Source organism: Dunckerocampus dactyliophorus, chromosome 1 (genome assembly GCF_027744805.1).
Source record: "Dunckerocampus dactyliophorus isolate RoL2022-P2 chromosome 1, RoL_Ddac_1.1, whole genome shotgun sequence".
Lineage (NCBI taxonomy): Eukaryota > Metazoa > Chordata > Actinopteri > Syngnathiformes > Syngnathidae > Dunckerocampus > Dunckerocampus dactyliophorus.
The window spans coordinates 29,691,330-29,929,464 of NC_072819.1; the positions used below are offsets into that span (position 1 = coordinate 29,691,330).

The 238,135-nt window shown below is 40.5% G+C and overlaps 10 protein-coding genes across 23 annotated transcripts; 6 read left to right on the forward strand and 4 right to left on the reverse strand.

Moving 5' to 3' along the window:
- Window positions 1–12,338: 12,338 nt before the first annotated feature.
- Window positions 12,339–27,474, forward strand: amigo1 (adhesion molecule with Ig-like domain 1). Its single transcript, XM_054780156.1, has 2 exons — window positions 12,339–12,706; window positions 16,741–27,474. Exon 2 carries the CDS (start codon window positions 16,827–16,829, stop codon window positions 18,363–18,365), a length of 1,539 nt encoding a protein of 512 aa, XP_054636131.1. The 5' UTR covers window positions 12,339–12,706; window positions 16,741–16,826; the 3' UTR covers window positions 18,366–27,474.
- atxn7l2b (ataxin 7-like 2b) lies at window positions 23,682–29,992 on the reverse strand. Of its 4 annotated transcripts, XR_008570755.1 has the most exons (10): window positions 29,347–29,992; window positions 28,557–28,628; window positions 28,067–28,376; window positions 27,731–27,954; window positions 26,228–26,307; window positions 25,923–26,092; window positions 25,510–25,690; window positions 25,230–25,351; window positions 24,229–24,841; window positions 23,682–24,001 (listed from the first exon to the last, which is right to left on the reverse strand). XR_008570755.1 is itself a non-coding variant. In XM_054780130.1 (9 exons), the coding sequence occupies exons 2-9, from the start codon at window positions 28,573–28,575 to the stop codon at window positions 24,574–24,576; spliced, it is 1,374 nt and encodes a 457-aa protein (XP_054636105.1). In that variant the 5' UTR covers window positions 28,576–28,628; window positions 29,478–29,992; the 3' UTR covers window positions 23,682–24,573. The 4 variants fall into 4 exon arrangements, 3 of the variants coding, with proteins under 3 accessions (XP_054636105.1, XP_054636116.1, XP_054636091.1); XM_054780130.1 differs by having other exon boundaries at window positions 23,682–24,841; window positions 29,478–29,992; XM_054780141.1 differs by lacking the exon at window positions 24,229–24,841.
- Window positions 29,993–30,158: 166 nt separating this feature from the next.
- sypl2b (synaptophysin-like 2b) lies at window positions 30,159–36,002 on the reverse strand. The gene is made up of 6 exons (XM_054780169.1): window positions 35,866–36,002; window positions 35,684–35,761; window positions 33,576–33,694; window positions 33,273–33,477; window positions 31,224–31,415; window positions 30,159–31,151 (listed from the first exon to the last, which is right to left on the reverse strand). Exons 1-6 carry the CDS (start codon window positions 35,881–35,883, stop codon window positions 31,023–31,025), a joined length of 741 nt encoding a protein of 246 aa, XP_054636144.1. The 5' UTR covers window positions 35,884–36,002; the 3' UTR covers window positions 30,159–31,022.
- A 2,564-nt stretch (window positions 36,003–38,566) lies between these two features.
- Window positions 38,567–54,178, forward strand: sort1b (sortilin 1b). Its single transcript, XM_054779024.1, has 20 exons — window positions 38,567–39,168; window positions 40,121–40,180; window positions 40,300–40,373; window positions 40,436–40,538; window positions 40,629–40,790; window positions 41,908–41,981; window positions 42,732–42,781; window positions 42,971–43,098; window positions 43,282–43,426; window positions 43,605–43,760; window positions 44,156–44,262; window positions 44,365–44,467; window positions 44,553–44,724; window positions 45,538–45,728; window positions 45,833–46,022; window positions 47,382–47,498; window positions 47,873–47,981; window positions 48,059–48,165; window positions 50,237–50,366; window positions 52,306–54,178. The coding sequence occupies exons 1-20, from the start codon at window positions 38,905–38,907 to the stop codon at window positions 52,318–52,320; spliced, it is 2,457 nt and encodes an 818-aa protein (XP_054634999.1). The 5' UTR covers window positions 38,567–38,904; the 3' UTR covers window positions 52,321–54,178.
- A 554-nt stretch (window positions 54,179–54,732) lies between these two features.
- ngrn (neugrin, neurite outgrowth associated) lies at window positions 54,733–56,372 on the reverse strand. Its single transcript, XM_054779107.1, has 3 exons — window positions 55,760–56,372; window positions 55,587–55,697; window positions 54,733–55,511 (listed from the first exon to the last, which is right to left on the reverse strand). Exons 1-3 carry the CDS (start codon window positions 55,987–55,989, stop codon window positions 54,896–54,898), a joined length of 957 nt encoding a protein of 318 aa, XP_054635082.1. The 5' UTR covers window positions 55,990–56,372; the 3' UTR covers window positions 54,733–54,895.
- On the forward strand, window positions 56,329–70,867 carry nfyal (nuclear transcription factor Y, alpha, like). Of its 8 annotated transcripts, none has more exons than XM_054779037.1 (10): window positions 56,329–56,489; window positions 58,708–58,817; window positions 59,008–59,094; window positions 62,369–62,515; window positions 62,677–62,808; window positions 62,898–63,000; window positions 63,089–63,255; window positions 69,744–69,917; window positions 70,028–70,138; window positions 70,236–70,867. In XM_054779037.1, the coding sequence occupies exons 2-10, from the start codon at window positions 58,737–58,739 to the stop codon at window positions 70,299–70,301; spliced, it is 1,068 nt and encodes a 355-aa protein (XP_054635012.1). In that variant the 5' UTR covers window positions 56,329–56,489; window positions 58,708–58,736; the 3' UTR covers window positions 70,302–70,867. The 8 variants fall into 8 exon arrangements, with proteins under 8 accessions (XP_054635012.1, XP_054635037.1, XP_054635029.1 ...); XM_054779062.1 differs by having other exon boundaries at window positions 63,089–63,237; XM_054779054.1 differs by having other exon boundaries at window positions 59,008–59,091.
- A 2,778-nt stretch (window positions 70,868–73,645) lies between these two features.
- ahcyl1 (adenosylhomocysteinase-like 1) lies at window positions 73,646–103,228 on the forward strand. 3 transcript variants are annotated; one of them, XM_054778727.1, is made up of 17 exons: window positions 73,647–74,075; window positions 91,882–91,996; window positions 92,287–92,430; window positions 93,868–93,968; window positions 94,068–94,170; window positions 95,706–95,800; window positions 95,901–96,007; window positions 98,634–98,750; window positions 98,855–98,918; window positions 99,013–99,101; window positions 99,242–99,312; window positions 100,938–101,032; window positions 101,115–101,213; window positions 101,410–101,478; window positions 101,618–101,696; window positions 102,005–102,125; window positions 102,216–103,228. In XM_054778727.1, exons 1-17 carry the CDS (start codon window positions 73,884–73,886, stop codon window positions 102,220–102,222), a joined length of 1,668 nt encoding a protein of 555 aa, XP_054634702.1. In that variant the 5' UTR covers window positions 73,647–73,883; the 3' UTR covers window positions 102,223–103,228. The 3 variants fall into 3 exon arrangements, with proteins under 3 accessions (XP_054635546.1, XP_054634702.1, XP_054636403.1); XM_054780428.1 differs by lacking the exon at window positions 73,647–74,075 and adding an exon at window positions 86,176–86,344; XM_054779571.1 differs by lacking the exon at window positions 102,216–103,228 and having other exon boundaries at window positions 73,646–74,075; window positions 102,005–102,129.
- Window positions 103,229–103,366: 138 nt separating this feature from the next.
- Window positions 103,367–106,974, forward strand: hspa1b (heat shock protein family A (Hsp70) member 1B). The gene is made up of 2 exons (XM_054775370.1): window positions 103,367–103,610; window positions 103,866–106,974. The coding sequence occupies exon 2, from the start codon at window positions 103,877–103,879 to the stop codon at window positions 105,791–105,793; it is 1,917 nt and encodes a 638-aa protein (XP_054631345.1). The 5' UTR covers window positions 103,367–103,610; window positions 103,866–103,876; the 3' UTR covers window positions 105,794–106,974.
- Window positions 106,975–107,197: 223 nt separating this feature from the next.
- Window positions 107,198–164,460, forward strand: kcnc4 (potassium voltage-gated channel, Shaw-related subfamily, member 4). Of its 2 annotated transcripts, none has more exons than XM_054777532.1 (4): window positions 107,198–108,277; window positions 127,821–128,757; window positions 129,316–129,492; window positions 163,789–164,460. In XM_054777532.1, exons 1-4 carry the CDS (start codon window positions 107,657–107,659, stop codon window positions 163,824–163,826), a joined length of 1,773 nt encoding a protein of 590 aa, XP_054633507.1. In that variant the 5' UTR covers window positions 107,198–107,656; the 3' UTR covers window positions 163,827–164,460. The 2 variants fall into 2 exon arrangements, with proteins under 2 accessions (XP_054633507.1, XP_054632654.1); XM_054776679.1 differs by lacking the exon at window positions 163,789–164,460 and adding an exon at window positions 140,412–143,561 and having other exon boundaries at window positions 107,200–108,277.
- An 8,794-nt stretch (window positions 164,461–173,254) lies between these two features.
- On the reverse strand, window positions 173,255–213,419 carry slc6a17 (solute carrier family 6 member 17). The gene is made up of 12 exons (XM_054780632.1): window positions 213,034–213,419; window positions 205,043–205,469; window positions 200,165–200,322; window positions 193,504–193,630; window positions 191,179–191,360; window positions 190,177–190,287; window positions 188,062–188,303; window positions 187,778–187,970; window positions 183,834–184,026; window positions 183,598–183,757; window positions 182,577–182,739; window positions 173,255–179,213 (listed from the first exon to the last, which is right to left on the reverse strand). Exons 2-12 carry the CDS (start codon window positions 205,341–205,343, stop codon window positions 178,851–178,853), a joined length of 2,193 nt encoding a protein of 730 aa, XP_054636607.1. The 5' UTR covers window positions 205,344–205,469; window positions 213,034–213,419; the 3' UTR covers window positions 173,255–178,850.
- Window positions 213,420–238,135: the final 24,716 nt, after the last annotated feature.

A 238,135-nucleotide genomic window follows, 5' to 3' on the forward strand; every position in this document is an offset into this window, starting at 1 on the left:
CACAGTTGAATAGAAGTGTTTTCAGCCTGTATTTGAACATTGCCTAAGTTGAGGATTGTTACACATCTTCTGGAAGACTGTTCCAGATTTTGGCAGCATATAACTGAAACGCAGGCCTCACCTGTGTTTAGTCCTGACTCTGGGCTCAGGCAGGAGACCACTCCCTGAGATTCTAAGAGCCCGAGATGGTTCATGTAGCTCAAACATGTCAGAGATGTACTTTGGTGCAAGACCATGAAAAGACTTGTACACACACAGAGCTGTTTTAAAGTCTATTCTCTTAGCGACAGGAAGCCAGTGCAGAGACCTGAGTACTGGACTAATATGGTCATATTTCCTGGTTCTAGTCAGAACTTGAGCAGCAGCATTCTGGATGTACTGCAGCTGTTTTACAGCTCGTTTAGAGAGCCCTGTGAAAAGGCCGTTACAGTAGTCTCGCCTGCTGGAGACAAAGACATGGATTAGTCTCTCTAAATCTGGTTTAGACACTAGTTCCTTGATTTTGGCAATTTTTTTTAGGTGGTAAAATATCGATGATGTTATTGATTTAATGTGGCTGTTCAGATCCAGAGTCCATTATTACCCTTAGATTTCTAACCTGATGATTAGGTTTTAGAGAAAGAGTCTCAAGGTGGCTAATAACTAGGGCTGACCCGGACACTCGTTTTATATGAGTATTTGTTGTGTATAATGCATTTTGCCGAGTACGAGCATGAAACAAGCATAGCTCGTCATTATCCGTACTCTTGCTGAAGGAAAATCCTCATTGGCTAACTACTTGTCTATTCACTCTTCACGCTCGACCGCCCCCCCCCCAGATAGACTTGCTGCAGGCTGCAGCCCAGCCAGTGAGGAGCGGTACCTCACTCTTTCACGCACAGACAGTGGCTTGACTACAGCTCACGTTGCTCGAATTAGTACTCAGTTTTAACCAGACCATCTCTATTTTGGTTTGTATGATTTAGGTAAGACAGTCATTCTACATTTTTTGAAAGATCCTGAGCATTATGGAACAAAAAAGGGGGGGAACAAAAAACGTTACTGGCATGACAAGGAGATCCCACCTGAGATGTTTTCTACCCGGCACAGTAGAGGGGGCCATCATGATCTGGGGTGCTTTTTCATTCAGTGGAACACTGAATATGGCAAACAGCTTCAGGTGTGTAGGGTCGTCAAACGGCGATGCTTACGTGCAGATGTTGCAGCGGGCATCCCTCATGACTGAGGGCCCTCGTCTGTGTGGTAACAGCTGGGACAACACTGCAGTTCACAATGCTCGCTTGACCAAGGACTTCTTCAGGGAGAATAACATCACTCTTTTGGACCATCCTGCATGTTCCCCTCATTTAAATCCCATAGAGAACATTTGGGGATGGATGGCAAGGGAAGTTTATAAAAATGGCCATCAGTTCCAGACAGTTGATGCCCTTCGTGAAGCCATCTTCACCACTTGGAGGAATGTTCCCACTAGCCTCCTGGAAACACTCGCATCAAGCATGCCCAAAGCAATTTTTGAGGTGATTAACAAGAACGGTAGCGCTACTCATTACTGAGTCCTACCGAGAACATTTTTTTGTTCTGGTTGGAGAATGTTTTGTTATTTTTTGAGCGATAGTCTTAAACTTTTGATCAGTTGATAAACAGCCTATTTCAGTTTAATTGTTTTTTTTCAAAATGCTTTTTGTCTCATTCTCCCTTCTTGCTTTTGCATATTGTAGCTCTTCTTAAAACCTCATTAAGATCCAAATGTGCAAAATGCAAATTCTAGCAATTTTTCAACAGGTCTTAAGATTTTGATCAGGAGTGTATATATATTTATACATATGCATATACACTCAACAAAAATATAAACACAACGCTTTTGTTTTTGCTCCCATTTTTTATGAGATTGACTTTTTCCACATAAACAATATCACCATATATTATATTGGTGATATTGTGTACGTGGAAAAAGCGTTGTGTTTATATTTTTGTTGAGTGTATATATATCCCGCTTGTTTGTAAGGGGGGTAGATCTTGTGCAGGTTCACGGCCGAGACCAGGGATCTTGGTCTCAAAAAGGTTGGCGACCACTGCTTGAGATAATAAATATTCAGATGCTAGGTTGTAAAACAGCATTCGATGTGTACAGTATGTACCAGAATGGAGTCTATGCAGCCATGAATGTTGTTTAAAGCAGTCGGCTAGGGACAAATGTTTACTTTGTCACCAGAGCAGCCAGCTGGAGTACAGGAAGCACTGTGCGCCCAATACAACCTGACTCTAAGCTGACAGACATGGCGATAGGAGAGTTTATAGTACTGTCTCAGATTCTGTCTCAATTCCATATGACATAATCTGTGAAACATGATCAGGTACTATTGGGTAAACAACTCTTTAAGTGTTAATGAGCTCAGGTCACATAAGGCTGCTACTGGTATCGATGTCTGCTTAGATTTGATGCCATTGTGGAGAGTCAGAAAGACACTGCCACATTTTCCAGTGTAATTCCTTGTGATTTGACTCTCTGCAGAAGTACAGTCGTGTCTAAAAATCTCATTTGAGCAGGTGTGCCAGCAGCAAGGAGAGAAGGCAAGGCCACCTCAGATTTACCGAAGAGCCAAAACAGCCGATGAAAGGCCACAGGCAGTTGCCTGGCAACACTATCGCCACCACAGCAGGAAGTAGAGTCAAACAGAGCATTAATCACTCTCAGCTCCATCTCACACAAGGCACACAGCTACAATGCTTTGCTGTGCCAAAGGTCTCATGCTGCGTTTAGACACACCTAAATTTCCTTCTATCATTCGGAAGAATTACATTTTTAATTGACCTATGTTCTATTTTTGGACTTCTTATTTATTTCCATGCACAGTCACACAAGTGAGTAACCTATTGCCAAAACAAAAAAACTTGGTGAATGTTTTCCCTCTTAATAAGCAAATCATCTATCCTTGTGGTTGAGTGCTACTTTGCCTGGCAATTCATGTCTTTTTAAGTCTAGCAAACGTCTGTGAAAACACAAAATCTGGTCCTCAAATTAATTTGAGCTATTGAGCAAAAGATGTATTCATCATGGATACAATCTATAGCCTAATTGATGGAATGATTTTGTAGTAATTCCTCATTTATTGATTCCGGACTCAACCGTAATAAGTGAATTTCCGCAAAGTAGGATTCATTCTTTATAAATTTAATATTTTCATAGAGCATAGAAAACCTTTTTACAACTTTATAAATACGAGTTTTAACATTATTAGAGCTCTCTGGACATGACATAACACCCATATAGTCACTTTTACACTCATATTACCCAATATAGTAGATATAAAGAGAGAGAGAAAATAAAGAGAAAATAAGCAATTTAAGACATAAATAAAACTTGTGCTTGTGTGTGTTGCAATAAATGTGCTCCAGACGTGTGAACAGGAAGGAAAGTTAATGGTTCAGATTTGAGTTTTAGCTGGATTACGTCACAACAGTAGCCTGTGTTATTATTATAATTACCATAAATTCCAGTGTATAAGACACACCCACTAAATTTAGAGAAAAAAAACAATTTGTTCTTATATAAGCCACACAGGTGTGTAAAGCACACATGTCCATATCGTAAAGTGACATGAGGACCAGTCAGCTCTTTATTTGACAGAAGCCAATCATGAGGTATGAATAAACCCATTGGAAATTGTAGGAGGTCATTACTCAATATAACAGTCTGACTCACGGTTTCATCTTACAAACAACATTAAACTCATCACACAGCAACTAACACTCAAACGTTATACCTCAGAAATATACAAACATGTATCAATACAAGTTGTATATGAAAAAAACCCAACATTTTAAAGTGTTCCCATGCATTTCGTTTGAGAAAACCATTTCATTGGAGGAAAGCATAGAAAGCATAGAAAATGGCACTGCAATGCTGCCTCTGTTCACCAGATGGAGCCAGAGGACCTGGAGCCCAAAGCAAAAAGAGGGAAGTTGACGTCATTGCAGAGTCTCAATTTTGCTCAGTTGCAGTGCCTTATGGGAAAACTTTAAAATGTTTTTTTTTTTTTATTATTTTAAAAAACCATCTGCTTTCTTATGGCAACACAAAATTCCTACCTATTTCAAACCAGTAAATACCCTGAGACAAAAATTAGTGCATCCTAAAGACAAGGCTCCAAACCAGAAACAGAGCAATGTGGTCTATTCCATCCACTGTAAAGATGAGGAATGCAAAGAGCACTACATTGGGGAAACCAAGCAAATGCTCCAAAAAAGGCTTTATCAACATCGCAGGGACAATTCTAGTGGTCCTCAATCAGCAGTACATCTACACCTTAAAGTGACCAATCACTCTTTTGAGGACAGCGAGGTAAAGATTTTGGCCAAAGAAAACAGATGGTTTGAAAGAGGAGTAAAGGAAGCTATTTTTGTCAAACAACAGAACCCATCATTGAATCGGAATGGTGGTTTGAGGTTTAATTTGGACCCTGTGTTCAGCAGGTTACTGAGACCAAAACCCACAGCTCTTAGTCTTGCAAATGAGGTGAAGCCAGGGCCGAGCCAGAACAATAGATGCTAACAAGCCAGTATCAGAGTCGTTCATACCCAATTCAGGGAGCGACACTTCCCTTTTATCGGAGGTGTTAATAGCAGGATAGAATTATACCACTACTCCGCCCAGGCTTAGTGTAAGGAACCAATAGTAGGAGGGTGTTGGCACACCAATTCCGCCCACTCTTACTGTATTTAAGGTCTAAGCTACCAGCACTTATTAGTTCGCTGACGAAGCTCTTTGGATGAGGAGCGAAACGTCCGACACCTTCTTCACAGAAGTACAGATGACGTCTCAAGAAGCCTTTTCCTCGATGGACAACTCCTGTACGACTGAGAGCCTACACAGATGTATAGGCATGACATTTTTTCTATTATAACTGTCCCTTTCATACCGCCATCACATGACTCTAAATCAGTGGTGTACGGAGGTTAATTTTATTTCTACAAAGTTCCCCTGGGCGTCACTTTGAATAAGGCAAATCACATTTCGTCCGTATTAAATATTCCTATTTAGGACACAGTAATAATAGCTGTGTTGCTTCTTCTACATAATTAAAAGCATAATTAAATCACAGTATATTTGTAATGTAACAGTATGGTGTAGGATTTATGTGCAATTGTTGACAATGGGGTCAAGCACAGCACAGGCCAAAAGTTTGGACACACACAATACAGCCCGATGGTCCCATCCCATTAATAAGGCAAGAAATTCCACAAAGTAACCCTGACAAGGCACACCTGTGAAGTGAAAACCATTTCAGGTGACTAACTCATGAAGCTCATTGAGAGAACACCAAGGGTTTGCAGTGCTAGCAAAAAAAACATAACAATTATAAGACATAAAATAGGGCCGCATGGTGGGTGGTCTAGTGGTTAGCATGTTGGCCACACAGCCACAGTCAGGAGATCGGGAAGATCTCCCAGGAGACCTGGGTTCAAATCTCCGTTAGGCATTTCTGTGTGGAGTTTGCATGTTCTCCCTGTGCGTCGGTGTGTCGGTACTCCGGTTTCCTCCCACATTCCAAAAACATGCATGTTAGGTTAATTGGCAACTCTAAATTGTCTATAGGTATGAATGTGAGTGTGAATGGTTGTTTGTCTATATGTGCCCTGCGATTGGCTGGCGACCAGTCCAGGGTGTACCCCGCCTGTCACCCAAAGTCAGCTGGGATTGGCTCCAGCATACCCCCGCGACCCTAATGAGGAGAAGCAGCATAGAAAATGGATGGATGGAAGACATAAAATAAATGTCTAAAATACAAGACATGTTTAGAGTTATTTCTTACTTTTTGTTAAGTACATAATTCGCCGTGTTCATTCATAGTTTTGAGAATCCACAATGTAAATCAGGGGTCTCAAACTCAGTTTCACTGGGGACCAGTGGAGGTAGAGTCTGGGTGAGGCTGGGCCGCATCAAGTATCGGGAGTAGGGCTGGGAATCTCAGGGTACCTCATGATACGATACAATTCACAATACATCCATGTGATAACACCACTGTTAGTTCAGTGTTGGTGTTTACTTGCCCCTGGTAAGTATGGAAGTAACACTGAGCTTGCCGGGATGTTGCGGGCTGCAGTTACACTACTCTTGTCGCGGGCCGCGAGATACGATTTGGTGGGCCGCAAATGGCCTGCTGGCCGCGAGTTTGAGACCCCTGCTGTAAATAGACATGAAAATAAAGAAAATGCATTGAATGAAAAGGTGTGTCCACACTTTTGGCCTGTACTGTAAGTGGATTTGCATACTTAGCAGTGTTTTAACATTTGGTCTTGAAATGAACATAACAATTGTCCAAGCACTGCACACAACTTTGAACAATAGCATAAGCACAGATTCTTTGCTGACACGTGTAATGTCCAGGCTGATCCACCAATTAACTAATCAGAGTCCACTAAATCAGATATTATTAGTCGCCTTGTTACGAGCATGTATATAAACTACAGTACATGGTTTATAGCCTCCAGTTTAGGGTCAAATTACAATATATTGTGGCTTTAAATAATTTAATATGCGTTCCCTGAATAGGTGGTTGCACGCATGCATCAGGTTCATGGCAAACAATGCCTGCTCTGTCAACTGCTGCATATCCGTAAGTTAAAAATCCAAAAGAAGCAGGTGGGTGGATTCACTTGAGTAAAAATGAGGGTTCTTCCCAATTAAGGTGGCACTTACAGTCACACTACAAAATCCTTTTACAAAAACAAGAGGAAATCATTGGGAAGCTTGACAAGTCAATGATAAAGAGATATAATATATAGATCAATCAATAGATCAGTAGAGTTGTTCAGTAAATGTAATAAATGTATTGATGACGTTCCAATATGAAAGATCAGGAGTTTTAAAAGTGTGACACAGTGAGACTGGCCTCAGAGAACATAACACAGTTGAGGCCTCCTCTAGTCCCTGAAAAACTGATTTTCTGGAGCATATTTTATGGACTTTCCTGCTCACCCCAGATTCTGTTTACTCTCCCATCGTAGGCAGTAAAAGTCAATTCATACAACTTATCTCATTAAATGCTGTTTTTAGACTAAGGCTGAATCCCAATTCTACCCCGTACCCCATTTTACAGCTTACTACTAGGTTTTGAGCGTTCACGAGAATCAAGTGGTGTCCCAATTCTCCATTCAATCAAAGGGTAAAGCAGGGGTCACCAACGTTTTTCCTTGTGAGAGCTACTTTTACAAAATGAAAATGGCCAAGAGCTACTCATTTTTGTAACATTTATTTTCAGAGCTTATTTTAAACCCAAACAAAGCGAATATGCTTGTTTTACCAGAACATTAACAAAATGCTGGTGTCCACAACTCACATTTTGTATTTCAGAATGCATTTCTTTCTACTGTTCTTTCATTATTAACTGAAAAGCTGAATGAAAAGCAGGCTTGCGGGCACCTCATGTGGTCGTGGGGGGCTACCTGGTGCCCGCGGGCACCATGTTGGTGTCTTTGAAGTGCTAAGGGTTGTACAGCCCTTGAAACCTAGTGTGGCTGGAGACCAGACTTGAAATGAAGGGGTAAGCGGAGTTACAACACCCACTGACAAGACAGCATATCGGAGACCGAAACAAGCATATAAATGTAAGTAATTACTACGGATGTCCGATATTGGCTTTTTTGCAGAAAACCGATATGCCGATATCTCGCAATTTCCGATACCGATATCAGCCGATACCGATACCAATATGTGTAACATGACATATCTCCCGTGGTGGAATGAACACATATCGGTTGTGAAGCTAATGGATAGAGCATCAGCAATTAGCTTGTCAACGTGGCTGTAAACAACATTGTAAAACATTGTAAAACATCTGAGAAACACTTGCCATTAGGCTTAAGCTGTGACATTTGTTTTAAAAGTCAACAGAGTAGAAATTTAAATTTTTTTGATCATCAAAAAGTCCAGGGAAGAAAATCAAGTGTCCTAATTTTCATGTAGGCCTAGCACTCTTAGTGCAGCAGCAGTGGCCGAGCCAGAAATATTTCATTGGGGTGGCCAAGTTGAGACCATTACTCACATAACAGGGGTGGCAATAAGTTGATACCTGATAAGTTGATAGCACTCCTGGCCACCATGTAGCTCCACCACTGTGCAGAAGCACGTTGTATTGGTTTCTACGCCACACTACAAATTGTATATATGTATACAGTAATTCCTCGCCAAAATTAACATATTTCACACCAACAGATTTGAATGAAATTTCATCTGCAGATATTAAATTTTCCATTCATTCCCATTCCATTTTCCTCCGCTTATCCGGGTTCGGGTCGCGGGGGCAGCAATCTTAGTAGGGAAGCCCAGACTTCCCGGTCCCCGACTACCTCCTCCAGCTCCACCGGGAGGACACAAAGGCGTTCCCAGGCCAACTGTGAGACATAATCCCTCCAGCGTGTCCTTGGTCTTCTCCGGGGCCTTCTACCGGCTGGGCATGCCCGAAACACCTCACCGGGGAGGCGTCCATGAGGCATCCAGACTACATGCCCGAGCCACCTCAGCTGGCTCCTCTTGATGTGAAGGAGCAGCGGCTCTACTCTGAGCTCCTCCCGGAGCTTAGGGTGAGTCCCGCAACCCTACAAAGAAAACTCATTTCAGCCGCTTGTATCCACGATCTCGTTCTTTCTGTCACGACCCAAAGCTCGTGACCATAAGTGAGGGTGGGAACATAGATCAAACGGTAAATTGAGAGCTTTGCCTTCCGGCTCAGCTCTCTCTTCACCACGACAGTCCGGTAAAGCAACCGCATTACTGCAGACGCTGCGCCGATCCGCCTATCGACCTCACGCGCCAACCTTCCCTCACTCGTGAACAAGACCCCGAGATACTTGAACTCCTCCACCTGCGGCTGAAGCTTCACACTCAGATGCAAACCATCCTAGTAAACGCTGCAGGTCACAGCCCGATGAGGCCATCAGAGGCCATCGTCCACAAATAGCAGAGATGAGATCCTAAGGCCCCCGAACTGGACTCCCTCGACACCTTGGCTGCGCCTAGAAATTCTGTCCATGAAAATTATTAACAGAATTGGTGACAAAGGGCAACCTTGGCAGAGGCCAATGTTCATCGGAAACAGGCTTGACTTACTGCTAGCAATGCGAACCAGGCTCCTCCTCCGGTTGTACAAGGACTGAATGACACGTAGGAGCGCGCCACCAATCCCGTACTCCCGGAGCACCCCCCACAGGACACCGCGAGGGACACGGTCGAATGTCTTTTCCAGGTCCACAAAGCACATGTAGACCGGTTGGGCAAACTCCCAACTACCCTCCAGTACCCTTGCAAGGGTGTAGAGCTGGTCCAGTGTTCCGCGACCAGGACGAAAACCACATTGCACCTCCTGTAGCCGAGGTTCGATTAACAGTCGTACCCTTCTCTCCAGCACCCTGGAATAGACTTTTCCAGGGAGGCTGAGGAGTGTGCTCCCCCTGTAGTTGGAACACACCCTCCGGTCACCCTTCTTGAAAAGGGGGACCACCACCCCAGTCTGCCAATCCAGAGGTACTGTTCCCGACTTCCGCGCAATGTTGAAGAGACGTGTCAGCCAAGACAGTCCCTCAACATCCAGAGCCTTGAGGAATTCAGGGCGAAACTCGTCCACCCCCGGAGCTTTGCCACTGGGGAGCATTTTGACTACCCCAGATACCTCAGCCACGGTGATGGAACTGTCCGCGTTCGTGTCCTCAGCCTCTGCTTCCTCTATGGAAGGTATGTCAGTGGGATTTGAGATATTACATTTTTTAAAGATATTAAAGTGAATTTATATCCTACATAACACCCATTATCTCGTCCTGAAGCTCCCATCCATGAGTTTGAAAGGCTTAAAGTTGTACTTAATATTCAAAGCAATCGTATGAGTCGATGTGGTGAAACACTCAATATAAATAACAATAAATTTGTATAATCAGTATAAATAAATATAAATTGAAAAGGAAAAGTAATCTACCTAACAAACATGTATATGATTGAAAATACACCCAATATCATATGAAAAAGCAACATTTTCACAGACGTCTCCATGGACTCTCCTAATTGAGCGCACACACTCAGCGTCAGATTATACCGTCTATCTTCCGGGTATTGGCCAAGACATTCCTACAGAGGATAAGCGGCATATCTAGAAAGTGGATAGATGGAAGGAGTAAGCTAGTTTGCTACTAGCCACATATGTTTGTTTACACGCTTGAAAGGCGGTCTGATGAGGTCATCTTTTGCGTGCCAGCAAATACGGGAGCCCATTTTTGCAGAGCTGGTGGAAATGTGAATTTCTCTTGGAGTGTTCTAAAGTATATCAATAACTATGTATGTGTAATGGATGCCAGCCTGTGAGGCTGTGCAAGTGTATGTTGGTAAACCTCACTCCTTCTGCCTTAAGAGCTGCGCTCTTCTGGCCGTGTGGTCAGCGTTGTCGATCTCATTACGAAGGTCCTGCGTTCGAGCCCCGGTGCGGGCAGTGCGAAACAGGGCGAGTTACATATGTATGTATGTATGTATGTCGTGGAATTAATACCGCCGCCACCAGTGGCTACCTTTCAAGCAACTCTGTTTGTTTATTCAAGCATATTTTTATGTTCCATGAGAGCGACGTTCGGTAACTAATTCATTAGTAATTCCCTGTCTACCCATTGATATCGAGGCGACCACACTGGAGCTAAGAGGAAAGTCAGGTGGCTAGCAAGGAAGTGGAGATTCAAGCCTTCGGTACCTTATATTATCATGCGTAACCAGTGGAAGTTCTGGTTTGATTGACACCCTGGGCGGAACAATGCTAGGTAAGTTGTATTTTAAAATTGCTGGCTAGTAAGGGAAATCTACATTACTGAACTCGCCGAGAGAGTGCCATGTTTGTGTCCGACTAAAGCCTAAAGCCGGCGTGGGGTGACTCTCCCCGCGCCGTGGTAGCGCAGGGGCTGCTTGAAGCATGTGTCCGCCTACTATGCACCTTGCCCGGCCACGGCAGGTGGCTATCCCCACTCCGGAGTGTACAAAGACATTCGCGTTTGATATTAGCTATTTAATCATTCATGAAATGCTGCACATCGTAGTGAAGTCTGTTTGCTGTAAATTATAATCACCCTAGTCACCAATGATTGTAATGGTGAGATATGTTTATTGTATTCAGCATACAATATAGATGGTCAGGAAGTGACCTCAATAAAAGATGTAAACACATGGCCAAATGTGGACAGCACATCACCTGGTCAAACTTTATTCAACTTCTGGAATGAACCCTTGTCCCATCACTTTTTTTTACCATCATTCTATATTTGTTTTCAGCAGACTATTACTATTATTATTATTATGAGTTAATAGTTGTAGCCCATCAATCATGCATGTGTCATTCCTGCAGGAGATGCTGAGCCAAGTGAAGTCTGCTGCTACACAGTACAACACTCCAGGACCTTTCAAAAGCTGCAATCCCAGTATGGAAAAGTCAAATGCAACAAAATGTCATTATAGACTTTCTTTAAAAAAATAATCCCAGGGAGAACGACAGGAGGAGAGCGAGGCCAAAACAGGGAGGTTTTTAAACCTTGAAATTATGCTTGATAAGGTTTATACATTAGCTGATGAAGTTTGTTATATTGTTATTTATATTTCATATGTATATTTCATACATTTTCTATTTTTTTAAATGTAGTTACAATGCTGGTTGTAAGCTGTTATTAGATTTGTTTACTGTTTTTCAATAAATGTCACAGTTTGTAAAAACGTGTGCCTTGTATTTTTAAAAAAAAAAAGTATTCTGAGGTAGGCTATATAACATGAAATGATGTACACATGTATATACCTTAGTTTATGGTAGTAAACCTTTATTATGAATCATTTCATTATCTTATCTGGCTATGTCACAGCCAGCAAGCGGGGAAAGGTGATGATGTAATGAGAATCAAGTGGTGTCCCTTTTCTTAGTGGCTTCTTCACCTTGGTCCTAGGTTTTAAGAGGTGGGGGAAGGGGTAGAATTGGGATTCAGCCTAAATTCCTTAATTTGTGATGTCGCCCATGTTAGCAATTCCAACAGCCGGTGGGCGTGGCTAGCACGGGACATTTTTTCATTGGACCACGTCATTAGTTACGGTTGAACCTTGTGAACTCTGCCTAGCAACAAGTGGCTGTGACGTGACAAGGACAAAAACAGCAACAACTAATGTTTACTAAAGTTGTAAAACTGTTCAATGACTCACCAATTATTTTTATGGTCTCTGCTATTTATAACGAAATTTTAATTTATACCTGTGTCAGTTTTGAATGAAATACGTCCCTGTCTGGCTTACACTACGTCGTCTCGAGTGCGCATTCTCTGTGCCGCCACTGGCGGTACCAACAGTGCCTTGTGGCTCTGAGCGCATTTCCTTTGGCGCAAGCACTGCAGCGGCCGGGGGAAGGCTCGTCAGCGGCGCACATTTGCGTCCGCTGCTGCTCAAGAAACTACAGGAGGCTGGAAAATGTTATCATTCATGCAAAGTCCGTTTAAAACGGCTGATTACAATACATCGTCGCCTTATGGAGACTTTCTTGTGTAATTTTGCATCGGAGCTATTGTGGCGCCGATATTTCCCATTTGCATCCTGTATCCTCCTCGTCATCCCCATCATCATCAGACAGAGAGAGAGAGAGGAAACAACTGCATGCTGCAGCATTGTGAACAGTGGAAGGCTGCATATGCTGCATCTCGGCTGAAGGTAAGTGTCATCTTTTAGCTCATGTTTTCCCACGAATGTGCTCGTTTGTTTTCTTCCACAACGCCGCACGGTCGGACACATCTGGTATTAGGAAATGTGTATATTACGTGTTTATTTTCAATATCAATGTATTGTGATTCTCAGATATGGAGAGTATAAATACGGCTAGAGAAAGATAATTAATTCATGTCTTCTAAGGATGCACATGATTTTGTGCAGGCTATAGGACAGAGACAGATAGGCTGTAATGCTGCATGTTGTCAATGGGTTATGATGGACGTCATGGATGGGAGCAAATGTTGACGCTTTCATTTTGCGTCAAAGTCAAATGAGAACTGTTTCATCACTTCACATTCAAACTTTTGCTTGCAAAACAAATGAGGAAACACCAGACAATAAACACACTGCTCTTTTACTTATTATTTAACAGGACTCTATTTTCTTTTCATAGTTACAATAACTGGTTAACATTTTATCCTCGCTTACCTCAGATGATTTAACCTCTCGTTTTCTTGCATTGATGCACAGGTGTCGTCTGACACCCTCCAAGCCAATGTGTGTTTGGTACATCAGCTGTAAGAGAACACATTCACGTTGTGGAAAGTGTTGAGACACCCCCTATTTTCATTCAGTCGGTTCTTTTCTAGCGTTTATCCTGTTGAGGGTCACTGGTAAGCTAGAGCATATCCCAGTTAAATTTTGGGTCAGAGGTGTGGTACACCCTGCGCTGGTCACCAGTCAATCACAGGACAGTCAAACAACCATTCGCATTCACATTAAATGTTATGGACAATTTAGAGTCTCCAATTAACCTAACATTCATGTTTTTGGACTATGGAAGTTAGATGGAGTAAATGGACAAAATCCACACAAGCAAGGAGGAAACATGCTAACTCTTAGAGGTTCAAGGTGGATTTGAACCCAGACCACCTGGCTGTGAGGCAGACATGGTAACCACATCTTAACCGTACTTCTGGTTCTGGTGGTCACGATCCAAAGCATACCACATCACGTTTTAAATATGATAGAGGCAGTGACATGGCATTTAAAAATCTTGTCTAAAAACTTCAGATTTCTGACCTAACTGTACACTTTGTAGCTAAACGTCATAGGAATTATGTCTTTATGGCTGTCAAAAATAGCGCGTTAACGGCAGTAACTAATTTATTTCATTAATTCCGTTAAATTATTTTGTGTGATTAATGCATACATATCAAGCCACGGCAAGCCACGGCTCTCTGTTATGACGACAGACGACGGCACAGTGTAGCTCCCCACAGAGTCACACAGTCTGGCGCTCTTTTATAACTTTATTCTGACCTGAACACACCAACAGCAGTGCAATTCCAACACCATGTATAGTATGTATCTCCAACTCCAAACAAACCCGTCTCTACCCGGGAATGACACTTCCTCATTGTCACTCGATTACCGCGAGATGCATTCATGGACACTCCGAACATCACAATGTCTTTATTATGCGTATATATGTGGTCTAAATAAACAGAAAGAAAGAAAAACAATAAGTGGATATTCTTATCACTCACTTTGCAAAAGCACAATTTGTTGCACTAAAGTATGCTCGCAAATCCCAAAATACACACACAAAAAAACACATTGCTCATAATAACACGGTTGAAGTGTAATTCAAATGTTCTGCTATTATTAAAGAAACTAGTGTTTGGTAAATAGATTTTCAGACATGTGTGCTATCTTTTAGCTTTATTTTAATTTTCAGTTACTGTAATTTGGAGCGATTAATACATATAAATATATTATAATCATGTCCTGTCTTTTATCTTCTTCTTCTTTTCCTTTCGGCTTTTCCCTTCAGGGGTCGCCACAGCGAATCAATTGCCTCCATCTAACCCTGTCTTCTGCATCCTCTTCTCTCACACCAACTACCTTCATGTCCTCTTTCACTACATCCATAAACCTCCTCTTTGGTCTTCCTCTAGGCCTCCTGCCTGGCAGTTCAAAACTCAGCATCCTTCTACCTATATATTCCCTATCTCTCCTCTGGACATGTCCAAATCATCTGGCCTCTCTGACTTTAAATGTCCTGTCTTTTATCTTTCTTTCAATAAAAGTAAAAACGGATATACTTCAGGCATAGTTGCAAATGGCGATTACAGTGATTAATTAATTTGAAAACTGTGATTAATCTGATTAAAATGTTTAATCATTTGACAGCCCTAGTCTTAATTAATTAAATAATTAATTAGGGATGTCCTGATCTGATCTTCGGGATGGGAAATCGGCTGCCGATCCGCTATATTTGTGAAGATCGGATAATATCGGCTTCCGCCCCGAGATCGGGCCGATCCGGTTGCCGTATCACATTCGTAACTCTGAGCCAAACTCAAACATGGTAGGTGCTGTAATGCGGCTCAAAGCTGATTGCCACTCAACTTGCGCCACCTGCAAGAAGAAAAAAACACAACACCACCATGCAGACATGTCCGCGGTGTACCGTGATGAAATTAATTTCACATTGGACGTTGGGTATTCGGTTCTATAGCTATAGCGGTAGTTCTCTCTCACTGTGCCCGGACTGCTGCGTCATGGTGTAGGGAGCTCGCACGGTAAGTGCCGCTCTGACCACTGGTTGCTTATTAGGGACCGCACAAACACTACTAAAAATGTCGAAACGGCGGCGAAAAACCTTGGAAACTCTTCTGTTATGGTGCATGAATGGAAGCTAGCGGGGTTCCTTTAGTTTAGCTAGTGCAGTTGTATGTGCGTGACTTCGCCGTGTTGGGTTTTACTGCTTTAATGTAAGGAGCATTTTACAATGCCCACTGACGACGTGCAGGTTCTGAGTGAAAAAAGACGAGAGGCACGTTTATTCTTGTACCCAGCGCATATAAACCGTCAATTGCCATTCTCAACACACACAACACATTATGGCCTTCAAAATAAGAGCGCTCTTTGTCACGTTTGTCTAATTGTGTAAAAAAAAAAAAAAATAAGGGTGTCCTTGAAATATCTTAGGGTAATTGAATGACATCTGTGACTACATCTTCCTTAATCACAAGCACGGGCATTACAGTTAGTTGAAGATTTTGTAGCAATATGTGCTGAAGCTGACATCCCATTAGAAAAGTTAGCTAAGCTACATCCATTTCTCAATTACTAGACAAAATGGGCCAATGATCTATTGCATCAATAAATGTAAGGATTTTTTCATTTTATTCACGAATAGTACACACTCTATGCTGGTAAAAAACTGAATTCAGAAACGGATTTCAGAGGGCCCTAAGACAGTTTATTAAAACAAAAGTCATATTCTAAATCATACCACAAATTTATCTATAACCATGTCAAATGATTAGCCCTACTCTAAAAGTATTTTGCATGCCCATTTTTTCAATTTTTATCTTTAATTGGATGGACTTTTATTGGATTCAATCTTCTTCAATACTTTGAAGAGCTATTTTCATTACCATATTCAATCCCACAAATTCATGTTTGTAACAAAAGCTTATTATTATTGAAAAAACAACGATCAGTATCGGATTGGCAAGATTATAAAAAAAATATCAAATCGTATCGGAAGCCAAAAAATGTGGATCAGGACATCCCTATAATTAATTAATGTTTGGTCCGGACCCCCTAGTTCCCCCTGAATCTTACTTCTTCGCCTTACTTACGAATACATTTTGGACAACGGTATATTCCAACTTTATGGCAACAATTTGAGGAAGGGCCTTTTCTGTTCCAAGCTCCATAAAGTCATGCTTAGATGAGGTAGCTGTGGAAAAACTTAAGAGCCCCAACCTCAACTTTTGTCCATATTTATGTCAGTAGATGGTGCGCTCCCACCGTACTATATACATCGTGAGTTCAAATGTTGAAGTGTGTGTGCGAACGTTCTCCATGTACAGTAAATTTATATGCAATGCCAGTTACACTACCAGTCACAAGCTTGTACACACTTCCTCATGCTATTGAATGAGAAAGTATGTCAAACTTTTGACTGGTAGTGTATATCCACAGAGCTTTATTAATAACCATGCTCTCTACACTTTCAGTCCCCACTAAGCAATGCCCTGGACTTCTTCACCTTCTTGGATTGAGATCACAGTACAGCTCTCTGGGATATAGATCGACCGCCAGCATGTTGCAGCCGTCCAGCAGAGCAGGTGGCAGGCTGTTGAAAACATCACCTCCCTGGAGTGAGTGTTGGGAATGGGCCCTCTCCCTCACCGTGTGCTTAGGTCTCCTCTGGCCTCCAGGGGCAGCGGGGTCGGCGCTAAACTGTCACAAGACTTGTATCTGCGCCTCCAACATAATGAGCTGCTCCAAGATGAATCTGACCAACATTCCGACAGGGCTGCCACTCTACACAGCCGTTCTGGATCTTAGCTACAATGAGATCACAAGCTTGAGGTCAGAGTGGACTCCTGTGAAGCTCCCAAAACTCCGCAACCTGCTTCTGAGTCACAACAGCCTTCACTTCCTGTCTTCAGAGGCCTTCAACTATGTGAAGTACCTGCGCTACCTGGACCTGTCCTCCAACAGCTTGCAACTACTGGATGAGTTTGTCTTTGAGCCTCTGGTCAACCTGGAGGTTCTCTTGTTGTACAATAACAAAATTTACCAGATTGACCGCTCAGCTTTTATCACCATGGTCAATCTCCAGAAGCTCTACTTGAGCCAGAACCAAATCTCCCGATTCCCTTTGGAGCTTGTCAAGGAAAAGTCCCATCTGGAGAAACTTAGCTTGCTGGATGTGTCATCCAACAAGATTAAAACATTACCTATTGATGAGCTTCAAGTCCTGCCTGCCTGGATTAAAAATGGCCTGTATTTCCACAACAACCCCCTGCTGTGTCACTGTGACCTCTACACACTTCTCACGCACTGGAACATCCGAAAGCTCAACTCAGCCGTGGACTTCAAAGATGACTTCACATGTGTTCTGCCAGGCCCGCAAAAAACTCAAGTGGATGTTTTCGATCTGAGCAGTGACACCATGAACTGCAGCACTTTCAAGGAGGCAGAACAAGAGGCTTTTCTGGAGCAATCGCTGCTCCTCGGCTGCGACACGAAACACAGGAACATGTTAAAAACTTGGACACTTCCTGGTAATGTGGCAGTGATACCAGGAGGCAACCAGAGTGCTAAAGTCTTGCCAGATGGCAGTCTTCAAGTTAATCCAGTGAGATCTGATGACTCTGGAACCTACACCTGCTTTGCCACCAGCGAGACCTTCAATGAGACCATCTATGTGGTACTGAAGGTCCACAACTTCACCATGCATGGCAGTGGAGATACCCTGAACACGGCATACACCACCTTAGTGGGCTGCCTGGCCAGTGTGGTTCTGGTACTTGTTTATCTCTACCTTACACCGTGTCGCTGCTTCTGCTGCCCCAATAAGGGTAAAAATAGGGCGGAGGACAGCATCCACTCATCCATGTTGAGCGTGACACCGACCCATGGGGAGCCGGCGTTCAAGGCAGAGCTCAACAGGCATGTGGCATTCATAGACTCCAAGGAGGCACAGCGCCAGAATGGCAAGCTGAACCCTAACGCGAATGAGGACGATGATGACATAGACGTAGAGGCCAGTTCACTTATGAAGGGAAAGAGAAAGAAGTCTGTAGCAGAGTCCATCAGCTCGGTCTTCTCAGACACTCCTATGATGGTCTGAGGTGAGAGGTGACTTATACTAGCAGCCTTGCTTAAAGGAACATGGGAGAAGACAATTTTAGATAAGAGACTTTATGGACGTGAACGGTCTTGTTGTCAACCATTAGCAGGACTTTTCCAGCATTCTAATGTGTAGCACTTAATTTAATTCATTTACTGTGAAGGAAGGGCAGTGTGCAAGAAGAATGGAAACTATTGACGTCTTAAGCACTCACCATATGATAGCTCATTTCGCACTAAGGTGGGACAGGAATTCTATTTGAGAAAAAAATAGCACATAGAATCATTACAAAGACTAGAATAGATTGTTTCTAGCCTATAGTAGCATAGGGGACAGATGGGCATCAGCGCAATATGAATACATCTGTCATCAACCTTGAGTCATCTGTAGGGGAAGCAGGATGCTGCATTAAATAAAGATAGCTCCACCAGACATTTTATAGAGTAAAACGTAGCATAGACTGATAGCAGGCGCTCAGATGCACCTCATCAAACTGTTCCTTTTATAGTCGTATGCGCTGAGGTATATTTTCCATTGCTGTGTTGAGGAACATTTAGTCATCCTACTGCTTTTACTTCCATTCATTTACTGCAAGGCTTGTCCACATTAGGGTCAGGGGTGAGCTAGAGCCTCTCACAGCTGACTTCGGGCGAGAGGCAGGGTACCCCCAGGACCAGCCAATGGCATGGACCATAGACTCCTGATCCAAATTTTAGGACCAATTGAAAAATTGCAAGAATTTACATTTTGCACTGTTGGATCTTTAGGAGGTTCTAAGTAGAGCTTCAAAATGAAGAAAAATGGGAGTGAGACAAAAAAAACATGTTGAGTAAGCAGTTTATTGCAAACAACCATCAAACTGAAATAGGGTGTTCACGAGCTTTTCAAAAGCTTCAGCTCAAGAAAATCTGAAAACCCAACTCCCCCCCAAAATAGAAATGAAATTTTCAAAAAAGGTCTCAGTCATGAGTAGCTGCACCATTCTTGTTAATCACCTCAAAAATTTATTTCAGCTTTGGCTTGTTGCCAGTGTTTCCTGGCTCGTGGGAATTTTGCTCCAGGTGGTGAAGATGGCTTCACGGAGGGCATTCACTGTAACTGAACTGATGTCCATTTTTGTAAACTCCCTGCAGACGTCCCCAAAAAATCTCAGTTGGATTTACTGTAGATAAGGGAAACACACAGGATGATTCAAAAGAGTGACGTTATTCCTCTGGAAGAAGTCCTTTTTCAGTCAGGCATTGTAAACTCCAGCATTGCCCTGTTGAAAAACCCTGTCATTACCACACAGACAAGGGCCTTCAGTCATGACGGATGCAATAGCTCCACATAGCCAGCTGCCCTTTGAGGCCTCTGCACAACCTGAAACTCCACTGAAGGAAAAAGCACCCCAGATCATGATGGCACCCCCTCCACTGTGCAAGGCCTTTGAAGACATTTTTTGGTATTAAAAGCCTTCTTTCGCAGATGCTGCCTGATGGTTATCGGACTGCATTCGGCACCAGTAACAACATTAATTTGGACCATGTCTTGACAGCCAGTCAGATTGGAATTTTTTGGGGGTCTACCAATTGACTATAACCCTCAGGATCTTTTAAGAAGTTGGATGACTGTCTTATTGCATCCAAATTCAGCAGCAATGCCGTGCTGTGAGAGGGCCTTACTGATGCAGCTCAACAATCCAACCGCGTTCAAAGAGAGAGTATTTTTGCCTTTGCCATCCAGAGATCATGACATTGTGAAAACTTGACAGAAAATGATATTGAATGCACATTTTTGCCAAGATTTTGGCTTTTGAAGGCTGTAGTCAAACTTATGATCAGCTGGTGAACAGCCTATTTCAGTTTAATTTGTTATTTGTAATAAAGTGCAAAATGTAAATCCTTGCAAATTTTCAAGTGGTGTTAAAATTTTGATCAGGGGTATAAACAAACAATCATTCACAGTCTCCAATTAACCTTACATGCAGATTTTTGGAATGCACGCACAAAACATGCAAACTCCACACAGAGATACCCAGATGGAGATTGGAACCCTTGATCTCCCAGCCATGAGGTAAACATGCTAACAACTAGGTCACCGTGCAGCCCCTACTGCATTTACCTGTAGTAAAAAAAACCCCAAACAAATAGAAACAAGTCATTTCACATGCATGCGTCAGAATAATTCCCTCATATACTCTATATAAACTTCTGAAAACTTATGTGACAAAAACATAAATAACCTACTGCAAATAAATATTCTTTGCCGGGAAGAATCTTGATATTACATATCGTAAACTACAAGTAAACAAGTTTACAAGTCAACTACAAAAAGTTCAGTTGTCTTTAATTCAACATGACCTGGATGACTGGGAATCTACACTTCCATGTTGATACAAGGATGTATACAGAAAAGTGCAGCCTTCTAACTGTTGGTGTGGTCACTGGTGTGAGTTTGTCTCCCCATTCCAGGAAATAAAACCCTAATCAGTCACAAAATAACATCTGATCCAAACATAACATAAATTCAGACATTGGATCAATTTTAGCCTGTGATCGGCAGGAAATTCAACATTGGAACATTGTACATTGAACATTGTCAATACATGGCCTTAAGCCTGCAGCATTCGCTGGAAATGTGCACTAGCGACATATGTAACATCATTTGATGGTATTAGTTGCTGTCTGAAAAATCTTTCAGACAATTTAACGGCTATAACGGAATATTTTGTAATTTCATTCAGTGTTCAAGTCTGTGACTTTTGTCTATGGGATGGTATGGTTTACTTGTTTTGGACATGCTTAAATTACATTAATTAATTCACACTCACTATGTCTTTACATAATGACAATTACATACATCTATTATGCTGCTTATCCTCACCAGGGTCTGCTGGTCTGCTGGAGACTATCCCAGCGGACTTTGGGCGAGAGGCGGGGTACACCCTGGACTGGTCGCCAGCCAATCGCAGGGCACATATAGACAAATAAGCATTCACACTCACATTCATACCTATGGACAATTTAGAGTCTCCTAACATGCATGTTTTTGGAATGTGGGAGGAAACCGGAGAAAACCCATGCACGGGGAGAACATGTAAACAGATTCAAACCCAGATCCTTCCGATCTCCAAACTGTGTGGCTACATGCTTACCATTATGCTACCGTGCGGCCCCGCACGACTAAATAAAATAAATATAATTAATGGTAAATACAAAATAAAATAAGTTAGAATAAGTAAAGACATTGAGAATTATTAATTAATAGATACTGGAGTAAAAAAATGCAGTAACAGGCAATTCATAAATGTTGGATATTGATTAGCAGTGATGAAGGAGGGGGGTATAGGTACATCACCTTTGCTGGAAAACAAGACAATCTCGGCATGAATAGGAATAAGATGTAATTCAAATGTGCCATATGAGAGTGATAAAACAACAAGAGTCAGCTGAATGGGTATTAGATGGGTTGCATCTTCCCTCTGTGTTGTATGCCATTGTGTCTTTTATCGTGAGTCACAACACAAAAGCCATTGTCTGAGGCTCAATTCAGCTCTTGATGTGTGCATGTGTCTAGCCCTCAAAAAGCAATTGGTCATCCAGGAAATGAATATGATGCCCTTTTCGGAGTATGTGAAATGGCCACAGCGTTTATTAAATGCTTGCTCATTAAATGAATCCATCGTTTAGAAAATAATTCACTGGGAATAATAGGAGGATGCAAAAATGAATGATGAAGTGAAGTCAGTGTAGTCCTTTATAAGGTGCTTTGGGTGAAATGGGTGGAATGTTCTGAGCATCTTCTATGTGGGTGCGAAAAGGAAGTCACACTTGTCAAAAGAAGTGGTGTGTGAATCACTCCACTCTCACATAGGAATATACGACATTGGGTCTGAAATAACACAAGCTTCATTAAGATGAAGACACATTTAGCACTAATGCAGCAGTTGGCATCAACTCTGAGCCACTTTGAAGGGTGCAAACCTCTTTCAGACTTGCCCTTCAGGATGGATGTGTTCTCGCTCTGAAACTTTGGGGTGAACATGGGAAATTGCAAGAGGTTCAAAATAGATCTGCCTTCCTACATATCGACATATAAACGCGTATGTGTATTAAGATTCTCTTATCTGTGTTCAGTATTATAGTTGTACAGCTATGTTCTATCAGTGTACTGTACATGTACTGTTGTATAATCTGACCTTGTCTGACCTGGTCTGCTTTTGTGCTATTGTTGTTTAAACATACATAAGTCTTCACATATAACTATATTTTTAAATAGATTGTGTTTCAGGGTTTTTTTTATAGAAAGATGATGCATTTTCCATCTATCTATCCATTTTCTGTACCGCATGTCCTCACCAGGGTCACGGGGATATGCTGTAGCCTATCCCAACTGACTTCAGGCGAGGTAGATGATGAATTTTTCATTTGTTAAATCAGAAAAAATATATTGTGACATTTATGAAAAAGCCAGAACATCCTAACAGGCAGTGATTATGTAGCTGAAAGTTATTTTTAGCCAGCATTTGACTTAAAGCCATAAGAAGGTCAAAGACAAAGTACTGTGATCTGGTTGGGTCAGGCAATGTCTGATGACTCATGAAGAATATAATTTGGCCCTTAAGGATCACATCTTCATTAGATAGTACTGTTATAAATCCAACGCTTGGTGAATTCTTGCTTCACAATGATAGGCAGAGCCGACGTCAAAGGATCAACAAGACGAACGCTTGGCCACGACAAGCCAGTTCTAACGAAAACAGCACACACATTACTACAAGTATTTGGGATGGATCTAAAAAGGGAAAAAAAGCAAAACCAAAATGACTATATCCGTGAACCAGAATACTGTATTTGGTTGCTAAGATATTACAATGTAGTTGCAATAATGACACATAATTTCTCACACAGATAAATTGTGTGGTCTCTGTCAAACAATATATGTAATTGACCACCATTGCAAAGATGAGTTTGCTGGTCAAATGTAGAATGGCTTTGCATGGTATGCTTTGGAGCTTCTCTGACTGCAAATTAGGTGTGGCCCTTTGGCATAGCGGTATCACAAACATATATCACTTGATTAAATAAACGACTGATATTGACACACTGTGCTGCCTCCATCTTTTAACGCTTGCCCTTGTGGGAATATGGGAATCTCCAGTGCAAGACCTTAAAAAAAAAAAAAAAAAAAAGTAAATTGGAGGTGTGGGCGCCACCTTGTGGTACAATGATGTAGCGTTTCTTTCACAATAACATTACTGTACATTGCATAGCAATGATTTGTTTTTGCTCAGTAAAAAACACGCACAAAATCTATAATTTAGGAAACCTGGAAAGGACAAATCCCATTCTTGTGTCATTAGGTACAACAAAACTCAGCCAATGAGGCCTCCAGAGTTAGGAACTGTTTTGCCATAAAATGTTTAATAAAATGTTCAATGTATAATTTCAATTGCTTTTAAATATTTATGTTTTTTATGTTAATCTACATGAAGGCAAATAGACATTTTAGAACAATTGGCTGTCAGAAAAACTCATTCCATGCGTCATAGTATATACTGTATATATACACCTAGATACAATCAGGCCATCACAGAAAATGTAGGCAGCAGCTGCAGGAATCAGTAAGCCTCTTCTTCAAGTTGTCTTTTTCTCCTGAATAAAGAAGAAATGGTCACTGCAGAGGTATTTATAAATTGTTTACATTTCGTTGCATACTGTAACACACACCTCAGTATGACAACAGCATATCTATTACAATGTGGTGCTGATCTGAATTGTTAAATATGTGCTTGTGTATATAACGACGGGTCAAGTGAGTGCACATTAATTTGTGGCATTCAAGAAATCTATCACATGGAAGCTTGCAGCTGTATACTCACTCTTCGGGACGCCGACATTTCCCCACGACTTCTTGACAGCACTTTCCCAATGCTCTCTCCCTTCCAGGAGACGGGGCACGTAAGGGAGGACAAACGTTGACACTTAAGAGGCTGGGAGTCACTGCCACTTTTTCGCTTTTGCCCAAGAGGCCTTTGGTTAGAGCCTGACAGTTTGTGTTTTACATGTTGTGACCTTGCTTTACCAGTAGAAAATAATTCAGATTGCTTCTCTAATGCTGACACGTGTCCCATTACCGGCTGTAAAGGAAGAAGATGGCATAGCCTTCTTCCACGTGTGAGGTGACCATTACATGGTCCTTGGGGTTGACGCTTGTCTGTGCTGCATCATGAGAATGTATCCTCACTTTTGCATGACAGCTGATTTTGCAAAAAATCATAGCCGGGTGGCCCGATAGGCTTACACCGTTGGGTGGGTCGTTTTGCAGAGGTGTTGGAGGGTAGATTTGTACTCTGAGATTTGGTTTCAAGTCGTCCCATTGCGGTAGAGGCAAGACTAAGCGTGTTAACAGTGTGGGAACGCCCAGACACATTCTTGACAGAAGACCCTGTGATGCGATGTGACCTGAGTCCTGATGATGCTTGAGGTATATTCCTGTAATTTACAGGATCAACATAAAGCTGGTTAGGCTGCTATTCACCGCGATTCATGAAAATTAACGCAAACTCCAACCTCAAACTCATCCCAACAATAGCATTTAACTGAAGAACTGGATTCACTAACACATACTGTACATGCAGTTAAAGCTGAAGAACTCTGGTGTGAAATTTCTGGCAACACTGAGAAAATAGACATAGTGTATGGTGGATGTGTCTGACGTCATTAACTACACACCTTCAGTGGAAACACTAACCAAATCAAGTGTTTAATTTACTTTGATTTATTAATTGGATAATGCACCTGGTGACTGAATGAGGCACATCAGAGTGGAGCCCACTATTTTACGATGCTCATTAGATAATGTTGTTGCAGTGATACTCACTTCCACAGGTGGGTCCTAACATGACGCTCCAACATGGCAGTGAGGGCAAACCGCAGGTGGTGCAGGCGTCTGTCGAAGGTGAAGATGTTGCATCCAAGGGTGCGGCATCCAAAATTGCAAAGCTATGGAAACAATGCAATAGATGGATGTTCCTGACTATAAGAACTTTGAACTGAAATATGACTCAATGCAAGCCTTGATGCTTCTTACTAATTGAAAAAAAAAAAAAAGAAAGCCACATTTGGCCCTTTACTAAATGGAGTGTTTTTTAGCCACTCACACCCAGAGGTTTGGGGTGCCAAGACGTGGCAGGCAGGTCAGTGGCCTCCTCTTGCTCATCATCTTCACTTTCCTCGTTGGACAGCAGGTGTTGATTGAAGGGATACGGGGTTTGGACTTCCACTTTCACTGTGCCGTCAGCCTCCTCTTCTGGAAAGCTCTGTGATGAAATTCTGGAACGGCTTGGAGAATACAAGAACACAAAAGAGGTTAGAAATGATACTTTTCTCAGTATGAGAAAAATAAAAAGCAAAGATAATTTGGGTTATCTTCTGACAGCAAATAATATAACTCAATAAAGCTGCAGGGATGCGGAAACAAACAGAGCACAAATCATCAGCAGTACAAACACTGACTGCTTTATTGCTGAGCCCTCAGGTATCGCAGTCAACAACTTTAAAAAATGAGCCGTACCTGAGAATGTGACAATTGCTGCTCAGGCTGTTCTGTGTGATTGTTATTTTATCTTTTAAAGCTTCCAAATGCTGCTCTTTAGATTTGTCAAGAAGCTGCTCTATGTTTCGACACGCTGCACTCTGCTTCTCGGAGAACTGTGACCTCTGCTGCTGGAACATGCTCTCAGTCTGTGCAAAAAGAATAAGAGGTGGTAAAAAGACCTTCAAATCACCACAAATTTATGATTAACTAATATCCCCACTATTAATATAAACATTTCAGTGACAAAAGCAATGTATACAGGGCTATATTTTTGTACTTACATTGCATATTAGCTTGCAAGGTGGCTTCTCTCTTGCTTGAGCCACCTCACTGCTTTGTTTCTTCAGGCCACACTCTCGCTCTATGAAAAACCGTCACAGACTGTTTAGGACTGGGTCCTGGCCTTTTTGACCAAGACCAACAAGCAGCCCGCTATTCTTGCAATATTGTCACATACACACTGTTACGCACTATTGTCTGACCAGTTTAATGTGAAAGCAGAAGAACTTCACACTTGTTAGTATTTATAGTAAACAGCTGAGCCACAGTCTGACATAAACTGAAAGGGACAAAAAACAAATTCATTTTTCCCAAAAGAAATATGTAAACCCAATGGATCTGTTCCAATCACCCAAAAATATTAACACAAAACACATCTTATAGAGAATAATTCTAGTTATAAATGCATAAAAAAACTACATACATATATATGAGAAATTAAATGAAGGAATGAACAAATACTGGGGCGCCATCCGCCCCACCATTGCAAACTCAGCTTTAAAGAGTGGCTGGTTAGAGCTGTATACTTGCTCACTTGAACTTGGTGTACTTCAGCGGCAGGTACAATCATCATTACACACACTGGCCCGGCTCATTATATGTTATGGGTCTCCGTTAAACCATTCCACCTGCAACCTGTTAGGAAGCCTTTACATTACAATCCTTCTGTAACAAACGCTACCTTCGTACTTCGCTACAAGTTCTCTCTTTAATTCCACATTATTTCTCACCTTCTTTATCACCCTTCTGGCAGTTGGACATTTTTTGCAGCTATATTTAATTTTTAAAAAGCACAGATTCCTCTAAAACTGAGAAATACGCAGTGCTCTTGATGCCTCATCAGTGCATAGCACACACTGCTCATTAGAAAGAAAGGAGACAAGATATGAGTTGTTCATTGTTCTGTGTTAGAACAATGAAAAACCCACCTCCCCCCATAATAAAGATGATTAGAGGATTCCCTGGCTGGAATCTGTATATAGTGTTCAGTCATTCACAGAGACTGAACTCCTGCCCATGTCTTTCTTTTGGGCTCTGTAGTGCTTCTTTAATTTCTTAAGTTTGTTATTTATTTGCTCGAAAGACCGAACAAAGCACGCAGCAGCCATCTCGCCTCGTTCCAGTATTGGCTGGATTCTTGTCGCCATTTCAAATCTCTTCTGCACTTCTTCGGATGTCCAAATGGACAAGAGACAGCGAGTTTCCTCTGGTGTCCAATGTAATAAAGATGGAGGTAATTCACTGACTTTTTTTTTTTTTTTAGGTAACCCCGCCCACCTCATTATGACGTTTTGCCCACTCGGCCCAGCAAGCTTTTGGAGCCAGAGGTGAACCAAAAAAAAAGACAGCTTCAGTTTGAACTGACCTGTGTTTTCAGTGTTTTCTCATGTGCATAACACATACACACACACACACAGTATATTATACTGACTGTATTTGCCCTATTTTGTAATACAGACAGATGTATTTTTTGAATATGCAGACAAGGATAACCACAAACTTACTGTCGCGTTTTATGCAAATCTGGCTGTAAATTCTCATTCCCCGTTGATGAGTGGAAGACTTAATCAACTGCTTAGCTGTGGACATTGGGGGTCTCTTTATGGGAGAGGTAGATGAGGAAGAGCAAAAGCCAGAGGGTGGCACAATGCGCTGAAACTGAGGAACACTAGTTTGACGTGTGGAAGCAATGTTCTGAGGATGAGGAGGGTTCTCTGCTGAAGATAAACTGCAAAAGGTGAGTGGAAAAGTTCAAAATGAGATTCACGAAATACCCTTGTTTAAGTTATTTAGACCAACATCAATTGTTGATATCGCTTAAATAGCGCCATTTACTTTACCTCACAGCTTCCTTTCCGGCCTTCATGAGCTTATCATGGTGGACAGGTGATCCTGCTGTTGTTAAACTCGTTTCGAGACATTTGCTCTCCTTCTGCCTCTCTCTTGAAACGGAAAGGTCGACGGGGTGGCTGGGGTGAGGTCGTTGCTGCGGAGTTAGCGCAGATGAGTGTCCGCACATCTTCAAAGCGAGATTGTGTCGCCTCTCACAGTGTTTCTCAAAGGCTTGCGGCTTAACCACCAGGCTACAGTGACTGCATACCACCAAGTAAAAGTCATCATGGGAGGGACACTCTCCATATATGTGTTTATCTGTAGAAAAAAATAAGTATAAGTATAAATGAAAGTCCACCACAATGTATCCCTCTGAACATCTTCAGTGTTTTCTCATGTATTTCACTGCAAAAATCAGTCACTAAACTGGAATTGCACACTTAGACCTGCAGTATAAAATTCAGCTTCTTATGTGATGTTGGTGGGTTTTCTAGTTACCTTCATTGCTCAGGGTCATGGTCTCATAGCTGCTACACCCATACCTGTAGCCATCTTCGGCATACAGCCCAGCTGCATATGGAAGTGGAAATAGGCAGGATTAAAATGTTGGAAGCAGGTTTGACATTTTAATTGAACATGTTTATTAAAGTGGTTGTAGACTTGGACTGTTTGTAGGACTTAATTGCTTAGAGTCTCCTCTCTACTGCCTACATGCACGAGTCCAAGCAATCACAAAAGTAATAATCCTACATATCAAAATAAAAGTTTTTCTGTCTTTAAATTGAACAGGAGCACCTGACGTTGTAGACTTGCACTACTCCATCTAAATACATGCAAAATCAAGCCGAAGAATTACATCAGAATTTAGTCATAGAGTTAAAATAGTTATTAAGTGAAAACTTCTTTAATCTTCATTTTACGTATTACTAGTATATTTCTTTTAGTTGTGCTAGCAAAATGGGCAAATCCACAGAAACTGTTGTGTTGAGTTTGGACATTAGCGGAGAGACTAACACATGCTGTCAACCTACAGTATATGTCCACTGCTAAGGCGTTCTTCATATGTGCAACTGCGTAAATTATGCTGTGTTTGTGTATGTTAACAACAGAAAAACAATTCAAAGCGATTGTTTTGTAGCGCAAACAGCCATCCTGCACTAGGACCCAGCGGGTCTTTGTTTGGGTTGCTTGAAATGCCGCCATTCGTGTGACTTTAACGCAAAAAAAACGGAAGTCGGCACTGTGACAAAATGTGACAGTTGAGTTTGGAAAGGGGGATGTGACTCACCGTCAGCTGTAAAAATTTTCACCCTATCTACCCAACAACTCCAATTTGATCCGACAAAATCGTCGAGATTAAGATTTCGACCTTCCGCGTCGGCCATTGTTGTTGTCGCTCGTTCGCGAAGTGACACGCACATCATTATTACGTCATTATGCTCGTGCAGGCTGTGTCTGAATCCGGGGTCTGCAGCGTGTCAATAGTCCCAATTTCTGGGCTGCATAACGTCATCGCGCTGAGCGAGGGCTCCGACAAATGCGGCCGCCAAATGTGACGTCCTTCTCCACTTTATGGCAGTCTGCATTCAAACAAAGGACTCTAGAGCTAATGTCTTCGCAAATGGATGGAACAGAGTGTAGTACGGTATGGAGCAAAAAGTCCGCCATGATGGTGAGGAACAGACTTAAGTCTATTGTTAACTCGAGAGTCCTTGGCTATTACAGGTACACCTGACTGCAGCAACAAGAATACCACCTAGTGGCGGTTTAGCAATATTTAACATTATCTGGTCTCCTCATAAAGTTGTGGAAGGATGCTCACAGTACAGTCGTTACAGAAAGCCGCCGTACCAATTAAACTTTTATATCATCCATGCAGTTTTTTTCCTTTCATGATGAACCACATTTTCCAGCCACAACAGTAAATCCCTGGACTGTGAAAAGGGGTCATTTCGTGTACAGTACTTGAACATGCACAGCAACACAACAGTGGATTACGATGCTCAATGTAAAACGAGCAAGTCTTTATTCAAATAGAAAATGTTTACAATAAACCAACGCAGCACTGTCTTGTAACAAAATATAGATTCAAGCCAGTACAAAGCGAGATGTCAAAATATGCAGTCAAATTAGTAACAAAACACATATATCAAAAAATATTAAGAAGAGACTGACTAGAAATTACTTACAAACATTAAGTAGCTGAAACACTGCTGGGCCTGTATGAAATAACTTTTGTCATACCAACAATATTCACGACTAAAATAAAAATCACCTGCAAGTTTAAGCAAACAACTGCAATAGTTTAATGCAAAAACAATATTACCTGCTGTAAACATAAATATCAAATAAACAGGACTCATGAGATTTGCCAAGTGAGATGATGCAGCAGAACACAGAGGAAACATAAAATTGCATTCACACTTTATAAATAATCTCATGTTGGCAACCATTTTTTTCAAAATTATGTTTTCCTTCTAAGTAAACTTTTTAATTCCTATAACGACTTGACTGAAGTGTAAGTTCTTGATTGTAACTGCATGCACATCACATACGACACAAGTATTTGAAAACCCTGTACCTTCCATCCCACTTATTCTTGAGACTTTTGTGGCAGAGATAAACAGTTAGGTAACATCCTAGCACAATTGTTATTTTACACAAACAAAACTAAACAGTCCATCCTTACAAAATCATGTGAATTAAAGGACACGATTATTTTTGCTATTGGGGTTTAAATACTGTATTGCAGATTTTAAGATACAAACTAGCAATCTACAGGAAAAGGGTAAAATATCTGACTGCTACATTTTCCAGTTTTGGTGTAAGTCTGAGACCACTACCTAATAGTCAATACAAACATTAAAGAGCAGCAGTCAGTTTTAGAAACACACACGATGTTATCATCAGCTGTTCCTCAATCTACATTACATTAGACTTTTATGGCATGAGGAAGCTGGGTAGTTACGATGGTCTAGCTCCTGCCTCTGAATCTGCATCTGCAGGTTGGTTGGGTGATTTGTGGAAAGGAGTTTCCTTGTAAATGAACCAGCAGTTGCCAGCCCACAAGATGAAGTTAAGAAAACCAAAAATCTGTAAAAAGAGGAATACAAAATGTCATGGTCGTGCAAAGTACACTGGCAATAGACACTGCATAGAACCTACCACAGAGGCGTTTAGTCGACCCATGTGAGGTGTCGCACCAGCAGTGCACTTGGTGGTGCCGTCCTTGCACACAGTGAGAAAAGTCAAAATGGTTGAAGGACTGGTTGCCCACTTCACGTCAGATAAACCTTTAGCCCAAGCAGAGGAAGATGCCAGCCACATGAACGCAAAAGCTGCAGTCACGAGCAGGTCCTTAGACAGAAAGAAACATTTCTTTTTTTAATGACTTGCTTAGAGGAATTTAGTTGATCCCTCTGGTATTACAAATGCCACACACAAAAGGTCCAGAAATACACACATGCACTTTAGATGTCAGATGTGGGTGCTACACATGAACAGGAGATACAAGCAGTTGGGAAAAGTTCCTTATAGCAGGGGTCCCCAACCACCGGGCCAGGGCCCAGTACCAGTCCGTGGGCGGGGCCGAACTGGGCCGAGGAAACCTTTAAGGCGCAATGATAAAAAAAATACACACACCAAAAAATAAATTTTTGTAAATAACTAAATACAATTTTAAGTAAATGCATATCAATTTTGGAAATATGGGCCATTATTTTATCCTAAAAATAATATAGTTTGAAGTTTTTGCATGTTTATGTTGTTTGTTGCGAGTGTCCCACTTTGTTTGACAGTCCTTGAACGTACCATTGTACATGTGCTAGCCTTCTCCCACTCTGCACAGATTGTCAACTATACTGTTTTTTTATCGGGGTTTTTTCACTTCATATTTGCTCCCAAATGCTGATACTCTGTGGGAATGCATAAAGGTAAAGTTTGATGACGTTATTGAGTGCTAATGTGTATATTTCTTGTGTGCACAGCTTCAAGTTAATTCATGCTAGCACACTGCCTGTTATGACACACATCAAGCAGCGGTGCTATAGATAAATTACATCGCTATACAACCCCCCCGGTCCGCGGAGATTTGTGGGAACACGAGCCGGGCCATGGGTCCAAAAAGGTTGTGGACCACTGCCTTATAGTATTTGCAGCATTGCAGAATGATGGGAAGTAGCGAGTGACCCAGTTAGAACCTACAAGGTCTGACATCAAAGCATTTTAGTTGAAAGTACAGGAAACAAAAAACATGGCTGACGACTTTGCGTTTGCATTTCATCTAGCTTTAAAAGTGCATCACAAAATGCAGACAGGTCATTTTTAAAAAGAAAATTACAAGCAAATGACATTTTCACACCAATTGTGTTAAATGTTGTATCACCAATTTCTTTTTCACTTTCGGCTTTTCCGTTTGAGGTGTTGCCAAAACACGTAAATTGCATGAATGGTTTCGTCGTATCACATCATGACGCAACCCTGGCTGGGAATTGAACCCATGCCCTCTGCCAGGACATATATTAATATAGTTTCTATAATATGTTTATTCATATTCATATTTATTCCTTTTAGTGAAGTTAGGGCAGGGGTCACCAACGTGGTGCCCGCGGGCACCAGGTAGACCCCACGACCACATGAGGTGCCCGCAAGCCTGCTTTTCATTCAGGTTTTCAGTTAATAATGAAAGAACAGTAGAAAGAAATGCATTCTGAAATACAAAATGTGAGTTGTGGACACCAGCATTTTGTTAATGTTCTCGTAAAACAAGTATATTCGCTTTGTTAGGGTTTAAATAAGGGTTTAAAATAAGCTCTGAAAATAAATGTTACAAAAATGAGTAGATCTTGGCCATTTTCATTTTGTAAAAGTAGCTCTCACAAGGAAAAACGTTGGTGACCCCTGGCGTAAGTGGTCCCAGGATCCTTTTATTTGTCTATTTACAGACTTCGGTGGACAAAGTTTGGACACCCCTGATATGCTTTACTTGTAGGTCATAACAGGTCTAACAGAACTACAGTCACATTCCAGTCCCACCTCTTCTGGATGGAACGTGCATACTGCCGTCAGTTGCTAAGAAACAACAAAGTTTAATTTACACCAACATGTTAGATGCACTCGTTGTGACCCCCTGTTGGTCTACCACAAGAAGGTATTTTACACTTTAAAACAAGGGTCATACATTCATGCTTTCTGCACCAAAATTGAAAAGCATACCACAACTGGTCCACGGCTGGTTTCTCTATACATCTGCTGGAAGCCCAGGTAGATGACAAGGCAGGCAGTACTGTAGAGAAATGCCAGAACTCCAATACAGACATAAAACTGTGCGGATGACGAGTGGTCTCCAGTCAGGTAGTAAATGGTGGGGTCAGTCTGATTGACAACACAGGTAGGGACATTATAAGGGTGTTCCATCAACCTGTGTAAACATATGAAGGAACACTGATGATAATCTTGACTGCCAACACTCTTTATAGTAGGATGTAAGCTTTAAAGGATGTGGTATTGTGTGCTCACCTAAATGGGTAGTTGAAGTCTGCTTGAATTTCTTGATTGTGGCCCCCAGGGCACTGGACATTAACACTGGTTGTGCCGCTGTAGCCGCCAGTTGTAGCAAAGGCAAATATTGTGAACACCTGCAATGCACACAGACGAGAGCTGTACTCACATTTGTCTTTTTTTAAATCAACATACTCATGAGAGGAAATCCTTGTCTTAGTCATACTACGGATGATGCAGAGCTCGTCACACAGTGGGCGTTTTGTAGAACACATTGAGGTGTGTGAGAAATGTCAAGTCATCCAAATTTTGGGCTCCAAATTTGTGGTTTAATACCAGCACCACCATGTGGTGCATTTCTGAGAAAAATAACAGCCAAGGCAACCAGTGTTGCCAACTTGGCGATTTTGTCTAGCGACATTCCAACCCCACTTGACGACATATTTTCTCAAAAGCGACTACCGACAAATCTAGCGGCTTTTCTGACGTTGTTGAGGAGTTTCATGTTATAGTGAAAGCACGTATTGTTCTGCATTTTGTGTTCTTGCTGAGGGTGCTGTTGACAGGTCTGCCCTGCCCAAAGGCAGTCACAAGCCATGATGTGGAGCTCTACGCAGCAAAAGTGCAAATGCATTGCTATTACATATATTCACCAGTAGAGTGTGCCACTCACGAACCACATCTGTTATGTCAGTGGTCCCCAACCTTTTTTGACCCACAGACGGGCTTGTGTTCCCACAAATCTCCCGCGGACCGTGGGGGGGTTCGTACATTATAGCGATCTAATTTATCTTATTTCTTATGTGTTGTGTAAAACTAAGACATGAATAACATCAAATTAAAGCACAAAATGAATGCCGACCCACCATCCACAAGTTCAAGTTCCAGCCAAGTTTTTCCAGAGAGATTATTACATGGCTGTTTGATGTGTGTGGTAAAAGGCAGTACGCTAGCATGAATTAACTTGAGACAAATGTGCACATTAGCACTCAATAAGTCATCAAAACTTACCTTAATGCATTCCCACATAGTATCAGCATTTGAGACCAAATATGAAGTGAAAGACAAATGCAGAAAAAATACAGTAGTAGTCTATCTGTGCGGCATGAGATAAACTTAGCACACGCACAATATACATGCATCAAGTGGAACGGAAGTAACAGAGAGAATTCGGCCACTTTTTAAAAAAAAAACATTAAAAAAAAATAAGGGATTTTTTTTTTCCTGTGCAGCCTGGGACCGGGCCGTGGCCCGGGGGTTGGGGACCACTGTGTTATGTTAATGTGAGCCATAGAGTAAACACAGCATCATCTGTTATTCACTGTTCAATAGTACCAATTTTAAAAAGTTCTTAATTGCCAGCGTGTGACGTGAAAACTTTGAGAGGCGCTGGCCGAGATTAAAAATATTAATTTTATTTTGATGAAATGATGGACAATTTTAAATCAACAAACCAATAATCAAGTTTATTTGTAGTTCTAAACATGATGTTTTTACTCACTCTTTTTGTCTTTCCTACGAGAGTATAATTTTTTTCCACAGTTTTTCTGTCTTGTGCAAATGAGATGCAATTTACACGATGACGTAATCTAGCGACTTCTAGGGCAGCCAATGGCTACTTTTTTTACTGAAATGTTGGCAACAGTGAAGGCAACAGTTGAGGAGGAAGTCAGCGGTTGAGGAGTAGAAGAGTTACATCATAGAGATTCTTGATGTTTCACACAGCTTTACAGTCGACTATCTGCAGATTAAAAATGTTCCAATAACATCCATCGTGTGCTTTTACTTTGCATTTCTAGCTTCAAAATAGGTCAAATTATTTCTAAACTATTCTTGCATGCTAACACTTTAGTATGCTACACATCACTTTGCTACCGCTAGAAGCTGACTGCCAGGTCTCATGGAAGTAGAAATGTGCAAACAGCTAGACTTCATTCTAGCCATGTGAAATGTTGTTTTAGCTGAAATATTGTCTATTAAAATTGATCTCTGAGCACGTAGTTCGTCTCAAGACAAGCAGCAGAACCAATTTGAGAGTTATGTGTCGCTAGCAAGGGTGGGATCATGAGACACAGTAGCCCCCGCTAAGGTTCCATATGGACACAATGTTTAAAGTTCAAACTTACCCATTCTAGCAAACGGATAAATGCCAGCGGCTCTTTGAGAGGACCCAAGTCGAGAGTGAATCCAGAAGTTAGCACTTTCTGCAGTAAAATGAGGAGTATTACGCACTGACTGTTACTTTCTATGAGTCACTCGTTACAAGCGTGTTTGTAGAAAAGTGCTCGATCGACATGTGTGCTATTACCTGGGCAACAGATTCCATTGTTTTTCCACTAGTAAAGCAAAAAACTGTCCTTGCTGGTATATACTTCACTTTCGATCGTCACTGAGCCTGTCAAAACTTTTCTACCACTTCAGCAAGGTCGGTGTGGATGACACGTGACTCATAGTGCTATGACGTCGGCAGGGGGCGACACTGAGGCATACTTGCAAGAAGCAATTGGTCTTGATGATTACAGTATGTCTAAGATATGTCAGTGTTTCTCCGCTATAGATGCAGTGCAATGTCCACACTTCTTTAAAGCTTTCAATTAATGCCCTGGCATCTATTTGCTAAACCACATGGTTATGGTTTAATTTATTTCGAACATGCATACAGTTTACACTGAATGCTTCATGTTACAATTCACAATTCAACATGTCCGAAAAGGAGTAGGAAGAAGCAGAGTTTATTTAATCCTAACCTCTGTCCGTATCACATAAACTGCTAATACATACAGTATGTTCACTTCCTCTATTCAACATGCACTAATGCTGTTCGGATCCACTTCCTGCCATCTTTCGTGCTGTACTGTGAGTGTCATTGAATGTATGTACAATAAATTATTTTCAGTATTATCACTGTGGCTGTTGATTTTTATCATCGTTTCTGTTTTTTTGTTATTGTCATTGCAATTGTTGTTGTTGCTGTTGTTGTTGTCTCTCTCTGTATTGTCCCCTTGTCCCTGCACTCCCCTCTCTCTCTTTTAAAGCAGCTGTATCACCATGGTAACTTAGGCTAAGCTCATAGCCTGGTTGGGACCGGGTTATGGCCAGGCTTTCAGCTTAAAATCAGCAATGAAAATACCACTGTTTCACTGTTCAAATAATTTGGAGATGTCATCATCATTTATTTAGAACCTACGAGGTTCCCGAGGGGACATGGAAAATAAAAAATAAAAAAAGAGAATTCCCTAATGATATAATGATAGATGATGATAGTAGCAAAAGGGGGTAGCTTCTCCCCGTATGTAGCCAGTTAGTTTCTACCTTGTTCAGTTTAGTTTGCTAGTTTTTTTGCGGTGCCTTTTGTTGTATTTTATTATTTTTTTTGTACCATAGCTCTCTGTTGTCTTTTTGACTTCTTGGTCGCTGTATGCTTTAATTGGGAACAACCAATTAAAGACTTTTTCTGTTCATTTGGGATCATTTGGGATCCCACTTATCTGTGTTCCTTGGGCTAAGACAAAGACTTCTGGATTATTCTACCATCTATCCCTCTACTCAATTTTTTAAATTTATAGTCAGGTTAATTGGTGACTCTAAATTGTCCATATGTATGAATGTGAGTGTGAATGGTTGTTTGTCTATATGTGCCCTGCGATTGGCTGGCGACCAGTCCAGGGTGTACCCTGCCTGTCGCCAGAAGTCAGCTGGGATAGGCTCCAGCATGCCCCCGCGACCCTAATGAGGAGAAGCAGTACAGAAAATTGATGGATGGATGGATTTTTATATCTCAACCCAACCGGTCGAGACAGACGGCCACCCCACAGAGCCTGGGTTTTGTCCAAGGTTTTTTTCCCTAGGGGGAGTTTTTCCTTGCCCCCTGTCGCCAAGTGCTTGCTCATGTGGGGTTGCAGTTGGTTCTCTGATGTTATTTGTGACCTTCATGTGTAAAGTGCCATGAGATAACTACGGTTGTGATTTGGCACTATATAAATAAATTGAATTGAATTTAATTGCATTGAGAATATTATTGTATTCTGAAACTGCTTTTTCATTCGAGACGTCGTCCTCTTCATCCGACTGCCAGGCTGGCCCTGTTTCGGATTTTGAATCTGTATTTCTTGGACCAGCATCATTTTGCGTTGTGTTTGGCATTGTTGCTAGGCAACCACTTTTGACTTCAGCAGTTAGCCAGTTAGTTTGACTTGCTAGCAGCTGTCAACACTTGTAACTAGTTTATTTGAAGGAATCTGTACCTCTTGCCTACGAGCAGCTCCATCCTCCACATTTGCCTTGTGCAGCCGAACAAGGAAGTTTGGGTTCATTGTTGACAGGTACAGCTTGCACGGTAACACATCTCAAAGGAATAAGAGTGGCTTTGTTTGCCACCATTAAATATTTGACTGGTCCATCAAAGGAAGGTTCTCAACACTGTTATACAGTCCACTTGTGAAGGATTCTACTTTACAGATTAGAGTCATGAAAGCAGTAACTAACTGTTTAACAAGGCAATGGTTTGTCAGAACATTGAATAGTTTCTGACTGGTTACACGGCTTTTTTGTTGAGCAACCATGGGGAAATAGATTTTGTTGCTGCATAATTGGAACATGTTAGACTGGTTTTGCTGCCTGAGAGGGTAAACAGGAGCATAATCAAATAACTCAGCAAAGATCACATGACTGGAGCCTCCCTTCCTTGACAAACAGTTTCATTTTGCCTTCCCACCCCTCTAGAAGTTACATGACAGATGTGTGAGACACTCAAAGATTCATATTATTTATGATTTTTTTTTTTTTTTAGAAAAAAAATAGTTTTCACTTACAGAATAATTTAAATTCCCATGTAATGATTGACTGTACATGATAGTTTTGCTCAACCTACCACGACAGTCTTGACAGCCTGTGTTTGTCCTTGTAGCGGTGCCACCCAACCAGAATTCAACCAATCAAATTAAGTAGTAGGTTGTCCTACTGGCAAATTCATCCAATCACATTATCGCTTGTCAGTGCGTAATGACAGAGGCACATAGACAGAATTTGCTTGCTGGTACAGTGTATCATGCTGGCTAGGTGTTGACAAAGCTGGTAATTGGCGTGGAGCACCCGTCGTGAATTTTATATTTAAAAAAATATTTTCGACATTATTTCGGTGCTGCGTGGGGAGGCAGCCGTGGATTTTGAGGACTCTGCATGTTTTCAAACGCTCAAATTAACGTTGTCAACAGGACTACTGTTTTGTTGATGTCATCCGCACCAGAGATTGTAGCGACCTTCAATTGACTTGAATAATCACAGACTTTTTGTTTCTTTTTAAAATTTAATTGACTGTTTATATAGTATAGTGTCATTCGCGACGAGCATGGGACTTTCGCTGCCTGGCATATTGCTGTTATGCTTCTTAACTCTGACAGCCGGTTCAGATTTCCTATTGGGATCCAAACCCTCCGGGCAGGCGGCTTTCGTAAGGAATTCAAACCGAGCTGCAAAAACCATAAAGCGGTCTCTGCCGGCTTCGCCGCCTTCTTCACACAAACACGACATAAGGAAGCGGAGCGCCCCTCCGGATGCCTCCTGTGGCGCTTTGCAAGGATATGAAACCAAGTTAGGCAACAACACTCACCATGTAAGTTACCACTGCTGTCCAGTTACACTTTGCAGCCTCACAAGTTCTAGCTTTCTTGAGCATCCATGCACATACATTCTTATACTCCCAAAGTTTATGCACGACGTGTGTGGGTATGATTGTTTTTTCATTAGTACATCTGAGCTTTTTTTTATCTGAGCTTTTACGCATAAAAGCTTCTACAGCACCCACAGCACCCACAGGCTACTATGTTACTCAAATGTTGCTATTATTATACCGCCGCCACTACACCTTAAGAATTGTCTGGTCAAGGATTTCCCCGAACCATAACATCGATATAAAGAACACAACAGGCTTAGTCCGTTTTGTGCATTTACTATTTTGACAATACATTAATACCTGAGAATATTCTGCCATGTTCTGTTGCTTATTTTTACCAGAGGTCTGGGCCCGCAGTTCGTATTTTGCTCCTGTCTGAGTGTCTAGTACTGAAAATGAGCGCAGGGAAGAGACCCTGTGACTGGCAGTGTGTCAGTTATTAGTTTGTATTTTTCAATAGCAGTACAATACAAGTTAACAGTCTTGTTAACTTGTGCTTAAATTCAGAATGAGAGATGCCGTAAAATGTTAATCAAGTGTTATTTTTATGTTTTTTGCTCCATTGATTGTTGCCATGAGGTCAATGCTCTTGGCCTTAATAATCTGATGTCAATTCTTAAAAGGCTCAACACCATCATTTCCCCCTGAAGGCTACCATCACTGGTCCCACCAGTGGCTGTGCTTAGAACAACATAGGCTGAGTGGATTTGCATGTAAATAAAGAACAATAATATTATGCAGCATGAAAGTGAAAGCAGTTGGCCTGATCTATACAGTGGGGTTAGGGTTAGTATTTTATAACTGTCAATGTCAAAGTCCAATCTGGAATCAGAAGTCTTTGTCTTTTAAATTATCTATGTTTCTAATAACATCCTGTTTTGTGTATTTTTAGTATACCTTCAATGACCTCAGTGGATCAGTGTCACTGGCCTGGGTTGGAGATGGGACAGGGGTCAGTGTTCCTCACTCATGTCACTTAAATGTTTTTTTTTACTCTCATAATAATTACAGTATTGTGAACATAAATGATCCAAGCTGTACCTCTCTGAAGGAGAACCTTTGTTTTGGCAGGTCATGCTGGCTTTAACAACTTTTCAGGTTCCCTTCTTCATGATAAGACTTGGACAGTCTAAACTCTATCGAAGGTAAGTCAAACTATATGGGCTTTAATTTGCATTAGATTTGACTGCAACTTCATGTCTGCCAGTGAGGACTATGGCAAGACCTTCCAGGATGTCACAGACCTCATCAACAATACCTTCATCAGGTCAGAGTTTGGCATTGCTATTGGGCCTGAGAAATCTGGCAAAGTAAGTGAAGTCCTGAACCTTCCAGAACCCTGATGAACCTTTTAATATAGCCTTTTACCAGTTTCATCAGTCTGGGTTTTGTCCTTGTAGGTGATCTTGACAGGCGAGGTGTCTGGGGGTCACACATCACGGATCTTTGTCTCTAGTGACTCTGGGAAGAGTTTCACACACCGAGAACTGCCCTTCAACCTCCTCACAGCGATCACCTACAATCCTGAGAATTCCAGTGTGCTGCTGGGCCTCAGCTACAAAGTAAGTCGTGAATGTTGGTGTGTGTTATGATGATATTCTAAATAGACATATCTATACAAGCATAAGCCCCCAGATCTGATAAAGACAAATATTCACATTATAAAAACATATATTTGTCTTATTGCTATACTTTAACTTGATAAACTGAACTGGACACAAGTGAATCTTTCGGTACGGTTGACCTATGCTGTTTCTTAGCTCAAACACTCATTTAGTTTAGAAATACTGATATTGAAATTCTGATTTATGTCGTGTCATATCGCCTTATATGGTCTCAAAACACTGAACCTCAATAACGTCCAACTAGTTCGGATTTCATCGCTTTATGTAAAGCATCAAAAGTCAGTACAATGGCCACATTTCACAAGCATTTTATTATATATTTTCAAGGCACAGTACTGAATGAATGAATGAAACATGGTTCTACTTTAGAGTAGTCAGTGTACAGCTTGTATAGCAGTATGGATTTACTGTCCTCTGACAATGACTATCCACGCACAGCCATTATTGTCTAACAGCCGACAACACAAGTGAGTACACCTCACAGTGAACATGTCCAAATGGGGTCCTAAGTGTCAATATTTAGTGTGAGCACCGTCCTCTTGGGTATGGAATTCACCATTTGCACAGGTTGTTAGTGGAACCCGCTTCTACTCCTCAATCTAAAATAAAAATGGTTGTTGAAATGTGAGGGTGTTCACAAATTTGTGGGCTTGCTCACATTATTTGTATTTAAATACAAATGAGTAATATTTGAGTAATATTTGATCTGCAATAGACTTAACTTAAACTTAAATTTCTTTGGTGCCTTGGCTTAACAGCAACATTTCACTATTCACAAGCAATATTGGAGGGAATTACAAATTGTAGTTCAATCATTTGGCATTATTTCCTTAGCCTCTTTCAAATCCCAACACATGACTTTGCCCAAAAGGCCTTTCCCTTCGTTTTTTTATTGCTGCAAGCTTGTCAATGGTTATTCAAGTGTTTACATAGGGTGTAGTTATTAACATGGTTATGGTGTCTATGGTCAGCTCTGTTCAACATGTGAAAATAACTGTGTGACTGCAGTTGACTGAACTGTGACTTGTTTAACTAATTACATTTTTGTCCTCAGGATGAGCTGTGGCTGACTGAAGATTTTGGCTCTAACTGGAAAAAGATCCATGACATGGTGTGTCTGGTGAAATGGTGAGAGACCAGAAAGATGCACTCAGCCAATAGCCTCTGTGTTAATCAGTATTCTCCAGTGCATTTTTCAAATGACAAATAGTATTTTCTGTGCAGTCAGGTTAGACAGAAGTGAAAAAAGCCCACTTTACTGTACAGTTTAATTGAGCTTATTATTGTGGACTCTATGTATGCCTGTATGTTGTATTCCAACTCGATGACACTAATACTGGCCAAGACAAACAAAGGCAAACAAGTTCACAACGATTCTCCCGGGACTTTTATTGCCGCACCTCCACAGTAAACCTGCTTGGCAGCAGACTTTACAGCAGACTTGTTGTTCCAGAGGCACTTCCTTGTATACCACCTTAGTAACCTTGACATAAAGGTTGTAAGGTATGCATTTTAATGCCATTGTTTCTGAAATAACTGTAGAAAACATCCTATCCTATGCAGTTGTGACACTTTTATCACATTTTATTATCTATGAAAGCAGCAGAAAAGTGGGTCATGTTCTGACACAATCCAAACCAAATTATTTTGTTGACTTTTTTTTACTTCAGTGTCTTTTTTGTATGGTTGTATGGTTACATTGTGGATTCATATATTTGGATCCACAGGGAAGGCAGGACTGCTGGTTGCTAGATTAGTCATGCTCATGTTCATAAATAAACCTGCAATTGTTGCTTCTTTTGTAATGCTTACAGCACATTTTTAACCATGCTTTATTAACCCTCTCTGAAATACCTGATCATTTTACTATAATTCCAGGGCGAGGAAAAATACCATCTTCTTTTCAACCAATCGCAATGGATCTTGTCGTAAGTGTTAATCCTGATCTACTGTATCTTGAGTCACGCCAAACAACCATGGCCGATTTGTTACTGTTTTCGGACTGTGTTAATGGCCGATAGCATTCGTTGTCAGTGATGATGCTTTAATGATATGTCTTACGATTGCATTTGTAGCACAAAATTTCCAATCCCAATTTGCCCTTTTGTGTTATTTAGATGACCGGGGAGTGCTGGAGCTTAGGAGGACAACTGATTTTGGGAAAACCATCACGACTGTCGCCACAAAAATCTACTCCTTCGGCCTGGGTGGACGTTTCCTCTTTGCTTCTGTAATGACGGGCAAGGTCAGTTTAAAGTAGCTTCTAATCAAAATAAAAACACAACTGAAACAGGTGTAATTTGACATGTACAAGAAAAAACTCAAGTCTACTAGAATTACGTGTGAGGTTCCCTCATTAGTTACTCTGTACACATGAATCAGTTAGTTTTCCTTTCTGTTAGTTATTAGTTTTTATGTTTCTCTGCAGGGCACTTTGAGGATGATCCATGTGTCAGTGGACCAGGGAGAGACTTGGAATATGGCTCAATTGCCCCCTGTTGGTCACGAGCAGTTCTATTCCATCTTGGCAGCAAGCGATGAAATGGTCTTCATGCATGTCGATGATGAAGGAGGTCAGTCCACACAGCAGCACAATAACAGAGTTGTTCCCTTTTTATACTGCTTCTTATGTGTTTGTAGTCTTATTTCCAACTAAAACAGAACTTGGTGTCCCATTATGTCAAGTCAATTTGCAGTTGTTGATTATGTATGCTTCCTTATCAAGATCTCATTTATGTTTTTCCTACTCAGATACTGGCTGTGGCACCATTTATGTGTCAGATGACAGAGGCACTGTGTACTCCAAGTCATTAGTACGCCACCTTTACACCACCAAAGGAGGTGACACTGACTTCACTAACGTCACCTCCCTGCGAGGCGTTTTCATCACCAGCGTCTTGGCTGAAGGTACAAGTGCTTACATGAAGGCTTGGCCACACAGCTCTCTATAGTCATATTACCTCAGAGACACATGCAACCAAATGGCGTCTCCATTACGTGCCGGAGGCAGGGTGTTAGCTGAATGTTTAATTAGCTGTTGTGTGATATGTTCAGGACTGGTATTTTTGAGCAAATACACCCACCACATAACCAGCTAAATATTCATGTCTGATACTCATGTAATCATCTATTAAAAATACAGTCAGTGATAGTCCCATTGTTTTAATTTCTACTTTTTCATATAAATACATAATGGTTTTTCATTATTTGAATCTATATTTGCATAGTATGTGCATGATTGTTCAATAGGAGGAGCATTGGCAGAGCGTGCATGTACTGGAAATGCTGTTGTGTTGTTCCAGATAACTCTGTGCAGTCCGTGGTGTCCTATGACCAGGGAGGGGAGTGGTCTCCTATTCAGAAACCTGCCAATAGCAAGTGTGACGCTACAGCTAAAGACCCAGAACGGGTAAACAAAGGAACAAGAAAGAATCATTTGGTTTTAATGGAAACAGTGTAGGGTCTAATATTGGTATTAGTCACGAAATGCTGGCTCTATTTGTTTCAACAGTGCAGTCTCCATATCCATGCTGCCTACAGTACTGCTATGAAGCTCAATGTCCCCATGCTGCCACTGAGTGAACCAAATGCTGTGGGTCTTATATTAGCTCATGGTAATTATAAAATATCAAAATATTGCTATAAAAAAGAAGGAATATTGAACGTGTTGATATGTGATCATTTTGAGTATCTTTTCAGGAAGTGTTGGTGGTTCGATATCAGTGATGAACCCTGATGTATACGTGTCTGATGATGGAGGCTACACCTGGATAAAAGCTCTTGACAGACCCCATCATTATGCTATTCTGGACTCTGGTGGCCTGCTGGTGGCTGTGGAGCACAATCCCAATGAACCAGTTGACAAGATCAAGTAAGTAGTACCTAGGATAGAAAAGCAGACCCTTTGTTGGAGCATAGAATTTGTCTTGGTACTTTTTACTTTATACAGGAGCGATTCACTACCTTTTAAAGTTGGGGTTCACAACCAGCCCGCATGGGATTGTAGAATTTCCATATATACAATTTCTATACCCCTTATCAGGTTCAAGGTCATGTGAGAGCGACATACAATGCAAGCTTTGTGAACCACTACACTACACATGATCTAATGCGAAAACTCATTTGAAAGTTTTAAATAGAAAATTGGCATCACGTAGCTTCAACATCCTAAAATTAAAGATTCAAAATTATAATACCAGCTTTCCAAGAGCTGGAGAACATAAAAAGGATTGGAACCACTGCTAAGTTAAAGAAAAGTTTCCAGTTTTTTAATGTGACGTTTCTTTAGATAACTCAGTATTCAGTCATTCTCTTGTTGCCTTGTGGCAAGAACAGCAATAAAGGAACGTGTTTTTTTTTTTATGGCTAAGAGCAAATTGAATCTTGAACATGGATGATAACAAATGGGCAGAAAAAAAATCCACTCTTCATGCATTTAAAAAATGTAAGTAAGGTGTGTGTTTTGGCGTAGCTTCTTAAGGACGGCATGAGCAAATGTTTTCATAAAGATATTCCCTCACTTGGTCTTTTTATAAAAGCCCCTCTTCCCAAATCTTCTTTGGAGTTCAGCTATAGATTGCAAAGCTTACAGAATATGAGTTGTCATTTTTCACTCATTGAGGCACTCTGTAATCCATTATGTTTGCTTCTGGTCTCAATTTGATCACTCGATGTTCTGAGACAGGTTTTCAACTGATGAAGGGCAGTGCTGGCATACATATACCTTCACCCAGGAGCCCATCTACTTTACAGGGCTTGCATCAGAGCCAGGTGCTCGCTCTATGAATGTCAGTATCTGGGGATACAGAGACAGTGTTCTCAGCCAATACTGGATCTCTATAACCATTGACTTCAGGGATCTCCTCACCAGAGACTGTGAGTGGGAATAATTACATGTCTAATTCAGTTATCTTGGCTTAATATTTCAATGCTGTTTGTTAATAATATAACATTATAATGAACAAAAATCTTTTTTTCAGGTGTGGACAGTGATTATGTTCAGTGGTTGGCTCACTCTGATGACATCAGTGACCCCAAGGATGGCTGCATGCTAGGCTATAAAGAAAAGTTTCTGCGTCTCAGGAAGGACTCTGTTTGTTGGAATGGACGAGATTACATGATCACCACTCAACCAACGCCTTGCCCATGCACACTGGATGACTTTCTGTGGTAAGACTTAAAATGTCATTTGATAGATGTCTTCACGTCATTTTCAATGATTAGATAAATTTTGTATAGGGATGTCCAAGAATATCTGCTGACCAGCTAGTATCATAGAAATTAGATAATGGATCATATCAGTATCTGTTTTCTTGCCGATATTGATATCGCCGTGCAAGTTAGACTTGACCAAACTGAACTGTCCTCCACAGAGCAACAAGCTTATAGCTCAGAATGTCTGTGGTGTGGAATTATTGCCTTAGGATTGTAAAAGATTGAAAGTGTTATGTTTTGCTTTTTGTGTGTAATGTGGCGCCACCTAAATAGTAGAACAGATTACTAATGGGAAACAGGTAGCACTGTATGTGCACATTGTGCCAAACGGGGAACACAAAACCAAAATTAGAGCAGACAACAGGAAATGATGTGAAAATAAGGGAAAACCAAAACCAAAACTACAAAACAAAACATTACATACAGCACTGGTTATGCGAGGGAGGAGTAATGCGCATTCCTTCGTATATAATATAACATCTCAGGAAGAATCTCTGTTAACTCAGCATTTTGGCACTTTTTCTATAGCTTGTATTGTTTTGATTAACCGTACATCTGTGTGTCTCTTGTTGTGGTCCTTGAGCCGGGTCGTAACAAACTTGTGTTGCATATTGCAATATTTCATATTTTGCATAAACAGTGTTTATCTGTGAAATGCATCCAGTGGCAAGAAGCATAATGTTTTCATTACACCACATTGGTTTGTGGGAAGGGATGCAGCTTGTATCTGTATTGGTTGATATTGGTATCGGTAATCGGTAAAGTGCTGGACGATATTGTTAAGAAAGACAATTTCGAGCATCTCTACTTTTGTATTAATGGTGACATATGGGAGCTGGCTAATGCTTGCTAAACCTTTTTTTAATTGTAGATTCTCAATAGTAAAGGGTGGTGCTATAATGACCTTCCTGTTTAATGGCCTTAATGCAAGTTTCAAATGAGAGGAAGATATCAGTATGCAGCTGGTGCTAAAAGATTAATGTAGTTTCGCATAAAACACAGCAAGTGAAGTTTTGTCTAATTGAAAATAATTCATTTTAAATACATGAAGAGTATTTAATCCACAAATTGACAAATGTTGTCATCTGTTTAATTCACTAAACCAAATATATGATAAAAAAAATCTAAAAAAGTAAATAATTGTTTTGACATGTTTTTATGTGATGAATTGTTTTGGTGGATTTCTTGGTAAACTTGCAGAGATGACCATGTTACGAGTATTTAATTTTCAACCATGTACATTTTTTATTGTGTCATTCTTTATTCTGACTTTTTTCTTTGTTCACCTTACTGATGCCATGTGACTCATTGCAGTGACTTTGGATATTACCGTAAAGAGAACAGCTCAGAGTGCATAGAGGAGCCAGATCTGAAAGGCAAAATGCTGGAGTTCTGTCTGCATGGCAAAGAGGAGCAACTGCTGACTCATGGGTAAAGCTCCAGCTTCTGTCTTCATATTTTTAGTAACCTGACCATATTCTCATTTTACCAAGACATAAGATGACATAAGGATCAAATTACTGCCGTTAAAGTGTTTTTGTGTATTACAATATAACCTTTTATAGCAGAGAGGAAATAGTTCTTCTACCTATATATTTCAAAGCAGAGAAATTTGGAATGAGGATTTTTTTTATGGATGGACAGTGACAAGGAATTAGACATGAGCTACCAAGAATTTACAACTTTTCAATCTCAAATTATAAGTCCAAAACCAAAGTACAGCAGTCAGCGTTGCTTATCAAAGTAGTGCTTGTTCTCTATTGACGACACTAAATGATCATAAAAGTGTATTTCTGTGTCTTCAGCTACAGGAGAATCCCCGGAGATAAGTGTGAGGGTGGACAGATTCCTGAACGGAAAGAGATTGACCTCAGGAAGAGGTGTGTGAGTGACCTGCTGAACCCAGAACTCAAGGTCAGTATCGCCGCCTGCCTCTTTCATGAAGCTTTCCAAGTACATTCAATTGGCTACCTAATATGTTGTTTTTACAGAAAGAAGGCCACTCCTCCGTACCCATTGTGATAACAGTTGTCATCATCATGCTACTGAGCACTGTTGCTGGAGTCCTTTTTGTCAAGAAATACGTATGCGGCGGCAGGTTAGAGTTCCTCAACTCACATTATTTGAATCTCTACCCAAACTGTGCTTTATTACCTCCACCAGCATATGCTGTAATATGTGGGTGTAGTTTGTAGACTTGGAGGTTTGATTACCCTTTGGTGGATAGTTTAGTTGGTTAACTGAATTACACAAAAAAACGACATACTTTAACACCAGATCCATCTGGTCGAGAAAAAAGCTTGGTTGGCAAGATTAAAATGTATTTATATTTCTTGTTTAGAGAAATGCTGTCTTGCAAGAACAGGGCAGCCAGAAGCCAATCAGATTGAACTATGGCATCACTACTATGAATGATAATACATGTGATATGGAAGTCATCAGTTAGTGACGTGTTTTTTTTTTTTAAATCCGAGTTGTACAGGTGCCGCCGCGTTAATATCCAAGCAGAAGCTGTAGTAATTTTAAATTTCATCAAAGTTACTTAAGATTTGTCAGATCGAAGCACGTAGATGTTCAGACTTTTACCGACCTGATCAAAATCTTCAAAGCGAGAGCCCTTGCGTATGCAGCTCAACAATCCGACCACGTTGAAAAAGAGAAAGCTTCTTAGCTTTAGCCATCAGGAGGGCATGTGAATGCCTGGCAGAAAATGAACATTTTGAGCAGATTTTGGCTTTTATAGCGTGTGATCTTAAACTTTTAATCAGGTGATAAACAACCTATTTCATTTTTTTGTTTGTTTTTGTTTAAATTACAAGTTCCAAATGTTTTTTGTCTCACTCCCCCTTCTTGCTTTTGCATGTTGTATTAAGATCCAAATGTGCAAAATGCAAATTCTAGGAATTTTTCAACTGGTCTTATTTTTTATCAGGTCTGTATTTACGCTCATTACATTTTTTTATAATAAAAAAAACATGATACATATATTTAAAAACAATCTTTATGTTTTTATTAGTTATTAGTAACAACATCTTATCCTTTTCTAGTTACAGTATGCCTTTTTGCTCTATTTTTCAGAAATAAAATAAACAAAAACACAGTAAACGATAAATAATCAATAAATAATTGAGAAAAAATATTGCTATAGTGTGAATGAAGTTTTTCTGACTTGGCAACTGGAACGCTTTTAACTCGGAGATCACGTCACTGTCATTCCGACTTCCCAGTTCCGAGTACAAATGAAACGCACCATCAAGTAGTCAACGTGTGACTGATGTGGTAGCACGTCGTGTGATTTCGTTCTTAATATTTTAATCCATACTAACTACGTCGAGCAAAAAAATAAAGTGGTGGGACAGCATGGATTCACATGTATCACGAACTGTGATGGGAGTCAGCGTCCTGTCTCTGTCATTTTGTGCACCAGTAAACAAACATATACCTATAAACAAACATATACCTATGTCTTGAATTTGAAAAAAAATTATATTTTATTTTTCACTAAATAAGGGTTCGGTGAATGGGCATATGAAATTGATGGGGTTCGGTACCTCCAACAAGGTTAAGAACCACTGCCCTAGTGTTAGGCAGTTGTCACTCACATTGTAATGTACATTGTACTGTAATGTGTACAGTATAATGCACATGTAAATTGCTGGTAGCCTCTCCTTTTGTGTGTGCGTGCGTGTGTGTGTGCGCGTGCGTGCGTGTGTGTGTGCGCGTGTGTGCGTATGTGTGTGCGCGTTTACGTCCCACGAAATGTACGTGAATAGCAGACAGCCATGAGTGACAGCAATGAACGCCATTATTTTATTCGGGCCAAATGAAAATCTGCGATTTTTATAGATTCAATGATTGCTAACTTTAATAGCTAAACTTTGCCAAATTGCTAGTTGACAACAAGCATAACTAGTGTGTGTGCGTGTGCGTGTTAAGTGGGGGGTGGCTTACATGCTTGGCGTAGGGAGAGAGTGGGATGTAATGCTTGCAGCCCATTCGAAAGTTAGCGCCCTCTAGACAGATGTGTAACGGTTGCAAAAAAACCCTTTAAGAATTGTGTGGAGGTGTTTGGAGGAGGTTTGTGCTCTTCTGAGAGCCATTAGTTTTATTACCTGTGTTTCCTGAAGTTGTTTTGAGCAACCTAACGGCATCTTAATGTTTGTCCACAGGTTCTTGGTTCACAGGTATTCTGTACTGCAGCAACATGCAGAGGACAACGCGGCTGAGGGCATGGACGACCCACTTGATTTCAGTCACGCTCCAAATGGAAAGATGGAGTTCCATGACGACTCTGATGAGGTAGGCTAACCAAGACGGGACCACTGTTTCTCCTGCTCATTGGTCATTTAGAACGTTTATGGCATAGGTGTCCAAACTTTGTCCACTGAGGGCCACAGAAAAATTGAAGGATGCGGAGGGCCACGTTGATACATTGTGCACATTAATGGTAAAACCATTGTATGTCAATATATGCTGAGCTAGCTGAACAAAACATCAACATCTTAGTTTTGTGTTGTAGATGACAAATTAAGGGGGTATTCGGCAAACGAGTTTAGTGGGAGAGCAAGCTGTGTTGAGTGGAAAGCTGGATTTACCTGTTCAGCGATGGTAGCTCTCTTTTCAAGCAGCTGTATCACCATGGTAATTTAGGCTAAACTCCTAACTTACAGTACAGCGTAACGGTGCCAGGATGAAAAGGCACAGTCACAGGAGTGAAATAATATGCAATAATAATATGCAAAGGTGACTTAATAATTTCTTGTGTTGATCATTAAAATTCAAATGGTTTGAACTTTTTTGAGACTATTTAAACAAGAGAGAAATGTGAGAAAATGTTATTGCCCGTCTTGAGAAAAGTGTATAAAGTGTAATGTGAGGGGTTTTACAGCCTTAAAACATATATAATCATTGTAAAAAAAAAATGAAGTTGGCTACTTGGCGAATTTTACGTGTTGTGGGCTATTTTGGGAACCTATCCCCTGCTATAAACAAGGGAATACTGTAATTAGGTCAATGTTAGCAGATGTAAATGTCACAGCAGTCCTTGCGTGAGTACTTAGCCCGTTATTGTTCTTATATTACAATAATAAGGAGGAATAAGCACTCTGAGGCATCAATCAACTGGAAGAAAACACGTGTTTATACTTGTAGTAAGGAAAAAAATAGTACTAATTTTTTTTTTAAATCACCACAAAATATGTCAACACTGCCATCTAGTGGTCACAATGACATACAAGAGGAAGACATTTCTAAGATTAAAAATGACATTTGTTGCTCCAATTTATTATTATTTTTTATTAGTAAGTGTTAAAATGTCAAAGTTGTGCAGTGTTGAGCGTTGATAAATGAAAAGACTAGTGGGGTACAGTTAGTATAATAAATCAGTGTTAACTTATGTGCGTTACATGCTGAGCATTATTGCGTCAGCGATCCTCCCTCACTCTATTGTTGCTTTTAGCAGTCATAATCTTTTGGGAACTCCTCGTAACGCTGCATAATAATTACTTACTAATATTTCATAAAATACACCAGCCGTGAGGGCTACATTTTTGAGCTGAAGTAGAATAACATGCAAACTCTCCCTTTCATGTGAACGCGCACTGAGAACAAAGCCGAGAACCGGATTTGACAAAGTTAGCTGATAACCACCGTTGTGGTACTGTTTAGTTCTGTTTGGGGAATTCAGGTTTTGTTGAGCTGCATCTTGAGCACAAAACCTGGGTTGGTTGAGCCACTTTCACAGAATACCTTTGTGTAATATCTATAATAATAGCTTTTTAGAATATGCCCAGGGTCATGAGGGGAAAAAAATGAGTTGGAGGCTGGAAATGGCCCTGGGCTACACTTTGGAAATCCCTGGTTTCAGGTACAATGGTAGTCAATAGATTGAACATTATTATTCATTTGAGGTTTTGTTTCTCTGTTATTAGCAGCTGATATTCTATCATCAAACTCTTTAGCTGCTGAGCTTTTTGCCAACCAGGGCATTGCAGGTGAAGTTTTCATAAGGACTGGCCACTGAGGATAGGATACATTTGAATGTGAACTGGTCGGATGCGATGCAATTCTTAAAACAAACAAACAAACAAAAGCTACAACATACTTGCTTAGAAAAAAGGTATGCTGCACTTAAAAGGTGCGACTGTGAGAATTGTTGTTATGACATGACAGGAGGATCATTGTGAACTATGTCTTTTTGGTGTTCTTTTAATGTTTTTGTGTTTCATTGTCTGCACAGGACTTGTTGGAATAGCAGGTTGAGCCTGTTAATCCATCTCAACGGAATTGTAGCCTACCTGGTAACTAGAGACTGTTCCTGTCACATGTTTGTCCCTGCCACTCCCTCCTTTCATCAAGTAAATGATCTTTGATCTCTGCTATTAGGCCGAGAGTCTGTGTCACTCTGCAGTCGTTTGTGAAGTAAAATGAATGTATGCTGGCTCCCTGGACATAGAATATGTTTGGGTGTAAATCGCTCAAGTTTATTTATTATTATGTGGATGCAAGACCTGAGTCAGGGCAGGAGAAATTAGTTTGAAGGTGACGCTAGTTGTATACCGTAAATTCTTCCCACTGCATCGCAGGTCCTGCCTGTGGTATCACTTGGAAGGCGCTCCTATAAATACTTGTCACATCTTTTCATGATGCATGTCCTTTCTCTGCACTTGTATGTATGTGATATTAGGTTGGCAGGTGATTACTGGATAATGACTCTCCCCAATCACTACGATTACAACTAATTTTTATGAAGTGTTTGATTGTCCGTGTGCCCTCAGTGGCCAGAATATGACAATTTTGGGCCTTGTAGTCTGTGGCTCAATTGACAGTTTGTCTGTGTTCGGAAAATTAGCCTACGCATGATGCTCTCTTCAACATTAAGATCCATGGTTGAAGTAAGAAGCACAACTAGAAGCATACATTTGATTGGGTTTTGATAGCAATAAAGTGTCTAAATTCACAATATTTGCATACATGTAAAAAGCTTCCTTTACTACAATATCTGTAATTTTGCCAGTTGCTCTCTTTGATAAATGAAGGCTGCAAAACTGTCTTGTTTCAAGACAAAATTGTACGTAAATATCTGCAGTTTAACTGCTAAAAGCGCAATATTCTTTGTATGCTTAAAGTTCCACATTTTCCCAAATGTGCTCTCAAAATATTTGACTGTAATACGGTAAACTTGGTACTCATAGTCTTGTCTGTAATGATTTAAACTGATTTGTACTAAAGCTTTTGAATTTGCATTATACAGTTCATAGCGGAGACAGCTATAGTTTCATAGCAAATGTCAATTTATTTTGCAAGAGTTTCAAGTCTATCACTTGTTAGAAACGCACAGGAACAATTAAATGATGTCAATATTGTAGGACATACAAGGTGACAGACACTGGTATGTAAATAACAAAAGGGTGTGAGGCGGTGTGACTTGTATGTGCATCAAATCCTCCAAAAATTATTTATAGTGTCAATTCAGGTGGTTCACCTGGTACTACTGACATACGTCTCAAAGCTTTGACGTCCCCCAAGACATTTGCACTGTTTGTTTGTTTATATCACACTGCTGTCATACCAATTTTATTTGTGATTAGCAGGTTCTGAGTGCAGTAAATGTGGTGTTGTTTGGACATGGTTGTATAAGTGCCTCCTGCGAGGATATGATGTGTTGCCCTCCCATGTGTGACTGTCTTGTAATTTCCTTTTAATACAGTATGTCTCTCAGATGATGTTTGACCAGGCTTCGTTTCTAACATCTCCAATGCTGCACTTTCCATAAGATAAGAACAGTGAAGGATACAGTATGTTTCATATGAGCTACCATTGAACTGCATGTAATCCCTCACAGTAGTCTACAGTTGTTTTTCACGCCTCAGCATGAGACCATTCTGATACTTTGATAACAGGGTCACCTTGCATAAGAAGTTATAGGGTGGAAGTGCTAGACACAGGAATTTCATATTTGATGAATAAGTGATGCTATCTTTTTCTTACAATCTGATGTATAATGTAGTAAGGTTTTGTAAATATGCAAACTTACATCTTTGTATCTGCTGCTTTAATTTTAAGCATTTCTTTGGGTTTACCAATAAATTGATAATGTTCCTCTGCTTTTGGCTCCTGTTTTTTAAACTATAAAGACAGCAACAGAATGTGGATGTAATAATGTACATTTATTATAATTTATTTTTAAATTTTGATTTATTTTGTATGACTTGGTTGTTAAAATTTTGATCTATATCTTATCCATGTTCATATGTCAGTGCACAGAACATAAATGTATTAATAGTTTGTGTTACAAATGCTACCATTTCATACGCTGTTTGGAGATGCAAATAATGGATTTTTGTAATATTACAACTAAACTAAAGTTTGCTTAAATGTTTCTCCATCATCATACTTTGCTGAATTAATTCTATCTAAACATTTTACTGTTTTACTCAATTTGGCATACACAACAAAGATGTAAATGCTATGCTGCCTACTGAACAAAAACAGAATCTGAGATTTTTCCCCCCCATTTCATACAAAGAGGTCACAAGTCACAAAGTATACTAAAGTATTAGATATTATACTGCATGTATACCCTAACTCTGTATGATCTTTTCATTCAAAATGAATCATTTTGGTTCATTTCTGATTAAAACTCAACTTTTCTTTGGACAATGACAATGTTTAATCAGGTGTTCTGTGTACATGAGAATATTTTGTGTTAAAAATTGCATTTTTAGGAATTCACTCTCATATTTTGTTTTTATTTGCCAGCACACATGACAAATATTTGCAGAAAATATCATCACAAGACACAAGCAGTCCCTATTCAAAACAAGTGCTCATATTCTGTACAAAAAATTGCCCTCGCCATCAAAGAAATCTTTCCCAACTTGCACCACAGGCGTAGGCTTCTTCATGTCCCAAAACTGCTCAATCTCTTCCTCAGACAAAACCTGTCCCTGCCAGCACCCGTCTTCCTCTCCCGAGTTATTAATGTCGGTGGAACTGTCATCTTCAGCTGACCTCCTCCCTGTGGCATCTTTGTTGTTTACAGAAGTAAAGTAAGTTGCCGGAACTGTAACAGGCGCAGAAGCTACAGCCAGGGATTTATTGACTGAGCTTGTGTCTCCACTTATTAAAATCCCTGAGCTTGTGTCTCCACTTACTGAAGTATGGGCAGCCACAGGAACCAAACCGTTTTCTTGATTTCCTGGGGGAAGTGCAGCTGCTGAGCAGCCTCTGTGCAACTTTATTCTGCTCTTCTCTTCCCCAGACCCTGAAGGCAAGACTTGACGATTGAGTCTAGTCATAACTTTAACATCTTGCTTGATTTTCCTGTCTGGGTCTGGGATAAACTTGCTCTTGAGGACTCTGACAATCACATCAGGGGTGACAGAGAAGCCTTCAGCCAGACGCTTGACTGACCACTCATCTGGCTGCTCCTGTTTTAGATATCTGGAACAAAACTGACAGCCATTTAATTGGTGGGTATGATGAAAGAAGGAGGGTCATAAAAGCAAAACTCTTCACCTTATCTGTTCAATAGCCTGCCAGGTTAACTTCCTCTCTGGAGCCCCTGATGGCATCATCTTCCTCTTGATGATGTTATACTTGATAGCCTTTTGAGTCTTCTTCCGCTCTCTGAAAAACCATATGAAATGATAGCACACTTAAATGCATACAAATGTTATGAGTACACTTACTCCAGCAAAGTTTCCAGCTTGTCCTCCACTTCCTCCATCATAAAGTCTTCATCTTCTTCATAGTGGAAATGTTTGCGCACACCATTCTGCGCCATCTGTACCTTGCTGGCACCTCTGCTGGTAAATCGGCCAAACATTAAGGGAACCTTGTGACTGCATGCTGATGGCAGTGTTGCTGTTCGAGCCCCGAGTGTAGCGAGCACGGAGATCACACTGAGACACCCGGTCATGATTATAGAGTGAGTGACGGTGGAATAACAAAAGACCGACTCTTAAATTGCTACTTGGCTGAGGAGGGATATTGTTAAATACCCTTCACGTATCCACTTCCTGGTTGCGTCCCCATAAAGTCAACATGGTCACTTGCGTAAACACATTATGACGGGCGTGCTACTGCCACCTATCGGCGCGGAGTTATGTTTAAAAACGACATTAAGCCGACATTTGATCCGAACCTGATATTTGAACATGGAACACAGTAGTGTATGTTGCCCACATACATTTTTTAAAATCGACCGTACTGTGAAACATATATGTATATTGCGACATCTGCCGGGCACCTTCCGACACTGCCCACAATGTGCGCTCATCATGTGTCACGGTGTTGCTGAGCACCTCCTCCCCAAGCGCAGTTGTTTCATTTGCGCCATTTTGTTCGCTCACTTTGTTGATTGGGCTTTAGCGAGCTGTACTGGAGCCAATCAGAGGGGAACCGGACAGCGACTACACGGTAAGGCAGACCCGATTGAAGGCATTGGTAGTTGTCAGCACGGATTGGTTTGCTGCGGACCAACCAAATTACTAACCCTGCTAAGTGCACAAAATCAAATGACACCGTTTTGACCACCGTTGTTTCCCCACGCTTGGCCTGGAGATTAATTTGCGTTCTTTGTCGTTGTGGGGGAACATGATCTTATCGTCGTCAAGCTAACGTCTAGCTAACTGCTTAGCTAGCATGTGGAAGCTCAAACAAAGGGATGGCTGACAGTGCGTACATTTAGAAACCTTCAACGGCTTCCAACGACGTTTCACAAACCACTGGTAACAACCAATACCTTCTCTGAAGGAATTTCATTCACATTGTTTAACGTGGCCCCTTAACTGCTGCTTTTCGCCTGCGTCTTTATTTAGCTTACGCGCCGTGCACCCATGCTAGCTCTCAAACAACCCCGTTATCAAAACAAGTTAATGTTTACGTGTTCATAATTTGATTGTGATTAAAATGGAAAATACCCCCATACAATACATTTGTATAGATGCACGAACTTCTATTAAACAATTCTGCGATAAAACAATGGTACACGTCTATACATGTTAACCAGCACGAAATAATTCACTAAAATTGCTTCTAAATAAATGTATCCGGTTAAACCTACACAGGCGAAAATGATGTACAGCAGGGGTGTCCAAAGTGCGGACCGGGCACCACGTAGAAGGTCGCTTTTTTGGCACATTGTAGAAATTTAAAAAAAACACACACACACAGCAAAAAGGGGGGAAAGAGCAAAAAATGTGTAATATAATTAGAAATGGTTGAAATATTGATAGTAACAAATAACAAACCTGACACTAAGCTTTGTCTTTAAGTTTATGTAAGGTTTTTTTTTTTTTTGCAGTTTAGCAAAATTGCACATTTCCCCGCATCCTTTCATTTTTCAGTATGCATCCCTTGGTAGCAAAAAGTTTAGACAGCCCTGATGCGTACAGGGTGTCAAGTTTGGAAACAAAGGAAATGTGGAGTTACTATATCGAGTCTGTGTGCATTTACAGTATACAGTAATCCCTCGTTTCTCGTGCTTAATTGGCTACAGACCGTGATAAGTGAAGTAGGATCACTTCTTTTAAATGCAATATTATTGTAGTTGGAGCATAGAAAATCTGTTTACAACCTTCTAAGTATGGATTTTTAACAATATTAGAGCTCTCTGGACATAAAATAACACCCTTTACACTCATATTACCCAATATAGTAGAAATAATCAGAAAATAAGCCATTAAAGATATAAATAAAACTCTGGCTTGTGTGTTTTGTAATAAATGTGTTCCAGACATGTGGACAGGAAGTGACGTCGGGGGTTCAGAGTTGAGTTTTAGCTCCCGCAACAGTAACCCACGTTATTAGGATTATTATTATTATTATGTTTTTGTTGTTATTGTGCCTTGGTTGTGAGATAATGCAAACTTGCAGTAAAAGCCTGTTGTTCCAGCAATCAAGTCTGGCACTTGTATGTTTTACCGACTGACAACTTGTGATCAGTGTAGAATACTGCATATTACAATTTAAATGTGACTTCTTCATGTGTTATATTGTTTCGTATTTGAATTCATTTAGCCATTTTTATGCCTAAAAGTGCTTCATTCAGGCAAATACATAAAAGCTGCTTAAGTATGCATACTTTTTTTTTTTTTTTTTACTAATAGGCTGTATTCAACCACAAAACAGCAATATTGAAAAATCGTGAGAGTGAAGCTGCAAATTCAAACTGCGATGTGGCGTGGGACGACTGTAATAACAAATATTGACAATAAATTGGTATACATGCATTAACTACCGTTAAACAATGGTGCAGTAAGCTAATGTTAGACGTAGTTGAACTTTAACCACTACTTAACAATGGTTAAAGTTGGTCGGTGGTTAAACAATGGCTAATTTCATAATAAATTTGTCTGTTTCAACCTGAATGACCGTAAATGATCTATTTTGCTAATAGTGTTTATGTTCAAGAGCAGAGAGTTTCATAATACATATGGATATATAATGCCACATACTGACAATAAATTGGCATCTGTGCAGTAACTACCACTGAACAATTCTCAGATAAGCTAATGGTACGGGTCTATACATTTTAACCATTACTTAAGAATGTGTCTACGTTAACCCTTTTTAAAAGTAAATGCTTCTGGTTATACTGCAATATCTCTACATTATCTTTTTTGCTAAATTTAAGTTCCAGACCAGAGTGTTGGATAAGCAACTATGGAGCAGTACACCGCTGCCACCACTGCCACAGGGGAGCAGATTGTGGTACAAACAGCCAATGGACAGATTCAACAACAGGTGAGCTCAGGTTAACTAATCTTTTAGATCTGACTACCTACACTGCAACCTGTGTTTAACAATAGTCGACAGTTAAACTTTCTTCTTTGAAGCTCTCAGGTACCCAAAAATGACAACATGACAGATCAATGTTTTCCCTGCCAGCTGTTTCTCTGAGATTTCATTATCTTGCCTTACCTGTTACCTGCAGACACAGGGCACAGTAACGGCTGTGCAGCTGCAAACAGAATCACCAGTGGTGACGGCCTCAGGTCAGCAGGTGCAGACACTCCAGGTAGTGGTGTTTTTGCCGCCCTGTGTTGGTGTCATGACCTTGTTGTAAGCCAATATGCATTTGCATGCTACAACCAGTGCTGAATTTGTTTTATTTTTATGTACCATCTCTGTGCTGTTTGGCTCATCCTCTTGCCCCCAGCATGTCCTATAGCTGTCTGAAGTGCATGCTGCTCACTCAGCACAGTATCTTAAATGGTCAGTCTTAGGGGTTCCGCCCTTGATGTTCTTGTAAATTAACTGCTGTTTGTTAGAGTTGAAAATGTGTTGGGTTCAGCAGTGAATTGCATGGATCATGGTCATTAAACCTCTTCTTCTGTTTTGGCATTTTCCCCCAAGTTGCCATTGTGTGCACTTGTTCGTAGTGGTCACTCACTGGTGAATGAACCTGTATCACGTGAGAGGTTGCTTGATGTTATTGTCTGTTTGTAAACAATAACGTTTCTATTGCTCTTTCTCCAAAAGCGGTTTTCTTTCAGGGTCACTGCTCCATTCTTGCAAAGCATTATGTTTATTTGTTTATGTACTGAGCTAAGGTGTTGCATTTTAAGATAAATATTATATTTAGATGGTTATCATTTGTAATTTTCATGTGCAAATGTTTGACATTCGACTTGGCCTGTGATAGATCATCTTTAGCCCCTATCGGTATGCATGTGAGATTGAAGCTGATCTGGTAATGTCCTCGGAGCCATAACAAAAGTGGGACATTGCCCGTGTTCGCCCTGTTCTGTTGAACGCATATGTCACACGAGATGCAGACGTGGCTGTTGTTATGCTCTCCAAATATTTAATTATCACCATGTGGCTGCACACAGTTACAGCAATATCTCACTTTGCTGGGTTCTGTGTAAGATAAATAAATATATAAAAAATAACAGGGGTGTCCCGATACAACTTTGTCACTTTCGATCTGATAAAGATATTGTAGCCTTGAATATCATCCGATACTGATATCAAGCCGATATCAGCAAGAATCATTCATACTTTTATGACTTATTTTGTAGTGTGGAATCTTCGAAAAAGCTTGATCAAGTGATATTACTTAAACAGAGAACAATAATTAGTATGTATGAGGAAAAACCGACCCATTTACTTCTTCAAGCATGTGGGGTATAGTTTTATCAACAATGTGTAGTGGCGACTAGGCATAATATAGCGAGCGTCAAGGTCCTGGATTTAATGTTTAAACCTGACGTTACTCATCACTGACAGGGGCTGGTCATCTTTTCTGTTATAGATAATGATTTGTCGCCCCATGGGAGTTTCTCATGTGATGCTGCTTCAAATGTATGATGAGTTTGGTCATATTAATATTGTTGACGACCTTGGGTCACTTGATTGCATTTATTTGCATTTTGCTTTGTTTTTTTCTTTTTTGTAAGAAATAACTATTGATTTGTGTCTTGAGCTGCAGGATTATCACTGGGTCTCATCACTTTAATAATGATGCAATTCTGTGTAAATTGTGTGGTCAAGAGGTTTTTGGGAAAGCGTCAAGTCAATTTGATGAGGGCTGCAGCTATCGAATATTTTAATAATCAAATATTTTACTGAAAATTCCTTAGATTACTTGAGTAATTGGATAAAACATAAATAGGGGAAAATAAGACATTTCACTTAAAGGGATAGTCTGGATTTTTTGACATGAAGTTGTATGACATCCCCAACAGCAGTGCAGTCCATCAATAGGGACTTACCCCGCACTTGGTCCCGTGAGCCCAGCTCTGGTTGGACTTCGGTGATGAGAAACGTAGTTCCGCTTAGTTATTGGGGTTACTTAAGTAGAGTTTGGCTTCTCAAAACAAAACGTTCGAAGGAGTAATACATTTGCATAACAAAAATGCCTCCTCGAAAAAAATCAGACCTCACAAATCACTTGGCTTTACTTTCTGACATTGTATTCATGTGCGCTATCGGCTGTCCGTTGTGTGTGTGTGTGTGTGTGAAGTAGATTCATTTGCTGCGACGGCCATCTTGTTTACGTATGTGTTCCACAGCGGATGAAAGCATGAGGGTCACAGCCATTTTCATCACATACACAGTAATGGACAGCCGATGGCGCGCATTAATACGATGTCAGAGAAAGTAAAGCCGAGCGATTTGTGAGGTCTGATTTATTCAAAATGCTATCCAAAATTTGGGAGCCACTGATTTTACAGGAAAAGGAGAGAAATAATAATTTGCTAATTTACGTTACGAAGACTAAATTAGATATTACATTATGTTGATGTCCATACATTTATGAACCCTAAACTTAAACCGACTGATTAGAAATAAGACAAATATTGTCTATAAGATTTTGAGGTTTTACAGTGTTCAAACTAAAATGAAGACACCTACTGTAGTAGAGCACGTTTTATCCATCGACCAAAAGAGTGAGACACACTTCTTTGTTCTATTACACAGTATTGCTGTTGGAAATGACCAGCTACTGATTAGTGAGCGAAAATGTTTTTATTTTCCATCTTCTTAACTCACAGCACTGTCTTTTTGCAGATGAAATAAACCTTATGAAGTCACGTTACCATCGGAATAAACTTGCCACAAATTTGACAATATTCATAATTAAGAGAAAGCTAGCTCTTCACACAGCTAAAGTTATGTTAGTAAGGTACATTAACCTTCATCTCCTTGAGCTGCGCTGTGTTAATTGTACCTTGTCTCGGGTCTTCCGCCCCAACCTCACAGAGACAAAGAGACTGGATGACTGACGAGGGTGCACTTCGTTCAAGCCTTTGCTTCATGGAGCAAACGCACCCAAGTGCTGACAACAAGCACAGCGTGAACCTTCGTCCTGCCTGTTTAGAGGCGAGAAAAGAGGAAAACAGACATGCGTGCAGCTGGCAATATATTGAGGCCGGCAAAATTATCAAGTTCATTTTCATTTATCGTGTGATTGATTGGTTGATTGTCACGCAACTGTTCTTCTGAACAAGAAATCACGTCACAAGATCTCGTGACACCCCGAGAAACAAATGAATGTTTATGATACTCTTTATGCTTACTTATACAAAGATTGACTAATATGTTACGAGTTGTTTTTTTATTATGACCTAGATTTACTCAGCAATTCAATAATGTCATGACTTTCTAGGACGTGTATGTAGTCAACACCTGAAAGGTGCTGTACATTGAATTGCTTAGATGCAAGCAGGTGGTCAGGATAATCATTGTCCTTCATTTATTCAGAATCTTTGGTATACTCTTGCATACAGCATAAAATCTGGCCATGTTACCCCGTTATGTGCTGCTGTGACAGTTGTTCTTTTCTGTAGGTTCAAGGGCAACCTCTAATGGTCCAGGTCAGTGGGGGGCAGCTCATCACGTCATCTGGACAACCCATCATGGTGCAGGCCATGTCAGGGGGTCAGGGTCAAACCATTATGCAGGTTCCTGTGTCTGGAGCTCAAGGACTACAACAGGTGAGGCATGAAGCTCTTTGTAGATTAAGATTTGTGATCATGATGTATGGTTGTTTTGTATTTTAGGCGACAGGGTTTTAAATACATTATTTAATGTGTGTGCATTAAAAAAATGAGTTGTTTGTTTGATTCTAATTCAGTCTATGGGTGTCATTGTGTAGATCCAGCTGGTGCAGCCAGGGCAGATCCAATTGCAAGGTGGTCAGACTCTCCAGCTTCAAAGCCAGCAGGGTCAACCCCAGCAGATCATCATCCAGCAACCCCAGACAGCCATCACAGCTGGACAGAACCAGGTATTAAATATTGGCCAGTACCATTTAAAGTCTTAATTGATTTTAAAAATTATTACTTAGTGTGTTTCTTTTCACCTCTGGTCCCACAGGGTCAGCAGATCAGTGTGCAGGGCCAGCAGGTTGCACAGACAGCTGATGGACAGACCATCGTCTACCAGCCTGTCAATGCAGATGGTACCGTCCTGCAGCAGGGTAAACTACACTTGTCCTCTATTTTCATTTGCCTTCATAAAATTAATGCTGTTGAATTGTCAATTTAAAGAAGATCTGTACTTGTCAGGAATGATCACAATTCCAGCAGCTAGCTTGGCAGGCGCTCAGATCGTTCAGGCAGGAGGTGCCAACACTAACACGACCAACAGCCAAGGCACTGTGACCGTCACCCTGCCCGTCTCTGGCAACATGGTCAATGCAGGTGGAATGGTCATGGTAAGACCCGGTGCAGAGGTACCCAACATCTTATTGCATTTTTTTTCTCACTTATCACTCATGAGGTGTGGGTGTGGTCACATAGCATAAAAAAATCAGAACTTTTTTTTTGTGGTTGTTTCCACCCCTGTAAACTGTTGAAGCTATTTTGTCACAAAATTACAGTCGTCCCTTGCCACATTGATGTTCGAACATCGTGCCCTCCCGGTGTTGTGGTTTTTCAAAAATTTGTTAATAAATGATTGCTGTTTCGTAGTTGAATATGGCGTATTATTAGTATAAAAAAAAAAAGCATATTTAAGCACATTGTACTTATTCTTGGCCTAAATGAAGCATTTTCAAGCATAAAAATGGCTAAATTAACTAACTAAATGCACTACAATACAAATACAAGGCAGAAGAAGCATTCTAATTTTGAATGTAGTATTGGTCAGACATGATCGCCAGAACAGGCATTTATTGCAAGTTTAAATGATCTCACAACAGGCACAATAATAACAACATAATAATCACAATAATAACACGGGCTGCTGTTGGGGCCTGATATCATGAATTTCTCTGTACCAGGAAAGCTACACATAGAATGCTCTGCAGACTGAAGTGTGAGTAAAAGTACACCTGTCAAGTTCAACAAGACATGCCTTGACATAAGTCTTACCGGTATGTTTACCCCTGGCTACAAATAGTGGGTTGTTCACCTGTTCTATGGAGAACATATACATGTAATTGCTGTCTTGTAAGTCAGAATCTTCATGACGCATTGCTTGTCCACTGTCTGTAACAATGCCACAATATTACGATCCGAGCGCAATATAATGTTGTCTGGTTCAGTTCACCTCCATCAAGTAGTCTGTCCATTCATTGCGTCCCGTGTCCATTGCCGTACTATCAGGGCCTTAACCCACGAGAAGCAAAATCTCAACTCTGAGCTTCCCACGTCACTTCCTGCCTCCACACATTTGTCCGCCCACCACTAAGGTCCTCTAGGCAACATATTTACTGGGACACACACAAGCAGGAGGTTTATTTATTTACGTCTTAAATGGCTTATTTACTGTTATGTCCACTATATTGGATAATACGAGTGTAAAGCCATTTAAAGCTGCCATCACATACATTGATGAGACAATAGCCACGGCAGGAAGTATGCTGTCCAGAAAAAAAAATAACAAGGAACTGCTAATGTGAGTGTTATCTTATTTATGTCTTATTTTCTCTGATTTTTATCTACTATATTGGGTAATATAAATGCAAAGGTGACTATATGGGTGTTATTTGACGTCTACAGAGCTCTAATAATGTTAAAATCCGTATTTAGGAGATTGTAAGCAGGTTTTCTATGCCATAACTACGAAAATATTCCATGTATTAATATTGAATCATACTTCGCGGAAATTCACTTATCGCAGTCATGTCTGGAACCAGTTAACTGCGATAAATGAGGGACGACTGTATAGTAATTCAGCATAGAATAACATTTTCATTCTGGTGTGTATATATAACAGGTCAGTTGCCACTTTTATTGTATTCTACCGGTTTACATTGTACTGTATTTACAGTTGTCTGCTGGCAATTACATTTTTGGGGGATATTTGTATATACTGTAACAATACTTGTAATCATAATACAGCCCAAACATTATATCTGCCTCCTATGTGTTCAAGTTAATAATAATTTATGATGGGCCTGCAAGTGAAAGAGCAGCAGCCCATACTGCTATTCCTTATTTATTTATTCTTTAGTATTTATGATTACAATTATATCTTATTTTGCTACCTTTAATTCTGCATGAACCGCCTACAGAAGCACTGCATATGTCACATCTTTGCAGAGGTCTTGATCACGGGTCGTGTGCTATACAGGTATATAGAGTGCAACATTTTGTACAACTGTGATGAAGTAATTGACGAAAACAGGCTTATTCTGGGGCAATAGCCACATTTAAAAACTCATCTGAGCACTTGGGTGACACTCAGGACACTTGGCTAACTGGTATTTATCTCGCCTGCCAGTTAGAAAGTTCAGGGTGCGATCCCTGGCGGGGGCAGACCAGTTACACTTACAATTTACCAGAGCTACTTGCACCATGGATATGATATATGAAAAAAAATAAAAAATGGAGTGCAACATTTTGTGTAACCATGACTGGTAAACATCCCTTCAAAATAAAAGCATCTTTAAATTTCAAAATAAAACCAAGAATTTAGCAAACTTAAATTATTATTATTACAACCTTTAATGAAACATACATACCTATGTAAATGCAACGATTACATACAGTCTATAACCTTTTCTTCACTTCATTGTGAGTTCATAAAGATTAGACAGTACAATATTCTTCAGATGATGAACCAAATGTATTTCTATTGATGAACTTTATAATGCACACAAATTAAAATTAGCAGGGTGCTACGATAATGCTGTCTTTGTCCATAAAATAACTTTTATAGAGTAATTAGTGAGGACTACAATACTCACTGTGTTCTGCAGAGAGCAATTGCAAACCATAAAAAGAGGTGGGTGGAACGATCCCAATGTCAACATTACCGATACAGTGGGCAAATCGATCCCAGTGTCAAGGTTGTGTTAACATAGTGACCTGCAAGAATACAATGCCTTACCAAGGGAAATTGCAAGGGCAGGCCCATTCAAAATTTCTACTGACAATTTTGTTCCAGATATTATTCATTGTTTTACAAGTTATTTAATCCTACCTGCTCTTCGTTTGACATCAATTGCAAATACTTTTGCTAAGTTTAAAATTGCTATTTTTTTTGCCATTTTTTTTTTTTTATACCGATATGTGTAACATCACATACCTCCTGTCATGGAATTTAACAAATATCTGTTGTGAAACTAATGCATACAGCATCAGCAATTAGCTTCTCGACGTGGCTGTAAACAACATCTCGCTTAAGTTTATGTCTTGCTTATGTCTGAATTTGCCTTATTGAGCATGCAATTTGAGCTTCACTGCTCTCCATTTTGTTGCATTTTGCTGGTTTCAGTTTCGAGTTCAGTCTGTACAGTACAGATAAATAAATGGATATTATCATTTTTTCAATAATATTTCAAATTGGGGGAGTGTGAAAATTATTCTGTCCCACAGTTGGGGCATGACAGAAAGTAATTGAGAAAGTAATTGAGAACAGCATACAGCATACTTATTTTGGCCTAAATTGCAATTAAAAGAAAACAGGACCAAATTTCACATAAATAATAAAAAGTTTGACTGTACACACAATGAATGAACACAGGCTCATTTTTAAGTTAAATAAAACTGCACCGGTTTCTCGGGGGAGGGGAGGAATTAATAAGTGTCTCTTTTAGCAGACAAGCTGCAACAGCACATTGTTTACATTTGAGTAAGATATCTGCAACTCTCGTCAGTGAAAGATGACTCCAATATCCATACAATCCTTAGTCAAGGCTCATTTGCATGTTGGTGTGCTTTAAATTAATGTTCTATGACTATCGTAGATTTTTCATACTGGGTGCGACAATTTCAGAGCATCTGAGACACAGCGGTTTGGCACTGGATTCTGGAAGAATGAACATATATTGGCTGTCCTTTCACTTTTCAATGTTTGGTTTTCTCGATCAACTTCTTACTTTTGGGCAAGCCATGGTTCTATTCGAAGATTAGTGGCATAGAAAATGAACAGATGGGTGGTTCCTGGCAAGTAAACAAAGAAATTAATTGGCTCGTTTTGAGTTATGCTCTCAACGATGTTATAATGGCCAAATCATGCAGTCTATGGGCCAAATACTATCAAAGGTATTTGTTAAGTCTTACCTGTGAAATGTTATTCCCTGGGATTTGGTTTGCAGCACATGAATGAGGCATCTCTTCTTCGGACTCTTGCCACATCCAATATGGCGGCGACGTTGACGTATGGCTCAACGCTTGATGCTGTGTCTACATATATATGTCTATGTGCTACCCTGCTCACAATTAGCGGTGTTTTGGCAACCCACAACATCCTGCCACCCCGTACACGGTTAAGAAAAACATTGGCTCAAGTACATGCTGCGTGTTGACTGTTATGGTGACAGCAGTGTTGCTGTATGTGTGTGTGTGTATGTTTGTTTGTGTGTGTGTGTATATATGTATATGTATACATATAAGTATACATATATATGTATGTTTGTGTGTATATATACAGTCTAAATCTATACATGTACTGTACTGTATTTTGTGTGTGTGTATATATGTATGCATGTGTGTGTGTGTGTGTGTGTATGTATATGTGTGTATATGTGTATGTGTGTGTGTGTGTGTGTATATATATGTGTGTGTGTGTGTGTGTGTGTGTGTATATGTGTGTATATATATATATATATATATATATATATATATATATAAAACATCTTAAGACCAGTTGAAAAATTGCTAGAATTTGCATTTTGCACATTTGGATCTTAATGAGGTTTTCAGTAGAGCTACAATATGCAAAAGCAAGAAGGGGGAGTGAGACAAAAAACAGTTTGAAGAAGTAATTTATTGAAAACAACAATTCAACTGAAATAGGCTGTTTATCAGCTGATCAAAAGTTTAAGACCACAGGCTAATTGTCATTTTCTGTCAGGCATTCACACTGTCATGCCATCCTGATGGCTAAAGCTAATAAGCTTTCTCTTTTTGAACATGATCAGATTGTTGAGCTGCATAAGCAAGACCTCTCGCAGTGTACCATTGCTGCTGAGGTTGGGTGCAGTAAATCAGTCATTCTACATTTTTTTCAAAGATCCTGAGCATTATGGAACAAAAAAGTCAAGTCGTAGACCCAAAAAATCACACCTACGCTGAGCTGGAGGATCCGATTGGCTGTCCATCAAGACACAGGGCGGTCTTTGACCCAAATTAAGGCCCTTACTGGTGGCGACTGCAGCGAAATAACCATCAGACGGCATCTGCGGGAAAAGGGTTTAAAAAAACAAAAAAGAAATTCAAAGACCTCGTCTCCTTCAACGCCACAAAACTGCCCATTTAGACTTTGCCAGGGAGCATCAAACATGGAACATTGAAATGTGGAAAAACTTTATATTTTCTGATGAGAAAAAATGTAGCCTTGACGGTCCAGATGGCTTCCAACATTACTGGCATTACAAGGAGATCCCACCTGAGATGTTTTCTACCCGGCACAGTGGAGGAGGGTCCATCATGATCCGGATTGCTTTTTCATTCAGTGGAACACTGGAGCTTCAGGTGGTGCAGGGTCGTCAAACGGATGCAGGACAACGCTGCAGTTCACAATGCTTGCTTGACCAAGGACTTCTTCAGGGAGAATAACATCACTCTTTTGGACCATCCTGCATGTTCTCCTGATTTAAATCCCATAGAGAACATTTGGAGATGGATGGCAAGGGAAGTTTAAAAAATGGCCATCAGTTCCAGACAGTTGATGCCCTTCATGAAGCCATCTTCACCACTTGGAGCAATGTTCCCACTAGCCTCCTGGAAACACTCACATCAAGCATGCCCAAAGCAATTTTTGAAGTGATTAACAAGAACGGTGGAGCTACTCATTACTGAGTCCGACTGAGAACATTTTTTGTTCTGGTTTGGAGAGTTTTTTTGTTATTTTTTGAGCGATGGTCTTAAACTTCAGCTGATAAACAGCCTATTTCAGTTGAATTGTCGTTTTCAATAAATTACTTTTTTTTTTTTTTATACACACGTACACACAGTGCTGTCAAAAAGTGCACCCTTCTGATTCCTTTTTTTTTTCATTTTTGTCACACTTGAATGTTTCAGATCATCAAACAAATTTAAATATTAGTCAATGACAACACACGTGAAGACAAAATGCAGTTCTTGAATGAAACTTTTTATTGTTAAGGGAGAAAAAAAAATCAAACCTATATGGCCCTTTGTGAAGGAGTGATTGCCCTCCCTGTTAAAACATATCTTAATGTGACTCCAGCGAACCACAGTGAGAGCCATTATCCACAAATGATGAAAACATGCAACAGTGGTGAACCTTCCCAGGCAGGCCTCCGTTGCATCAGTTAAGGTCAGTTTTCATGACTCCACCAGAAGAAAGACACTGGGCAAAAACGGCCTGCATTTTGTGTTCAGTTGTGTTGTCATTGACTAACATTTAAATTTGTTTGATCTGAAACATTTAGGTGTGACAAAAAAAAAGAAATCAGGAAGGGTCAAACACTTTTTCACACCACTGTACATCGCATAAATAGTCATTCATACAATATATTAACATTGGTTTCATAAAAAAAAAAAATATCGTTGTTTTTATTTTGCCATGGCGATGCGCCATACTTGTAGCAGAAACTCTGGATTATTAATTTCGTCTGTTAAAAATGTCTGGTTACTCGTCTTGTAAGTCATAAATATTTTTGATCAAAACAACAATAAGACAACTGCTGGATTGATTGCCATATAAAAATTTATGCTGACTGTTCATTAGTCAGTGCACACAATTGTGATGCCCTCCCTTGGCATTGGTACTAAGCTTGGTGTATATGTCTGGGTTCCAAATCAGATGGTGCCTGGAGGTGGTGGAGTTCCCACAATGCAGCGTATCCCTCTACCAGGAGCTGAGATGCTTGAAGAAGAGCCCCTATATGTAAATGCCAAGCAGTACCATCGTATCCTGAAGCGACGACAGGCCCGAGCCAAACTGGAGGCTGAGGGCAAGATCCCCAAAGAGAGGAGGGTAAGTAAGGTTCATTTGTCATAATACTACACTATGAACAATCAGAAGAGCATGGTCATTGATGACGTAATGGTCACTGATGCTTCTCTTGCCCTTATTCTCTGTTTCAGAAATACCTTCATGAGTCTCGCCACCGTCATGCTATGCAGCGTAAGCGAGGAGACGGTGGACGTTTCTTTTCACCCAAAGAAAAAGAAGAAATGGCTTTGGCACTGGCACAGGTAATGACGCAATCAATGTTTTAGCCATCAAAGAACTTGCATGAACCCATTTCTATTTTTATCAATTGTGATATAAATACCCCTATTTTTCCCACAGCAACAGCAGGAGGCAGCGCAGGCAGCAGCCGATGAGACGGTGGCTCAGATGATCCGGGTCTCATAGCATTTACCAGCATTATCACTTCTTTTTGTGACCTCTGCCCTGCCTGGGACTCTTCATCCCATCTGCCACATCTTCTTTACTTGTATCTCTTCAATTATTCTGGTCTTCCAGGCAGCAGGCCATCAGCCCCTTTTATGGAAATCTCTAGTCCTTTTGCCTAATATTGATAAATGTTTCCAGCCACCTCTGGTCAAACACCTAAATGTTTAACCAGCTATTTATTTTCACATGGACACAAGTTATTGTTGAACTGGGGCCTACCACACAGAATTAAGTGAAGTCAAACACAGATCCTGTTCCATTCAATGGCAGGATAATTGTAAATGGTACAGCCTTTTTTGATAGAGACACATTAACTTGATTATGCATCAATGTTGAATTTGTATCATATCATTTATGTCATGTTTTGTACTTTGACATTTTTTTTCTTCCACCCATGTTCAGTGTGGAATAACCTTACATCAACCAAGCATAACATTTGAAATGTGATACTGTTGTGAGAATTTTGTATATTAATTGTTTTTATCCCCCAGTGTACTTACAACTAAATTTCCCACTTTTTTGAACACATTTTGTCCAGTGTAATTCTTGAAAATTGTTCTATCCATATACAGTGGTGTGAAAAGGTGTTTGCCACCTCCATGATTGCTTATTTTTTTGCATGTTTGTCACACTTAAATGTTTTCAGATCATCAAACAAATTTAAATATTAGTCAATGACAACACAACTGAACACAAAATGGAGTTTTTAAATGAAACTTTTTATGATTAAAGGAGAATCCTACATGGCCCTGCGTGGAAAAACTGATTTCCGCCACCGCCGCATCATCTTGACAATCCCCAAGACCTTTGGGAAAATACTCTGACTAGACAAAAGTTGAACTTTTTGGAAGGTGTGTGTCTCATTACATCTGGCGTAAAAGTAACACCACATTTCAGAAAAGCAATATCATACCAACAGTAAAATATAGTGGTGGTAGTGTGATGGTCTGGGGCTGTTTTGCTCTGTCAGGACTTGGAAGACTTGCTGTGATGAATGGAACCATGAATTCTGCTGTCTACAAAAAAATCCTGAAGTAGAATGTTCGGCCATCTGTTCATAACCTCAAGCTGAAACGAACTTGTGTTCTACAGCAGGACAATGATCCAAAACACACCAGCAAGTCCACCTCTGAATGGCTGAAGAAAAACAAAATGAAGACTGGAGTGGCCTAGTCAAAGTCCTGACCTGAATCCTATCGAGATGCTGTGGCATGACCTTAAAAAGGCAGTTCATGTTTGAAAACCCTCCAATGTGGCTGAATTACAACAATTCTGCAAAGATGAGTGGGCCAAAATTCCTCCACAGTGCTGCAAGAGACTCAATGCAAGTTATTGCAAATGCTTGACTGCTGTTATTGCTGCTAAGGGTGGACCAACCAATTGTTAGGTTTCGGGAACAATCACTTTTTCACTCAGGGCCATGTAGGTTTGGATTTTTTTCTTAATAAAAAAAGTTTAATTTTAAAACTGCATTTTGTGTTCAGTTGTGTTGTCATTGACTAATATTTACATTTGCTTGATGATCTGAAACATTTAAGTGTGACAAACATGAAAAAAATAAGAAAGCAGGCAGGGGGCAAACACTTTTTCACATCACTGTATACTGCCTGGCCAAAAAAAAGTAACACACCAAGTATTTTGTTCGACCGCCTTTGGGTTCGAATACGGCGCGCTTTCTGTGTGGCATCGTTTCCACAAGCATCTGCAATGGCAATGTTTATTTCTGTTCAGAGTTGCATTCATTTGTTTTGACAAGACCTTGTATTTACGACAGGAGATTAGGAACACTGTGCAAAGTTTCCCTACTTTCCTTCCACTTGCTAATTATGCGTTGGACAGCTCTTAACCTGATTTTAGTAGTTTCAGAAATCTCCTTCCATATTTTCTCATGCTTGATGCATGCCAATAATTTGACCCCTCTGTAGCAGATTAACATCTTTTCCACGACCACATGATGTGTCTTTCAGTGTGGTTGTTTAACAGATGAGAAGGTAGTCGCGGCATCATTTCGGTCAGGAGTCTCAAACTCAATTTTCATGAGGGCCGCTGCAGACAGGGTCTGGTTGTGGCTGGGCCGCATGAAGTATTGGGAATAGGGCTGGGAATCTCAGGGTACGCCACGATACGGTATGATACGCGATGCATGGCTCCCAATAATGATAATATCTCGATACAGTGATAGGGTGAAACAAAAAAATACATTTCATAGTTTATATTTTGCTGCATTCGGCTGGGATAGGCTCCACCTTACTCGTGACCCTAATGAAGACAAGCGATACAAAAGGGGTGGAATTTTTGCAGCATATTTTAACCAGACTACAAGCAGCAATGGTACAAAAAGAATGAGGATGTTTTAGCAACGTAAGTGTAAACAGGATTTTAGTTTCGGTGTCTGAAAAACAGTAAAGTTATTTTAAACTCATTCAGAAAACACAACATCTCATGTCTCTCAAGTAGATCAATGCTATAAAGTAGAATCATATCAAAAACAAATATTTTTTTATAGCATTTACCCTACTCCTCCATGTCTAGTCGTGGGCCGCAAAATATGACCCAGTGGGCCACAAATGGCCCACAGGCCACGAGTTTGAGACCCCAGATTTAGGTTAAATAACTTGTTACCAGCTACCAACATAATCACCCATACAGTAATTATCCAATGGAAGGCTCTTACTTATTTGCATTGCAAAATCCAGGTGGTGACCTTTTTGTGGCCAGCAATTGTCGTTAATAATATTTAAATGGTGCCTTTACCCAAGTTTGTAATTGTAGATTTTTTTGTGCCCACGAATGTTTGCAAATGGTTGGACATCTGAGTTAATTAAATCATTTGTCGTTACATCTTGCGTTAAATCTTAATGCATAGTTAATGTGTGAAAAGCTAAGTTTAAGATTTAGGAGAAGTTTTACAAGCAGCGTTTTTACTTACCTAAAAATCAAAACACCACAAAAATGCGTATTTTGCGCCCGAGTATTAGGTTTCTGCCGTAGTATTTGTTTCGACTTGATTGTAGCCGTCAATCAGTGGATTTGGAGCCAGCGTTGAGCGATCGTCCAATCATGGTGAAGAGGGTGGGACTAATGCAGAACTTCCTTTGGGGGGCCTGGGGAAGCTGAATTAAAAGCATTCTGTGTAACCATGGAAACCGGTCGTGTACGACTTGAACAGTAGCGGGTATCGACAAACAACTCATAAACGCTGACATTTTGTTCATCGCTATTGTCTTGACTGTCCCGTATCCCTCCAAAGAGGCAATCGACGCTAATCCCCGCCCCCACACATGCCGAAAGCTAAGGTGACCGGCACCACGCACCGCCCCTCCCGTCAGAGATGCTGCCTGTGGATGATAGCCGAGCAGCCGCAGTAGCGAACAAGTGTTGTCCCAACGTCCTTCTTGGAAGTCACCACAATAGAAAACAGGTTAAATATTTCCATACAAAGTTGAGTAATTGTTGCGGTGTGTCGTTGTTTCAGTGGCGAGCAGTATCGGGTAAGTCCAGTCGAGGCTCCCAGTAACGGGACACTGCTACCTGGATGCAATGACCGACTCGGTGGTGGACGGCAAAGTGGAGGTCAAACAAGGCACGAAATATGTCAAGGAAACCGAAAACGTCGCGGAGAAATATTCGGCCATGACCGTGAGCAAGAACAGCAGCGACGTGAACATGAACGTCGGGGAAATGCCTTCTGCAGCCTTCACCGCAGTCCCCACGCTGAAATCCGTCAAGAAGGTTAGTGCAACAACCCCGCCATCATCCAAGCCAGGATGGGGGGTGCATGGGGGTAATCCCGCCTGGTACGCATTATACTGCTGCAGTCAAGTAGCATGCAGAGACATGGTGCTGCACGTAGTGATCATGTATTTACTACTTCAAGAGGCCTCCAGAGACATTGTCTGTGCTCTTTTATAGCCTTTTCAAGGGGTGTCAGTTTCTGACAACATTATGACCACTTGCACAATATAATGATGCGCAATACAAGAGCTGAAACAAAACTAATAATGCTCATGTTTGGTTGGTTATCATTATCATATTACAAGTATACTGCGCTAATACGGTCCTGTCACTAAAACATTAGAAACACTTCACAGTGAAAGACCCCTAGCCTTGTGTGTGCCTCATGTTGTGTTTACCCAATCAGAGTGGCTTTTCTAAAATCGTGCCTTATAAGCCATCCTGTTTATTTAAATAACAGTCATGCAATACATCCTGCAGTTCAGAGAGTGGTGATGAAGACATGCTGTCCTTGAGCTCAGACAACCATGTCATGGCTCATTGATTATGACATCTTTTTATTGAAGATTTTCTTGTGGGCAGAATTTGTATCCATCAGAACTAAATTGATTATGGGAAGGTGCTACTGCAGAATGCATTTGAGTTATAAATTCTGTTTGTTGGCATGAGTTATGATGGTGATAAAACTGATGTAGTACTTACGTACTGTATATACCTGCAAGGTGTCTTAGATGTCTTTTTGTAGTACCTTAGACAAACGATAAGGCTAATTTGGTACATAAATAGGGGGATCTTGCGAGTTATATATGCACCAAATGTTCAAATAAAGTCTGCCAAAATCTCAGCTGCAATATCTCATCATCTTTTGCTGGTAAAGAATGCTAGTTTGAGATGCAGTGGTAACCCAGTTTTTGTCATTAATCCATTCCATGGTGGTTTATTTTGAAGCTGTGAGCCATAAAAAAAGCAAAGACTTGTGGTGTAACTGTGTTAGTTTGCAAAGAACTACAGAGTCAACCGGTGATGACTACATAGAGGGGCGGCAGACCTGGGAGAGAATGCTAACAGGCACGTGTTGTATTAAAGACACGTTGCAGAAATAACACGACAAGACTGAGTCACGAATGCGTGGGATTCTTTGTTTGGCCACTTGAGTCCCTGGAATGATACACGGGCAAACTGACTAGTTTGTGTAAGATTCTCATTGGAGTTTGCCAAATGAATGTGCCTAACAGGAATCCGTAGTATTATTGTGTAAACTAAGTCTCGCAATAGTTGGTGTTGGGTATGTGATTCAAGACAGCTAAATAAACAAGCAATGCTATCAGCATACACAAGGGTGTACAGTGTTCCCTCCTTCTATCACGGGTCACCTTTCGCTGATTCTCTGTTTTGCAGATTTTTTTCGTGCTTTTGATTACAGCGTATAAATGCTGTTACACTGTGAGCCTGGCCATTTAGGAAGAATCGCATTGTCTCTCGTCTGTTGTTTTCTGCGTCCTGATTGGCATTGTCATTGTCAATCAATTTCCTTCGTGCCGTCCTGCCATGTCTCCTGTGTCATCACTAGCTTGCTGGCTTGCTAGCTTGTAAATTAATCTTAGGTTCATCTGCAGCAATATGTTTTAACAAGGATACAAAAGCGCTACAGTACAGCAGAACGATGCCAGGAGTGAAATATGGGTGAGTGACTAAATAATTTCTTGTGTTGATCATTAAGGTTCATCATTAAAATTCAAACAAAGGTTTGAACTTCTTTGAGAGTGTTTAACCAAGAGAGAAATGTGAGAAAATGTTATTGCCTGTCTGACAAAAGTGTATAAAGTGTATGGTGAGAGGTTTTACAGCCTTAAAACATATAAAATAATTGTAAAAAAAAAAAAGAAGTTTGGTACTTTGCTGATTTCACTTATTGCTAACTATTTTGGGAACCTATCCCCTGCGATAAACGAGGGAACACTGTACTGTAATACAGTGACATGACATGCAATACATGTAATACAGTTTGTGACATGCAAAGTTGTACGATATCTGAGACAGTGTACGAGAAATGAGACAAAATTTGGTGACATTTTTTTGTCGAAAACAAATCATACGAACAGGGACCAAAACTGGTTTGACTGAATTACATTTGTTAAATTGTGATGAATGTATGATGCATTATAATACAGAGGCCTTTTTTATTCCATTCCATTCCATTCCATTTTCCTCCGCTTATCCGGGTCCGGGTCGCGGGGGCAGCAGTCTCAGTAGGGAAGCCCAGACTTCCCGGTCCCCGACCACCTCCTCCAGCTCCACCGGGAGGACACTGAGGCGTTCCCAGGCCAGCTGTGAGACATAATCCCTCCAGCGTGTCCTAGGTCTTCCCCGGGGCCTTCTCCCGGCTGGGCATGCCCAAAACACCTCACCAGGGAGGCGTCCGGGAGGCATCCGGACTAGATGCCCGAGCCACCTCAGCTGGCTCCTCTCGATGTGAAGGAGCAGCGGCTCTACTCTGAGCTCCTCTCGGATAACCGAGCTCCTCACCCTGTCTCTTAGGGTGAGTCCCGCTACCCTACGAAGAAAACTCATTTCAGCTGCTTGTATCCGCGATCTCGTTCTTTCGGTCATGACCCAAAGCTCATGACCATAGGTGAGGGTGGGAACATAGATCGATCGGTAAATTGAGAGCTTTGCCTTCCGGCTCAACTCTCTCTTCACCACGACGGTCCGGTACAGCGACCGCATTACTGCAGACGCTGCGCCGATCCGCCTATCGACCTCACGCTCCAACCTTCCCTCACTCGTGAACAAGACCCCGAGATACTTGAACTCCTCCACCTGGGGCAGGACCTCATTCCCAACCCGGAGGGAGCAATCCACCCTTTTCCGACTGAGAACCATGGCCTCGGATTTGGAGGTGCTGAGTCTCATCCCAGAAGCTTCACACTCAGATGCAAACCGTCCCAGTAAACGCTGCAGGTCACAGCTCGATGAGGCCATCAGGACCACATCGTCTGCAAATAGCAGAGATGAGATCCTAGTGCCCCCGAACTGGACTCCCTCGACACCTTGGCTGCGCCTAGAAATTCTGTCCATGAAAATTATGAACAGAATCGGTGACAAAGGGCAGCCTTGGCGGAGGCCAACGTTCACCGGAAACAGGCTTGACTTACTACTGGCAATGCGAACCAGGCTCCTGCTCCGGTTGTACAAGGACTGAATGGCACGTAGTAGCGCGCCACCAATCCCATACTCCCGGAGCACCCCCCACAGGACACCGCGAGGGACACGGTCGAATGCCTTTTCCAGGTCCACAAAGCACATGTAGACCGGTTGGGCAAACTCCCAAGTACCCTCCAGGACCCTTGCAAGGGTGTAGAGCTGGTCCAGTGTTCCGCGACCAGGACGAAAACCACATTGCACCTCCTGTAGCCGAGGTTCGATTAACGGTCGTACCCTTCTCTCCAGCACCCTGGAATAGACTTTCCCAGGGAGGCTGAGGAGTGTGATCCCCCTATAGTTGGAACACACCCTCCGGTCACCCTTCTTGAAAAGGGGGACCACCACCCCAGTCTGCCAATCCAGAGGTACTGTTCCCGACTTCCACGCAATGTTGAAGAGACGTGTCAGCCAAGACAGTCCCGCAACATCCAAAGCCTTGAGGAATTCAGGGCGAAACTCGTCCACCCCCGGAGCTTTGCCACTGGGGAGCATTTTGACTACCCCAGATACCTCAGCCACGGTGATGGAACTGTCCGCGTTCGTATCCTCAGTCTCTGCTTCCTCTAGGGAAGGTATGTCAGTGGGATTGAGAAGGGCCTCAAAGTATTCCTTCCACCGCCCAACTATATCCTCAGTCGAGGTCAGCAGGCTCCCGTCCCCACTGTAAACAGTGTGGACCGGGCACTGCTTCCCCTTTCTGAGGCGCCGGACGGTTTGCCAGAACCTCTTCGAGGCCGACCGAAAGTCGTGTTCCATGGCCTCACCGAACTCCTCCCACACCCGAGTTTTTGCCTCGATCACCGCCGAAGCCGCGTGCCGCTTGGCCTGCCGGTACCCGTCAGCTGCTTCAGGAGTCCCACAAGCCATCCATGCTCGATAGGACTCCTTCTTCAGCTTGACGGCAGCCCTGACCTCTGGTGTCCACCATCGGGTTCGGGGCTTGCCGCCACGACTGGCACCGACCACCTTGCGGCCGCAGCTCCGATCGGCTGCCTCAGCAATGGAGGCACGGAATAGAGCCCATTCGGACTCGATATCCTCGTCCTCCCCCGGGATGCAGGAGAAGCTCTGCCGGAGGTGAGAGCTGAAGACTCGACGAACAGGAGACTCTGCCAAACGTTCCCAGCACACCCTCACTACACGTTTGGGTCTCCCGGGTCTGTCCGGCATCCTCCCCCGCCATCTAATCCAACTCATCACCAGGTGGTGATCAGTTGACAGCTCAGCCCCTCTCTTTACCCGTGTGTCCAAAACATGCGGACGCAGGTCTGATGATACGACTACAAAGTCGATCATAGACCTGCGGCCTAGGGTGTCCTGGTGCCATGTGCACTTATGGACATCCTTATGCTGGAACATGGTGTTTGTGATGGACAAACTGTGGTTCGCACAGAAGTCCAACAACATCACACCGCACGGGTTCAGATCGGGGAGGCCGTTCCTCCCAATCACGCCCCTCCAGGTCACACTGTCATTGCCCACATGGGCGTTGAAGTCTCCCAGCAAAACGACAGAGTCACCAGTTGGGGTGCTCTCCAGCACCCCTCTGATGAACTCCAGGAAGGCTGGGTACTCTGAACTGCCGTTTGGCGCGTACGCACAAACGACAGTCAGGACCCTTTCCCCAACCCAAAGGCGTAGGGAAATGACCCTCTCGTTTACCGGGGATGACTCCAACACAGAGGCACCGAGCCGGGGGGCTATTAATAAGCCCACACCAGCTCGCCGCCTCTCCCCTGCAGCAACTCCAGAGTAGAACAAGGTCCAACCCCTCTCGAGGAGTTTGGATCCAGAACCCAAACTGTGGGTCGAGGTGAGTCCGACTATATCTAGTCGGAATGTCTCAACCTCTCTCACAAGTTCGGGCTCCTTCCCCGCCAGAGAAGTGACGTTCCATGTCCCAAGAACCAGATTTGGCCGCCGAAGACCAGGTCGCCTAGGTGCCCGCCCTCGACCGCCACCCAAAACGCAATGCACCGGACCCTTATGCTTGCCCCCGCAGGTGGTGGGTCTACGGGGGGGAGATCCCGTGTGGCTTCTTCGGGCTGAGCCCGGCCGGGTCCCACGGGTGAAAGCCCGACCACCAGACGCTCGCCTGCGAGCCCCTCCCCCAGGCCTGGCTTTTTTATGCTTTTTTAAAAAACTTCTCCACGATTGTTTTAGTGAGCACTTATATAAACATATAAATATGGTATTTAGTAAGTATTTATTGTTTTCCTTATTGCTGGGTATGACCTTTGTCTTCAGTAGTCACCATTTAGTAAAATATCAAGTAAAGATTTTTGCCCAAATCACCAAAGGAAGAGTCTTACATCTAGGGATGTCCACTAATATCAGCCCCCGATAATTATTGGCTCGATAATGGCATAAAAATGTGGTATCAGCCAACACCGGTATCAGTTTTTACCTATAATCAAAGCCAAGGTCTCAAATTTGCTGCTTCATATAGTTAATACTGTGCCGCTCACAAACCTGTGAGGAAGAGGTAACTCTTTATTTAGCAAGCAGAGTAACAACAGACCTCACAACGAACTTACCAGCTCCATAGAAATCACGGGGGGGTTACCATTACACATACCAGTCTTACAGTGTCTTTAAAGAGCTAAAAACCCCCCAAAACATCACGCAGCAATGTAATAGGTAGAGAACAGCAGACAAGACACTACCAACAAATAATGCTGAATAATCAACAACTGTGTGAGCTCTAAACATGTAACTTAGCAGCCATTTACAACAACAGTACAGCAAAGCACGCCACATAGACATAGACGCCACATCGAGCGCTGTGCCCTACGTCATTGGCGCCGCCATATTGGATGTGGCAGGGCTGCGCTCTAAGTGAATACAAGTAAATGTACTTACTTTCATAAAGCGCCTTTCTACCAAAAAATTGAAGTTAATGCCTCACGTTTATACATTCACAAACGCACTAATATACTTGGGAAACAGTTAGGCACCAAAAACAATGTATTTGATCTTCTCAGAATATAAAATAAGAACATGAAAGTTAATTATGAGTTTCTGTATGTATTCAGATTATTGGGGATAACAGTTTGGAACATGTCATTTTCATTATCATTTTACTTTGTGTCAACTATTAGTTATATTGGTCCTCTCAGGTCAAAGTAAAGAATATGTGTTATAATTACAGGGCAGGCGACAAATATACAACTCCAGTAATATTACAAACTGATAATTTGACAAAAATGTCTACAATGATTCTAAAAATGAATGTACTCCCTGTTAATTTGAAGGCATTCATAATAATGTGGTTTATTAGAGTCTCATTGAGTTCATCTTAAGTACATAATCTTTGATGTTTGTTTATAATTGGACAAAGTCTTTGTAAGGATGTAACATATACATTTTCTCAGCAATGACATGCATAGACTAACATATTTCGTTTAACTCCCAGTCAATAACATGTGGCTTGTGAGCCACAGCGTGGAGTCTGACTGAAAACATATTGGATGGTAGGAATGTGCAGTGCGCTCCTGAAAACAAAGCACTTTGTTTTGAATAAATGTGAGAGCCCAGTGTCAAACTGAGCCACCCGGTTGTAAAAAGCAAGTAAATGGGTGAAAGAAATACTACTGGAGATACACAAAATACATCAGAGAAAGACGAAGAAGTCTGATGACTATGTTGTATTGTCACATTAATAGTTGTAAGGTGCAGAAACAAAAGCATCAAACTGTACATGTTGCTGTTGATATGGACATGCAAGTGTGTGGGTGGGTGCATGAGTCAATAAGCACCTCCTCCACTCTCCTTTCCATCTACTCTGGCAGTTACACAATACACCCTGCTGGGAATGAGACTGGCCGTGTATTTGTTCATGCATCATCATTTTAATTTGATTCCTGTGGGCTCTTGGACATGCCTTTTCTCAATACTGATACAAAGAGTCATTCTGAAACTTGTGAAAACAAAATATTTTGCAGCTAATGCCTGAAGTCCTTCTGAAGCTCAGCAAAAAATGAAGGCTGGTTTTGGTTTTCGGATCATGTGACTTGGCAATGGAAGAATACTATGTTTCTTTGTCTTGAGCAGCTTTTAGGCTGATTTGGCAAGCCGCGGTTCTCTGTTATGACGACAGACGGCGACACAGTGTAGCTCCCCACAGAGTCACAGAGTCTGGCGCTCTTTTATAGCTTTATTCTGACCTGAACACATCAACAGCAGTGCAATTCCAACACCATATACTGTATGTATCTCTAACTCCAAACAAATACGTCTCTAGCCCATTTGTCATTGCAACGACACTTCCTAATTGTCACTACACAGACCCCGAGATGCATTCACGGACACTCTGAACATCACAACAAGGTCTTTATTATGCGTGTATGTGTGGTCTAAATAAACAGAAATGCAAAGAAAAACAATGAGTGGGTATTTTTGTCACTCACTTTGTGACTTTTAATGCCATTTTAGTGTGCTCGTAAATCCCAGAAAGTTCACTCAAAACATGTGAATTCAACTTAAATGACGTGGTGTCTTTGAACGCAACTCCTCAGTGCTCATAAAAACGCAGTTAAAGTCTGATTTAAATATTCTGCTATTAAAGAAAAGAGTGTTAGTCGAGGGAAAGGCTTCTTGAGACGTCATCTGTACTTCTGTGAAGAAAGTGTCGAACGTTTCGCTCCTCATCCGAAGAGTTTCGTCAGCGTACTTTCTTCACAGAAGTACAGATGACGTCTCAAGAAGCCTTTCCCTCGATGGACAACTCCTGTACGACTGAGAGCCCACACAGACGCAAAAGAGTGTTAGGTAAATAGATTTTCAGACATGTGTGCCATCTCTTAATTTGATTAAAATTTTCAGTTAATTTGGCACTGTTAATATATACAAATATATATAATCCTGCCCTGTCATTTATCTTTCTTTCAATAAAATACAGTAAAAATGGACATATTTCAATAAAAAAAAAATTCAAAAATGTTTTTATCATTTGACAGCACTAATCTCTACACACACACACACATACACGCACATATATAGATATATATACATATAAACACACACACACACACACATATTAGGGCTGGGCAATATGCACCCAAAAATTAAAATCCTGATATATTTACGTTGAATATCGATATATGATATATTTCCCAATATTTTTAAAGCAGAGTGAGTTTCGGCAAAATCAAAGCCAAATATGTGTGTCAAGTTCTTTTATTAAAATAAATACTTAACACATGGATGTTTTTTGACATTTTGAAGGCACATTAAAAAAAAAATCTTATCTAAAAATAGCCTCTAAAATAAAGTAAGCCATTCTCTTTTTGAAATAATTATAGAAAAAGTCAAATATAATCTTTTTATAACAAACCTTTAGCTATGCTCAAATTCTCAGCTAATAACGAAAGAACAAAATATGAAGGAGTGCCTGGTTTAAGAGGAAATTTTAAAACTCAAAAATACTTGAAATTGAACAGTAGTATTTTTTTAGGTAAACATTTTAGAAGACACAAGCATGTCCTTATTTTGTGCCAGGAACACCAACCTGTCAACTGCATAAGGCTTAGCAACTGTCTGTCTAACGTCCTTGTACATTTGTGGTAGAGCTTGTCCTGCTAAATAATTGTGACTGCGAAGCTCCCTGGACATCGCGAGTCCATCGTTTTCAGCAGGTTTTTAAAGCTGTTTTTTCCTCTGTTGCAACGTGGACCACATCTTAGCAATGTGATAGGACAAATCTTTATAATAGCACACCACTTTGCTTTTCCTTTCATGAGAAACGCAACAGGAGCGCGGCAGACAGCACGTAGCTTCACACATTCCTCGTATTGGAGTTTGTGCCAAGTTTTAAGGCGGTGAAAAATATTTTTTTTATGCTTTGGATTTGAAGTACCTCCACATTACTGAGCTACCGCTTATTCCTTGCTGACTAATTTTTCCATCGCGGATGCTGTCGCTTCGACTGGAGCTGCCGGGCTTCTGCTCCGCCCTTCCTCCCTCCCCCTGCATGCAGGGATGAGGGAGATACAGTGCAAATCCAGTCTATATCAATATCAACAATATGGTTGGTTTTGATATCATGCTTAAAGTAAATATCGATATTTTCAAAATATTGATATATCAGCCACCCCTAATAATATGTATATTAATATAAGGGCTGTCAGTTGATTACAATATTTAATCATGATTAATCACATTTGGCCCATAGTTAACTCATAATTAATCACAATTAATCTCAGATAGTAAGAGGGTTTTTTTTAATCTACAATAAGTAGGGATGTAAATCTCTGTGGTAAAGACTTCCGGACACATTAGATACAAAAGTTAAGAGACGATTCAAAAACAGTATATTTTAAAAACAGAACAATTTGATGCAGTGTACAAATGATAGATTCAATATGTTTTGATTACATTTGTCGATGTAGACGTTAGATGTAGACGTTAGATGTAGACAAAGCCAATTGTATAAAAGTGTAATTCTTACAGCATTTCCCAATATGTAAAAGAGCACACATCATAGCCCCTGCAAGCATGCTGTAAGGCAGGGGTCCCCAACCATCGGGCCACAGGAAACATTCAGGTTCAATGATTTAAAAAAAACACACAAACATTAAATGATTTGTAAATAATTACATTATTTTTTTTTATAAAGGGATACAAATTTAAGAAGTATGGGCCATTGTTTTATTCAAAAAAATAACATATAGTTATAAATCCCACAATGCTTGCATGTTTAATGCAAAGAGCGACTTGTTCCACGGTCCTTGAATGCACCATTTAACTTTGCAATGCGTCGTCTCCCATGATGCACAGATAAGACTACTTTACTGTATTTTTCTGTTTTTTCTTTCACCTCATATTTGGTCCCAAATGCTGATACTGTGTGGGAATGCATAAAGGTAAGATTTGATGACCTTATTGAGTGGTAATGTACTGTACATATCTGGAAAAAAACAAGTCCTGCAGGCTCATACTGGTGGGTGATGGCTCTGTATTCATTCAGTGCTTTTAATTTGATGTTCTTCTTGTCAGAGATAAACTAAGATAAACCAGATCACTATAATGTGCGTATGTTACATGTGTGGAAAATACTGTATTTCCCGGTAGTAACGCGAACGAGAGCTAATGCTATTTAGATCTTTTGTCATTGACACAAGCCTCAAATAGCTGTCCTCGGCTATGCCTGCCCGTAACTAGTAGCTCCTAGCCCAAATTTTAACTAGCAGTTCAAAGCAAAAATCAGCAGAGAGACGGTTCGCGTCTAAAAAAATGCTCATTCGTTGGGACACGCGTATGCCACGGTACCACTGTATGACAATTTAAAAAATACCTGCAGTGCACTAGTAAATTCTCTCTTCTGTAGTAACATCTCTCTATTTCCATTTGTACATTTGTACTGACAACTCGACTCACAGCAACACAAATAACAGCAGGTAATTGTAATGGACGCTGTAGGAGAGAGGAATAGCACTGGCAGACATGAAAAGAAAAACAACTATGTTTAGAACTTCAAATTAACTTTCTTCTGTTGCTTCTTTTTGTCTTTTTTATGTAACAAACAAGACGGCGCCACCTGCAAGTGCTTTTAGATGGGGTGGGGCTCACAGAAGCAGCAGGCCACCACACATTTGTTGCATTTGAGTTTGACCTGATAGGTTGCACTGTTTTGGCATGTTAAGCCCCTTGAATTAAATACAAATGGTCATGTGCTTGTCATTTACCTTGTATGAAAGTTACCTGAAATGTAGATTTTTTTTGTTTACCCTATGGAAAGTTCATTAAAGATGTGTCATTGTATTGTGAATTTTAGTATTTACACTGGTGTGTGACCTAATGTTTGCATCCAGTGAAAAAAAATCAAACTTTTTTTTTTTTACTTTGATGCCTCCTAGTGGAAAGATTGTGGAACTAGTGAGAATGATTGACTGCTAGAATTACACAAGGGGGAGATGTATCAGTGCTGAGATCAGAATGTGTTTAGGTTGCGGGGTTACATGACCGCTGCCTACTGTCACAATACAGTATAGAACGGACTGAGGGTTGTCTTCTGACCCTCAGGTACCAACTGCTAATGTAATAAGATACTACAGAACCAATGAGTCATTATAGCTGATGCACTGCCAGCTTCCACACAAGTAAAGTACTGTGTGGGACCTAAATCAACATTAGGCTGAAAGTCACTATAAGATGAGAAATATAACACATCTATACCGACTAGTTTCATCCTTTTTCACTGTGTACCTATGTTATTTAAAGTGTTCATGACTGCTACCTTCTGCTAGTTGAGATTATATACTGTATATTTCCCCTTAGCTGTACATACAGTAGCATGTACATGTATTTGTACATAGCTGTGTAGGAGTGATTAGTACAATTATGTTTTTCACAATAGTGTGTAATCCACCATGCATGTGTTCTAAACAGGCCCTTGGCAGACTGAAGGATGTCCAGTTATTTAAAGAAGTAGACACACTTTGATTTAAGACTGTCTTTTGGATCTTATGGCGCTGTAGAGCACTAGTGGCGTCTGGGTAAGTAGGTAATATCACCTGATTGAGCTCTTACATAGTCACACATCAGCTTAACTCTGTGACCTGGCCAGGCTATCGCAGAGAGAAAGGGTATTTTTAGATATAAGATGGAATTGGATGGGTTGTTTATTGATGGAGCGGAAGGCTAATGGAAACAGGCTTTGATTCCTGCTATGTGTCAATCCCCATTTTTTGATTAGTCCAAATCAGGAGGTCTGTCTGTGACACGTGTTTTAATAGACCCATTTCATTAATCTATGCATTCCATTTTAAAGAACATCCTCCCTAAAACACGGACTTTAGCAGCTGGTTGTCAAGGGCAGACCCTGAGAGAGAGAGGTCACACTCGGAATCAACCTGGCCTCCTTTTCTCTCTCGCTCTCTCTCCAGGTTGGCCATTAGAAATCAGGATAATAGGTGGGAACCTCCCCCTGGCTCTGCCTGGGAGTGTTCTGGGGTAATAGCATCAGGGACACCTAGTACCATCAAACAGAAGACACACAGACACAGAGAAACTGGAGAGAACAGGCAGTGATGGCACACACACATGTGCATGGGAGAGAAAGGGTGAGTCACCACTAATTCATCACCAGGCACTCAGACAGATTTATTCCTAAAAGCACAGAGGTGATGAGAGATTTGTTGTTATGTATGAAAATGTATTATTTGTCTTGCTGATCAAGGTTATCCATATTGCCAGGGTCACCCTGGGGGAGTTTTGAGAGTAGCTGAATACAGACTGGAGTACCACTGAGTAGTCTACCATAAATCAGAAAAAAAAGACAAGGAGAAACTAAAGTACTGTACAAATGCCTGGGCTGAATCCTCGGGAGTCCGAAGTGATGCGAAGCTAACATAGCTCTGTGTAGTTTGAGAAAACAAGAGCCATGCTGAGTTCTCTTCTTCTCTGTCTAACAACATTCTTGTGTTTCTTATGAGTACCAGCAACAAGATTGTGCGTTCCGTGAGTTACCAGTGTTTTCACTCTTGCAACGAGTGCTATTGTAATGTCAAAAATCAATAATTTACTCAAAAGTGCAGAAAGTTATCCTTACAGTATGTATTTTCCACATATGCTTTATCGTATGATTGTTTTAGGTGCGGGTCAGTACACCTCACTGATGTCCATCAGGCAGTTATATGCTCCCGGATTTATTGTCTGTATGATGTGTGTTGTGTCAACTCTCCTGTGCTGCCTGTTAGTTTTGAGTCCAAACACATTCTATGGACAGGTAAAATAGGAGACGAAGGAAATTTGACAGCATTCCACAGTGAATGAAAACATCCCTGAAGTCTTGTGGATCTTTCTGCAAGAGAACATACTTATGGGCCGTCAAATGTTGTTTGAGTCAAATGTTTAGAAGACTCACCATGTGTCATTTGATGTATTTCTACCATGCCTACATTTGAAAGTAGGTAAAAAAAAAATAACTGACCATATTATCTAAAGATTGACCTGCTTTACCAATGCTGTTTGTTTGTACACTCCTGATCAACATTTTAAGTTGAAAAATTGCAAGAATTTACATTTTGCACTAATGGGTCTTAAGGAGGCTCTAAGTACACTTTCATATGCAAAAAGAAGAAATGGGAGTGAGACAGAAAAATTGTTGTTGAGCTGCATAAGCAAAGCCTCTCGCAGCACGCCATTGCTGCTGTGGTTGGACACAGTAAGACATTTGAAACTACTTCAAACATCCTGAAAAAGAAGTCACGCGGGAGACCCAAAAAAATTTCACCAATCCGATTTTCGTCAAGACACAGAACAATCCTCGGCCCAAATGAAGGTTGTTACTGATGTGCAGTCAGATGGCATCTGCGAGAGAAGGGTTTTAAGAACAAAAATGTCATCAAAGGCCTCGTCTCCTTCAATGCCACAAAATAGCTCATTTGTAATTTGCACAAGAGCACCAAACATGGGACATTCAAAGGTGGAAGAAGGTTTTATTCTCTGATGAGAAAAAATATAACCTTGATGGTCCTGATGGTTTCCATGGTTACTGGCATGACAAGGAGATCCCTCCTGAGATGTTTTTCACATGGCACAGTGCAGGGGGCGCCATCATGATCTGGGGTGTTTTTCCTTCAATGAAACAATGGCGCTTCAAGTTGTACAGGGGCGTCAAACAGCAGCTGGCTATGTGGAGATGTTGCAGGAGCAATCTCCCATGATTGAAGGCCCTCGTCTGTGCGGTAATGACTGGGTTTTTCAACACGACAACAATGCAGTTGACAATGCCCACCTGATAACTTCTTCCAGAGGAATAACCTCACTCTTTTCTACCATCCTATGTGTTCCCCTGATCTAAATCAAACTGAGAACATTTGAGAACATTTGGGGATGGATGGCAAAGTAAGCTACTCATTGCTAAGTACTTCTTTGAACATTTTTTTTATTTTGGGGTGGTTCCTTTTTTTTTAGCTATGGTCTTTAAACTTTTGATGAGCTGATGAACAGCCTATTTCAGTTTGATGGTTGTTTGCAATAAATTGCTTACTCAAACTTTTTGTCTCACTCCCCCCCATTACTTCTTTTTGCATTTTCAAGCTCCACTTAGAAACTCCTTAAGATCCAACAGTACAAAATGTTAATTTTTCAATTTAAAATTTTGATCAGGAGTCCATTTGAATAATCCACGCTCATGTTTCAAGTGTTCACTGTAAAGGATCTTGATTTTGAAAATAGTATGGGCCTAATAATCAATTCACAGAATAGCTGATTGATTGCTATGAATTATGTTTACATTCAATATATTAAATATAGGGGCCGCACGGTGGTCTAGTGGTTAGCATGTTGGCCAACACAGGAACAGCCTTGAGATCGGGAAGATTCGATTCTCCCCTGGGTATTTCTGTGTGGAGTTTGCATGTTCTCCCCGTGCGTGCGTGGGTTTTCTCCGGGTACTCCGGCTTCCTTCCACATTCCCAAAAACATGCAGGTGAGGTTAATTGGCGACTCAAAATTGTCCATAGGTATGAATGTGAGTGTGAATGGTTGTTTGTCTATATGTGCCCTGTGATTGGCTGGCGACCAGTACAGGGTGTACCCCGCCTGTCGCCCGAAGTCAGCTGGGACAGGCTCCAGCATGCCCTAATGAGAATTAAGCGGTATAGAAAATGGATGGATGGGATATTAAATATATTAAACACGTCTTGAGGCATCCTCTCTGAGTTACCTTATCGTGGTGGAGGAGTTTGCCGGTTTTGATGATCCTAAGAGCTAAGTTGTTGGGGGCTTTTATGCACCTGGTAGGGTCACCCATGGCAAACAGCTCCTAGGTGAGGGACCAGACGAAGAGTGGCTCAGCAAACCCTGATAAAGTGAAAGAACATTGGAAGTAGATTTTCCTCGCCCTGACGCAGGTCACCGGGATAGCGCCTCGTGTCAGGGCCCTGGGGGTGGATGAGATCCACTCGGAGTTCCTTAAGGCCCTGGATGTTGTGGGGGTGTCTTGGTTGACATTACTCTGCAGCATCTCGTAGACATCGGGATGCAGGATAGGGTCTTTGCTTTTTGCAGATGATGTGGTCCTACTGGCTTCATCGAGCCGTGATCTTTAAATCACACTGGACCAGTTCGCAGCCCAATGTCAAGGAAGATAGGATGAGAATCAGCACGTCCGACTAGTAGAAGGCCTCAGGGAAGACCCAGGACACGTTGGAGACACTATATCTCTTAACTGGCCTGGGAACGCCACAGGGTAGAGCTGGACGAAGTAGCCGGGGAGAGGAAAGTCTGCTGCACCCACGAACCGACCTCGGATAAGCGGAAGAAGATGGATAGATGGATGGACGTCTTGAGGAAATTAAGGCAAAATGGAGCACACTTATTGGCTGCCGCCAGCTGAGGTGCTGTTAATTCTAGTTGATGTCGGCTATGGGAAGTTCAGCTACATCCATCCTACAGCAAAGTCACTATGCTGGCCTTTCTGACGACATCTTGATTCTGTTATAAAGTTCCAAAGAGTGCACAACCTGCAATTCTCTACCAAAACACTAGGGGCAATGTTTTCCTGAGTGTGAGCAACCACAATTTTCGTTGACAAGCTATTAGCTTTCGTGTCGTAGTAGTGAACAATGGCCACTGAATGTAATCCTTCTAACTGCATGGCTCTTTCTTGTGCGTTGTATCCTCGTTGATATCTTTGACAACAAGCAGTGTTTCAGTAGTGCAGTTTTGATTTCCCTGTTGATGAACTTAACAATGATGACTGGTGTGGTATTGTTTCTGCCATATAGTGGGATGTAAGCCAGTTATCTTGACCTGCTATTAGCGTTTGTAACTAGTTTATTTCAAGAAGTTTCAAGAAGTATTTCAAGTGAATCTGTACCTCTCGCCTATCCGAGTTACCTTTGAGGGAGTCATCCAGCAGTTCTGGTCTTTTGTTTGTGAAGTGTAGTCACAAAATCACCAAATATTCCTCATATTCATTCCTCTGGCAAAAGACTGAAAACAGCTCTGCACCGATCTCCAAGTTTTGGAACCAGGAGTCAGGTACACAGGAGATTATGGTGATATTGAATGACATGAGGAAAGAGAGCTCTGAAGTTTGCAAAGAGATAATGACATGAACTCAGAAGTTTGCAGGGAGATAATTGACATGAGGAAGGAGAGCTCTGTAAATAGCAAGGAGCTAAACAAGAAACTAGTTGATGTTTTGAAACACATTAAAGAATTGAAGAACGATAATGCATCACTCATAAACAAAATGATGGGTTGGAAGGAAAAGTGGATGCTTTAAAGAAGCAAAATTATGAAAAGGATTGCATTATATCACAAATGATGTGCAGAATTGATTTGGAACAGTCCACACGCATGAACAATGTGATTGTGACTGGGCTCCACATTACATGCAGGTCTTATGCCAGATTTTGTGCTTCAACAAAGCAACAGGTTGCCACCTTTCTGCAATCAAAGCGGGAGGATGTAGATGTCAACATTGATACATGTATTCTAATGTCTGGCAGAAATAACAGCACCACATCTGTCATCATCATAAAGTTCACCAACAACAACAAAAAAGCTGGCATTACTAGGGCAGAGAGGAAAGCTAAAAAGAACAAATGTCCATATCATTGAGCATCTGACAAAATGCAACGCAGTCATCGCCAAGAAAGCGCATGACTTAAGGAAATAGAAAAGTTCAAGGCACTTGTAGCGCCAACTGCAAAAGTAAAATGGAGAACCGGAGGCAGTCAAAGTACTGTTGTCAAAGACATCAAGGAACTGGACAAATACTGAATATGACATCAGTCTCGACTACAAGAAAATTAACTCACAACGACTTCATGCAGCTTGAAGTCAACAACAATCGCCAATAACAAATCCATAGATTTTGCCAAATTCAACAATATTAGGAAACACATTCATTTATTATTTTTTATTATTTATTATTATTTTATCTCCTATAAGTTATTGCTCAACTTACATTCAGATATTACTTTTACTACTACTTCACCACTACTACTACTACTACACAGGACTTTTAATACAGTAGCTCACGCTCAGGAAAACTTTGCCCCTAGAGTTTTAGTAGAGAATTGTAAATCACACGCTCAGCCACCACAGCCTTTACACTATGTCATAACTCCCAGGCAGCATTATTATGATCAATAAAACATTGGCGTTGAAATAGGAGTTCAAAACATTCAGAGAGAGGTTCTCATTGGGAATTCATTGGTCATTAAGTGCTCATCTTTTGGAGGTAACCAGGATTTTAAAGACTGAATCTTTCAAAATAACATATACGATCATTTCGCTTTCAGCCTAAGCTAAACTATCCCAGCTGGATGAGCTGAAGGTTTGAAGGTTTGTGTTAAAAGATGAACCACACTCACTACTGAATCTGTGTTATTTGTCCTAAGCATGACACATACAGCAGGTCAGAGAGTTGTCTCATCTTTGTCTTATTTTACCTTTCTAGTGGACTATAGTAAGACAGTGAGGACAAATATCCTGACTTACCTTTCAGTTTCTAGTCATAATACACCATCGTATAATAAAGAGAGAAGCATTTGTCTTTATGGTGACTCTGGATCACCTACTATAGTGGTCTTTCATATTAACACGCCTTTGTTAAACATTTGGTTCTGGTTCTTTCTAGATCCAGTTTGCCAACACTGAGGATAAACAGGAATTCAGCAAATACCCAACCAAGGCAGGTCGCCGCTCCTTGTCTCGCTCTATCTCGCAGTCTTCCACAGACAGCTACAGTTCAGGTACAATGCATCTTCGGACTGATGGTTTTAGTGATGAATGGCTCTGCATGCTAACCAGTGTTATACCTAAAAAGGCAATAGTGAGTCTCCTTGTGTAGATAGTAAGATAGCCGTGTTCTCTCCACTGGAGCTTGGTGTAAATGTGTCATGTAACCGAGCTGTTTTGTCGTGTTTGTCATCGCATACTGTACACACGTGCTTTACACATCACACATTGTACAGGTTCCGTCACACACACTTTTTAAAAGACCTATCCTCAGTGATGACTAATTGTGCTCGTCATTCTCCAGCTGCTTCCTACACTGACAGCTCTGATGATGAAACCTCCCCTCGAGACAAAGCCCAGGTCAATACCCACGGCAGCAGCGACTTCTGTGTGAAGAACATCAAACAGGCTGAATTTGGGCGCCGTGAAATTGAAATTGCGGAGCAAGGTACATAGCGCTGCTAACATTTTGGATATTTCAAAGATGATTGTTTTTTTCTTGCCATGTCCAGGATTTGTAAAACACAATTTCAACTCTGATCAGTGTGGGTTCTGTTCCCTCTCAGTGATTGTGTGAATGTGACCTGTGTGAAAAAATGATTGCCCCCTAAACCTAAAAATTGGTTGGGCCACCGTTAGCAGCAACAACTGCAATCAAGCATTTGTGATAACTTGCATTGGGTCTCAAGCAGCGCTGTGGAGGAATTTTGGCCCACTCATCTTTTTGAACCGCCTTTTTAAGGTCATGCCACAGTATCTCAATAGGATTCAGGTCAGGACTTTGACTACGCCGCTCCAAAGTCTTAATTTTGTTTTTCTTTAGCCATTCAGAGGTGGACTTGCTGGTGTGTTTTGGATCATTGTCCTGCTGCAGAACCCAAGTTCGTTTCAGCTTGAGGTCACGCACAGATGTCCGGACATTCTCCTTCAGGATGTTTTAGTACACAGCAGAATTCATGGTTCCATTTATCACAGCAAGTCTTCCAGGTCCTGAAGAGCAAAACAGCCCAGACCCTCACACCACCACCACCATATTTTACTGTTGATATGATGAACACAAGGGGCAATCAGTTATTCACACAGGGCCATGTAGGTTTGGATTTTCATTTATTTCTCCCTTAATAATAAAAGGTTTCAGTTAAAAACTGCATTTGTGTTCAGTTATGTTGCATTACATTTAAATTTGTTTGATGATTTCAAACATTTAAGTGTGACAAACATGCAAAAAAAGAAATCAGGAAGGGAGCAAACACTTTTTCACACCACTGTATGTGTGCGCCCTGTAATACCTGGTTATTTTGCTGATGTTTGGTATTATTCCAATAATGTTCTCCTTCCCCACATTTGCTATGTCAAGGCAAGATCAGAAGATCCAATGTCAAAAGAAGGATACAAGGACTCTGATCCATATTTTTCATTTGGCAGCAATTTAAAAAACATGTAAAGTCTCCTTTAGCTAATTTTTAAAGGGTATGTCTTGTGCTTTTGTAGGGTCTTATTAAGTTTTGTGACCTGGATGGAACTTCTTCTTTCTTTTTAAACTATTTTTTTTTTAAAACTCCTAAATCATTGCTATTCATGCTATGCTATGCAGTTTGCACTCTCTTAAGTGCTCTTGTTTTAGTTTCTTCCCTCAGAGCCTTCTCCTCTGCCTCTTTGGCTGTTTTCATTGCCTGTGTGAGTAGTAAGTAGGTGTGAGTGCTTCGACAAACTCAAGCCTAGGCAGCAACAGCTGCTGCTGACATTGCTGGTCTACCAGTTCCGTCTTTACACTCACTGAACAAGCGCCTGTTTGGCTTTTCCATAACGTTACATTTGGATACTCAGTCGACTGTCGTCTATGCCCCACCACCACTTACGTGCACTCACTGTGTTTGCTCCCCAGACATGTCAGCACTCATTTCCTTAAGGAAGAGAGCCCAGGGGGAGAAGCCTCTGGCAGGGGCTAAGGTCGTAGGCTGTACTCATATCACGGCTCAGACAGCAGTATGTCCACACATCCTCTTCACTGCATATCACTCACTTTCTGATGTTACCACCCATTCCTTGTATGATTTATTAACACACAGCATTGTTGCCTCTCAGGTATTGATTGAGACCCTGGTGGCTCTTGGGGCTCAGTGCCGCTGGACTGCCTGCAACATCTACTCTACCCAGAATGAGGTGGCTGCTGCTCTCGCTGAGACGGGTAAGACAGACTTGAGATTCTAGTGCATAAAGGTTCTGGACATTTATGTTACTGCGTATATTGTATAACATTACATTTTAAATCAAGAGCTTTGTTGTAATTCTGTGCATAACATATGCATGAACAAAATAGGTTACGCAGGTCCTGGTTAAGCCGCACAGTGGCCAAGTGGTTAGCATGTTGGCCACACAATCAGGAGATCTGGAATCTGAATCTCCGTTTGGGCATCTCTGTGTGGAGTTTGCATGTTCTCCCTGTGTGTGCGTGGGTTTTCTCTGGGTACTCCGGTTTCCTTCCACATTCCAAAAGCATGCATGTAGGGTTAATACTGTAGGTGACTCTAAATTGTTCATAGGTATGAATGTGAGAGTGAATGGTTGTTTGTCTATATGTGCCCTGCGATTGGCTGGCGACCAGTCCAGGGTGTACCCCGCCTCGTTCCCCAAGTCAGCTTGGATAGGCTCCAGCATACCCCCGCGACCCTAATGATGACAAGCGACAAATTAAAAGACAAACAAACAGACTCTAGAGGAAGTAGGAAGAAGTATGTCAGTCAAATAGCTAGGTAGCGTTCATTATACATACAGTTTCATGTATCTGTCCAGTTAGCGTTTGCTATCAAACATTACAGATACAAGAAATTAAAACTACCATGCAAAAGACAATGCAGCCAAAGACGGGGCAAAATATTAAAAAGGTTATAGCAATGGGCACATTTTTCAGTTGAGCATGGAATAATAGTTTCACAAACGAAAGTGTAGGAAACACACATTTCTATAGTGGAGTTCAGGACGCAAAGAAGCGCCATCACACCATTTGATTTTTTTTTACATAACTAGCCTCTACTAGTGAACGGATAACTTTTGTTATAGATATAGGCATCTTACCACTGTGTTAGTTTATCTGTAATTGGAAAAAATAAACATGAAAGTTGCCTTTGCGTGTGTCGCTGGAGACATCTGTTCACCACTTACTTTGCCGCGGAGGCCTAACAGCGAATAAGGAGGGGAACTTAATGTGAACTGACTGATGGCATATGACATCTACGCAGTGACGTTTTTGATGTGGGTGACATGCGATCGACCCACACTGCCTTTGCGATTCACCAGTAGCTTGCGATCAACGTAATGGGCACCCCTGCTCCAGAGGCATCTGGATATTTGCTAAATATAGCGACAAAGTTGCTAAGTTGGCAACACTGATCCCTCCTGCTACGTTGTCTTATTCTCTGGGAGACCAGGTGCACACTATATCTACTGCACGGAGTTGGAACGACAAGCTACACTAGCCCCATTATGTGTTTATGAGCGAGGGCGAACAGGTAGCAACAGGCGATACAAATAAATTAATGTATGGGAAACACTGCAATGTAAAACAATCCTAAATAAAATGTTTTTGTTATATATACTGTATATAACAGCAAATCCAGTAGTGCATGTCGGACAGCTATGCATTTGATGTGATGCTCAGCTGCTTCTCTTGTTCTCGTCTTGGCTTCTTTGCTATCAGAATCAGCTATCAGTCTTTTGTCTCAGGTGTTCCCGTGTTTGCTTGGAAGGGTGAGTCAGAGGATGACTTCTGGTGGTGCATCGATCGCTGTGTCAGCACTGAGTCCTGGCAGGCCAATATGGTAACATCTGTGTTGAATTCTTTGGTCTTTTATATGTTTATCATTGAGTGACTGGGACTTAAACTGTAATGTGATTATTATCTCTGATCTGTGCTCTCAGATCTTGGATGATGGCGGAGACTTAACACACTGGGTTTACAAAAAGTACCCCAGCGTGTTCAAGAAAGTACGGGGCATTGTTGAGGAGAGTGTCACTGGAGTTCATAGGTAAGGATTTTTTTGTAGAATTTTTGTTTTAAAATGTAGTGGGTCATATTTTTAGACACATAATGGCTGGAAAAATTGAAAATGTTTGCAAAGAATTTGACCCCTCTCTCAAAATCAGTAAAAAAAAAAAAGAAAAAAAAAAAAGAAAAAAAAGAAATGCTTTGGTCCATAACAGAGGTCACATTTAATTATGAAAAAAAGGTAGTTAGTTTAATCTCTAGTATCTCTTTTTTTCTCTTCTACACTCTAATTATACTGTATTATGTTTTATTTTATTTATTTATCTTCACAGGTTATACACTCAACAAAAATATAAACGCAACACTTTTGTTTTTGCTCCCATTTTTTGAGATGAACTCAAAGATCTACAACTTTTTCTACATACACCATATCACCATTTCTCTCAAATATTGTTCACAAATCTGTCTAAATCTGTGATAGTGAGCAGTTCTTCTTTGCTGAGATAATCCATCCCACCTCACAGGCGTGCCATATCAAGATGCTGATTAGTCACCATGACTAGTGCACAGGTGTGCCTTAGACTGCCCACAATAAAAGGCCACTCTGAAATGTGCTGTTTTATCACACAGCATGATGCCACAGATGTCTCAAGATTTGAGGGAGCGTGCAATTGGCATACTGAGAGCAGGAATGTCAACCAGAGCTGTTGCTCGTGTATTGAATGTTCATTTCTCCACCATAAGTCGTCTCCAAAGGCGTTTCAGAGAATTTGGCAGTACATCCAACCCGCCTCACAACCACAGACCACGTGTAACCACACCAGCCCAGGACCTCCACATCCAGCACGTTCACCTCCAAGATCGTCTGAGACCAGCCACTCAGACAGCTGCTGAAACAATCGGTTTGCATAACCAAAGAATTTCTACACAAAATGTCAGAAACCGTCTCAGGGAAGCTCATCTGCATGCTCGTCGTCCTCATTGGGGTCTCGACCTGACTCCATTATTTCGTCATAACTGACTTGAGTGCGCAAATGCTCACATTTGATGGCGTCTGACACGTTGAAGAGGTGTTCTCTTCACGGATGAATCCCGGTTTACACTGTTCAGGGTCCCCCGACCCCACCAATAAAACAAAACTGCACATTTCAGAGTGGCCTTTTATTGTCTAAGGCACACCTGTGCACTAATCATGGTGACTAATCAGCATCTTGATATGGCATGCCTGTGCGGTGGGATGGATTATCTCAGCAAAGGAGAAGTGCTCACTATCACAGATTTAGACAGATTTGTGAACAATATTTGAGAGAAATGGTGATATTGTTTACATGGAAAAAGTTTTAGATCTTTGAGTTCATCTCATAAAAAATGGGAGCAAAAACAAAAGTGTTGCGTTTATATTTTTGTTGAGTGTAATATTGGAATAATCGATTTGTGTACTGGACTGTGTCTGGATTGTACCAGATGTCTGGTGGGATGTATACATTGTGGGCTTGGTTGTACAACTATGCATTTCTCATAGCACCCTGTCACCTTTAGGCTGAATCCCAATTCCACCCCTTACCCCTTATCTTAGCCCTTACCCCTGGTTTTGGGCATTCACGAGAATCAAGTGGTGTCACAATTCTCATTAAATCGAGGGGTAAGTAGTAAGTGCTAAGCAGTTTATAGCCCTAGAAACAAAGTGTGGTCGGGGACCAGACCCTAAATGTAGGGGTAGGAGTAGTTTTCTCGGATACAACATTCCCGCTGACAGGCCGACAGAGCGGAGATCGAAAGAAGCATATAAATGTAAGTAATTAAGCATAATTACTGATTTTCACAGTTGCGTCACTCATGTTTTATTACTTGTTCAATCCTTCGCTATTCTACGTAAATATTCGCCATGTTTCGAATTGTTGGTTGTCGTGAGTTATAACACCGATATCTAACGTCACTGCAATCTACTGCATTTCATAAGTGAATGTACAATGATATACAGTGACCACATTAGCCTGTTAATTGGAAGTTGTATTTTAAAATTGTTCGTTAGTTTGCTAGCCCGCTAGCGAGGGGAAGCAACATTACTGAACTGTACTGTGACATTGATGTTTTATATTAGCTATCTAATCACTCATGTAATTCAGCACATCAGAGTGAAGTCTGTTTGCTGTGAATTATAGCCACTCTAGTCCACCAACAATTCTCATAATGAGATTTGGTTTATTGTATTCAGCATACAGTATCGATGGTCAGGAAGTAAGCTAAATAGAAGATATAAACATCATGGCCATATGTGGACAGCACACCAGAAAAGCACATTCCCACAACCCTCTTCTACACCAAACAGCATTTCAAGACCATTCCAAAGCTGCAATTGCTGTATGGAAAAGCCATGGTTATGCTTGAAAATGCTTAATTTTGGAAAAAAATACATAATATTTGCTTCAATATGCATATTTTAATAGGCCATATTCAACCACAAAACATCATAATTTATTAATTAATATATTTTTTAAAAACTGTGTTAGAGTGAAGCCACAAAATTTGAGCTGACAAGTGGCAAGGTACAATTGTATATGTAAACCCTGACCCTTTGGACGCAAAAGGCCACTTACCAAATGAGTAATGGTCATCAAGTGCTTCTGAGTTCAGATGTCTGGTCACGTTCCAAACTGTCCTCACAGACTATACCAGCTATCTAAGGCCGGCAAGCTGTGTGTCCCTGCGATGAATGTGAACGACTCAGTCACCAAGCAGAAATTCGACAACCTGTACTGCTGCCGTGAATCCATCCTGGACGGGTGAGCAGGATCCATCACATAAATAGACAGAAATGTTTGAAAATGTTGTTGTAGATGACTGTGTTTTCATTGTGAACATGTGTGATTTTGCTTGTCTCTTCCAGGTTGAAGAGGACCACAGACATCATGTTTGGTGGCAAACAAGTGGTGGTGTGTGGTTATGGAGAGGTGAATCGTTATATTAATCTTTTCATGTGTATGTCCACCTGGTATTACACAAATGACAGACTTGTGTTTAATGCAGTCTTTCACTGTCCTGTAGGTAGGGAAAGGCTGCTGCACTGCTCTAAAGGCCCTCGGAGCCATTGTGTGCATCACAGAGATTGACCCCATCTGTGCCCTGCAGGCATGGTGAGTGTCTGCTCATTCAATACTGTTCCATCACTTAATGTGCTCTACTGTGGGTCAGAGTAGCTTTGATGATCATTTTAAGTAGTTTACACTGTTTGCTACTCTTAAACTAATAGATACATATCTGTGTACCTAAACAGCATGGATGGCTTCAGAGTGGTCAAGCTGAGTGAGGTCATCCGGCAAATGGACGTGGTGATAACTTGCACTGGTGTGGAACCTCACACAATGTCACATTCATGACTTGTGCATGATAATCTTTGCATACAAATGGACCCTTTAATGTATTATTTTGTACCCCATTGCTGGAATGTTAATGCTTGTGTTTTATCCGCGACAATCACAACCCCACCTCACTAAGGGGATGGTGACACAAGACTTTTTTCAGTTAAAAATGGGCTGCCGAATAGAAAAATTCAATCCCACTTTTTTTTAACTATATATTTTTTGCACTAGGTGTTTGCATTCCTCTCTATACTTCGTCATACAGGGATATCATCGTCATCACACCTAAACAATTTTATTGTCAAGGTTGTCAAGATCAAGTTAAACACTAATGTAATGAAATATATCATAATGCATGTACACCCTTTCAGATGTAATATACTTTTATTTCTCAAGTATTTTTTTACCATTCTGTTTGGAACATCAACATGTGTATTACGTGACACTATCGTTTGGTAGACTATAACGTCAGTCTGAAAACAGTGCCATTGTGTGGTAGAAGTATAAACTGCACATATTACAGCGTACCATCTCTGGGCCAACAGTGGCATTGTGTGGTGGAAAGTATGAACTGCCTCAGTAATTGTATGACACCATACACATCATAGCAGGGTCTCTCTCCTCTTCATACTCATCATACAAGTAGATAACTGATTTATTGGAATCTGACTCGTGGATCTGCTTATAAAGGCATTAGAGCGGGATCCAACATTGTACAGCACAGCCCAAATCATTTTGCAATTTATCATCGGCCATCTGTGTAGTTCCGATTTGAGGTCATTTGGTCAAAGTCTGTTGGGTGAGTTTGTCAGAATATGAGCCGTGTTCTGCAGCCGGTTCTAACCCAAATAGCCGGCTTCCTGTGCGTTTTATAACATGGGCTATGCTGACTCTTTGTTCATCATATATTCATTATATTCTGCATTATATGTTCGTTATATTTTTATTTAATACTTGGATTTATATTTAAGATTTTTAATTTACATTTATCATTTATATTTAAACATTTAGGTTTAGCATTTAGTTTTATAGTTACCATTTAGTTTAGTTAAAAAAAACACACCATTTAATTTCAACCTTAAACGTGAAGAAAATTAGTTAAATGTGAGAAAACTGAGCTAAATATCCAAAATATATAGCTAAAAAAGTGGATTTTGAATTTTTACACTCGGCACCCAATAGACACTTACCTGTTCCGCATGTGTCTATTAAAAGGAAATGACGACTGGCTAGCAAAGTGCATTTACCACTCTGCTACTGTATGTGTGGCACTACTTACATACTACATACGGCAAATACACCAAAGTCTAAATGCATACATACACAGATGAAGAGTATTCAGTGACTGTTAAGGATAAGACTCAGTTTGTGTGCGTTGTGTTTCTTTACAAAGGGACATCGTCAACAAAACTGGCCTGGCAAGAATATCACAACATTTTCAGTTGTTTTTTTTGGGGGGGGGGGGTTGTTTTGTGTTGTAGTCTATATGTAAGAAACATGTTTTCAAAACAAAAATGCTTTATTAGGTTTTTGTCATGTAAATGTACCCAAAGTCATTTTATTCTGCTTTTCTGACCTCAGTAACTCTGTTTACATTTTTTTAAAATAAAGGTAACAAGAACGTTGTCACCAGAGAACAGCTGGACCGCATGAAGAATGGCTGCGTTGTCTGCAACATGGGACATTCCAACACTGAGATTGATGTGGTAATATGTCTGCCTGTGTTCTAATTTCCATGTTGTACTTTCTTACTGTCCAAACTGTCGGATTGACGTTTGTCCTCATCAGGCAAGTCTGCGCAGCCCCGAGCTGACCTGGGAGAGGGTGCGCTCGCAGGTGGACCACATCATCTGGCCTGATGGAAAGAGAGTTGTGATGCTTGCAGAGGTGATTTCCTGTGTGTTTGTCTGTTTGCACATGTACAGATCATGTCTCAAGTTCACAGCTATCAGCTTGTTGCCTGTGCTTCCTGGTGAGGCCTCACATTGACTGAATCATAGCTATAATTGCTTCAGTTTGTTTAGACTCAGCTTAAGGCACATTTCTAGGGGGTCGTTTGTGTGAGAGTTGTGTTGTCTCTCAGGGTCGCCTCCTGAATCTGAGCTGCTCCACTGTGCCTACGTTTGTGTTGTCCATTACCGCTACAACTCAGGTTGGTAGTTCTGCACTTGGAATGTGGCGACAGCTATTTGTGTTCGTAGTCAGTATACAACATACAGGATTTAGGTTGTTAATGACAACCTTTGTGAGTCCCAAGCTCTTTGGTCATGGTTTGGTTATGTTGTCTTTAGGCCCTGGCCCTGATTGAGTTGTTCAATGCTCCAGAGGGACGTTATAAGCAGGATGTGTATCTCCTGCCTAAGAAAATGGGTAAGTAGTAAAAAAGTAGTAAAAAGAAACTCCTAAAAACATCTATGTTGAAATGTAATTAATTGAAAACTAAACTATTATAACTAAACTAATAACAATCAAAACCATGCAGCTGATCCACCTTTTGTGAATTTTGTTGTGGCTCAGTCAGTAGCGTGTATGACCTCTACATTCCTTTATACACTCGTTACAATGTCTGGGCGGTGTCTGCTAAGGGAGTGTGTGTCCTAATTTGTTATCATTTTTTTTACTAGTAATGTATGCACATCCAGGAGAAACTAGCTTTACAAACTGTGTATTTCCTCCAGATGAGTATGTGGCCAGTCTGCACCTTCCAAACTTTGATGCTCACCTGACAGAGCTCTCTGATGAGCAGGCCAAGTACATGGGCCTCAACAAGAATGGCCCCTTCAAGCCGAATTATTACAGGTAGGTCTCACATCTTTTTGTGACGTTATTGTCATATTGTTGTATGTGTGCATCCTCTCTGTGTACGATAATGTTATATTTCGCCTGCAGGTATTAATGACTGAGCCTGCTGATGGTTCCCTGGAATAAACAGAAATATCTATTTTATTTTATTAACTGCTACCAAATGGAGGAATTATTTTACTTATGCTGGATGTAACTTACTAGCATGTGAGCAGACATAGCTTTAAAAATGAAAACTAAGCAGCACAGTATGTTGTATAATCAGCTACCATATTACATGTCTTGTCAACTATATAAACAAAATATCACTTGCATGCACTTATCTGTTAATACTGCTAGTTGCTACAGCTTTTGATTTTTATTTGTACACTTTGTGCCAATTGAAGGCCATACGAATGGAACCCAGTCTGTGACATTATTATATTACATTCCATGTGGCAAAGTTTGGGCTGAGCCAAATCAAACTAAATGTACCTTATTTTATGAATGTTGTTTTTGTGTGTTCACGATCCAAGTCAATGGTATTTGCATACATGCCCTAAAAAGTACCATCCAGTCTTTATTTCAACAAATGACAGTGAGTGATCTGTTACACTTGTTCTATAAAAATACAAACCCGAGACGCTAAGAGAAGCCTCACTGTGTGCCATCCATCTTCTAAATGGTTACAAATATTTATGGCTTCTCTTGGAGAAGGTCAAAGCCAAATTTAATTTAAGCAACAGTTAAAGATGTTACATTTAAAAACTCCTCACTTAGAGCAGTGTGGTTGCCCAGTAAGTGTTTTTGACTGAATAGTACTTTTAAGGCCATGGTATGAATGTGCCTTGTAAAAACATGTATGGACACTAAACATCAGCATTGTCCCTAATTAAATGTATGTTGATTAACTTTAAACGCCATGCACCTTGTCGGTGGTGCATGTCCTTTTCTGGAATGAATGATCATAACATAGTGACTATGTAATGTTACAGCATGTTTGCCATCTGATTGTCTTCATTTGAAATTGTTGTTATCAAAATGCTTAAATTGTATACAAGTAAGAGAATGCATTAAATCAGCAATAAAGAAAGTTCATAGAGGCGAGTACCTTCAAACAAGCCTTTCAGTTCACTTGCTGGGCTTGTTTTCTATTATTTTGCTCACAGCACTGATGCACATACCACAGTGAATGTGCCGCACTGACTCATTGTGCTCCCTCGCAGTCAGTGTGGCTCAGCTTCAAACTGCCGTCCTGCTCTGGAATATTCTCCTGAGCTCTAGGCCAGCTGCATTAGTTGCTAATATTAACAGTTGAGTCACAGAGCTAGGGGGTGGGCTTTGAGGGTGTGGAGGGTGTTCAGATCATTCTGGAAAACTGGTTCTAACTATAAAAGCAACGAGTGTGTCCATTTGTGATTATAAGAAGAAACACAGAGGTAAAAACCCAGGAGAAGGAAGCTGTCATAAGATCTCTCAAAAACTTTGAGCCGAAGACTTGAAGTAAGTAACTATTGTGTTTTTCTTAAGGGATAAATATTTGAATGGAAACTTTAGTGAAGACTTCAATGTGTATATGATGATGATTACGTCACCTTTAAACAGTTGTACTTTCACTTAAAGTGTGTTATTGGGTACATTTTCTTGATTGAAGATTTAAAAAAATAATAATAGTAAAAATAATCTTTCGTATCTAGTGACTCATTTTGGTCTACAAAATTCACAATCCTAAATAATTTCCCTGAATGTATTTTCCAGGTACAAGCAAGATGTCTTCAGCAAAAGGAATATCGATTGGCATTGATTTGGGCACCACATACTCATGCGTTGGGGTTTTCCAGCATGGCAAGGTGGAGATAGTTGCCAACGACCAGGGTAACAGGACCACCCCCAGCTATGTGGCCTTCACTGACACCGAGAGACTCATCGGGGATGCGGCCAAGAACCAGGTCGCTATGAATCCCACTAACACAATCTTTGATGCCAAACGGCTCATCGGAAGAAAATGCAATGACCCGGTTGTCCAGTCTGATATGAAGCTCTGGCCTTTTAAGGTGGTCAATGACAATGGGAAGCCCAAAGTTGAGGTGGAGTATAAAGGTGAGATCAAGTCCTTCTTTCCAGAGGAGATTTCCTCTATGGTCTTGGTTAAAATGAAGGAGGTAGCAGAGGCTTACCTGGGACAAAGGGTGTCTAACGCAGTCATCACAGTTCCGGCATACTTCAATGATTCTCAAAGGCAGGCCACCAAGGATGCAGGGGTGATTTCTGGGCTCAACATTTTGAGAATCATCAACGAGCCCACAGCAGCAGCCATTGCTTACGGTCTAGATAAAGGTAAACAAGGAGAGCGCAACGTACTTATCTTTGACCTCGGCGGTGGAACATTTGATGTGTCCATCCTCACCATCGAGGATGGCATCTTTGAGGTGAAATCCACCGCAGGGGACACACACCTTGGCGGTGAGGACTTTGACAACCGCATGGTCAACCACTTTGTGGAGGAATTTAAAAGGAAACACAAGAAGGACATCAGCCAGAATAAGAGAGCAGTGAGGAGGCTGCGTACAGCTTGTGAGAGAGCCAAGAGGACTCTATCCTCCAGCACACAAGCTAACATTGAAATCGACTCTCTGTTTGAAGGCATTGACTTCTATACCTCCATTACGAGGGCACGCTTTGAGGAGCTGAACTCAGAGCTCTTTAGGGGAACACTGGAACCAGTTGAAAAGGCCCTGCAAGACGCCAAGTTGGATAAGTCCAAGATCCATGACATTGTCCTTGTTGGCGGTTCCACAAGGATCCCCAAGATCCAGAAGCTTTTGCAGGATTTCTTTAACGGAAGAGACCTGAACAAAAGCATCAACCCCGATGAAGCGGTGGCTTATGGCGCTGCAGTCCAAGCCGCTATCCTCATGGGGGACACCTCAGAGAATGTCCAAGATCTGCTCCTGTTGGACGTGGCTCCTCTGTCTCTGGGTATTGAGACTGCAGGTGGAGTGATGACACCTCTAATCAAGCGCAACACCACCATTCCCACCAAGCAGACCCAAATCTTCACCACATACTCAGACAATCAACCAGGGGTGCTGATTCAGGTCTATGAGGGGGAGAGAGCCATGACCAAGGACAACAACCTCCTGGGCAAGTTTGAGCTCACAGGCATTCCTCCAGCTCCCAGAGGGGTACCACAGGTGGAGGTTACTTTTGACATTGATGCCAACGGCATTTTGAACGTATCAGCTGTGGACAAAAGCACTGGCAAAGAGAGCAAGATCACCATCACCAATGACAAGGGCCGTCTCAGTAAGGAGGAGATCGAGAAGATGGTGCAGGATGCGGAGAAGTATAAAGCTGACGATGACATGCAGAGGGACAAGATCGCAGCCAAGAACTCATTGGAGTCGTACGCCTACAATATGAAGGGCAGCGTGGAGGATGAGAACGTGAAGGGAAAGATCAGTGACGAGGATAAAAAGGTGATAATCGACAAGTGCACACAGACCATCTCGTGGCTGGAGAAGAACCAGCTGGCTGAGAAAGATGAGTACGAGCACCAGCAGAGGGAACTGGAGAGCGTGTGCAAGCCTATTATCAGTAAGCTCTACCAGGGAGCACCATCCGGAGGCTGCAACAGTCAGGCAGGAGGCAGCACAAAGGGCCCCACTATTGAGGAAGTGGACTAAGACGAAGACTAATTTACTGGATGTTCACCAAGCGACTTACTTCCATTGGCTGCAACATTAGGTACACTTGCACAATATAATGCTATTTAATACAACAGCTGTATCAAAAATTCAGCCTGAAAGATAATTACAGTATTTCATTTGAAGCATTAATTTAACAATGTGTTTATTATTGTGGTTTGCAGTGGTGTACAACTGTACTGTATCATATTGAGAAGAGTTAAAAAAATATATTTTGATCACCTTATTTATCCACACAAGAGTGGCAAAATGTTAGAAATGCTTGGTAATGGTATGATATCACAAATCACAACTGTTTATTGTGCCTGTCTCAATAAAAAAAATATTTTGAAGGTCTGATATTGATGGGAGAGGAGAAATCACAAACCCCACCAACAAATTGTGTTACAGTTTACATTTTAAAAAGTCTGATTAACAAACTATGTTAGATTTTCTTTCACCACGAATACAGGGTGTCCCATACGAATGTTCTGAGTGTAGTTATGGCAAAGAGAAAGTGAGTGTGTGTGTGGTGTAGAATATCTAAGTGAGGTCAAGATGTCCTCAATACTCAGCTTTTTCTTATTTGTGACTTGTTTTTTCCATCACAATAAAACAATCAATAGAAGATAACACATGAAGGTGATTAATATATGGTTAGTAGATAGAGTGCATTATATCCATCCATCCATCTTCTATGCCGCTTATCCGCTTATTACATAACATGTGAACTCATATTTTAGGTCATGACTATCATAAATACTGTATAACCTTTGTGCATGTAAGCAGTTAATGATTCGCCGGTGTTCACAAATAAGAACAAACTGAAGTATTAAATGTTTCTAAAATCATAAAGATGAGAGTAAATAGTAAAAAAGGAAAATAGTCTATACTACTATTTGCTATTACAGCACGGTACCACAAACATTTTCAACATAAAATAACTCGATAAGCAAAAAAAACCCCAAAACAAAACAAAAAAAACTGCCAGGGAAACACGTTGTTCCACTAAATAACCACTGGGTGGCAGTATTAGAACTCCTCATGGCTTTTTCCAAGCACATTTGAACCCGTCAAAGCTACCTGTCGTAGTAGATGTGGCTTTTTCAACAGTGACAGTCCTTGACAAAAAATTACCATAAAATTCCTACTTCGTTCTCCTACAACTGAGGGGTTTATGTGTTGCCTTTGTTAAGCGAAACAGTAGATGTAACCAAAAATATGTTGCTTAAATTCACCTGAGTATGTTTACTAACACGCTATTACTAGTCATGCAAACGTCACACTGCACATGCATTTAGTGTTGTATTGAAGACATGGTATCCACACACACACACACACACACACAGACAAGTAAGGTCTAATTAGAGGGAGTGGTTCCATGATGCGCCAACAGCCAAAGATTTAAGCCGTCCAATCGAGCCGTGTTGCTAGCAGAGGAAGAGTGCTTATGGAGGAGCGGCAGCACATCTCCCACTGGAAAACAGGCGCACATCAGCTCCACTTGCAGAAAGAACTGTTGAATGTCTCCAGCATGTCATTGTCAGCCTGGCGTGACTAGAAGAAGTTGTCCGTGGATTGCGGAAGCGGAGGAACTAGGGGTGTCAGGTTAGTCCACCAGGCCGTTTAATTGGAAAGAAAGCTGCTGAGCTTATGACTTGAGCGCCAAATCAGCGCAAATAACTGGTGGATTTCATCATCACCACACATAGTCAGCGAATCCGCACTTAGTTCGCAAACAGGTGGTTTTAGGGCGCCTTATCGCGGCAATGAGGGTTCACTTGGCGTTAACGCTTTGATTCGTGCTGCACAAAGTATTCATTTGTGGCGGATTCGGACCAGGTTTTGGGTCCGTGGGTCTAAATGATCAGCTCCGTTTGTGTTTCGTCTTACCGAGGGCGAAAGTCCGGCAACAAACCTCCATCTAAATCATGCCTCAAGGAGGAGATGTCCAGAGGTGAAGATTCGGATAAAATCATCATCAACGTAGGTGGCACCCGACATGAAACCTACAAGAGCACGCTCAGGACCTTGCCTGGGACCCGCCTGGCATGGCTGGCCAACCCGGACCCTCAGGTCAGCTCCGAGAGGTCGTCAGACTCGGCGCCTCCGGGCACCAACGAATTCTTCTTCGATCGACACCCAGGCATCTTCGCCTATGTGCTCAACTACTATCGGACAGGGAAGCTGCACTGCCCGGCCGATGTGTGCGGACCACTCTTCGAGGAGGAGCTGGCATTTTGGGGCATAGATGAGACAGACGTGGAGCCATGCTGCTGGATGACATATCGTCAGCACCGAGACGCAGAAGAGGCCCTGGAGACGTTCGAACCGCCAGAACCGGACGACACGGATGACGAAAGTGAGATGCCCAGGAGGTTTGGCATTGAGGACTGCCCCGACAGGTCGAGGGGGTGCTGTGAAGTTTGGCAGCCTAAGATCTGGGCCCTATTTGACGACCCCTACTCATCCAGAGCAGCTAGGGTGAGTTTGGTGCTTCTTCATGGTCGACATGTTAGACCTGCAGGTGCAACAGGTAGCTTTAAATGCTGGGATGACTAATCCTACTTAGATTGCGATGGTGTGGGTTTACACTCAATTACTGCCTTTATGCTCTGGACAATTTAAAATACGTATTTTCCGTAGCTAGAAATGTATGTAATTACTTATATACTGTACTTACTGTACAGCATTATTGGAGCGCAATAATTATTATCACTTATTTTATTATTTTATTATAACAAATTGTGCAAAAAGTCAATATGATTCCCCAGTCAGGAGTATAATTCATCACACAAACCTGACATTCACTTATACCAGATATAGACAGCAGTATTATACAATATTGTAATTATTTATTCAAGCCCATTCTCCATGAATTTTGACATTTTTGGACAATTCTTTGCTTCCATAAAGACACGTTTAAGTGAGTTTAGAGAACCCTGACCTCAACCCCATCCAACACCTTTGTGGCGAACTACAACAGAGACCTATAACTGTTTCAGCATTCCTCCTTGACCCTATTGAAGATTTAAAAAGTAGAATTAAAAAATATGATTGGGCAAAAAAACATTTTTATTTAACCAAGTCACAAAATAATGCAGGTGCGTTTTGAAATCTTTATTGCCCCACACACGACTGTCAACATTTTTTTAGACCAAATAAACCATTAATCTTATGATAATATATACTGTAGGTCTGTCACGGTAACAGATTACAATCATTACAATGGGAACACATAGAAACTGAAATCTGATTGGACAAATATATCCAAATATATCCAATGAAGACAATAGACGGTTGGGAATAAATTCATCCAATTTAATTGACCAAACACTCAAATTGAAGTTACAAATCTAGGTGAGTGCTTCTGATAGTGTTTAGGCCAGCAGAGAAAGCTTTGCTGGCACGGACTGCACACCACTGCTCACACCGTGACGAATTCAGGAAGTGACCGATGTATAGCTTCAACCAATTATGATTAAGATCTGACCTTGTGCTGAGGTATTGAGGATTACATTTTTGTGGTGAATTGCGAGACTGACCATCAAAGTTTGTGGTCATGCCCCACCCACATCCTAGGCTAAAACTACTTGGGTTGGTACAGTGGATTTTTAAAACTGTATCCTTGTGCTGCCATAAAAAAAAAATGTGTTTATTCCAAGCAAATTGCATTACAGCTTCAATGGCATGTACGTAGAATAGCGTGGTTGAGCTAGATAAACTCACATCAGTATCTCATAATGATGAGTGGGCACTCGCCTATTCTGTAAGCATTTGGAAGTTGACTATGCCTAATGGATGTGTAAAAAAGCAGCCCAGTCCCCGTGTAGTGAACCTGAAAGTGAATATCAAGTGTCACTACAACTAGAGCAGCTTTCATTTGTCAGAATAATAATAATAAAAAAAAAGAGAATGAGGTTGGCTCTCCCTCTTTATTTGTGGAATGGAAAATGGGTTTATTCAGAGCCTCAGTGTGGAGGTACCACGCTCTTTTTGCATGCCAGTCACACTGCAAACAGTGTTTATTTTATCTCCTTGTCCAGGTGGCATTTGCAGGCTGTCATTGTAGAGCAGCCGTCAGCACTGAGTCACACAGCTCAGGATGACCTGCTCTGTCTCACTCCTCGTCATGGTACTCGATTACCAGGGAATATTAGCAATTCATCTCCACAGATTGGAAGTTGTGAAGTTAGGTATAGTCATGAATCTTAAGAGGATAAAAAAAAGTGTAGAGGAGTTCTTTACAGTATCAATATACTGTACTCGTAATACCAACTCGTAATGTTCTTTTTGCATTTCCTCTCTGACCTTGTGACTAAGGGGTGGGAACCGCTGGCCACCTCACAATTTGATGTGATTATGATTGCGTTGATAAAACGATTATCGATGCATCTCCATGCATCTTTTTTTGTGATCAGTAGTTTTCAGTTTTTTCATGCATAATTTTTTTCTCTATATAATTTCTTTTCAGTCACTGTGTACTACTCAAACAAAGCATATTTGTAATGATCCGCAATTAAAATAAACATGAAACAGATTCATTTACTTCCATTATATTTTAATAATTGGAAGGTTACGACTACCAACATATTTCCCATTGCACAGAAGCAGCAGGAAAAGTAAAGTGCACCAGTAGCAGCATGTATAAAATTAACAAACTTCAGCATATTCTGAGCAACCAATAGGTATGTCCCGATCCACACTTTTTGACTTCCGATCCGATCCGATTTTTTTAATAGTCTTGCCGATCCAATCCGGTGACGATCGTTTTTTTGTTTGTTTGTTTTAATAATAATAATAAGCTTTTGTTACAAACATACACAACCAAAGTATTGCGGAATGTACTTTTGTATTACCCAGCATGACCAACAATGTTTTTTGGTTTTTGTAACAAATCTCTGTGAGTCAGGTCCCAAATCCAATAAAAGATCCAATAAAAGATAGAATTGGGAAAAAATGGGCGTGCAAAATACTGTTAGAGTAGGACTAATCATTTGACATGATTATAGATCAATTTGTGGTGTGATTTAGATTTCGATAGATACGATTTTTTTTTTTAACAAACTCTCTTTGGCCCTCTGAAAACCGTTTAAATTTTTTAGAATTTAGTTTTTTACCTTTTCCGCTTATTTTACCAGCATGGTGTGTGTGCTATTTGGGTTAGTGAATAAAATGTGAAAATCCTTACATTTATTGATGCAATACATCATTGGCCCATCATTGACCCATCATTGGCCCATTTTTGTCCAGTAACTGAGAAATGGATGTAGCTTAGCTAACTTTTCTAATGGAATGTCAGCTTCAGCACATATTGCTACAAAATCGTCAACTAACTGTAATGCCCGTGCTTGTGATTAAGGAAGATGTATTCCAATCGCTTTATTAATGTAAGACATTTTAACGACACCCTTATTTTGTTTACATAATTACAACAATGACAAATGTGACAAAGAGCGCTTTTATTTTGAAAGCCGGAATGTGTTGTGTGTGTTGAGAATGGCAATTGATGGTTGATATACGCCGGGTGCAAGATAAACGTGACCCTCTCGTCTTTTTTTACTCAGAACCTGCACGTCGTCAGTGGGCATTGTAAAATGGACCTTACATTATAGCAGCAAAACACAACACAGTGAAAATATACTCAACCAGCCTGAGTCGCGCACACACACACACACACACACACACACACACAGCTGCACTAGCTACAGTAAACTAAGTGAACCCTGCTAGCTTCCACGCTCTGTAAGAGGACTTTCCCAGTTTTTTTCGCCGCCATTTTGACATGTTTAGTAGTGTTTGTGCGGTCCCTATTATCAACCAGCGGTTAGGGCGGCACTTCCTGTGCGAGCCATGACGCAGCAATCCGGGCAGAGTGAGAGGGAACTACCGCTGTAGCTACGGAGCCGAATATCCAACGTGAAACTAACTTCACCACGGTACACCACGGACATGTCTACGTGGTGGTGTTGTGTTCTTCTTGCAGGTGGCGCGAGTTGAGTGGCAATCAGCTTTGAGGCACATTACCGCACCTACCATGTTGGAGTGTGGCTCAGAGATACGAACAAAGTGATTCCAGTCGCTCGCTTTAAAACCAGGGGGTGCGTGTCGGAATTTACGCTCAGCCATTTTGGTAGTGTCTTACACTTAGGTGGACCACCATAAACAGTCCAGGCGGCACTTCCGTTTCCGTCTTTTTGTTCCGTTGTTTTTGTTCCGTCAGCATCGATTATTGACATTTATGAATCGATTAATAATCGTCAACGTCCGCATCGCGATGCATCTAAGAATCGATTATTTCGCCAACCCCTTTATGTACGCACTGCCGTTAATTATTAATATTATACAAAAAAAGGGAGTACTAGTTACGTGCGTGTGCCAGAGTACCATAATTTCCGGCGTAAACTTTGAACCCTGCGGCTTATGCACGATGGGCTTGTTAACTCATCGGAAGGTCATTACTCAATATACCAGTCTGACTCACGGTGTCAGCTCAGATAGAAGGCTACAATCATCACACAGCAACTTAAAAGGTAGCTAAGAAATATGTAGGGGTGCAACAATTCCTTGAATAATTTGAGTACCTCGATTACAAAATCTAATCAAGAATTTACTTCTGCTTTGAGGAATTGCTTACGTCACCGACGCGCTCATGTCACCTACGCAGAGGACAAAGAAGGAAGCAAAGGTGTGAAGGTGCGGGACAATGCGATAAGGCAACAAAAGAGAAGGAAAACAAAATGTAAAAAACGGACAGAAAATGTGGCTAAAAAGCATGTTGAACACCAAGACGTGTCTCATCGTCGCGTCCGCATCATCTCCTCCCTAATGGAGAGGAAGATCCAAGACACGATTCCATTAACGTAGCGCAAATCAGTGAGATTAAGGTTAATGTACGTTACTAACATAACATTAGCCGTGTGACGGGCTAGCTTTCTCTTAATTATGACTACTGTCGAATGCGTGTTTATTATGATGGTAACGTGACTTCATACAGGATTTATTTCATCTGCCAAGACGCAGTGCTGTGATGGAAAATAAAAACATTTTAGCTCACAAACCAGTAGCTGCTCATTTGTAGCAGACAATACTGTGTCATAAAAAAAGGAATTCCTTTTGAGTTGAGCGTAATGTGTTCCACTACAGAAGGTATCTTCACTGTACTTTGAACACTGCAAAAACTCAATATCTTATAAAGAATAGTTGTTTTATTTCTAGTCAGTCTGTCTATGTTTAGGATTTATAAATGCACAGCCATCAACATAATGTAATATGTAATTTAGTCTATTAGGAAAGTAATTATTATTTCTCTCATTTTCCAGTAAATAGTTATAGTCTGAGATGGATTAATTCATCTACAAAAGCACCATCGTGTAGTCCATCAGACCCAAGAAAATACAGTTTGTTCCTCTGCACAGTGTGAATTTAAGAAATAAAACGGTTGATTATCTAAAAAATTAAACCAATTGGTCCTTCATTATTTTGTGAAATGTTTTATTTTCTCTTGTACATTTTTAATTGCACTTTAACCAAGCAAAAATATAATTTTTCCGATTACTGGATTCATCGGAAAAATTTTCAGTAGAATACACGAATACTAAAATATTTGATAGCTGCAGCCCTAATTGCAATTGCATCCACAACTACATCTGCTCTAATCACACGCACGGATGCGATCATTTGCTGAGGATTCTGTAGCAATGAAAAGTTAGAAAAATACTGGGCAAAATTGTCCAATGATGTATTGTATCAATAAATGTAAGGATTTTTGTGTTTATTTAACAGTCATTTTATTCACTGGCACATGTAAACAATCTATGGTGATAAAATAAGTGTAAAAAGAAAAAAAACAGAATAAAAAAAATTTGAACGGAAAAAACAGAATTTAGGAAAAAATAAAACGAAATTTGTGCAAAAATAAAACAGGCCCTAAATAATAAATAATAGTATTAGTGGCAGTAGAGACTTTCTTTGGATACAAAATATAGATATATATCGCAGAATTGATAAAATTGCCCATCCCTACAACCCACCCACAGAAAATCTCAAGTATTTTTGAGTCATCAGACTAAAGTCCGGGTCAATTCCTGAGTCATTGATGTCAAAGGCCAAGTCGAGTTGAAGTTCTATAATGATATTGTCAAGTGGAGTCTAAAGTCATCAAAATTGTGTCGAGTCCAAGTCGCGTGATTCGAGTCCACACATTTGACTTATAATGTTCATGGTATATCTGTAGTTCATTTCAAACATGCAAAACAATTTACATACCAGAACATCACATTTACACTTGCACAATTCAACATGTCGGAAAAGGAGTAGGAAGAAGCAGATCTTAAATAATCCTGCCTCTTTTCCATTTTTCAGACATTACTGATAATTGTTCACTTCCTGTGTTTGACATGTCCCACTTTACCAATTTTTTGTAAGTTGAATGAAAAGGAAAATATTTGATAGTCCAGTTACACTCCAGTCACCTTCAATCACTTGGCTAGGCTGCGTCTGCATCGTTTCAGTGTTTTGGCCTGAACATTTTAGCTAGTGGCTCATTGTCCTCCAGAATTAGGTGGCGGTAACTATAGTACAGTAGTACCTCGCATAACGTAAACCTCCTTTTGTATTTGTATTTGTATTTGTATTTGTACTTTATTTATCCCACAGCGAGGAAATTCACTTGTTACAGCAGCAAGAAAGATACGCAAGTAAAGAGTACAGTGTAAAGAATCCATATTGACTACAACATGGTTCAGGTGGTGCAGGTGTTGTAGAGCCTGACAGCGGTCGGTATGAAGGACCTGCGGAACCTCTCCTTCTTACACCGTTGGTGTAACAGTCTGCTGCTGAAGGAGCTGCCCAGGGAAACAACAGTGTCATGTAGCGGGTGAGAGGTGTTGTCCATGATGGATGTCAGCTTAGCCAACATCCTTCTCTCCCCCACTTCCTCCACGGAGTCCAGAGGACCGTCCAGGACAGAGCTCGCTCTCCTGATCAGTCTATTGATCATTGCTCCTGTCCCTGTCCGTGCTGCCCCCTCTCCAGCAGCCCACAGCATAGAAGATGGCTGAGGCCACCACAGAGTCATAAAAGGTCCGTAAAAGAGTCCTGCACATACCAAAGGACCTCAGTCTCCTCAGCAGGTGGAGGTGACTCTGGCCCTTCTTGTAGAGGGCGTGGGTGTTGACGGACCAGTCCAGTTTGTTGTTAAGGTGAACACCCAGGAATTTGTAGCTGTCTACCAACTCTATGTCCGCTCCCTGGATGTTCACCAGTGTGAAGAGAGATGTTTTCCTCTGGAAGTTAATGATCATCTCCTTTGTCTTGCTGGTGTTGAGCTGCAGCTGGTTAAGCTCACTCCAGCTGACAAAGTCCCTGATGACCGTCCTGTATTCCAGATCATTCCCCTCCGAAACACAACCAACGATGGCTGTGTCATCGGAGAACTTCTGGATGTGACACTGTGTGGAGTTGTGTGTGAAGTCCGAGGTGTAGAGGTGTCTTTTATGTAAATTCCACTGAACGTAAAGAATTTATGTAAAGTTTTTGCATCATATTATGGAAGAAATTCCATATAACGTAAAACGTCAAGTCGGTGCAAGTTCAGAAATTCCATTTGAATAGCTCGCGCGACAGAGAGAGGGAAACATTTTCCATGACTAACAGAGTACACTTGGTGACGCCTTCTGACGTTTCACGCTCTCATTGGCCGATTATCGGGGCATTGCCTACGCTCTCATCTCATTGGCTGATTATCGGGGCACCGCCTACGCTCTCATCTCATTGGCTGATTATCGGGGCACCGCCTATGCTCTCATCTCATTGGCTGATTATCGGGGCACCGCCTACGCTCTCATCTCATTGGCTGACTTATACAGCTCGTACGTGAGTTTGTGTGAGAGACAGGCTTCTCCCTTCAACCTCCTTCCTCTTCGTAGTCGCCCTTAAACTAGTTCACACGCATTGAAATCTATTCTTGAATATTTTGAAGGGCCAAAGGGGTGAGTTTGGGAAGATCTTGGAACGGATTAGGCTATTTACATGTATTTTACGCTTCGTATAACATAAAAACCCTATAACGTAAAAGTTCTCGGAACGGATTATTTACGTTGTAGGGGCGTCTACTGTATAGTACTACAAGTATAGTAACTGTTAATTGAGCACCAAAATGGGGCACTGATATCTACTTAGCCATTTACATTACCATTTCCGATGAGTTTACATTACCGTTTACATTAGTACCAGTGCCATTATGGTAGCGAGCATCTATGCCCATCCCTGCTCATGTTACAATACATCAAGAACATTAGTCCCAAATGGTTAAGACTGCTTCTTTTAAAACTAATTTTATTTTGGCATCATTAATCTACCTCGTTACTCTAAAGGGTAGGCGCTAGTAATCTTCGAAATCAGTTCCTGCCGGTGTTCTTCCCTCAGTTTGAAAATCCCAACTTCACCATTATTCATTATCATTAATCCCAAGCAGCCGACTGCCTGTAATCAATCAATTCTCTGCAACAAGTTAACAGGAGCAAGCAAGACAGCCCCTCATCTAAAAGTAGGAAATAAATTTGTCATGTTATGGCATGTTAGATGTTTCGGTCAGATATTGTCAAATAAATAATATAAATGAGCTATCATTAAGACTTTTTGAGCTCTTTGTTTTATGTGTACACAGACTGGTAATAATGAGTTTTAGGATTGATGTTCAATTGGACATGTAATCCAGAAGAGAGCTTTTATTGACATTCGTCACAGCCGACTCATAAAGTCTTCATTTCTCCTCGCTGGTCAATATTTTTCAATAAACTCGTTTCTTCATTGACACTCATGTAACGTCTGTCTCTGCATGGCACACACAAAAATATAAAACAGCTGTTTTCCAAGCATCTTTTCCCTTGGGCTCCACTTCCGCACAGCTCTTTTAATGAAAGAATGAATTTGAGTTTTCACTCCTCATCAAAGCGTCACAGATTTGTCAGTGAGATTGAGACTGAGAACACTAAAGGCTCGGTAAAAGCGGGATGTAATCCTGTGTGATGAGGTAGTTTGTTTTTTCTTGCTGGCTGTGGGGTGCTTTCTGAAAATAGATTGGCGATATGAGATCAGGGCGTGCAGCATTACATTTCTAAAAAGAGTTTGCAAGCTTTTTGAAAAGGCAACTGTGGAAACATATATAAAACATATTTATAGGTGGACAGTTCCTTTTCTAAGATGTTGTACTCAAAATGTACCCTTTTGTGTTGTGTTTTCTTTAAGATGGTCATTTTTCATGCAGATATGCAGCACTTGCCAACGTCTTAGGCCACCATTAAATCTCTTGTTTCAGCCATGTCATATTAACCATATATACATTATTTCTCAAGTTATTTACCGGGATAAAAACAGAAAGAGGCCTTCAAAAGTACTAAATGAACTAACTATAGAAAGTGATCCAATCCAATCCAATCCACTTTATTTATATAGCACATTTTATAAACACTGTTTCCAAAGTTCTGCACAGACTAGCAAAACCACAAATAATAAGTAAATAAGTGAATGTAAATGTAAGTGTAAATAAAAAGTAAAAATCACTACAGTAAAAACTAAAAAATCCAATAAATAAAAACAAAGAAACGTACAACTGTAAAATATTTAAACAGGAAGTAAAAACAATAAAAGCAAAACATACGTAGAAGTAGGTTAAAAAAAAAAATAAGTACATTGAATTAAAAACTAAAATGACTAAAACAATTAAAAAAAAAAAAAAAATTAAAAGACACAGAGGACCACACGACTCACGGCGAGTTAAAAGCCAGAGAATAAAAGTGGGTTTGAAGACGGTTTTAAGTGATGATGTAGGCCGACATTTAGGCAGTTTTTCTTTTAATATATTTAACTGATTTGCATATCCTGATCTACATTGAATCGGTTTTAGCATCTTTAATAAACATTTCTTTTTCCACAAAGAACCTGGAGTGTGACACTTCAAATATTATACAGACATGGAAAAAAGTATTAGACCAACCTTGTTTCTTCAGTTTCTTGTTTATTTTAATGCCTGATACAACTAAAGGTACCTTTGTTTGGACAAATATAACAATGACAACAAAAATAGCTCATAAGAGTTACATTTTTTGGCAGTACAATGCTATAGCTATTCATGTAAGAACTAAGGTGATTTAGGTTCTTATCAAGAAAACCATGGAAGTTGCTAGATATCAGCTCTTAAATTCAACTCTTGAGCTATATTTGTTATCATCATTACAGTATATTTGTCCAAACAAGGATACCTTTAGTTGTACCAGGCATTAAAATGGATCAATAAACTGAAAAAACAAGGATGGTGTAATCATTTCTTCCATGACTGGAACTACAAAAATAACTACTGTATAAAAGAGACTTGTGTTGATTGTATCTCTGTGGCTTCCCTTTAAGTAAATTATCTTTGACCTCCTGATTCAGTGCTGTAACTGGTTTTAGTTGTTGATGTCTATTTCCAGTATCCACTCAATGTGGAGAGCCGATCCAGTATTGGTATTGGGTTTCGATTACGGCAACATAATTCACGTATTAGAAATATATATAGCAAAATAAACTTAACAGTGCAATATTTCTCTATTGATTAAACTACTGAGCAAATGTCTTTAACAATATTTGTCTAAAGGTTAAACTGCAAAATTTGAATAATATAACTATGTACAAAATGTTTATCAAAATTAACTTTTTTTACTGTACTTACAAATGAAGCCTCTTCAGGGCAGCAGAATTGTAGGCACCCGCCTGTGCCTCGCTGTAGATGCCCGGCTTTGGCAAGTGGAGCCGGGTTTTGCATTCGCGAGAATCTGCGTTCTTCGAGTGGTAAGCGTAAACAAGCGAGCAGCTTGGACAGAAACAAGAAGTGGAAAGGAGTTTAAAAGTTGATTTGAGGCAAGGAGCCTCCGTTGCTTTTTCCACAGGGTTAATATATTTGCACAAATGTAGTTAGAGTAACAGTTGCACAATTAATGCCATGTTACCTGGTTTCCTTTTTAATTGACCAAGCGGCAGCAGGGGTAAGTGAACGAGTTAACAGAGACTAACACCCGTGAGGCCCAGCTCGGTCAAAAATTTGCAAGTTTTGAATGACTCAGTCAATACTCAACCATCTCTCTTGCGCAGCACCAACATGTCCGCCAACATGTGAAAAATTGAGCTCAAATGGCATCACTGTCCCTTTGCTGCTGATTTACTGTAGTGCACAGCAAATTTGGTATCAACCGTCATCGTTTTATTAGCAGTATCAGCAAAAGGAAACATTTAAAGTTGCCATGATGCAGAGAAAGGGCCTTGGTTGGTGTTGCACCTTTATTATTGATGCATTAATGTGTAAGCAGCATTTAATGTGGATGCTAATGGAAGTGGAGCTAGTGGACTTCTTTGTCAGCGTCCTTGGAGTTGATCACATTTCAGATGCTGCCTTTTAATGGAATAAAGCGCATTTGATTAAAGTGACTAAAATGGAATGTATAGCTGTCAAACAAATGCATGACTCCGAAGGAACAAACTGCAGTATATCAAAGTGTCTCAAAAGAACATGAAGAAAGATAATTATTAAAAACAAATATATTTGGTTAGAGTACGTTTCAGTTTGAGTCAACCCTTCTCAAACGGATTCATGAATCTAGCCGAGGTTCTACTGTATAGTCGTCCATCTGTAATCTATACCATTTATCTAGTTTAGTGTCACAAGATCTTTTCCAGGGTCAAAACTGTCACCATCATAAAACCTTCATTAACTGTTTTAAGTAACAGTTTTAACTGCCATACATTAATTCCGTTTCTGGTTCTATGGTTGTTATCATACTTTTCATCATTGTCTTCTGTGGTGGCTTCAAGTCCAAGTTGTGTACCTTTTTAAGGGGTATTTTTTTAAGCTTAGGTTTCCAAATTACTTTAGGGGCATTTGAGTTTGAAGGAAAAAAAACAAGTGACAGAAGCGTCATTGATTTGATCAATGTTCAGTAATGGCAACATGTGTCACTGTTTATCCAAAAGTATACTATATACATAATAATGAACTATATTGTATTTAGGCCTGTCACGATAATCAATTAATCGAACGACAAAAAAACAACAACAAAGTTGATTATTTTGCCGGCCTCGATAAATGTGCATGAATGGGTGTTTGTTTTGCTCGTCTCTCTTTACCAAACAGGCTGGATGACAGGAAGGTTAATTCTGCATATGTGTGTACGCGTTGGTGCTTCAGTGGAATTAACGGAGCGAGTGAACCCTCCTCTCAGACATTCAGCCTCTTTGTCCCAGTACGTGGAGGTGGGGCAACTAGTGAGTGGAGACACAGAGTGCTAGCAGCAAGTTAGCCTCGTAAGCTTATATATCCTGCATATACATTAGAAATACATCAGCAATCAAATGTGTTAACAGGCTCAATTTTGATTTTCTATGTAAACAAAAAAAAACGCAAAAAAAGGCAATTCGATTAAACAATTTGAAGATGGAGGATTGTAGAACTGCAACAGTTAATCGATGGTAAATTGATTACCCAATTAATCAACAGGTATTTTGGTAATCGATTAATCGTTTTTTATTTAAATATGTAAATATCCTCTGATTTCAGCCTCTCAAATGTGAATATTCTTTTAATTTCCTTAGTTATCCATGAAAGCAGACCTATTATCTTTGTGTTTTAGCCAAAACAAGATATTCACACATATTTGACTTTGCAAAACAGTGATAATTTATAGTTGATTTATTTACTTTGTCCCATTCATTTATTTTTTGTTTACTATTTGTTTTCTTATGTAGAAATAATGTGTATTTGTTTTATTTTATACAGCAGCTTGTTCTGACATTGTTTCTTTCTTGATTGTTACTTAAAGTTGATGCCAAGTTTGTGTGTATGTATGTTGTGTAGGGTTTGGCGTCATTTGAATTTGAGCGATTCCGGTTCCGATTGCAATTCCTCATTTAGGTGCCGGTTCCTAACAATTCTGATTGTTTTCAAAGGTAGGGCCATAAATGTTTGCACGGTTTAAATTAGGATGCTAACCAAAGATCTGAAGTATAATTTGTTTGCTGCTTCAATGTTGGCATAAGATTGATGGAATTTATTGTTTTACTTGCCTGACTGGTTGGAAGTAGAGCGGTGTAGCACGTCAAAAACGGGGCACTCTGTACACCGTGAATCCAGAGGTGTTCGATCCTGTGAGTGGTGCACTCTTCTTTGCATGATGGCATTGCAAATGTTTCACGGTGCCGACTGTTCATTTTTTAGCAGAATTGCAGCCAAACTTTCCAGAGCTGTCTCACACTGTCTATGGCTGATGTGGATGCACACAAACACTTGCTGCTGCTTCTTCCTCGTGGGTGTTCATGAGCTTCTTTTTGGTTGGTGTTATGCGGCCATTTTTGCCGCTCGACAGTCTGGATCACCGAACGTGAGGATCGGAATTTTAAAAAATACACCGGAATTTATGGTATTTATTGGCCAGCAAGAACAGCAACAGATGAGCAGAACTGCTCTGATTCCTGTCCACTTGTTGCTAGTTCACGGGGCACTACCATATTTGCATGCAGCGTAGGTCATATATTTCACTTGCCCATGCCAGTCTATAAAAACAACACTATAAAATTTATGTGGCATGATTATTTTTCTACATTAATATTGTTATTGAATCAGTACTCTGCATGAAATATAAAATACATACTGGAAAGAAAACTGTGCCACCTGTTGGGTCTGGTGGGGCCCCCGACCGCAGAGTTGCAACTGCATTAACTTTCATGCAATACATCATTTGGCCATATTATAACCCATGCTTGCATTAGTGATGTGTCGGTCGCGAACGAATCGGCTCTAACAGCTCTTGAACGACAGGAGCCAGCTTGCGTCGTCGGGGGAGCCAATTCGATTTTTCCTGGCCTTTTTGTCTGTCAACAGCAAATGTTGGGGTCAAAGAAAAATTGCAAGAAGAGATTTGATCTATTTTGACTTAATTTGTCTATTGAGATGGGTCTTTGTTTTTGTATTTTATTTATAACATAACATTATATTTTTGTAGCTGCTCATTTAATAAATCTATTTAAATAATAAACGTTTGATCATGTATTTTTTACATTAATAATTAATTTTACACAATGCACATAATTTAGTATTAAAATTGATTTTAAGACAACCAAAAAAATCTGAGGAACCACTTGGGAGCCGAAAGAATCGTCCCTTTTTAGTGAGCCGGGCCTAAAGAACCGGTTCTCTAAAAAGAGCCGAAATTTCCGCCACTAGCTTTCATGTCATCAGCAGGCGAAGCTAAGACGAAAGCACTCTGTGGTGGCAACGCCACACCATAGCGGTTGCACTAATAAATCTTTGAGATGTGTTTAAAGTTTCCACTGGAGATGTGTGATCAGGAGATTGTGGTGTCTCTCGCTGTGTGTCAGGTGTTAAACAACACAGACGCATTAAATACCGCCGGATTTATTGAGTAGCCAACATGGAGGCCTGCGCACTAACACACAGCTACAACTTTGTTGTCCTACAGCGATCCTGGGTAATTACCGTATCAGATCCAGCATCTTCCACTCTTGTATTTTACACAGAACCCAACAAAGCGGGATATTGATGGAATTGTGCGCTTTTTACACAGCTTCACGGCAACCCGGAATCAGATAATTAAAGGGCGTGACAGTGGAAGGGAAGGAGAAAAAACTTTCAAACTTCTCACCACTGTCCCGCCATTACAGTATTGCCTTCAACACAGACGGCATTCTGCCAGTTTTGCGACACCCCAATTCCACTTTGGTGCTGTTTATACACAACCTCGACATGGAAAAAAAACGGAAAGATGCCGGCTTATAAAGTCAGTGCAAAAGTGGCTATAGAGTACTCACCCACATGTCCTGTCTACTTTAAGGTAAGGTCTTTTATTGGCAGAGCAAATAGTGTGCGAGGACCACCAGCATCTTCCTCAACAGAGGTGGAGACCCTAGCTCTGTTTAGTAGCTGAGATCGTTCGGCATTTGAGTAAACGAAATGCTCCCAAGGGCTCGTGGGCTCATGAACACAGCACATACACAACAGGAAGAGTCACAGTTTTGATCTCAGTCACCACAAGAGGTTCTCGTGTGTGTGCTATGCTTGTTGACGAAACGAATACACGTTACTAGTCCAGAAAGACAGATGGAAAGGTTTTTAACAAAATATAGTGTGCATAAAATGGGTGCGTAGTACACTTAAGAAGGCATTGCCTTTTTAAAGTGTGCATGTGTATGATCTGTGCAAGCTTTATAAAAGTAAAGTGGTGCATGGCAAGTTTTTTGGAGAACATATTTTTGCTACAATCAAAGCTTACTATTATTCATTACTATTAGGCAAATTATTGTCTTTTGTGTTGCTTTCTTTGGTGGTGTTTTGCTATTGTAATTATGAAAGGGCAATTTTAATTATAAAGTGCCACTCCCTGTGTGTCTGTCTAATTGCTGCCTGTACCTGGCCCCTCCCCCTCACACACAGAGCAGCGCTCTCCCTCTGCGGCTGTCTCACTCAGTCCGCTGCAGGAAGAGACGACTTAAACGCGAAAAGAAACTGCATTTTTGTACACCATGGTAAGCTGTGACTTAGTACAACAATACAACACTACACTTTGGTGCCACGCTGTCAGGGCCCGTCAAGGAGAACATTGTAGTTTTCACGCAAGAGCGTATTACAGCGCTACCGTCGTACAAGTTGCTGTTAATTCACGTCCAACATTATCTAAGACTGTACAGCGTTTTAAAGTGAAATGCCGATATACACAGAGTCCTACTTCATACTTCCATGCAGGATTTCCAGGGGCTCATACATTCACAAGTTAATGTCTTCATTCAAATCATTTTTTTTTGTACACACAAATGGCGAGGCGACAGTGCACAGGGACACGGTGGGAGAATCGCCGAGCGATTTGTGAGGTCAGATTTTTTTGAGGAGGCATTTTTTATGATGCAAATGTATTACTCTTTTGAACGCATATTGTTTTGAGAAGCCAAACTCTTTACTTACTGTAAATGAGCCAGCAACTAAGTAGAACTACGTTCCTTGTCACGGAAATCCGACCAGAACTGGACTCGCGGAACCAAATGGGGGGGTAAGTCACTGTTGATATAGTCCACTGCTGATGGGGATGTCATACAACTTCATGTCAAAATATCCGAACTATCTTTGGTCTTTGGGTTATTTTGCAACCGTGATCAATAAGAAAAGCAGAGACTTGTGACGTAACTGTCTTAGTTAGCAAAGAACTAACAACCGCTGATGACGTCATAGACGGCCACTCAGCTGAGGGACAATGGCTCCCGGTGCCAATTTCCAGTTATAAAAATATGTTAAAATATGTTAAAAATATGTTCCAAACACGCAGTGTATTAATAGCACGACAAGACGCACGGCATATTGTACGCTAACCGCTGCAAAATTTTTGCGTATATTTTCAAAGTAAACCAAAAATGGCAATATGCTGCCCCTTATTGGATTGGAGTCTTACCCTTTGGTTTACTTCCTGTCCTGTTTTGTTTATAGTGTGTGATGCACATGCAAAGCATTGTTTACCTAACATTTACCTTATCTCTAAATTTATTAAACCTTCATTCTGGAATGAGTACATTTTGTGTGATGGCTGATGATAGCGTTTCATCCTTAAAAGGGAAGTGCGTCCCCACATAATGTAAACACTCTCATGTCCCCACAGTACCCACAGGATGAGTAATATCTGGAACACACACGCGCACACACACACACACACGTATACAGAGCGTGCCCACACCGTCTATGGGAAAACGTGTCTATGCAGTGAGGGGTTTCCTAGATCCTCCAGGGGCGCAGTGAAGGCCAGTCGGTCTTTCCTCTTGTCTCTCATCATACTTCTCAAGGGATCAGGCCTCATAGCTCAAGACGGTTGCCAAGGTAGAAAGCTGCACATTACCTGTGCACACTGGAGAGACATGAATTGTTGTTACCTATTCTGTCCGTTCACTAGTTTGCGCCATAGCATGCTCTTATTTACACCCCATTGGGCATTTATATCTGCTGTTGTTTTCAAGCACACATCCGAACACTATAAAGTAAACAAGAGAGTACACATCAGATGCAAGTACATATTTATCCAGCTGGGAGATTGTTTAGGATGTGAGTACATTACAGTCTGTTCAGGCCTTAGTAAACGAAAAAGACAGGCTGCTCACAATGTTAAAACAAACAGATATAGGCCTATTGAATTGAATTGCCTCCACTGACATGTAACTAGGGATGTTTGTATTACCTGACAGGTGAGTCCTTCATGACTCATTGTTCATTATAGAAATGTCCTAATATAATACCTTTTTGTAATTTTCTTCCGTCCTCCTTGACAGTGTCATTTAGGTTTAAAAGAAATAAGATTTTGGCCATTTGGGTGGGTTTACCCTGTGTGTGACCTTATATTGTGTGCCATTGTCTCCGTAAGTGAACTAGTTTTAGTTTGTGTATTGACATACATGGCAATGCTCCATTTCAACATACTTTGAAGACTTCAAGACTGGTGTAATCATAAAGGATAATAATAATGGGTTAATTGATCTCGAAGAAATATGTTGATTATGTGGAATTGATTGTTAATCGTTTCAGTGGTTCTACAATAGGACCATTTGCTGTAAGTAGGGTTTAAATTTTTCACATTTTCCATGGGAATTCATTGGAATTAAACATGGATATACCCTGTATATGGAAATCTACAGGAAAAAAACATTTTAAAATATATATACATATACATATACACTAGGTCCCCAATTTACGAACATCCGACTAGCGAACATTCGCGGATACGAACACAAGCGGACTGGTCTATACTTTCATGTATTTTGCCTTGTAACTCCATATTTGTACTACTACATACTTGACCAGTAGAGGGCACTGTGACACTGCTAATGGGACCAACAGGAGGTTGGTCGAGGACAAGGAAGAGGAGAGAGGAAGGCTAAGAGTTGTATGATACAACCCAGACAGAGCGTGTGATTAAAGTTTATGAAGAGTTAATAAGCCTGCTTAATTCTACACCACCCACTGAACACTACCTCTTTTAGAAGAGTCTAACGACGACGACCATTTGTTCTTTTTTTCAATAACTGCTCCTCCTCCTCCACAACGACGCATGCTTGACCACTCCTCTTCAAAGGTAAATAACAGTTATCATTACGTATTATGATATCATTTTTATTATTGTTTTTTTTTATTAATTATCCTCATTTAATATTACTACTGCATCCAAACTCATATTTACATACTTACGCATATACTGTATATGTATACATGTACATGTAGTACCTATATAACTGGTAATGTTACCTTTTCTCCGACTTAAGAACAATTCGACCTGCGATGGGGACCTAGTGTGTATATACTGTATATATATATACATATATATATATATACACACTCCTGATCAAAATCTGAAGACCATTTGAAAAATTGCTAGAATTTGCATGTTGCACATTTGGATCTTAATGAGGTTTTAAGTAGAGCTACAATATGCAAAAACAAGAAAGAGTGAGACAAAAAACATTTTGAAAAAGTAATTTACTGAAAAAAACAATTAAACTGCAATAGGCTGTGTATCAGCTGATCAAAAGTTTAAGACCACAGGCTATAAAAGTCAAAATCTGCTCAAAATGTTCATTTTCTGTCAGGCACTCACACTGTCATGCCCTCCTGATGGCTAAAGCTAAGAAGCTTTCTTTTTTTGAACTTGGTCGGATTGTCGAACTGCATAAGGAAGGCCTCTCGCAGCGTTGGGTTGGGTGCAGTAAATCATCCATCCATCCATTTTCGATACCGCTTCTTCCTCATTAGGGTCGCGGGGGTATGCTGGAGCCTATCCCAGCTGACTTCGGGTGACAGGCGGGGTACACCTTGGACTGGTCGCCAGCCAATCGCAGGGCACATACAGACAAACAACCATTCACACTCACATTCATACCTATGGACAATTTAGAGTCGCCAATTAACCTCACCTGCATGTTTTTGGAATGGGGGAGGAAGCCGGAGTGCCCGGAGAAAACCCACGCACGCACGGGGAGAACATGCAAACTCCACACAGAAATGCCCAGGGGAGAATCGAACCCAGGTCTTCCCGATCTGTTACTGTTACTGTGTTGACCAACGTGCTAACCACTAGACCACTGTGCGGCCTTGCAGTAAATCAGTCATTCTAAATTTTTTCAAAGATCCTGAGCATTATGGAACAAAAAAGTCAAGAGGTAGACCCAAAAAAATCACACCTGCGCTGAGCCGGAGGATCGGATTGGCTGTCCATCAAGACACAGGGCGTCTTCCACCCACATTAAGGCCCTTACTGGTGCCGACTGCAGCGCAATAACCATCAGACGGCATCTGCGGGAAAAGTGTTTGAAAAACAAAGAAGGAACTCAAAGACCTCATCTCCTTCAACGCCACAAAACTGCCTGTTTAGACTTGGGACATCCCTAGTTTATAGTGTGTGTTAAGCACTTAATGTGCGTTTCCAATAATGCCTTGCACACATCCATTTCCATATTACATGTATTATTATTCATAGTTGCGATGCCTTAGTTCACAATCTGAGAGGCTCCTGGCTATCCTGTTCTCACGAGACAGCTTTTCTCCAAACAAGAAATCTTGTCATGTTTTAATCTCATGAGATCTCGTGACACCCCTAGTCATTAATCATCTAAACTAGGAATGATCAAAGACTGGCAGGCACTATTGGAGCATGTTTTGGGGCGTTTTTCTGCTCAACCCAGAAAATGTTTATTAGTTCACTAGAAACTAGAACTAGGAACTAGAAATACAAAATAATGTTTAAATAATGAAACAAATTGCCTTTGCCATAACTGTTAGCTTAGCAGGTGAAAAAAACATATTTTCTTTAGTTTTGGCAAGCTGATGTGCCTACCCTGAAGTCTTCTGTTGCATCCCAAGGAAGGCCTGTGTAACACCATGGAATTTTTCCACAAAGTATCTTAAATATAGTTGCTTAAATGTGTTGATGGCTAACTGTTCGATGTGTCTCACTAGGGAGTGGCGCTTGCGTCCCTCTTCTTCATCCTGGTATCCATCACCACCTTCTGCTTGGAGACTCACAAAGCCTTCAACGAGCTGAAAAACCGCACAGAGCTGGTGGTTGTGGGCAACATGACACATTCAGAGGAGAGGTGGGAGATGGTGACCAAGCCCATCCTCATCCTGGTGGAGGGTGTCTGCGTCGTCTGGTTCACCTTTGAATTCCTAGTGAGAATCATCTGCTGCCCAGACAAGTTGGTCTTCATAAAAAATACCCTGAACATAATTGACTTTGTGGCTATTTTACCCTTCTACTTGGAAATGGGCCTGAGCGGCCTGTCATCCAAAGCGGCCAAAGACGTGCTGGGTTTTCTCCGAGTGGTGCGGTTTGTTCGTATTCTTCGGATCTTCAAGCTGACACGACACTTTGTTGGTCTACGTGTGCTTGGACACACTTTGAGGGCCAGTGTCAATGAATTCCTCCTGCTCATCATTTTTTTGGCACTGGGTGTGCTCATCTTCGCCACCATGATATACTACGCCGAGCGTATCGGCGCCAGTCCAGACGACCCCACGGGCTGTCATCACACACACTTCAAGAACATCCCTATCAGCTTTTGGTGGGCCGTCGTCACCATGACAACTCTAGGCTATGGAGATATGTACCCGCAGACGTGGTTGGGCATGATGGTGGGAGCGTTGTGTGCGCTGGCCGGGGTCCTGACCATCGCAATGCCGGTCCCGGTCATCGTGAATAACTTTGGGATGTACTACTCACTGGCCATGGCCAAACAGAAGCTGCCCAAAAAGAAGAATAAGCACAATCCGAATCCAGATACTCAAACGGACTCTGCATCGTTTGGAAAGTCAGAGACAAACTCACACAGAGACAGCACTCAGAGCGACACTTGTCCACTGGCGGCTGAGGAGAACGTGAGCAGGAACCGATCAGGTCAGACCATCATTCTATATTAAAAGGCTTCCTTTAATCATTTAGAATTGTATTTTTGTCATAATTGCATTATTGTTATGACTTATTGCTATACTATTGTTATTATTAGATAATAAGGGTGATGTCATGTGACATTTCTATGTTTTAGATTTATTTTAACCTTTCATTGGACACTTAAATATGCTTTTTCATACCAAAAAATTATTGTTTGATTTTTTTGTAACACTTAACATTGTATTTATAATAATGGGTGACAGCACTTTTTTCACATTTTATTTAATGATAAACTTTCATTATTATCGTTAACCTTATAATTAATTTTCACTTTCACTTTACTCCTTCCAAGGCTTTACCAGCAAGCAAGATGAACATTGCTTAGTCATGAAGACAGTAGCACACAAGATCTAATTCTTCCTTATTACATGGCAGTCAAATTGGATTTCATCAAAGAAAGAAAAAGGTTCCATGCAATCTAGCGCTACCTTATAGTTCCAGCCCTCGGGGGACTCTTGGTAAAAGCTTTGGCATTTATCGTTGTGTGTTCTGTTTTCTTGTCAGACTCCAAACAGAACGGGGATGCAAATGTGGCCCTCTCAGAGGAGGAAGACAGCAGTCTGACCCAGCCGTTGTCCCCCAATGAAAAGTGGTCCCTGCGTTGCTCCCGGGGGCGAGACAGAACTAAAAAAGAAGCTACCTGCTTTCTACTAAGCCCAGGAGACCCCAGCATCCATAGTGGTGAGTTACTTGTGGGCAGCGATTCATCTTCTGTAATCCTCGACTCAAGGAGGGGAGTAACAGCCAATACAAGGTGACAAGAAGGCTGTCTGGTCACTAGTCAGTCAGTCACACAGCTCATTCATGGAGACTGTCACGCCTGTAAATCATGCACACATGAAGCCCAGAGATGAGTCAAACTCTCCCACATGATGTCTAGCCATGACTTCTATTGACAATAAGAGGCCATACAGTAGATTTTAGGCTGATTGCGTTTATGGCTGCATCCTGTTCCTGGGCTGTGAATTTCAACTACACAGAGCAGAACTTACAGGTTAAAGGAACCACTGCATCACTTCAGGTTTATTATAAGCCACACAAATCTACCATAATTTAGAGCGCACCAGTATATAATCCACACCCACTGAATTTAAAGGAAATAATGCATTTATTTTGGAATTTTGCCCATCATCCACAATACTTGTGTGAGGCATGAACACATCCCATATGGAAAAGAAATAGGAAAAACTTACAAAACATTTTTTTCTTTCAGTCACTATGTTTCATACTGTATATTGTGCATAATATAAGGATATGATTTACTCTTGAAAGTGGACACATTTTTTTCCACACAAGATAATATAATAACTTTTAAAAGAATCGTGAAAATGTATCTAGTATACTGTGTAAGGAACTCACATGTCAACGTACCATACCATACATGTTTCATATTCTTTTTAAATTGTAGTTATTATGATTTTAAAAATTATACATGTTTCATATTCTTTTTAAATTGTAGTTATTATGATTTTAAAAATTATATGTAACATGTACAGTATGGAACATATGTTGGCATGTGATTTCCTTATTTAACACATAACAAAGTTTTCACGTGATTCTTATGACATTTATTTTATTATCCTGTATGAAAAAAATGCAAAAGTGGCCACTTTCAATAGCAAATCATATAAGCCTTATATGATGCACAATATGTGAAAAATAAACTGAAGGTGACTGAAAGTTGAATTTTTTTTAAATAAGTTTTTTTCTGTTTCGTTTCCATATGGGATTTAGTGTGTCTTTCTCTTTTTCTGTGCGTTCTAAAGATATAAAAACAGATAAAAAGACGCAGCTAAGAACGCACGTAATGGGAAACACTTATTCTGTCTATAAAGCGTTCTGAAAAAAACGACAACGCTACATTTACTGTACATATAATGTGTTGTTATTATTATTAACTTTGTACTGCCGATCAAACTATGTTACTGGCATATTGACACCTTGGCAACCCCACACTGGCTAGTGATTAGCTTCACCACTCACTCACGCTCTCAATGCCTCAAGCCACTACCAAAATGTAACTTTACATATTGGAGCTGCCACTACTACTGCTGCTGTTTTTGTTTTTGAGTTTGGAAAGGTTAATGCTAGGTGTAGGCGTTCGTTTCTATGTTGCTGTGTGAATCAATGCACGCAGGAAGGAAGTTCTGGCAATGCTTGAAAGGACCAAAATACTGTAAGTATTGCATGTTACCATGAATGTACCTGTTACTACATGGTTACATCATGTATATAAAACCATAAAGAAGACAAGCCACAAGTATTGTAATGATAACAAGACAGCAAGATTGTTACGTGACACTTTAAAAAAGTAAGCTGTGATGATGATGGATGATTGACGTATCCCATGAATGTACTAGCCACTTGTAGCTGCGAGCTAGCTAGATGCCGCCAGCCAAATGTAAACAAAGATGCCAGAAAGTGAAATGATATTGAAACGTGAGCGATCACACACGCTGGCATAGATAGGGTTAGCATGTGACAAGTTGTCGTCAATTGGCTGCACATTTTACGGGCTATTGTTCATTCTTCCAATAATAAGAAACAAAGTAAAAGTCAACACAAGATGTGTGGCATATCTGATTACTCGTCAAGTGCCAGCAAGGCAGACAGGCGATTCTGGTGCATGCTTATCAATATAAAGCACAGTGAAACATTTTTATGATAATTTAAATTGTTTTCAAACTAATTCTGGGCAATATGTGCGTAAATAAAAAGCTATATATGTATCTATATGGCATATATATTCACTACTTCCTGAAGCTGCACTCTAAGCATCATGGGAACTGTAGTTCTTTTAGCCATAAGTTAGCCGCATCACCGTATAAGCTGCAGGGTTCAAAGCATGAGAAAAAAGTAGAGGTTCATACACCGGAAAACGGTAGTTACATTTTAGATTATGAAAATATATACCTCAAATCATTCTTAACCTGGACGATTTTTGACTTAACGCAAATGTCTATTTGTTGAATAGAAATTTTTATACTGACAACCCATGACAATTTTGAGGAAACGTGATCTTTTGGACCATTCTAAAGGATCCGTAATTTCTAGCATAATAAGAACAGGTTCTCAACTGGTGTCAACCTGGGAGCCACATTTTCTAATGGTTGTTAAGTTGTAATTATGAATAATGAGGTCAAAATAAGCAATTTTATTGATTTATTCATTTCTTCAAACTCAAATACACAAAATTGCATGTATGCAAATTGCATACCTCAATAAAAACATGAATAAAAATAATGAATAAAGTGAAATTTAATAATAATACAAATAATAATAATAATTATCATTATTATTATCATTATAATACTGTTTTAGTGTAATTAACGCATACGGACCATGGCAAGCCACGGCACTCTGTTATGAAGACACAGCTCCCCACAAAGTCACACAGAGTCAGACGCTCTTTTCTAACTTTATTCTGACCTGAACACATCAACAGCAGTGCAATTCCAACACCATATATGTATCTCCAACTCCAAACAAATACGGCTCTAGTCCATTCGTCATTGCAACGACACTTCCTCATTGTCACTAGACAGACTGTGAGATTCACGGACACGCCGAACATCACAACGTCTTTATTATGCGTGTATTTGTGGTCTAAATTAACAGAAATGCAAAGAAAAAAAAATCTTTTCACTTTCTTGCTAACTCTTAATGCGGAAGTACAATTTTCTGCATTTAAATATGCTCAGAAATCCCAGAAAATTCACTCAACACGTGAATTGAGCATACATTATGTGGCGCCTTTGAACCGAACTCCCCATTACTCATAATAACACAGTTCAAGTCTGATTCAAATATTCTACTGTTAAAGACACCAGTGTTAGGTAAATAGATTTTCAGACATGTCTGCCATCTTTTAACGTGATTGACATTTTCAGTTAATTTGGTGCTGTTAATACATACAAATATATATACTGTAATCCTGCCCTATCATTTATCTTTCTTTCAATAAAATACAGTAAAAATGGACATATCTCAGTGACATAGTGTGACATGGTAATTAATCATGATTAATTCATTTGAAAACATGATTAATCTGATTTAAAATGGTAATCATTTGACAACAGCAAACAAATTTATATAATAGTCAATGACAACACAAGTGCAACTTGCACTGAGTCTCTTACAGTGCTGTGGAGGAATTTTGGCCCACTCATCTTTGCAGAATTGTTGTAATTCAGCCACAATGGAGGGTTTTTGAGCATGAACCGCCTTTTTAAGGTCAGCATCTCAATAGGATTCAGGTCAGGACTTTAACTAGGCCACTACAGAGGCAAGTGAGGCTTGCAGGTCTTTGGATGTTGTTGTGGGGTCTTTTGTGACCTCTTGTATGAGTCGTCGCTGCACTTTTCTATTTTGGTTGGCCGGCCAATCCTGGGAAGGTTCATCACTGTTCCATGTTTTCGCCATTTGTGGATAATGGCTCTCACTGTAGTTGGCTAGAATCCCAAAGCTTTAGAAATGGCTTTATAACCTTTTCCAGACTGATAGATCTCAATTACTTTATTTTCACTGCGTTTTATGTTCAGTTGTGCTGTCATTGTATAATATTTTAATTTGTTTGATGATCTGAAACATTTAAGTGTGACAAACACTTTTTCACACTATTGTGTATAATAAATATAAATATAAATATATATATAATAAAAAATGGTGTTTCAATAAACAGGTTGATCAGGTTGATCTTGCTGCCACATTGTGTCTTTGGGAGCAATCTATGCCGCTTAACCTCACTAGGGTCGCGGGTATGCTGGAGCCTATCCCTATCTAGACTTCGGGCGAGAGGTCGAAGTGAGGTCGCCAGTCAATCGCAGGGCACATATAGACAAACAACCATTCACACTCACATTCATACCTATGGACAATTTAGAGTCACCAATTAACCTAACACGCATGTTTTTGGAATGTGGGAGGAAACCGGAGTACCCGGAGAAAACCCACACACACACGGGGAGAACATGCAAACTCCACACAGAGATGCCCAACGGAGATTCGAACCCAGATCGGATTGTGTGGCCAACATGCTAACCACTAGGCCCGTCATGTCTTCAGTGAAGGTAAAAGTCACTTTAAATGTTCATTTATCCCTTTCATTTGTCATTTATATGTATTTAAGTGCATTTAGAATTTTTTACGCATGTAAAACTATAATTGTAAAACTACATAAACGTTTTTTGTGATAATTTTTTTTTTTTTTACATTTGTGGCGTAATTGTGTTAGTTAGCAAAGAATAGAGTCAACCACTTTTGGTTCCTGTTTCCGTGTATTAGCAAGCTGCTAACAATGACATTTTGTGATAAAAAATACATTATGAGCACAGTTGCATTCACGCAGTGTATTCATAACACAACAAGACGCACACCATATTGTACGTTCACCTGAAAATGTATGCAAACCGTGGCAAAATTTTGCCGTAAATATTCTGTGTTAACCAAAAAACACCAAGGTTCTACTGTAGTATTTTTCATGTAATGACCAAAAAATAAAACAAAAGACTAAAAAATGAAGGAAAATATGGCAGCTTGCAAACTATTTAATGAACCTTTTCTTTTGTTTCTGTGATTTATATATTGATCTGGACTCCTAAAGTGGTAGTTTGCATTCTCTTCTGTCTGCATCACTGCTTGTGTGTCACATTGAGTGCATCATTAACACGGCATCGTGGTAGACTTGCATACATGGTCACAAACTTGACACGTTTATTTAATTGAAGGGAAACAGAGTGTATATGTTGTGTGCACCCACATGTATTTACTTTACTTTACTTTTCTATCTCTCTGGCAGAATGCAGCTGCGGCAGATGGCAGTTTTAATTTTAGTCAGCTGAGAGTTCAGAACTGAATCGATGGAAGAGCCTTGTAGTTCTAATTGCATCATTTGTCTGTCTGTATGTGCTCAGGAAAAAAGTTTTTTTTTGAATAATTGCTTGAATAACTGCTGCCAGTGACTCTTACAGTAAACCTTTTGTGTCTAAGAAAATACTTTAAAGTCATATTCTGTAGTTAAGATTATCAGGTAGCTTTAATACACCTGACATGAGCACAATTATACTTTGGACTTTTCTGGAAGTGTGAATCCAATGAAGTGGGAAGAGAAGATGTCTCGATTAGTTTCACTCAATTTTTCATCTGAGCTTTGCAAACATCCCAAAAGAGGCGCAATATTTAGCAGCCATATACAGTATATGGGCATGACATCCTGAACTCAAATCCTACCATCCACATTCTTGTCTCCATCGAGTCTGACAGCACTAAAGGTGCTTTCCTACAAAATGGCACTTTGCCGAGATACATTTTCCTCTGAAAGCTCATTAGAACATTGAGAAAAAAGAATATCACATAAATGGGGCACTTACTGCAGTTTGCCTCCAGTGAGACTACTTAGCAATGCTTTTTTGACAGAACCTATTACAAGCAAATTTCAACATCATTCCTAAAAGCCCCCTCTGTCCCTGAATGTATGTAATGTCGTGTAGCTGTATGGTGTGTTACACGGTCAACAACATAATTGCACAGCGTCCCAGCATGTTAGCTATGGAGCCAGGACACTGGTTTCGGCATCAAAACGAACTCTTTGCCAAAAGAGACACCAAAACAAGTATTGGCATTTAAAAAGATTCCACTGAAAAGAAAATCAGACATTAAACTAAATATTTTATTTGGATATTTTTATATTATGTTGTGTTTTTCAATGCCAGTCTTCATATACTGAATGGCCAAAGAAAAGGTCACACACTCAAATTTTTTGTTGGAACATTTTTACAAGCTTCTGCAATGTCACAACATTTATTTCTGTCCATTTATTTCTGCATTCATTTTTCACCAAGATCTTGTATTGACCAGAGGATGCGTCTTTCAACATGGTTGTTTATAGGCTTTGTCCCACCGCGCTGTTTAACGTGTACATTTTTAGGACTCTTTCATTGTTTTTTTCAGCTGATACAGACGTATCTAGACATTAACAGACGGCGCCAGCCATTCCAAACTTTTGACATGTCGAAGTGTGATACTGTAGTACTCCAAAATAATAGTCCAGTATATCCTAATAATACGTTTATCACGGTTAATTGGTTCCAGACCAGAGTGAATTTTCACAAAGTAGGAGTCTTTATTTATAAATGGAATATTCTTGTAGGTAGTGCATAGAAATCCTGTTTACGACCTTCTAAATACGTTTTTTGACATTATTAGAGCCCTATAAACATGAACTAACACCCCTGTAGTCACCTTTACACTCATATTACTCAATATAGTAGACATAATAAGAGCAAAGTAAAGCCATTTAAGACATAAATAACAGTTGTGCTTGTGTTGCTATAAATGTGTTCCTTAGGGTTGCAGACAGGAAGTGACATTGGGCGGTTCCAAATTGAGTTTCATCTTGCCATGGGTTATGGATGCAACGTTAGCCCGTCTTTATATTCGGGATTTTTATTAGGGATTATTGTGCCCATTGTGAGAGAATTCAAACCGCCAATCATGTCTGGCATTTAGGTGTATCACCAAACATTACAGTAACATTACTGACACTTAGTGACCAGTGTAGAACACTACATATCATTCACAGTGTCTTCTGAATGTCTTATATATGTATTTTAATACGGCTGTCGAATGATTAAAATGTTTAATCTGATTAATCCCATTTTCAAATTAATCATGATTAATCACCATGTCACAATATGTCTGAAATATGCCCTTTTTTATTGTATTTTATTGAAAGAAAGATAAATGACAGGGCAGGATTATCTATATTTGGATGTATTAACAGCGCAAAATTAACTGAAAATTTAAATCAAATTAAGGGATGGCACACATGTCTGAAAATCTATTTACAAAACACTGGTTTCTTTAATAGCAGAATATTTAAATCAGACTTTAACTGCGTTATTATGAGCAATGAGGAGTTGTGTTCAAAGACACCGCGTCATTTAAATTGAATTCACGTTTTGAGTCAATTTTCTGGGATTTACAAGCATACATAAATGGCATTAAGAGTTACAAAGTGAGTGATAAGAATACCCACTTATTGTTTTTCTTTGCATTTCTGTTTATTTAGACCAGTGTTTTCAACATTTTTTTAAATTGAAAAAACCCCGAGGCACACCACCAACCGAAAATGCTAACAAATGAACTCTGTAGCCTACATTGACAGTATAAAGTTGTTCTCATCACAGTGTTAGTATAGGAATCAAATAAACAAAAGTATTTTAGAACCATTCACATTTCTACTCACTCAGTGTGGACCCTGGGCCTGTTTGGATGAACACAGAGCTAATAGCCTGGCAGGAAAAAAAAAAACGACGCTCACGACGCTCTTCCTCAACAACTCTCAGTCTCTTTTGGAGATGGCGTTTAAGCTTACACTTGACCAGTGCATTGTTGGATAGCTTTTCACCACACACCAAGCACAACGTAGTCGTTTCCTTGCATCCCCAGTGAAAGTAAATCCAAATGAAAGACGTCTAGTATTGCCTCGCGCAAGAGATTTTTCTTCAGCTATCCGTCTTTGCTTTCTTTTGACCTCAACTCATACTTGGGCCTTCATCTGGGTCCGATTTTTTTCCAGGGTGCAGTTCAGAGTTAGCATCTTTCCTTTTCAAAAACTTCTCCATCACTGTTTCGCTCGCCACAATGCCACAGTCATCGCCATCTGACATCCATGCATTGACTATTTTGCCTGTACAAAGCAATTAGCTACCTGCTGCCACCTACTGATATGGAAGTGTATTACATGGCTACGCTGCCAATCACTACTAGGCAGCACAGACACTCGGCAACGGCACATTATTTGTGGATAATAATTAGGTGAAATTGGATACTTTCCCACGGCACACCAGAGAATCCCTCACGGCACACTAGTGTGCCACGGCACAGTAGTTGAAAAACACAGATTTAGACCACACATACACGCATAATAAAGACCTTGTTGTGATGTCCATGACTGCATCTAGCGGTCTGTCTAGTGACAATGAGGGAAAAAATTAACGTAATTAATTACATTAATTAGTTAGTGGTGTTACTGCGCTAGTTTTGACAGCCCTAATTTTAATTCATTTATCAATTTTTATCCTTGAAAATGCTTAAATTAAGCAAAAAATGTTATAATTTGCTTCAATATGCATTTTTTTTTGTAATAATAAGGTGTTTTCAACCAGGAAACAGCATGATTTATGAATTAGTATATTTGTGAAAAACAATCAGAGTGAAGCCGCAAAATCTGAACCGCGGAGTGGCAAGGAATGACTGTACTCCAAAATAATAGTATCCCAAAATAATAGTGATCCAAATGTGATTTCAAAACAATTGATGCAGACCATCCAGGAGCTACGACTGTTGTGATGAGGGGATGAGCGGAGCTTGTCTTTTATGAGAAGCAAACTGGATGTTGACAGGTTTAATTCAGATATTTTTCAGCCACCGTATAATATTTATACGGATAATATTTATATTCAGATGGAGACATGTGGAATCGTTAAATGCCAGTATGGAACAGGGCCTTAACAAATGAGAAGCGACTCACTGCATCAGTTAGTGCTAAATAACTTGCTAGCTGTAACATGATCACCCATGCAGTAATTATCCAATGGGTGGCTGTTACCTCTATTTGTTTAGTTAAATCCACAATGTCCAAATCAAAAAATTTGTCTTTGTGAATGTGTCGGACCCCAGCCCGATTTCTCAAATAACATGCTAATATATCTGCTTAGCCCATTAAATCATTATACAAGCTTTCCTCTGATCACACAAACAGAAGCAATAGAAAGCTGAGAAAAAACAGAACACCTCAAAACTAATCTTAGTAAGACAGGGGAGGGGCTAATTCAATCAGGAGCCATGTGTGAGCTGTACATAATAGCTGTTACATACAAATATCACACACATTGTAGTGCACATTAGCAGCAAAAAGAGTTCAAGCGTTCCCTGACAACAACAAACCCACCATTTGGAATTATATAAAACATAATAGTGACTGTAAATCCAAAATTAAGTTCCAAAGTGGCAATATTAGATTAACTACGTATATACTGTATGTAATAAAATATATGGATAGTAGATGCATGATGGTAGATATTAGGCACAGGAAATAGTCAACGTCCCTAAAAGCATTGTTTGGATTGTGTCATAAAAAGAAGACTCTGGAAGCACTTGCAATTTACACACACGAAAGCAAACATCCTCCTGGTTGACAACGACCAGCTTGTTTCCTAACAAGTAACCCTTAACGACATCACGGCCAACCTTTCAAGTGCTGCTCAGAGAGAGAGAAATCCACCAATGACGTAAAGAGACAGAAAGGCTTCTAAGCTCCAATGAGTTTCCATATTCTCTTGTGACTCCTCTTGCATGATTGCCACTAAAAGGTCTCCATTAACAGTATGGACAGAGAAAGTGGATGCCTCCTCTTGCGGCCCGCTGACGCATGTGGACCGCGGAAATATTAGTGTGAAGAAGAACATTGCTATTTAAATTCATTTTACTAGCTAAAAATGACAGACCTTGTGATTCTTGTGTTAAAAAGGGTTTTAGCTTAACCATTGTATAATCATTTTTAATATAGTCATAGAAAAAATTATTAGACCACCCTTGTTTCTTCAGTTTCTTGTTCATTTTAATGCCTGGTACAACTAACAATGGCAAGAAAAATAGTTCATAAGAGTTACATTTAGAAAAAAATGTGGACCGATATTATCGGACATCCCTAGTTTTTAATGCTTTGGGCATCTTGTGCTTGAGTTGTTGGGGGTGGAAAACAATGGCCAGTCACACCCAGAAGTGGACATTGACTGTATATGAGCAAGTCTGCGACTGACAGGCTGACGAATGTTCTTGCCAAGTGGATAGCGCTGAACTGCAGGCCGATAAACATATTGGAAGATGAGGGGTTAACAGAGGTGTTGCAAACTGCGTCCAAAGACTCATTGAAATCACTCATCTTATTGCATTGAGTTCCTTATTCAATCCATTCCATAATTTGATTCCACATACTGAAATGCAGTGAGTTTTTAGCGTTGTTCTCGCATAAGTGCTCTAATGGACTTTATTGATATAGTACATTTTATAAACATAACATAACCTGATTATAAATTGGAATCATTTGACAACCCTAATTATAACTCTTAATATAATACATTTTTCCACAACAATACTTGGTCTGGAGGTAGTAGTGTCTACATCAATGCACATACATGCCAAGAAAAACTACTGAGATGTTCCACAAATGTAACAATAATGTTCCTGTTTTGTATCCTATTTTGGGACCTTTCTGTGTGGATTTTGCAGGCTTTCCCCATACTCTTGTGTGTGTCAACCCTTGATAGAGCATTCATTGAAATCCTTTGAAAATCTCAACGTAATCAAAATTATTGTAGTAAATGAAAATGTTGATCTTAAATATGCATTTCAATAACTACGTAGACATTTTTCGTTATAATCCTTTGCTCCTTTGATTGTGTGGTTCTAGTCACATGAATCTAATACAGATTTCCCTTTTTGGTTGTGAAGTAGATAAATAAGATAATTTAATCACATTGAAAAATACTTCACTTCTGATCAGTGCATTCTCATCTGTCGCTTTGACTTCTTTGCAGAAAGCTGCAAAGACATGTTGGCGGCACCTGCAAACTACACTCAGCCAGAGGTCACCACTCTAACTTGATGCTGAGTGGCTATTAAAAGAAAGAGAAAAGAGCACGAACTGAAGGTGCAGCGCTTCAGCATCTGTCTCTATTTTTTCCCTTTCCTTTCCAAGGAACTGTTGACTGGATTATTTTTTAGGACATTTTTTTTTGTGTCTCTAGCATACATACATCTACAGTCATGGTCAAAACTTTTAAGAATGACAGCATTGCTTCTTCACTGTTTTTAGATATTTTTGTATAATGTGTAAATACAAGAATTTCATACATGGCGAAGGCTTTTATTGACAGTTCCATTAAGTTTTCATTCACAGACACCATGACATGCTGTCAATTCACTTCTGGGCCACATCCTGACTCATGGCAGCCTGTTCTCGCATCATCAATGCTTGGAGTTTTTTTCAGAATTTGCAAGTTTTTGTTCGTCCACCCGCTTCTTGAAGACTGACCACAAGTCCTTAAAGGGATTAAGATCTGAGGAGTTTCCTGACCATGGACACAAACCGATCCACTAAACGAACCAATCACGGTGGGGATATACCTCACCGTGATTGGTTCGTTCAGCCGAGGTCCCGCCCTCGAAAGCCATATACCTCACCGTGATTGGTTTGTTCAGCTCCGCACACGACAAGTGTCATTCATATCAAAATTGCGGGCCACACGAATATTAATCTTTCACATTAAGACAGGGCGGCGAGTCTGAGACCCCTGGTGTAGGCTGCATACCTAACACTCATGGATTTGTGACTGCTAAGGCATTAATAAAGTTGATAGAAAATCAAAAAAAGTTGGTTCCATTGCCAGTGTCACAGTGCCCTCTACTGGTCAAGCTGCAAACGTACCTGCAAATGCAAACACGACAGCCTCCATCTCCTCTCCCCTCGCCAAGAAGACAGTTCTGTCTCAAGGTATGTTGACGTATTACGACTTGTACGTAACATACAAATAACATGTGTGAACGTGTGCGTCAACGATCACATAACTTATTGCCGGCGGATGCGGGACGTATGAATCATACGTTGACATACGTGACAAAGTTTTATGCATGCACAAAATTTTTGGACGACTTCGACGTACTACGACGTACGCCAACGTATTGGCCAAATTTTTCATACGTTGGCGTAAGCTGGCTAAATCGTCAAGGTGTGACAGGCGTTGGGCGTTGGGCATAAATTGTGAACACCGGCAACACGCTACGCATTCGTTGATATAAGTTGTCTATAAGTTAGAGAAACGTTCTATATAAGTTACTAATACGTCATGTTTACGTTGAACTCGTTATGAATACGCTATGTATACGCCCAAAATTGCAAAAAAACGTCGGCAGTTCAATGTCTGCCATCAAAATGATCACGTCAGGCATGCGCTGCCTAAATCGTCAAGGTGTGATAGGGCCCTAACAACAACTGAACCTCTCTCCTGGAAGTTCCTGATGATCTGATATATGATTGATTTAGTTGCAATATCCTTACCAATGAAGCTTTTTTTGTGCAAAGCAATGATGACTGCGTGTGTTAACCATGGTTAACAGAGGAAAAACAACAATTTGAAGCACAACTGTCCTTTTCAAGCTTCCAATCTGTTATTCTAACTCGACCAGCATGGCAGAGTCATCTTCAGCCTTTGTCCTTGTCAACACACTCACTGTGTTAACCAAAGAATCACTGACATGATGCCAGCTGGTCATCTTGTGCAGGGCTGAAATGCAGTGGAATTGGTGTCTAAGAGGACATGACTAACAGGGACTTTGCAATTCATTGCCATTCTTCTTATCACACTTCACAACATTCTGGAGTATGTGCATTGCCATTATAAAAATGAGGCAGCAGACTTTGTGGAAATTACTATTTGTGTCATTCTCAAAACGTTTGGCCATGGCTGTACTGTGGTGAATGTAAGTTGCATTGCATACATTCATGGTGTATGTAACATATGTTTTAAGGCATGTATTGCATGATCTGTGTGTTCAGTGTGTATCATTTATTAGATTAACCTACAGTATGTAGCAACATGTGCATCCAATCTTGTATTGTTAGTTTTACTTGTAGATTTATGTATGGAGTACAATGTAAAGAAGTGGATGGGTTTGAACTCAGTACGTATTATGTATTATGTTCGAAAACCCAAACATCTGTCAATAAGGGTAAATGTGAACTATTAGATAAAAACTGTTTTATTCTTAGGGGTAAAAGCCTGAAATGTCTTCATCATGCACCTTCTGATGTGCAGATCTTTATCCAGATGCAGCATGGTCAGATAGCAGGTTTGTAAAGTAAACCCTTTGTACAGTTTTAAAACAAGTTTAAAAATGTTTTGTCTGCTTATGACATTGACTGTATCAATACTGGTTGAGTTAGGACCAAATGTACACAGTACTAGATTCCATTTTCATGACCATCTTTAGTAGAAGACACTTGCAGTCCAAAGGTTGCATTTTGGCCTCACGTTGAGTAATGGCACTCGACTACGTGCTGTAATGTAATCTGATTTCTTCCTGCAAGTTGTGAGAAAAGCAGCTGTTGTGTGTTTCCGCACTATAGGACTATAAATGTTTCTGTTTTATAGTCCTCCACACAGTCTACCATAGTGGCCTTATGTTTATTATTACAACTACACCTCCATTTATAGCTATTGTTTATAAGCTCATTTGTAAGTAGCCCAGTAGAATATTCTAGAACACATCTGTATATATGACATGTATATGTACCAACGAATGACAAATTATTATTTTGATAATTCACCTTTTTAGGCTTACTTCCTGTTTTTGTGTAAATGTGATGAAGAAGCACACCAATCTGTTTCCAATTCAAGACCCCAGTCAGTCAGATGTCAAGTGTGTGTGTGTGTCTGTGTGTGTGTGTGTGTGTGTGTGTGTGTGTGTGTGTGCATGTGTATTATGTAGGCATGTGTGTCTATGCAGTTATGAATAAAATCAACCCTCTCAAGCGCTGTATTGCAGATAAATCTTTTTATTTCTGACTTTCTGACTTCAATGTGCTTCTCCACTAATAGTGACTTTAATGTGGTTGCTCTCATGCATTCCCAGCTAACGTGTGCCTCCAGGTTGGTGCACTGAAGGTGTAGATGGCGTACAGAATACATCTCCATGGAGATTTGGGAAGACAGGCAACAAGGCGGCCCTTTCTGTCACTGTCTCACACACACACACTCAAACTGGCTCAGCATGCTCATCATTACAGCTGTTGCTGTTGAGGAAGGTTGTGATGTTGAGGCATGTATTGTGCAGCCCACTGTGGTGATGGCAGAGGAGAGGTTGGTGGGCAGATGTCATCACAGACACACAAGCAAATTATAATTGCTCATACAAAAAATGACACAGCATCTCGACAAAAGCCCATTTAGAGTGCTGTGACAAAGGGCCGGAAATAAGAACAATCTTGGCATAATTTCAAAACCGAAGCTACAAAACAGCAATTTATACATTTCCTGTCAAGACTAAATTTATTTGATAATGTCTGTAAATGCATTAAAGCCTCAGATTTATTTTTAAACAGGCGGGGGGGTTGCGTACACTGTTTTGTTACCTTCGTGAGGCAGTATAATTATGCAACATGAACCGTTTCCTCCTGAGCTTCAACACGTGGAAGATGAATGGAAATAGCCATGTGCTTAAAGGGACTATTTGCAACTGTTATGTGGCTGCCTATGGGGCCCTAACTTTACTTCAAGCATTATATCCCACCCTCTTCCTGCTCCGAGCAAATAAGCCACGCCCCACATAGCATACACATGCACATTAGTCGTGTTTGTTGTCAGCTACTGACAAAGTTTAGTTCCAAATTGAGTGTAGCTATTATTAAATGTATAACAGTAACTTCTCTGAGATTGCTTTTGTGTGTAGATACGGACATGGACGTATCTAGTGCAGGAAAATATAGAATTTGTTGAACTTGTTCTTTTAAACCACTTTTGGTAACATATTACAGCTGATGGTGTTCTTATATTTTTTTGGTAGAAAAAATGTTTTTTTCTTGAGCCAGTTGCAAACAGTCCCTTTAATTAGAATATGTAGCTTTTGTGTTCTTTACATGTAGCAGCCTCTTTTTTTTAAAAAATCAATGAGCTTAATAGTGACTTAAGTGTGGTTGCGGCCATTCATTCCCAACGGAGTCTGTGGAAGAATAGCCAACAAGCTGGTGGATCTAAATGCAGGATACATGCCCACACAAATTAGTGAAAAGCTGGATAAATTGAAGCAAGATCATAAGAAGATGGCAGTGGTCTCACCACTGTACTACTTACAAAGTATACATATATGTTTGCTATTTAAATTGCCTTTGACACGCGTGTGAAGCATATTCATGACTTACAGTAAGCTTGGATTGTGCTTCCATGCATTCCTTTGTTGTGAGCGAACAATGGCAATTAAAGAGCTCAGGAGGGTTATTGCACCTGAATTTATTCTAATCTAATCTATTTAATCTTATTGCAAATGTTGATCGGAAATCAGAGGAAAAGTAAACGTCATGCAAGCAGGAGGGTTTGGAGCGAGCCTGTGTAGTGTAAGGTGGCACGTAGACGCAGCAGCAACCATAACTCAGACCTTATCGGAGGGTCAAAATAGGCATTTTTATGAGCTTCTCAATTACTCTTGTTTATTTGTTAAATACGGGTGGTCTCGGAACGTAACCTCCATACCTCAAACCTCAATTTGCACTGATGCTCGCTTCACGAAATGTTTGTTTTATAGCTTTGTAGATGAAAATGTGTGTTTAGACTGCTCTCATGCTGTTTACAGTTAATTTCTTCCTCAGGTATTGTCATACTCAGCAGGTCTTACCCACTGAGGCCACATCAACACAACAGCATCCCCACATTATCTAACTCCAGAGGGAAATGCCAACTTAACCCTTTTTAAAATTGTGCTCCAGCACTAATTTTCCAGCTGGCTCCTTGGACTTGATTGAAATACGTAGTTTGATGATTCTATCAATAGAACGCAGCCTTCCCTGGGTTTGCTGATAGTTTTCCATTCAAACGACTCCCAGAGTGAAGCAGTGTCTCCAGCTGCATTAAGGAAAGATGATTGGCAGCGAAGCAGGGCTGTGATTCATGAAATAAGATGAGCTCAGGCAGAGGAGGAGGACTAAGAGGAATGTGAGAGGAAGAAAATTCTGCTAGGGTTTCAACTGTCACCCTTGATTACGCTCTTTTATTGTTTCCCCTCATTTCATTGCTTTCTGCTTTTGTTCCGACTTGAAGGTTGTCATGACAATATCGAACGCAGTTTCCATGGTGAGGGGCTCAGCCCGAGACATTTTGCCATTTCCTTCATTGGTGTGACGCTGTGAAAAAGGACTATGTTGACTTCTTGTGTATACGAGTGATGGAATCATTCACTTCTAACCATGTACACTCACTCGACACTTCATTACGTACACCTCCACAATCTAATCAGATCCAATACAAGGGCTGCCGTTACGAAAATAAAAATGCTCAGTTTTGATTGACACGGTCTAAGAGGTACGATCTGACAATCATTTTCACACCTATGGGTAATTTATAGTCTGCAATTAATCTAACATATCCACGGAGAACATTCACTGAAAAGCCTAAGGCAACAGAGCTGACCACCTCTCCACTGTGCAGACCGTTCGAGGATCAATAAAGTATAATCAAATACCTATATTAGAAACACTTCACAGTGCAATTGTACACCACTACAACCACAACAATAAATATATGATTAAATTACAGTTTTTCTCCATTGATTTGGCTCATTTGTTGAAACAAATTCTCAAAATAACACGGATAAACCTCCAAACCACTTGCTAGTTGTTCACAACAGAATGGAATTTCTCATTCATTTCATCATCAAATTGCAAATGTCTTAGTACATGTCTCAATGTCTAAGTACAGCTTTGGAAATGATTAATTACAGCTAGTCGACATTTAGCACGGTTAGCCTACATTTAGCACAATTACCAATTTAATGGAGCATGTTGAGGAGGAGGAGAAAGAAGAAGAAGATTAGGAGGAGTAAGGCTGCGTGATGCGATGGGGGAACAGGCCGAGGAGCACGAAGACACCATGCTGTCCCGGATTCTATTCAGACCACAATTATAGACCATGTTATCAACCATGGCCTCACAATGGTGGAGGCAGGTCACCAAGTGCAGCCTATGTGCCTCTCCCTACAGTCTCCTCCATCATCCAAACCTTGCGCAGGGAAACAGGTATGTAATCAGTCAATGACAGTCAAAGCAACAAATGTATTTATTTACTCATGTACCTATTCATTTAGTGTGCATGCATATACAGGTGCTGCTCATTAAATTAGAATATGACCAAAAAGTTGATTTATTTCAGCAATTTCATTCAAAAATGTAAATTTTTATGTTTATATACATTTATTAAACACAGACTTTCGATGATTATAACTGAAAACTATTGAAAATCCCAATGTCAGTATCTCATCAAATGAGAATATTACCTATGACCAATAAAAAACAAAAGGATTGTAGAAATGTTGGCCAACTGAAAAGTAAGAACATGAAAAGCGTGAACATGTAGCACTTAATTCTTGCTCGGGTGGCGTGGCATGGAGTCCATCAGTCTGTGGCATTCCTCAGGTGTTATGAGAGCCCAGGTTGCTTTGATGGTGGCTCTTCTGTATTGTTGGGTCTGGCGTATCGCATTTTCCTCTTGACAATACCCCATAGATTTTCTAGTGGGTTGAGGTCAGGCGAGTTTGCTGACCAATTAAGGACAGGGATATCATGGTCCTTAAACTACTGGTAGTTTTGGTCCTGTGGGAAAATGAAATCTGCATCTCCATAAAGTTGGGGTGTTGTCAAGAGGAAAATGCGATACGCCAGACCCCACAATACAGAAGAGCTGAAGGCCACTATCAGAGCAACCTGGGCTCTCATAACGCCTGAGGAATGCCACAGACTGATGGATTCCATGCCACGCCGTATTGCTGCAGTAATTCAGGCAAAAGGAGCCCCGACCAAGTATTGAGTGCTGTACATGTTCCCCAACATTTCTATAATCCTCTTTTTAAATTGGTCATAGTGAATAATATGTACTGTACAAGATGTGGAATGGATGGGGGGTAGAATTAAATAAGTTTGCTTCTTCCTACTCCTTTTGGACACGTGGAACTGTGAAATGGTTCATTAGATGTATTCCATTGTAACTTGCATGCATGTTCAAATAAAATTAAACCAAACCAAACCAACAGTAATATTCTAATTTTCTGAGATACTGAATTTGGGATTTTCATTAATTTTCAGTTAGAATCGTCCATCCATCCGCTTCTCCTCTTTAGGGTCGCGGGGTCATGCTGGAGACTATCCGAGCTGACTTTGGGAGACAGGCGGGGTACACCCTGGACTGGTCACCAGCCAATCGCAGGGCACATATAAACAAACAACCATTCACACTCACATTCATACCTATGGACAATTTAGAGTCACCAATTAACCTAACATGCATGTTTGTGGAATGTGGGAGGAAACCAGATTACCCGGAGAAAACCCCCCCACACACGGGGAGAGCATGCAAACTCCACACAGAAATGCTCAAGGGAGAATCGAACCCATGCCTTCCCGATCTCCAGACTGTGACTGTGTGGCCAACATGCTAACCACTAGACTGCGGCCCTGTTATAATCATCAAAATAGAAAATAATAAACATTTGAAATATATGAATCTGTGTGTAATGAATGTATATAATATACACGTTTCACTTTCACTGAAGTAAATAAACTTCTTGGTCATATTGTAATTTATTGAGCAGCACCTGTATATGGGTCTGTGTGTGTGTGTGTGTGTGTGTGTGTTATAGGCCTACAGTAACATATTACCTCAATGGGATCATGTTACTATACTAAAAATGTTGGAGAAAACAAACTATGGAATTATTCATACAGTTTACAGTAGTATTCCTGTCACTGGGCAGTGAAGCATTAGAAAAGTGGTAAAGTTACTGTAAATGCAACAATATAATTTCATAAGGAAATTATTAACAAAAGGCATACATTAGAAATGGTAAGAGCGTTGTCCTTTGAATTTTATGTCTAGGACTGGACCAACCTCACATGGGTGGCAGAGGAAACGTTCTCAATGAACAACAACAAGCAATCGCACCATGGTGATGGCAAATAATGGCATCATGAGACAGATCCACCCTGCAATGCTACAAGACAATGGCATATTCCATGTCAACAACAAATGTCAACTCTATAAGCATCTCACAATAGACCGGACATTGAACAGGCATCAAAGGACCATGAAGCAACTTTACAGAGTACCGTTTGAGAGGAACTCTGATAGAGTGAAAGAGCTGTGGTACCAGTATGTACAAGTAAGTCAGTTACTGATTGTCTATCATTATGACCTGTTTAGAATTAAGCAGTGGTTGCCAAACTTTCTTGTCCTTATTACCCCCTTTATCTGATTTCTGAATCCAAGCATTTGCATTATCTGACTTCAACATTTTGCCTAAAAACTGTACCAGCAAAACTGTAGCTTACTGTATGATACAATTTACTTTATTTTGAAGAATAAAAAATACTGTATGTACTCAAAGAGCAGCAGTTAGTGCCCCCCGAGCAGATATATCTGATTTAACTGTAACTAGGGATGCTCCGATAGATCAGCCACCGATTACTATCAGCCGATTTCCGTAAAAAACATGTGCGCGGCATATGCCGATTAATGCCTTTCAAAGCTGATCACAAAAACTGATCACTGTGCAATTCATGTCACACAAAGATGACATGAATGTGCATGCATGCTGTGTCACATAGGGTTCCCAACACCCGTATTGAGCCGACAAGGAACGCACTTTGTCCTGTATTGCCGTGAGAATCAACCCTAGTCTGTAAAACCTCAATGGTTTCTGTTCGACAGCTTGACACAGGCTATACCAATCGATGCCAGCATGTTTGATCTCCCCCTTATCAGACCTATTGATTGACTTCTCTTGCATCTTTCTTTACACGCTTAGCCTAGCTAGCTAGTTAGCTGCGGACATTTAGCTATAGCTAGAATTATCCGCCGAGATTCTCATCTTCGGACTCCAAATGTGACATTTGGTTTTTAAAACAAACGAGCAATGCTCGTTTGGAGCTCGTTTTTGGCCCACGGCGAAGTGGTTATTACGTCCATCGGGTATGTACTAACTTTTTCAGGTGTCTATTGTTGTCATTATACTAATTATGTCTTGTCCTCGAAACACTATTTATGTGTTGTTGAACATTACCTATTTGCCAGGTAATAGGTAATGAACATTACCTATTTGCCAGGGGCCCTTGGAATTGTCTAATGGTGGCCCTGGGCAACAGCACTCATCATAAATAAATTGTAAAATGTACAGTTGATCCATGTGATCGCTATCTCACTCATGGACGATCGTATCGGAATCGGCAGCATAAAACCCTGATCGGAGCATCCCTAACTGTAACATTTCAGTAAGTCTCGTTAAATGATTTTCCCCTTCCCTTTCTAATTGTCAAAACAAAAAACAAAACAACATAAAATAAAAGTAAAATAGAAGAATATGATATCCAGTGACCTATCATGCATTAACAAATTTAACACACTTTTTAGGTATATTCACACAATAACACACTCCTGACTTATTAAATGTTATTATGCTTAACATACGGTATATGATAGAAACATTGTGATTTTTTTAGCATAGAGGCCAGTCTAGAAAAGACCATTACCTTAATTTCCCCTGAAAAGACCGTTACAGTTGTCGTTTATTCATTTTATACCATTTATAAATTGTTTCTCTGTTTATGGTCTCAATCATTTAGTTCTTGAGGTTTTTTTAAAGGGCTCGTTTATAGAGAAGTGGACAATAAAGTATAGTGTATCCTCAGGGTGTTACCTTTATATTGTTGGCTCATATAACCTGACCCAGTTTTGTCCTGATATGATCATGTGGTGATAAACGGGTCAAATTAGTCATCAGAACAAGCTTCATACGTAGCCAACAAGAGTCAATTACAAAGTCTTAGCAAGCAACGCTTACTTTCCAAGTAAAACAAATACTGTTACACTAAACATCAATTCTTTTTTTCAGCTGTAGTCCAACACTTGTTTAATACCACCGGGGCACACAATATCAACAATGTTCATAACAGCCCATAAGCATCCTGCCAGAGTCCTGACGCCCACTGACCGTAACAACTAAACCTGGAATGTAAAAAAAAATTAAAAAAATCAATCCGGTATTGTGAGTGGTAATGGAGATGTAATGATCTGTGAAAAAGAGCAGAAGAATTATTTTTCACTGAACTAACCTAAAGGGAGTTTACCCCCAACACAAAAGCATGAGTAGAAGGCCAGCCTCTTGTGCACCACTAATGGACAGCACTCTCATGCTGTGTGTGTTCTGGTATTTATTGCTTTCATTGCAGCACGGGGCAAAAGTTAGACATTATGGGGACCTCTTGTGGTGTGTTTGTGTAGCCGGGGTGGTCCCCACGCCCAGACTACACTGCTCTGTGTTTTGGTGGGCAACGGAGGGATACAAAGGTGGCTTTGGAACTGAAGTTTATTCCTCTCAGCCAGAATAAGCAGTGTGATGGAATACAAGGAGAGGACATGCACGTGAGAACAGGCCTTTCAGCAAGCACAGAAATGGAATCAAAATGTAAACAAAATAAAGTAAGTAACAAATGTCACTGTCACTCTTCAAATATCATGGCATGAAATACAGTAAATACAATAGAGAATAATAATATAATTCAATTCACTTTAATGCACTTAAATCAAGCAGCATAAATTGAATAAAATAAATAAATCATTCCAAGTAAAACAACCAAACATATACCTGCAGTGTGGCGGAATACACGGAGAGGACATGCGCGTGAGCTCCTCAACATCAACAGGCCTTTCAGCCAGCACAGAAATGGACTCAAAATGTAAACAAAATCAAGTACATAACAAATGTCACTGTCGCTCTTTAAATAACATGGCATGAAATAAAAATCCAATACAGAATAATATCAATCCATCCATGTTCCAACACATATCCGAGGTCAGGTCACAGGGGCAGCAGCCTAAGCAGGGAAGCCCAGACTTCCCTCTCACTGGCCGCTTCATCCAGCTCCTCCCGGCAGATCCCGAGGAGTTCCCAGGCAGTTGGGAAACATAGTCTCTCCAACGTGTCCTGGGTCTTCCCCGAGGCCCTCTACCGGTCAGACGTGCCCAGGGAGGCGTCCAGGAAGCATCCTGACCAGATGCCGAAGCCACTTCACCTGGCTCCTCTCAATGCGAAGGATCAGCGGTTCTAGTTTCTCCCGGTTGAGAGCTTTGCCTTTCGGCTCAGTTCTCTCTTCACCACAACAGACCGATGCAGAATCCGCATCACTGCAGACGCCCCACCAATTCGCCTGTTGATCTCGCATTCCATCCTTCCTTCACTCATAAACAAGTCCCCGATGTACTGAAACTTCTGCACTTGGGGCAGGATCTCATCCCTGAACCGGAGATGGCACGCCACCCTTTTCCGGGCGAGAAACATGGACTCCTACTTGGAGGTGCTGATTTTCACCTCGGCCACTTCACACTTGGTTGCGAACTGATCCTGTGAGAGTTGAAGGTCACGGCTTTGGGGTTTAATGGCAATAACAAATTTCATCCCTTTGTATGCAGTGGTTCAGGAGTAGAAAGCCTAATTACCAATTACCTAATTATTATTTTTATATACATATATACAGTATATGTGTGTGTGTGTTGTGATATTCATTGCTTCATGGGGGAAAAAAATGTCTGTTCCGACATCATGAGGACCTCTTGTGGTGTGGTGATCAAAAATCTGGTTCCCCTCAGGAAACTATGATGACTGACAGGGGCAAACACGCAGCAATGTCCAGACTAAAGTCATCACACAGCAACTTAACACTCAAAAGGTATACCTAATATATACAGTACCAGTACCAATATGAGTTTTTAAAAAAACAACCAACTATTTTAAAAATTCCCATAATGCATTGCTTCTGAGCAACACATTCATTGGTTTCTGCCGGGCGCTGCAATGATGTCAGCCTCCCTCTGAGCTCCTCTGGCTCCCTCCGGTGGACAGAGGCAGCATTGCAGTGCCATCCATCCAGCCACCTATTTTCTATGCCGCTGGTCCTCCAATGAAACACTTTAGACCCAATGCAATGACCTCCTGCAATTTCGAATGGGTTGACAAGCTCGTGAGTTTTTTCAGAGCTCATGATTGGCTCCTGTCAAATAAAGAGCTGCCTGGTCCTTACGGACTTGTGTGTGCTACGATATGGCATTTTATGACGTGGACACGTGCGGCTTATAGGCCGGTGCGGCTTATGTACGTACAAATCATCTGTTTTTTCCTCTAAATTTAGGGGGTGCGGCTTATACACCAGAATTTACGATATGTATCTAGCTCTCTCTCTATCTATCTATATCCTATACACAGGCCAAGCAATAACAAACATTATGCAATAAAGATTAAATGGTATGTTTTTCTATTAGGGCTGTTGTGAATCACAGTTTCCATCAGCTGTGTGGCGGCAACACAGCTTTACAGGACAAATGGAAACAGCGGGGCTGCAAAAGCACTTCATTATCAGATCATTTGGTCTGGACAGTCGGAGGAAAATATGAGTGTCTGGATTTGTAATGTGGAATTCTGCTTCATGCACTGGTAACTCCATATCACTTTTCTATCTGTCCTACGTGCGATGCGGGACTTAGGCATGTAATGAAATGATGTCTTCGTTGTTGGAATGAGTTACAGTAAAAACAACAATATAAGATACACTGCAACATGTGGATTTAATTCATAAATAATTTAGATGAGGATTTACTTTTGCGAGTCATGAAACTGATTAACTGATTTATTAAATTAATTCCTTAATTTCCTTCTCAGTATTACTGTAATAAAATATCAGTTTTACCTGCTGAATTGGTAACCCCCGTGAGGAGTGATACCTCACTATTTCAAATTGGCCAATAGGTTTATCAAAAATTCACCCAGAAGAAGTCACAGTATGATGTCGTCACAGATAGTTACACAGGAGGCATATCCATCATAGCATCATTGTTTCTGGCTGAAATCATTTTAGTGACTTCCAGCACTTCATCCCGGTGAAACAACGTTCTGAACATAAAGCATCAAAGGTCGATAATCATAAAAGTAATAATTCATAATCAGAAACTGTTTTTTTGCACTGCTTTGCTTTCATGTCTGGTGAGATTTTGTTTTTGTCATTTGCCCGTAAGTACTTGTGGTTTAAAATTTTCCTAAAATTGGTTTTGCGGGGCTTTTAGCTGAAATTTGTTGTGTTATCTGGGTCACACTTAAGAGTTTTTTCTTGGGAATAATGGGAGAAAAATCTTGAATCAGGTCAACTGTCTGACACAATTTGAATCTTGTGTGGGTGCTTCCTCACAGGGCGATGTTTCCTTTTCAAATGTGAACCATACAGTATGTCTTCACCTTTGAGCCCACGTGTTTCCTGCTGTTGAAGTGGGCGACGTTTAACAATCAACATCCACCAAGCTGGATTTATGCCAGTTGCTAATAAAGACGCGGCTGCAGCTTTATGATTTTCTGTGTTCTTTTTTTTACTCCTTCAGTACTGATTTCTTTATTTTTAATCTATTTATTTATTTAATTGTAGTTTTGTTTTTAACACACCCTTTTTTTGTTCTTTTTTCCACTCTTTCATCACTGAATAAGATATTCATTGTTATAAATGTGCTATCCCTTTTTTTCCCTATTAGAAAATGGAAACAGAGGCACATTTTAAACACAGAAAGTGAGACATGCAGAAGGTGTAAGACTAAATAAACTCTGCTTCTTCCCACTCCTTTTCGGACACGTTGAACTGCAAGTGTAAACGTGATGTTTGTTAATATTTTTCAAAATAAAGTAAACCATAATTATTACCCTTATCAAAGGGTGACGATGCATACGAGTGCAACAGTAACAGTTTGAACAGTGTCAATTATTATTTTCGGCAAAGTCGTCCTCTCATCTCCCAAGTGGATCGGAAATGTAAATAACAAGAGCAGCCATTCCAGAAACATTTATATATCCTAAGTTAACTCACTCACTAACAGAAGAGTGACCTACTAACTTCTCAGGTGACTTTTCTGCTGCGGCCTTCTTTTGATGTCAAACAAAGTTTAAGAAGCTTTTATGTGAGCCTTGACTACCTGAAAGCCTCTTCTGGGCCCTTTGCCGCTATTAAGGTCGTACGAGTAAGCGCTTAGATCGCCTTCTTGATGAGAGGGCTGTCTTGAGAGAGAGAAAGAGCTCGGCCATTATGAGACAGGCGGGAAATAAAACAGCCATTAGCATGTGCATTTTCCTATTTAACTCCGGCCTCTGAAGTCCCTGCAATACTGGATCCATTTGGATGCATTCTTGTACACTCACTTCCTGACATGTTGAAAGGAATCAATTAAAAATGGATAATAGAAGTGAACAGCTGCAGCTCATGAATATTAATGCAGAAACCCTTTTTGATATACTGTAAAGATTTCAGAAAACATGGCAAAGTGGACCGTCAGTACTGTGGAGTCCGTCATTACTTATGCATAATGAAGTCTGCACATCATTGTGAAATCAGTGCAGGCTTAGAGAAGGACTACACTTTTTTTCTCTACAGCTAATAATCAGTGCCCACTGCTCTTCAGCTGTCATTTCAGGCACGGCGTTTCAGAGCGAGCAGTCTGGCAAAATGGCTCAGTGGGTGCAACCGTCTCTGGGGCCGCTAAATTGCTAATGCATTAGTGATGAGACAACCCCCACCCCCAGCTCCCCCACAGGTGGGTGGGAAATCAGTCAGGCGCCGATGCTGTTTATCAATGAATGATGTACAACCTTCATCCGCTCTGTATAGATCATGGTGTTAAATATTTAACACGGATCGCTAATTGCAGTCCAGTCCATGTGACTTGCTTTGATTGCATTGCAACGGTTTAGGATTTGGACTTGACATGGATTAGGCATGAAGCAACTCTAAAATGTTCATTGGATTTCTCATGATTTTGTTTTTGTCAGGGATTTTTGTAATTCTAAACATCAACTCAAAATTGTAGACCAAGATGTCTGGGGTAGACTATTAGGCCAAAGTCGAAATGGCTTGGCACAATTTATCACATTTGCTTCTCAATCTTTCCGTTAAATGTAAATTGTGTCTTGCTACACCAGTTTCTACATTTCATTGCTGCTTCTTCATTTTGCACTCTAAAATAATGCACAGTGAATGCTGCTATGTTATTATGCAAACATATATGTTTTTACAGTTCCAGTCAGAAGTTTACATACACTCATCATTGGATTGAATGTCTTGAATTCATTAATTAATTACATTACATTTTGGGTCAGCCACATGGTGTGGAGTTTGCTTCTTCTTCCTGTGAGTGTGTGTGTTTTCTGTGGAAGAGTAATTTAGTAATTTAGTAACTTCTTAGTCTTAGTTCCATTTAATAATTTTTTTATATATATATTTTTTTTTTTATCTTGCCTTTTATTTTATTTACAAAGTCCACGCACTGATCCTTCTGCAGGAAAAGCTCTGTTACTTTATTGTAAAATTCCTCCTTATTTTCTTTTAGTTTTAAAAGTCTGTTTCTCTCAATGGAGATAATATCCAAAGAAGAAAGTCTTCCTTGAGCTGTCCAATTCTGCCGGTATAATTTCAGTCTTTTCAAGGCGGAGGATGTTTGTTACATTTCCTGAAATTTGGTCCGACCGACCAAACCGAGGATAGCAAGCTCAGCAAAGTGGTCCAACCTAGCTTTCATTTGAACGATGTTCTTCAGAATGTTATCAAACATTCTTTTCCTTTTATCCCTGACTGGCTGTTGACATCTTCCACCATCCGTCAGGCCAAGTGTGGTGCATTTCTGCTCAAACCTTTCACAGAATGTGTCAAACTCTGTCTTTTGTGTTCAACGACTGCAACTGTGTCGCTGATTCAACACCATCCAATAGGGGTGACACGAGACACCCAACTCACAAGATGAGAGACAGATGAGATGAGACGATACGCGAAATTGGGTCCACAAGGATGAAACGAGATTGTAACATTATTTTTAAGAAAAGTACAATGAAAAAATATATGACTGGACAAACAGAATTTAATTTAACTGAGTCACAATACAATGCTTATTGTCCTCCAAATGATTATGTACTGTGAACATTATTTTGAGATGAAATTAAGCACTGTAAATTAACCACAATATTTCCTTTAATATGTCATCTTTCACTGTTGTAAAGTTGTGGCGTTTGTGACATGTACTGTATTTTTTCACAATTGAATTTGTACTGCCTCTCAAATGAAATGCTGGCTTTTCAACGATTTCTTCATATCGGTCATTTTAATGCATTGTTTGAGTTCTTTACTCAATCCGTTCCTGAAGTTCATATTTCTCCTTTTCTGCTGAGAAGATTGTATTGCCTTTTTATGAGTAGCAGGATATTGTTTGCGTTACGCATATTTTTATCTGTTTTTCATAATTGTAGTTTTAGGAATAAAGAGTTTGTATGTTCTCTATAGTCGGCATTATGGACTGTCCTAACTAACCTTTTTTGTAGTACAGTTAACGAGTGATGTGTACAAATACATTTACATAGCTCCACACAATAAGTTAGATACGGTAAAACCAGAGAACCATATAGATTATGGAGCGATGTTTTTTTTGGTCCAGAACAAGTTTTGCTTTATTCAGTATTGAGGTATTTCTTGCCAATTTATGTTTTATGTTTTTAATGTGAGATTTCCAGCTCATATTATCATCTATTATGACCCCCAGAAATTTATTTTGGGGGTCAATGTCCACACCGTCAATTTATATATGCACACAAGTATCATTTTTGCTGTTACCAATTAGCATTATTTTAGTTTTACTTAAGTTCATGGATAGTCTGTTTTTATCAAACCATCTTTTCGGTATTGTCATTTCATCTGTGACTTTTTTATTAGCTCTCGTCTGTTCTGAACAAAATGCAGTTGTGTCATTTGCAAAAAAGACTAGCTTTAGGTCTTTTGTAACTTTACAGATGTCATTAATGTACAGTTTTGGGCCCCGGTATTGACCCCTGGGATAAGCCGCACAGTATATTTAAGCCTGCAGATGTATATTCTCCTAGCTGCACATGTTGTTTCCTGTTTGCTAAGTAGTTTTTCACCCATTTCAAAACTAACCCACTGATTCCATCCTGTTTTAGTTTGTTAACTAGAATATTGTGCCAGTGACCAGTGTGACCAGTGATCCCCAACCCCTACCGGGCTGTGGACCATTTGGTACCGGGCCGCACAGACAGAAAAAATTATTTCCATTATGTTTTATTTTGAAAAGTGGCCGGATTCTCTCTCTTACATCCGTCTCACGTGACGCATGTCCATTGTGCGTGTGCTAACATTCTCTCGCCGCACAGATAGACTACTACTGTATTTTTACCATTTTTCTTTCACCTCATATTTGGTGTCAAATGCTGATACTATATGGGAATGCATTAAGGTAAGTTTTGATGACTTATTGAGTGCTAATGTGCACATTTGTCTCAAGTTAATTCATGCTAGCACACTGCCTTTTACCACAACACGTCAAACAGCGATGTAATAATCTCTCTGGAAAAACCCCAAATTAGATCGCTATAGTGTACGAACCCCAAGCCCCACCCCCATCTGTTTGCATGTGTTTGGTGGAGAAAAAGGAGGTGCCACTGTAAGTAGGGGCGCACATTAAAAGTGTAAGTCAGGAAGCGTTTCTTCCGTCAGGCATTTATTTAGTAATTAAATTCAACCAGTCAACAAAGGTGAAGTATCCGTCGCAGGTGAGCAGGAGTGGAGCTTCACCACCAATTATACATAACTATCGCCGTGCAATGCCGTTTGAAGGCTGCATAAACCCCTCCACAATGCAACCTAACCCCTTACCAGCGACAGAGCCAAGAAGGCAGAGCTTGGATACACTCCTCCATTGTCTGGCAACACCTCACCTTCCTGGCAAAACATGCATGGGTGTCCAAAGAGTGGCCCAGGGGCCATCCGTGAAACGTGGCTCATTGCAGAATTTAAATAAACAAAAACCCTGTCAAAGTGGAAAAATATAACAAAAAGGCATAATGTAACTAGAAAAAGCTCAAATGGTGATACTAATAACAAAAACACAAAGATTTGTCTTTAAATATGTGTATATGTAATAACATATGTTCTAACTATAAGCTGGAACTACAGTATTGCTGACACCCCAATTGAAACGCCAGCATCAACAGACAGTACGAATTGCCTGTGAGAAAACATGTCATAAACTCCAGTTCCGCAACTTTACACAGTGAAAGATGACATATTAAAGGAAGTATGATGATATATAACAATGATATATCATTGTTTTGTGACTCGGTTAAATAAAGTTTGTTGTCCATTCATATTTTTTTCATTGTACTTAAATTAATATTAAAATCACACCTCGGTCTCGTGGACCCAATCTCGTACGCCATCTCGTCTCGTGAGTTGTCTTGTGACGCTCCTAGTGGACAGCTTTATGGTTTTATGCTGGGAAAGATGCAAAATGCAATGTTTGCTCTCAAAGTCCTGATGGTGAAGTACAGAGAAGGACAGAATGAGTTACAATGTGTCTTTTTAGAAACAAGAATGGACAATGGAATCTGATGGCCCAGGAAGATCAGTAACCGAGACCTACTTGAGAAAACACTCCAGGAACTCGTGGAAGTCACCATAAGAAGAGGAACATGGAAATGGATAGCCCACACGCTACGAAACCCTCCAGCATCCATTACTAGAGCTGCGCTTGAGTGGAATCCTGAAGGGAAGAGAAGGAGGGGTAGGCCACAGCTGTCCTGGAGGAGAGCTGTCAACAAAGACTTAACTAGAGCCAACATCTCATGGAAAGAAGTGAGAAAGACCACACGTGACCGGAAGCGGTGTAGGCACTTCACCCAGGCCCTGTGCTCTCAGATGGACGAAGAGGATTAGGTTAAGCTGAGAAAATCACTCCACCCTAGAAAAAGTACATGTCACATAAATCATTCAGGGCCCACAATTGATATCACATTCATTCCCATGAGTGGATGTAAACTTCAGAAATGTATTTTTACTGCTGGCAGACTAAAGCTCATACCTTATTTCTTTGTTCATCATATTGCATGTACATATTTCTCAGTTCATTTCTACACAGATGGTAATTTCACACCTTTCTTCACACCACCTTTCCATAATCACAAGCAAACCATCATTATCAGACAAACTTAGTGGAGATGTGAAACCATGGAAACTACCAGTAGTGTTTGCAGCAGCGACATCAATCAGTGCAGTGATCAATGCAACAAATCAGCCTACTCAATACACAAAGGACAGAGCACCTCTCAACCCCTCCAGCTGTGGGCCAATCGTCATCTAGTGATCACTGCTAGCAAGAACGTTTTATGGATGACTCATTTTTGACACACCTGAGCTCATGAATGGCCTGCGGCTGTCTCTTAATGCCTTTTGGCCACATCCTCGAGAGGTTTCGCTGCAGGAAAGGCCAGGAAAGCTCACTGATGGAGAACATGTTCTATTTGCAGGTCACAAGCCTGCTTAGTCAGATCAATAACACAAGATCAAGTTACAAGGAGGCCTGTCGAGCTCAGTGGGAGCAGAATCTGAATGAATATTTTGAGGGATGCTGCTGCTTGTTGCTGTGACGATTGGAGAGAGACAGCAGAGTCAAAAGCAGGACTTAGGGAGTCACATAAAGAAGGTTGTGCTGTAGGTATGACATCACAATTTATCTAATCTAATCTAATGTAAATTGAGAGAAAGGGTATTTAACACGACAGGTATCTTTCAGTGCAGGGAGAGACTAGGTCAGGAAGCGAGAGACTTGGAAAAATAAGCAGTGAAAATAAATCAGGAAATGAGACAAAAATGTGGAAATGCAAACACCAGATTGCAGGATGAGACTGTGCAGCTGCTCACAGTCTCCCCGTTCTCCTCCCTCCTGGAGGCCTGGAAGCCTTGTTAATATTTCCATCTGCTCGTGGGTGTGGTCTGATTTTTTTTTTTTAAACAAACACATTTTGTTTTTTAAAATTCATTTTTATATTGTGTCTGGTGAGAATATGATTGTAGCTATTTCGGTAACACTTAACAATAAGATACAGTAGTTAATGAGGAAGGAACCTACGTAACTCTAACCCTAACCACTACTCATTAGTTCCTCAGTAACTACTTTAAATGTATGTGCCTTAGTTCCTCAGTAACTACTCTACTCATTAGTTCCTCATTAGTTCCTCAGTAACTGGTCTAAATGTATGTGCCATTGAGAACATACTGGCTTGTTAAGTATCCATTTCAAAGGAGATACAGGAAACCTGCAATGGTACATTGTGCATGCTGGATGTTTAAAGTACTCATGTCTCCAAAACACATTCATCTTGTTAATTTTGCCTTGAAAAATAACATTGAAAGGCATATTGTCTGTGTAAAGCCACATTTACACGTGCACACACTTTGTCCCCACAGTGGTACAATGGCGTGCCAATTAGTAAATTGGTCATTAGCAGGTGTGAAGTATACGTAAACTGTGCAGGGCTGCGTGCCAGCGTGCAAAGAAAATTTAGAAACGTAAACATGAGGAAATTTGTGGCACGCATAATTTCCGTGAACTAGTCGTGAATGCGACGTGAACGCACGGCCAACACACTGCAACCGATGTGCACAACAATGCATGTCTCATTCACATGAATGGCCTAACTTTTTCGCCACCTCTTTGAACAATTAGGACGGAATTCTCAAATAATTTCTGTAGTGTGTTGGATCTTGAAAGGATAAATTACTTGTATATTGGCATATTAAATATACACACCCCTGCTAGCACACACATACAATTGATAAAATGCATATATTTATTCTGTATGACTATATTTCTGCATGCTAGCTGTTGTGTCATTATTATATTGTAGCATAGCATACAAGTGCAAATGGTCGTCTTTAAAGTGTCGCACACAGTCATACCGTCAATGTTGCGGAGGGTGCTAGGAGGTACATGTATTTACGAGAGGAAAAGCATCAATGCAACCAGGACAGGATACATTGCCAACAGGCTGGAGGGTGCCCTAACCCTCCATAAAAAAAATTTGGGACGATCTGACCATGTGAAAGGGATTTGTGACATTTAGAATTTTCAACCAGGAGGGGCCAACACTGGTGCCAAGGTGCACATTACAGTTATGCCCTTCATGGAGCGCCTAAAAATGGGCGCACAAACACATTAATTTAAACCGAGTTAGGTTCAGTCCCTGGTCACCTGACCATTGTAAGCGCGCCAATTTGTGCTTCTTAAGGCGCACTCCAGAAGTGCTTCGTTTGGCGTGTGCGCCAGCGGGAGGGATGACTGCCATGCGGTCCAACGAGGTGAGTCTTTGATTTGTGTGTCGTAATGTGTAACGTGAGGCATATGTGCGTTGTGTGGACATAGAGTGTGCACCCTAGAATGTCCACAGATGGGGAACATAGTGTCCCTGGAAGTGAAAGTCTTCTTGTGAAAAACTTCCAGCGCGTACGCACTCCCTTGGCCAGAGAGCGAGCAGCGCGGCATCTTAAAAGGGACGGAGGGGTTCTTTTCACTCAGCTCTATATAAATGTGAAAGTGATTTAATCTATGAACTCAGAGGAGTGGGTTTTGGTATCAAGCATGTGTTTAGTTGTCACTTCCTGTTGCCACAAGGAGGCACTGCTATTGAGGAATTGACATATGTTTCCAGGGTGTCATTTACATCATACACACTAATTAATGTAGAAGTCTGACCTTGTGGAGTCAAGTTATTTGAGTTTCGTGGTGCTTGGCGATCCTCCAAGGCTACGCCCACATTCTATGGCTAATGGAATCGCCCCTGTGTCTAGTATTTGTGATTTTCATGTGGCCTTATTTGCTCAAAGTCCCTAGGACTGGTTCGTGGAAATGCAATCCCTGGTTTTTGCCAAAACCTACCATCACTGGGTGGCGCTGAGACGAATTCAGGAAGTGACCTACGTATAGCTTTAAGGTGTTGTCTTGATCATATGTACCAATTATGATGAAGATGTGACATTGTGGAGCCGAGTTATTAACGTTTACAATTTTATTCAACAGTCAAAGCAACGTTAGAATAAAAACATCAAAGTCTGTCGCAATGCCCCGCCCACATCTTATGGACCAGCCTAAAATCCTTCGCAATCTATCAAGGCCCATCTGTCTAGTGTCCGTTGATGGTCCATTGGGCTCATTTGGTCATAGTACCTAGGAGGAGTTTGTCAAAATACAACCACTGGTTTTCACCCCAAAATCGCAGATGACAACCAAAATGTCCGACTTCCTATTCATTTGTGAATATGGATTTTTGAGACTTTTTTGTGCGTCCTGCCATGATCCACCAAAATTCATGACAATCCATGAAACTGGTGGCAGGGGCTAATTTAAAAAAAATCTAAAGCAGGGGTGTCAAACTCGTGCCATGGAGGGCCGAGACACTGCAGGTTTTCTTTCCAGCCAGTCACTAAAGCAGGAGATTTTAATGATCAACACCTTCAGTTTGAGGGAAGGAGCTCATCAATTAAATCACCTGCTGAAGAAACTGGTTGGAGAGAAAACCTGCAGCGTCTCGGCCCTCCAGGGCACGAGTTTGACACATGTGATCTAAAGGGAGCGCTACTGAGTGAATTTGGGAAGTTTGTGGTTTGGGACCCCTGAAATATAACATTTTTTGCCAGACCTGACGCATTTGCAAATTTTGGTGAGTTTTCATGCATGTTAAGGCCCTCAAAAATGTGAGGAAAGACTCGTAATAATAATAATAATAATAATTAAAGCTGCAAGCAGCGTTGAGGTAAGTAAGGAGTTTGGTTTCTCAAAACAATATGCGTTCAAAAGAGTAATACATTTGTATCCCAAAAATAAGACCTCACAAATCACTCGTCGTTGTTTTTGTCTCCCGCCAAAGCCAAACTCCTTACTTGTGAGACCCCAGCAACAACTTGGAACGACGTTCTTCATCACGGAACTCCGACCAGAACTGGACTTAGGAGACCAAGTGGGGGGGGGTGGGTTGCTGTTGGTGGACAACACTGCTGATGTTGGCGCTTTTTGGAGACTTTTTCAGACGACTTCATAGGTGGAGTAAGTTTGTCCCATAGGTGCAGTAATGAGCTGTCTCTTTTTATCTGTTTTTATATCATTAGAACACACAGAAAAGAGAAAAACGTATGTGTTCATGTCTCACATAAGGATTGCAGATGATGGGCAAAATTCCCAAAAAAGTGCAGTTTTCCTTTAAGATGTGTGCTCAAATGTTGAAATATTGACATTTTTTTCGTCACAGAAACCATTCAGAAGAAGGAGGAAGAGACGTTTCGTTGAGAACCCTCCCGCCTGGAAATGCCCGTGAAATGGATTCTATATTGTTGTGGTGCAGTGTTGTTAGAATTTCTGTTGTTTGTGATATATTTTTTTATATTATGCCCACTCATTGCGCGGAAGGTTTTTGCTCAAACACTTGAGGAGCCAGAGTAAGCCTGTTCATATTTCCAAAAGATGCCATTCACCTTGTCAGATTGTTTGGTATTGTTTTTTGGCACATTTCAAGGACAGTTTTTTTGATACTGTGCCTCAGATAAAGTAAAGTTTGGGACTGAATGTGTATGACTAGAGGCTGCTTCTACCATCAGCTGTCAGGACTGGGGAAAACACAAGCTCATTTTTGGTGTGTGTTATATCATACTCATCACTACGTGATATCTGTGACTGTTATTATTGTCTTATTGTTGTTATTATTATTTCACTTCCTTCGCTTTGCTGTGCTTCCATGGCTGAGTTTGGTTGAGTCTGCTCCTCGACGTGACGTCACAGCAAAGATGGCAGTTCAGAAAACTCCGCTGGGGGGTGTTTGAAAAACACAACTTCATTTGACTCATATTTAATATTGTTTACTGGTGGATGACAGCAGTATGCAAAAACGTTTTATGAAGTGAGTACTTTCATTTTTTTTGTTGGTTTTTTGATGACATGATTATTGATGACATGAGCACATTAAATAACAAGTTCACTAGTAAAAGTGATTCTTACAACACTTATTTCTTGTTAAGTAAATAGGATTACTACAACAGAGATAATTTAAAAGTGTTTTTGTGGTCTTGCTCATACTTAAAAACCTCAGATGGATCTTATGACCTCTGCATTCTCCACCTCCCCCTCTTTCTGATGCTTTTAAGTGTCTTCCTGTTTACCACTCTCAAACCTCACACATACAGAAAGCATTTAATGCCCATAAGTGAATGTGTCTGCATCCATTTCGTGGGAATAACAAAGCAGTGCAACTGCAATTGTGTTATATTTAGCTATCTTACAAGATGGATTATTTCCAATTTGTGGATGTTACCTGCTTACCTGCCTGTTTTAACATCATGATGTCACTAATGACACCATTATTTCATCAAGCGGGAGTATAATAACTGGCTACTTTCACAATCTAATCTGGGTTCCAGTACAAGAGCTCTACATAAATGCCAACTCTAAAAACAATAATATATATATTTTTGAAAGAATTATCACTGTAACTGAGCATTATCATGTATAGAAGGTCAGACCTTTTGAAACAGTTCTTGTATATTGTATAATGGCAAAATCCATTACAAACTTGGTGTCAGAAGTGGGATCCATTGGGACCAGGGACTATCGCCACTAAGACGTACATTGGGTCTGTCTCGTGAATAAAAGCAACAAAAGACATTTTCTCAGAATTTTTTTTTTTGTCTCACATTATAATTTCCACTACATGCTTGGTGCCAGAAGTGAGATCACTTGGCTGATAAGATCAGGACACTGAAGCAACTGTTGACTGATCATCCTGGTTTTCCAGCAAAGATGGACAGACCTGTAGAGCTATGTGTTGTCTAATAATAAAAAAAAAAAAAAACTTTCTAAGATCTTTTTTCTCATCTAATATCATCGCTTACGTTCTTTCTATGACAATCTTAATGTCAGAAGTGGCTCATTAGACCAGAATGAGACGGAGTGGTGGCTGATCATCCTGACTTCCTGGCAAGAAGGATCCCAGACCATCTCCACTGAGATTGATGGGATTCATGGGTTTATCTTCACTAATTAAGACCATACCATTTCCAAATATGATTTTATTATTTTATTCCTCTTCTAATATACTGTAGATTCGTCTCACCCCTAAAATACATGTCCACTACAGAGCCATTACCTTTGTTGGCATTAAACACGGACGCTTCCTGTGTAAACATCCAATTGTGCCTAAAAATAAGGCTGTGCTTCTGTCCACCTTCCTTTTGTGTCAAATCCTGCCCTTCCCACTTGCTGTGCAGTTCCTCTGTCTTCCTGAGGTTGGAGTGTTTATTGCTGCCTGTCACTGCTTTGCCTCCAGCTGAAGGTAATACCTCCATATTGACTTGTGGGGATAGATTTTTCACGTCTGCTCATCTGCAGCCTTCAGTCAAAGAAACGGCTATCATCCAGCATCTACTGTAGCTGACATTGGCTGCTTGGAGTCATTGAAGTGAACTCACTTGTGGAGGCAAATCTATGCAGGTGCCAGCCTTCACTTATAGACATACTCATAGAGAGACAGGCTTCTGTAGTGATTATTTTAACTTGTAGAATTCAGCCTTTTGTGGGAGCCTGCTTATAAACCTTATAAGGGATATTTAAAGGGATAGTTTGGATTTTTTGACATGAAGTTGTTTGACATCCCCATCAGCAGTGTAGTGCATGTGCATGTGCATTGACCCCCCACTTTGTCCCGTGAGCGGAGTTCTGGTCGGATTTCGGTGATGAGGAACGTAGTTCCGATTAGTTGCTGGTGTCACTGAAGTAAAGAGTTTGGCATCTCAAAACAACAAAAAAATGTTGCTAACAAAAAAATCCGACCTCTCAGTCGATCAGGGTTATTTCCTCTCCGTTCGTATCACAACGCGCCTGTTCATTATTGTGTGTGTGTGTTCCACAGTGTTTACATGCACGGATGGAGACTGTAGGCTCCATGTGTTCAATTTCTGTTGTCGTTCTACATATTTTTTGATACAGTGCCTGAGTATTGTGAGGCAGGCCTTTGCTCAAACATTCAAGCAGAAGGAGTTAGCTTGCTCACCTGTAAGCTTGTTCACGGCAATGAGTATGCCAAAAAGTCAAAAACCCAGAAGGCGTTCAACCGTGGAAAAGCGTGCCAAAGTGACAGTAACTAAATCCACATTTCTGTGCTAGATATATTCTACCAGTCTTAGGATAATATGTGTTTTCATGTCAAATTTCAATATTAGCACACAAACTAAACAGTATGCTAATCCTGTAATACAAATAAAGGTCGTGGTAAATAAATGTTGCGACATACATACTGACATACTTGACATATGCAACAAAAAAGTGTCTTAGTTTTTTTGATACATTGTCCAAAAAAAAAAGCAAGAAATGGAGCACTAAGGACATAATAGCTCTGTGTCTTAGAATTATTTAATTCAGTGATCCCCAACCCCCGGGCCGTGGCCCGGTACCGGGCCGCACAGAAAGAAAAACTAATTTCCATTATTTCATATTTTTTTTTGTTTTATTTTGAAAAGTGGCCAGATTCTCTGTTACATCCGTCTCACTTGACGCATGTCCATTGTGCGTGTGCTAACTTTATCTCATGCCGCACAGATAGACTACTACTGTATTTTTACCATTTTTCTTTCACCTCATATTTGGTGTCAAATGCTGATACTATGTGGGAATGCATAAAGGTAAGTTTTGATGACTTATTGAGTGCTAATGTGCACATTTGTCTCAAGTTAATTCATGCTAGCACACTGTCTTTTAGCACACACGTCAAACAGCGATGTAATAATCTCTCTGGAAAAACTTGGCTTGAACTTGAACTGGTGGATGGTGGGTCGGCATTCATTTTGTGCTTTTAATTTGATGTTATTCATGTCTTAGTTTTACACAATACATAATAAATAAGATAAATTAGATCGCTATAATGTACGAATACTATACGCCCGTGTGTAATGGTGTTTATGATAAATGACAAATGATATCCATCAGTGTCATGTTTTAGGTCAATAATCGCGTGATGTTTTCATGCAATGCTGGATAAATCTTTATTCGCTTCCATTGCATGTTTATTTCTGACATATGATTACACTTCACCACTTAAAATGTGCGTTGCCTTTTCGCCATGTCTCCAGAAGGTGCGGTGCGCACATTCTCACGTCAAGTTGTGTTTTTATACCATCCTTGGGGTGGAAAACGGCATACAACTTTTCGGCCCCATTTTGTGCGTAAACAAGCTTTATAAGTAAGGCCCCTGGTCTTCTAAGACCTTATGGTGAGTGTTGAAGACGTTTGTTGCAAGGACTACGATGGAGACGACTTTGAGGACCTGTTGTGTGTTCAACACGCACACTTGCCACTGACTGCTGAATACTGCCAAAAAAGATGCTGTTACCATTAATACTTCTTACAATTAATGTGCCTTCTGGTGCTGCATGGTTTACTTTCTGTCAACTCATCGAAAGCGAGGGAAAAGTATACGGCTGCAGTTATGTCCTTCACTAGTGTTTCCTCCACTTGATTTGGTGATGACGATGATGATCAGTTCTTCCAGAAGAAGACTTTAAATTAATAAATTGGCTTTGTTGGCAGGATCCTGTTAAATTAAAGGGTTAAATACATTTTGTAATTTTTGTTTAAAATGTGTATATTTTACTAAAATCCAGAACAGCAGTTGTGGAGTTAGGACCCAAATTTTCAGGTGTTTTTTTTTTTAGCCTTTTGGTAGTTTTCCTCAGTCCACATGGAGGAGGAAATGTAGATGCAGATAATGAGCAACTCTGTCAGGAGTGTACTGTTTCTTTGGACCACAGTGAAGGTGCTCCTGGCCCTCTGCTTCGTTTTTTAATGCACTGTCCCCTGCACCCACTGTAACGGTGCAGTTGCTGGTTGTACCTCGGAAACGTAGGCGCCCTGTTTTTTTAGGTTGAGGCATGTATGCGTGGTCAATAGCTGACTGCTGCTGACCGGGCTCTTTTTATCTTTGATCATTTGGACGGAGAGGCCAAACAGGAGATAAAGTTCTGGCCCACCGCTGATCGTGGAGACCCTGTTAAAATGCTCTCTTTTCTAAAGGAGCTCTATGGTTGTCATCACTCTTGCATTACCTTGCAGCAAGATTTCTTTGCCTGGTGACAGATGGAGGACTAGAGCCTTCAGGAGTTTTCACTAGCATTAATGTCCTTGATGGCACAGGTTAGACAGCAAGCACCAGATGGTGTGCCTAATTCAAGATCAATTCACAGAGCATGTTCTTGATTGTGCCTTGTGAACTTAAACAACTTCTTCGCAGGCAACCAACAATCACCTTGATGGAACCCCGTCCTGAAGCGATGAGGGGAAAGCACGAAGGCCTACCAGCGGTGCTAGAGGCCGTAGTTATTCTTTCCCTTCGGACACTGTAGTGTGCAAGGTTGTGTTCAGTCTAACCTTCAGGCTGAGTGATTGGCTCCTACTTTAAGTGATCTTTTGGACGTGCTGAAGCAACATCAGGAGCAGCTGAATAAACTAACTCAGACCGGCCTCACTACAGGCCCCTCATCCCCAAGAGAATAATTCACAGCTGTATCCGCTCATTTGTTGGAGGTGTCAAAAACCAGGACACTCTGCTAGGAATTTTACTGGTACCAGGGTTTACAACCAACATTGACCAAATAGGCTAGATGCAACTTCAGGCCCGCTCAATTGCTCCAATTTGCAGTTGGAAAACTAGAAACCACTGAACTGCTGAGCTACAGTTCAGGTGGGGAGCCCTTAGGCTCACAGCTAAGTACCTCTTGTGGACTGGTTGAGTAATGTCCAAATGGAGATGTTGTAATTGGGAGAGTTACTGTCCCATGTTTGGTGGATACTGGTTCCATGGTTTCTACCATTACGGAGAGTCTGTTCATGGAGCAGTTTGCACAGTGGGGTCAGGTTCGTCTTCACTCCCGCAATTGTCCTCAGCTTAGGACAGCAAATGAATTGTCAATCCCCTATATCGGCTCCCAAGAACTTGATGTTGAGTTGTGTGGCAAGGTCATTCCAAGCTGTAGGATTCTTGTGGTGAGGGACACCGTTGGTGCTGTTTCTTCTGGCCCTGGTATTTTGGGGATGAATATCATACGGTGATGCTACACTGAGCTTTTCAATGTGCTTGGCTATTCTCTCTTTTAGGCTCCTGCAGTTAGGGGCACCTCAACCTGTGATGGTTGACAGAAATGCCACCAGCCCAACACGGCCTATTGTACCCCCTTCAGTCTTTTCGAGTTTAACCGTCTGCCTTTCGATCTGTGGAACGCCCCGAGCAACTTTCAGTGCCTGATGCAGAGGATGTTTGTTGACCAGCAAGGTCAGTCACTCTTGTTTTACCTTGAAGACATCATCATTTTCTTATCCTCTGTTGAACAGCATCTTCAGCGCTTGGAAATGGTGCTCGGTCGGCTTACAAGGGAGGGCCTGAAGGCGCGGTTCAAAAAAGTGCTCATTCTTCCAGCACAAGGAGGGGCCATATCATTTCCAACCAAGGGATGGCCACCGATCCCAAATAGATCGAGGCTGTGGCCCAAAGGAACCGTCCTCAGAATGCCTCTGAGCTGTGCTCAGTCTTGGGCTTTGCCAGCTACTACTGTTTTGGGGTTTGCTAAGTTGGCGGGTCCCTTGCATTGGCTGGCGGCTGAGCTGGCAGGTAGCAAGTCCAGGAAAGGCTCTTTGAATCTGGCAAAGATCCAGAGCCGGGGTCACAAACCCGTCGATCGTGAGCTACTAGTCGATCTTTGGGACTTTGCCGGTCGATCGCAAAAATAAAAAATAAAAAAGTTTTATGACATCAGTGTCTTTCCTTTCTGGAGAATGATCAACAATGACCCTGATGAAGATCTACAAAAGTAGGGGTGCCCAAAGTGTGGCCCAGGAGCCATCTGCGGACCATAGCTAATTTGTCATTGCATAACTGCAGAAAAAACAGCAAAAATTGGAAAAATAGAGCAAAAGGCACAATGAGAAAAAGCTGAAATGTTGACGCCAACAAATATCTATCACTTTTTAATTTACTTTTAATTTACTTTAGGAAATCAATAAATAAATATGTATAATTGAAATATATATATATATATATATATATATATATATATATATATATATATATTGGGGGTGGATCTTGCGCTGGTTCATGGTTGAGACCAGATCTTGGGCTCTCAATTTGTACATGTTTTTGTCTTCATGCTTCACTGACAATGTTTTTCCATCAAGCGTTGAGATCTCAAACTTTGTTTGGCGGTCTGTAAAGTCACCATAAATGAGTGTGAGAATTTTGCCATTCGCTGGTAGGTGTACATGTATTGTAAGTACCTGGAAAGGCGGGAAGTATGATCACTGCCCATGCATGCAAGTGAGCACTACAACAGGCATGGACATGTTGCATGTTACATGTTCGATGCCGCTATGCTGGAGCTTATCCCAGCTGACTTCGGGCTACAGGCGACCTGTCCAGGGTCACCAGCCAATCGCAGGGCACATATAGACAAACAACCATTCACACTCACATTCATACTTATGGACAATTTAGAGTCACCAATTAAACTAACATGCATGTTTTTGGAATGTGGAAACCCACGCACGGGCAGAACATGCAAACTCCACTTCAGAAATGCCCAACGGAGATTCGAACCCAGGTCTTCCCAATCTCCTGACTGTGACTGTGTGGCCAACATGCTAACCACTAGACCACTAGACCGACATGTTGCATTATCATTGGGTGAAAATAATTAATCTTGTGTCTTGTGATTAATAAATGAATTAATCTGACCGAACGGAAGTTTCTGGGCATTAAATCAGAGTGTGTATTATTCTACACAGCAACATGTGGCTCCTTCACTGTGGATGCTGTTCAACCTCAGCTGGGTTTGCTGGGAGATGACTGGTCAAACAGTAATGAGCTGTCCTGGCTGTCAGGTCAAGCGACTGAACGGGCCATCTGCTCTGCGCCACATGTGTAGGCTGATAGCAGCTGAAAAAGCCATGTGAGAATATGACTGATGGCTCTCTGCCCCCACAATGCCTCTGCCAGGAAAATGAAGCTCAAAATATGAAAAATGTCCGCAGTTCTTTTCTTGGATCAGGTGGCCGAGCAGTGGGAAAATGGGAAGTCGCCTCTTGGCTGTGTGTGCTGCTTTTAGATAAACACGATAAAACGGGATCCTGCAGGCGTACAGGTGGGATTCACATCAACCCTTATTGCATTTACACTCCGCATGTGCTGTGTCACATCCGGTTGATCTATTTGTGTAGGTTATGTGTTGCACTGTGGTGGGAAAATGTATTTACAGGATACACAGAGGTTGGTCTTTGTGACAAATAGCTTGACATTTACATACACAACCCGGAGCTCCCAAGTGTATGTTGTCCAATATCAATTAAAGCAACTTCACCCTGTAGACTTCCAGATGGCCTGTAAGAATAGAGCATTTGATTAAGTCCACTGCTCAATAGAAGTGAGACCGGAGTTGCACTTACAACACCAGAAGCCACGTATTCTGTAATGGGACAAGGTTAAGTACAGTGTTGTGTGAGTGCTGAAGTTGTGCAAATATGCACCCTACACGACCCTGCATGATGAAAATCTGGGCCGAGCAGCAGGCGATGGATCTTGCAACTCAAAGGCCAGATGATGTGCCTCTCCTGTCGACAGGCCATAATAAGTCAACGTTGCGGTGTATGTACAGTATGAGTGCAACAGAGTTTATAACATGGCAAAGGGCCCACTTTGTGTCAGTGCTGGAATATTAGTTGGTTGGATAAGCACACAGAGCACTGCACAAACAGCAACGCACTGCTTTTAACAGGCTGAACTGAATGAGACCACATCAAGTGGGAGTCTCCATTAGTGACCCAATCACAAACAGTAACAAGGCATTTGGTAAGTTTTGGAGGAATACTAACAAAAAGCCTGTCTAGAGACATTAGAGAAGATGGAAACACTGATTATTTATTACTCAACATATTTAAGCATAAATGAGCTTCAATTATTTGATGCTATTGCATGAGCCTCCCCAAACTTCTCGTCACTGAGTATGAGACAGTATTGCTGGACCAGCTAGATCATATCTTATGTTGTGTAATGATGTAAAGTTACTGTATGTGTTTATGTTTTGTTAGTTTTGGACAAATTGTGTTTACAGTTCAATACTGGAGTTTACGCTTGTGCAAATGTATTCAAAATTTGAAAACATATTTCCTAGCTTGTGTTTTAAAAAATGCTATCATCACCATCCTTCGTGTCCAAATTTTGTGATGATGATTTGCTTCTGTTGTCTATCTGTACCCTGCGATTGGCTGGCGACCAGTCCAGGGTGTACCCCGCCTGTCGCCCAAAGTCAGCTGGGATAGGCTCCAGCATGCCCCCGTGACCGAAATGAGGAAGAAGCGGTATAGAAAATGGATGGATAGATGGATTTGCTTCTGTAGAAACTGCTTTCAAAGCCAGTGGACTTCAGGGTGGGCGCACCAGCTTGATAAAAACGAAGGAAAAAGCCCAAAATAAAATGAAAGTTGGTGAATATAGTACACGGGCTATGCTTGAACAGCTTCATTTCAAATTCTGATTTGGATTTTAGGCTCAGAAAAATCTGGGCATGGGTGTGTTCATTTAGCACCTCCCGTCTCCAGATGTTTTGCTCTCATACACTGTTACATAATGTATCGCAAACATATAGCCACATACCAAGACACACTCCATCACAAAAGAGACACACAGCATAGACCTTTTAGTCAAAGTGATCATTTTATTTCTCCTTGTTTGCTAAGTCTTGTTATGTGTGCAACCAAATAAAAAAAAGAGAAAATAAAAACTTTCTATCTCATAGCTTCTTTATGTTGCCAGTCTGCTGTTGCCAGGAAGAAACACACAAAGGAGATTACATAAGTGGTCCCATGAACAGCATGTAGCGGCACACAACAGTGAGAGCGGAAAAACTACAGTTTAACACCAAAACCTACATTTACGTTACACACTTTTACTTTACACACACATACACGCACACACACACACACACACACATATCCACACAATATGCACCACACATTCGCAGCCATGTTGACTTTTGAGTACCAACAACAACTCACTAAAAGACAGCGACAGTAAAATCACCTACTGTACAAAAATCAAAAAAATATTTCAAAATATACAATTATTATTATTTACAGCTCAAGTATACAACTGCTCACTTTCACTATAGATACTTATTGTGAATTTATCAGAATGTACATCGATATTTACAGTTTAAATACAATAAATATTATAACTGTAGTTTGGTCACATATATATATATATATATACTATTTGCACCATTAAATAAATATCACTCTATTTTTGATTTATTTATTATTTATAATTGAAGCTAGAAAGTGGTACATATTTAACACAAACAACATACAATGGACAAGACAAACAGAGCCTGGAGTTGGAAAGAAATACAAAACATTGACAAATGTACTGAGACACTACTTTCAGTCATTCATTCAGGTGTTGGGTGTCCCAATATTTTTGTCTATATTGTGTATCATGCGACAATGTCTTACTTACTGGGGGCTTTAAGAGGATGTAGTACATTAAATTAATACAACTTTGTGCAGAAAATGGGGTAATTGTTGTTAATACGAAAAGCACTTTTAATTGTGCAGATATGATACCGTCACAGTTAGTGATCCCGTTAGTGATACCATGCCTGTGCCAGTGCTTCCATTCTGTGTGCCTCCTTGGTGAAGATGAACAGTTGACATGATCTATAAGTTTCTTCACCTAATTCACTGCCTCAAAGTATTTTTAGCTCGCCAGTTCCTGAAGCTCATTGCTCACACGGAGACATGTGGCTCCTTTGTGCTCACTGTACTGTGCTTCTTTGCTTCTTCAAATGTGCTTTTATCTCTGACAGCTCCTCTTCTTTTGCAGGCGAAGGGTATACCTTTACCTGGGAGCTTCAGCATAATTTGTATCGAATGCCAAAAATGTCACAACCCAGTGATTCTTATAAAAGATGAGGTTACAGTACATTCTGCTGGTTGCATATCTTACAAAGGGGGAAGAACCTGATGTGTTCCAATGTTAATACAGAAATCAGGGCTTTGTTGTTTCCTTTTCAGGCAGTCATCCTCTTATAGCGTTGCTTTGTCTGCTTCCAACAATGTACAATGCAGTCTGATAAAAATGCTATTACTGACAGAACTATGCAAGAACAACAAAGAAGACAATGCATTTTATAAGACAAGGATTTTGATAGATTACATTATGCATTGGAAAGATCACAATCATCACACTTTGCCTTCTACTGTATCCTCAAATGGTGGCCTCGACTCTAACAGATGCCATGCCTCATCTTTTGAATAACTCTATTAACTTTACTATTACACATTCTTTATTCTTTCTTTCTCCATCAGAAAGTGGTAATGTGGTACATGTTAAAAATAGGGAGTGAACAAACTATCAGTCATTGCTGAGACGCAGAGAAGGAGCAGGATTAAATCAAACGTGCTTCTTCCTACTCCTTTTTGGACATGTCGAATTGCACAAGTGTTAAACATGTGTTGTACTTTAATGTATCACTGATTATCATGTCCGAAATAAAATAAACTACAACCACAACAAGAGTTTTTCAACAAGTGGCAGCCGTGTAGCAAGCAAGCAAAGTAGACATACAGTACAACAGTACAGCTCACATATTAATCAATATCATTATTTTACCGAAAAAAAGATACATTCTTTGCGGATTGCCTTCTACTTTAGAAAGCTCATACTACCTTTTAGTTTAGGTGAAGTGGGTTAGATTTAGTGTGAGGCAGTTAAAGGTGCTATCCCTCCTTGGCTGCAAATTACACGTCTTTCTAGGGGTGCTCCGACCTGGCTTTTATGCTGACGATTACGATATAGATTATCCATGAGTAGGGTTGGGCATAGTTTGATTTCAATTCCAATTCCTCGTTTCGATTACAGTTCCTAAAGATTCTCATTCCGATTCCGATTCTTTTCAGAGGTAGGGTCATAAAAGGGTCATAAAATCTCTGTGATTTTGTTTAAATTATATGAACTTTTTATGAATTACTTCACTATGAATTTCTCACAGGGCTGTTTTGAACCAGTATATAAATACCAAACTCTTGTGCTTGAACATTTACATTTGCATAGGAGTACATGTTCACAAATGAGTTTTAATTTTGAAAACCTCATGAAAAAACAAACATATCCTGTTTATGTGTTGGAGAGTGTCTTATGATGCAGAATAGACTAAGTGTAACTTAACCATGTTACTGAGTTCCTACTAACCTGTTTGCAGAATATCAAACAAGTGAATGGAGTAACACTTAACATGGGGTCTGGTCAACTTCCTGGCTAAAGCTAACATTAATATCACGTCGTTTGTCTGTGAAAAAGTACACAGCCTTATGTTAGCTGGATATTTGGATACCGTATTTGCAGTATAAAGTATAATTTGTTTGCTGCTTCAATATTGGCATAACATCAACGTAATTTATTGTTACCTGACTGGTTAGAAGAAGTCCGGTGCACTCTGTACACCGTTAAGCTGGAGGGGATTAATTCTGTAAGTGGTGCATCCTCTTTTGTATGATATGATGGCGTTGCAAATGTTGTACAGCGTCGACCATTCATTTTTTTGTAGAATTTCAGCCAAACTTTACAGTGCCATTGCACACTGTCCTTGGTTGAAATGCATGATCACAAAAGCTTCATGACACATCTTTGTTGGTGTTCACCGGCTTCTTCGCTGGTGTTATGCGGCCATTTTTGCCACTCGGCGGGCTGGTCAGTCACCGAATGTAGGGCCCAAAATTTTTTTTAAAATGAACGATTACGAGAAAATCGAAATGTTAGTCCCAGTTCCCATCGATGCCCAAGCATTTCCATGAATGAAATCAGCTGATACCGATACCAATGACATGGATTAACTGTAAATGTTTCAATTTATTTATGATGAGTGCTATTGGCCAGGAGAGTCATATGGGGGGGGGTAAGGTTAGGACAATTACGTAATTATTAAACAATAAAAATGGGGGCCAAACGTAATGATTTTTTCATGGCGCCCAGAATTCCTGGCTGCACCAAGACATTAGAGCAGGAAACTGCACACAGGGATCTCTACAGGCAGCAATCGTGCAAGCCGTTTTTTGTGATTGAAAGACATTGATCAGCATATGCCAATCACGTACCTTTTCCACGGAAATCAGCCGATACTGATAGGTGGCCGATTGATCGGAGCATCCCTACATAAATATACAAACACCACCACCGGCTAGCATATGTTACCAGTAGTGGTTTCAGAGAACAGATTGTACATAAAAACTTCTATATTCTTCACAATTACATGTTAAATGGAATTAGATTTGTCTTTCGAATGGTGTTAAAGGCTGTCTCTCACTCACGGCTTGTGCACAGGCACATTACCGTCGTGTTCGTGCACACACAGTCTCAGACAAGCTATCGACAATTAGCAGTCACGACTGAGCAACAAGAGCGCTGGATATAGTAGTAGTACAGGATACAGAAGTGCCCCCACTGCAGTACCTCACCATGACAGATAGCACCTTTAACATGTAATAACAAGAAAGAGGTGATGGACACTCGGCCACTATTTGAGGAAATACAGGAAGTTAAGTCACAATATGTGTTTTGTATCTTTTATGGACGTTTTTTGCTTTCCACTTAAATTATTTGATAAAGCGTTCTTACTGTTTTATACTAAAATGTAAAGTTTTTGTGTTTAATATTATTAATAATCAGTACATTTCTAATTGCGTAGCAGCAACAGGTCGCATAGTGGCTACCGTCAGTGCCATCAGTGTTTATGAATAATGAGTTAGTTTTCAATTTTATTTCGTAAAGCTCTCTGAACACTTTTAAACCTTTTTTTTTTAGAAGTGCATCGCAGTAACTTCATTTCCCACAAAGCTGCGCTCAAAGTGTGTGCTTGACAAACAACTCCAGGGTGTTGACCTAATTAAAGTGCTCAAGTGGCTGGGACAAAACATAGATCCAAACTCCATATAGTTGAAGTATATAATGAAGAACCGAATAACACAAAAACATAAGGCAAATAGACTGGCTGAGATGTTCCAAAGGCACCAAACACTGAGAGTGACCCCGTGTATGCTTCACATTACACCCGATCAGTCTCAAGCACTGGTTTTATTTCAAGGAGGGGCTACAGGAAGGGGGGCATTGTCTTCTTTGCTGGCTAGCAGAGACCCCTAGTGGTTTCAACTGTGTATTACCAGTTCAGAACGTTTATATCACAATACAAATTTAACACTAATTAACCAGAAAATCTACACACCGGAAAATACACTGGAGAATTTAGTCACACGCGTACACACATCAAAATATTGTTCAAAGTATGTGTTCAAAGTATTCAAAATGTAGGAATGTTCTAGAATGAAACTAAATAGCAGTGCAAGAGGAGTGATATAGATTAACAGTAAACCGTCTTGTCTATTGCTGAGCAAAGAGCTGTGCAGTTGCAGCCGACACAAGCCAAGGTGTCCACTCTCCCCCTCATCCTCCTCATCATCATCACAAGAGGGTCTGTCTCTATGCCGTGTTGCCACGGCTTCCCCTGGGTAACGCGCAGCTCTATTTTTACACAGCTAGGGTCACCAGAGCCTCTCATTCAGCGGTGACACACACAAGCACAAGCACAAGCACAAACACAAACACACACACGTTTGTGCATCTAACTGACAACACTCACACCTCCGAGTCTCAGTAACGACAAGAGTGAAGCTGATCAAACAAAAGCCTCTGCGCTTAATGGGCAAGCTTGATTAAATGATTGATTCAAATGGAAAAACCTCATTTAGGCCAACAGAGAACACAGGCATAGTGTTGTTTGTCAAAGAAAAACTTAATGGAAGAAGAAAAGTGCTGCTCTGTTTTAAGGCTCAGAGACGCTCTAGCTAGCTGCATCTGTCCCACAATAACATAAAGTAGAATGTGCCTGTTTAACACCACCACTGTCAAGTTTTAGGTGCTATTGTGACAACAAAAAATCACAGATACTTCAGAAATGCCAATTACTAATCATTGCAATGTACAGTAAGCTTGTGGGTAAGATTGTGCTGTTTACATTCACAAACAACCTCCTAATTGTGGGATTATTATTCAAAACCTAAAACCTTTGTGAATTGGACACACCTGAAGCTTGGCAAAGCTCTCAGTGGACTTCTCTGAGCTGCTGCTGAATTCCTCTTGAAAGGTGAAGGTGAAGTGAAGAGAAAAAGAAAATAGAAACATTGGTTAATTTCTCTTCCTTCCTCTGTCGCAACGCAGACAAAAATGCAAATGCTGCATCATAGCTCAGACTCGGGCGAGCCGATGTTCTGGTATCCCGTCTTGGTGCTGGTGCCATAGTTGGTGTTGGTCATCTCCTGGGTACCCCCGGGCCCCAGGTAGGCACGGTGAGGAGGCATCGGAGAAGGAGCCTCGCTGGGGTTCTTGCTGAGGATGAAGCGCTGTTCGTCCTGCTCCTCCAGGTTGGACATATCCTTCATCATGCCTTTACGGTAGGAGACAGACAGCTTGTTGGAGCCGTCGGACACCAAGTTGAAGTGGCGGGCAATGAAAACGAGAGGTAAGGGCAACATGGCCACCACGATGAGGGAGTAGGCCATGCCTAAAGCCCAGGGTGGGTAGCTGTGGAAACGCTCTGAGCCCTAACAATGGAACAGTAATGACAGAATAAACAGAGGGGGAGAAAATAAGCACAAGACAACAACATATAGAAGCAAGAAGTTGCATTCAGGCACTTTCTGAGGACAGTCATTTGCAGCATGCTACAGCTCTGGTAACTTACAATATTTATGCAAATACACATAGCTTTAAAACTCGAATGCAACTTGGTAGACTGCAGACTTAAAGGGAAATGCACTTTTAAAAAATGTTGGCCTTCATCCACAATCTGTGCGTTCAAGACAGCCGCCTTGTGCTAGCAGTTTCTCACTAACGATTTCTCACTAACCTTTTTAGCCTACAAAGCCTTAAAAGAACATCCAAAAACTGTCAACAATGCTCCATTTACATACCATGACCTGCATATTAACCAAGCTATAGCGACATTGTTATTGTAGGAGCTAACACAGAGGAACTACTTTTCTGGCGTAGTGACACAGCACCTCACTCTAACGCCTCTGGCCACCAGCAATAGTCAAGGCTGTTGGGGAAGATACAGCCATCCCATCAGTTAGTATCCCAGTGAGATCGGACATTGTAAGTGACTGTTTTGTTATATCCTTATTTTATCAATGAAATGTTTAGCATTACTGCTACATAATAACACACTTATGCTACGGGCTCTGTCAAATCAATGCGCCCAGGAAAGATGTTCAATGCTTAAAATGACCAAAATAAGGCAAAATGCTATAAGTATTACATGTTACCATGAATGTGCCTGTTACTACATGGTCACAACATTTATATAAAACCTTGTTGGAGGTTTTTTTTGGGGGGGGGGGGGGGGGGGGGGGGTTGGGTTAGAGGGTTTTATAGGGGGAATAGGTGAATCCCCATTACATGCATTATTAGCTGCCTCGTGCAAGCAGTTTTTCAATATCTACAACACACAGAAAAGGGAAAGAAGTGTGTTCAGATCTCACATAAGGACTGTGGATGATGGGCAAAATTCCAAAAAAAGTGCAATTTTCCTTTAAGAGTGTAGACAGCCAAGTGTGTCCTGTAGATGGCAGCAGTGTCTGCTGTCCACCTTGGATCAATTATGACCAACAAAAACACAACGGATCCACTATCTTGATTTGTACTAACAATGTAAACATTTCTTCCACATCCCTCCTCAAAGTTTTGTGGACATTGGTGGTGTAGTTTTCAGTCAAATTTGATGAAAAATGATTTATATAGCACCAATTCACAACAAAAATTATTTCAAGGCACGTTAACGTGGCTCCCTGTGGAAAGGTCTTAAAGTGCTCATGACACCAAAAAAAAAAACAACCTTGAAAACCTGTATTAGATGTGTGCTCGAATGTTGAAATATTTACTATTTTTCATAATTTCCGTCACTTCTTCCATGTTTGAAGGATGCGAAGCATAGTGACGTCAGATCTGGACAGTCCCGGCAGCTGTTACCACAACCTTAACTGACCAAACAAGAGCTTTACATAGCTCCAACTCTGAAGGTATACAAATGGCTTGATTCTTATTGTTCAGTACTACCAGTGTAATATTTACTGCTAGTGAGTTGTCAATGCAACAGTCTGCATATACTGTATCATATCAAGATTCAAAATCATGTTCTCATGATTGCATACTCTGTTTGACCTGTCTACTGTATGTTGTTTTTATCCTTTGTTTTTTATCTGTGTCATGTGCAGTGCCCTTGGGTTTTTAGAAAGGCGCTTATAAATTATATGTATGTATGTATTATTATTATTATATAGTGTGTAATTCACTATTTGATGCAAGACAACGTGACAAATGCGCTAAAGGCCATCTTCTACAGTCTCACTGTAATTTTAATTGTAAAATTCCAAAAAGATTTTAACATTTATGAAAGACGAATACAGTACATTAACTTTTAAATCTGCCAACAAGAAAATGAAGTTGAAATGGAATCATGATGTAGAAAAATAATTTGTGTTTGAGTTTCTGTCATCACAAAAAAAAATATTTTTTTTTTGTAATTCTCCCTGCAGACTAAGTGAAATGTCAGTGAACACAGTGATGCTCACCCTCTTCACTTGGACAGGGAAGGGTAAAGTTATGGGGAGGCAGGGCTGCTGCGCATTTGTTGTAAATCTGGTAAATGGGGAAGGGACAACTGATTTAATAATACATATTAAACATTTAACTCAGATGATCAAATGTTGGTTAAAAAGGAGTAAGATGTAGGCTAGCACAACATGCTAACACTCCACTAGCTTATTTCATTATGGAAATTAAGTTAACAGGTTAATTTCCACAATGAATATACTTGTGGCCATTTGTTATGTGCGTTATATTGTAGTTATCACAAAGCAATATCAATGTTATTATTGTGTTATTGTTTGCTTCATTTCACTCCTTTTTCATAGTTGTTTATTTATCTATGACGGCAGTATGTCGAAAATGTTTATTAAATGAGTACTTTCATTTTCTTATTGTTTTTTTCAAACGTTTTTGGTTTCATGAGCACTTTAAGCCACCACTACTTTTCTTGTTTTAATGACCTCCTGCGCTGCAGTCGTCTCTGCGACCTGACATTTCAGTGCTATTGTTATTTGCCGAGGGAAAGGCTTCTTGAGACGTCATCTGTAGTTCTGTGAAGAAGGTGTCGGACGTTTCGCTCCTCATCCGAAGAGCTTCGTCAGCGAACTAATAAGTGCTGGTAGCTTAGGCCTTAAATACAGTAAGAGTGGGCGGAATTGGTGTGCCAACACCCTCCTCCTATTGGTTCCTTACACTAAGCCTGGGCGGAGTAGTGGTCTAATCCTCTCCTGCCATTAGCACCTCCGATAAAAGGGAAGTGTCGCTCCCTGAGTTGGGTATGAACGACTCTGATACTGGCTCGTTAGCATCTATTGTTCTGGCTCGGCCCTGGCTCCACCTCATTTGCAAGACTAAGAGCTGTGGGTTTTGGTCTCAGTATGGCAGGAGAGGATTAGACCACTACTCCGCCCAGGCTTAGTGTAAGGAACCAATAGGAGGAGGGTGTTGGCACATCAATTCCGCCCACTCTTACTGTATTTAAGGCCTAAGCTACCAGCACTTATTAGTTCGCTGACAAAGCTCTTCGGATGAGGAGCGAAACGTCCGACACCTTCTTCACAAAAGTACAGATGACGTCTCAAGAAGCCTTTCCCTCGATGGACAACTCCTGTACGAATGAGAGCCTACACAGACGTATTGTTATTTGCGTTAATTTTTGTGCTGAGTTGTCTGTGTTTTTTTTTTATTATATTAAACTGCTGTCATGTATTGTCTTAGGAATGAGAATTTCAACTATGCAGCCACATAGAACATCATTCACTGAAAAGATTTGGTACTTTCAAAGAAACACACAAACAGGAGGACAGAGAGCCACAGACCTCGGCTTCAACCCAGGCATTATATCCCGCAGGGCTGACGGCCATCTCGATGACGGTAGCCATGATAAGTACCACCAGCACGGCCGGTGACACATACAGCCACATGTAGTAATAGAAAGAGTACGGCCTGAAACCAAGCATGTCCTCCAGGTCCTGCATGAACCTGTGAGGATATAATGAAGATATTTCCCATATGGGCCATCATAGTGTTTTATGCATCAAAACAAACAGACATGGATAATGGAAGAGTTTAACACATGTCTTTAACATCAATAAAGCCCCGGTCACAACAGTGTGTGTTTTTAGTCCATAAGTTTTTTAGGGAGGCCACAGCCGCCACGTTTTTCTGAAAAGGTGGGGAGGGAGTGGCAAGAGCAGAGAGGGAGTACGTCAGCGCACGTCACTCGCACGACTGCGCAAGGTGTACGTGCGTGGCCTGCACGCCACGCCTGGCCGTGAGCGGTTAGGGTTAACCCTTTCATCTTCCACGGCCCGTTTCTGTTGGGTCTCTCTGTCCGTATTCGCTGCTTTTTGAGCTGCAGATGCGGCTGACCCATTCTTCTGTGTCTTCAGCATCTTGGAGACGAAATGTTACTCAGAGCCGGTTCAAGGCATACACATATGGGGGGGCAGTCAGAAATCTGAAGGGGGCATTATGCATACACATAATGTGCCAGAACACTTTTTTTTATAACACTGTTTTCTTCACAGCGTGGGTTGTTAGCTGTGTGTCCAGCTCTCAACCCGGAGAAGCGGATTGCACTTTGTCAGGCCTCCACTCTGGGACCTAGCCAACTTGGGTGTCCCACCTGAAGACTCAACCCTTGTTACATGCAGTCTGTGCGAAAGCTCCTCCTGCACTAAAAGTGGTAGGTCGTGTCTGCGTCCCAAATCCGTACTGAGGCAGTATTCACCACGTACGGATCCCCAAATTTTGCCCACGTTTTTGCAAGTAGACAGCATGCACTTGCAAGTACGGCGGGTTGAGACCGGGGCTTTAGTGATTGTTTAATTGAGATACCGTTTAGTGCCGTATATCCAGGCCACAGAGATGTTCTCCAGGATGACCACCACAGTGAGTGGCAAACCAGCCGAGTAGTCGTCAAACATGGTGACAAAGTAGTTCCCTGAGCGCTGCACAAACAGCAGACCCAGCAGGAAGGCGATGACACAGCAAACCACTGAGGGACACAAACATGTAGTCAGAACTTTTGTGGACTTCAAGTTCAGTGAGAAATTCAAAGTGTGTGAGCTCACCGCATAGCACCTCTTTGCGGACCTTGAAGGCATCAAGTATCGGCGTGGTGATGCCCGTCATGGTTCCGATCATGCTTCCCAGGCCCAAGTTAATCAGCATGAAGAAGAACATGACAGACCAGAAAGGGCTGGCAGGGAAGTGCGTCATTGCTTCTGTGAAAGCAATGAACGCCAGGCCGGTGCCCTGAACTGCCTGGATGGTAGAGAGATGAGGAGATGATGAAAGAGATACCGTAGATCACAAGCAGTTTTTGATTCTGAATGACGTATTATTATCATCAACGACAGTCATCCATAGCATGTTCAATTTTTTTTTGCGCCCCCTATGGGTTATGCTCAAAATGCTTTGGGAGACATGCTACCATCAGCGGCGCCACCAGGAATTCTAGGCTCCATGAAAAAACACCCTGTGAGTCAGGGGCCCTTGGAATTGTCCTAACCTTCCCCCCGTATACGGCGCCCCGGGGTACCATACATGTACTAATACAGATGTAAAATGTGAAAAATAAAACATGACAGTGGATATAGCGCGTTTTTCGGTGAACATTGAAAATGTATGCCACAATTTTGCCTCGGTTTGTGTGCATTCTTCGGTTACCGTACAATATGGCGCGCATGTTGTCATGTTGTTAATACACTACATGAGTCCAACTGTGTTCTTGTTTGTTTAGTTTTTTTTTTAAATCATTTTTATCATTCCTTCTTTGTTAGCATCCTATTAGCTAGCTAAACAAAATGGCAACCTGAACTGGAAGTCAGCCATCTATCATTCATCAGTGTCACATTCCATGTGGAATGCTCTTATTCTGCTGCGCTGTGTAACTTCCTTTGCCTGCAAACTTCCGGGAGTTGGTCACAGGGCGGAGCCACGAGCAGCTGTTCTATTTGACAATTAGTCTAGCACTATTTAGTCTCTGCTCTCCTGCTTATGTGTGTTGGAGTATGTTTTCCTGCCTGCTTGCTTTTATCAGTCTTTGCTACTCACCTGCAGACATGTTGTTTCTGTTTATGCTACTCGGTAAGCGATATTCCTGTGTTAGTGTTACCGTCATTTGTTGTTTCATTTTTTCCTACTTGTGCACATCCCGGCAGCGCTTTTTTTTGTACTTTGAATTTTGTTTGTTTGTTTGTTTTTATAGTTTTACAATTCTAATTTTAGATGCCTAAAACAATTCTATGCATATAAATGATGAATGAAACAGATAAATGAACATTTAAGGTTACTTTTACCTTCAATAAAGACGTGGCTGTTCCCAAAGACACGACAACCACCACCTTCCTATTTTCAGTGACGTCAAGAATCATGTCTTCAATGAAGGTAAATACTGTAAAGTTGTATGACATCCCCATCAGCATTATAGTCCAATAACAGCGACATACCCCCCACTTGGTTTCTTAAGTCCAGTTCTGGTCAGATTTCCGTGATGAAGAACGTAGTTCCACTTAGTTGCTGGGGACAATTCAGTAAAGAGTTTGGCTTCTCAAAACAATATGCGTTCAAAGGATGAATACATTTGCATCACAAAAATGCCTTCTCAAAAAAATCAGACCTCACAAAATGCTTGGCGTTATTTCCTGTATTTGTCTCCTGCCGGGTATTCCTGCGCACTGTCGCCTGTGTGTTAATGTGTATGTGACAAAGATGCTCGCATCTGCTTCCGCGACGGAGCGCCATGGCCATCTTCTTTACATATGTGTTCCACAGCGGAATAAGATGTGAGTGCCTTCGTCACATACAGTACACATGAACGCACAAGCGACAGAGCGCAGGGATATGGCGGGAGACAGATATAACGTTTTGTGAGATTTGAATTTTTGAGAAGACATTTTTGTGATGCATTTTGATCATATTGTTTTTAGAAGCCAAACTCTTTACTTAACTGTCCCCAGCAACTAAGCGGAACTATGTTCTTCATCACAGAAATCTGACCAGAACTGGACTTAGAACTGGACCAAGTGGTGGTAAGTCGTTGTTATTGGACTACAATGCTGATGGGGATGTCATAGAACTTCATGTCAAAAAATCCGAACTATCCACTTAATTTTTCCCTTTCAATCATTATTCCAATGTTTTTTTATGCATTTAGAATAGTTTTCCGCATGTCAAACTATAATTGTAAAACTATAAAAACATGTTTTATGTTTTGTGGCTTTCTGGAACATAATTAATTGGATTTACATGATTTCTTATGGGAAAATTGTATTTGGTGAGCGTTCATTTCGGTTAGAATTTTCTGTAACAAATTAATGACTCTAACCAAGGTTCCACTGTGTATAAATATAATCTAATGTAATCTAATCAGAATCAGCTTTTTCGGCCATTTGTGAATTTGACTCCGGTCAAAATCGCTCTCTGTTGCAAGGTACAACAATAGTACATACGATTACATATAAAGAGAAGAAGGAGAATACTACAATACATATTTGACTCTGAATTGCTGTATGTTTGCAAGTTTTATCCCCGACAACACCCACAGTGTCGATGAGACGTTTTTCACCGTCAAAGGCACCTGTGGTTGCACCCAAAAGGCAGAGGAGGATGCTAACCATCACACGAAAAGTTGGACTTCAGGACATGCTGAAGGAAGGTAGAGGTTGCGGCTGTAGGGCGCCATTACGGAGGAGGACAAGGAGGAGGAAAATGCGACGACAGGCGCAATATGTTTTAAAAAGGATAAAAAAAACGCTACAGTACAGTGGAACGGCGCCAGGATAAAGAGGCATGGTAAATGGAGTAAAATTCAAACAAAGACTTGAACTTTGAGAGTGTTGAATGAGAAAAATGTGAGAAAATGTTCATGCCTGTCTGAGAAACGTGTATAAAGTGTATGGTGACAGCCTTAAAACATATATAATAATTTATAATTTATATTTAATAAATAATTTATAATAATTATTCTTAAAAAATAAAGTTGGCTACTTCGCCAATATCACTTATTGCGGCCTATTTTGGGAACCTATCCCCGGCAATAAACGAGGGAACACTGTATTGCAATATACTCATAAAATTTCTACTATGTTGCACTCTTTGCCTTCCCCTCACCTCCACCCACGGAGACAAAGAGACTGTATGACTGACAAAAGGGCTCACTCTCTTCATCTCGTTGCTCATTGCTAAGTGGCCATTAGTAATGTAATTGCATGTGATGTGATGTCAGTCATGTCATGTGGCTGTATGTGTAGCTTAGTACAGTGCTTCCCAACCTTTTTACAGTGGCGTACCCCTTCAGACATTTGACATGAAGCCGTGTACCCCCTAATCCTGCACACTTAAAAAACATACACCTTTTTTTATCATAATTAACTTAAAATACTGAACATAATTTATTGGTTAATTCATTTATAGTAATTCCGAGTCACAAATGTGTATGTTGCATGGTTACATTTTGATAAACACGAGCACTGATAAATAGATAAGTAATCTTTTATCTATCTATTTTTTATTCCAGTCTGATGTTGCCATCCTTCCCTTCGAATGGCTTAAATTTGAGCATAATGGTTTAAATTAAATTAGTATTAATTTAATTTGTTAATTTCAAATGTTTTTGGCCAAAGATGCCGATGTTTTTGCCCATGGGTGTATAAATCCGGCTGATCGGGTTGTAACGGTCATGGCCAAAAACATTGGCTTCTTTGGCAAATAACATATAATAATAGAAAAAAATATTACATTGTTAAACTTTTTTTTGTAATAATAAAAATATTTTTGTCCATGACTGTAAGTGATGTTTTCCATTACTACATGAGCTTATTTGGGGGTATGTAGATCTGTTTGGAAGTCTTAGTGAAGGTAGCTCGTTCAACTTCAAAATACAGAAATTGGGACGGTTAGTGGGAGACATGCCTGGTTGTGTTCAATTACAGAGTTTAAAAAAAACCTAATTTTTACTCTCAGAGATTGTGCAAGTGAATAAATACTTGACAAATGAGGAGATGTCACTTACCTTGTTGAGTTCATCCTCCAGTACACATGGGTCCAGGCCCAGCTGGGCAAAGTTTTCCTCCTTCACCGTCTTAATGACGCCGTACATCTCTGCGTAGTCCTTTGTGGTCAGGTGAGAGAAGTTAATGTGAGGAGGAATGAGCTCTTTGCTCAGCACGCTGGTATTCAGATACATTAGGATCTTCTCGGCATTCCTGCATATGGAGAAGCAGGGAGATTAGTAAGAGTTTTACTAAAAACAGGAGCTTATGATCAAATTGTTGACATTAGCTGTCACATACTCACTCAACAACACACTTCTCGTTCATGATGTTTGCTTTGAAGCCCAGGACAGCAAATACAACTAAAGTGGCCAAGATGGAGGTCACAAAGTTGATGATGGAGACCAGGGCGGCATCAAAGTGGCAGTTGTTGTCTCGCTTGTTGTAACTGGAAAAGGCGATGACTCCGCCAAAGCCCAGACCCAGCGCAAAGAACACCTGGGTGGCTGCCTCTCTCCACACCTGTGGCTCCAACATCTTTTCCAGCTTAGGATAAAAAGCAGTGGTAATACATTCTTGTTACTTAACACCATTTTATTTGACATGATCTTTTCACACCTACTTCAATGTACCAAGTAGGGGTGTAACGATTCATCTACTACATTGATGTATTGATTTATATTCCTATGATCAACTATATTGATCTGTGTTTGGCAAGTTGCCATTCCGGACAACATACTGTATAACAGTCTAACATCGTTTAAAAGGTAATCAATCGATTGCATCCATACTAAGAAATAAAGCATTGGATTTAAGCACGACAGGCTTTACATGTATATGTGTGTGTTTTTTTAATGATAAAGACGTTAAACGTTACTCAATTCAGTGTGCCTGTCTGTGATGTCATCACCACACGCCAGCAGACAACAAAACGTAGCATGGCAGATGGCAGAGGACAAGTCGGCGAGCGAAAAATAATTAAGCCACCATAGCGGTCCAGTGTGTGGAAACACTTTGGCTTTTGCAAAGAAGGAGATGTTCTAAATAAGTCGCTTACTGTTTGTAGGATATGTAAAGGTCAAGTAAAATACCACAGCAACACGTCAAATCTCCCCAACCACCTGCTCGGGCGCCATGGGATTTTACACAACGCTGGCCATCCAGGCACCTCTTGCAGCGTTCCCGCTGCAGCAGCAGTGCAAGGTAATGTCAGCTCTTATTGCACTTACTGTATATTTATTGAGAATGTATTGAATATTGAAAATGAGAGCAGAAAGGTTTAACCTCCTGTTAATTCAACCTGAAGTGTTGGTTGCACTTTATTCCAATAAAATGTGAATGCATTTGCCATTAATTGCCGTTTACTTGTTTGTTTATATCCATTATTCATTTATACCCTATGCCCAAACAAAAAAACAATGGGAATCTAGGAAACTTCACCTGCACTGTCCAATATCCAGGAATTTATTTCACAGTCACACTGGTTAAATTTTTGGCTAAAAAGTTACTGAATCGATTTAATGTTACTGAATCAATTCGAGGATAAGCGCCATAGAAAATGGATGGATGGATGAATCGATTCGGAACATATTGTTCTACATGAGTCATCATCCTTGAATCGTATCAGCAACCACAAATCATGATTATGAATCAAACTGTTATTAAAAAACGAATCGTTACACCCTAGCACCAAATCATCCAACTTCTCTGTTACTTGTGTGTAATGGATCATCTCATGCTTATGTGAACATTTTCATAGAAAATAAGAGAATACACACATTTTGCTTCATTTTTAAAGATGCTTTATGTTGTTGAGCAATTGTTTAAGCTTCAACGTAACTGCTGTAACTGTCATATAAATTCATGTCTTTGACTGTACAAAGTCTTTTTGTTTTTGAAAAATTGGATGAATAAATGAGGCCATTTGCAAGTGTACCTTTTGGAAGGAAACAGACAATTTTTGTTTATTAACATTTTTGAAAGGTCTGCATCACATTATTAATACTGAATAAATCTCGTGTGCATACTGTTAATAGATGCAAAATGTGTAATTAAAGAAGTAAATTAAAAAACTTCCATGAAATTTGTCTTTCACACATTTTCATGTAATTCTGAATACCCACCATCAGAGGGAGACATCCTAACATTATTGCTGTATATTGGTGCCACTTTGCCTTGAGTAAATGTCATGGCCTTTTGCGCTAAATTAGACAGCCATTATAAAACCAGACTGAACACCATGCTTAGAGAGAGCGTCAGCAGTGTGACTTATGTTACAGATCTATTTGGCATATTTGACTGGCAACGTTATGGCAGTGAGGTCTTCATTATGCCTTCTATTGTAGCTGCTTAGGCGGTGAATGCAGCTTGTAGTCAAATGCAACATGATCATCTTTATTTGTCATTTCTTGTGGCTCACCTTTGGGGTGAACATGTGAGCGATGCCATCCACTGCTCCTCTCAACAACAAACCTCTCACCAGGAAGCAGAAGAGCACCACGTACGGGAAGAGAGAGCTGAAGTACATCACCTAAGGGAGACAAAGTCATTGCGCTGTGTTGCCATGGACACGCTTCTCTGGACGCCTCACACACAGGAGGATGACACACATGCAAACCGACAAGCACTCACATACACACACTTTCACTACATTTTGTGGAGAGGAAGTGTTGAGGTTGGAAGAAATTTGTCAAACATCCCTGCTGCCTTCAGGGGGCACGGAATCATCTTGACTATGATAATTAGATTAAGTTCTTAAAAATACAGCCTATGACGTTAATGATCCACTCTCGTCCCCTTTTGAAACATTGAGCTGGATAATGCGATGTGCTAAATGACTCACTTTTGAGGTAGGATTACCAAGTATTGTTAGAGTTCTTCCTTAAAAATTGTTTCATCTGCAAGCTCCTCCTTGATTGATGTAAAATGGAGTGCACTACTTGACTGCAACCTGCAGAGTTGCTGTTGATTCAGTCTCAGTTAGTTTGTGATCTAGAGAAGGGGTTTTCAAAGTGTGGCACAGAGAATATAATAATTAAGGCCTCCCCTATCCCTGAAAAACAGATTTTCCAGAACACATTTTGGGGAGTTTTCTGCTCACCCTGTTGACTCACTGTAGAAAGTAAACATCCACTCATTTTGCCTTTAAATATTGGTTTAACTATTTGAGCTAAACTTTTTAACATAACTTAACATACAGTATTATCTTAACTAGTATAACTTAAATAACAAGAGTTACAATAACAAGAAGTTACAGTGTACTTTGTGATCTATTTCACTGTAACCTGTATGTATGTTCGAGATTAAACCATTACCATGACCATTAAATATATTAACTATACATGTGTTAGTGTGGACATGGCCATAACACAATAGCAAAGTGATGGATGGATTTATTGTGTGTACCATGGCGACTGCGCACCTTCCCAGAGGACTGGATGCCCTTGATGACGGCCAAACACACCAAGATCCAAGCCACCAGTAAGGAAAGAGTCATCTTCCAGTTCAGCCCGCCGGTGTCATCGATGCTACTGGTGATGTTGAGAGTCTGACGATACCAAAAGTATGTTGTGGCTGAACTCTTCTCGCACTCTGGCTCCACGACTGCAATGAGGAAAGGAATGTGGCAGTGAGGGAATACAGGATGCATCCCATTCCCTATCAAGTACTGAAGTTGCCACATTAAAGGACTGATTGACTGTTATTTCTTTTCAAGCCACTTAACGGTAAAGTTGCATGTTTGTTAACCAAAAAGACATGGTCAATGTTTATATAAGCACAGCTCTCCTTTTGAATGCTAGGATTCATGCTTGACGCAACATGAGAGGTGTCCTGGCTGGTCCATCTCTCTTACAAACCAGTAAAGTAGGTCATCAGGGTCAGAACAATAACAAACAGGCTATTCTCCTTATTATAAACCAATGTAGCATCTAATTAATTTTGAAGCCGTTACATTAAAGTGGAATTACCACATACCTGTAGTGTCGCTTCACACATGACACAGATTATTAGGGAAAAAAAAGAGTCATTATTATTCATTCAGAAAAGCATTTAAATTATAAAGACACTTTATTTTTCAATTTTGGCTTTTCCCTGTCAGGGGTCGTCATAATGAGTCAATCATGCAGGGTTTGGCTTCGTTTTTATGCCAGATGCACATCCTGACGCTATCCTCGCCAGGAGCTAAACCCATGTCCTCTGCCATGAAAGACAGAAGCGTGTCATGTCGTTACACCACACGGGATATCAAATTACACAGAAATCAAGTAGCCTACCGATAATTCATTTTATAGATAAAGTATTTTTCATAATTCATATATATTCATTCAAAGAGGACCTAACTTAACTGGATGGGTACCTTGAAATAAACTGAAGAAACAAGGGTGGTTCAATCATTTTTCCCATGACTGTACTTGATTTATGCTGGACTGAAGTGTTTACTAACTGTCCTTTCCATTCCAGCTAGATGTTTTATTATGATAAGCAATGTTCCCTCTAAACTGCGCGCCTGCGCAATCGCGCACTGCTCCGGTGTTCTCTGCGCACCACAAATTCATGCAGTGCATGAAATAAAATCTTATGAACTGTAAATAAAATAAACACATAATTTATTCTGTACCATCTGGCAATGCAACTCCGTGACAGGCGACAACAAGCGGTAAAAGCATATAACACAATGACGAACACTGTCCAGCCACTGATAGGATTTATGTATTTATTATTTAGTATATGTCGCTGTTTTCCAGGTTAGAGTATAGTTGATGGGGCAGCGGAGTTAAGAGAGCTGCAGGCTGCTTGCTAACCCGTTATTATGACGAAACGAACGGCCACACCACATCTACACACCAAGCCAAAGCGGTTCTTTTAAGGTGGAATGGAAGAGCTGAGTGACATTTTTTCTTTTTCGAATCAGAAACGGCTGCTCTGAAAAACGTGCGGCAAAGCTAAAGTAGCAAGTGTCATGTGTATCTTAACCCTACATGTAGTAGCTACTTGATTGCTTTTATTTTGATGGCTGGATTTACCGGAAACAGGAAGTTTAACGACGACTTTTCCCGAGTGTTGCCGAAGAGTTATAACAAATATGGCATCAATTTCAAGTCAATTTCCAAGATGAAATAGCTCCACAACAGGCTGTTGCAAAACAGAAAGGAAACTAAAGTATACATAATTAATAAATAAATGTTAAACAAGAAAAACTAGGGGTTTCCTACAAGATTCAGATCATTAATTGGAGATAGTTCTACAGTTTATTTTGTCAGAGGTTGACAATAAAGAAAGCTAATTGTGAAATGCGCCTTGCCATTCTTTACAACCCACTCATATACACAATACCACAGAATGGAAGTTAGAATACCTCAAGTTCTCAGGTGTTGGACGGGTGTGATACTACGAGTGTGCACGTCTGATGGCGCTCATAGAGATCCAAGAAATGCTCAGGTCGTTTGCATGTATGCTCAGACACTTGAAAAATTAGAGGGAACATTGATGATAAGCAAAGTGGACAAGTGCTGATGAAAAATTATGTCTGCACTGCAAGCTATAAGCTGCCAGACATTGTGCACACTGCTGTAGGGAAGAGCAAGGCCTCAATAGCAAACAATCATTTGAATATTTTTATTTATGTCATAAAAGTGTGAGTGTTTTCAATAATTCATAATATTTTTCCCTAATAATCCATAAAGTATTTTTATTTTCCCTTTTCTATGCATCTTTGCAGTCTTGAAAGTTATTTTTGTGGACTTACTGGCTTGGGTTCCATTTATGTGGACGGGACATTCAGCCCAAGGAAGCGGGTACTGGAAAGACTGGAAGAAGTAGAAGATGCTCCATCCGATGATCACATTATAGTAGAGGCCCACAAAGCCGCATACCTGATTCACAACAGGATGAAAACAACATCAATGTTACCTGTATAAAGTGTTGCACAAACAGCAACATCTTGAACGGAGGTGAATGTTGACGTCTTGAGTCAGGCCAGAGATGCTAAGCACACATCAGCTTAACTCAAGAGTGCGCATGAATTATTGAGCTGTTTGCTCTCAGCAGCAGAGGCTGGAGTCCTGGGTGAGGAGGTATTTATAGCTGCTGAATGTCCCTCCTGCCACATCGGCACACGCCGTACGCCTCGCTGCCCCCAAGCAGAATTGTCTCCCTCACCTCTGTGAGTCTAGATTGATGAAATCTCATCACAATAAGATGACAACGCAACCACTGTGGCGGTCTATCACTGACTAACTGAAGGGCCTAGCACAATAGCACTGATGGGATGACAACTTGATGGGTCACTTCCTCTCCCTGGTGAGCTGCTCTGGCGGGGCCTATAAGAGGTTCCTAGCCTAGTTTGTTGACTGAAATGGTCTCTTTTGTTAGGCTGGTTCCATCATCAAGCAGAAGTCGTTTTAAACCAATATGTAATAATATTACCTGATAAATATATGGCAGATTTCTACAGTGACAACTTGTCTCAAACTGTTGCGAGTAGCCCTTCACAGGGCAAGGAACCAAGGGAAAGGAACAGCTGTTAAAGCACACGTAACATAAGCAGGACTTTTTCCAGTAAGGGCCATAGAGTGAAAAATCAAAGGGCGCAAGGGCTGCTTTGATATTTTCTGAATCAACCCATGTCAACGTTCTAAGAAGTTATATATATACAGTATATATATATAGTTCAAGAAAAATCTGCATTTCAGCTTTATGATAAAGGTAAAATGTTACTAAAATGACATTATTTTTCCCCATAATATTATGAGTTTATTCTTGCAAAATTGCCACCTTTTTTCTCATTTGAAGTTTTTTTTTATCTGAATACTATATCCTCAGAAAATTTGTGCTGATCTTCCCATTTCTGCTGTTATATTTCAATTTACTTTTCATAGTTGGGACTTTATAATATATTTCGACTTTATTGCCGTAATATTATAACTTTTTCCCCAACCTAATTTACCCTTTGCTTTGTTTGTTTCTCATAATATTATCAATCCAACCATTTTCTATGCCGCTTGTTCTCACTAGGGTCACGGAGGTATGCTGGAGCCTATCCCAGCTAACTTTGGGTGAGATGCGGGGTACACCCTGGACTGTTCGTCATATTATGTTTTTTTATTTTAAAAAGTCTTTTTTCTTTAATATTTAAGCTCTATTCCAGTAAAATGACCATATTTTTTCTCATAATATTCAGAGTTTATTCTCGTAAAATTGTGACTTTTTTTCTTGTTAGAATCCGGCTTTTTTGTCTTAATATTTTGACTTTATTCTATGAAAATTTGTACTGTTATTTTTAAGGGTGTAACGATTCGTTTTAATAATGATTCGATTCATATCACGATTCGTGGTTGTCGTTGCGATTCAAAGAAGATATTGGTCAGTTAGAACGTTACGATCCAAAACGATTCATTAACTTTAAATGGATTCAGTAGCTTTTTAGCCAAAAATTCACTGTGTGGCTGTGAAATAAATACCTTGATACTGGACAGTGCAGGTGAAGTTTTCTGGATTCCTGTTGTTTTTTGTAAGGGGAATTATAAATAATGCTGACATACTTATGAATAAATGATCAATGGGTACAAAAAATGAGTTAAAAATGCAATACAAAATCAGGATGAAAAGAGGGTGGTATAGCTTGCCACGATTACTATTATTATACTATTATTTACTTTAAATAGTGCAATCCAAACCTGCACTATGCACCCAAAGGTGAGGGACAGTATGCAAATTTCTCAGCAAATGAATGTGCTATGGTATCTTCCAGTAGGTGTTGAAACTTTCTCACCTTTCTGGGCCAAATGAACATATTAATACTCATGCTTATATTACACTTACTCAATCACCCAGTCACAGTCAGTCACATCTTTGCTAGTACAAAGTGATTTAAGCTATCCAACATTCTTTATCTCATCACTCCCCATTTGTTCTGCCAGCACCGTGTGTGTCTGTGTATGCGTGTGTGTCAGGGATACACATCCATGACTGACATGATTCATGTATGTGCATATGTGTATGCGAATATGTCTGAAAATAGTGACAGAGTGAGAGATGACAATCAATGAATTGTGCGCGGGAATACAGTGTTTTTCCACAACGTCTGCAAATTATGCTCTCAAAACGATGTTATAATGGCCAAATCATGCAGTCTACGCGCCAAATACTATCTAAGGCATTTGTTAAGTCTTACCTGTTAAAGGTTATTCCCTGGGATTTGGTTTGGGCAGTAAAATGAGTCGTACACTTCCATGCAGCACATGAATGAGGCATCTTCTCTGCTCCGACTCTTGCCACATCCAATGTGGTGGCGACGTTGCCGTACGGCTCAGCGTAAGACGAAGAAGCATATCAAGTGTATTTCACAGGTCCACTACAAATAACCAGCACATACCCGGAAGACGATGACGTTACAGACAGGCATACTAAATCACGTAACGTTTAATGTCTTTATCATTAAAAGTGCTAAAAAAAAACACACATCCATATTAGGCCTGCCGTGCTTATCCAATGCTTTATTTCCTTGTATCAATTAAATTGATTGATTACCTTTTAAACGATGTTAGATCGATATATGTGATCCTGAATGGAAACTTGAGAACCCAGATCAATGTAGTTGAATCGTAGGAATATAAATCGATGCATCGATGTAGTGAATGAATCGTTACTGCTGCTGTTTCTTTTTTCTGTAATTTTACAAATATTTCAACTTTCTTCTTGATATATTATGACTTTATTCCTAAAATATTTTGAGTTTATTCCCGTAATATTATAATTTTTTCCCCATTTTAGTTTCCAAAAATTACAACATCATTCTTTGTTTAGTTTTTTTTCATTACGACTTTGAAAAAAATGTTTCTTTTTTTCTTAAATATGTCAACTTTATGCTTCAAAAAAGAAAACTAAATTAAAAAACAATATGAAGGAGTAAAACCATATAATTTTCCCAACCAATCAGAAAGATAAGACAGATGATGATGATAATGAAAAAGTTATTATTAATCGTAATGAAAAATGTATATTATACTGGTATTTTACAAATATGTTTCATAAATATGATAAACTTTCTTAAGTAAAATATATGTCTTTATTGTCAACTAGAATGTCTTTATTGTCATTGTAACAAATACAACATAATTAAAAGTTCATTCTTTTAAGGTACAATAATAATAAAAACTCGCACAGTAAATAACACGAGAGGATCCTGGTTGTAAATATAGAAAAAATAATTTACCGGTCGATCTACATTCCTACGCTCACCTATGGTCATGAGCTTTGAGTAGTGACCGAAAGGACAAGATCGCGGGTACAAGCGGCCGAAATTTGTTTTCTCCGTAGGGTGGCTGGACTCTCCCTTAGAGATAAGGTGAGAAGCACTGTCTTCCAGAAGAGACTCGGAGTAGAACCGCTACTCCTCCGCATTGAGAGGAGCCAGATGAGGTGGCTTGGGCATCTGGTCAGGATGCCTCCTGGACGTCTCCCTGAGGAGGTGTTCAGGGCAAGTCTGACCGGGAGAAGGCCTCAAGGAAGACCCAAGACACGTTGGAGATACTATGTCTCCCAACTGGCCTGGGAACGCCTCGGCATGCGCTGTGAGGAGCTGGACAAAGTGGTTGGGGAGAGGAAAATCTGGGCCTCCCTGCTTAGGCTGCTGCCCTGGCGACCTGATCTCGGATAAGCGGTAGAAGATGGATGGATGGAGGAAACCGGAGTACTCAGAGAAAACCCATCAAGCATGGGGAGAACATGCAAACTCCACACAGAGATGCCCAACAGAGATTCGAACCGAGATCTTCCCAATGTCCTGACTGTGTGTCCAACATGCTAACCACTAGGGCACCTTGCGACCCATGAAGAGCTTTGGCTCAAGCTAAACGTCTAATGGCTCGAAGCAAAAGGGACACACAAAGCAACAACAAAAGAGAGAACGAGCGACTGACAAAGTGTGTGAAGAAGGAATTATAAGGCTGTTCAACTGTGATGCTTGTCAAGACAACTTGAGTGGTTTTAGTTCTCAGGAGGAGGAGGAGGAAGGCGATGTATGAATTTTCTTGTAGGCTACTGTTTAAATATCCGGTTATGATAGGGTTATTTGACTGCATGTAAACGTACTCAATGATAACACAACGGAACACAAAATGCAGTTTTTAAATGAAACCTTTTATTATTAAGGGATTTTAAAAAATCCAAACCTACATGGCCTTGTGTGAAACTAAACCTAATAACTTGTTGGGCCACCATTAGCAGCAACAACTGCAATCAAGTGTTTGCGATACATTGCAATGAGTCTCTTGTAGCACTGTAGAGGAATTTTAGCTCATTCACCTGTGCAGAATTGTAATTCGCAACATTGGAGGGTTTTCGAGCATGAACCAGCTTTTTAAGGTCACGCCACAGCATCTCAATAGGGTTCGGGTCTTACTAGGGCACTCCAAAGTCTTCATTTTGTTTTTCTTCAGCCATTCAGAGGTGGACTTGCTAGTTGCATCATTGTGCTGCTGCAGAACCCAAGTTGGTTTCAGCTTGAGGTCACAAACAGCTGGCCGGACATTCTCCTTCAGGATTTTTTTGGTAGACAGCAAAATTCATCGTTCATTTATCACAGCAAGTCTTCCAGGTCCTGAAGCAGCAAAACAGACCCAGACCATCACACTACCACCATCATATTTTACTGTTGGTATGATGTTCTTTTTCTGAAATGCGACGTTACTTTTACGCCAGATGCAAGGGGGAACACATCTTCCAAAATCTATTTTGGAGTATTTTCCCAAAGGTCTTGGGGATTATCAAGATGTTTTCTGGCAAAATTGAGACGAGCCTTAATGTTCTTTGTGTTCAGCATTGGTTTTCGTCTTGGAACTCCAGGCCGTTTTTGCCTCGTGTCTTTCTTATGGTGGAGTCATGAACACTGACCTTAAATGAGGCAAGTGAGGCCTGCAGTTCTTTGGATGTTGTTGTGAGGTCTTTTGTGACCTCTTGGATGAGTCGTCGTTGTGCTCTTGGGGTAATTTTGGTTGGCCGGCCACTCCTGGGAAGGTTCACCACTGTTCCGTGTTTTCACCATTAGTGGATAATGGCTCTCACTGTGGTTTGCTGAAGTCCCAAAGCTTTAGAAATGCCTTTAGAAACTTTTCCAGACTGATAGATCTCAATCGATTTCAGTTAAGTTATGTTTTAACGAGGTGGGGGACAATCACTTTTTCAAACTGGGCCATGTAGGTTTGGATTTTTTTTCTCCCGTATCGTATCATTTTTCCCTGTATTGAATCGTTTTTAAAGTATTGAATCGAACATATAATATACATAATATATGTATTAAATTGTCTATCACTAAGAGATTTACAAAACTAGTAGATACCAAATTTTTGTCATTATTTTAAGATTGTATTGTACAATTGCACAATGCAGATGTGCAGTATTTCTTTTAAAAACATCACAACTAATATGCATTTTTAGGCTAGCAAAAGATAAATGTGTCTTTCAAATCTGCAAATTTTCAATTTCAAACTTGCTGAATCTTTTGTGCCCCATAAGAGCTGTACTGCTGTCCGGGTCAGTGTTTGTAGTTTAGCACCAGATTGTAATCAATTTTCCACTTGCCCTCACTAGGGTCACGGGTAAGCTGGAGCCTATCCCAGCTGACTTCAGGTGAGTGGCGGGGCATACCCTGTACTGGTCGTCAGCCAATCGCAGGGCACATATATACAAACAACCATTCACAAGTATGGACAATTTAAAGTTGCCAATTAACCTAACATGCATTTTTTTGGAATATGGGAGCAGCCGGAGTAAACCCACGCATACACCGGGTAAACATGCAAATTCTACAACAGCAATTCCAACCATATCCACTGTGCGGCCAACATGCTAACCACTAAGCCACCGTGCGGCCCACCCATACATGCATTCTTGGACAATGCAATGAATGCCTGAGTCAAATTATAGTGGTATCCGCTGAACTGAGTGATGCCAGGCTGATATTCTAATGATGATCCTATGTTGCTCAGTCAATTCAATTTACAAATGTGCAGAGCATAAAGGCATTTATTAAAATGTTATGTTATAAAGGCAGAGGGCTCTGTGAGAAAGCCATTGGAGGTGTTAAATCTGCAGACTGCAACTTCCCCTTCTTACCAAGGCAACCGACTCCCTTCCCTACATGCTGATTATGTGTAAAAATGCACCCAGCAAAATATCACAATGATAGCTGTTGAAATTACTCAATTAAGTTGTTCTTTTTTGAAACAACAAAGAGATTTTAACCTACATTCACCATCAGTAAGTTGACTGCTTTTGAGTCTAACATTAAGCTATCTGATAGAACGTGTACAAAGATTATTAACACAGCCGTAGTGTCAGATGTGCCAATAAAGTTGCATTGAAAAGCAATCACCAGTATCCATTTAAGAAGGACATACTGTGCTTACCATCAGACTAGAAACACCGATGCCTCCCAGCTGGGGGTACACATAGTTCCACACACCGATGCTGCCACGCCTAATCCTCTGACCCACCGCCAACTCCAGGAAGAACAGAGGGATCCCGATGAGGAGGAGGAGGATGAAGTAGGGCACCAAGTAAGCGCCTAAAACAAAAGAACAATTTAGCTACTACTTTCATGGATCTTTGATGTCTATTCTTAGCAAACCATATTGATGCAGAAATGGTCAGCTAGGTACTTTCTTATCCTTGGCCTGTAAGGATGCTGGTGCTCATGAGTCTCACAGATGTCACATTTGACTGAGCACAAGCAAGCAACTCTGAGAAATGCTGGCCAGACTGCAACTTGGACTCACATTATTAGTTCACTAATTGGTTAACAGCACCCAATTTATCACTGGGGATGTGGCGACAAACTTGTGAAAATAATGCTGCACAAGTTTTTTTTAAATGGGTCTAGTGTGGAATCAAATTTTGAATTAAAGCGGAAAACTTTCTATTTCATATTGTCAAAACAAATAGATCACCGTCTTATTTACCCATCTGTCTACCCAAACCTCTTGCAGCTCAAAATTCATAATTCCTCATTCATATAGACATTCTCGTCATAAAAAAACTTTAGCCAGCTTTAGAGATGGGGTGATTTGCTTGTACTCCAATGTAAACAAATACAGAGCAATTACATTTTCCACCGGTTATTAGAGGAATGGGGCATAGGTGAAAGAAAAAGCCATTTAATTTTGCTTTGGCTCATTATTGGATATTTTCCTTCTTTTCTCAGTGAATGGTAATGTGAATGTTAATGAAAAAATTCAGACACCGTTTATCTATGAAGAAGTACAATTGGTACAGTTGTATTCCATCAGATACATGTTTTTATGTCTTTCTATTTGTGTCCATGTAGAAAACAGGACATAGGTTTTTTGGAATGTTTTGTTAATAACTTGTTAATAACTGTTAATAACCCGTGCTTTAATGCAATAGATGTTCAGTGGAATACACTGTTATATGACCATACGGTCATATGGTACCAGATTTACTAAACACTGTGAAGCCATAACTAAGGACAAAAGTAGTATACTGTAAGTACTCAACACACTGGGGGTCCCAATAATGACCTGCAAATGAAAAACCCAAAATGTAATCCATGTGATCAATAATTACAAGTGATTAAGATTTATAAATAAGTTGTTAAAATGAGTAAAATGCCTTTTGAATTACATAAATGAGCCTCAAAATTCATAAATATGTTTAAAACATTGAAATGTGTGCATATTATTGATAAATATTCATCTTAAAAGAGAAAACTTGTTCATACCCCTTTAAGAATAGTAAAAGTCCCAATAGAGCACTTCACCTGTAGGGGAGCAAGGCATCTTAGCGCTAGCAGTGCAGTCGACAAGCTGAGAGGAAAAGGTGGAATGAAAAGTGATCAAGGATCCCGAAAACAATACTTACCTGGTCGATGATCAACCAGGATCACCGCTTTATGAGCTAGAATTGACTTTTGGTGAGTTTTATTTAATTTATTGCAACTTTGTTTGAACTGTGTGTAATTAGTGCAGACTAATATGTGTATGTGTGCAGAGAGCTATGAAGCACAAATGTTGTGATGCAGTCAATATTTTGCCCTACTGAGAACGTTATATGTGTGAATATACTGTATACGTGTGAATATATATGTGGTGTGAAGTGGACAAATGTTTATTTTTGCTATATATTTGAGAATGAGAGTGATTTTGGCAGTTGAAAACGTCCGTAGCCAACGTGTGGCGGTTGAAAACGTTAGCCGCTATTTTAGGCTGAAGCGGGAGTTCCATCCCAACGTACGTGTTACCACACACACGGGCTATGCATGTTTTGGAAAATTTGTTGGCCGTGGCCAGCACGTAGAGGAAGTAGGGTATCAGAGGGGTTGCAAGTGTGTCGTACTTATGGAGCAAGTGATTCATTACACCCACGTGCTTGCCGCTCGCCCTCCGTTGCTAGCTTTTAGAGTGAGTGTGGCGTGCGGCTTGTGTGTGCTAGGTGTGCTTCATGTAAGGCTGTCGTATGTTTCACTCACCGAGGACATACCATGTAATGTATTTATACTCAGTAATGTGGAGGTACTTTGAATTCAAAAATCATTTTCACCACCTTACTACTTGGCACAAACTCCAATACGAGGAATGTGTGAAGCTACGTGCTGTCTGCCGCGCTCCTGTTGCGTTCCTCGTGAAAGGAAAAGCAAAGTGGTGTGCTATTATAAAGAGGTGTCCGATCACATTGCTAAGATATGGTCCCCGTTGCAACAGTGGAAAAAACGGCTTGTTGAAAGCGATGGACTCGCGACGTCCAGCGAGCTTCACAGCCACAATTATTTAGCACGACAAGCTCTACCACAAATGAACAAGGAAGTTACAGTTGACAGGTTGGTGTTCCTGGCACAAAATAAGGACATGCTTGTGTCTTCTAAAAATGTTAACCTAAAAAAATACAACTGTTCAATTTAAAGTATTTTGAGTTGCTGACATTTTAAAATGTCCTCTTAAACCAGGCACTCCTTCATATATTGTTCTTTTGTTATTAGCTGAGGTTTTGAGCGTAGCTAAAGGTTTGTTATAAAAAAGATTACATTTGACTTTTTCTATATTTGCTTCCAAAAGAGAAAGGCCTACTTTATTTTAGGGGCTATTTTTGGTAGGGCTGCCAAATGAGTAAAATCTTTAATCAGATTAATCCCGGTTTTCAAATTAAGTAATCATTTTCTATGTGTTTTAAGATAGCAAAGAGTACAGTTGGAATACAGGAAGGGAACAAATGCATTGCATGATGCATCATATTGCATTGATGTGAAACGGATGGGTGGTAGGATTAAATAAGCGATGCTTCTTCCTACTCTTTTTTGGACATGTAGAACTGTGAATTGTACAATGTGATGTATTCCAATGTAACTTGTATGCATGTTCAAAATAAATTACACGTTTTGACTGAATTATCTGGGCTTTTCGAGCACACTTAGATGCAGCAAATTGTACTTCCAAGTTACAAAGTGAGTGATAGGAATATCCACTTATTGATTTTCATTGCATTTCTGCTTATTTAGACCACCCATACACACATAAGAAAGACGTTCTTTTGATGTTGGGAGTGTCCATGAATGCATCTCGCGGTCTGTCTCAATAAGGATGTGTTGTTACAATGAATGGACTAGAGACGTGTTTGTTAGGGGTAGGAGATGCATATATGGTGTTGGAATTGCGCTGCTGTTGATGCCTTCAGGTAAGAATAAAGTTATAAAGAGCGTCAGACACAGTGTGACTCTGTGGGGAGCTACACTGTGCTGCCATCTGTCGTCATAATAGACAGCCGTGGCTTGCCATGATGCGTGTGCGTTACATGTCAAAAACATCCTCATGTTAGGTATTTATTTAAATAAAACAACTTGACACGCTTATTTGGCTTTGCTTTTGTCTAAACTCACTTTGCTTAAAAAATATCAGGATATATATCGTATGTCGATATTCAACCTAAATATACTGCTCAAAAAAATTAGAGGAACACTTCAAAAACACATCAGATCTAAACTGGGGGGAAAATTATCTTGAATATCTTTCCTGACAATAATTGGGTGATGTATTAGTAACAAAATGATGCCACATAATTTGATAGAAATGAAAATGATCACCCTATAGAGGGGGGAAATCAAAGACACCCCAAAAATGAAAGTGAAAAAATGATGCAGCAGACTGGTCCATTTTGCTCAAATGTCATTGTAGCAACTCAAAATGATTCTCAGTAGTTTGTGTGGCCCCCACGTGCTTGTACGCATTCCTGACAACGTCGGGGCATGCTCCTAATGAGACTATGGATGGCGTGTTTAGATCTGATGTGTTTTCGAAGTGTTCCTCTAATTTTTTTGAGCAGTGTATATCGGGATATGAGTTTTGGTCCATATCGCCCAGCCCTAAGTGAATAGTACAGTATATGTGCAGTATATGTCGTGAACATAGTGACTTATTATCTTCATGACTTAGCATGCAGGTCAGGTTTTTTGTTTTTGTACCTGTGCACTGGATTGAAATACCCGTGAGAGAGTGTGGGAGACACCGAAACAGTGGAGACAAGATGGTGAGCCAAATCCACACACTTCAGTTCTACAACCTTCTCGTGATTACAAGTGGACCCGTTTCCCCTTGATGAACATTGTTGCCAGTGCAGTTGGGACATTGACTCTTATCCCATTTCTCATCTCAACCAAGCTTTGGATTTCCTCAATTGGATTCTATTTCAGTATTGGATTGGATGTCAAATACACTTTCTGAACTGAGTAGGAAAAGACTAAAAAAGGTCATCACCCTGTGTATCCTTCATAATCCTTGCAATTATTTGGTGAAGTGTGATTCATTTTGTATTTGATTTTGGGTTAAATCATTGTTGTAATTGGTTCTTTACTGAAAACAAAGCAAGAGTTAACTCAACAAAAATAGAAAATTTATTAAGAATTACTGACCTGTTAACCTCACCAGGAAAAAGTATTCACAGACCAGACTGATTGGTAAAATAGCTCAAATTAAAATTAGAAAGAGACATAAGAACAATATTCTTTCCTTTTATTTACGTTTTATTTTTTCTGGGGTATTTTGTGGTGTTCTTATTGTTGTATTGTATGTTTTCTGTAATTTTTCTTGTTAGTAAACTGACGGGTCAAACTTCGACCTCTGGTCTTTGATCTATTTTCATTCCACTCCTTCTGAATCTGGATCTGGTCCAGTAGTATTATTAGTATCCTGGTGTATACAAGTGCTACATTAACATAATGCTTTGCAGCTAATGCTTATGCCTAAACTACTCTTGTACAGTACAAACATCCATCCACCTACCTCCACCATTCTTCTGGCACAAGTAGGGGAACCTCCAGACATTACCCAGGCCCACAGAGAAGCCCACCTGAGCCAGAATGTACTCCAACTTATTGTTCCAAGCTGGCCGTCCGTCCTCTGCATCAGGGTCAGGGGAAGGTAGCAGTGCTCTCCCTGGGGCAGTGGAGCCTGGACTGAGCCCCATGCTCATCTGACTGCTCTTATAGTCCATTGGGTGCTCTAGGGACAACAGGTCAGCCACAGACTCAGTGACTGGCTCGCTGCTGTGCTCCAGCTGGGTCACCCTGGTGTTATTTGGCATGGCTGCAAAACAGGAATGTCCCTCCAAGGGGTGTAGGCGGGTCCGACAAAGAGAGGAGACTTTTGAGGTGTTGAAGCAGGAGATCAGGAGGAAGTGGGAAAGTGCCAGGGAGAGGCAGTTGTGCTTCTGCAAAAATAAATGTTTGACAGGAGTAAGAAAATACTGTATACAGTTTTGGTCTTTTGTACATCCACTAATCATGGCCTTGACTGTCTTATTAATTTTGGGCCCTTATTAATTTGAACTCTTCTTTTTCTTGGATCGGATTATAGTACGCAACTAATGCACATGTTCAATGGATTTTAAAACAAAAATTTGGTGCACAACCTTAAATGTATTATGATTGTCTCCAAATTACACAGGGTCGAAATAATTCATACAGGGTCATATATGCATATTAGGGATGTCATTAGGGATGTCATTTTTTGGCTTTCGATCTCATCCGGTAGAAGAAGATAAAATGGAAAAAAATGGGCATGCAAAATACTTTCACGATAGGACTAGTTATTTGACAAGGTTATATATATATATGAATTTGTGGTGTGATTTAGAATATATGACTTTTTTTTAAAAAAAACTCTCTTCAGCTCAATAGTAATTTATTGACGGTCCCTAGTATAAATAACCAGCAGTTAGAGCAGCACTTCCCATGCGAGCAGCGGTGGAGGCAGAATTTTTTCATTGGAGTGGCCAAGGTGAGACCATTACTCACATTGGGGTGGCAATAAGTTGATAGCTAAAATGTCTAGATGGCCAGTGGGGTGGCCGGAGAGTGACCAAGGGTAGCCACGGCCACCATTGGTCACCACGCAGCTCCTCCACCGCGTGCGAGCTTTTTTGAAAACTACAGTGAACAAGGCTGACAGATTATTTCCCTGTTTGCCATCACTGGATGTTTGCTGGAATCACCAACTTCACACAGATCATAAAATAATAATTGAATAAAGTCTTACAACATCACTTCCACATACACACTACACATATAGCTGAATAATAAACAATGCATTTCACAACTTCTGATCAATCCATGTCAATTTCAGACTTAAAATAATGACCCACCCATTTCTGGTTGAACCATGCTCACTTATGGTTTATGCCCCGCCCACTCCAAGTACAGATATGGATATTCACTGATCTACTTGCTAAACACAGCAGCTGAATTACAAGCCAGTTCCCAATGGAAACTATTATTTACAAAGTTGAGTCATGTGTTTATCAACGGCGGTCAGCAGTCTAATTGTGTGACTTTTGTGTGGATTGTGTGGATTTTTCTCTGCTTTGAGGAATCGCTTATGTCACCAATGCACTTACGTCACACAATGAAAGCGACAAGGCGACGAAAGAGAAGGAAAACAAAATGTAAAAATAAATGTGGCAGCAAGTTGAACACGGTGACGTGTATCCGTTGTAATGCGGCACTTACATACCACAACAGTACATCTTATATGTTGCATCATCTCTTCCCGAATGGAGCGGAACATCCGAGACAAGGTAAAATTAATTTAGCGCAAATCTGTGAGATTAAGGTTAACGTACCTTGCTAACATAACATTAGCCGTGCGGAGGGCTAGCTTTCTCTGAATTATGACTACTGTCGAATGTGTGGCAGTTTATTACGATGGTAACATGACTTCATACAGGGTTTATTTCATCTGCAAAAACACAGCTCTGTGAGTTAAGAAGGTGGAAAATAAAAACATTTGAGCTCACTGATCAGTAGCGGCTCATTTCTAGCAGACAATACTGTGTAATTGAACAAGAAAGTGCATGTCTCACTCACTTAGTTGAGAGTAATGTGTTCCGCTACAGAAGGTGTCTTCATTTTACTTTGAACACTGCAAAATCTCAACTTCTTACAAAGAATATTTGTTTTATTTCTAGTCAGAATTTTTAAGTTTAAGATTTAGAAATGCACAGCCAAGATAATGTAATATGTCATTTAGTCTTAGTAATGTCTTAGTAATTATTATATCTCTCCGTTTCCAGTAAATAGTTACAGTCTGAGATGGATAAATTCATCTACAAAAGCACCATCATGTAGTCCATCAGACCAAGAAAATATACTTTGTTCCTATTGTTGGAGGCGAAATTCTCTGTAACCTAATAAGGGTCAAAAGGACCACTTTAGGTAATTAAGCCAATTTCACCTCCCCCTTACGTGTTCATTAATCTCCAGTTATGAGAAGGAAGGAAGACTCACACACTGGTATTTGATTTACAAAATGTATTGAAAAATGAATGAGACAGAATCCTTTTGCAGTTACGGAGCTCCGGACTGTTTCTCTATAGATAACTTTCTCCCGGATTCTTTGACGAAGTTGTGTGATGCCAGCAGGTAATAGTTGGAACCTTCGCTGAGTTGTTGACGCTTCTTGCACAAACATCACATACTTCTCGAGTCTGTCTCAAGGCTTACTGATTGTTTTTGTTCCAATATCTGGCTGCTGGTCGCGGCTGGCCTTTGGTTGATTGTACACTGTGACCACTCACTATTTCTGTTTAACCTCTGACATACTTAAACAGTTGTCCATCACTCAGATAATTGTTTAATTAAGCATTATTTCTACAAACTACTTGTAATGACTCACTCAGTTCATCATAAAACAGTTATATTTATACTGTACTTATATTAAGGCACTCAGTTGATAATTCAATCAATAAACATCAATGCAAAAAGTTATTCTAATATCTACTTGTAAAAATTGTTTACCCACTCAGCTAACAAGTTAATAAAAAATATATTATCCTACAATTTGCACAATGTGAATTTAAGAAATAAAACGGTTGATTATCTAAAAAATTAAACCAATTGGTCGTTTGATTTATTTTTATTTTATTTTATTAGGGCCCGAGTACCAAGCGGTGCGAATGCCGTATTGAAACTGCTATTATTATTATTATTATTATTATTATTATTATTATTATTATTATTATTATTATTATTGTTAGGGCCCGAGTACCATGCGGTACGAAGGAACCAAGAACCCATATTCCCAAACAAACAGGAATTTGGCCATTTTGGTTTGCGGCAGTGATTTTGGGGCGAAAACCAGGGGGTTTGTCTTAGAGACTTTGACGAAATGGGACCAATGGACAATCAACGGACACTAGTCAGATGGGCGATGTTATATTGTATTTATATTTTTGGCTGGTCCATAAGATGTGGGAGGGACATTGTGGCAAACTCTGATGTTTTGATTCTAACTTGCTTTGAACTATGAACAAAACTGTAAACAATAATAACTCAGCTCCATCATAATCATCATAATTGGTACATATGATCAGGACAACACCTTGAAGCTATACGTCGGTCACTTCCAGAATTCGCCTCAATGCCACCGATAGGACAGCGACAGGATAAAGTTTGTGATGTAAATTAGCCTTTTCCTCCAACGATATTTTTCACATCAAATTCAAAAGAAAGTATGGCTGACAAACTGATGAGCTTAAATTGCAGACCATTATGCATGTAAAGCACACGCGGTGGGCGTGGCATGCGGCAAAGTTTCTGCCTTTGCCATTGACCATCAAAGTGTCATAATTTGACTGCAGATGTTTGAAAACTTATACGGGAAGTAAGAATCCAAGCCTGAACAATATGATGCAGCTCCCAAAGGAGACCACCGCAAATTGACTGACTAGCGCCACCTATACATTTAGAAAAAAATATCCGTTTCACAGATCTTCTTGAATCTTGTAGGCATCATCACACATGAAAGGACGCACAAAAAAGTGTCAAGATCCCATTTTCAAAAACAAACAGAAGGTCAGCCATTTTGTTTTAAAGGCCCGCAAAAACCAGGGGTTGTATTTCAGCGAACCAGTCCTAGGGACTTTGAGCAAATAAGGCCACATGAATACCACAGTTACTAGCCATATGGACGATTATATCTTGTGAAGCATTTTATCGTACGCCATAGAATGCGGTGGAAGCCGTAGAGGCTAGCCAAGCAACACAAAACTCAAATAACTCGACTCCACACTACAACCATGGGTGTGCATGACATAGATGACACCCTGAAGAGACCTATATGTCACTTCCTCAATTAGTAACAGTGCCTCCTTGTGGCGACAGGAAGTGACAACTAAACACATGCTTGATAGAAAAACCCACTCCTCTGAGTTAATTTATTGAGTCATTTTCACATTTATACAGGGCACATTAAACAGATTGATGATGTGAAGCATGATGTTTCATAACATATAGTGGGTGGAGTCTGGCAGAGAAAACTGCTCCTCGCCATAAACCATCAGACAGTCATAACTTAATTTCCTATTATCAGATCTCCTTCAAAACTAACACGAGGGCTAAAGGGTTGGGGTCTGATCATGACTAGATTTTGATATTGACTTCAATGGCGCTACCAACTGGTGGAAATGTATAACTGCTCAAACTAACTACATGATCTGATCGTCCCGAAATTTTATAGTGGGTTGGGGCATCGAACAGGACATGACCACATGGCCACCTTGGCACCAGTGTCTCCTCCTCCTGGTCGCAAATTCATAACTCACTTACACAAAGTAAAATCGGCCCAAATTTTTTTATGGTGGGTGAGGTCACTCTCCAGTCCGTGACTGTGTGTATACATCGACTCAGATGGCGCCCCCTACTGGATATGTATTATGCCCGAGACACCCCAATTTTTTTCAAACTAGGTATACCGCCGTTGAGTTCTGTGTCCGCCTGCCCGCCGACTCACATGAACCCCAAGTTGCATGGGGGTGTGAGGGCCCGTTCGACACTGCTTGCAGCTTTAATTTTAATTTTTTATTTCATTTTATTTTTGTTTTTATTTTATTGCGACTGCAAAGACATTTAGTTTTTATGACGGCCATATTTTTCATCTACTCAACCAGTCAAAGGTTACAGTGGGTGTTTTGTAGAGAGCATTGAGCTGTGTGAAAAAGTTCAAGTCAATCAAACTTCTGAGGTCAACTTTGGGGTTTAACAACAGCGCCACTGTGTGGTGTATTTTGTCAGAAAAATAATAGCACAGTAAACAATGTAGGGATGCGTGTTTTGACGATTTTTTTGTGTGTGCAGCGGTTCAGGACTAAAGTGGGGTGTACTAATTCTTCATATGACTGTAAGCATACAAAATAATGCGGAGTCTGGTAAATCTGTTGTTGTTATAGAAACTGAATGGATGCTTTCATAAACAAAGTCATTGAGTCTGTGTTATTGCAACCAAAAAGACCACGTAAACTCATTAAAATATTTTCTACCTAATTATTTGATGAAATTACATTTTTGTTGCAAGCAAACATGGCTGAGAACCCATGACCCAAAATTGTGGTGCTTAAACATTACATGAAAACATTGTGAGACAATAAGCCTACTGTGCAAAAAGCCAGCTACTGTAAATATCACAGTAACAATGTATAATGTCGGGAAAACATGGAGTTAGAGGACTTAGTTGCAGACAGACTGTTGCTGTAGCAGTTGTACCAAACTCAAGTAGCTCTCGAACTGAGAATAGTAGCCAGAGGTTTTTGAGCTGACAATGACTCTACAGTGGAAGAACAGATGGATCTGACTGGAATCAGAGCTGCTTGTTCATTCATTGTGACTTGTCTTAACGCCGCTGCCAGCCAACTGAGTGGACTCTAAGCCCACCCAGAGGCACGCACATTGCATTCCTCACCAGTGGCGATGAAGCCCTGCAGTCACGACACGTAGCAGAACTGACCTTTTCCTCATAGATGTGATCTGTACACAACATGGAGGCATTAACAAACACTGAACTGGCTCTGACTTAATATACGACACAAGACATATATCCACGAAGAGATGCCCATAAATAACAAAGGTACTACAAACTGTGTAGTCAGGTTATGACACCTTTGATCAACATGTCCAAACACCTCCAGGATGCAAGTGTATTATTGAACTAATCTTCAATTGTCTGCAGTGTTAAACTCACAGCACATGTTCACTATTTCCCTCACACAAATGTACAGGACCTCTTTTTCTTAGTCTGGTTGCTAAGCAATGGCTCGTCCTGCAAAATTGAGATGCCATCTTTTGCACATTAGTGGCCGCCTGTTTCTCCTCTCGCCATCTCCAACAGACGTGACATCCACTGGGGGATGGCTGCAAATCACTTAGACTGTGGCAGAGATAGAGGTGATTGTTGTGGCATCTGTTGTGATGACAGTCAACCAGACAGCAAAGGCAAACTGACACATTTACTCGGGTTACATTTTGAGGGTTGGTCCACGCATAATATCAAAATATTTGGTAATGTATTTAATAGAAGATCTGAAATAAAAACAAAATGTAAATATGGGCTTTTAGGATATGCTGTTATGTGATACATTGTGGGCTCTCTGGGTTGTCACAAACGTGTGACAAAATCCACAAGATCATTTAAAACAGAGGAACAAGAAAAAAGTGCCTCAGTTATTCAGTAGTTTATGTTGCTGATTTTTGTTCCGCTGGTACAAGATTAATGTTCCCACAATTGATGGTCAGATCCATCCATTCCCACCCCTTTCACAATTGCCCTGTGATTGACTGGTAACCAGTCCAGGTTGTAGGCCAATTTTGGAATTTATTCAGCTGGGATAGACTCCACCGCCGTCACCTTAAAGAGGATAAGTGGGATAGAATATGGGTTGATGGGCAGAACAAGGAAAGACACAAATGTAAAGCACAACAGCACCACAATGGTGAAATAAATCAAATGCAGAAAATGTCAACTTTGGTGGGTTGTTGTCGCTTTTTGCAAATGAAATATCTTTCCAGATAGTTGCTTTCTTGTTGTAACTAACATCTCAACTGCTTTCAAACATAAATCCTGTCTGTGTTTTGCATGTGTGTGCTTGTCACAATGGGTAGCAAAGTACAAATAACATGTCATTAAAACCATGTCATTAAAGCAGTGCATTGATATATTACATCGAAATAAACATAATTCATTGTTTAAAGGCTAACTTAGCTATACCCGATTTCGACCTGCACGCATCACTGAAAATATACCTTTTACTGAGTCATCTGCTCAAAACGGTTGAACAGTGTTCTAGCCAAGTTCAGCATTTGAGATGCATTTTAAGGGATTCTGCGAAGCCACACAACTCTTCAGCATCATGAATCCATAATGCATTGCTTGGCAGAAGGAAGGCAACGCCTGTCCCTTTAAAAGCCGTCGAATAATTACATAAATTCACAAGTTTGTATCTAGTAGTACAAGTAGAATTTCAAATGATTTATGATGTTGTGTCCTATGTTTTAGGCACCCTTTGTATAGGAGGATCTCTTTAAACCATTTCAGAAAAGACATGAATATGTAATCTAAACATTTAAACAGAAGCTGTTTAACAGGGAGAGACAACTTGGTCCCCTTTTCTATGGGGCTCTAACAACACAGTCAGGTAAAGCAAAGGCTCACACCCCATCATGCTGTCTAGGTGGATATGACCTCTGCTCGCTCATCAAGGTCAAACGAGTCACTAAACAAAACGCCCGCAGGATGATAGCTGCATAGTGCTGATCACCCCCGTGAAGAGACAGATGTGGATTAATGATGAATGACGAACGATGCTTAGTGACGCTCGCCAGGTGTTAAGGTGGAAAATGGCGCTTATTTAGAAGAAGTACAGTTAATCAGTGCTCGGAGGAGGAGGTGTTGACGGTAAGAAATTCGTCTACAATTAAAACAAGAAAAATGGAGAATGCAGCACGTACCTTCTGCAGAGGAAAGGCAGTGTTAGGACGCCGTCGCGATGGAAAGGTTCTTCATTGAGGCGCTGCTGTGTCCGTGTGCAACATCTCTGCGCGCAAAAAGGAGCCAGCCGGGCGGCAGTTGGCGCTCACAAGAGGCGCATGGCGCGGCAAGTCTGACGCAGGAGCGCGGTGGCGTGTGCTTTGTTCATCCAAGATAATATTAACTCCGCGCAGGTACAGTCTGCATTGTGTATAATGTCTGTGAGGGTGAGGAGATTTGCGCCTCTCTCTTCTTCCTTTCCACGTGCGTGTGATGCTGCAAATCTCAATGCTTACTGGATGAAGGAGAAAAAAATATTACTATGGTAAGTCACGACCACGTGTGACGCAGGTTTGACTCATCTGCCCGTGCTCACGTCACTGGAAGAACGAAGAGAAGAGACTGAAACGGGACAGAAGAGCTGCAGTGTTGGAGGTGTAGGCTCGGATAATCCTGACAAGCAAATTAATTCATTGCAAGATAGTGTGTAACTTCTACCAAACTCCTAACCTATACACTCCATTCATATTTTTCACAAATACCCACAGTATGTCAGGTTTGGTGCTCTTATGGACTAGAATACATGTGCAAAACTACTTTCAGGTTTATATCTCTTTTTAGACCATATACCCCCACATTTGTGGTTATGTTTTATCTTCAAGTTTTTTTTTAGCAAGAATATGCATAAACAACTCATTTTTAACAACAGACGTGGGGCATACGGCAAAAGGTAGAAGGCATTAAAATGTTGCAGAAACAAATATAGGGGTGTATGCCTCCTCTCCCCATAGATCAGGGTTTGGCAACCTTTACTATCAAAACAGCCTTTTGCCTGCTCTTCCAGTAAAAAAAATGTTGGGAGCCGCAAAACATGACATTGCTTATAAACTTGTAAGAATTGTAATCTTTTTAAAATGTGACCTGTTGGTACCACAAAATTCAATAAACTGAAACGCTTAACACTGTAAGCCTTTTTCTGTGGGTCCCATTTTTGGGTAGTCAACTTTAAGATAAAAAAGTCCACCAGAGTTCACATATCTGCACATCAGTGTTGTTTGCTCAATACCGTTTATGCCTAAATTGTCATCAATAGTCAAAAAAATCACAGCGCTAGGCGAAGGGAGCTGCAACAAGGAGGCTGAAGATCCGGATCTGGCTTTTTAAATTGCAAATACATTTATCAACATTTTCCCAAATCTATTAGTAAATAATTCATACATCTAATTTCCAAAAGTCAGCCATATACAGGAGATTATGTTCAATTCGGTGCTGATCCAAATTAGGATTGTTTGGCCTAGTACAGTGGAACCTTCAAAATATAACACCATAAAGGTGAAAACATTTGCAAACCAACCAAAAGTATGCCTTTAAAATTGTTTAAAAAAAAAATATTGTGATACTGCAGCTAATTTCAGTGAGCATCTAAAGCACAAAGTATTCAAGTATGTTTTGTTTTATCTTTGGCCTTTCCATGTTTTTGTTGTGATCCCAACACAGAAGGGTACCACTGATGAAAATGTGATGTCGACCATAAAACCAGAAACAAAACATAGCAGTAATCGTCTCTCTGCAGATTCGTCATTATGTTATGTGTCCATGGTCGTAACATGGTTGAGAGAACATAATGATTTCAGTTAATGGTGCGCACACATTTAATTGTGAATATGTTTTTCTATACTGTGGTTAACTGTTACCCCTCCAGGAGAAATATTGCACCCTGCACTGAGGTGTTTCAAGACTGGCTTACGGTGTTACTGCATCTTCCAGTTGCCACCAGAACTAGCAGAATGACACTGAGGCTGTCAGGAGGAGCCCAATTATTACATTCTGCAATGATTATTAGAGCATTTAAATGTATAATTTGCTGCTTGTCAGACATGGCATCCATTCACATGACAGGTCTATTAATGTGTTTATTTACATTTTTATATAGAGGTGTTCAGCTTGACACACTTCAAATGAATGTAGAGGACATTGTGTTACATCTCTCTCTCTTTCATACACATGCACACACACACATACGTTACTGCGTCAACCTACAACAAGTATGTGCAGTGTGTTTCCTGTCTCCTTCAATCCACTCATGTGACTCATTTTCCAAGGGCTGACTGCTGGGATCAGTTTCCATGGCAACCACAGATCATATGCTGGTTATTCACCCAGCGAGTATTTTTTTTTTCCTCTCGGTTCATTCTTCCCAGGCTGTAGCACGTACTGGTGGTGGGCGATGCTGTTAGGTTGCTTTAGTGAAGCACAACATTCCCTGTTGGTCAATGCTGGCCTCATGATTTTGTTTATGATCGTATCTGACATGTGACCTGACTTGTAAACATAGAGTTTATCACACCTTTAAATAATGCAAGAAGAGATCAGTGTCCAATGGCCCTTGTCACATTGTCTTTTCCGCTGCAGTGTTACTCACTGTAGAGCTTCAGAACACGCTGTGGGTCATCTTCATTGTGATAGTAAAAATGTAGCTGGGGATAAAAATAGGACAACACTGAAAAATGGAAGAAGGATTTTCACTCGTATCATTTGACTGGTGTAATCAGAGGTTCAGTCGGAGTCCATTTATGTCCCTCAAGGTATCACGGTATAAAGATCAAATTACACATGCAAGGGTTGTACATGTACGTTCCTAGTGGTGCTTTTGCACATATAGTTACATTTCTCTGGTCTGAATCAACTGATCTGTTGTTTTAGTGTGGTTCTTGTTCATGTGGTGGAGCAAAACTGGCCATTGTTTAGACAATCTAGCAGGCTACAGCACGTCAGCAAATAGAAAGTGCACTTTAAACTCACATTAGGCCATTCGAACCGTGCTTGGGCCCACATAACACCTAAAGTCTGGCACGTTTGGCTAGTGTGAGTGCTCTGATACGCTCTCAAGTTTGGTACACTTCCACTCCTCTGGCACGAATGACTGTAACGTGACTGCTCCTAATCTTAATGATGCTTAATGATCGCATTTCATCAATAGGAAGACTCAAAATAATGGATAATAATGTCAAAACCCAGTTACATTTGCACAATGCAATTGGTCTTTCCACAAGTTTTAAATGACTTTGCACAATATAAATAAACAGAATGATTAAAATGGAAATAATCAGAAAAGTCAGGAAAATTGCAGTAATACAGATGTATGTATCTAATTTTTCAAGTGTCTGAGCATACATACAAAGACCTGAGCATTCCTTTGACCTCTGTGAGCGCCATCAGACGTGCACATCTCTAGTAGCACACCCATCCAAAACCTGAGAATTTGAGGTAGTCCAACTTCCATTCTGTGGTATTTTGTATATGAGTGGGTTCAAAAGAACAGAAAGGCGCATTTCCCAATGTAATTTTCTTTATTGTCAACCTCTGACAAAAGAAGCTTATCCAATTAATGATCTGAATCTTGTAGGAAACCACTAGTTTATAATTTAATTTTCCATTTATTTCTTGTTTACCATTTATTTTGTTAATTATGTATACTTTAATTTCCTTTCTGTTTTGCAACAGTCTGTTGTGGCACTAATTCATAATAGAAATTTACTTAAAATTGATGCCATATTTGTTGTACATTGAATATACTTTTGTCTAAATAAAAAAAAACTTTAAATATTTCAACCAAAAAAAACAACAATATTCCAGTCTCTTTGGCAACACTCGGAAAAACTCGACGTAAAATTTAAATACGTAAATCCGACTATCAAAATAAAAGCACGCGAGTATTACATGCACGGTTAAGCTACATATTCATTCCACACTTCCTACTTTTGCTTTGCAGCACGTTTTTTCAGAGTAGCCCTTTCTCATTCAAAAAAGAAAACTTAACTGCACTGCTTCATTAGCTATACGCTAATCTGGAAAACAGAGGCATATACAGTACTAAGTAACGCACTGTTAATGAATTGATTGGCTGTGTAAGTAAAACTCAGTGTTATCATTGGCTGCACAGAGTTCATCATTGTGTTATATGTTGTTACCGCTTGTTGTTGCCTGTCACTCACAAAATTGCATTGAAAAATGGTACGGAATAAATTGTTATGTGTTTATTTCATTTATAGTTCATGATGGATTTTATTTATAAATTTCCCGTGTGATGAGAACGTTGGAGCAGTGTGCGATTGCGCAGGCGCAACTGAGAGGGAACATTGGTTCACACCTGAACAAACAACCTACTGAACAAGGGAGCCTAGTGTGAAAGCACCATAAAATGTAATGATAAAAGTTAAGGACATAACACCCTTAAGGGTACCACCCGTGGTTGTATTTCTGCGCCTGTTCACACAACATTGAGCTCCCTGGGAGAAGTAGTGTTATACCACTGAACCAACAGGTAATAAGCTACTAGACTGAGCTCTGATTTAGAGAACCTCTTCGGGGTATTATGGGGGTTTACTTCTCTGGAATCTTAAGATGTGGTAAATAGAAAGAAGACAAACGGTGTTCACCAATGACCAAACAATGCACACTATCATGTTTTCATTGACCTGCAAAAACAATGTAGTATTCATGCCAGGTAGCTAATCAGAGCTGAGGCCGCAAGGTGCTCGGTGCCAGTTGTGGTGGAACCCAATGGTGGACACCAGAGGTTAGGGCTGCTGTCAAGCTGAAGAAGGTGTCCTATCGAGCATGGATGGCTTGTGGGACTCCTGAAGCAGCTGAAAAACTTGGGTGTGGGATGGAGTTTGGTGAGACTTTCGGTCGGCCTTGAAGAGGTTCTGGCAAATGGTCCGGTGCCTCAGAAAGTGGAAGCAGTGCCCAGTCCACACTGTTTACAGTGGGGATAGGGGCCTGCTGACCTCGACTGAGGATATAGTCGGACGGTGGAAGGAATACTTTGAGGTCCTTCTCAATCCCACTGACATACCTTCCATAGAGGAAGGAGAGTCTGAGGACACAAGCGCGGACAGTTCCATCACCGTGGCTGAGGTATCTGGGGTAGTCAAAACGCTCCCCAATGGCAAAGCTGCGGGAGTGGACAAGTTTCTCCCTAAATTCCTCAGAGCTCTGGATGTTGAGGGACTGTCTTGGCTGACACGTCTCTTTAACATTGCGTGGAAGTCGGGAACAGTACCTCTGGATTGGCAGACCGGGGTGGTGCTCCCCCTTTTCAAGAAGGGTGACCGGAGGATGTTTTCCAACAATAGTGGACCAAACTCTTCAGCCTCCCTGGGAAAGTCTATTCCAAGGTGCTGGAGAGATGGGTACGACCGTTAGTCGAACCTTTGCCCAACCGGTCTACATGTGCTATGTGGACTTGGAAAAGGCATTCGACCGTGTCCCTCGCGGTGTCCTGTAGGGTGTGCTCCGGGAGTACGGGATTGGTGGCGTGCTACTACGTGCTATTCGGTCCTTGTACAACCGGAGCAGGAGCCTGGTTTGCATTGCCAGCAGTAAGTCAAGCCTGTTTCCGGTGAACATTGGCCTCCGCCAAGGCTGCCCTTAGTCACCGATTCTGTTCATACTTTTCATGGAGAGAATTTCTAGGCGCAGCCAAGGCGTCGAGGGAGTCCAGTTCAGTGGCCTTAGGATCTCGTCTCTACTATTTGCAGACAATGTGGTCGTGATGGCCTCATCGGGCTGTGATCTTCAGCGTTTACTGGGGTGGTTTGCATATGAGTGTGAAGCTTCAGGGATGAGACTCAGCACCTCCAAATCCAAGGCCATGGTTCTCAGTCGGAAAAGGGTGGATTGCTCCCTCCGGGGTGGGAATGAGGTCCAGCCCCAGGTGAAGGAGTTCAAGTATCTCGGGGTCTTGTTCACAAATGAGGGAAGGTTGGAGCGTGAGGTAGAGAGGCGAATCGGCACAGCGTCTGCAATAATGTGGTTGCTGTACTGGACCGTCGTGGTAAAGAAAGAGCTGAGCCGGAAGGCAAAGCTCTCAATTTACCGATCAATCTATGTTCCCACCCTTACTTATGGTCATGAGCTTTGGGTTGTGACCGAAAGAACGAGATCGCGAATACAAGCAGCTGAAATGAGTTTCCTCCATAGGGTAGCTGGACTCACCCTAAGAGATAGGGTGAGTCGGTCATCCGGGAGGAGCTCAGAGTAGAGCCGCTGCTCCTTCACATCAAGAGGAGCCAGCTGAGGTGGCTCAGGCATCTAATTCGGATGCCTCCCGGACGCCTCCCTGGTGAGGTGTTCCAGGAGAGCCGGGAGAAGGCCCCGGGGAACACCTAGGAGGGATTATATCTCACAGCTGGCCTGGGAACGCCTTGGTGTCCTGTCGCGAAGGAGGAAGGACCACTGACAGAATAATGCTGAGCATGTAATGGGCAAGTTAACACTAATTTATTATACTAACGATACCCTACTAGTCTTTTCATTTATCAACGCTCAACATTGCACAACTTTGACATTTTAACACTTATCCATTTAAAAACATACAAATTGCAGCAAAAACGTATTTTTTGAAATCTTTGCAGTGTGTCTTCTTTTTTGTATCTTGTTGTGACCACTAGACGGCAGTGTTGACATGAGTATCAATGCAAGGACTGTGGTGACGTTTAGTCTGCTAATGTTGGCCTAACTATTAATATTTCATATTGCGTTTTATTCCTGGTGCTCGTGTGAGCATATCTAGTGTATGCCCTCATCTGAAAATCTATCTCGCTTATAGATGGCTAATACCATCAGGGAATGCTCTTTTTTTAGGTTCTCGATAAATGGTGACGCCATCTCTGACTTAGTTAAACAGTAAAACAGTGGCACTTTCATAGCTGATTTTAAGATGAAACTCTGGACATAACTAGTGATTGAGCTACTTTAAAAGAGAGCTACCTTCGCTGAACATGCAAGTCCGGCTTTCAACTCAACACAGCTCGCTAACCCACTAAACTCGCTTTGCTGTATTTTCATTTTTTTATTATTTAACATTTATTTAACCAGATGAATCTCATTGAGATCAAGATCTCATTTACGAGGGCGACCTGGCCAACAGGTCAACAGCACACTTCACATATACCCCCTAAGTGTAGGTTTTCAAATGTTTACGGACAACAATGTTACAAAAAAAATTTTAAATCAGTTTTTTGGTTAAAAGTGCTGGGTATGCAACCCCTAGTGTCTATCGGAGCAAATACAATAAATTTCCCACTTAATTTGAACAGTTGTTGGACATGACAGAGCCATGGGCGCACCAGAGATAAACTTCAAAACATTGGGAGTGACGCACTGACAACACTAACAACATACAGTAGCCTACTTGGGAAAAAGCTAGCTCTTTAACAGGCATGTGAAAATGTTTCTCTCTTTACTGAGCTCACTGCATTATTCTTATTCTTGCCATTTGTGAATGGCAGTCACGTGTGTGCTCTGTTTCCAATAAAGCTCTCAGTACATTTGCCATCATTGTAGCACCAAGCAGCCACCCTCTGGAGAGGCAGGTTGCCAGGTCACAAATTAAACATGCTGACAAACACCGGCGGGCGAAAACCTGTTCCCTGTCTTGGAGGGTGTTTTGCGCAGCTGAGCCTCACAGTCCTTAGTGTTCCCCTTGTGGCTCCCCCTTTTCATTCTATGAATGGTGCAGTCCTGACTGTGTTTATGTACTGACAGCCTGCCTCCTCAGGGTAGGATAGTGCAGCCTGTGGAAAGACCATTGCCATTTACTTGCTGCAGTTCCGTCCACAACAGGGCAATATTGTGTTGAAGGAACAGAAAATAAGACAAAATCAAAAGGTTATGATTCACTTTTAGCTGTCTACCTAATATTCATGAAAGATACTCCTCCATCGCTTGTACAGTGGTGTGAAAAAGTGTTTGCCCCCTTCCTGATTTCATTTTTTTGCATGTTTGTCACACTTAAATGTTTCAGATCATCAAAAAAAAATTTAATATTAGTCAATGACAACACAACTGAATACAAAATGCAGTTTTGAAATGAAACATTTTATTATTAAGAGAAAACATAAAACCTAACTAATATTAATTGAGATTTACCAGTCTGTTATAAAGGCTATAAAGCCATTTCTCAAGCTTTGGGACTCCAGCGAACCACAGCGAGAGCCATTCTCTACAAATGGTGAAAACATAGAACAGTGGTGAACCTTCCCAGGAGTGGCCGGCCAACCCCAATTACCCCAAGAGCTAATTAATGTACCTTACTAACATAACGTTAGCTGTGTGGAGGGCTAGATTTCTGTTAATTGTGACTACTGTCGAATGTGTGGCTAGTTTATTATGATAGTGTGCCCGTAAGGTTAATGGAACAAGGAAGTGTGTATGTTACTCTCTTGGTTGATGGATATAATATCCTAATGTGCTCCACTACAGTAGTTGTCTCAAAAATATTTGTTTATTTCTAGCCAGTCAATCTAAGTTTAGGGTTCATAAATGCACAGCCATTAACATAATGTAAAATGAAATTCAGTCTTAGTCATGTCAATTAATAAATTATTATTCATATCGTTTTCCACTAAATCATTAGTCTTGAATGGACGCATGTATCGACAAAGCTAACATTACTACCATTATGTAGTCCCAAGCAAGCATCTGCGCTAACAAATAGCATTTTAAACATGACATGGGCCCTCTGTGCACGGTGGATAAATACAGTTTGTCCCTATGTAAAGTGTGAATTTAATAAAAATATTTTTTATCCGATTGCTCCATTAACCAAAGAAATTTTCAGTAGAATACCTGATTACTAAAATATTTGAAAGCTGCAGGCTTAAGGGAATTATCATCCACATGATAATTTGACATGCTGTGGAAATGGAAAAAAAAACACTGCATCCACTCATGCTGTATGTATACAGCATGTGGGTGTGTGAGGAGCGGAGGCTGCTGTAAATAGATCAAGACAATGTGTCCTGTCAGCAGGATTATCAACTCACTAATCATTCTATTCTGTGTAGAATCTGCAATGCAAGCCTGGAGTGGGCTTGGAGCTAATTGTGCAACAGCTTTGTATTTTTGAGTAAGTAACATGTATGAGTGTTCATTTTATGGGTGAAGTCAACAAATTGTGAAAACAAAACAATAATGTGCTCATGATGGTGTTTAATGCAGTTGGTTACAGTGTCATCCTTGGGATTTTCATGATAATAGCTCCTCCTCCCTCATTCTGACACCCAGTTTAGCAGATGGCTATTTAGAACCCTGCTGTATAGCAAAACTGTATAGCAAAAGATGCATTTGTTCATTCGTCATTTTTATATGTAGACAAATTAATGGGACACCTGCTGATGACACCTACTTGAGTCTACCTATCCTTTTTGCACATATAGAACCTTATATTCATCTGTGAAGATTTCCTATATTACTTGTGTGTCTGTGGAATTTTTTGGTCGTACACCAAAAAGAACATTTGGGTGGTCACAGGTCGCTGATGTCGGACCTTTGTAAGGCCCTCCTGGCTCACCATCTCTGTTCCAGTTCATCCCAAAGGTGTTTGACGGGATTGAGGTAAAGGTTTACCATATCTGTCAACCTTCCCGTTTTACAGAGGAAACTCCTTTATTTTGCCCTTCTTTCCCATCGCTCTCTTGAAAAAAGTGTAGTTTGGATCCAAAGAGAGACAGCACCTTTAGTTAAGCTTATGACAAGTGCATATCCATGAAGTAGGATTCCTTCTTTACAAATGGAATAGTTTTGCAGTTATTGCATAGAAAGCCTGTTTACAATCTTCTAAATACATTCATCCATTTTTTATGCCGCTAATTAGGGTCGTGGGGGTATGCTGGAGCCTATCCCAGCTGACTTTGGGCGAGAGGCGGGGTACACCCTGGATTGATGGCAAGCCAACCGCAGTCTTCTAAATACAGTTGTTAAGATTATTAGAGCCTAGTAGACATGAAATAACAACAATATAGTCACCTTTACATTAGTATAATACCCAATATCAGAGAGTAATAAAGTAATAAAGTATCTATCTCTCTATGTACTGTATCTACAGTATGTCATGGAATTAACACCGCCGCCAGTGGCTGCCTTTCAAGCAGCACTGTTTGTTTATTCAAGCACATTTTTACTTGCCATGAAAGCGACGTCCGGCATCGGTGTGATTCGCTGTCTACCCATTGATATCGAGGCAGCTACGCCGGAGCTAAGATGAAAGTCAAGCGGCCAGCAAGAAAGAGGAGATTCAAGCCTTTGGTACCTTCTATTATGGAAAATGTGAATTCACTACTGAGCAAGATCAATGAGCTTAGTGAACGTTAAGACCTTCAAATTTGTGTTTCACTGAATGGCTAAGAGCTAGCGTCTCAGAGGCTAACGTGAGGAGCTAGCCGACTTCAGTACAGTCAGAGCGGCCAGGAGCCCGTGGAAACTGTAAAGGACATGGGCTTGCACTGAATGTGAACAAACTGTGGTGTCATCCTGGCCATGTGAACATTAAAATGTCCATCTATACAGCATTTTTTAAAATATCGGTCTTCATTATCGGGCAAAAATCTGACACATTTTTATGCGATATCGGGCCGATGTTATCGGTAGTCCGATATTATCGAACAACTTTAATTATTATTATTATTAGGTTATTATAATTGTGCCTGTTGTGAGAGCATTTAAACCTGCAATAAAAGCCTGTTGTTAATGCGATCAAGTCTGGTGCTTGTCTCACCAAACAATTACTGACACCTAGTGACCAATGTAGAATACTACATTGACAATTTGAAGTGTCTTCAGTCTTCTTAATGGCTTATATTTGTATCTTAGTTCATTTAGCCATTATGCTTGACCATGCTTAATTTAGGCAAAAAATACATAACACGCATATTTGTTTTAACTAATAATAAGCCGTATTCAACCAAAAAAAAAGCATGATTTATTAATCAATATATGTTTGAAAAAATGTGATAGAGTGCAGACATGGTAAGAAACGACTACGTTTACTTGTGCAAAGATCAACCGTCAGTTAAAATGAAAATTGAATTTCTCCTATTTTGCTCATTTTCCTTTATTTTCAGAAACATTTCCCTTATTTAGTAATGCAAACAGTAAGATTCAGGTTTAACTAAAGGGTCTCGCCCAACCCTGATTGATTTATCAATTAAAAGGTTAATGCACATACATGTAGTTGTGGTTACATTTCCTGTATATTTTATTACAAAAAAGCTAAATAATGAGCTTGCAGTATCTCAAAACTACAGATAGATATGTATGTATGCATAGTTACATGATGCACTTATTCACCTCCCACGCCCAGCCAGTGAAAGTCCATCTCAGACAGTGTATGCGACACTTCTTTGCCACCTCACAGTGACTAATCCACAGAGACTCAGGCCAGGAGGGCAGAACGGAACTTAAAGAGGCTGCTGAGGCATGTGTGCTTTTATGCAGCAACATACAGTACATGCTGCAGTATGGATGTTTGTTGTTGTTACCCTAACAACTGCATCTGGGCATGATGGGTTTCAGCTCCTGTGCATTGTGCTATGGGTGTAAGCATTATACAGGATGACGGCTGAGCAGCTGTATTTGTAAGAGTAACAGTAATTCGGTAGCATTTAATTATTTTTTAACCAGTCTCACCGACATCAAATAATGTAGTGAAATCAGGACATTCACTGGATCTGTCATATCCATCTCAATGAAACAGCTGTGGACTGAAATCTATAAATATCTCATTAGGAATGCAGAAAATACTATATCCTACCTCCTGCTAAGCCTATCGAAAATCTATGCAGCGTGCTTACTTATTCATGGCTGAGCATCTAATTGAACTAAGTGATTTAAAGGTCATTGCTCATAAACAGTCAGAAGGGTGACTCAAGTTGCACTGCTTCTGATATCTTAGTTGAGTGACCTGCAGGGACATCACTATAGTTCAGAAATGATCTTTTCTCCTTTTCTTTTCACATACTGAACATCTATATTTTAAAAGTATAAACATATCTTTTTTAAAAATGTATCATATTTGCACTCATTTGCATATTTGCACTCATTTGCACAGTGTCTTATCTCATATACTTTTTCTCATTAAAATATTACCAATGTCTTGTGTCTGCAAGTGTAAGCAACTGACAACAACGTTATGATATTTTTGCACCCTCTACTGGTGAAACTCGTTAATAGTCATGATAAATGTATGCACGTTAGTCTAGTAATCCACCTTTGACACGCTGGATACCTATGGATTCCAAAATTGAAGACACTTTAAATCTTGTCCAATGTCCTCTTTATTTACAACAACCAGTGTTATAAATATACAACATTTGTATCACACATACACGTCTTTGTTATGGGGGAACTTGAAAAATGACAAATCTGTTTTTTTGGACCGTCTGTTCGAGCAATTAATGGCTGAGCAGTGTGCCTAGGATATGTCTACAATGCAATGTTTCTGGATTCTGCTCACCATCATGGCCAAACCCACGCAGGGCATAATACGGAAGTGGATGCCGAGTCAGCCCTCTTGTTCTATAGTCTCCTTGCTTTATACAGTACATAACACTCTTCAGACACATGGAGTTGGCTGTGCAAGTGTGTTGGGCTCAGTGCTTTGCTTCTGGGCACCTGCATCACAACCTCCAGCATTTTGCCCCCAAGTATGTGGCTCACAGCAAGTCCTGAACATGCAATCATCTAAACCAAATTAAAACATATTAATAAAGTACATGTCTCATGTTTAGAATGAGGAAGTGGACAGAGCAAATCTGGCATTTTTTGTGTCAAAGCAAACATTTTCATGTAGGCCTAGCACACAAAATGTTTCCCATATTTGCACAATTGGTCTGTCTTGTTTAAAGATGAACATGGTAATCTTCCCTCCTTCCTAATGTCTCCTCTTCCCTGTCAAGGCAGGCTGCTCAAAGCTATGCTGTGGAGGGAGGGCTTTGCTGCCATCTGGACTGCAGCAGGGGCGTGGCGACCAAAACACCAGATATGTTTTTTTAGCAAGAAAACATGGCACACTGAGAACACACAAATTGGTGCTTGTTTTTTTTTTATGTTTACTGAGATGACAGTTGATTTCTCCAAATCAAAAGCTGAACACTATTGAATGGACCTCTGCTCATACATCCTGCATATGACGCTTAATGATTAAAGGGGACCTATTATACTAATTTTCGGCCTTTGTATTGAGTTCTGGACTCCTATAGAGCAGCTACACACGATAACCAGCACAGAAAGCGTTTTTTCAGACTCTGCACCTCTTCCTGCAGTGTTTCCTGCCTCCCGACCAAACGGTCTGTGTAATTTACTCCACTGCCAGCCCTCCTCCAGGTATACCTCCCGCCGAGCCCACTCCGCCGTGATTGGTCACACTCCCAAGCACTCCCGAGGACTTCCAGACAGCTGCCAAACCTCTTTTGTCCGATTACTTGCACAAAATAAACACAGTTAGGACACTGATAAATTGTTACTGACAGGCTGCTCTTCTGACCCTTCATCACAACCAAGTAACGTTGGAAAGGCATCAAACTTCAGCAACAGTTTTGCTTTTGCTTTTGAAATATTAACGATTAGAGTTTTGACTTACACTCCTGATCAAAATCTTAAGACCAGTTGAAAAATTGCTAGAATTTGAATTTTGCACATTTGGATCTTAATGAGGTTTTAAGCAGAGCTACAATATGCAAAAAACAAGAAGGGGGAGTGAGACGAAAAACATTTGGAACATGTAATTTAAACCAAAAAAAAATGAAATAGGTTGTTTATCACCTGCTCAAAATTTTTATTTTCTGTCAGGCATTCACACTGTCATGCCCTCCTGATGGCTAAAGCTGAGAAGCTTTCTCTTTCTGAACGTGGTCGGATTGTCGAGCTGCATGAGCAAGGCCTCTCGCAGCGTGCCATTGCTGCTGAGGTTGGGAGCAGTAAATCAGTCATTCTAAATTTTTTGAAAGATCCTGAGCATTATGTAACAAAAAAGTCAAGTGGTAGACCCAAAAAAATCACACCTGCGCTGAGTCGGAGGTTCCGATTGGCTGTCCATCAAGACACAGGGCGGTCTTCCACCCAACTTAAGGCCCTTACTGGTGCCGACTGCAGCGCAATAACCATCAGACGGCATCTGTGGGAAAAGAGTTTAAAAAACAAATTCAAATACCTCATTTGCAGCGTGCATCCCTCATGACTGAGGGCCCTCGTCTGTGTGGTAAGAGCTGGGTTTTTCAACAGGACAACACTGCGGTTCACAATGCTCGCTTGACCAAGGACTTCTTCAGGGAGAATAACATCACTCTTTTGGACCATCCTGCATGTTCCCCTCATTTAAATCCCATAGAGAACATTTGGGGATGGATGGCAAGGGAAGTTTATAAAAATGGCCATCAGTTCCAGACAGTTGATGCCCTTCGTGAAGCCATCTTCACCACTTGGAGCAGTGTTCCCACTAGCCTCCTGGAAACACTCGCATCAAGCATGCCCAAAGCAATTTTTGAAGTGATTAACAATAACGGTGGAGCTACTCATTGCTGAGTCCTACTGAGAACATTTTTTGTTCTGGTTTGGAGAGTTTTTTGTTATTTTTTGAGCGATGGTCTTAAACTTTTGATCAGCTGATAAACAGCCTATTTCAGTTTAATTGTTGTTTTCAATAAATTCCTTTTTCAAAATGCTTTTTGTCTCACTCCCCCTTCTTGCGTTTACATATTGTAGCTCTACTTAAAACCTCATTAAGATCCAAATGTGCAAAATGCAAATTCTAGCAATTTTTCAACTGGTCTTAAGATTTTGATCAGGTCTGTATTACATACAGTAATCAGCCCCCAACATGCTCGGAATGAAACCAAAATAGTCAAATTTTTTTGTGCTACGTTAGAGCTGTTTTGTGCAGTTAAAATGAATGTTTGTGCTGCTTTTGTTTTTGAGTTATTACATTTTATTTTATAGGTCAACACAAGTTCACCCAGCCCCCGACATGCTTAGAATGAAACCAAAATAGTTTCATTTGTTAGTGCTACATTAGTGCTGTTTTGTGCAGTTAAAATGAATGTTGTGTGCAATTAAAATTAACATTTGTGCTACCATACTTTTTGCGTTAATAATGATTTTATTTTCCGGTGATTACATAATCAGGTGATGATGTCATCGCCACCCGGCATTCTCCGAATGAAAGCAAAAATAGTCTCATTCTTTTCATCTTCGTTCGTGCTGTTTGGTGCAAATAAAGTACATTTGTTTTAATTTGTGGTTTAAAAGATTTCTCCGACGATGACGTCACAGCCTACTGTGAGCCCCGGAAATGATCCTTTGTTGTTGCTGCGGCTCGTCTGGTACCAATGAGTATAACGCCTGGTGTGAGTAACTAACTTCGTTGTAGTAAACTTTTTAAAACTCGTCCTATTTTAGTGTCACTGGCCCAGGAAGAACGCCAGGTAAAATAGTTACCATGTTAAATCATTATATTGTATTGACAGTTTTGGAAACAGGCGGTTTTGGGTTAATGTGCGACTTCTTATCAAGGTGTCACATACTGTATATTAGCTACTGACACACATCTTTCATAAACGTGACACTAATATGACGTATATTTCCTATCCTTTGATACAAATATGACATCTTTGTTATGTCAACAAATATTTGCTTTAACTCTTAGTAGTTTTTTTATTATAACTGTTGAATTCAGACTTTATGCCTCTATATAAAGACAAATGACCACACAATAGCATAAAGACAATGGCCACGCTGTTTGAGTGGAGGTCTGCTTGGTAAGTAATCCATCCATCCATTTTCTATGCCGCTTATCCTCACAACTACAGTCATCGGACTGATCACTGGTGGTGTTGAAACATCATACAGAAGAGAGGTGGCGGACCTCATAGCTTGGTGTCGTGATAACAATCTCCTTCTCAATACAGATAAGACTAAAGAGATGATCATCGACCCAAGAACAAGGGAAAAGGAGCCGCATAGACCCCTGTTTATTGATGAGACTGAGGTGGAGAGGGTGAAAACCTTCAACTTCCTTGGCACACACATCAGCGAGGACCTCACCTGGTCTCACAACACCCAACAAATTCTGAAGAAGTCCCAAAGGAGACTGTACTTCCTGAGAAGACTGAGGAAATTTGGCATGTCCACCACAATCCTGAGTTGCTTCTACAGATGCACTATCGAAAGTGTCCTTACCGCCTCCATCACTGTTTGGTACGGTAACTGTACAACACGTGATAGGAAGGCACTCCAGCGGGTGATCAAGACCTCACAGAACATTGTTGGGGCAGCCCTCCCCTCACTGCAAGACATTTATAAATCTAGAGTCCTACGCAGAACACACAACCTCATCAGGGACAGCACACATCCACAACACTCATTATTCACACTCCTACCGTCAGGCAGACGCTACAGGAGTTTGAAGTCCAGGACCACAAGGCTGGCAAACAGCTTTTACCCACAGGCCATCAGGCTCCTCAACGAAGCACTCGCACACGCCGCACGCAACACACGCACACACTCATAGCACTTTATTTATTTATTTATTTGTATTATTTACTTGTATTAATGTCTCTTCTGTTGTTGTTGCTTAATTTATTGGTATATATGTTTATGTGTTTATGTTTCTTATGTTCTTATTCTTTCATTTGTTTTCTTTCTTTTCTTGGGAGAATGAACAGAATAAGATTTTCATTGCATGGTATAACTGCTGTTGTACTATGCACATGACAATAAAACTCTCTTGAATCTTGAATCTTGAATCTTGAATCTAGGGTCGTGGGTACGCTGGAGGCTATGCCAGGCTGACTTTGGCCAAGAGGCGGGAGTACACCCTGGACTGGTCGCAACCATTCACACTCACATTCATACCTATGGACAATTTAGAGTCTTCAATTAACTTAAAATGCATGTTTTTTTTGGAATGTGGGAGGACACCGGAGTACCCGGAGAAAAACCACGCACACACGTGGAGAACATGCAAACTCCACACACAGATGCCAGACAGAGAACCCAGATCTTCCAGATCTCCTGACTGTGTGGCCAACATGCTAACTACTCGGCCACTGTGCGGCCCTATTACAAAAATCCATCCGTCCATCCGTCCATTTTCTATGCCGCTTCTCCTCATTAGTGTCGCGGGGGCATGCTGGAGCCTATCCCAGCTGACTTCGGGGACATGCGGGGTACACCCTGGACTGGTCTCCAGCCAATCGCAGGGCACATATAGACAAACAACCATTCACACTCACATTCATACCTATGGACACTTTAGAGTCACCAATTAACCTAACATGCATGCTTTTGGAATGCGGGAGGAAACCGGAGTACCCGGAGAAAACCCACACACGCACGGGGAGAACATGCAAACTCCACACAGAAATGCCCAACGGAGAATCAAACCCAGGTCTTCCTGATCTCCAGACTGTGACTGTGTGGCCAACATGCTAACCACTAGATCAGTGTTTTTCAACCACTGTGCCGTGGCACACTAGTGTGCCCTGAGGGATTGCCTGGTATGCCGGGGGAAAGTATCCAATTTCACCAAATAATGTGCGCAAGCGTCTGTGCTGTCTAGTAGTGATCGGCAGCGTAGCCATGTAATACACTTCCATATCAGTAGGTGGCAGCAGGTAGCTAATTGCTTTGTACAGGCAAAAGAATCAATGCATGGATGTCAGATGGCGGTGACAGCGGCATTGTGGCTGGCGAAACAGTCATGGGGAAGTTTTTGAAAAGGAAAGATGCTAACTCTGAACTGCACCCTGGAAAAAAATCGGACCCAGATGAAGGCCCAAGTATGAGTTGAGGTCAAAAGAAAGCAAAGACGGATAGCTGAAGCAAAATCTCTTGCAGGAGGCAATACTAGCCGTCTTTCATTTGGATTTACTTTCACTGGGGATGCAAGGAAACGACTACGTTGTGCTTGGTGTGTGGTGAAAAGCTATCCAACAATGCCATGGTCAAGTGTAAGCTTAAACGTCTACAAAAGAGACTGAGAGATGTTGAGGAAGAGCGAATATTATTATATTATTAGCTCTGTGTTTATCCAAACAGGCCCAGGTTTTACACTGAGCGAGTAGAAATGTGAATGATTCTAAAATAATTGTTATTTTTGTTTATTTGATTCCTACACTGACACTGTGATGAAAACAACTTTATGTTGTCAATGCAGGCGACAGAGTTCATTTGTTAGCATTTTTGGCTGGTGGTGTGCCTCGTGGTTTTTTCAATTAAAAAAAATGTGCCTTGGTGCAAAAAAGGTTGAAAAACACTGCACTGGGTCACCATGCAGCCCATAGTACAAAAATAATTTCACACAAATAAAGGCACAAAAAAGTGTATAATTTGCCAGGGGCCCTTGGAATTGTCTAACAATTCAATTCGATTTGAGGACATACGTTTTGCACAGTATGACTGATTTGGATCAAAATTATATGTTCTGAGCCATGTCGTCATCAGAAGGCGTGCAGCCTCAGTCATTAATGGTTCAATTCCCTCATACTTAGCTTGGCTGGCTTGCAGCTCCACTACCAGACACATTGCCTCCTCCCTCCCAGCACAGGAGTTCCACACCACCGCCTGGTAACTGACATTATTTATGAATATCTCCTCCCCACATCATCCTCCCTGGTTTAGTGTCATTGCCTTCACATCCTGTTTTGTTATCGATCACAATGCTGGCACTGATGTCTTTTTTGTATGCTCTCTATTATCACAGCAGTTCTGTAGTCTGAGAGCAGATAGACATTTACAAAGCTTGTTTCTTCTTCATTACACGGCATGGATTAAATGATAAAGATGAAATGACAAAGAGATAGCGGGAGTTGCAGAATATTGTTGTGACGGGAAGATGTATTTTACAAGAAGCCTTTATTGTTGATGGTTAGGGTAAATATCATTTTTAGCACATACAGGTAATTTACCATTATTCATTCAAATATGTTCATGAATAAAAAATGGGTCTTTATAAACTGATTGTTTATCTTGTATGAAGCCGTTTAGTTCAACAATGGGTTTCCCTCTTTCATATTACTAACAATAGTTTTCATTCATGACAGCGACTATAACCAGTTGTTGACATAATAGAAAATACCACTAGATGGCGACATCAGCATCAGCTTGTCACCCACAGGTTTGTGTACGTGAATGTGACTCCAGTATGAATATTTGTATCTTTACCATGTCAAAAAATGGCAATCTCCATATAAAAAAAATATGCATATTAAAGGTAAAAGTCTACAATTGTTCACAAAGTCTCACATTTTGATTGATTATTTTTCTAATCAATTTTGCAGTGTGCAAAGACGAAGTAATAGAAAAAGCTTCTATTTATGGACCTAACCATATACTTCCTCCTTATAAACACCTTAACAGGCAAAGTTTATGCACATTCACAAAATAACTATCACTTTGTTAAACCCACACCGTCTTCATTTTACACATGAAAGCAGCAGCTCTCTTGTCTTTTTCCTTGGGTCAAAGGTAAAGCCCTGACCTAGGGAGACCAACATGTGCCCTCGTTCATAAAACAATAAACATTAATCTTCTATCAATAAGCACTCCCCAGTTAATTAATTCATCAGCTAGAGTTAGCGCTCATGTAACACTTAATTGTATTCAAGAATCTACTGTACACTAAAATCCAGATGTGTACTGAGAAATCTGCTTGCACATGAGAGCTGAGGGGTGTTATGAAGACTTTTACTTTGCCCACCATATGTGATGACCTGTAGTGTTTGAAATCTAAGATCAGTCACAGGAGGGAATAGAGGAGAACGTAGGGGGGACAGTGTCTCTCAGGACACCTAATACTCTGCGTGCTCCAGGGCCGGTGAGAAGAAAAAGAGCACAATTGGATTAGATATCAAAATAGGCCGGGTGTTTATTTTAATCAGTCTGGTGACACAGGGAGCTCTTGAAAGCATCAAGTCAAAAGAGACCAGAGAGAGGAGAACCTACAGAGATGGTTGCAAGAGACAGACACTGAGGACAAGGAGAAAAGGAAAGGGAGAGACAGCGAGGGCAGCTGGGGTGATTGGTCCCCAGGCTATGGCTGCATAATGGAGGCTGGGGGCTGAAGGGGAAGCCGTCTGGGGGGTGACTTGCCTTGCAGAGTTCACAGTCAGGTCTTTAAATCAAGGGCATCGTCCACTCACCAGCATTTGTCCAAACGAGCACTGACAAACTCACATTTCAATATAAAGGCCATGAAATTGATAGTTTAAGTGTTTATGTGATCCTCATCAACAACAACTACTGCTTGGCTAGTTTGTGTTGAAAAGGACTCATATAGTCATGACAATAACATTTGAAATTTGAGTGTGGGAATATTAACTTGTCTTGTCCTAGTTTAGGCAATCTGATCCAGTGTTTGTCTAATCGTCGGCAAGGTGGATGTGATTAAGGATGATAATGCAGATTCTACACAGAGAAAGGCAAAAGTGGTGTTTTCCCTTTCTCAGGGTAACTGTCAGTGAAATGTAGCTCTGGAGGGAATGAGCTATGGTCACAGCTGACTCATGGGCCTCAATATCCTTACATGATACACCAGAGAAGTTCTGTCATCAAAACACCCCAAAGGGACAAAATCAGAGTGTTCTGCAATGAGACTTTGAGGGATAGTTTGGATTTTTGGACATGAAGTTGTATGACAAAAGTTGTATGATTAGCTGCTGGGGCCATTTTAGTAACGAGTTTGGCTTCTCAAAATAATATGTGTTCAAAAGAGTAATACATTTGCATCACACAAAAATGCTTCCTCAAAAAAATCAGACCTCACAAATCGCTCAGCGTTATATTTGTCTCCTGCCGTAACCCTGCGAACTGTCGCCTGTGCATGCTTGTGTATGGGACGACACTCGCATCTTCTTCTGCGACGGACTGCCACGGCAATCTTGTTTATTTGTGTGTTCCACAGCAGAAAAACATGCGAGAATCTTCATCACATACACAAGAATGGAATGCACAGGCGGCAGTGCGGAGGAATACAGCGGGAGACAAATATAACGTCGAGCGATTTGTGAGGTCTGATTTTTTTGAGGAGGCATTTTTGTGATACAAATGTATTACTGTTTTGAACGAATATTGCTTTGAGAAGCCAAACTCTCTACTTAAATAGCCCCAGCAACTGAGCGGAACTACGTTCCTCGTCACGGATATCTGACCAGAACCGGACTCACAGGACCAATTGGGGGGGTAAGTCACTGTTGATGTACTGCACTGCTGCTGGGGATGTCATCCAACTTCATGTCAAAAATCTGAACTATCTCTTTATAATAACAACACAAAATGTATTCTTGTCTATTGTGTTTGATGACATGTAACACCTTTCTCAACTCTTATGCTAAAGATGGATTTGTTGTTTTTACATATTCATGTTTTATCTGTCAGCCTTTGCAATTTTATTTTGCCACTGGGCCCCAAAATAACAAATTAGCCTTAGCTATAGGTCCATGTTATTCATTTGATATAGCATGCAATATTACTGCATGCTGCATATTCACAGACATGTTTTGTGTCCACTTCTACATACTTTGCATGGGTTTGAGTCAACAAAACAGCAAATTTGTACATCCATCAATGTTCTCAGCATTGTTTGCGAATGAAATATTTGCCCCAAGAAGTGTCAAACTTTTATATATATATATATTCAGTATATATATATATATAGAGAGAGAGAGAGAGAGAGAGAGAGAAACTGAAGGGTGTGTGGGGCCATTATGATGATTTTCACATTTCTATTCATGAAATATGCTAACATCAGTCCAGTGTGGGTCAAGATAACCTAAGTAATTAAATACATCTTTTTTTTTAAAACGGCCTACATCTTAGCTTTGTGGTATGGTGACAAAGGTACCCTTTTGAAATAGTTTATTTCTTCTTCTTTAGTACTATTATTATTATTATTATTATTACAGTAACTAAATGTTTATCATGACAGGGTGCATTAAAATAATCAAAGACCGTACTCAAGACACACAGATAGCATGCCATTGTGGTTTGCAGGAGCCATTTTTGTTGGATTTCGTTTTCTGTGTAATGTTCTAATGCAGGTCATTGTCAATTTTGTCTGTAAAATATGTCAATAAAAAATTAACTGCGGGCAGCAAATGGCCCCTGCGCCGCACTTTGGACACACCTGCCCGAAGATGTGCTGCGAAGAGCATGAATTACTTGACCGAATCCCTTAAATATTACATGTTGTGTCATTAAACGATCTTTGTTGGTGTTCCACTCCTCAGTGAAAGCTTATCGTCTCTTTTTGTCATGTTGCAAACATATGAAGCTAGAGCTACAAGACTGAGGTGCCCGATGAACGTTTTTCAGTGAAGCCAACTTGAGTATGTTCAGATTTCTGCAGCTGCTTTCTATTCCTAAATGTGCAGAGTAATTCCAAACAGTTTATTTTCAAGCCATCCATTCCAGCCCCAAGGTCGTTTGCTTTTTCTCTTTGTAAACAGGCAGAATTCTCACATGTTCTTTCTTGATGGAACTCCACTCAGTCTAATTTGTTCTGCTGCTCTGGTATTCCCCGGCATGGATGGTACAGTAAAGAGACTGAAGGGACTTCAATTTACAGATAGGCCTACTATTAAAAACGGCCGCCATTTTTTTTAGAGTTAACTTTTCAATGTATTAAGTGAAACAGATTCACTCTCTGTGTCGTTTCGGGAATGCCAAAACATAACAGGAGGAAACTATATGGGTGAAGGGAGGCATTATGGACAAAGTGTGGGTGGCTTTTTTGGGGGTCGTGCTCTGTGCCCGTGCCCTCAGGGCACCAGTAGCAGGATGAGCCTGAGCATCCGCCATGGGAGGATGACCCCAGTTATCCAGTTTGGCTTGTACAGCTGTATCACATTGGAGCGTAAAAAAGCTATCTATCTATCTATCTATCTATCTATCTATCTATCTATCTGTCTATCTATCTATCTATCTATCTATCTATCTATCTATCTATCTATCTATCTATCTATCTATCTGTCTATCTATCTATCTATCTATCTATCTATCTATCTATCTATCTATCTATCTATCTATCTATCTATCTATCTATCTATCTATCTATCTATCTATCTATCTATCTATCTGTCTGTCTATCTATCTATCTATCTAAGTTTAATTTATCTGCGATTGGCTGGCTTCTTTTATGGGTTCTTTTTTCTCACATTAGAAAGATGAATGAGACCACAGTTTTTTGAGATGATAGCTAGGAGAGGAAGGCCTTCCCAAGCCACAGGTCCTGTCAGGAGCATTGCGTGCTTGAAAGCTTGTGCACGTACAATTGGGCCTATCTCGGCAATGTTTACAAATGTGCAAAATCGGATACATTTTGAAAACAAAACTATAAAGCTGTGAGCATTTTAATTACTTATTTGTGCTTGTTTTGTTAGAATAGACACAAATAATAACCTGAATTAATTCCATATTCTTTTGTAAATGTTTAACCAAAGAACTCACCTAATATTGTTACGTTTACTCGTCTTGTTTTATTGATGAATCGGGCACAATCGAAATACAATTTCAGTGTCAGAAACAAAACCTATAAATTACAGCTACAGATTGTTTTTCGTTTGTGTGAAAATAAATACGAAAATTATGTCTACATAATGCATATAATTTTACACAGCAGTTTCTAAAATGTATGTCAGATTGTGTGTTAATTTAAAAGCATTTAAAAGCAAAGGTTTACTCCTTTTTAACTGCTATGAGCCAAAACCACGATCAATTTCGATTGCCTTAACAGCAGCTCAAGAGTCAAGAAAATTATATGATATCACCTGGGCTGGGGGGAAACGTAGTTCTGTTTTCATGTAGTTAATGTAATTAATATTACATTTTGTGCTATTTTTTTAAATCCGTCAATACTAATTAACTCAGATAGTAAAACAGTGTGAACTAATTCAGGTGCAGCGAAACACGATTTAGCATCTTGAAGCTTTTTGAGTTCTTAGTGTATTTTTTATTTGATGCTTACATTTTATTTCACGAATATATTGTATTGATAATATCATTTCTATTTTCCCCAATAAATGTGTACAATTAAACTTAATTAACTTTTTCAGTCAGTACGGGCTTTTCAAAAATAAAATTTAACAACGTCCACATTTTAATTTCCTTTTTAAAAAATGAGAGCGCAGATTTTTTTACGTTGTGTTTAAAAAAAATATTGTTTATTAAACATTTCTAGCGTGGTGTTTTTGAAAGTCGTCTTTTGAATACAATATTTTACAAGCACCAGAATTAGATCAGAATGATTAGGGATTAAAATCTATATTTTAAATGGCTTACATTCATTTTTAGCAAATTAAATAAATGGCGACTAGTTTAACTTTTACGCTATTTTTCGGTCACCTGTATACCCATTCGACAGGACCTCTTAGCTGTGTTTGTTTCTGATTCTCTTCCTTTCAGTGAAAATTGATTATTTGTTTTCAACTTCGGCGTGTGCTGACGAAACATGCCGATGTTTTTGTTAATGTGGGTGTTTATGGAGTCCTGGTGATTGGAAGCAGCGAGGCTGTCGCTCATTAAAGGTCTAAAAGGGAGGCACCACGACGAAAAGCACTGGTCTCCATGCGAAGCCGGTGTTGACGTCTCTCCTACCGTGCACAGGAAGGCCGCTCTGTCATGTCCTGCTAATCAATTTATAGCATAAACATGTTCACCATCTTGTCTTCTCTGGTTAAACTGAACGATACACACTACATCACCTATCTATGAGCACACATGTTCTTTTTAAACATTTTGTTGCCTCGTTTCGGTTTAGCACGTTTCTCCTTTAAAAGTGTTCTAACAAAAATATAGCGAATAGGCCGTTTAAAAATAAGTGTAGTCATTCTGAAACTGCAGCATGATGTACTTCTATCACGTGAGTCTAAATCAACTGCAGACAAATAGGAAACAAATATGTAATTATTAGTTTGACTATGCTGTACACACACAAGATCCCTTTGAAGGTCATCATGTTTGAAATGTCCAAATGTTTGCTTTCAGGGTGGAACTAGCACTTGGGTGTAATTCCAAGCAAGTATATAATACACTGTGAATTTTTTGTGTCATTGCAGCTCATCCTCGTTGTATTGGATCTCAACGTGCAGCTAGCATTCACCATTCTTCATGACGCCCAACGAGAGGTCACCTAGAGGACAGCCACCCCACTTTCCTGTCCCCTTAAAAAAAACCTCAGCAGACCAGCTTAAGCCTCCCAGAATGCACCCCTCCAACCGGCTGACCCTGGGGTCGGCAGCTGTCAATCAC

Bases quoted from the DNA above. Each gene is read 5' to 3' on its own strand.
- nfyal (XM_054779037.1), top strand. From the start codon at position 58,737: ATGGAGCAGTACACCGCTGCCACCACTGCCACAGGGGAGCAGATTGTG. The intron at 59,095-62,368 runs GTGGTGTTTTTG...TCTTTTCTGTAG, and splicing joins AGGTGCAGACACTCCAGGTA to GTTCAAGGGCAACCTCTAAT. The intron at 62,809-62,897 runs GTATTAAATATT...CTGGTCCCACAG, and splicing joins TCACAGCTGGACAGAACCAG to GGTCAGCAGATCAGTGTGCA.
- amigo1 (XM_054780156.1), top strand. From the start codon at position 16,827: ATGTTGCAGCCGTCCAGCAGAGCAGGTGGCAGGCTGTTGAAAACATCA.
- sypl2b (XM_054780169.1), bottom strand. The intron at 33,695-35,683 runs GTAAGTTTGAAC...TGTGCATTGCAG, and splicing joins TTATCCGTTTGCTAGAATGG to GTGTTCACAATATTTGCCTT. The intron at 31,416-33,272 runs GTATGCTTTTCA...TTTCTGTCTAAG, and splicing joins CCAGCCGTGGACCAGTTGTG to GACCTGCTCGTGACTGCAGC.
- ngrn (XM_054779107.1), bottom strand. From the start codon at position 55,989: ATGACCGGGTGTCTCAGTGTGATCTCCGTGCTCGCTACACTCGGGGCT. The intron at 55,698-55,759 runs GTAAGTGTACTC...ATGGTTTTTCAG, and splicing joins AAGCTGGAAACTTTGCTGGA to AGAGCGGAAGAAGACTCAAA. The intron at 55,512-55,586 runs GTGAAGAGTTTT...GTTTTGTTCCAG, and splicing joins CAGGCTATTGAACAGATAAG to ATATCTAAAACAGGAGCAGC.
- ahcyl1 (XM_054778727.1), top strand. From the start codon at position 73,884: ATGACCGACTCGGTGGTGGACGGCAAAGTGGAGGTCAAACAAGGCACG. The intron at 101,033-101,114 runs GTAATATGTCTG...TGTCCTCATCAG, and splicing joins CCAACACTGAGATTGATGTG to GCAAGTCTGCGCAGCCCCGA. The intron at 101,479-101,617 runs GTTGGTAGTTCT...TGTTGTCTTTAG, and splicing joins CCATTACCGCTACAACTCAG to GCCCTGGCCCTGATTGAGTT.
- hspa1b (XM_054775370.1), top strand. From the start codon at position 103,877: ATGTCTTCAGCAAAAGGAATATCGATTGGCATTGATTTGGGCACCACA.
- kcnc4 (XM_054776679.1), top strand. From the start codon at position 107,657: ATGATCAGCTCCGTTTGTGTTTCGTCTTACCGAGGGCGAAAGTCCGGC. The intron at 128,758-129,315 runs GTCAGACCATCA...TTTTCTTGTCAG, and splicing joins CGTGAGCAGGAACCGATCAG to ACTCCAAACAGAACGGGGAT. The intron at 129,493-140,411 runs GTGAGTTACTTG...ACTTCTTTGCAG, and splicing joins AGACCCCAGCATCCATAGTG to AAAGCTGCAAAGACATGTTG.
- slc6a17 (XM_054780632.1), bottom strand. From the start codon at position 205,343: ATGCCAAATAACACCAGGGTGACCCAGCTGGAGCACAGCAGCGAGCCA. The intron at 191,361-193,503 runs GTAAGTCCACAA...TCCTCATTGCAG, and splicing joins CATAAATGGAACCCAAGCCA to TCGTGGAGCCAGAGTGCGAG. The intron at 187,971-188,061 runs GTGAGTATGTGA...CTCCATATGCAG, and splicing joins AACGAGAAGTGTGTTGTTGA to GAATGCCGAGAAGATCCTAA.
- atxn7l2b (XM_054780116.1), bottom strand. From the start codon at position 29,482: ATGATGTGCGTGTCACTTCGCGAACGAGCGACAACAACAATGGCCGAC. The intron at 26,308-27,730 runs GTAAGTTTGTGG...GGTTTTTCATAG, and splicing joins GATTTGCATAAAACGCGACA to AGCGAGAGTGTGGCCTGAAG. The intron at 26,093-26,227 runs GTAAGTACAAAA...CTTTTTGCACAG, and splicing joins CTTGCAAGCTAATATGCAAT to ACTGAGAGCATGTTCCAGCA.
- sort1b (XM_054779024.1), top strand. From the start codon at position 38,905: ATGGGACTTTCGCTGCCTGGCATATTGCTGTTATGCTTCTTAACTCTG. The intron at 42,782-42,970 runs GTAAGTGTTAAT...TGTGTTATTTAG, and splicing joins CAATCGCAATGGATCTTGTC to ATGACCGGGGAGTGCTGGAG. The intron at 47,499-47,872 runs GTAAAGCTCCAG...CTGTGTCTTCAG, and splicing joins GAGCAACTGCTGACTCATGG to CTACAGGAGAATCCCCGGAG.